The 288,358-nt window shown below is 48.4% G+C and overlaps 4 protein-coding genes across 5 annotated transcripts; 2 read left to right on the top strand and 2 right to left on the bottom strand.

Moving 5' to 3' along the window:
• Nucleotides 1–11,922: 11,922 nt before the first annotated feature.
• Nucleotides 11,923–14,042, top strand: SERPINH1 (serpin family H member 1; the record flags this gene model as incomplete). The annotated part of the gene is made up of 4 exons (XM_084274249.1): nt 11,923–12,505; nt 12,695–12,793; nt 13,198–13,430; nt 13,614–14,042. 4 exons carry the CDS (start codon nt 11,923–11,925, stop codon nt 13,914–13,916), a joined length of 1,218 nt encoding a protein of 405 aa, XP_084130375.1. The 3' UTR covers nt 13,917–14,042.
• A 6,461-nt stretch (nt 14,043–20,503) lies between these two features.
• Nucleotides 20,504–26,945, bottom strand: RPS3 (ribosomal protein S3). Of its 2 annotated transcripts, none has more exons than XR_014618146.1 (7): nt 26,888–26,945; nt 25,976–26,106; nt 25,294–25,387; nt 23,936–24,030; nt 22,875–23,062; nt 21,237–21,511; nt 20,504–20,572 (listed from the first exon to the last, which is right to left on the bottom strand). XR_014618146.1 is itself a non-coding variant. In XM_084279623.1 (7 exons), the coding sequence occupies exons 1-6, from the start codon at nt 26,915–26,917 to the stop codon at nt 21,318–21,320; spliced, it is 732 nt and encodes a 243-aa protein (XP_084135749.1). In that variant the 5' UTR covers nt 26,918–26,945; the 3' UTR covers nt 20,504–20,572; nt 21,286–21,317. The 2 variants fall into 2 exon arrangements, 1 of the variants encoding a protein (XP_084135749.1); XM_084279623.1 differs by having other exon boundaries at nt 21,286–21,511.
• A 24,428-nt stretch (nt 26,946–51,373) lies between these two features.
• Nucleotides 51,374–236,112, bottom strand: FCHSD2 (FCH and double SH3 domains 2; the record flags this gene model as incomplete). Its single annotated transcript, XM_084266759.1, has 20 exons — nt 236,031–236,112; nt 233,194–233,291; nt 188,786–188,831; nt 144,111–144,187; nt 141,194–141,338; nt 137,950–138,083; nt 135,415–135,469; nt 134,853–134,981; nt 106,540–106,662; nt 99,367–99,462; nt 87,393–87,509; nt 84,320–84,424; nt 65,607–65,768; nt 57,442–57,576; nt 56,187–56,270; nt 55,882–56,059; nt 54,941–55,161; nt 53,816–53,945; nt 53,543–53,625; nt 51,374–51,457 (listed from the first exon to the last, which is right to left on the bottom strand). Exons 1-20 carry the CDS (start codon nt 236,049–236,051, stop codon nt 51,374–51,376), a joined length of 2,223 nt encoding a protein of 740 aa, XP_084122885.1. The 5' UTR covers nt 236,052–236,112.
• Nucleotides 236,113–272,858: 36,746 nt separating this feature from the next.
• On the top strand, nt 272,859–286,487 carry P2RY2 (purinergic receptor P2Y2). Its single transcript, XM_084263144.1, has 2 exons — nt 272,859–273,003; nt 282,548–286,487. Exon 2 carries the CDS (start codon nt 282,552–282,554, stop codon nt 283,626–283,628), a length of 1,077 nt encoding a protein of 358 aa, XP_084119270.1. The 5' UTR covers nt 272,859–273,003; nt 282,548–282,551; the 3' UTR covers nt 283,629–286,487.
• The last annotated feature ends 1,871 nt before the right edge of the window (nt 286,488–288,358 follow it).

The following is a 288,358-nucleotide window of genomic DNA, read 5'->3' as shown; positions in this document are numbered from 1 at the left end:
CTCTGGGCAGATTTTCTGTTCACAGAATCACAGAATTATTAAGGTTGGAAAAAACCTCCAAGGTCATCTAGTCCAACCGTCCCCCTACCACCTCTATTACTCACTAACCCACATCCCTCAGTACCTCATCCAACCTTTCCTTGAGCTCTCCAAGGGACAGTGACTCCACCACCTCCCTGGGCAGCCCGTTCCAATGCCCAATCACTCTTGCTGAGAAGAAATGTCTCCTCATTTCTAACCTGAACCTCCCCTGGCACAACTTGCAGCCATTCCCTCTTGTCCTATCACTAGTCATCTGTGAGAAGAGGCTGACCCCCAGCTCACCACAACCTCCTTCCAGGGAATTGGAGAGAGGCTGCCAAGCCCCTTCCTAACCGTCCCTTTGCTTACATATCCGCAGCACGTGGGCAATGAGAAACGGACGTGCCGTTACCTCCTCCTGGACCGCTGCCTGGTGCAGGGTGGGGGATGGGGATGAGCTTGGCGTGTCTTTCCTCAGATCCATCTGTCCCTTCCTCCTTTACTGCCTTCATACTGCTACATCAAGCTCACATCACGCCCCTTGAAGCTCACACCACAGCAGAAACACCAGCCCCAACCCTGTCCTGTGTTCCCCCACATCCCATCCGCCCAGTTTTCCAGCTCAGCTTGTGGGGGACCAAATTTCCACCAAACCACTCCGTGGGACACAGATAGGATTGGTGAGATGGGCAGCTGTGTAACTCCTGTGCCCCCACACGCCACCAGCATGCACATGCACGAACATGGGTGAACAGGCATGAGCAGGCGTGCTCACGGTGAACCCTCCCCACGCCAGTGCAGCGCTGAGCTGGAAGCGTAAGATTGGCTGGCGGAGGATCCCTCTCCAAGCCAGGATCAGTTTTAGGGGGCGTTTCTCTTCCCTCTGCTGGCTCCGGAGCAAATAGTTTCCTTTTACATCCAGTTCCCTTGGAAGAGGCCTGAAACGTGTCAGTGCTGTGAGGGAGGGGAGGGAGGCCATTGGCTGGTGGGGGGGTTGGCTGTGGGTCTGTGCCTCCTCTCAGCTTTCTGACAGCCTCCACAAATCTACAGGAGAGGCAGGGAGCTCCAACCTTCACATTCTGATACTCAGGAAGAGCAGAGGAAGAGTTTGAATGTCTCGGGGGATGGGAACTCAGCTTTTAAGGAGACATCAGACACTACCCCTCACAGCACCCCCCCTGCTCCAGGCACAGCACTGAGCATACCGACCTCCTCCTCCCTGGGCTTTCTCTGCTTGTATTTTATAATTAAAGGATCAAAAGCTGCCCTCCTCAGGCTCCTTTCTCAGTGGGGAAACTGAAGCGACAGCACCCCAAATCACTGGTCACACCCTGCTCCCGCAGCTTGCCCTTGGTCCTGGCGTTCATGGGGCTGACGTGGCTGAACAACTAACCAGCTTCCTTCAGTTAACTTTTGAGTGGATCCAGACAGTCCCAGTGACCAAAAGGCAGAAGGGAGGGGGGTGAGGAGTGCACATGGCTGGCCCACAGTAGCTCAGCCAGCCTGGATAGGGTACCCCAGAGTCCTGAGTGCTGTTGGTCTGCCATGACCTCACACCAGAGCTCCTGTATCAGTGGAGGAAGATCATGGGCCCTCCCAGCTTGGATGGTGAACTCCTGCTCCGGAGCTGCTGTCCGTAAGGATTTCACCACCCCCCTCTCCCCCCTGTAGCTCGGCTGTGGGAAGATGCAGGACACAGGGGTTTACAATCCGACCTGCCAACACCAGAGCTGGAACTCTGCCCAGGCCACGCAGATGCCATTCCTTCCACACGAAAGCACTGGAGGAATTTCCCCCCCCCCCCCCCCCGACCTCAACCTCAACAGGCTGGCAGAAGACCCTGTGGATTTTGGACTTTTCTCTGGGAGTAAAACAGGGATGACAAACTGGGATTGGGGGTGGGGGGAGTCTCCCTCCTCTGTGCCCCCTGGGAAAGCTGCAGCTGGGGCCTTGGTAGCCTGTCCATGCTCCTCTGTGCATCACAGCATACCTGTTTAATACCATAGATGGAGAATTCACCCCTCTCCACCACAATCTTTTCTCCCCCCCCCCCCCCCCTTTTTTTCTCCTCCATCCCATCTGCTGAAGAAGCAGAAGCTTTGCAGGGTGCATGTGCATCCATGGGCTGAATTTGGACCTTTAGTGCACATAAACCCACCCCATGACCTCCCAGAAAGCTCCCCCCACTCCTCCCCCCCCTCGGGAACAGCATGCTCAGCTCTGGGCACAGCAGACTGGCAGAAATCAGTTTGGTTCATCACCGCTGCAGACCAGACAGACCAGGGCACAGATCCACGGGACACTCAGCCTTTCAGCTTCACTGCTGTCCTTTGTCTGCTGTCTATTCACACAAAGCTGGTCCAGCTCCAGCCAAACTGGGACCCAGGCACGGCTGCAAGCCAGAGAAGGGGGGGAAAGGGCTGTGATTCTGCCTGAGACTTTGCTGCCTGCAAAGGCATCACCCAGTCAGCCTTGAGCTGTGTGAACCAGCTCGTGAGTGGCAAAGGAAGATGGGGCAAGGAGAAAGTTAAAGCACCAACCCTGAACTTGCCCTTGAGCTGAGCAGAGAAGCAGAGTTGCCCCAAAGCCTTTGCATGTGGGTACCCAGAGATCCAGGTGAGAGATGCCTACCTCTGGATTGGGGAACCTCTCACCCAATGCATGGTGCTACTGGGAACCCACCTGATCCTGGTGGCTGCTGTGGTCCCCAGCTTCACAGAATCGAAGAATCCCAGGCTGGTGGGAGTTGCCAGGGACCTCTGGAGATCCCCCAGTCCCACCCCTGCCAGAGCAGGGTCCCCTCCAGCAGGCTGCACATGACAGTGCTCAGGATCACGGGGTGGGGATGGCTCCAGAGATGGAGGGAGACTCCCCAAGCTCTCTGGGCAGCCTGTCCCAGGGCTCTGCCACCCTCCCAGCAAAGAAGTTCCTCCTCAGGGTCAGGGGGAACTTCCTCTGCTCCAGTTTGTGCCCACGGCCCCTTGTCCTGTCCCTGGGCACCACTGAACTCATCCTCCTGAGCCCACCTCTTAAGGATTTCTCAGCACTGAGAAGATCCCCCTCAGTCTTCCCTGGGCTGACCAGCCCCGAGTCCCTCAGCCTCTCTGGGTCAGAGAGATGTTCTGGTCCCCTCAGCATCTCCACAGCCCTTTGCTGTCCCCTCTCCAGTAGCTCCCTGAAGAGGCGAGCCCAGCACTGCACACAATATTCCCACAGCTCCTCACATGGGTCTGGGAGACAACCTTAGACTAGATCCCTCCATCAGCCACTGGTCACTTCCAGGCTCTATCCAGACCTGCTTATTTTGGTTTGGGGTGAGATTTTGCTGATGAAACTGAGATACACACAAGTTCCTCTGCAATCCCAGACAAACCAGTGATGACATCACACGTAGGCCTATGCTGGGAAGCTCTGAGGAATAGTCTGGGGAGGGCTGAACTGATACGAGAAGGTTTGAGTGGGCCTAGGGAGGGTTTATTCAAGGCTGGTTGAGCTTCTCTGTCCATTCACACTCATTAACTGAGAAAATGATGCCCAACAGATGTGGGCAGGAGAAATGGTGAAGAAATGGGGGAGCATCAGCCTCACAGGCAGGTGAGGTAATGCAGGGGACAAGGCGGGGACATGCAAATTTGGGAATTAGCCACCATTAAAGCAGTCTCCCAGGCTTGCTTCATCCACCTAGATGCATTCAAGGGTGAGGCTGCAAAGAGGATCAGCATCACCTTTGCTGCCCCCACCACGATCTTTGCAGGTCCCATGGTTTTTCATCCTCTAAGACCTAGATATGACTCTTGCCACATCCTGTGCTCCCTCCAAAAGATGTTCAGCACCAGGGTGGCATCTCATCTGATCTTCAGTACCAGGCCCATGCTAGTTCTGAGCATCCCCACCTTCCTCATCTTTAGCACTGAGAAACCCCAGAGGTAAATGGAGGAGAGGTCTCCTAGAGGGAGAGGTGCAGCTCAGAAAATCTGAGGCTCCTAAGGACATACAAAATGTCCTACTAGGCCAGCATGGACCCATCCTCTGCTCCACCACAGGAGAGACAAACACCTTTAGGGCATCCAAATATTTCCATCTTGCTTGTTGTCCCTTGTCCTTGTGCCAGCCCAGCACTCAGACCTCATGGACTAGGGATGGCCAGCATACATCCCTACGAGTATCTACTTCTGGAAATAATTGGTCTACTTTGTCTAATCCTTTGAGATTAGACCCCATCTGCATTCCGTGGATGCAACTGCGTGAGAAAGGACTGCCTGGGGTCTGTTTTAAAAGGCTTTCCTGAGAGCTTCTACCAAGCTCCATCCTTTTAACTGCAGGATCCAGTGAACAGCTTTAATGCCCTTGCCTGGTAAAGCTCAGAGCTACAAGAAGGGACTCAGTACCCCCACTCTACAATTTTCCCCTGGAGAACTGGGATCTGGGATCCCCAGGACAGGAAAGAACTGGAGCTGTTGGAGTGGGTCCAGAGCAGGCCATGAAGATGATCAGGGGTGGAGCACTTCTCCTGTGAAGCCAGGCTGAGAGAGTTGGGCTGGTTCAGGCTGGAGAAGAGAAGGCTCCTGGGAAGACCTAATGATGGCTTACGAATCCTTAAAGGGGTCCTACAGGGAAGTGGGAGAGGGACTGGTCACCAGGGAATGCAGGGACAGGACAAAAGGGTGATGGGTTCAAGATGAAAGAGGGCAGGGTTAGGTTAGACTTTAGGAAGAAATTCTTTACTCTGAGGGGGGTGAGGCCCTGGCACAGGGTCCCCAGAGAGGCTGTGGAAGCCCCATCCCTGGAGGTGTTCAGGGACAGGTTGGGTGGGGCATTGGGGACAACCTGGTCTGGTGAGGGTGTCCCTCCCCATGGCAGGGGGTTAGAACCAGATGGGCTTTGAGATCCCTTCCAACCCAAAGCATTCTGGGATTCCTTGATTCTATGATTCTATCCTTGACACCACGCTTGATCCTGGAAAGCAGAAACCCTACACCAGCTTTTCTTTGTAGACCAACACAGGAAAACAAGGGTCAATCTCCTGGGTCACTGCAGCCTCCAGGAAAGGGTAAATGTGCAAAGCTCCTAGAGTTGGAATTCCTGTCCAAAGAGCCTCTGAGACTACAGTTTTTGCTTTCATTTGCTTTTGTAGAAGCAAAGGGCTCCTTTAATATATAATCAAGTGAATTAGTAACACTGCTTTAAATCAGAGACAAGCCAAACGACCACAACAGCATCAGTTCAGATGTTTTACGACAGGACACAGGCTGTTTACTGCAGAGCTGGATGTAGGACTCCCAGTACCGGATGGATTTCACCCTCCTCCACCCCGGCAGTTCCCCCCACACCCAGCCCAGACGCTGCAACAATAGGCTGCGAATCTCTGGCTGGTTCATCGGGGCATGTGGGATCAAAGCTGTGTCACATACTCTTTGGTTTGGGTTTTATTGGGATGTTTTATAATTCGTGCATGTTATGAACATTTAAACACCTGGATGTGTTTAAAAAAGAGGAGATGAGGTACTTAGGGATATAGTTTAGCACAGGACAGGAACGGTTGGACTTGATGAACCTAAAGGTCTTTTCCAACCTTGTGATTCTGTGATTACAGCTTGGTAGATCTGCAGTGCCTTAAATCTGAAGGCTCCCCAGGGATCACAACTTGACTTGAAATAACTCCCAACCCAAGCTCTGCCTTCCACGCAAGCGCGTTGTGAAAGCTGGGCGGCCGGAGGGGAGGAGTGCTGGAGAAGTGGCTGTGTCTTTTGGCAGCTGGAACCTCTCATTAAAGGAGCAGGGAAGACGGAAGAAGGCAACTCCCAGTATCACTCCCCCCCTTCCCGGTCCTCTGCCCCCATCCCGCTGCTGTAGGATCTCCTACGTGGCACTGTGGGGGCTGGGACTGCTCGCCAGAGCGCCTGCAAAGCCTGATTGCTCTTGGAAATCGCTTGATGGTAACAGAAATCCCCCCCTGAGACACAGATCAGCCTGATTCCTAACATTTTTTACCCTGGAAAACGTGGTCATGGTTGAGATCGAGCTGTTTGCTGACATTTTTGGTAGGATTTACTAATTTTTGACATACTCACATCCCAAAGCCCTGTTTGCCTTGGAGTGATGCACTCAGGATTGTGTTGTCTTGGGGAGAGGGGGGTGAATTAGTATTATGGGGCAGTGAGTGATAGGAAGAACAGGGGGGATACACATTTAAAAATGGAAATCACTTTACACAGGGCTGCCTGACCTCAAATGCAACGAGCTGGGTTTTGTTTAAATCCCCATTATTGAGGCAAAACCATCAAAGGAGTTTGGTGCTGGGAGGCACTGAAAGAATCCCAGAATCTCAGAATCCCAAGGTTGGAAAAGACCTTGAAGATCATCGAGTCCAACCATTCCTGTCCTGTGCTGACCCAGACCTCTCAGTACCTCATCTACCCGTCTTTTAAACACATCCAGGGATGGGGACTCAACCTCCTCCCTGGGCAGCCTGTTCCCCAGCCCCACAACTCTTGCAGGGAAGAACTTTTCCCTCACATCTGATCTGGCCCTGCCCTGGCACAGCTTTAGGATGAAGATCAAAAGCTGTGGAGTTTATTTTAAGTTTCACCAGGAAGGAAAGAAAAAAAGGAAAAAAAATAATAATTAACTAAAATTTCACATGGGAAGTAATAACACAGAAGGGGTTGAAGGTGGAGCAACATGAAGCTCAGCAGAGAAAAAGCAGCTGGCAGTGGAAGTTTAAAGGAGCTTTTCTAGTTTCTCAGCTGGTAGGTGCTGCTGGTATAGAGCTGAATCTTTTCACCTGGGTATCGATAGGTTCTTCACCTCAAATTCATAAAGCAAAGATTGTACAGAACCTGGGAGCCAAATTCTGATGGTTTATGCAGACAGGAAGCCAAGAAACCTGCCCAAAGATACAGTGTACACAAATCATGGAATCATCGAGTCATAGAATGTGTTAGGTGGGAAGGGACCTTTGAAGGCATCTAGTCCCACCCCCTGCAGTGAGCAGGGGCATCTTCACTAGAACACATCACTGAGAGCCCCAGCAAGCCTGACCTTGAATGTCTCCAGGGATGGGGCCTCCACCACCTCTCTGGGCAACCTGGGCCAGGGATCCACCACCCTCAGAGGGAAAAACTTCTTTCTAATGCTTCCTCTAGACCTGCCCTACTCCAGTTTAAAACCATTGCCCCTCATCCTATCGCTCCATGCCCTTAAAACCATCCTTCCCCAGTGACATCAGGGACTGGAAGGGGCTTTGAGATCCCTCTGCAGCCTTCTCTTCTCCAGGCTGACCCAGCCCCACTCTGTCAGCCTGGTGTCACAGCAGAGGTGCTCCAGCCCTTGGATCATTTTTCTGGCCTCCTCTGGACCTGCTCCAACAGGTCCATGTCCTTGTACTGAGGGCTCCAGAGCTGGACACAGCACTGCAGGTGAGGTCTCCCCAGAGCAGAGCAGAGCCGAGGGGCAGAATCCCCTTTCACAATCTGCTGGCCACACTCCTTGGGATGCAGCCCAGGATCGGGTTGGCCTTCTGGGCTACAAGTGCCCATGTCTCTACATCCCAGATGGCCATTAAAAACAACTCCAAACCCCCTTGCCTGCTGAAGATGTGACCAGGTTGAAACAGAGCAAATTCAAATCTTGTGACTCAGCACAAAAGCTTCTCTATGGCACATACTTTGCTGCAAGTGCTCTCAGCCAGGCAGTTTGGCGCTGGGCACTGGGAGCATTTAACTCCTTCAACTCCTCTACTCTGCCCTGCTCAGGCCCCACCTGGAGTGTTGTGTCCAGTTCTGGGCTTCCTGGTACAAAAAAGAGAGGGATCTCCAGGAAAGAGTCCACAGGAGGGACACAGAGATGATGAAAGGCCTGGAGCATCTCCCCTATGAGGAAAGGCTGAGTGAGCTGGGGCTGTTCAGCCTGGAGAAAAGTAGACTAAGGGGGGACCTTATTAATGTTTGTAAATGTTGTATGGGATGCAGGGGGAAATGGCCAGCCCCTTTTCAGTGATCTGTGGGGACAGGACAAGGGGCAATGGCTGCAAGTTGGAGCACAGGAAGTTCCGCACCAACATGTGGAAGAAATTTTACACAGTGAGGGTGAGGGAGCCCTGGGACAGGCTGCCCAAGGGGGTGTGGAGTCTCCTTCTCTGGAGATACTCAAGACCCATCTGGACGCTGACCTGTGCAATATGAGCTAGGGACCCTGCTTTGGCAGGGGGGTTGGACCCGATGAGCTCTGGAGGCCCCTTCCAACCCCTATGATTCTGTGATTACTCCAAGGCTGTGAGTTATTTGCTGCCATAACAGCCTTTCTAACCTGCCTCAGTTTGCCTACCTTGAGGAGTTTGCCACAGTGTTATGCTGCAATGAAGAGTAGACCCCAACTGACCTGCTCGCTCTCGCATGTATGGTACAGGAGGAGATGTGGAAGTATGGAAGATGTGATGGGTTAAGAGGGTCACCGCCCCATCAAGCCAGCTGCTGGGGAAAAGGAGAGGTGGGTGTTAGCACAAGCAGGGAGATGGATGGAAAACCAGTATCTGTGGGATACAGCAACATGAGGAAGTTCTCCAGCTGCCCGTGAGTTGGTCCTCAGGTCCCTGCAGAGCTGCTGCAGGTCATCTTGGGGGTCATGGAACAGGGGGGCACACTTGAGATGGCAAGATGTGGCTTGAATCAAGTGCTGCTGTTAAATAGTTGCGACTGCTCCAATGCCAAACCCTTTGCAGCACCCCCAACAAAATGAATACATCACCTTCTTCATACACCAACACCCACACAGCTTCGGGGGTTGCCAGGAGGGGGATGCAAGGGGGGTGCGTGTGGGGAATAAGACGGGCCAGAGCCCTGTAAAAAAACCCGAAAAGCCCTATTTTGATTTGGGAGAAGCTCCCTTAGCCCGCGGCAGGAACAGAAGACCCGGAGCAGTGCGGGGTAAGGAGGGACAAGGAAGGACGAGGAGGGACCACGCGTCCCCCCCAGACCCCCCTCCTCCTCCTCCTCTTGCAGCAGGGCCGGGCTCTCCCTGCCATTGGTGGGAAGCCGGGAAAGCTTGATCGGATCCTCCCCTTCCTCTCCCTCCCCAAGCATTTTTCAGAGGTTTTTCCCAACTTTCGAGAAGTTTCTCCCCGGCCCCTTATATACCCCCTCCGCGGGACCGGGAGGTGCACAGGGGAGCCGGGTAAAGCTGCGCCCCAACTCTGTACCGCCCCAGGTAAAGGAGGGGGGGGGAGCGGGGGCGAGAGGGAGAAGTTGGGGAGGGGGGTGTCCGAGGGGAGCCCAGGTTCGCTGCCAGGCAGGGATGCGGCCAAGCTGAACTTGCAGCATAATGGGGGTTATTTTGGGGTCGTGCATGCTCCTGGTTGGCCCCACAGGGTAGGGAAGTCACGGGATGGGGGTGGGGGTGTATTTGGGGGGGTGGGTTGCATTGGGATGCGTTGGGATAAGGGGGTATATGTAGTGCACAGGCTGCCCTAACAAGCTGTCTTGGTTTTGGTTTGGTTTGTGGGGTTTTTTCCTTGGATAAAAGACACTAAAAGGTTATCACCACCGCCTCCAGTTCGCTGGAGAGGGTGGCAGTGAAACCACCCCCTTGTTTTGCACCCGGGAGAAATTTTGCGGGGGGGGGACACACGACAGAGAAGAGGGGGATAAGAGGAGCACCAGGGTCCCAGAGTAGCCCTGGATGGACAAAACCTCCAGCCCCTGCTCCTCCCCTGCCTGGGAGCCTCCGGGACCCTGGGCACCAGCCCAACACAGGAGGGGAGCAACCAACCTCCTTGCTCCAAGAGTAACTAACCCTTGTCCTTCTGCCTGCCCTAACAAAGTGTCATGTCCTTCTGCTGACATGGACTTGAACGTCTGCTTGCACCCTTCCATCCTATGGCTTTGTCTCGGTCATGGGAGAAATACAGTCCTCAAAGGGGGTACGTGCCTCTGGAAGGGGGTGCATATCTGGAAGGGGGTGCATGTCTGGAAGGGGGTATATGCATCTGGCTGGTTGGCGTGGGCGATGGCACCTTCAAATCTGGCCAGAAGATCTGGTCCCCAACAGCCCCGAGGGGGTCTACAGGATGCCACGTTGGCAAGAGGGCGTCCCCTTGCAGGGCTGAGCAGTAGGAACAGAGAAGGGGATTTTATCCCCTGCACATCCTGCCCCCATCCCAAGTTCCCTTTCTTTTCCCCTTGGGTTAGGAATTCACTAATAATCTCAGCTTGGAAGCCAAGGATGGACAAAATCTCTCTGTCTCACTGCTGGTGAGATGCATTGCTCATCCCAGCCTGGTATAGCCCAGCCAAATTTCTCTTGCAGTAATTAAAACTTCATTAAGCTGAGGACGTTAAGCGGCGTGAGCTGCCGGTTGCTTGCGAGAGGACTACTCCGTGTATCTGTTTTCTTTCAGAATGAAAAAGGCAAACGTTGACCTCACTATGAAAGAGTTCCAAGGTATCTTTAGAAATAAAAGGGAAGGAACAAAAGAAACACCCCCCCCCACCCGCTTCCCCCCATCCCTAAATTTTCAATGCTTGCTGCGCCCATGCTGTCTGCACCTTGAAAGTGTGTCAGGGGCAGCTTTGAGCCTGTTGCTTTTATGTAGCTGAGGTGGCTCTTCCCTTCAATGGATCCCAGAAAGAGTTTAGGATACAAATTGCTTTCCCCCTCTCCCTCCCCAAGCCTGCCTTCTCTCTCTCTCTCCAAGGCTACGTAATTCCTACTCTGGCAAAGGATCCCTGGTGCAACTGCGCACTCTCTTAGCTTGGGGCTGTGTGCGTGCTTCCTTCCATATGTAATCCCAGCGGGCCCTTCGCTTCCTGCTGTTTGCTTTAACCCTGGAGCTGCCCCCTTCCAGCCTTGCCTCCTGCCATCTCTTGTCTCCCTACGCAAGGAGCAGCCTCTGAGGTTGGCCAGGAGTTGGGTGGGAGGAGAGGACCCAGGAATGCGGCTCTATTGTAGCCTTGGGCATGATGGAGCCTGTCCAGGAAATGCTCTCTGGCTTGGGGAGTGATGGTGGAATTTAAGCCCTGAGGATCTGCTATCTGGAAGGTTTGCTGTGAAGTCAGGAGGGAGAGAAGGTCTGGGGAGAGGTTATAACTGTGGGCAGGTGGGATGAGCTCTGAAGAGTTTTCTGAGCTTTCAGGAAGTGCATTTTGGACTGGCTAGCCTGCAGATTTATCACAGGTAGTAGCTCAGAACCCTCACTGGGGATGGGTGCACCTATGTTGAGATGAGATGCATCTACCTAATGCATTGATGCGCTGGGAAGGGGTTCTGTTGGGGAAAAGGAGAGACCCACCAGTACATCCCTGACAGGGGTGTACTGGCATAACTCAGTGGGATAGAGCCTGTGACAGCATTTGATGTTCTCAAGGGGCTCCCCTCTGACGTAGCTTGGTGGAAGCTCATGTGCTCCATCTAGTGACTGGGAAGCTGAGCTTGTGGGTACCATGCTGGGCTCCCCAGAAGGGCCAATCCCTGCACCCATCCTGACCACCACAGCCCCTGGATCAACAGGCACTACTGTGCTACATGGCCCTTGTGCAGCAGAAACATCTCACTTTTGGCTTTTCTTGACCAAGGGTAGAAGTTTGACCTGCTGCTAGGAGCAGTGTCCATCTTCCACTCCTTGGCCTCTCCTTAAGTCATTTACTGTACATGAATATGTAGTAAAATAGCTTAAAAAGGAAGCTCTGTGCCAAATGCAGCCAAGACTTCTGAAGATCCTGGGAAAAGCCCCCTCCCTGGGATCGCTGCATCCCAAGTGAAGCTCTGGATTACCATGGGACCCTCGGAGTGGGTTTCACTGGAAGAGCCCCTGGGGTCTCTGAATACTCCAGGATGGGCTTGAGCGATGCTGATGGTGAGCTCTTCTTGCCCAGCAGGTCCTCAGAGGTGCTGGGTGCCGCTGAAGCCATGTGGATTGTTCCAGTGCTTGCTCTCTGCAGCCTTGCTGCAGCCGTGCCCTCGGAGGACAGGAAGCTGAGCGACAAGGCAACGACGTTGGCTGACCGCAGCGCGACGCTGGCCTTCAACCTCTACCATGCCATGGCCAAAGACAAGAACATGGAGAACATTCTGCTGTCCCCCGTGGTCGTAGCGTCTTCTCTCGGCCTCGTGTCCCTGGGGGGCAAAGCCACAACTGCCTCCCAAGCCAAGGCAGTGCTCAGCGCAGATAAACTCAACGATGACTACGTGCACAGCGGGTTGTCCGAGCTCCTGAACGAGGTCAGCAACAGCACAGCCCGCAACGTCACCTGGAAGATCGGCAACCGCCTGTATGGCCCTGCCTCCATCAACTTCGCCGACGACTTCGTGAAGAACAGCAAGAAACACTACAACTACGAGCACTCCAAGATCAACTTCCGCGACAAGAGGAGCGCCCTGAAATCCATTAACGAGTGGGCAGCCCAGACCACGGATGGGAAACTCCCAGAGGTCACGAAAGATGTTGAGAAGACTGATGGAGCCCTCATTGTCAATGCCATGTTCTTCAAGCGTAAGTTCTGCCTTCGAGTTTTGACCCCCCAAACCTAACCTGAACCAATAGGTAGCGGCCCAGATGGGAAGGTGAACAAGTCCTAGATCCATTGGAGCCGCGTTCTTTTTCAGAGCGAGGAGTTAGGAACTGTGCATGACATTGCCACCCATTCCCTTTATTTACAAGCTGAATTTCTCTCTCCTGTAGCTCACTGGGATGAGAAGTTCCATCATAAGATGGTGGACAACCGTGGCTTCATGGTGACCCGTTCCTACACTGTGGGAGTCCCCATGATGCATCGCACAGGTAAGCTGCAAACCTCCTGCCCCATGCCAGAGCCAGCTGAAGTTACACTCACTGCTGCTCTGTTATCCAGTTTTCCACCAACTGCTTCCAAGACTCTCTGCCTCATGGTCAATGAGAGCATGAAGCAGGGTGTGCTGCTTCTGCTGATTCAGTCTCTCTGTAAGCAGAGACAATCCATGTTTACTACTGGGTGCGTGGCTGTTGGGGATAAATCCAAGCTCATTGAGCAAATAAGAGCCACGCGTTTGAGTTGGTGCCAACTCCAGTAACGTTGGGCCAGTTCCCAAAACGGCATTCAGACTCGCCTGCCTTGCTGGTCAGGGGAAGTGTAGGGTGAATTCACAAGGTTGTGAGTAGCTTTGCCTCTGCTCCACATCTCACCATTTCCTGCTTCTGATTTTAAGGTCTCTACAATTACTATGATGATGAGACAGAGAAGCTCCAGGTGGTAGAGATGCCACTTGCTCACAAGCTCTCCAGCATGATCTTCATCATGCCAAACCACGTGGAGCCTCTGGAGAGAGTTGAGAAACTGCTGAACAAGGACCAGCTAAAGACCTGGGCAGGCAAGATGAAGAAGAGATCAGTTGCCATCTCACTGCCTAAAGTCATCCTGGAAGTCAGCCATGACCTTCAGGTAAAGGAGATCCTTAACGAAAACAAATTGGGCCTTACAGTTTGTTGAGATGGGAGAGGAGACGGTGGAATGGTGGGTTATCTGTGCCTGTCACCCTTTTTCCAGTGTCTGGTCTAACCATGACTGGAAAAGATTGCACCATGTCATGTCTGGCAGGGTTGCTGACCTCTTTTCTCCTCCTAGAAACACTTGGCTGATCTGGGCCTGACAGAAGCCATTGACAAAACCAAGGCTGACTTGTCGAAGATCTCTGGCAAGAAAGACCTTTACTTATCCAACGTCTTCCACGCTACTGCTCTTGAATGGGACACGGAAGGGAACCCTTACGATGCTGACATCTACGGCCGAGAGGAGATGAGGAACCCCAAACTCTTCTACGCTGACCACCCCTTCATCTTCATGATCAAGGACAATAAAACCAACTCCATCCTCTTCATCGGCAGGCTCGTGAGGCCCAAAGGCGACAAGATGCGTGATGAGTTGTAGTTAGCTGTTTGGGTGGGTGGGGTTTTTTTGCCCCCCAGAGCTTTGGTTTGTGTGTTTTTTAGTGGGAGAATTTAAAAAAAAAAAAAAGGGGAGACACTATTTTGTATCCTTCTCGAACTATGGGTGCTATTCAGACCAGGGTGCATTGTGATGAGAAACCAAGCATACACTTTACCTCACCCCAAAATACTTCTTGCACAAACCCACCTCCAGAGAGGAACAGGGGAGCCTGGCGCAAGAGGGTCACTGGGAGCGGAAGGGAACCGCCATGCACTGTCTCAGCTACTGGCATCCTCAGCTGAGATGTTGAGGCTGATGCCTAGCTCCTCCCTGCACTAATTACACCTCCTGCTAAGTACCTTGCTGCTACCATCAGCCCTGCGAAGGCACAAGCCCTCCACTCTTCCATCTCAAATTCTCCTGCACCTTTTTAGCTCTGCCACTTGCTTTTCTTCTCCTTTGATGCTATGTGGCACCACACCAGAGCTGCTCTGGTGGCTTTGCAATTGCTCCTTGCTTCTCTCTTCAGTGGTATGTGGCAGCACAAAGGGACAACTGCTGTGTTTCAGGTCCCTCTGTGGCCCTGGGAATAGAGCAGGACCATGTAAGAGTGGAGATGATACAGAATTGTGCCCCTCTGTCTTGCTCTGGATGACTTAAGATGTTTAAACCACAGCAGGTCATCAGCTCCTTAGAATGCTCACTGCAAAGCCAAGCTTAGCTTTGCTCAGCACTTCACAGAGAAGGAAGTGGCCAAGAGCAGATGGGCTTCCAGAAAGATAAAAATCTGAGATCCCTTCAACACTCCTGCATGACAAATAGCTGTGCTTCACCCCTCTGGGGATCACAAAAGGTGCTTTTGAGCCAACATCTGGAGTTAAAACATCCTGTACCAGGCAAACAGAGGAACTTGACTTCTCTTGGTGTTTCTGCATCAGCACAAGGGGCTGGGAGAGGCACTTACCGCTGTGAAGGCTCAGTCCCAGTTATGACCAAGGCCAGTACCCATCAGCTCCTGTAGCAGTGTGAGGCTTCTCAAGGAGGTGGATCAGGTTCACTTCCACTTTTGTCTAAAGACAAAGTTTTAGAGCTGCCATTATCCAATGTCTAGTGACCCTTTTCCAAAGCTCCTCTCTTCCGGGATACTTCAGCTCCCAGTTGGCTGACCTGGATAAAGGCATGCTGAAAACCAAATGTATTTATAATTACACTCGTATTTATGTCTGATAACGAAGTTTCAGAGCCTGATCCAACCTCAACTTGGAGGCTTTTCCCATCTTCTCTTTAAGGGATATCACCAGGTTAATACTATTTAAAGAAGTAGCTGATACCATCCCATAAGCATTGAGCGTGTGTCCAGTAAGCTCTGCTACACACTGGGACAGGCTGCCCAGGGGGGTGTGGAGTCTCCTGCTCTGGAGATATTCCAGCCCCGTCTGGACGCCGACCTGTGTGACCTGTCCTAGGGAGCTGCTTTGGCAGGGGGGTTGGACCCGATGATCTCCTGAGGTCCCTCCCCAACCCCTGTGATTCTGTGAGAGCCATCCCAGAATATTAAAACAAGAGAAATCGATCACAGTCTATGTGCCAGCTCTTTCAGGCCAGCAAGGAAAACGCATCACTCTTCAGTTTCATTTCCCTGTCTTTGTGCTTCCTGTCTGTTTGCCACAGAAAAGCCCAATCCTGCATATTCTCTGACCGTACACGCTGCTTTTTCCACTTATTTATTTACAAAGTCTCTTACTGCGTGTTTTCTATGAGCAAACAGCTCACACCCCAACTTTGACCCAACCATGCCTTCTCCAGATCTGCAAGCTACACAACCTCTGAAAAGCTCACCTGTCCTAATTCCTATCCAAGCCAGCTGAAATGGGAGGTTCTTGTCCTCAAATTTCTTCCTAAATCACGTTCCCAGGTGCTTTTCCCCTGTGTTGGGAGGTAGGAGGCAACCCACAAGGATGTACCCAGATGCGTGGGAAGCCTGAAGCCCAGCATGTGTTAGATACTACCCAGTGAATCAGCACACTGAAACCCACACGCTGTAGCACATTGTGGAGGATGGGGGGTGTGTGTGTGTTGGGGGGGTGGGTTAGGGGTGGGCAAGGCAAGAACACACTGTGGGATACCGTGAATTCTTTGCATCATGTGGATGCAGGTGTCTGATGGCTTTTTATTGTCTGTTCTTGTACCACATGACGACCGTTGGATAATTTTGCAATAAAACTTTTTCAATGAGCCTCTGGCAGGCAGTCACTTGCAGGGTGGGGGAGGAGGCAAATATACTCTTGAAAAGAGGTTCCTTGTTGTTGTGGTTTTGTGGTGGGGCTCTGGTGGAGGAGAGGGGACTGCAAAAAGCAGCCAGAAGCTCTTTGCAGGCCCCACAGAGCAAACACCAGCTGACCAAGGCTGAGGCCATCAGCAATGGTCACAGCACCCCTGGGAATTGAATTTGGGAGAAACGAACCCCCAAGCAGCCGCTTTGCGCCCCCCAAGAAGGAAGTGACATGTGAGAAACTGCAGGCACCAAGGCCAGTGAAGAAGGGGGGGTGGGGTAGATGAGGCACTTCAGGCACCTGAAAGATTCCCCTGCAGTCCATAGAGAAAACAATGTTGGAGCAGGTGTCTCCCTGCAGCCCACGATGAGGAGCAGAGACCCCACCTGTAGCCTGTGGAAAGGCCCCACGCTGGAGCAGGGGGAGACAGACAGGAGATGCTGTGACCTGCATTGGAGCAAGCCCCTGCCAGCACTTGCAGCACATGGAGAGAGATAGAGACACACAGAGAGAGACCCACGCCAGAGCAGGTTTGCTGGGGGCAGGGGGGGCTTGTGACCCCGTGGGGGACCAGGCTGGAGCAGTCTGGGGCTGAGAGACTGAGAAACATTCTGTGATTTGTGACTGCACCCACAGCAGTGACCCACGCTGGGGCAGCTGGGGAAGAGCTGAAGCCGTGTAGGAAAGGGCTCATATTGGCAAAGTTTGTGGACTGTCTGCCATTGGGTGGAACAACACAGTGCAGCAGGGGAAGGGGGTGAGGAAATGCCCCCCCCCCACCCCCAGCTAAGAAGGAAAACAGCTCATGAGGAACTGACGCAAACCCCCATTCCCTGCCCCTCCCCGTGCCACAATGCAGGGAAGAAGGGATCAAAATCATGGCCAAAGCTCAGTCTGCTGAGAAAGGAGGGGTGGGGGGAGGTGTTTTAAGATCTGACTGCACTTCTCATCACCCAACTGGTGTCACTGGGGGTGCAGGGCATTGTCATAAACTAGTTTTCTTCCCATTATTCCATGTTGAGTCTGTGACGCTGATTGTGGAATGATCTCTCCCTGCCCTTATTTCCACTCCTGAGCCTCCCAATACCCATTTTCTCCCCTGTCCAGTTGAAAAGGGCAGTGACAGAGCAGCTTCGGTGGGCATCTGGCCTCCAGCCAAGGTCAAACCACTACACCTTCCATCTTTAAATCCAATACACCTTTCTTAATTCTGGATTAAAGTTACATTTAATATACAACAGATGAATTCCCACAGCAAGTCCATCACTGAAAAGGAACACTATTAGCAGGCTGGCTTTTCACTCTTTTTTTTCCTGGACCTGCAAGTATCCAGCATCTATTGGACAATCAATCCTTAAAGGGGTCCTACAGGAGAGTGGGAGAGGGGCTGGTCACCAGGGAGTGCAGGGACAGGACAAGGGGCAATGGCTTCAAGCTGGAAGAGGGCAGGGGTAGGTTGCATATTAGGAAGAAATTCTTCACTCTGAGGGTGGTGAGGCCCTGGCACAGGGTGCCCAGAGAGGCTGTGGAAGCCCCATCCCTGGAGGTGTGTAAGGCCATGTTGGATGGGGCTTTGGGGGCAACCTGATCTGGTGAGGGTGTCCCTGCCTATGGCAGGGGGTTGGAACTAGGTGATCTTTTAAGTCTATTTCCAACCCAATATTCTACAATTCCATGTTGTTTAACATGTCACATGTAGAAGACCTACTGCCCCGCTGTTGAACTGAGCTGCAACCAGCTGTTACAACACAGCAGTGCAGGAATTAAGTGAGCTGTTAGCCAGAGGGAACAGCTTTCCTGACCCTACAGTCCAAAGCTTCTCTAGCTAGGATCCAGTTGCGGGAAATAGAGGGAGAACAACAGTACAGGCCTCTACTATCCCTGGCCATACAGCTAGATGTTCCTTGCACAGTTGGAAAACCCAGCAGTGTCAGACTGTGCTGGGGCCACGTCCTTCCACTGCTGGGAAGGGATTAACTTGCTGTCCACAGCCTTCTGCTACTCAATCAAAACCATCTCCCCTTTTCCCTGAGCCAAAACACACGTCTAGGACAGGCAGGCACAGAAATAAATCCATGTGGAGCTCCTCAGAGTGAAAAAGCACCAGGTGCTTGCTGGATCAGTCTCTTCACTACACAACTATAAAAGCCATCTCCATCACTAACCACAGCAGCCCAGCAACACCATTAACCTGAAACACCAATACTGCAAGTTACAAGTTTTCCAGTTTGAGTCACCATCCCTGGATGTGTTTAAGAGACAGGCAGATGAGGTACTTAGGGATATAGTTTAGCATAGGACAGGAACAGTTGGACTTGATCATAAAGGTCTCTTCCAACCTTGTGATTCTGTCAATCAGTGCTCCTAATCTTGTCCAAACACCCAGCTTGCCCTTGCAGGCAGCTTTAAATGCTCAGTTTTTTCATCCTAGGTGAAAGACAGAACACTCAAGACACAAGGAACCAAGTAAGCTGCCTACCTGTCCTTTAACAGCTTCTTCAAACAGCTCCTGGTGGTGGTAATTCAAACCACACATGCTAGGAAGGGACTGGGTTCACAGATGCAAACCTCAACCATTAGGGGATAATCCTTGATGTTGACCTCAAGGTCTTGCAACAATGGGTCCAACTAGGAGAGAGGCACAGCAACACCACTCAAAACACACTCCTCACATCTAGATCTAACAGACAACATACAAAGCCTTGCAGCATGGGTCACACCACATTGCTTCAGGCCTTCCAGCTCACACACATTTCCTGAAGTGACAAAGTCACCCTATCACTTTTTCCCCAGCTATTTTTTGAAGCTTTTTGATGGAAGATGTGCAGAGAAACCTGAAATCACTCATTCTCTGACACCCTGAGAAGGCACATATGTTTCTGACAGACTTTATCAGTTTCCTGGCCAGCACCCTCCCAGGCTGGTTTCCAGACCTGCCAGAGAAGCTGGAAGGCTGAGGCTCACACATCCACAGATGCTGCCAGACGGACCAGTTCCTGACAGCAGCAGCTTGAAATTCCAGTTCATACACTGCCTGTGCCTAGCTCCTTCAGAGGAACCTCCTGGAAGTGGAAATCTGGATGTCAAAGCTATTCCCAAACAGCAGATCTTGCAATGTATGTTGTTTTTGTTAACGCAACAAATAGGTTCTGAATTTGTCAAAATCCAAACTGACAAAGCCTTGATCTAACCTTCAGGTTGGAACTAGATGATCTTTGAGGTCCTTTCCAACTCAAAGCATCTATGATCCTGCAGACAACATGTCTTACAAGATCTTCCCACCGCTGCACCAGACCTGGAAATCAAACACTCTAAGGAGCTGACAGAACTACTTAACCAAATGCTCACTCTCACTGCTGCAGCTGACCACAGCAAACATGATCCATACAGAAGAGGAAACACATACCTGCCTACAGAAGATGCATTACAATAGCTTAAGTAGCCTTGTCATTTGTTATCAATTTCAGCACCTGTCATCTTACAGCTCATTTATAGTGACAAATTAACAGACTGTTTACTCAAGCTTCAAAGGAAGTTTTCCCCTTATCACTTAAGGGAATTCCCATCCCAAAGCATAGGAGAGGCTTGAAATCCAGAGCATACACTTTTTTTTCCCCCAAAAACTAATGTGTAAATACTTGCTCAGAAGGTGCTTCACCCGTATCTCCCCAACTCTCCAGACTGCAGCTGGATCAGAATCACAGAATGCTTTGGGTTGGAAATGGACTTAAAAGATCACCTAGTCCCAACACCCTGCCATGGGCAGGGACACCCTCACTAGACCAGGTTGCCCCCAAAGCCCCATCCAACATGGCTTTACACACCTCCAGGGATGGGGCATCCAGAGCCTCTCTGGGCAGCCTGTGCCAGGGCCTCACCTCCCTCAGAGTAAAGAGTTTCTTCCAAAGTCAGAGCAGGGCATCCAGACGCTTCTTGCCCTCAGCCCAGCTCAAGTTGAAACCATGAAGGTATAAACTACTGTAACTGCTTTGGACGGACCTTGCTAAAAATTGCCCTCCCCCTTCTAAAAACCTTGGTGAAACAGACTAGTAAGGACATGAAGTTACCAGTGCTACTCCAGTTCAGTGTCATTCATGAACCCCTAAATACTTGGATTGCTGCTGCAGCTCTACTTAGAAGTCACCATTTTGTCCCTGCTTGGTGGGGTTCAGGATCTGGTAAATTCACTCCAAAAGGGTAACAAGAAGCTGGAAGAAACACAACGGAATTCTTTCCGTACCAAAGGTGGGAGCAAGGCTTTCCTGGCTTGCCTGGAATACATCTTGTGATAAAAAAAAGCACCTCCACAAGCAGTGTCTTTTGTGATTTTATTAAGAGATGTTTTCAGGACAGTCAAGCTTCTGGTTGCAGATGTTACAAACCCTGTAACAAAAAACAAAATACCAAGTGAGATAGTGGCAAACCACTTCCCATAATCCTTCTCCTCCCCAAACCACTGGGCAGGCTCCAAGATTACAAATTAAGTGGTGCCTCTCACTAGTATTTTAGCCAACATCCCCCTTTACCCCACTACAAGTTACACATTTTCAGTGGGAACAATGCAGAGCAGGTCTCAGACAATTCCAAGCTATCAATTTCTATCTTAGAAGCTACTCAGTTCAGGGGGACAGGAGCCCAAACCTCGATTAACTAGCCTGCTTGTTATTGGCTTTTAAGTCTATCCCAAACTGGATGCTCTAAGGAAAGGTATGTGATGTATACACCCTGTGCTGTCAACTGCACCCCGGTAGCAGGTAGGACAATGTGACAACATCCAAAGCACCAAACCCTGCTCACATGTCACCAAGTCACTCAAATTGCAACCCAAGGTCCCCAAATCCATGCTGCAAAACACAACATGAAACAGGGTGCTTGGACAGGGACATTCCCTTCAGACTCGTCATCTCATCTTCAATGAAGGGTGTGCTCAGCTGGTTTGCCACACACCTTAAGCCATGACCTTTTCACCCAGGGCAATCTCTAAATCTGACCCAGCTGGTCACCACACTCAGTACAAAGCAGCTTTTTCTCCCAGTATCCCAGCTACCTGACAGGTTTTTTTGGTGCCATGACACCTTTTCCACATGGATCCTCACCAAAGCTACCTCCCACCGCTCACAGGTTCTTCTCAGGCTGTGGGAACCGGCTGAGGCATGGCTGGCTGTTCTGGTTTGCCACCCTTCTGCTCTGAAATGGGGGTGGTGGGCAAGATCTCTTCTTTGGGTTCCACAATGCTGACATGGTCTGGAAGAGGCTTTTTGGGGCCAATCTTTCCACTTGGATCCCAGGGCAGCATAATCTTTACTTTGATGCCCAGTACTCCTGTGAAGAGTGACAGGACAACAGAAGATACATTCATTTGACACAAAATATCAAGCACACATGCAGCCTGAGACTGCAATGAAAACACCATACATCCCTAACTCATGATGTGGTTTTCAAACCCCATTATTCCCAGGATAACTCAGCTCACTTTCCAGAAATTGCACTGATTTTTGCATCCCTTCTCAGACAAATGCCTCTAACTCATCCAATGATTAAGACATCCTGCCCAAAGCAGGCTGAGTACAGCACCATAGAACATGGCACTGAACAGGCTGCAATGACACAAGGACATCCCTTCTGACTCGTCATCGTATCATCACTGAAGGGAAGGCAGAGAATAAATACTTTTGTCACCCCTACATCAGGTGTTCTGCACTGTAAGAGAGACATTCTGGTCCTGAAGCCAGTCCAGAGAAGGGCAGCCAGGCTGGGGAAGGGGCTGGAGGGCAAATCCTCTGAGGAGCAGCTGAGGGAGCTGGGGGTGTTGAGCCTGGAAAAGAGGAGGCTGAGGGGAGACCCTTCTCAGCGCCTCCACTGACCTGCCAGGAGGGTGCAGAGAGGTGGGTGATGGTCTCTTCAGCCAGGGGACAGGAGATGGGACAGGGGGAAACGGGCTCAAGCTGCACCAGGGCAGGGTCAGCTCAGATGTGAGGGAAAAGCTCTTCCCTGCAAGAGTTGTGGGGCTGTGGAACAGGCTGCCCAGGGAGGATGTATTTAAAAGATGGGCAGATGAGGTGCTCAGGGATATGGTTTAGTAAAGGACAGGTATGGTTGGACTCGATCTCAAAGGCCTTTTCCAACCCAGTAATTCTGAGATTCTGTTAGTAACCCAAAGCCAGCTAAGACACCCAAGTCACCTGTGTTTTACCAGGGGAAGGACCAGTGTAAGCAGGCTTGGTTGGTTTAGATGGGAAGACCTGACAGAGCATGGCAACAGTTGAGAACTGTTTAACACTTGATTTTTCATGGCTCTTGTAGTACACCCATGTTCTGTCTGCCTAACCCAAGGAGCCAACAGAACCAGAATCCAAACTGCCAACAGCTCTTTAAATTCAATTAATATGGGGTTTATTTAGAAGTCATTTTCTTACCAACCTCAGGACACAAATAAGAGTATCTGGAAAATCTAAAGCCACATTCTTAATGGAAACATCCAATCCCCCACCACCACCACTGGAGAACTGGATGATGACCTGGGATGACCACACAAAATCCTGTTCTTTCCTGAAGGCCCCTTCTCCATTTCCCACTCACAAAACACAAGTGCAAATAAAGTTGTGCTTCAGAAATCTCCAAAAGCCCAAGAAAACAAGGAGGAACCAACAGAGCTGCAACAGGATCCGCATTGCCAGCCACTCACCCTGCCGGAGAAGGACGTGACGCACGGCTGTGTCAACGTAGTAGTTCACCGGGTCTCCACTGTGGATCATCAAGCCATCGACAAACTTCATGGATTTGGCACGCTGACCTCTGAGTTTGCCAGACACAACCACCTCACAGCCCTTAGCACCACTCTCCATGATGAAGCGGAGGACACCATAGCAGGCTCTGCAGGGAGAGAGCAGTCACAGTGTTACTCTGGCTCTGACAAGCCCACAGTGCACCATGGTGGCATTTTACACCAATTTTAAGCACAATCACATTCCAACCTTTGTAAAAAGCCTTCCACACACACAACTATACAACCAAAGCTCTGTCAATGCTACCCGAAGTAGTAAAAGTCTTCCTAACATTTTGGCACCATCAAGCCCAGCCTCACAAAACTCCTGGTGTCTTCTGATCTTCGTAAGAATGTGGGAACAGTGACAAGCAAATGTTCTCTGTGACACAAAAGCAGCTGAAGGTGGTCAACCCACACACCTCAGGAGTGCAGCTACCCATCCCTTCTCAGACAAATGCCTCTAAATCATTCAATGTTGACAGGATGCTCCTGCTGAAGAACCACATGTAGCATCACAGAACATGACACTGCAGAGGTACCACAACAAGAGTCACCTGCTTCCGACTCGTCATCTTATCATCACCGAAGGGATCCGAGAAGCAAGGCTGCTGCCACCTGAGCTACAATTCAGCCAGAGGGCTTCAAATTGTGTTCCACTCCTCCACCCAGCTATTCACAAAGAAATAAATGCAAGCATTGTGCACACCAATCAGACAATTTTTAACCTGATCTACTCTAAGACATCAACTTTTACATCTGAAATACATTATCTAACAATTACTAGCAAAGCAACTGTGTACTAAAATAAAAAGCGTCATATTATTGGCAATTCTAGTGTACAGAACTGCCCTCTCCAAGCACAGCATTGCTAAGTTTAATTTTCAAACTGAATGTAAGTTGGCAAGGGTTTTTATTTTAGAAGTGGCATTTGAATCCCACACTCCCTTGCTGTGCCTGTGTGTTTAACTTGCTTTACTCACCGACGCACTGCTAAGCCTCCCAGAAGCTTGTACCGCAGGGACTCTGCCTGAGCAATTGCACACAGGCCTCTTGTGGCCACCTTCTCAGCATAGAGCTAGAAAGGAAACAAAATCAACTCAGAAACAGGCTGTACTTCAAGATCACTTTCATTTAATAGAATACAGGAGCTTCACACTACTCTGTGTCCCATCCTCTACACCCAGTTCAGTTAGCCCGTCCACATGCACATGCAGAAGTTTTCTTTGCTCCTTTAAACCCCTTTGGTGCCCGTCTCCCACTCCAGGCAGAGCTGAGACAGTCTGAGAACACTCCACTGAAAGTAAGGAGACTATTTAAACATCCATGGTGCAGCTTCAAAGAGCGGCAGCTTCCAAAGAGCCCCAAAACATCAGGTAACGCCAGAGAACAGTATCCATAGTTCCACAAACTTTGAGATACAACATCTTAAGTTGGAAAAGACCTTTAAGATGGACTTGATGCTCTTAAAGGTCTTTTCCATCCTTGTAGTTCTGTGAAGTTATGTAAGTCTGCTTAAATCTTAAAACCAAACCTAAGCAACAGGTTGGTTTTGGAAGCTGGGAGAGTGAGGTGTATTTAATCTAACATCTCCTAGAGGGCCAAAGCCTGATACTTCAGAAGCAGCAATGTTGAAAATCATGCACATGATATCCCAGAGCTGACAAACCACGATGTGCCCCATGAGGGTTTGTGCCATTCAAGATGTTAAAGCATTTGCTGTAGATAATCTGCAATCTTCACTGCACAATGTGAACCAGCAACACTGGCAGAGCTGGAATAAGCAGGAGCCATCACCTACACCGCACAGTTACCCCCTCCCATAATTTGTTTTAGACAAAGTACTAGTAAGGGCACCGGATTTCCAACATTAAAAGGGCAGGAAATTACTCTTGTGCTGCTTTACTGTCTAATTCATTAGAGTAGCCCCCTAAAAATTCTCAAAGATCCTTCCAGGGCAAACCAGTTCTTTGTAAAGACAGAAGCTTTATGAATTTATTAAGCATTAATGGGGACAAACACCAAGCATTGTGTCATTAGATTGTTTCCCACCTCAGTACTGCTACAGCAACACTCTCTATAATAAATATATATAATTTACAGTTAAGTTTAAACAAAGCTTTATCTGCCTCCTCCCCTTTGGGAAAGCTGAAGAAACCAGACAAAGCCACAGCATTCAAAATAGAACAGCAAAGCATTTCATATTTGAGTTCTAGAGTTTTTTGCAAGGACATGCCCCAAGTTATCTTCCAGTCAAACCACCTTACAGCTGACACCACCCAGAGTGAGCAGATCTAACTGCACAACCCACTTACTACTGCTGTAACTGAGAGAATTTTACCTCAACGCTTCCCTCGGGGAAGCCAAACCTCTTCTGCACAACAGCCGTCAGCTCCCGGATGCGTCGCCCCTTCTCACCCAGAACATTCTGAGTTCTGAAAACAAAACAAGCAGAACAGTACAACTGAGACAAGTGTCTCCACATCTTGAGCCTGTAACCACCCCAAAGAGCTTCCAGAATCACAGAACTAAGGTTGGAAAAGATCTCCAAGATCATCTAGACCAACCATACCCCTACCACCTCTATTACTTTCTAAACCATGTCCCTCAGTACCTCATCCAATCTTTCCTTGGAACACCTCGAGGGACGGTGACTCCACCACCTCCCTGGGCAGCCCGTTCCAATGCCCAACCACTCTTTCAGGTAAGAACTTACAGCCATTCCCTCCTGTCCTATCACTAAGTCACATGAGAGAAGAGGCTGACCCCCAACTCACCACAACCTCCTTTCAGGAAGTTGGAGAGAGCAATGAGGTCTCCTGTCACTGCAGTTGAGGCCTACTCTTCAACTGAGCATCTAACTTAGTACAGCACTTGTAACCCTGCAGTATTAATAAAGTTTACTTAAGAATCTCTTTCCCAAGTAGCTTCTTGTGGCATTTACCCCTTTAAGCTCTATTCTGGAGCAGCATTCCTCACATCCTTACATAGTACCTGCGAGTCAAGAGCATCACCTCAGTTACCTGGTGGCAAGTATGATAATCTCGGTCCTGGTTGGTGTGACCCGGACTTCTACTCCCGAGTACCCATCTTCAGCCAGTTCCCGAGTCAGAAACTCGTTCAGCTCAGCTTTGAAGATACCGTCAGCGACAAACTGGAAGAGAAAAGGGACGGAGTCAAGCTCTGCCCAGGCGCTCAGCCTGAACACGAGACTGCCACACGCTGAGTGTGGGGAAGACCCATCCCTGGGACCACCACTTCAGACTGACAGAGCTCCCTTCCAGCAGGAGCCTACTCCATGACCGCCCGGTCTACACTCCGCCACAGTTACAGTTCACTCTGATGGCCAAAAGCGCAGCTCGCTGCTAAGTCCTGCGGTCTTTAATTAACTCGCGTGAAATAATTAAGAGAGAGGCCGCACGGCTTTCCCGGCCCCACAGCGGCCTGCTGCTAAGGGCCCCGCTTCCACCCGACGGGCCGCAGGCCCCACGCCTCCCTCCCTCCCCCAGACAGGCTGAGCCCTGCACCCTCCCGGCCCCTCTGACCCACAGAGCCAGGGAGCCGCTACCCCCAAACTCCCCCTGCTCGAAGAACTGTCCCAGACCCCAAGCAAACCCCAACCAGGTTCTTCAGGTCCCGGCACTGCCCCGCGCTCCTCAGCATAGCCCCCGCCTGCCTCCCCCGCGCACACAGGCGAAGGGCCGCGGGGAAGGGAAACCCACGGCTCCCTCCGCGCTCTCCCTCACTCCCGGCCTCCCGCCGCCGCCGCCATGTTACCCGCCGTGCCACCGAGCCGCATCCGCCTCCATCCTCCCGCATCCACCGCCATGCCGTCGCCGCCGCCCCTCCCCGGCGCGGCTCGGGACTGCGCCCTACACGAACCCGCCGATATGAGCCCGAGCCGCGGCCGCGCTGAACCGCGCCGCCGCCCTCACCTTGCGCTTCTTGGAGATCTGCACCGCCATCTTGAGTCGCGCCGCCCGGCGGAAAGGAGGGAGCGGGCCCCGGTGGGAGGGCTATATCGGCCTTCCGCCGCTCTCCATTGGGCCGGGGGAGATCACGTGTGCCGGCACCGGGGGGCGATGGGAAATGTAGTCTTCCCGGGCCGCCGGCGCGCCGCCATGTTGGGGAGCATTAACCCTGTCGCGTTCAGTGGGGCTTTGCTGCCTCGCAAGGCTGCTTCGGGCGCCCGTCACCCGGCATTAAGCCGGCCACAGAACCGGTATAAATGGTCAGAGGCAGTAGAAACATGATAATCCGCCTTGATCTTCTTCTACCTGGGGTCCCGCTCCGGTGGTAAAGAGGCTCTCCCCTCAGGGCACTGCAGCCGCCTCAGGCGTCAGGCGAGCAGAGCTCGAAGGCGGGTGGGAGGTGAGGGGAGCAGCCACAGCCCCTCTCCTCGCAGCTGAGGGGAGCAGCCACAGCCCCTCTCCTCGCAGCCTGCTTCTGTCGTTTTAACCTGAGTTTTTCAGGCAGTCGCAGATGAAGGAAACGCCCCTCAGGAAAAAGTTACGGAAATCAAAGGCTACTCAGTTATTTCCAGGGAAACATCAGGCGTCTTCACTGCCTGTACTGTTACCCAGTAATTTGCTGCTTCATGTAAATTTTAACAGTCGCTATTAAGTATTTATTTTTGTCTGTAAATGTGGGTGATAGCGAAGTGTAAACTTCAAGATCCTGCAGGGTCTTCCCTGCTCTGTGTGTGTGTGTGTGTGTGTGTGTGTGTGTGTGTGCAGCATCTCGAGCGACAGGGCTGTGGACCCTGTACCTCCCTGCAAGACAAATGATTCAATAAATAGGTGGATCCAGGGTGCATCTCCTGTGGGTTTGGGGGGTTCTTTTTTCCCCTTCCACAATGGCATCAGCACCTCTTGCAGTCTGGCTACTGGGTTAAATTAGTAACAGCAGGATAAGATTTCTCACTTCAAACTTCTGCAGTGGCCAAAAGATGGGAAAAGTGGTGATTTTATTATTTTTTTAAAGGTTTAGGGATTGCAGAGGATTGCAGGGGCTTAATTGTGCCATTTCAATTAGATATAATAATAATAATAATGGGTAGAAATGATACCTGAAAATACCTGCATGCTAGTGAGTAAACATGGTCTGTATGGGAAGAGTCAGCAAAGGGAAGTCCTGCCTTGCAAACTCCCAGATGGCAGCCAGAAGATACAGGGATAAGGGCAAAATAGGATGAAACATGCTGCTTGGCTTTCTGCAAGGCTTCTTTTGGGCAGCCTTGCCAGGGGCTTTACAAAACCTGAGTGGCCATGTGTGAAGGAAGACAAGAGGAGCTGGCACAGGAGTTTATGTAATGAAAGTGGAAATTAAATGTTAGCATTATATAAAAAAAAAAAAAAAAGAAAGTAAAAATAAGGGGTGACCATTTCATGGCTCTGTAAATAATCCCATGGTGTACCCTGCTGGGTACATCTCATCTTGTCTCCAAAAGGAAACCTGGGAGAGGGTGAGAGCAGGGCAGCAGGGATCTCGTGCTGCTTAACATATCTGTTGGCAACATGGACAGTGGGATCGATGCACCCTCAGCATGTTTCCTGACACCACCAAGCTGTGTGGTGTGTTCGACATGCTGGAAGGAAGGGATGCCATCCAGAGGGATCTGGACAGGCTGGAGAGGTGGGACTGTGTGAACCACATGAAGTTAAACAAGGGCAAGGTCCTGCACATGGGTCAGGGCAATCTCAATCATAACTACAGGCTGGGTGGAGAATGGATGGAGAGAAGCCCTGAGGGGAACGGCCTTCAGCTGCAGGAGGGCAGCTGGAGAGGGGTGTGAGGCAGAAATCCTTCCCAGGGAGGGGGGAGGCCCTGGCACAGGGTGCCTGGAGAAGCTGGGGCTGCCCCTGGCTCCCTGTGAGGGTTCAAGGCCAGGTTGGATGTGGCTTTGGGCACCCTGGGCTGTGTGTGGGGCGACCCTGCCCGGGTGGCACTACAGGGGCTCAGACCTCCCTTCTCACCCAAACCAGCCTGGGGTTCTGTGATGCTTACAGGTCTGGGAGCACCTCTGCATGACATTAGCTCTGCAGGTTGGGACTCAACCTGGGAAAGATAAAATGTGGTCGAGATACACCAACCCACGTAGACTTGGAGAGGATGGGCAGAATCTGACTGCTCATGGTTCCCCCACAAACAGCAGATGAAGGTGGGGGGAGCGGGGTGTTGGCTGCAAAGAGCTTTGTTGTATTTTCAGTTTTCTTTGGGTCTTGGTGACAGAAAGGAACTCTGGATTAGATTTCTTCTGAGCCAGCATGGCTGCTCTTTGTTTGTAGGTAGCTGACAGCGGGTTGCAGGTTAGGACCAGTGGTGGGTCAAAATTAGATGGTTGATGGCCCCCATGTCCCCACCAAGAGGTGTGCCTGGCAGCCACCTCCCACACTGCTGTTGGTTTTGGGCTGGACCCCTCATGTTGTGCAAACTTGATGAGCAAAGATCAGGTCCCCATAAACATGAGGGGCAGTGTTCAGCATCACTCAGGGAACAATGAAGTGGAGAAGGCACCTCTGATTTGTAGCTGGTACCAACCCTCAATGGGAGGATGGAGAGTAGAGCTGGACCTTTGCCACCTGGGAGCATAGGTGAGGGGGTCTGATAAGGACCAGCTCCTTGTCTGGGGTGCTAAGTCCTGGGGCGGACCCCACACAGACCCTGTTCAGTCACCAGTGACAGTGTTTTGGGGTCTGTGTTTTTCAGCTTTGCGGCCTCACTGCAAAGCATGCAGGGAATACCAGTCTGACCAGTACGGCGCTGGTAAAACACCTCCTCTTCAAACAGCCACCCCAAGCATCGCCCGTGGGGAGCAGAAGGAAGCCTGGAGGAACCAGGTCTCATCTTTCCCAGTGAAAGAGCTGTTTTGCCACTAGATGTCAGTGGAGACAGTTTCCAGGCTGGGAAATGCTGCATGTTTCTCCTCTCCTCCCTCTTCCCCAGGGATTCATGTGTCCAGCATTTGAGGGATGATGGAGACATCGGCAAGACAGAGCCTGTCGGGAGTAGCCCACGGTCAGCTTTGCAAGGACAGCTGAGGGTGAGGGACTTGTGTCCCCTTTTGTTGTCACCAAACACCTTTCTCACTCCTGGCGTGCCCAACCATCACACCCTGCCCTTAGCCAGCTCCTTCCCTTCTCCCAGGGCCTATCCAAGCTTGTCTGTCCCTCACCTTCCACCCTTTGACCTCTCTCCCCACCCTGGCCAGAGAGCTATGATCTCTCCAGAGAGAAGGGACACAGCAGCACACACTGCCCCCCACTCCTGTCCCCCTTTGCTGCTCCAGTTGTGCCCATTGTCCTCTGCTCCCACTGTTTTCCCTTGCTTTTTGGGCTGCCGAAATATGCTGACCTCAGTGGCCTCTCTAGTGTCCCCATCCTCCTCTCTTCTTTCATCTCCATGTTCCTCAAGTGCCAGTTAGCATCCGTGGCACTCCAGCAGTGCTGTTCTCAACAGGGACTTCCTCCCAGCCAAAATTCGGGGTCTCAGCTCCATCAGTCTCTCTGCAACCTCCCCCCCAGCAGGGACAGAGGCTGTGGCAAGGCTGGAGCCAGGTTGACCATGGATTGATTTGGAGAGGGGCACTGGGGGCCCAGGGCTCAGGCTGGGCTCGTGTAGTATTGACACAAATACCTGTTCAGGCACTCTGTGAGCTCCCATTGCTCTTCTCCAGCTGCATCCCTGGACAAGGACAAAGCTCATTCCAGATGGCAGAAGACATCCTGGTCCCTCCATAAATCACCACTGACACTTCATCCAAGCCCATTATCTGCAACTAATTGGCCTGGTTGTAAAGCACCCTAATTTCTGTCCCCATCTAAGCCTGCAGGTTACTCTTCAGCGTGTTTTTTTGACCTCACCCCTCAGAGGGTCCCCCTGAACTTCATCCTCTGGAGGAGCTGGGGCCATTGGGCTGCATCGAGCCATGGCAGAGCTGCAAGAGGAGTTCCAGAGGATGCCCGTGATTTAAAGCAGGTAGGAAAAGGGGATGGGGGAGCTGCCTTATGAGGAGCTATTAAAGCCAGGGTGTACATTCCAAATCCATCTGGCTGGCCCATAGGACTCACCACACAGCACTTGTGCACCGTGGATGTAAACAAGAGCAAGTGTGCATGTGACCATTGCCCAGCTAATCACTGAGACATGAGATGAGCAGAAGTCTCAGCTCTGAGCAAAACTTCCCCTCCCTTTTTTTTTCCTTCTTCCAGCATGGTGCAGTATCACATTTTCCCTGGCAGCAAAGAGGCTTAGAGGAGCTCCCCTCTTTCCTCCCTCACCCCCTGCCCCCTTCCTCCCCCCTCTACTTGGCCCATCCCGCTGTTTCTGGAGCCCGGCTGTCAACCAGCTCCCAGAAACGATCCAACACAAACACACATATATTTTGGAGGAGGTTATTTAAAGCCCTGCTCATTCCCCTGCTTCAGCCCAGCTACACAGCAGCCTGTGAGCACCAAAGAGAAGGCAGTAAATTGTGGCAGGAGGGTGGGGCCAGACAGGAATGTCTTGCTCAAAAGGCCCTGAAAGCAGAGAATCACAGAATAACACGGTTGGAAGAGACCTTTGAAGATCATCGAGTCCAAGCAGTCAGGTTTGGGATGATACTTGGGGAACTTATGCTCCCAGCACTGTGCAGCGTTGAGGGGACATCTGCATTTGAGCTCCTCACCCCAGGGTAACACCAGTCAGTCACAGAATCACTGAATCACAGAATTGTAGGGGTTGGAAGGGACCTCAAGAGCTCATCAGGCCCAACCCCCCTGCCCAAGCAGGTTCCCTAGGACATATCACACAGGTTGGCATCCGGATGGGTCTTGACACTACCTTTGGAGAAGTGGCCAGGAGCTGAGGATGTCTCTGTGCAGGGTCTTAAACAATTTTTAAGAAAAGACCCTCCCAACCTGCACAAACCCCACTCTGTTTGCTGCTTTCCAGCTTGGGACCGTGATTCTTCCAGAGCAGGAAGTATCTGCCCAAGATTATCCTTCTTTTTTTTAGGCTGACTGTACCCCAGAGGGGCTCAACCAATATATTTCTGGATCATATAAAGACAGGGAAAGGCACAACATTAGCAAAAAGCCTAGCACTGACATGCATCCCCTTTTCCATGCCCTATTAAGGAGAAACTATGTGTTGTGTCAGCATTTCAGGGTCAGCATTGACAACCAGAGCCAGGGTCAAGCTACACCCTGGTACAAAGCCGGAGCCTTGGTGGCGTTAGGCAGCACGGGAATGTCCCCTCTCCCCCCCAGACGTGGCCTGGCTAAGCCAGCGGGCTCCGAGCTGTGGCCTTCACAGCAGGAACATTTCAGTCCCTTCCACAAATAGCAACGTGGGATTCCTCCTTCAGCTCCAGCCATCCCTGTCTGCAGCCCAAGCTGGCCAGCACTGCTCCCAGAGATGAGTGGTGATGCTCCCAGATGCTGTTTGCAGCCAAGTGGTAATGAATTCATCTCTGCTCCATCCCTGCTGAAATGGAGGCTGGCAGCATCCTGAAAAAGCTGTGACATGCCTGCACCCCTCACCCCAGAGAGCTGAAATCTGGTCCAGCAAAGCAGCTTTCAGCCCCAGTGAGGCCAGTTGGCAGCTTGGATCTGCAGCGGGCCCAGGGCTGTCCATAAATCCCACAATGGGAACAGCTGTCGCTCAGGTTTCCCGGGCTGGAGGGAGCAGGGGAAAGGGTGACCTTCCTCAGGGAATGCAGCCCTGCTGTCCCCCAGTTCCCCACCACTGGGGAGCTAGTCACAAGAGGCAGAGGCTGCCTCGCCACAGGGAAAGGAGCTCCCTTTGTCCCAAAGCCCTGGCTGGATAGAAGAACCCTTGGGGTTGTGACAGCAAAAGCTCCACAGCTGCATCTCCAGAGCATCACCTCTGGCTGGCCTCAGAGTCCTTCATCCTCTGGGAGCACCGGGCAGCCCCCAGGATAAATGGGGGTGCTCAGGAATGTGCCAGTGATCCCAGCTCTGTGGCAGAGCCTGGACTCGCTCCACTGCTGCGGACCTGGGATTAGTCCCTGTAGCTGCCACAACCATGCAGCCACTGGCTATGGCTTCAGCCATGACAAGTCCCCCCCAGATTGATCAAAACCCCACTGCAGCCCCCACTCTGGCACTTTATCTCCTCTTGTACATGCAAAACAACTTCACTTTCACAGCCGAGGTCAGGAGCAACAGCTTGGGATGTGTGGGAGGGACGTTACCCCTCAGATGTGGTGGCACCAGGGACTCCTGTGCCCCCGCCGAGGGTCCCTTGCAGGTGCCAGGGGGGTTAGCAGCAGGTTCCCTCGCTGCAGGGGAAGCTGGCTTAGAGCAGGTTTGGGAATCAGGAGCTGTCCTGCCTCCCCCCAGCTCCTTTCATTGCCCAGACAGCGACATGGTTTATGGCAGCCAAAGGCCATTGAACAGACTCAATTAAGTCGGCATCCCCGTGTTTTCTCCCCGGGAACCTGGCTCCTGTTCAGAGCATCCAGGAGGGGCTGGCAGCACTTTGTAACGAAGGGGCCAGAACAACCAGCAGCTTTCACAGCTCACAGGCACGCTGGATTTTTGGGATATCCCATGCTTTCCTTGGGCAATGACAAAAGGGTGACATTGGGATCAAATGTCCTGCCTGGGAAGGTCCCTGATTGCCTTTGCTGCTGTTTCCATGCAGAGTAAGATAACATCAGGGCTACAGGGAGATCCAGTGGGCACCCAAGGACTGTGCTGGCTCGGCAGAGGAAGAAAGCATCAGGAAACAGCCTCAGGGTCATAGAAACGGCACCCAGGCAGATTGGCTTGAGCAGTGCAGAGCCTGCCCTTTCCCGGTGTGCTGAGACAGCCGTTCCCCAGCCACACGGGGCAGCTGTGGCCTGATCCAGCCTCTTCCACCTGCGCTTGCAGAGCAGCATGCAAACTGGATTTCACAAGAGGGATGGAGGGGAGGTAAAACCTCCACCCTGTGATCCCTTGTGCTCAGATACCTGCGGGATTTCGGGTTACAAGCTGGGTCCCTGCCCAGGACAGACCCTGTCACCTCTCTAGATATGCCTTGGGAACTTGTTTCTTCCCACTTCTCTCCCTGCTAAAACAAGCTGTGGCACAGTCCTTAGGGCCGTGCTACGGGGGGATTTCGACAGGCTCAGCAGAGACCATCCACCGCAGGACCCAAAAGAGCCCCTTGAAAGCAGCTCCTCACTATGGACTCTCTCCTGAGCTCTGGCTCTGAGGATGCAAGTCCTTCCCCACAAAGCTTTTTGAGGTGTTGGAGGGATATCATTGTGTCCCTAAAATACCCTTTTCACAGCAGCTGAGCTTGTCTGCTTGCAGCTGCAGGGCTGGAGCTGGTTAGAAAGGAAAGGGTGGCTGCTCAGAAGGATCCATCTGGATGTAAGTTTATTGACTGAGGCCGATAGATTGTTCCTAACAGCCAGGCTCCCCTGCAGCCCTGAGGAACAGCAAGGAAGAGCTGTGGAGGACCAAAATGGTCTCTGCAAGGAAAGAGCTGTCCCCAGCAGCAAGAAATCTGATGGTCACTATTACAGGAATAATAAAACCGTTTAAAGGAGGGGGGGAAAGCCTTTATACCAGGCTGCTCCTGCCCATGCTTCTCAGCGGCAAGGAAGCGCTCTTGTGATGGGGTGGTGAATGTCTGCTATGGGAAATGAAGCAGAATCCTCAGACCAAGCTGAGGCCCTACTGCAGCCCCAGAGGTGCACTGCAGCAGCCAGGACCAGAGGAGGGGACCTTGATCTGGACCCATCTGGATACCTATCTGTGTGATCTGTCCTAAGGAACCTGCTTTGGCAGGGGGGGGTTGGACTTGATGATCTCTTGAGGTCCCTTCCGACCCCTACAATTCTGTGATTCTGTGATCAGGAGGCCAAGGGCAGAAAGTCTCTTCCATCCCTAACAGAGGATGCTGAGCATCCTCCTCATGGAGTGTTTGGTTGCAAAAGGAGCCGTTCCCCTAAAACAGAGTAATTTGAGCATGAGCAGTCGAAAATACCTACTTGGGTGAATATCAGTTCAGACATCCAAAGCTCCCAGGATCTGCTATGACACCAAGAAACAAGACCAAGGGAAATGCTCTGCATTAACCCAACATGCCATCACCGTTTGGACCAGAAGCCAGAGGCCTAGGAAATAAAACCGTCCAAATCACCATCCCTACAGCCAGCAGTTTCACCAGACACACCACAGAGTTAATGGATTTTCCCAGCAAGTATCTGTGGAAAATGAAACCCAGAGTAGAGATGGACAAGATGAGATAGTTTGCATTAACTGAATGGAGACCAGTCCTGGAAAGTAATTCAAGTAGAGATATGATGAATTGCAAACACCAGTTGTAAAGCATTTGTAAAGTCTGACTCAGATGGGAGTTTTATTGCAAGAGACAGAGTATTACGGTTTATTGCTGCAGTTGGAGCAGCTGCTACTGTTGGAGTTGAATTGCCATGTCTGTTAAAAATCCCCTCACCAAGTTACTCATGACTCTCTGTCAGCTCTGGAGAAGTCCCTGAGAAACGCTGGCCTGCCCCCATGGAGCTTGTTACCTCACAGGGAGCTCAAGCCCTGCCCCAGAGAGCCCCTTCCCCTGTGGAGCAGCCCAAGGAAGCTGTCGGAGCAGGACGAGATGGAGTGGAAACCCACCCGGGAGGAGTGGGAGTCAGGGCCACGTTTACAGGCCGTTTGCAAACATTTCACACACAGGAGGATTTACTGCTTCTTGGCTTGGCAAGAACACGGGGGATAAGTCAAACAGTGGAAGGTGCTGCGATCCTGCAGCACAGGGGAAAGGTGCTGTTTCCAGGCAGAGACAGTGCTCAGCTGCCCCAGTCCTGTCTCCTTCCATGCAGCCAGCTAAAGGAATCCAAGAGTCGGAGTGAAACTGGGGCAGAAACAGCTCAGGTCTTCACTCAGGATGGATAACTGGTCCAGTGAAATGCAGCTCTGGAAGCGAGGAGCCTTCACACGTGTGAGAATGTGGTTAAAGCGACCAGGCTTGAAAAACAAAATCCCTGAACTTAAAAATGGGCAAAAATCAACGTTCTGCACCAGGAATTTTCTGGACTTAATCTGTAACTCGCAGTGATCACAGAGCCCCTCCTGAAACGCAGAAGTCCCAACTCACCAGCCTGACTCACTCGTAATCCTGGCCCATTACCTCCAGTAAATCTGATAAGCTGTTGGCAGCGGTTTAGTGGCTGCTCACAAAAGGGTCCATCACCGTGACACTTCCCTTTGGGCATCTGCCCTGGTAAACAAGATTTTGCTTCACTGCCTGGATTCACTTAAAGGACTTTAAAGCACATCATTAGTAAATAATTTATACTTCCTTTAAAAACAGGAAATTAAATAAGGACACTCGGTGTTCTCTTTAGCTGGAAATTGTTCGGCTCTTTACTATTTAATGAACCGACCGGCTGCTAACAGAGGTCATTCCAGCAGCTCACTCCCCGGCCCTACGGCTCTGTGCAAGGTACGTAAATTGAAACTTTAATGGGCAGTTCAGAGAGAGCAGTTTGCCCTGGTAGTATCACTTGAAACTCATCAGCTTAAGTAAGTGATTCTTAATCAGCTTTCAAGCTCCGAGACATAAGTGGAGGGCAGGAGGCGGCAGTTTTCCCCTGCGTGCCGCAGTGTATGAAGGTTTCCGAGTGCATCTCTGTCAGACACACCAAGGCCAGTCGCAAAGGCCATTCATTACCTGCTCTTCCCTGCACTCTGGGAAGTGGCAGCTTGTGGTTTCACTGCTCGCCATGGTTACGTGACACAGGAGGCTGTGGAGAGCCTGGGAAAGATGGATGTGGGTGTGTGTACACGGAGCACAGGCTCAGGGAAAAAGGATTTGCTCGCTGGTGAGAAGCACAGGTGCTCCACGCCCCAGCCCAGCACTACTCCCGCCTCAATGCTCTATATCAGAAAAAAGTCGTGAGTGGGAAAGTCCCACTATGCCAAATTTCAGGCTCCTCAGCTCCTGCCACTGCTTTTTGCTCTAACCCACAGCAGCACGTGGGACCTGCTCTCAGCAGTGAGTCGGGAGCGCTGGGATGGTCATGTCTTGTTAGCTCATCTGGACAAAGCCTCTTGAGCTGATGGTGATCTCAGCCATGGCAGCGTCTGCCGATGAGGGGCTCTCCCTGCTGCTGCTGGGTTTCTCCCATTACCTCTTCATGCATCTTTTGATTTTCTGCTGGGATGCTCGTCCTCAAGGGAACTAATACTAATACCCCAAGGCACAGAGTGAGAAAACACATCCCAAAACCTCAGCTCAGCTTCTCCCCACCGTGCTGCTACCTGCAGCCTTAAGCTCCTTTCTCTGCTAGGTAATGAGGTGATTAAAACCGGTAATTACAGCAGGAGAAATACAGTGCCAGAAAACTACACCCCTTTTATGTTTTTCACAAAGACGTCACGCCGCATTGGAGACCGACTGCTGAGGAGCTTTTCCTCCTGTCAGCAAACATTTCCTAATGGTCCAGAAGCCCAAACGTTACGGTGGGATCTCTGGGCATCTCGCACATGTTTTCCCTCTTACATGGGGGTGGAGGAGATGCATCTCTGGGGGCAGGGGTCTGTCTTCCGTGGGCTCAGAGTGGTGGCATGTGTTCTCCTGTCATGGAAATGTCATTTCATGGTCATGAAGAAGGCATACATGGAGCTGCAGTGGTTCAGTGTTGCTCCCACACCATCACTGACTGTAATTGGTTCAGCCTGTGTTACTCCCCTTTTCTCCCAAAGAGGATTTGTGCTCCTCTTGTTCCTAACCACCAGCAGCTGTAAGACCTGAAACAAATCCCCATCTCTGCTGTTCCTCACCCAAAGTTGGTGGAACTGCGTTAAGAGCACAGGTTTATAAATACACTTTTAAACCACCTTCCCCCATGCATGCTTCTGGCAATGGGAGATGTCAGCACTGGCCCCAGTTCCAACAGGAGGATCACAGGACACCTGCTGACATCCCGTGCTGGCGCTGCGTCATTTGGGGACGTATCACAAGCCTGCCCCAGTTCCTGGCTCAGCATGTGGCACCGGTGAGCAGAACCTTGGCAGGAAGCTGCTGGGATTCTGTGCCAACGTGCACACTGAGTCCTGAATCCCATTGCTACCACTGGCATCAGAGGGGAGCTCAAACATTCGGTTTTGAGTGCTTTAATAGCTGGCCTCTGTTTTTCTCTTTATAGAGCAGAGCAGCTGCCACCGCCCTGCAGAGCTGTTCCTCTGAGGAGCACAGGTCCATAGGGGTTCTCCACCTGGCTTCCTCCTGCGGTGCTGCCCTTGGTGATGTTCAGTCAACCCCGGCTGTGGCCACCATCAGACAGTTGCTGGGGACCTGGCAGTGCTGCTACAGGGCCTGTTCCAATCACGCTGTCCTTACCTGCCATGGTGCAGCCTGCAGCCCTCCCCAGGCAGCCAAAGGCAGCCAGCAGCTTCTACAGCAGCCTGGCCGTGGCACCACATTGCTCTCGTGTCTCTGGAGATACAACACCTATGGGCAATGCTGCCCTCATTTCTGGAGCAACCCTGCAGCCACCTTCCAGAGGATGGAAGACTTTCAAGAGCACTTGGAAGAGCCCAGCACAGGGCCACCAAGATTACTAAAGGAGTGAAACATCTTTATGAGGACAGGCTGAGGGACCTGGGCCTCTTTAGCCTGGAGGAGACTGAGGGGTGACCTCATCAGTGTCTATAAACATGTAAAGGCTGAGTGTCAGGAGGACGGAGACAGGCTCTTCTCAGTGATGTCTGATAATAGGACAAGGGGCAATGGGAGCAGAGGAAGTTCCATGGGAACATAAGGAAAAACTTTTTCACTGTGAGGGTGACAAAGCCCTGGGCCAGACTGCTCAGAGAGGTTGTGGTATCTCCTTTTCTGGAAACCTTCAAACCCCATGGTCCTGGATGCGCTCCTGTGTGATTTAGTCTAGGTGATCCTGCTCTGGATGATCTTCTGAGGTCCCTTCCAACCCCTATTATTCTGTGATTCTGTGATGTGCTGCTTAAGAGAACCGAAATGTGTTGTGCTCCAGAGCAATAGAGATTTTGTTGTTTGGTTTGGTTTTGGTGTTTGTTTTTTTTTTTTTTTTTTTTTTTTTATATAAAGGGAGTCTGAGGATTTGGAGAGTTCAGGATTTTCCCTGCTCAGGGGAACAAGAGAGGAGTGGTGCTCATCCCAGCCTGGCTGTGATACGGGAAATGAAAGCTGATGGTGACAGATTCTGACTGTGGGCAGTAACATGCAAGGCCTGAAAGGGCTGGGAATCAGTAATGTTTGCTCTGTCTCTGAGCTTCTGAATGCTAATGCTTTGCAGTTCTCTGTGGAGCCCTGCATCTGGATGGGCGACACCCACAACACATTTTAAGGGAACCAGAGGCAAGTGATGGTGATAAGGCTGCAGCAGTCGGTGGAGGAGCAGGTCTGGATGCCCAGATCCTTGGTCCCAGAGCTTCACCTCAAAAAGCTTTCAGCTGTGTCACCTCCCTGGGTTTGGGGAATCAAAACTACTTTGCAATGCAGAGAACGAAGATGAAGGCATCAAAGAGGCAGCATCTTTACTTGTAATCCAACACCAGGGCTCCTCAGGGAGGCTTTCTGCTCCAGCACTGGCTGACCTCCATCCTGCAGTTCCTTCTAATGGCTGTTGGCAAGATGACAGGCTGAGTACTAATGGGGCAAAGCGCTCTCTGAGGTCCCATCACCAGCTGAGTCTCGGGGTCTGAGCCCATCTTTCACAATACATACATGGGGTCTTTGTAACTCATGTTTGCCAGGCTGCCAGCTCAGAGAAAACCCCGCATCATCCAGCTGCAGCGGGCAGGAGCACTTCGGGCTCAGGACCAGTGGTGCGGCAGCGGAGCAGGAGGTGTTCCTGAGCAGCCCGGCAATAACCTGGTTCCTGCTTTGCCCTGTTCCTGCAGGCAGCTCCCCACCCTCAAGAAACAGCAGGAGAGCAGCAGTTCCAAGGGCCGCTAGCCTTAAGCACAAGGTTATTTTCTAGGACATTAACCAGAGTCCTCAGAAGCCGGCTTGCGAGAGACCCGTGAAGAACAAAAGACACCTGACCAGAATGCAAAAGCAGAGCTGCAAACCTAACACCTTTTCTTAAAAAAAAGAAAAAAAATCTTTCAAAAACAGCTTTAAAGAAAGGGTGAGCTCAAACCAGTACTAGCAGTCAGAGTGGCTATTTGCTTTAAAAAAAAACAACAATAAAAAAAAGCCGTTTCAGCAAAAATATCAAATGACTGCCATCCAGAAACCTTTTATTTTCAGAATCTCAGCTATTCACGTCTCTAAATAAAACATTCAAGCTGCAATACAACACAACTGTTTTGCAGGGGCCAACAAATAAATGAAAAGCATTTACCAAGCCTGCTTTTCTGTAGGAATAATACCCCTAACATCCTAGAATTATCCCCATCTATGTCTCGCTCGGACTTCAAATCAATAAATTGTCTCCTCAGCCTTGGATTAGCTCAGTCAGATAATTTCAAAAGCAGCGGCAGCAGTTCCCTGCTATTAGTCCTAACAGCTCTGCCAGCTGAATTAACATGAGATCCCCCTTGTTATCTGAGAACAATAACACTCTGCCAGTGTCCTTGGGCAATAATTTGCACTGACCCTGACAACAATTTGTGGTAGTCTGAGAATCGGCTGCGATGCGGGTTTCCTTTCCAGGAACATTAACTGCCTGGCATTTAGTCTTCCCACACCCAGCGTGAGTCTCCACCGCCAGAGCCAGGATGTGGTTAACATCAGCTGAGGGGGAACTCTGCTGATTTACGGTGCAGAGAGACCCGGCCTTGCAAAGCCAACCTCAATCAAAAGCCAACTAGGACAAGACATTAAAGACAGGAGAACTGGGTTAAAGGAGATTAAAACAGTAGATTTACTGATGTACATCTCGGTCCAGCCACCTCTCTCCTCTGCTGCAATCCCTCAGATGTCACTCTGGGTGAAGAATTCAGCACTCCCTCTTTCAGTCGTACAACAGGTCTGTGTCCTGCACTGCAATGGGCTTCCACTTCATTTCTGTGCAGGCTCTACACCGGGGGGGGTGGGGGGGGGATGCACAAAATGGGGCATTTCTGTTCTGCTCAGAAGTCTAACATGTCAAAACCAGGTATTTATGAAGTTTCAAACTTGGAATGAAATTTCTGTTAAAACTCTGGCACAAAAACCCCACCTGTTTTGGGAAAACTGGAAGTGGGTGCTGTGAATCCCAGATACCAGGACCCAAGAAGCCCTTGGTACTCCAAGTGAGGGAGAAGTCCCTGTTACTGGCAGGGAAGCCCACGGAGGCATCGATGGGCTTCATGGCACTGCACATGGCTGGTCCTTGTCTCTGTGTCATTCACGGTCTTCCAGCTCCATATTGTCAGTCTGCAGCTGCCATGTTCCCTGACACTGGTAGGAAGGCCTGCCTTCAGCAGACACCCTGAGGTCCCAGAGGGGACAGCAGCCTGTGTGGGGACTTGGGAGTTTGTGAGCCTCAGATCTGCAGGGAGACAAAACTTTCCAGCCACGTTCACCAGGGTTTAGGGTAACCCTCTCCTGAGCCTCCACACAAGTGACTGAAGCAGCTACAAGTCTTTAAAAGGTTTTGCCAAACCAACATCTCCTAATGAAACCTCCCACATCAGAAAGGTTTAATAAGGTATTCCCAGTTTGCTTTTCTGTTTCAGAAACAAGACCCAACCCAGTGTCCACCAAGACAATGCTGAACCAGCCCTGGCACTGGTTTGTCTCTGCTGATCCAGCGACAGCCTCCACACAGAACTTGTGCCAGCTTTCCCTCACCACGCTGCCTGCAGAGGGATGTGCAGAACCTGATCTGACATACCAGAGAGACAGATTAAACATGGCCTAATGGTGCAGAATTTATCCCATTGAAGCATTTTGGACATGTCTGTGCTGGCAGAGAGAGTTTATCTGGACCAACACTCTATCTTACAGGGCCATGAAATTCCTGGATTAGCACAAGGTGCCCTGAAGCTGGATTTATCCTCTTGCTGAATCGTAGCCTTGGAAAGCCTCCTGCCACTTTCACGCCTTAACAAGTGATTATTATCTGGCTTAGTCTCAGCTCTGCTGGCTCAAGCACCCCAAGAGGAGTGCTGGGATCCTTTCAGTGAAGTTCCTGGGAAGTCCAAGCCCTCTCTCTTTCTTCCAAAGCTTTGCCAAAACCTTTCCTCTTCTGGCACCCAAACCTGCTGTCTGGTCGAGCGCTGCTGACAGCCCTTCTCTGCCGCACAGTTTGCTGTCTCCCACCATCATGCTCTTCAGCCACAGTCCCCTCTGTCTCTTGCTGCTGCGTGGAGGACCCCTCCCTCCTTTTTAAGGAGAAGCAATAATTCCTACCATCCAATTCCCAAGAAAAATGCCAGTTCTTCTGTTTGGAAATCACCTCTGCTCACTCCACAGCAATGCCTGCAGTGATGAACCACGGGAGCATGAACAGAAAACCGCACCGCTCGATGGATCGGGTCTCCCTTCTCAGGAACCAAGTTACTCTTAGGAAGAAATTAATAATGCTGTATATATTAATTAAAAATCCTGTAACCTGCCTTTTACACAATCAACCTCTCGTGTCTCTTCAGGCAACTTTACTCAGCACGTTTATTTGTGGTTGTTGCTGTTTTCTATCCACACTTGACGCCTGCAGACAGTGCCCTCACTTCTTCATCATTCTCCTATGTTAAGCAGGAAGGAGGACCCGGTCTTAGAGAAATTAATTAATGCAGTAATTTGTCTGGGACACAGAGATGAAGCTGAATTTGGCCCACTCTGCAGGATTCAGCTGAGTCAAAAAGACAAATAGCTGTGCTATGGGATTAAAAAAAAAAGCTGCTGTCAGCATTCCCAGTGCAACTAGACCTGGAAATTCATTTGTCTTGCAATAAACAATGGAAAAAGGAGAAGCAATTACAGTAGACAAAACTAATTACACCACAGCAGAAGCATAGCTCATGGCGATTGCTCTTGAATCTGCATTAAAAAAGAAAAATCAAAACCAAAACCACTCCAATAAAAAGGAAAAAAAAAGGTAAAATTTCAGGAGCAGAATAAATCTAATTTCAAAATAGAAAGGTACTTCATCAAGCAGCCTGGTCATGCACAGAGCTATCTTTGTATAGAGAAATCAGAGTGACGCTGGCACTGCTCTGCAAGCAGGACACAGGAGAACAGAGAATTTGGCCAGGGAGACTAAGGTCGGAGCAGGGAGTAGAAATGACCTCCCAGTTCCTCAATCCAACATTTTAATGTAACTCTCCCATCCAGGCCCATTTCTAGAACTGCAGAATCACAGAACACTTCGGGTTGGAAGGGACCTCAAAGCCCATCTAGTCCCAACCCCCTGCCATGGCCAGGGACACCCTCACTAGATCAGGGTGCCCCAAAAGCCCCATCCAACATGTCCCTGAACACCTCCAGGGATGGGGCTTCCACAAACTCTCTGGGCACCCTGTGCCAGGGCCTCACCCTCCTCAGAGTAAAGAGTTTCTTCCCAACGTCTAACCTACCCCTGCCCTCTTTGATCTTAAAGCCATTGCCACCGTGTCCTGTCCCAGCACTCTCTGTTACCAGTCCCTTGCCCACTTTCCTGTAGGAGCTCTTTTAAGTATTGGTAGCCTGTAATCAGGTCTCCCTGGAGCCTTCTCTTCTCCAGTCTGAACCAGCCCAACTCTCTCAGCCTGGCTTCACAGGAGAGGTGCTCCAGCCCTCTAATCATCTTTGTGGGCTTCTCTGGACTCACTCCAACAGCTCCATGTCATTCCCATCCTGGGGATGCCAGAGCTGGATGTAGCACTGCAGGGGGGTCTCATGAGAGCAGAGAGGCAGCATTTCATCACATTCATCTTGCTCATGCCATAGCTGTGACCATTTTTGTGTTGTCAGTTGGAGGGTGGACTGGTTGATCTCCAGAGGTCCCTTCCAACCCCAATCATTCCGTGATTTTGTAACACCGCTCGCTCAGCCTGACCTTTCCTTTCAAAGCATCCAGTTAATTTTGTTTCTGCCCTCACTGGAAATTCAGAAGGCAACGTAAACCAGCATATTCATAGAACCATAGACTGGTCTGGGTTGGAAGGGACCCCAAGGATCACACAGTTCCAACCCCCCTGCCACAGGCAGGGCCACCAACCTCCAGGTCTGGAGCTACACAAGGTTGCCCAGGGCCCCATCCAACCTGGCCTTGAACACCCCCAGGGATGGGGTATCCACCACCTCTCTGGGCAGCCTGTTCCAGCCCCTCACCACTCTCTCTGGAAAGAAGTTCCCCCTAATATCTCATCTAACCCTTTCCTCCTTCAGCTTCACTCCATCCCCCTTGTCCTGCCACTCTCTGCCCTTTAACAAGCTGATTCCCCTCCTGTTTCTCTGCTCCCTTCAGGGACTGGAAGGCTGCAATGAGGTCCCCCCGCAGCCTTCTCGTCTCCAGGCTGAACAAGCCCAGCTGCCTCAGCCTCTCTTCACAGGGCTCACACAGTGTTACCCCACAGGCCAAAATGCAGCCAAGGGTTTCCTGAGCCATTCTCAGCTGTGTGAAGACACACAGGTGTATCAGCGCTCCAAGCCCAACCACCAGCCCCAGCAGCACACTCCCTCACAGTAAGCACTCAGAAGAGGACCCAGAATCTCCTCCATCTGTTGGTATCTACACTGCCTCTTCTGCAGCCAAGCACATTTTTGGCTGAAATGCTGTATTTAGGTGCAAGAAGAACTGGAGTAGTTGGCGAACCCATCTGTGGAGCTCAGCTTGCAGACTGGAGGTTGGATAGCTTCTACTTCCGTAGTGAAGACGAAGCACTAAAAAAATGACAAGCTGAACCATCTCTCCTGTTCTTCACAGCAAATACTGGATGACTCAGGAGAGCATTTAAGAGATATTCACACGGTTGTGTTTTTCTGGGGTGAAATGATGTAAGAGAATCCAGAGCCTTCTGTGAAGGCCGTTTAATCCTCGGTCATCGCTCGGGCTGTCAAGTAGCAGGAGCAGTGACAGTTTTTTGTGAGAGGCGATGTCTGCTCAGTAGGGCTGGCTGGAGATCGCTGGGCCCGTTTCCTCCACCGTGCCCCCTTCAGATACCAGCTGTGACATCCAGAAGGCAGCAGAAGAGGGGGTTAAACAAGGTGGCAGAAGAATCGCACGGCAGCACATTGGCGATAGGCCAAGAGGCTGGAAAATTGTAGGAAGCAAACCTGAAACAGGAAGAGGAGGAGGAAGGAGAGTGGGATGCAACCTCACCTGGTGGCCACCACAACGTGCTTTATTCGCTGCTGAGGTGGTTGGGACTCAGGATTCCAAAGCCTCCACATGCCATTTCCAATGTAGGAAGCAGCCAGTCTCTATAACATGTTGTTTTTCCCAAGCATTTTTGGGAACAGAAACATGGGCACCGCTTTTTGTGGCCTGTTAAGGAGGGCCAGTCTCAAGTCTCGATCCTGGAATCCGATTTCTGAGTCTCTGTGGTGATTACACGGTGCCCAGCCTAATGCACTGTTCCACATGTTCAGACCCACAAGACTCCAGACCAGCTGAAGCAGTAATCTGGGATCCACGAATGACATGAAGCCCACAAGGGCTTTTAAAATTTTATTTAGAAGCTCTTATTTGCAGAGAATGCACACAGAGAAATACAGGGAAAGGAGTTTTCAGCCTGGAGACGAGAAGGCTTTGAGGGATCCACCAAATTCTGAAGTACCTGCAGGGAGGGTTCCAAGGGGACAGAGCCAGGCTTTCCCCAGCAGTGCCCAGTGCCAGGACCAGTGGCCGTGGACACACACTGGAACACAGGGGTTCCTCTAAACACCAGGAAACACCTTTTCACTGTGAGGGTGACCAAGCATGGGCACAGGTTTTCCAGGGAGGCTGTGGAGCCTCCATTCCTGCAGATACTCAAAGACCATCTAGGCACGGTCCTGGGCCACTGGCTCTGTGTGGCCTGGCTTGGTGAGGAGGTTGGACCAGATGACGTTCTGAGGTCCATTCAACCTCAACCTGCCTGTGATTCTGGGAGCTGCTTCCAGCCAATCAGCTTTCAAACAAAGTGGTGCCATATACTCAGACAGAAAACTTGGTGATGTAATTACCAATTACCAATTGGTTGTAATTAATTTACTGGGAGAAACTTCATTTCACCCTGCCCAACTCAATTTTACCTCTCTCTGGGACGGCTGTTTGTGATTTAAACTATATCATGATCTGCTACAGATAAAAATAATTCCAGGGTGTAGGTTTTTTGGGAGGGTGTTGGGAAAGGCTGAGTTTTCCCGTGGGACATAGAGCACATTCCAGCATGTTCCACAACAGCCTGATGACCTGTTGCCTCCGCTGCCTGCCCTTATTTTTCAGCTTGTAGGGAAGTACAGCCGCAGGAGGACTGTACCAGCTCTGCACACAAATGCTGCTCTGTTGAAACCGCGAGCGGCCGTGCTCGTACTTAGCAAACCCCTCCTCATCCTGCGCTCCTTGCTGCCAGCCGAGGGGAGGTTGGTTATTCACCGCACGTTTGGCGTCAGCTCCAGCTCCACTCCGCTAACCAGGGAGATTTCTTACCTTCTCCAGTCTGGCCCTGGTATCACTGCAGTGCTTTTGCTTTCTGGATGAAATCACCTGCAATGCAGAGGGGCTCACTTGCTACAGCGATCCTTCTGCCGGATCTGTAATCCTCAATCCCCCTGGGTAATGCTTGGAGTAGGAAACTACTTGGTATAGTAAGCACGTCAGCATTTTCCTAGCTGCATTTTTTATTGGCTCGTTTGCTGCATCCCTGACTTCAGTTAAGTTTTCTTTCCTTTTATCCCTCACTTTCTCCAACCTCCCCCTGTGCCCTGAACCGAGTGGGCTCGGTATCCCCGTGCTCACATCTTGAAGGGAGCTGGACAGATGTAGGGTAGAAGGGGGTGATTCAGTGAAATCAGGGGTGTCAGGGGCAGTGCGCTCCCCCCACCCCTCATCATTTTCACATAGGGCAGATCTGCAAACAGATAAAATGCTGGGAGACGGGACTGTGCATGACAGCAGCGTCTCCCCTCCCCAGCTTCCTGGAGGGCTCGAGAGAAGGGAAGGGTGATTGAAGTAGATTTCCTGCTCCTCCTGCCTCTGCCAGACTGAGGTTTGCAGGTTATTCATTCTAGGGACCTTGCTGGAAGAGCAAGAGGGTAAGAAGTGTGAATCTAGGAATCGGAGCCATCAGAGGAAACCCTGGCTGTAGCGGAGACAGCAACGGACCCGCTGCTGACTCTTCCAGAGAGCAACACTTCAACATTTGCACCAGGCATGTTCCCCATACCACTTCCATAAATATATAACCATGGAGCCTTTGGTTTAAATTACCACCTCCTTTATTTTTACCTCTAAATGTCTGCTGCATGCTGTTAAAACCATAACCACCTCCCACCACTTGCAGGCAAATGGCAGTGACAAGGGCTTGCCGCTCTGTTGGGAAAGCACGTTGGGGTGAAGAGATTTTTCATGGAAATAAGTTATGCTCATGTTAATGGCAAAAATGATGCAATCACAGGCATTATCTGCTGAGTTTGTGTTGTCACAGCACAGCTTTTAAGGGAGGGGGAAGGAGAAGATGTAGAGGCATGAGGGGGGGGTCTGTTAAAAAAATGAGAAGAGATGAAAAGTGGCATCATTGGTGGACTTGAGGATTAACATCATCTCTAAGCGATGCTGACAGTGTAAAGAATCACAAGCAGAGAGGCTTGTGTGTGATGCAGCAAGGGAAGGAGAGATGCAACAAGCAAAAAGCTAATAAAAAAGGACAAAGCAGTCAAAAGCAGCAAGCCAGGGCCAGTAATTTTTTGGAGGAGCGCTGTGAATGCATATAAAAAGCAGGGGAAGATGGGATTTCTCAAAGGGAGAGGCTGCAGGAGCTCAGGGGGTGGAAAAAGAATGATGAAAGCCTGCGTAACGGTTCTGTGTGAACAGTGGAAACCAAAGATTAAAGCTCCACTGTAACACCACCGCAATGCCCAGCGGCCGGTCGTGCTGGAGTCCTCCTGCAGCGAGCTGTGTTCAAACGGGGTATAAAACACAGTCCCGTCTGCAAACAGCCACGAGCGAAAAATTGGGAGGAAATCAGCACACAGAGCTCACATCTCAGCACCCAGCGCAAAAAAAATCCCCACTCACCTCTGAGAGAGGGAAATCAGCCACGCAAGGAGCGGGGTAGCCAGCGGGCGGCTTCTGAGAGCTGGTAGGAAAATGTAATGGGAAAGCTCAGAGAGTAATGGGATCCTAAAGCTAGAGAGGTTTGGGATGCGGTGGAAATTAAAGGCCTGGAGCATTTCTCCTATGAAGAAAGGCTGAAAGAACTGGGGCAGTTCAGCCTGGAGAGAAGAAGCCTGAGAGGGGATCTGATCAATGGTTATCAATATCTGAAGGGTGGGACACAGGGGGACATGGCCAGCCTCTTCTCAGTGTCTGTGGGGACAGGACAAGGGGTGATGGCCTCAAGTTGGTGCACAGGGAGTTCCACACCCATCTGGGGAAGAACTTCTTCCTGGTGAGGGTGAGGGAGCCCTGGGACAGGCTGCCCAGAGGGGTGTGCAGTCTCCTTCTCTGGAGATATTCCAGCCCCATGTGGACACCAACCTGTGTGACCTGTCCTAGGGAGCTGCTTTGGCAGGGGGGTTGGACTCCATCGCTTAAGGTCCCTTCCAACCCCTACGATTCTGTGATTCTCTGAAATAGTCATCGCACAATGAGGCAACTCAACCCAATTAAGGGACAACCACACTGAGGAGCTGTTATCAATCTCTCTCCCTTGCTTGCTTTGTGCGTAACGGTTATTAAGCAAATACTTCGATAATTGGGGCTTTGTTCCTGGCAGAATTTGGTTCCTCGTATAGAAACCACCTTAAATCCCTGTTTAAAGGTTGCTGTAAGTATGTACATCAACATCTTCCTGAGCAGGAGACTGAAATCGCTGCGTAAAAGCATAAACCCAAAAAATGATGCCCACAAAAACATCCATTTCCATCCCCAAATGGCAGCTTCTCCCCCTGTCAAAAGCCACCCCCTCAACTTAGGCAGAGCAGCGTCCGTACCGAGGCGCTGTCCCAGGTTTAGTTCCACTTTTGTTTTATTATTCAACTTTTTATACATAATAAATACAAACTTTTTACAGCCAATATAAAGAAAGCATTTTGCACCGATGCTTTCAGTGTACTGACGCTGTACACGATGATAGGTCGAATACATGCCCTGTATGAGGAAACCATAGGTAAAAAGGAGGCATATTTTTTACAACATTTCTTCTCTTTTTTTTTTTTTGTTTTTTTTTTTAAATAAAATTAGCAGCTCTTACAGAAAATATTTTAAAATACAACTAAAGAGACTTTAAATAACACTTTCTGAATTTTGAAAGTCCAGGTATGAAGGACACAAGAAAAAACTGGCCAAAGAAATCGAACGTGAACGTTATGGCAACACTTGCTTTTCTCCTTCTGCATTGTGAAGCTCTCAAAATTTTTGCAAACAGTTAAATCTTTTTTTTAAAAAAAAACCCTTTTTTTCTTCTTTTTTTTTTTTTCTCTTTTAAACTTAAGAATAAGTTTGATAAACACATAAAAAGACCTCAAACAGATCAACAGGACGAGAGGTGCAAAAAAGAATGAAAAAAATATATGAAAAAGACTTCATCAGACAGTCACCGATTTCCTAACTGATTCATGAATTTGTTTTCTTCAAACAGCCCCACTCTTGGTTAAACATCCCACTGGGAAAGGAGATTGGCAAACACAAATGTCTCAGACCCAGCTCGGGTTGGGATTTACATGGCAAACACAAATGTCTCAGACCCAGCTCGGGTTGGGATTTACAAGGATGTGCAAAGTTTATGATAAAATCTGGTTAGATGATTTTTTTTGTTGGATTTTTTTTTAGTTGTTGTTGTTTTTTGTAAATGCAGCCTCAAAAAATAGCCCTTGTTAGTAAACTAAAGATAGAAAACTTACTGGCTTAGAAAACAAAAATAATGGAGACATAAGAGCGCATTCAACAGAACCCATATAAAAAAAAACAACTCTGTGGTGCCTTTTAACCAAAGCTTTGATCTGATGGAGATAGCTGAAAATAATTTCATTAAGTACACAAAGAAAAACCTGTTTTCATCCAGTTTTTCCCTCTCCTCTGCCCACTTCTCCACGCGTTACCGCTCTGAACACCCTCTGCCCTTTTCTTTCCAATGAGAACCAAAAAAAATGCTTCCTTCTCGGAGATCTCTGATTGAAAAATGATTTCTGAAATTCTTTTACTCTCTATTTTTCATTTAAGAGCAATTTGGAGACCGTAGCCTTGGCCACAAAGGTGGTCCAAAGGATTTGTGGAAACCAGGGATTTTCCTGGCGCTCCGGCTTTGGCGAGTTAATGGGCTTTGCGTGGGAAAATGCTACAGGACCATCCAATGCAAAGACTAAATAATGCATGTAAATACTCTAAATGTAACTTCTAACTCTAGCCAGATGTTTTGATGACAAAGAATCACTGCTAACGTTGGATAATAAAGGACACGGCAATACCTGGGACAAGAGTGACCCAAATACTTCAACCCCCCCCCCCCAAAACCAAACCCAAAATCCCCCAAATCTGCTAAGGAAAAAAAAAAATGAAGCTCAATTTCCAGATCTAGACAAAAATCTCACTTACTTTTCTACCAGTTGGTTTATGCTATGGAACAAGATGTCGCTACTAATTCAGCACCTCCGTATTAGATACTCTATTACTAAATGTACTGCATAAATATTAATACAAAGAACATTGAGTTCTGTTTAACTGTTAATTATTGAAGAGGTGTGCATTAATGTCATTAACGCCGTATGATCTGCATCACTTTTCCTTACCTATAAGATTATTTTCCCATTACTTTCTTTCTGCAAGGGGATTAAAGAGGAGCCAGCCTCTCCTTATACTTCTTTTTTCAGTTCCCTTTTTCGTTCCACAAGATCTGATTAATACCTAATCAGATGGGTAATGCTACTTGAAGAATCGACAATCTTTTAACACATTCCTATGGCAACAGTAATATACTGTACTAATGCACGTGATCGAAGTACGCTAGGACTAAGTTGCATGGACGAGGCTCTTCTCCTCAGCCTCCATGTAAAAGACACGACCATCTTCAGCCAAGACAGAAACCTGCTCCGAGGCAAAACTCTGCTCGCTGGTTTGGCCCATCTTGGTTTGTGCTAAGAGAGGAAGAATGATGTCTAGAAATCAAAACAAACAAAACAAAACAAAAGCAAAAAAAGGCACAAAATAGTCATGACCGTTGGGAAGGAATCCACCATGTCACTGCCACATAAAATCCTCCCTATCTCTTGCTCTAGTAAAAGTCTTCATCATGCAAAGGTGCCTAAAAACGAGATCGACCAAATACCGTGTTTTGGTCTTGATTGTAGCACTACTACTTAACTAGTCCCAAGCATTACACCAGAGTAATTTCCACGTCCTCTATCTTCTCTGTTGTCCGGCGGTGATGCTGCGTAGGGGGTGGTGGAGCTGCTCGCACCTGAAACAGCCAGAACCAGTCTGTAACTATCAGAAAACCATCAAACTTTCAAACTCACACAGACTAAAACAACAACTTATACCTCAAGATGATGCAAATATACAGCTTGTATATTAAGAGGAACAGAACTACAGCGAGTAACCAGATGAATTCAGGTCCCTCGGTCTCCAGTTAAGCTATCAAGACTCTTTTTTTGTTACCAACTGTCACCACTCTCAGGTGATTTTTCTTCAGGATGACCAGCAGTCACCACAGGGCAAGTGCACTGAGGGAGGAAATAACCATCTATTCTGCCTGAACCCATGGATAGTCCTGCAGATAAATCTGGGAGGGACTCTGGACTTCACATCAAGTGCTGAGGTCTGCTGACACCCTTCCCTGGAACTTAGGTGGGTTTGGAAAATACACAAATGCTTCATTGTATCCAAGTGGGTTACCTGTATTCAATCGATCACTGATCCAAACCATAGGTACCTGAAATCTGACACTATTTTTACACCTTGTTACACCAATAATGTTATTATTGCTCCTGATATGAATTACCTGAAGTACCATTTCATCCAGGGGTTTTATCATGTCATTTTGGAATACACCAAAGCGATTTGCTCTGGAAAATGTGGCAAGAGGCTGCACCAGGGCAGGTTCAGATTAGATATTAGAAAAAAAAAATACTGAAAGTGTTGTGGGGCTGTGGAACAGGCTGCCCAGGGAGGGGGCTGAGTCACCTTCCCTGGATGTGTTTAAAAAAAGGGTAGATGAGGTACTTAGGGATATGGTTTAGCTTAGGATGGGAACGGTTGGACTCGATGACCTTACAGGTCTTTTCCAACCTTGTGATTCTGTTATTTTCAAAACAGGCTTATTTAAAATGCAACACTAACAGAAATCCTTCCCATTACGGTGTGACACTGTAGTACCATCTCGAAAAGACAGCAAATTGCAAGAAATTCATGAAGAAAATATAAATCTACAAAATGGAAAAGCTGTATGGGTGTCTTTCTGCAAGGGAATAAGATAACGTGAAACCTCTCTGTTCAACACTTCAATGCTTAACGATGCAGCGATACCTCTGCCTTGTGTATGCCAGTGAATCCAGCCAGCTCGCTGACCATGGGAATATTCTGAATGTAATTTTTGAATATCCCAAAGTGATCTTTTTCAGCAACAAATAACAGGAAAATACAAATGTTACATCCATGTATGATCTGGTTTAGGACTTTGAAACCAAAACTTGATTTCAACATTAACCCCATGAGATGGATTTTCTAAGTGATTAAATTCTTTCTTTCCTTTCCTGACAGAATGTGCCTTGCTGTAGACCTTATCTTTAAGAATTTTTAATCCAAACGTCTCAAATCAAGGGGTTTGGAAATAAATGTAACCCTAAATGCCCTCCAGCCCTAAGGACTGTGTATTACATCAAACCACTGGCAAGCAGATTTGTCTGCCAGCACATTGGAGAAGCAGCAATTGTCCAAAACAGATGCTTGAACGGCTCTGGCATTTATTCACCACCTCTCTCTCAGTTCTGCTTAGGGGTTATTACCGTGGCAAGAACAGAAATGACCTCCCGATGCCCGAGCAGGCAGCCTGAGTTTATCGACTGCCATCTATTCCACTATCACTCCAGATGTAATTTCCTCCCCAGTTCAATTTCATGATGCGTATGCTTCACACAGAGACATGCAGGTATGACATCTAAGCTACAAAAGGGTGGGCTAGATGAAGGACAGGGGATGGGTATCGTTCCAAGGTGATCTTTCAACACCACGACTTGCTGTCTGAACAAGCACAGCTTTGTTTTGTTCCGGTGTTCACTTCATCTCAAATAGCTCCCACGTTCCACAACGTTTTGACACATCTATGGTGGTATCAAGAGGGAGCAAACAGGCCTTTCCTTGCAGTATTCATCTGAGATACCACGGTTTTACACGTAGTGACTGGATTTGCAGAACAGAGAAGCAAATCATCAGGTGCTGTATCACCCCCCTGCTGTGACCATACTCATCCAATTTACCCACACTTGGCTTTTAACTCGGTAGCATCAATAAAACCAGCAGTGAAAAGGACTTGTTTTTCACTTACAGGTCGCAGTTTGCCATAGGAAGTTTCAGGAGGAATTCGTGGAGGCTGTGAGAATCCAGGGGAGTCTGAGCTGAAGCTATTTTCTGAAAGAGTAATGGCAGTAATCAGCAAGCCACCAAACCCACCACAGTATTGCTGGATAAACTTTATCTTAAAAATAATGAAAAATCATTTTAAAAGCTTTTTTCCCCCCTTTCTTCCCCTCTGAAATGCAAACTATTTAAATTAAGTACTGAGCTGAAATGTTTCTTTTGCTCTCACACCATTTCTTACCATTAGTTGATGGTGATCTGGGGAAGTACTGAGAACCTCTTTTATCTGGACTGTGGTAGGGACTAGCGGGAGGCTGGTCATACAGCGGCAGCGGCGGAAGGGCGTTATTAGGCTTCGGAGTTGGGGATACCTGTGTTACAAAGAGAGAGGGACTGCAGAAACCCTTACACAACAGTTTTTATGTACACACCAGGGTGCAGTAGATTTTCTGGCACATCAGTGTGCTAGGAACTTTTATCTGGAGAAAAACTATGTGACAAAAGTGCTGTCAGGTACATTTGGGAAGGAGAGCCAGGATATCCAACTGTGATTCTGTATTTTTTTAAATCACAGGTCGTCACTGAGCAGAAATTTTCATCTTCTCCCAGGTAATTTAGACAAGAGTTTTTGAAGGTTATTTGAACAAAGCCATTTGGCCAAGCTTGCCTCACCTCATATAATTCACAGGGAAGGATTAAGCTCATGAGTTTTATCCCAACCCTACTGTGTATGTATCATTTAAATGTTAAGTTTTCGTGATCTTCTCAGATCAAAATAAAAATACTGGAGAAATTACTTTGTAGGGAACATGGAAGCACCACAATTCGAGGTGAGAATGTGTCTGATTTTCCAGTATGATACAGATATATCTATACATGATATATACCATATGAGATATGATCGAACTATACTGGAACGAGGACATTTTGGTAAAAAATACTATAATACAATTTTCAGCAGCATTCTGCCCTTCAAAAATGGAGAGGTTACAGAACAGATTTAAGTATGAAAACATTAAATTAGAGCTGAGAGAGCCTGTAATTCTCTTTTTACCACGTTCTGTTTGATGACTCAGCCTACGCCATAAATTAATTACACGAAGACTGTGAATTTTCTCCTTTGGTTCATTTCCTTTCTACCCAAATACTTGCCTTTATTCACAAATCTGTTGCATTTGCCAAAATACATCAGCTGATAATTATAAGGCTGGGTAAGAAACTAAAAAGTAAGCACTCAGGGTTTGTTTTTTTTTTAATTTTAATTTTCTTAAATTGGTCGTGATTCTTTTTCCTAAAAACCCAGCAGATCTTTGCAGCCCTGAGAAACAAACACACGTGCAAGGTGGCACCTCGGCTCTTTCCATACCTGAATATCTCCAATCCACTGACTCTCTCCATTTTCTGAGGCCGTCAGCTCTTCAACTAATACCGATGGGAACACCCCAACGCGCCCGTTGAATTCCCCTTCCCAAAAGCCATCGTCATCCTGATTCTCCTTGTTCAAGATGCGGATGATCGCTCCTTCGGGGAAGGACAGCTCATCGTCCGTTTGGCCCTCGTAATCATAAAGTGCTTTAACAAAACAGACTGAAGAATGGAAAAGGGGGGAAAAAATAAAGCATAAAAAATAGTGAGTACTAGCGATACTTCTACGGTTGGACTTGATGATCTTCAAGGTCTTTTCCAACCTGAATGATTGACTCTATGATTCTGGACTTGCTGAGTCAAATTATTTTAGTTTTCTTGAATTTTAGTGTCCTGGTTCTGGTCAGGCCAGTCAGCCTCCCCTAGCAGCCAGCCCAGGTGAGCTAAGTTAACCTGGGCTGTTTCCACCCCACCTGACATCACTCACCCATAAAAGGGGCTGGTTGGGAAGGGGCACTCCTGGGTGCCTGGGACACCTTGCAGCACTGTTATTGTAATTTTAATAAGGTACTCTGTTATCACTGGGTGTGAGAGAAATTTACTGCAGGCTGTTATTTTTCTCCTTTCACAGTGTTTTTGTCAGCAAACTGTCCTTATCCCAACCCACAGAGGCTCTGTGTGTCTCCTCTGGGAGTGAGCGAGCGGTGTGCGGTGCTCAGCCACTGGTTGGGGCCAAACCACCACATTTAGTTACTGTTCATCTCAACTCTGTGAGACAGCCAGGTAAATTACACAGACTTGATATGAGACAGGTTATTACTGAGAACAGTTATACTCTGACACAGGTCAAATATGAGAAATTCTCACATGCGACATCCCAACCCTATATACAGAATGCTTCCCAGACCAACCTTAATAAACTCTTTATTTATTGATATTTACCACTGGAGTCTCCATTCAAGCTGCCTGAGACCAAGTCAGCCTCAGTGGAGTTATTTGAGGTGTGTGATCGACTATCCAGTGCTGCAAGGGACTGTAGCATACTCAGCAGGCTGCTGGATGTCGGGAACTGCAGGTACTTCTCTGGCACGTAACCTACTTGACCTGCTTTATTCCGTGCCTGTAAACAGAGGACAGAAAAGATGATCTGCTTTTGCAAGCCACCCTGAAAATAACCCAAATGCTTTCTCCCACCCCAAGTTCTGTGGCACAATAGCCAAAAGAAAATGATCTCAGAACAATATTACCTTTACCCAGTCTTCCATATCTCCATCTTCAATAACCTCCAATACCTCATGCTCCTCTATGGTCAATTCATCTGGCTGAGAAGCCTGAAGTACATAACAGAAAGATTAGGAAATGAAAGTGGTTTCAGGTGCATGGGACAGGTGGGTAAAGAACAGACTCAAACAAGCTTTTCTTAAAAGCTCATATTTTTTAAAAAAAAGTTATGCTGTGGCACACTTTACAACATGCTAATAAGGGATTTTCTATGTACCTACTGACACTCACAAAGCCCTTTTCAGTCAAGAGGATAGATGGAAGCACCCTGAATAACCACCTAGTGCGTTGAACCCTATTTACTTTTTGAAACCCTAATTACTCCGTACGCTAAGACTAAGTCTGCCACTGGCTTCAGCTACCGCAGCGGTGTGATTTACAGCTGACCTCGCAGTGCTAGCAGAAGTAAATAGCCTGAATGGAGTTTGTCAGCAAAGCTTTTACTCATGAATGGTGGTTTCACTACCCCAGCACAAAGAAGAGCTTTGTCACACAGCGTACAAGCACGCCTAACACCCAGAAGGCATTCCTAATGCAGCCACGCTGGCTCAGCAACAAAAATTAAAAGACTGTCTAATGGCAGACAACTGATGGGTCTTCATGAAGCTGGACAGGGACATCTCCACGTGTGGTGATTCCTGCATGGACTTCAGTACTCTGCTGAAGGGTAATTTCAATGTGCTTCACAGCAGTACATGGAGTCACAGAACTGTAGGGGTTGGAAGGGACCTCGAGAGCCCATCGGGTCCAACCCCCCTGCCAAAGCAGCTCCCTAGGACAGGTCACACAGGTCGGCGTCCAGACAGGGATGGAATATCTCCAGAGAAGGAGACTCCACACCCCCCTGGGCAGCCTGTCCCAGGGCTCCCTCACCCTCACCGGGAAGAAGCTCTTCTGCATGTTGGTGTGGAACTTCCTGTACTCCAACTTGAGGCCATCGCTCCTTGTCCTGTCCCCACAGGGGAGAGGAGAGGCTGGCCATGTCCCCCTGAGTCCCACCCTTCAGATATTTGTGAACATTAGTAAGATCTCCTTATAGATTTCACACTGCTGTAGTTATTCACAACTACACGTTGGGATGTATATAACGTGCACCATTATTGAGCCAAACACTGAGGTTTGACCTCAAATCGCCACAGAACAGTTACATCTATTAGTTGTTAGCTGCATAATTCATTTTTTCTAATCAAAATTGTTAAAATAAATAACAAAGTCACAAACCTTATATGAATAAACAACTTTGCAGGTGAGCGGGTAATTTCTTAGAGTACCAGACGGACTAGAACTACTGTCATCAAAAACATCCATGCTGTCTTCAAACTCTTCACCTTCCTCCTTTTCTGCATCAGCATTAGTCTATTAAAACAAATGAAATTCAGCATTATACCACCAGATAAAATTAAGTGAAGAAATAACAGTGAAAATAAATTGATCATTATTCTTTGTTGTGGGTTTACTACAGCTGATTACTGAAACTGGATGAAAATGGTCACAAAGATGATCAGAGGGCTGGAGCACCTCCCCTATGAAGAGAGGCTGAGGGAGCTGGGCTGGAGAAGAGAAGGCTGTGGGGGACCTCATTGCAGCCTTCCAGCCCCTGAAGGGAGCACAGAAACAGGAGGGGAATCAACTTTTTAAAAGGGTAGATAATGGCAGGACAAGGGGGATGGATTAAAGCTAAAGGAAGGAAGATTTAAACTGGATATTAGGGGGAAGTTTTTTACAGAGAGAGTGGCGAGGGGCTGGAACAGGCTGCCCAGAGAGGGGGTGGATGCCCTGTCCCTGGAGGTGTTCAAGGCCAGGTTGGATGGGGCCCTGGGCAACCTTGTGTAGCTCCAGGGCTGGAGGTTGGTGTTCCTTTCTGTGGCAGGGGGGTTGGAACTCTGTGATCCTTGGGGTCCCTTCCAACCCAGACCACTCTGTGATTCTGTGATTCCATGAAAAAACGAATGACTAAAGATTATTCAACACGTGGATCTAACTAACGTCTGGAAAGCTGTCTTCAAACAGCAAATAGAGGGAAGGGAAAGAATAAGAGCTGTCACCGAAATGCAACTTCACTGAACTCGGATGTACTTCTTCATTCAAGCACAGAGCTGTGGACTTTAGAATCAACTGTAGAAGGTTTTGGAAGCTCCAACTCAACTGCTGGACAGTTACTGATTTTTTTACATAGGCTGTGAAACAGTGACTAAGGTGCTTTGGAGATATTCTTTACCATGAGGTGGTGAGACCTTGGCACAGGGTGCCCAGAGAGGCTGTGGAAGCCCCATTCCTGAAGCTGTTCAAGGCCAGGTTGGATAGGGCTTTGGCCAACCTGGTCTAGTGAAGGTGCCCCTGCTTGTGGCAGGGGGATGGAGCTAGATGGCCTTTGAGGTTCCTTCTAACCCAAAGCAAATTGCACAAAACCAAGTTTTTATAAATGCAGTTTGGGCAATGTTGCCATGAGCTGTGCTTTGGCCCTGTGCCTGGATTATATTTTGAATAAACACTTTCTCTCCTGTGAAAATAGACAAATCCTTGGAATCACAGGCAACACTGTTACCTATTTGCCATCTTCCTTTTAGTTACTCCTTTCATGTGGGAGGGAGTCTGGTATTCTGCATGAAAACTAAAAGCCTGGCAGCAGACAGTTAGGCTGAGACCAAAACAGCACTGTCTGCATACCTCTGCTCTGTAACATCTTTGTTCTTCTAGACCTGACGTAGCCGAGCATAAAGCTTCATCGTTTTCTGACTCAGGTTCATTGTTTCTGACTCAGGTTCATTTTTACCCTCTGATTTCTACACCACATCCTTGTAATTAATAGGAATTTTTTTTCCCCCACTCATTTTCCTTCAAGTGGAGTTTGAATCCACTGCTACTTCAAAGCATTCACGGATGCTGTGGTAATGAAAAAAATACTAATCACTGTCCTGCACAGCTAACGCTTTGACGTATTACAGCCCAGCTCCAAATTATGCTAAATGTAACGTTTCCTCCTCCAGTTTCTAACTGCTTTTTGCTGTGCATGGTCCATGTACCAGCAGCCACAGCTGACATTCAGCTGACAGTCCTAGAAGACATCATGGAAATTAGTGTATCATGTCTAGAAAGACTTGTTTGTAGAACATCTGGTCCTGGTTTTCTAAGATGAGGAATAAAAATGATTTTCAGTGTGTGGGCAGCTCAAGCTCCTCGAATAGAAGGGAAATAATTAACGATACAGAAAACTTTGTGGTTTGTTTGGTAACGTTCATCTTTGTGTGCAGTCTGGTAATGAAACAGCATAAGCAGAGAATAAATGATAAAATCATAGAACCACAAACAGCATTAGCTTGGAAGGGACCTTTGAAGGTCATCTAGTCTCACCCCCTGCAGTGAGCAGGGACATCTTCACTAGAGCAGGTTGCTCAGAGCTCCAGCAAGCCTGACCTTGAATGTCTCCAGGGATGGGGCTTCCACCACCTCTCTGGGCAACCGGGGCCAGGGATCCATCACCCTCAGAGGGAAAAACTTTTTCATAATACTCAACCTAAATCTTCCCTTTCTAGGACAATCACCCCTTGTCCTGTCGCTCCATGCCCTCGGGAACAGTTCCTACCCAGCACCTTTCAGGGACTGGACACATTGGCCAAAATGGTACCAAAGGTATGGAACAGAGAACAAACATAATAAATGCAGGTAAGAAGATGACTGGATGCAAATATACATCTTAGTTTGTTGCATGTTCCCCACAGAATGGCATTTGATACCAAAAACATATACCTAAAGTCCTTTTTTATTCACCCTCAGGAACGCAGAGCCCCTGGTAACAACAGAGGAGACACCCCTACATCCATACCAAACCACCTCCAGTCTGATTTGGACATATGACTTATAGCAGATAAAAAAGGCTGAAATTTCCTTCCAGTTCATGCAGAGAGTTGTCTTCCAGGGCACCCAAAGGTCTTGGTCAGTCAGAGACAGTTTGCAGTACATGTATTTAGGAACTGAGAGCCCAATTTTTCGCAAGGGCTGCTGGTATTATATGACAATCGGGCTCAAATATGAACCAGTAACCTCACAGCTGAGAGATGCTGTAACCATTTACAGTAAAACCCCTTTGCAGTTCAAAGCATCCAGTTTTTCTGGCATGTATGCTGGGGAAAAAAAAAACCCTAAAAATCTCTTCCCTCCTAAGACTTTGCATTTCACTGTTTTATCAGAAAATGGGCCAGCCGCATCCCTGATGGGATATTAACTCCTTCAGCTCTTTATACTATTGCAGCAGGTTAAATACAGGAAGTGATATCGACCATCATGCAGCATTACAGGCCTGGGGGAGACTGGCTGGAGAGCTGTCAGGCAGAGAAGGACCTGAGGGTGTTGGGTGACTGACCATGAGCCAGCAGTGTGCCCAGGTGGCCAGGAAGGCCAATGGCATCCTCGCTTGTGTCAGACACAGTGTGGCCAGTAGGTCTGGGGAGGGGATTGTGCCCCTGGACTGGGCACTGGGGCGGCTGCACCTCCAGTGCTGGGTCCAGTTCTGGGCTCCTCACCATAAGAAGGACATGGAGGTCCTGGAGCGAGTCCAGAGAAGGGCAGCCAGGCTGGGGAAGGGGCTGGAGGGCAAATCCTCTCAGGAGCGGCTGAGGGAGCTGGGGGTGTTGAGCCTGGAGAAGAGAAGGCTGAGGGGAGACCTTCTCAGCACCTCCACTGACCTGCCAGGAGGGTGCAGAGAGGTGGGCGATGGTCTCTTCAGCCAGGGGACAGGAGATGGGACAAGGGGAAATGAGCTCACGCTGCACCAGGGCAGGGTCAGCTCAGATGGGAGGGGAAAGTTCTTCCCTGCAAGAGTTGTGGGGCTGTGGAACAGGCTGCCCAGGGAGGGGGCTGAGTCCCTGATCGTGGGTGTGTTTAAAATAGAGTAGCTATCAGGGATATGATTTTGCACAGGACAGGAATGGTTGGACTTGGTGATCTTAAAGGTCTTTTCCAACCTTGTGATTCTGTGACTGATGCTGCTTTCTTCTTCGCTCTCCAGAACAAAAAAGATATAGAGAGCTTTGCTGGATGAATTCTGCTGTGACAAAGAGCAGCAGAGGATGTAAGGATGGTGGGTAGTTGGGTTTCTGAACGCCATCACCGCCATCTCATTGAGGCTGAAGTGAAAGTGCTGCTTGTTAATGCTCTGCAGGAGTTTTTTTAATAATTGCAAGCAATTTTGGGAAGAGTTCTAAGAATTCCATCTGCAAGCTGTCCTCAGCTGGCCTGCCAAAGGCAACAGTATCTTTTGTTTTTATAATACAGGAGCGTACGTAAGCGTAAAAGGGAAAAATAAGGATGGGAGTTTAACCTCCCAGGCCGTGGCATCTCCTGGCCAGTGAAGGGTTTGGCTCCAGTGCCAACAGCTGGGCATGTCCCATGGGACTGAGGATCCGGGTGGGATCCAGGGGAAGTTAAAGAGGTGGGGTACAAGAAGAAAGGGAAAAAAACCCCACTGTTAACGGTAGCTGTGTAACGTATTCTCATCCATCCTGTTTAGAAGGATCTGAACTGAAACGTGGCACAAGAACTCCTTTGGGATTTGGGAAGGTTTAAGATTGGATCTGCCAACTCAACACTTAAATTACAATACTAACCATGGGAATAAAGCCTGCAGAGAGACAGCAAATCACTGTCACATTAATGGAGATCTGTGTGCAACGTCCTGACACCCAGAAGAAAACCAAGAGTGGATTCAGGAGTCTCAGGATTTGCTGAGCCCCTTCAATTCTCACTTTTTCCAATCTTCCATGGATCAAAAATGCCTTTTAGTTCAATTTGGGGTATATTGGATGAAATTTTCTGAACTAAAATTGACATAGATGAAAAGATCTGGGCATATAAAAAACCTTTTCCTTGCTGGGTTTGCCACCATCACCAAGAAAACAAAAAAGAAGAAGAAAAACACGAAGAAACGTGGGAACAAGCCACATTTTTTTTGTGAGTTGATACCCTGTACTTGCTGAAATGGAGATATTGTTTCTTTTGGGTGGCTGGTCAAAGCAAGGCATTCTGCAAATCACTCGCAATCCCATGAAACACCACATCCCCACTTCTCCTGGGAGTTGTCTTATACAGAAAATATATTCACAGAATCACAAAGTTGGAAAAGACCTTTAAAATCATCAAATCCAACCATTCCCATCCTAAGCTAAACTATATCCCTAAGTACCTCATCTCTCCATCAGTTAAGCACATCCAGGGGTGGGGACTCAGCCCCCTCCCTGGGCAGCCTGTTTCACAGCCCCACAACTCTTGCAGGGAAGAACTTTTCCCTCCCATCTGAGCTGACCCTGCCCTGGTGCAGCTTGAGCCCATTTCCCCTTGTCCCATCTCCTGTCCCCTGGCTGAAGAGACCATCGCCCACCTCTCTGCACCCTCCTGGCAGGTCAGTGGAGGTGCTGAGAAGGTCTCCCCTCAGCCTCCTCTTCTCCAGGCTCAACACCCCCAGCTCCCTCAGCCGCTCCTGAGAGGATTTGCCCTCCAGCCCCTTCCCCAGCCTGGCTGCCCTTCTCTGGACTCACTCCAGGACCTCCACATCCTTCTTATGGTGAGGAGCCCAGAACTGGGCCCAGCACTGGAGGTGAGGCCTCCCCAGGGCCCAGTCCAGAGGCACAATCCCCTCCCCAGACTTACTGGCCACACTATTTCTGACACAAGCCAGGATGCTGTTGGCCTTCCTGGCCACCTGGGCACACTGCTGGCTCATGGTCAGTTGCAGTCAACCAAATTCTGGCTGCCCAAAGCATTAAGATTAAAAAGAAGCCGTGAAAGAAGTAGTTTTATAAGTACAAGAAGAATGCAGTTAGGAAAGTCTCCACAAGCAAAGCAAGACTTTATAAAAGCCCCATAATTTTAAAAATATTAATTGTATAAGCACACAGGGAACACTTAAAATTTGTTGGAGGCGAATTGACTAAACCTTCAGGGACTTTGAGCTGGTTACTGGTGAAGAGCGATGGACTGGGTAGTTGTACTGCTAAAGGCGACAATGCTCAGCATCACGTGCCGTGTCACACAACTACAAAACGAAATCAGCTCTTCTAGCAGGTCCTCTCTTCTGAGAGCAGACCTCAGAACAGGCTGCCCAGGGAGGGGGTTGAGTCACCTTCCCTGGATGTGTTTAAAAGATGGGTAGATGAGGTACTTAGGGATATGGTTTAGCACAGGACAGGAATGGTTGGACTCAATGATCTTAAAGGCCTTTTCCAACCTTGTGACTCTGTGATTCTGAACCAGGTTTCTTGGTTCAAACAGCAGATCACTTCAGCTCTCAGTATTCTTTTGGATACCTATCATTCTCTGGTGTGGAGAGAAATGAGAGTTTGCTTTTTATTCTTTCTTGAGCTACATAAAAATGTGCTTCCTCCAAAGTGAACAGATGGGAGATGTCTCCGGCGTATTTGGAAACCAGACATTACAAACCCAGGTAGTCTTATGGACAACTGAGTCAGGAAATTGTTACCCATCTTCCATGGAGCAAAATCACTTTTTAGTTCAATTTTGGGTATATTGGATTAAATTTTCAGATGACCTAGCATGCTTTCAGACACAGTGAGACCCACACAGTGAGACCCACTCAAGCAACTGAATTTAAAAGCTACTGACTCTTGGGATGAAATGCAGGAGTGAACAGGTTTGTGCTCTGCTCCAATTTAGCTTCTCACTGTTTAATGTGAAACTAGTAATTCATAAAATCATCTCTGTGTCAGGTGGGAAGGGACCTTTAAAGGCCATCTAGTCCCACTCCCCTGCAGTGAGCAGGGATATCTTCACTAAGTCAGGTCACTCAGAGCCCCATCAAGTCTGACCTTGAGTGTCTCTGGGGATGGGGCCTCCATCACCTCTCTGGGCATCCTGTTCCAAGATCTCACCACCCTCAGAGTGAAGAACTTCTTTCTACATATAGAAAAACGTCCAATATTTGCCATATCTCAAATAACAGGGCAGTGATTTGCAAGTGAATAGAAGTAACATCTAAATCTCTGACAAATCTTTGAGGAAAACATCTAATCCTGCTCATGGGTAAAGGGGTCCTACAGGAAAGTGGGAGAGGGGGTGGTCACCACGGAGTGCAGGGACAGGACAAGGGGCAATGGCTTCAAATTAAAAGAGGGCAGAGTTAGGTTAGACGTTACTAAGAAATTATTTACTCTGAGAGTGGTGAGGCCCTGGCACGGGCTGCCCAGAGAGGCTGTGGAGCCCCATCCCTTGAGTTATTCAAGGCTGGGTTGGATGGGGCTTTGGGGCAACCTGGTCTAGTGAGGGTGTCCCTCCCCATGGCAGGGGGTTGGAACTAGAGGATCTATGAGGTCCCTTCCAAACCAAACCAGTCTGGGATTCTATGGAAACAGAGAGCCCATTTTCCAAACCTTTTCACCATTTTTTAATTAATCAAATTTTCATCTCAAATATTCCAATCAATTTGAAGAACAGGCTGTTTCCTGGTGACTTTCACTGTGACCTGCAAGCAAACAGCTCTTGAAGAGATGACATGGAGCCTACAGTTTCCTAAACATTTGGAAGAATGAAACTTTTCATCTGAACATCTCAGATAACATCATAAACTATTAATGAAACCTCAAAGGAACATGCAGGCATTTTTCTTTTCAGGAGATGGCAAATAAACGCTGTGGCATTTATCCAAGGCCAGAAAAATCAATCTAAAGTCAACTGAGCAACAGAACCCAGAAATGCATTTGTTTTTTTGAAGTTGAAATTCAGACACATGCTGAGGTCATGTCCAGCTACAAGATTCTTCTGGTTAGCCAACAACCACGCCATACTCAGTATGAAGTTAGGAGTTGGGAAAAAGCCACATGGAGAGAGGAATCACAGAATCATAGGGGTTGGAAGGGACCACCAGAGCCCATCGGTCCAACCCCCCCTGCCAAAGCAGCTCCATAGGACAGGTCGCACAGGTCGGCGTCCAGATGGGGCTGGAATATCTCCAGAGAAGGAGACTCCACACCCCCCTGGGCAGCCTGTCCCAGGGCTCCCTCACTCTCACCGGAAAGAAGTTCTTCCACAGATGGGTGTGGAAGTTCCTGAGCTCCAACTTGAGGCCATCGCCCCTTGTCCTGTCCCCACACACACTGAGAAGAGGCTGGCCATGTCCCCCTGAGTCCCACCCTTCAGATATTGATAACCATTGATCAGATCCCCTCTCAGGCTTCTTCTCTCCAGGCTGAACAGCCCCAGCTCACTCAGCCTTTCCTCACAGGGGAGATGCTCCAGGCCTTTCATCATCTCCATGTCTCTCCTCTGGACTCTCTCCAGGAGATCCCTGGGTTTTTTTTATCCCAGGGAGCCCAGAACTGGACACAACACTCCAGGTGGGGCCTGACCAGGAGATGAGGTTTACACATTGGAAACCATACCAGGTGTGAAGAGCCGTTGTTGGTCACTGAAGGCAGGCTGGCCCAGCGCTCGTTTTCCAGTTCTTCCATCACTTGGTTCATGGCGCTTTTGAGCCACGTATCCACAGAGACACCGATCTGCTTCAGGAGATCGAGACGAGCCTCAGCTTTCAGTTTAATTATCTGTGGAAAGAGACAGGCCACAAGTCAGAAGTCTTTCCAGATCACATTTCACTCCTTGCCACGATTCAAACACCTTTTATTCCCTGATCCACAAATTACTGAGGTGGCTCTGAAAGCTGCTCCATGCGGAAATGAGTCCAGTTCTTCATTTCCTTGCCTGCAGGAACATGGCATGAGCCAAGAGACAGGGAATGGTTTTCTAAAGATATAAAACTACCAGCACAGCCAATTTCATGTCAGGTGTTTTAAAAATACCACCTCTTAGTTTGGGCTAATTTTCTATCCATATATTCTAACAGCCAGTTAGTGGAAATTACTTTCAAAGTGTAAAACCTCAGACAAAACCCAGCGTATCACAGCGTTTCTAAACCCAAAGATAGTCCTGGGCTGCAGACCCTGTGTTCCCCACAGCTTCTGACTGGACTGGATGTGATACACCATGATACACACCCAACTCCCCCTTAAAAATGAGGCTATTTTCCAATCAGCACCTGACAGAGATCACAGGGAACTTATTTGTTATGGAAACAGAGTATCTTAATAATTCCAAACCTGAATAAATATCACACTTCAACAAACAGTTTCATGATTTTTGTCTTTAGGATAGAATGAGAATTTGGGTGTTTCTGACAGCTGGGCTCACTTCAGCATCCTGGCACGCTTTCTGGCTGACAGAGCCAAGGTTTTAACAAATTCATGGCAAACCAGCACCCCGATCCAAATTATTTAACAATCTGAACAGAAGGAATGGGAAGAGCAGGAAGAAACTCTGAATTGCAGAAGAAAATACAGAATTTCAAAGAAATTCAAGAAGTGTGGGATATTTATGTCCAGCCCAACCCCTACCATCATCATCCTCATCATCCTGTAGCACTTGGTGCTCAGAGGACAAAAATCCAAGTGATTTATCAAATGTCTTTCAGCGAGTCACTGGTAGAGGCAACAACAGAAACCCACTGAACCACCCCAGAGTGTTTCCTGTGTTTCCTTTCCCAGCATTGCTCATACTGAGCCAGTTACTCTGCAAGAAGCGAAGTTTCACCTCCTTTATCACCCTTCTGTGGGGGTCAGAAGCACATGACTTCAGCATCACAGAATCACAAGGTCGGAAAAGACCTTTAAGATCATCAAGTCCAACTATTCCTGTCCTAAGCTAAACCATATCCCTAAGTACCTCATCTGTTAAACACACCCAAGGGCGGGGACTCAGCCCCCTCCCTGGGCAGCCTGTTCCACAGCCCCACAACTCTTGCAGGCAAAAACTTTTCCCTCCCATCTGAGCTGACCCTGCCCTGGTGCAGCTTGAGCCCATTTCCCCTTGTCCCATCTCCTGTCCCCTGGCTGAAGAGACCATTGCCCACCTCTCTGCACCCTCCTGGCAGGTCAGTGGAGGTGCTGAGAAGGTCTCCCCTCAGCCTCCTCTTCTCCAGGCTCAACACCCCCAGCTCCCTCAGCCGCTCCTCAGAGGATTTGCCCTCCAGCCCCTTCCCCAGCCTGGTTGCCCTTCTCTGGACACACTCCAGGACCCCAGACCTACTGGCCACACTATTTCTGACACAAGCCAGGATGCCATTGGCCTTCCTGGCCACCCGGGCACACTGCTGGCTCATGGTCAGACGGCATATCGCTGCCTGTATTGCCACAGTGAGTTGTCAGCAGCACTGGGAAACCAAGCAAAACCAGCAACACTAGACTAGTCTGCACAGCCTACAGAAGAGAAGGCTGTGGGGGGACCTCATTGCAGCCTTCCCAGCCCTGAAGGGAGCAGAGAAACAGGAGAGGAATCAACTTTTTAAAAGGGTAGATAATGGCAGGACAAAGGGGATGGAGTGAAGCTGAAGGAAGTAAGGTTTAAATTGGATATAATGGGGAAGTTCTTTCCAGAGAGAGTGGTGAGGGGCTGGAACAGGCTGCCAGAGAGGTGGTGGATACCCCATCCCTGGAGGTGTTCAAGGCCAGGTTGGATGGGGCCCTGGACAACCTTGTGTAGCTCCAGGCCTGGAGGATGGTGTCCCTGCCTGTGGCAGGGGGGTTGGAGCTCTGTGATCCTTGGGGTCCCTTCCAACCCAGACCAGTCTGTGATTCTAAGCAAAAATTAGTGGGAATTGACTTTTTTCTTCTGGAGTGGCTGAAGCCCTGTAAAAACTATATAGGAATATACGTGTAAGTGAATTAAAATGCTAATTGATTTTCTCTCTTATGCACCTCCTTACTGTATACAAGAGTTTCTGTAGAGCTGAAGTGATACTGGTGTTTTTCTTGGTTTTGACATGCTGCTGCACTCCTCTATTCTCTTTCTATTAAGAAGATGAGCCAGAAAATAAATCACTGGAACTTTCATTCAGCTGCACCACCAAACCTGGATCCGTTTTCAATTTAAAGCAATTTGCAAATGTGACTTTAAAGCTGTTTCAACCAATGAAGCTACTTTGCAGAGCTTTTATTTTGAATTCCATTTGGAAGAAATGGGAATTTTCAAAACCAGGTAAGTTTTTAGAGTATAATTGATTATGAGGGATGTATCTTTTTATGGGTACAGCTGCATGCATGCACTCTCCCATGGAATTAGGTATGGAGAATGAAGGATTGGATGAGTTTGAGAAGAATTTCCCATGGGAAAAGCTAAAGCTGCTTAGCCAAGTGAAGTTTCCACTTCTCCACGCAAGTGGTCCTCAGGTGAATGATTAACATCTACTGTAAATACTGCTCACAGAACCGAGAAAAGGAGGAAAACAGTAAAATATATCAATATGCATCGCATTGCTTCAGTGAAGATTCAGAAAACACCGATTTAAAAAGAATAAAAAGTCTAAAGATTGACCCACACATCAGCATTTACACCTGAAATGCAGAACATTCCAATTCAATTGTGCCATCAAGCATCTTCTGAACAACTTCAAAGTCAGTACCGACCCAAGCTCCAGCCCAAAACCTGTAAATATTTACAACAACCATAGCTATGGCAAGGCTGGAAATCAGACTTGTTAGAGATCTGAGTTCCAGACCCTGAAGGGAGCAGAGAAACAGGAGGAGAATCACCTTGTTAAAGGGCAGAGACTGGCAGGACAAGGGGGATGGAGTGAAGCTGAAGGAGGGAAGGGTGAGATGAGATTTTAGGGGGAAGTTCTTTCCAGAGAGAGTGGTGAGGGGCTGGAACAGGCTGCCCAGAGAGGGGGTGGATGCCCCATCCCTGGGGGTGTTCAAGGCCAGGTTGGATGGGGCCCTGGGCAACCTTGTGTAGATCCAGACCTGGAGGTTGGTGGCCCTGCCTGTGGCAGGGGGTTGGAACTCTCTGATCCTTGGGGTCCCTTCCAACCCAGACCAGTCTGGGATTCTATGATTCCAGAAATGAACGGACCCTTTATTGGTCTTAGAAAGGCAATTCCTCTCCACTCTTTTCCTTTTGCCTCCACTTATGTTAGTTTACATATATTAAACCAGTGAGAACACAGAAATAATAATAATAATTTTAAATAATTCTTAAACTTTTTGCTGGGAAAATGATTGTTTTAGGAGCTCTTATCAAATCAAGAAGTGGATTTCTCAATATATCAAGCTCAATAGAGAATGCACACTCAAATCATGGTACTCCTCCTGCCTCCCAGGCTTCCATTCACACAAAGTTTACAGAATCATAGATGAGTTGAGCCTGGAAGGGATATTAGGAACAATTTCTTTACTGAAAGGGTTGTCAGATATTGGCCCAGGCTGCCCAGGGAGGTGGGTGAGTCACCATCCCTGGAGGTGTTTAAAAGAAGAGTAGATGTGGTACCTGGTGACATGGTCTAGTGTTGGACCTAGTAGGGCTTGACAGATGGTTGGACTTGATGATTTTGAAGGTCTTTTCTAAACAAAACCATTCTGTGGTTCTATGTTTTAGCACAGAAGGGTTGCACCAAAAAAAGCTGAACTCAGGGATGCAAATTCCTCCAACAGATCTCTGCCCTGTTAGTAAGTCCTCAAGATTTTGAGCAAAACGACTTTCTGAACAATTCTGCTTTGAGAGAAGGGGAGATGAGTGACTCTGTCACCCACAGAAAATGAGCATTGATCCTGCCTCTCATTTCGCTGCTCCTACACCCAAGGTGAAGTACCTGCTCTGGGCGGCTGCGACCTACCTTGGCAGCTGCATACCAACACACAGGTTGGACATTTCCACCATGAGACTAACCTTGTCAAAGGCTGTGGGGATCATTTGGGACCAGGGTAGCGGCTTTGGAGGACACATCATCCTTTTATTGGGTTTTTATTTTGAAGCTATGACAGACTGACTTACTGCAGGTCAGCACAAGTCATCAGCTTCAGCTTGTTAATGAGAAACTCCCCATTAATCACATTAGCAAGCTGAGGTGCCTTCCATGTATATCAGTACTTATGGAGTAAAGTAGCTATCTCCTCATTTGTCTTTATACTCTGATATTATGTGGATTTTCCATACACCTTCCACAGAAGTTGCCTAGGAAATGCTCACTCTACTTGTTTTGCTGTTTCTCCCTCGTTATGCAATTTCCAATTAGTCTGAGTTATGCAACAGCAATAAACATTAGTCCAGGCACGTTACAAACATTTGTAGTTCATATTAGTACTCAGTACACTGCAAACCCTGTTGTTTGTACAAACTTGTTAGCTAAAATAAACACGCTGCTCCAAGACCCTTGACTGTACTTGCTAAGGGTCAGGCAAGAGGTTTTTAATTCAAGGTACCCAGCAAATCCCACTGAGTTACCCCACTCTATTTACACACAGTAGTACTCAACAAACGTTTGCTCCAAACCACAAATGTTTTGAATTTCATTCCATTGCAGACAAGCCATAAAAGTACTTACAGGATTAGGTCAGGCCTCCCTTGAACGATGTATAATGGTATTTACAAGCAGACATATATAGTTCTACCTAAATGGTTGTACTGGAAGACCAGGGTTAACAGCTTCCTATCTATATGGAACAAACCCCAACCAACCCAGACAGCAGTATAACTTTATTCTGCTCCTCACATGGGAACAGCTACATATGGCCAGCAAGAGTAGGGATGTGATCCTTCTCCTGTACTCAGCACTAGTGAGGCTGCACCTCAAGTACTGTGTTCAGGTTTGGGCCCCTCACTACAGAGAAGGGCTACAAAGCTGGGGAAGGGTTTAGTAGACAAGTCTCATGAGGAGGGGGCTGAGGGAACTGAGATTGTTCAGTCTGGAGAAAAGGAGACTGAGGGGAGACCTCATCGCTCTCCACAACTACCTAAAAGGCAGTTGTAGTGAGGTGGGGGTCAGTCTCTTCTCCCTGGTAGCTAGTGACAGGACAAGGGGAAACAGCCTGAAGTTGCATCAGGGGAAGGTTAGGTTGGATATTAGAAACAATTACTTTTTGGAAAGGGCTGTCAGATATTGACCCAGGCTGCCCAGGGAGGTGGGTGAGTCACCATCCCTGGAGGCGTTTAAAAGAAGAGTACATGTTGTACTTGGTGTTGGACCTAGTAGGGCTGGATAGATGGTTAGACTCAATGATCTTGAAGGTCTTTTCCAACCAAAACCATTCTCTGATTCTGTATTTAAAAGTACAAGTGCTTCATTCAAATATCACTATGTCTAAACTGGCTGGGGTTCGATGCTGTCATTATAGAATCATAGAATCATAGACTGGTCTGGGTTGAAAGGGACCCCAAAGATCACAGAGTTCCAACTCCCCTGCCACAGGCAGGGCCAGCAACCTCCAGGCCTGGATCTATGCCAGAATAAAACATGAAGTAAGAGGGAAGCGGATCACCCAGAGGAAACACCGGTGTTTCTATCCGCATAAAGTTAAGTAAGAAGCTTTTCTGTAGGGCACAGGCAGGATATACCCTGGGAAGGTGAAGTTTCTGCAAGCTGGAGTCCTGACTTCATCAAGGAGGCACCCACCTTGCCCAACCAGTCTTCTCATTCAATTTCTGACATAGGAAGGGAGCCAGAACGTGGTGCAATAGGAGGAGATGTGGTGTGCTTTCATACAAATCACAGGTTTGCATTATGCTGTGGTGCCACACGAGACTACACTACCATTAAAAAAGGATGCACTAGCTCTCACTGCCTTGTTCCCCCCAGAAGATCATTGAATTTTAAATTAAAAACTAAACGAAGCTTTAATCACTGATTTTTCCCTCTCAACAAAACAGACTTGAGTGGACACACAAGCTGTACATCCCGACGGAGTGACCTCCCTGGTGGCTAAGAGAGCCAATGGGATCCTGGGGGGCATCAAGAGGAGTGTGGCCAGCAGGTCGAAGGAGGTGATCCTCCCCCTCTACTCTGCCCTGGTCAGGCCCCACCTGGAGTGTTGTGTCCAGTTCTGGGCTCCCTGGGATAAAAAAACCCAGGGATCTCCTGGAGAGAGTCCAGAGGAGGGACAAGGAGATGATTAAGGGCCTGGAGCATCTCCCCTACGAGGAAAGGCTGAGTGAGTTGGGGCTGTTCAGCCTGGAGAAAAGAAGACTAAAGGGGGACCTTACTAATGTTTATAAGTATTTTAAGTATGGAATGCAGGGGGGAATGGCCAGCCCCTTTTCAGTGGTCTGTGGGGACAGGACAAGGGGCAATGGCTGCAAATTGGAGCACAGGAAGTTCCGCACCAACATGCGGAAGAACTTTTACACAGTGAGGGTGAGGGAGCCCTGGGACAGGCTGCCCAGGGGGGTGTGGAGTCTCCTTCTCTGGAGATATTCCAGCCCCATCTGGACGCCAACCTGTGTGACCTGTGCTAGGGAGCTGCTTTGGCAGGGGGTTTGGACCCGATGAGCTCTGGAGGTCCCTTCCAACCCCTACGATTCTGTGATTCTGTGATTCCCCTGACAGAAGCTCACAGATTTGAAAATAGTTTGAATCAAGTAGCCACTTCCACTCCCAGCAATACCAACTACCTCCAGGAAGGCAGCTGAGTTGCAAAAGCACAGGAATGCTGGGATCCATCACTGGCTCTGAAACCTGGGCACTACCCAAATTTTGTTGTCATTTAGTCTTACCATAGGACAAATATTTTCCTATTTCACAGTGAAATTGCTATTTACAATTACTATTTACCAATTACTAATTAATAGCTAGGGACTGGGCATCGTTACACTGATTTAAACACCATCAGCCACCCACAAAGTTTGCAAAGTCTGTTCTGGGTGGTTCCTTCTTCTCTGAGCTGTTCTTTTGCTGCAGCTGATGGAAGGTTATAAGAAGATGAAAGGAAAACACTCCAAAGTTTTTTAAAAAAATATAAATACTGTTATCTAGTTCTCACATACCTATCGTTGCTGTACATGGAAGAAGGAATAGTTTTGTTTATTTACTGTTCCAGTCTTAATTAAGTAAAGGCTTTAGACCTACAGCTTGCACAAGATGAAGATAAACAACTTCTTTGGAAGTCATGGAAATTAAAACCAGCAAGAATACATTACATCGCTCTTCTCTCTTCCCAGAAGGAAAAGGCCCCGTAAAAAACCAAGTGTTGGTTCATATCCCACAAAAAATCTCGGCTACAAAGTCTTTTAAAGTCATTTAGAAAAGTAGAACCAGAGTCCCAGAATCTCCTGAGTTGGAAGAGACCCATAAGGCCCATCGAGTCCAACTCCTGGCTCCACACAGGCCCAGCCAAGTCAGAGCAGGGCACTGAGTGAGTAAAGTCTTTTATAAAGCACTAAAGCCACCTGAATTCCACCATCCAGCCCATGTCCTTCCCTTAAAGAATTCAAAATTCTGTCTTTCACATAAATGTTCTACTGAACAAGCACATTCAGACATTAAAATTGGGTTCAGTTAGGGTCACAAGGAGGCCTAAACATCTTTTAGGTGAGAAATATTTTATTCCACTGTAATATTTTTCTTGTGGCAGGAACAAAATAAGTCATTGGGTTGGACAGTCTCATTTGGTAAATCATTTTACCTAGGAGGGTGGCAACAGGGAAAGGTTTTGGCTAAACATTCTGGGAATACATTATTCTGTTCCTCATTTAGAAATATTTATGTTTAAATTCTAGGCTTTTTTCAATTAAAAAAAATATTAAAATGAAATGATTCTCTTAGTGAAAAATAATGTTATAAGTAAAATTTTGTGCCACCAGAAGTCTTCGCACAGACATAGAATCACAGAATCCCCGAGTGGTTTGGGTTGGAAGGGACCTCAAAGCCCATCTAGTTCCCATCTCCTTGCCATGGAGGCAGAAGTTACTGTAAGTACAGTAAAAACAAGTATTGGAAGGCCACAAATTTCTCAAAACCCAATATAAGCCCTCCCGTGCACACCAGTTTAAAATTGCAGTCCCGTGCTGTTGAAGTAGGGATGTGTGAGCAAACAATCCATACGCTCAACTTTCACTGCCTCATTGTTTTTTGGGGGGGAAGTTAGCTGCCAAAACCATCTCAATCAAAAAAATTACCCTATCCTACACAGCTCACCTGAAATTTTGATCCCTGAGGCACAAATTTGAATTCAGCTCTGAAAAGGGAGTCTATCAGTAAGTCTGGCCTCACACAGCGATCACCTGCTGTACTGCAAATAAAGACCATATGATGCCAGAGATTTCTGAACAGGGAAGAAAGATGCTGTTTGGGCTCTACCTCTTATTTCCTTTCTCTTCTCTGCAGCTAAAAAATACACCGGTGACACTTGTGTCAGGGTTTAACCCCAGCCAGAATTTGAGCCCCAGGGAGCCGCTCGCTCACCCCTCCTGCCCCAAAGGGATGGGAGTGCAAAAAAACCCCATGTGGGCTCAGATGTGTTTCCAAGAATGGCAAAGGATATTACTACTATTACTACTACTCCTACTCCTATTATTATTATTATTATCTTATTATCATGATCATAACCATTATTTAATAATAATAATAACTACATCACTACAAGCGATGCACAAATGCAGTTGCTCACCACATGTGAAAAGAAAATAAGCCAACCTGATGCTCAGCCTAATTCCAAGCTGCAATCTCACCTCCCGACTCACTTCCCCAGTTATATCATAGACTCACAGACTATCGATACCGAGTTGGAAGGGACCCACAAGGACCATTGAGTCCAACCCCTGGCTCCACACAGGCCCAGCCAAGTCAGAGCAGGGCACTGAGCGCATCGGCCAGACGCTTCTTGCCCTCAGCCCAGCTCGGGGCTGTGACCCCTTCCCTGGGGAGCCTGTGCCAGCGCCCGACCCCCCTCTCAGGACAGAACCTCTTCCTGACACCCAGCCTAAACCTCCCCTGTGCAGCTTCACACTGTTCCCTCGGGTTCCAGCCCTGGTCCCCACAGAGAGAGAGATCGGTGCTGCCCCTTCTCTTCCCTTGGCAGGAAGACACAGACCCCATGAGGTCTCCCCCTCAGTCTCCTCTTCTCCAGGCTGAACAACCCCAGGGACTTCAGCATCTCCTCATACATCTTCACTTCCAGACCCTTCATCATCCTCTGGACACTCTCCAGTAGTATATATACAGAGAGCATTATGTCGGGGGTTGGACTCAATGATCTCTTGAGGTCCCTTCCAACCCCTACAATTCTGTGATTCTGATACGCTACAGAATATCCCTTTGGCCACTCCAGCTCAGCTGTCCTGGCTGTCCTCTCCAGCTTCTTGTGCACCTGGTAGGGCATGAGAAGCTGACAAGTCCTTGACTTAGTGCAGGCACTAAAACTACCCAGCAACAATTAAAACATCAGTGTGTTATCAACACTATTCTCACCCTAAATCCAAACCACAGCACCATGCTGGCAACTAGGAAGAAAATTGAGTGTTTTTCATCTGAAACAGGGACAACTTGGTACCGGGCTGCAGGCGAAGCTCAGCCACCGCCTACAACAGAGCGACTGCATTGAGTCCTGCTGCAACAGGGAACCCTCAGCCCCTGCCAACTCTCCAGGCCAGGCCAGAAATCACCAAACCCAATGTTTTTTCTGCACCAGCTTAGGAACTAGATCATAAATGACATTTTTAAATACAACACTGAGTGTTTCTTTTTCAAAGTGGGAGGATGGGGCGGGGAGTTTCTACACATATTACAGCAGATTCAGTTAATTTATATGCTAAATACGCTGCATGGAGTTAAATCAAACAGACTGTAAGGGTGAAGCAAACAGGAAATGAAACACTGACACAGATAACGTGTCTCAAGAGTGACTGCCAAGGTTAAGAAAACAGAGATGAAGCTATTAATGGAGAAGATCCCACCTGCTTAACTCCAACCCAACTGGCAGGCTGATTTTTCCTCAAGCTGAAGCTTATAAAAACATTAGAGATTCCTGCACAGAGAAAGCAGTTGCTGGGGAAGGGATGGAGAGTAGAGGAGAGCAGTACTGAAGCTTTTTGAAGGGTTAAAGAAGTTGTTCCCAGGTTGTTGGTAATAGGACTGAATGGAAATTGGCCAAGTTCTGCAAGTAGAAAATGAATGTATATAAAATCACAGAATCACAGAATCCTTAAGGGGGGAAAAGACCTCTAAGATCATCAGGTCCAACCATCTGCCCAACACCTCCACATCAAGCAAACCATGTCCTGGAGTGCCATATCTACATGGTTTTTGAACCCCTCCAGGGATGGTGACTCCACCACATCTCTGGGCTACCTGACCACTCTTTCAGTGAAGACATTTCCCCTAATATCCAATCTAAATTTCCCCTGATGCAACTTGAGGCCATTCAGTCTTATCCTTGTTACCTGGGAGAAGAGACCCACCCCGCCCCCCTCACCACCCACGCCTTCCAGGGAACTGCAGAGGGAGATCAGGTCTTTCCTCAGCATCATCTTCTCCAGACCAACCCCCAGTTCCATCAGCCATTCCCATCAGACTTGTGCTCCAGCCCCTTCCCCACTCCGTTGCCCTTCTCTGGACATGCTCCAATCCAGTGTCCTTCTGATAGTGAAGGACCCAACCCTGAACCCAGCACTCAAGGGGCAGCCTCCCCAGCGCCCAGGCCAGGTTCCCCTCGTCGTGCTGGCCACACCACTGCTGACACCAGCCAGGATTCTGTTGGCTTTCTTGGCCACCTGGGTACACTGCTGGCTCACATTCAGCCAGCTGTCAACCAACACCCCATGCCCTTTTCTGCTGGGCAGCTTTCCAGCCCCTGTGCCCTCAGCCTGTAGCGCTGCTGGGGGTTGGTGTGTCCCAAGGGCAGGACCCGGGCACTTGGCTTTGTTAAACCTCACACAATTGCCTCTGCCCATCAATCCAGCTTGTCCAGATCCCTCTCCAGAACCTACCTACCCTTCAACAGACCAACACTCTCACCCAACATGATGCAATCTGCAAATTTACTGAGGGCACACTCAATCTCAGCCAGATCATCCAAATCTATGTATGCATACCTTCATTAACACATCTCTCTGCAGTCCTGGTAATGAAAACTGGTTCTTAATATTATGGGACATAATATATACATTTCATAGTCAAAAAGTTCAGCAAGATTTAAACAAGAGACTGGACTAGAGACACTCCACAGCCCCCAACTCAAATGACTCTGTGAAATGGCATCGCATTCAAACCACAGGTTTAATGACCTGTGATGAATTTTCAGTGTGATCCACGTTTCAAAAGAAAGGGATAAAAAAAGAAGACAAAACAACATCTACAAATCAATTCATATTCTTGTAGTCCAGACCAATCCCTGGTCCCTTTACTAAAGATCTAAAAGAGAGTCTACTCCCTGAAGTCCTGCAGTAATGATTCTTTATATCAACAATATTTAAGTTCGTGATGATTATTTTTTGTCGGATGTTTTCATAACGATGCATCTGTCTGTTTCTATCTATAAAGATATCTAGCCTTCACAGTACACAGGGATCCAGAAGATACAGACAGAGCAAATACAGCCTCCAGTTGACTAAATTCTTCCAGGAATCTTTATGACTGCATTTCATTAGCAACTTCAAACCATCTTTGGGTTCATTCCTGCCCCTTCCTTGTACAAAATACCCTCCTCTGTTGAATGTCCACTAAAGAAAAAGATATCCTTTATTAGTATTGTGAATACCTAGTCTTCTAAAGATTTTCTTTCTCATTGGTTACACCACAACAGGCAAGTTTCTAAAGATAGAAACTGAAGTATTTAAGCAAGACGTGAGCATACCCCCTGCTCTGAAAATTTCTCACAGCAAGTCCCTGAAAAATATTTATCAGAAAGTATTAATCCAAGATTAAAAAATATCAAATACAGGAGTTAAAATTTTTACAATGCTGCAACCAGAATGATTAAATCATAGAATCATAGAATTGTCTTGGCTGGAAGGGATCTTCCAGAGCATCGTATTGATATCCAGCTGATAAAGTACTAAGGCCTGTACAGCTTCGTAATGCCATAACACACCTTCAGGGCTCTGATGATGTTCTTCTTGACATTCTCACCTCTGCAGACGTCCTCCCTAAACTGCTTTTCACCAAAAGACTTGAGAAATTCCAGCTCTGTGGATGTTGGTGGCGTTTTTCCAGGCTCTTCCTCAATCTGTCGAGCCAGAAAGATGAAAGGCTCCTACCGAGAAGGCAATCTGTTTACCGAGCACAGCTCTCCCGAGCATATGTTCCTCAAGCAAAGCCATGGATGGTGGCAGGTGATGTTTCACAAATCCAACTTTTTAGGGGTTTGGCAGCCTTATTCCATTTGATTGGAACTGAGCTTTTCTCACCTTCCCTATGAGCAGAGAATGACACTGCTCTTGCAGCTGAAAGGTTCAAACTTCAAGAAGACGTAATAACAACAGGCTGAAGCGTAGCTACGTCTACTTGAGATGCAGCAAGTAATTAATAGATTAGATCCTGAGATAGTACAGGAGCCCAGCCAGCAAACACAACTGTTATCACAGCACAGTAATAAATATTCATAGCCAAATATAAGAGGAGGGAAAAACAGCCCTCCATTTACAACTGAAAATGGACCTGAGCTTCGGAACTAATCAAACGAAGTAAACAGCACCATAATGAGTCTTAATCAAATCTTATCTGGTACAAATAATCTCATGAGGGTTGTAGACATCCTAATGATGAGACAAAATGCATCCCCCCTGTAATTAAGTGGAGGCCTCAAGACCTTCCTTGGGCACAGACCTGAGCACAAATGGGAAATCTCCTATCATCAGCCCTGGGACTAACTATAGTGCTTGGAGAGACTGGCACTGGGCTAACAAAGTATCAGAGCCTTTAGTCTGCTGGAGACAAAGTAAGATGAGAGGAAGAAAAATTCCAGTCATAGAATCATAGAATGTGTTAGGTGGGAAGGTAACTTTAAAGGGCATCTAGTCTCACCCCTGCTTTGTTCAGCCTGGAGAAGACGAGGCTGAGGGGAGACCTCATGGGGTCTGTGGCTTCCTGCCAAGGGGAGCAAAGGGGCAGCGCCGATCCCTCTCCTCTCATTGGAGACCAGAGATAGAACCTGAGGGAACAGTGTGAAGCTGCACCAGGGGGGGTTTAGGCTGGATGTCAGGAAGAGGTTCTGTCCTGAGAGGGGGAGAGGCTTCCACAGGGAAGGGGTCACAGCCCCGAGCTGGGCTGAGGGCAAGAAGCATCTGGACGATGCGCTCAGTGCCCTGCTGTGCCTTAGCTGGGTCTGTGTGGAGCCAGGGATTGGACTTGATGGGCCTTATGGGTCCCTTCCAGCTCGGGAAATTTTAGGATTCTAGGATTCAAAGCTCTGTCATTACACACCTGTGACTGTTCAGAGACGTTAAGTCCTACACATGCTGCTCCATTGTTGTTGAAGGTTGATACAACCATTGACTTGCAGAAATTGTCTCAAGGTTACGTAACTCACACCTTGTAACCCTCATCCTCTTCCAGAGGCGCTACACTCCAGCTGCTCTGCTCCCTCAGAATAAAAAGGGAGGTTTCCATGGCTGAGACTTAATCATCGTGGCAAGAAACGACAGCACATCAACCAATACTTCTTGCAGTTGCAAGCACAATTGCATCAATACCTTCCCAATAAAGCAATTTTGGTTTCTCCAAAATACCCCAAATCTACATATTATCATCAGGCCGTTTCATACACGGCACCAGAGCACTGTGCTCCTGTTACAGCCATACCCACAGCGTTCACAGATGGTAAGATTTAATGTGACAAGGTGGTACCGAACTAACTAGGGTTAAAGGGTGAATTACTCAGGGCCATTCATGTTGGGTGCAACCATGGATGGTGTCAGGCAACTGTTGAATACCATGCCTTCAGGAACAGCCAGAAATGTAAATCCTATAAATGCTTTGCATGCTTTGGGGCACTTCTTCTTCCTGCTTTACTTTATAAATTGTATACATGAAACTGACTCTCAGAAAAAAAGAAACAAAGCCTGTGCCATCTTTCTTCTTCCACTTTCCAAGTCCTCTTTTTCTGGGGAAGGTAGAGATGCTGAAAAATATTCTCTTTCCTAAGCAAGGTCATAGAATCAGAGAACCCCAGCCTGGTTTGGGTGGGAAAGGACCTCAAAGTCCACCTAGTTCCACCCCATAAAATGGGCAAGCCCAGGGTGCTCAAAGCCCCATCCAGCCTGGCCTTGAACCCTGCCAGGGATCCAGGGGCAGCCTCAGCTTCTCTGGGCACCCTGTGCCAGGACCTCTTCATTTCCCCGGGAAGGATTTCTGTCTCCCAGCTCCTCTTCAGCTGCCCTTCTTCAGTTTAAAACCATCACTCCTCATCCTATGAAGGCAGTCAATTCCAAGAATTGATGGTTGACTCCTGCCAACTCTCCAGACACCCTTCTTTCCCCATGTGCTATCCTGAGAAGAATCCTAGAGCCTCCTGAATTGGAAGGGACTCCTAAAGATCATCAAGTCCAACTTCTGGCTCCACACAGGGCCAGCCAAGTCAAAGCAGAAGGACCTCTGGTTTAGCACTGAGCTAAACCAAGTGTTTCCTTTGCTTCCCCTACCAGCTTCAGGTCCTCAACTCACAGGTAGTGCAGCAGGACAAGGAACAGGCAGTTCCATGGTTCCTCTACAGCCTGAATATGTAACTGTAATGCTTTGCCCAAACACCGTTCCCCTACGCAACCATCAGTAATTCCAACTTAACCGGTTGCACATAAACATGCAGGAATGCAGCAAATGTTTGTTTTCCACATACTGAAAAGAATTACAACTGCATTACAAAGGAAAGCATTTTTACTCAAAGCTTACACAGTCTTTGGATTGTACGTGCACAAAAATCTCTTGTCCAAGAAAAGGAAGAAAAATGAAAATCACCAACTCAAGTGCTTGGCACTTCCACCGTTTTCTGTTGGCACCAGAATACGTGTCAAATATTAGGAAGGTAGAGGACATTTTAACTACAACACACCAGCGAGCACTGGAAAACCATGGATATAACATTATTTGTCAATATTAAATCCTTCCTACCAACCACACATCTCCTGGAGATAAATACTCATGTTCTCTCCTCCTCTGGAGTACTCTATGGTGTTATAAGGGTGCAGATATGATGCTGCATTTGCTCTTCATTAGATCTGAGGACTGCAGACTACTGAGGCAGCAATGTGCCCTCGTGGCCGAGAAGATCAACAGCATCCTGGGGTGTATAAGAATGGGTGTGGTTAGTAGGGCGAGAGAAGTTCTCCTCCCCTTCTACTCTGCCCTGGTGGGACCACATCTGGAATATCGCGCTCAGTTCTGGGCCCCTTAGTTCAAGGACAGGGAAAAATTTGGAAGAGCCCAGTGCAGGGACACCAAGGTAAGGGAGTAGAACATCTTCCTGATGAGGAGAGGCTGAGGGAGTTGGGCCTCTTTAGCCTGGAGAAGAGGAGACTGAGGGGTGACCTCATCAATGCCTATCAATATGTAAAGGGTGAGAGTCAGGAGGCCGGAGCCAGGCTCTTCTCAGGGATGGCAGCGACAGGACAAGGGGCAGCGGGTACAGCTGGAGCAGAGGAAGTTCCATGGGAATGTCAGGAAGAACTTTGTCACTGTGAGGGTGGCAGAGCCCTGGGACAGGCTGCCCAGAGAGGTTGTGGAGTCTCATCTGGAGACATGCAAACCCCATGATCCTGGATGCATTCTTGTATGACCTTTAGGATCTAATGATCCTGCTATGGCAGGGGGTTGGACTGAATGATCTTTTGAGGTCTCTACCAACCGCCATAATTCCGTGATTCTGTGAATTTTATCTGCTTTTATGTATTGTCTTCCTGGCCACGTGCTTCTTGCCCAGTATGTTTCTCAATGCAGCTACTGGCTTCTAGAAAAGATCTCTGCCTTCTACAGCACACTACAGGGTTTATTTCTGATCTCACATCACTTTTTACTATAAACCTTCCGCTTCTTGGCACTTTTCTCAGTTCTATTCTGTGGCTGTGGCCAAGGAAACCTGTGATTTTTGTCTCAATGCTCATTTAACTAATTCTCTCAGAAAAGTCAGCCTTCTGCTGGGCAGACATCCCAGTGTGCACTTAAATTTCTTCTCTACTGCATCCGCATAGAGAAAGAATGGAGAGTGAGCCCTGACTGTGCACTCTCCATACCATTCCTGCAGCAAAATTTCTACCATGGAGATCCATGACCACTGCAGCATGCACCTTCCAATTATCCAGAATTCAATTAATAAAAAATAACTCCTGTCAATTTTTCTCCCCTCCCCTTGCCAAGGAAACATGTTATCTCTTTGCACAGTTTCCACTGATTTATTGGGTTCTAATTATACATTCTTGCAAACACATCCAGACTGATTTAATTTGTACCTTTTATACTATTTTTGTGTGAGAACCTTCTCATCTGCCACTCCTTATCCTGATTTTTCTCTCTGCTGCTGTTTTATCTTTCATTCTCCTGATCTCTGTCCTTGCACATTTAATTATTAACTATATCTACATCGAAGTACTGGGGAATCTTGCACCTGGGAAGGAATAACCACTTGAATCAGTACAGGCTGGGGGCGAGCTGTTGCAGAGGAGCTCTGTGGAAAAGGACCTGGGGGTCCTGGCAGGTGACAGGTTGGCTATGAGCCAGCAGTGTGCCCTGGTGGCTAAGAGAGCCAATGGGATCCTGGGGTCATCCAGACGAGCGTGGCCAGAAAGTCAAAGGAGGTGATCCTCCCCCTCTGCTCTGCCCTGGTCAGGCCCCACCTGGAGTGTTGTGTCCAGTTCTGGGCTCCCTGGTATAAAAAAGACAGGGATACCTGGAGAGAGTCCAGAGGAGGGACACAGGGATGATGAAAGGCCTGGAGCATCTCCCCTACGAGGAAAGGCTGAGTGAGCTGGGGCTGTTCAGCCTGGAGAAAAGAAGCCTGAGATGGGATCTGATCAATGGTTATCAATATCTGAAGGGTGGGACACAGGGGGACATGGCCAGCCTCTTCTCAGTGTCTGTGGGGACAGGACAAGGGGTGATGGCCTCAAGTTGGAGCACAGGGAGTTCCACACCAATCTGGGGAAGAGCTTCTTCCCGGTGAGGGTGAGGGAGCCCTGGGACAGGCTGCCCAGGGGGGTGTGGAGTCTCCTTCTCTGGAGATATTCCAGCCCCGTCTGGACCCCAACCTGTGTGACCTGTCCTAGGGAACTGCTTTGGCAGGGGGGTTGGACCCGATGATCTCTGGAGGTCCCTTCCAACCCCTACAGTTCTGTGAGTCTGTGATTCTGTGAGTATGGTTGGTTTGAAGTAAGTTTACTCCAAATAAAATGTTACTGCATTTTAAAAAATGTTGAGGGAGGGTGTTCTGTGTCTGTTTTAAAGAGCAGCTACCATTTATCACAGCAGTAAGAGGAATATTTTTGTTCTGTATTTTCTAACCTCTTAAACTGTAAATCACATTCCTAATTACATCAGGTACTCTGACTATCTAGCAGTATGAGAAGCACTTAACAGCAATAATTACGTTTGTTCTAGTTTTAATTAAGCAATCCACTCAACCTAAACCGAAGAGATTAGTTCCTCTTCCTTGCAATAGGTCTTTTAGAATCACTGGCCATTAAAACAGTTCACTTTTACCAACCCAACACTGGAAGTCAAGTAGGAAGCAAGTTTATCTTTTCAGGAGTCTTTCTTAGCCCAGAACAAGCCTCAAATCTCTGTAACGGTACCTCTGAGTAGAAGTAGAAAGAGATAGAAAGATTATTTCAAATGTTTTCCCAAGATAGAAAGATTATTTCAAATGTTTTCCCATTAACATTACAAATTAATACATGTATCAAAGAACACTAGAACAGAGGCCTTATCAGCGTGTGGCAGTTCCTTCTAGAAGCCAAAAAGCGTGAAGGTAGAGATATGATCATCACTTTCTGGTATTAATTCTTTCAAGAAGAAGGAAACTATTAAACTTGAGATTGTTTTTCCTCTCTTTAGGACAAAGACTCTAAATAAGGAGATTCTTGACCTTTGCACAGTAGTGAGGAACACAGCCAGCTTAATCACTCTTCATCAGAAGGTTTTTTAATATTACTCTTCTAATCTGGAGCCTTTCATTAACTTGATTCAGCAATTTGAGAAGTATGAAATCAAGGAGATAGGAGGGGGAAAGACATCTTAAAATTCCCTGATTTTTCATTCTAAAAGCATACACTTCTACAAAGAAAATGAAATAGCTGTAACACAAAACCCTTCTGTGCTAAGAAGCTCAACATGCCAAAATAATGTCCTCTTTACCTCGGCCTTGCGAATACTTTCTCTGGCTTCATCTATTTTCTGCTCCAGTTCTGCTCGGGTTTGCTCAGACATCACATGCCCATGGCATTCTAGCTCTTCAAGTGTCTGTTGGAATAAAGAAAATGCTAGCAAGACATTTACATGCTAAATATTTCTGACAAGTCAAGGAAATCATTGGTGGATTAGATGCTGGGTTGACCAACAATAGCCCATTCCAGGAAAAAAATGTTTCATGACAAAGGCAAAACACTGTTTAAAAACCTGGCATTGCACATGGAAGCTCCACATCTTCATGAAAACATGCTGCATGGTGTAAAACAACTCATCAATATGTTGATATTTACTTCCTTAAAATCAAAATGTTGCTCTACATTTATGTCAGGCTGAAAAAAAGCATCTTAAACATTGAGTGAGAAGCTGCAAATGACAGTCCTGATGTAGGGGAAGCCAAGAGAGGTTTGCTGCACTTGCAGGAACATTGTGTCCAGAGGAGAATTTGCTGTATCACAGAAGACATGTTGGAGGGTTGGTTTGTTTAGTGCATGTAGAGGATGACTGCACTGGCCCAAATTAAATATAGCAAAAGCACATGAGATCACAAATCTTCAGAGCACTGGGACAGGCTGCCCAGGGGGGTGTGGAGTCTCCTCTGGAGATATTCCAGCCCCATCTGGACGCCGACCTGTGCGACCTGTCCTAGGGACCCTGCTTTGGCAGGGGAGTTGGACCCGATGGGCTCTGGAGGTCCCTTCCAACCCCTACGGTTCTGTGACTCTGTGATCTGCACATCTGTGACTGTGGAGTGACTGTATTTTGTGTTATTTAGTCTTTGGAGAACAAGAACCACAAACCAGAATGCTCCCTCCTTCCTCTGAGGAGAGTTTTTCCTATTATGTTTTGATTACAGACTCAGTTACCTTCCACCTGGTGCTACAGCTTCTCGTTTTTGCTGTAGGGTAAACCAGGTTCAGCAGAAGATGCGTAAGATGGTCAACATCTACTTTGTCTCACTTCATACATTCCCCTGGGTAGTTTGAGGAATGGCTCAAGTCTCTGAAGTGGAACTAGAAGCCAGGTTCTCCACTTCCTGGGCTGAAGCTTTCTGAATGTTATATCATATAGACACATCTTCTGTATTGTACTACAGACACATCTTTCCTATAGGAAAGTGGGAGAGGGACTGGTCACAAGGGAGTGCAGGGACAGGACAAGGGGTGATGGCTTCAAGCTAAAAAAGGGCAGGGTTAGTTTAGACGTTGAGAAGAAATTCTTTACTCTGAGGGGGATGAGGCCCTGGCACAGGGTGCCCAGAGAGGCTGTGGAGCCCCATCCCTGGAGGTGTTCAAGGTCAGGTTGGTTGGGGCTTTGGTTACCCTGGTCTAGTGAAGGTGTCCCTGCCCATGGCAGGGGGTTGGACCTAACTGATCTTTGAGGTCCCTTCCAACCCAAAGTGTTCCCTGATTTTTTCAATGAATTTAATGTAGTCTATGTAAGTTAGGCTTGACCTGAGTGCATGAAATAGATCGTTGTAAGCAGAAGCTAGCACAAGAAGTTAGCTTGCATCCCAATGCTCTCCCCCAAGAGCATGAGAGCTTTGCCATAGACATCTAAGGAACTTGGTGACCCATGGGTGCATTTCTACTGGCTGTCAATGCATATTCTCAGTCTCAGGTGCATTCCAGAATATAGATACCTGAAGCCCCAGTTGGGATGGTCAAACACAGCCCAACAGGTTGGTTGTTGAGCCACATACATAGAAATAAATCTCACAGAATCATAGAATCACCCAGGTCGGAAGAGACCTTTAAGATCATCGAGTCCAACCACAGCCTGCCCTGCCTGGTCCACCTCTAGACCATGTCCTCAACCACAACATCTACATGCCTTTTAAACTCCTCCAGGGATGGTGACTCCACCACCTCCCTGGGCAGCCTCTTCCCATGCCTGACAACCCTTTCAGTACAGAAATTCTTCCTGATATCTGACCTAAATCTCCCCTGGTGCAATATGAAACTATTTCCTCTTGTCATATTGCTTGTCACCTGAGAGAAGAGACCAACCCCAACATCTCTGAAACGGCCTTGCAGGTAGTTGTAGAGAGCGATAAGGTCTCCCCTCAGCCTCCTATTTTTTTTTTTTTAATCAAGGCTAAAAGGCCCCAGCTCCCTCAGCCACTCCTCACAGGACTTGTACTCTAAACCTTCACCAGCTTTGTTGTCCTTCTCTGGACGTGCTCCAACATCTCAACATCCTCTAGTGAGGGCACAAAACTGGACACACTACTCATGGTATGGCCTCACCAGTGCTGAGCATAGGGTAAGGATCGCTTCCCTACTCCTGCTGGTCACACTATTCCTGATACAGGCCAGGATGCTGTTGGCCTTCTGGCCCATGTCCAGTCAGCTGTCCACTAACACTCCCAGGTCCTTCTCCCCGCAGGGAGCTCTCCACCCACTCGGCCCTAAGCCTGTAGGGCTGCCTGGGGTTATTGTGGCCAAAGTGCAGGACCCAGCACTTGGCCTTATTAAGCCTCATTCTGTTGGCCTCTGCCCATCAATCCAGCCTGTCCAGGTCCCTCTGCAGAGCCTTCCTGCCTTCCAGCAGATTGACACTCCCACAGAATTTGGTGTCATCTGCAAACGTACTAAAATTTATCAAAACACACTTAATTATATGTCTTCCCATTGTGTGCAATACTCATGGATCTTGAGTCTTGAAAAGACTTTTGATATCCAAAATACTACATTTTTTCCCAGGAGCAATATATACCTGATACAGTAGAGAGAACCCCTGGAACAGAAGATGCTATATAGAACACATGTTAAGCTATCTGCAGCAAAGTAGTAGCTGTAACTTCAGATTTGTAAGGGAATAACAAAACCTAATGATGAACCAAAACATTTGAGCAGCTGCTAACCTGGCACTTTGAGTGTACTGTATCAAGAATGTCTAAGATTAAATCGGCAGGCTGCCCAGAGAGGTAACAGGACAAAAATAACTCCTCAGTGCTTGCAGCAAGCTCCTCTTTCATGCAACAAATAAAATCTTGTAAAGGAACGTGTTTGTAACCCACCCGCTGACTGTGGACGATGGTTTTGTGCTCGCGGGCTACCCGGGTAGCCCATTTCCGAGCCTCTTTGTTGAGGCTGTGCTCTTCTGTCGTTCCAGTTTCTGATTCCAGTTGTCGACTCTGGAACGGAAAACAAGACAAAGAGTCATGACACAGAATCACAGAATCATTAAGGTTGGAAAAGATCTCCAAGAACGTCTAGCCCAACCATCCCCCTACCACCTATATTACTCACTACCCATGTCCCTCAGTACCTCAGTACCTTGAGCACCCCAAGGGACGGTGACTCCACCACCTCCCTGGGTAGCCCATTCCAATGCCCAACCGCTCTTTTGGAGAAGAAATTCCTCCTCATTTCTAACCTGAACCTCCCCTGGCCCAACTTGCAGCCATTCCCTCTTGTCCTAACGTTACTTATTTGTGAGAAGAAGCTGACCCCCAGCTCACCACAACCTCCTTTCAGGTAGATGTAGAGAGCAATAAGGTCTCCCCTGAACCTCCTCTTCTCCAGACTGAATGGTCCCAGTTCCCTTATCTGCTCCTCGCAAGACTTTCACCAGCTTTGTCACCCTTCTCTGGACACACTCCAGAGCCTTGATGTCCTTCTGGTAGTGAGAGGCCCAAAACTGAACCCAGTATTCAAGGTGTGGCCTCACCAGAGCTGAGTACAGGGGGATGATCACCTCCTTGGTCCTGCTGACTACACTATTCCTGACAAGCCAGGATGCTGTTGGCCTTCTTGGCCACCCAGGCACACTGCTGGCTCATGTTCAGGCGAGTGTCAACCAACATCCCCAGGTCCTTTTCTTCTGCACAGCTTCCCAGCCACTCTGCCCCAAGCCTGTAGCACTGCTGGGGGTTGTTATGACCAAAGTGCAGGACTCAAATTGAACTTCATCCCATTGGCCTCTTCCCACAGATCCAACCTGTCCAGGTCGCTCTGGAGGGCCTTCCTATCCTCCTGGTAGAACCACACTTCCCCCAACTTGGTCTCATCTTAGTCAACACAAACCCAGGGCTACAATGATATTGAGTTATAAGGTACCTTTCTATTACGTTTATTAGCCTACAGTATCATTTCATACAAAACAAGAAAGGTTCAACACAAAGAACTGTCTTCCTCATGAACTTTGTGATGATACCATGCTGTGGAAAGCCAACTACAAAAGCAAATGAAAATTCACAAGAATTCACAACTGAACTGTCTCAGGAAAATCAGCGTGACACTGAATACCAAACACAGTTCTGCTGTGATGAAAGACATTCACCACGAATAATACCAAAACACTCATTCATCCATACACCATATGAAAGGGGTGAAGAATGGCTATCCAAATAAATAATCTAATCTCTCAAGTAGGCATGCATTATAGGAAGCAAAGATGAAAGGTTAATTCTGATGCAATAGGCCATTGCGGTTCATTCGTTGTAATTTCTGATCAAATCAGAATGCCATGAGATATTTTTTAAGAGCACAGCAATTTCTGTCCAAAAATATAATAATATTTTGTCTTCAAAACAGTAAATCAAATTTCAAATCACATTTTGGATATTGTTTCATCTTATGTCTGTTTTTATTGTGTCAATTACAACCCTCTCCCTCAAAATTTCTCCCCATCAAGAAATATTAACTAAAGCAAGATAAAGTAGTTCTCTACTGTCTACAGATTGAACAGAACCCATGTGAAGCTCGACATGACCTGACAATGTGTGCTCACAGCCCTGCAGGCCAACCTCATCCTGGGCTGCACCAAAAGGACCCCACCTGGAGTGCTGGGTCCAGTTCTGGGGTCCTCAAAATAAGAAGGACATGGAAGTGTTGGAACGGGTCCAGAGGAGGCCATGGACATGATTAGAGGGCTGAAGCACCTCTCCTGTCAAGACAGGCTGAAGAGTTGCACTTGTTCAGCCTGGAGAAGAGAAGGCTCCAGGGAGATCTTACAGTGGCCTTCTAGTACCTCCAGGTGCCTACAGGAAAGCTGGGGAGGGACTTTTTAGAAGGGCCTGGAGTGATAGGACGAGGGGGAACGGGTTTAAAATGGAAGGGGGAGATTTAGGTTGGGTATTGGGAAGAAATTCTTTGCTGTGAGGGTGGTGAGACACTGGCACAGGTTGCCCATGGAGGTGGTGGCTGCCCCCTCCTTGGAGGTGTTCAAGGCTGGCTGGATGGGGCCTTGAGCAGCCTGGTCTGATGAGAGGTGTCCCTGCCCATGGCAGGGGGTTGGAACTTGATGATCTTGAAGGTCACTTCCATCCCTGACCATTCTATGATTCTACTAAACTCTGAAGACAGGTTTTCCAGCATTTAATTACTGAAATTATCCTCAACCTTTGTTTCATTTGGATGTTAGGAAGAAATTCTTCACTCTGAGGGTGGTGAGATCCTAGCCCAGGTTGCCCAGAGAGGTGATGGAGGCCCCATTCCTGGAGACATTCAAGGTCAGGCTTGCTGGGGCTCCAAGTGATCTGATCTAGTGAAGATGTCCCTGCTCACCGCAGGGGGTTGGACTAGATGGTCTCTAAACGTCCCTTCCAACCTAACCCATTCTATGATTCAATGATTATATGATTCTATTTACACATCCAATCCCTAAGGAAACATCTGAGGTAATGTCTTTTCCTGGCTTATTGGAGGAAGGTGTTTTTGTACAAGCTCTTCTTCCACAACTTAACAACTGCAAACCTGAGCAGAGTCATTTGCCATCCCCTCTTTGCTATGAAACATAATGAATTTTCAATGTTCCCATTGGTCTTGCTCCTACTCAACATCTCATTTTCATTAAGAAAGAATAGAGACTTCTTCTCATTCGCTTTAACCTTCCAAATTATCCTAAGTGTGTTTTTAGTTCTTAATCTATTTATCAAAAGCACTTTACTAGAAAAATGAATGCAAACTTTGTGGTTACTCCCAAGGGCATACTAAAAAAGAATTACTATTGGATCAGGGTGGTTCTATTAGTTATTCATAAAACTGGATCATATCCAAGCAGACCTCACCCTTGCTTAAGGGTCTAAAAATAAAGAACGTGAAAACGGGGTAAGAAAGAGTTGGGGAGAAACCTTGAGCTGTGTGGATATAAAAAAATGTAGGCAACAGCAAGAGACAAGATCTAGAGGCAAAATTTGGCCTCCTGAAGAAGCTGAAAAACAGGGACTCCTGACTGGCAGGGAAGATTGTATGCTTCAGGAGGACTTCAAGGTTGAGTTTAGATGTCTGTGTCTTCAGGTAGACACGCTAGAGAAATAAAAAATCCCACTGCCATTTATATATGTATGAAGAAAGGAGCTAGACCAGAGATTTATCTGCTACAGATAGGTGTAGGGAAGAAGGTGAGGGAACTAAAGTCTCCAGTCCTAACCCAATTTACTAAATTAAGCTCTTGCTTCAGTATTTTCAAGAAGTGGGACTTGGTGGTGACAAGATGTCCAATGAGTCAATTTAACCTCTTCCAAAAGTGAGGGAAACCAAAACCACTTACCATGGCCAGGGAATGAAGAAAGAGCCAAAAAACCTGAGCTAAACATAGCTGGACATTGGGTTGTTCTCTCAGGGTTTGGATTACAGTGAAAGCAGTGTTTAGCACTAAAAATTCAATCAGTAAATGGATACTAAGTATGGGATGACTCCAGCTGGAGAGCTTAGAGCTTAGCAGTGATGTTTCTTAAATTAACAAATGCTTTTAGTCTGGAGAGATGTGTTTTCTCCATTTTTTGTCTGAAATGTTGTTGCAGGTGCAGAATAGTTGCCTTATGAGAGGGACAAAGACATGTTTCTTTTATTTATGTAGTTATATCCAGATGGGGATGGCAAGCACAGTTTTAAGAGTAAAAATAAGTTGGCTTTTGAGCTTAAAACTCCTTGGTTGAAGACTAAACCAAAGTTCAACAAAGGAAAAAAGTAGTAAACATCAGTTGCATGCAAATTACCAACACAAACCACATCTAAACCCCAATTGCCACGTCTTTTCAAGGGGTAAAAAGGAAAAGTTACCATGCCAGTGTTGAAAGCTAAGCTCAACCTTAATGCTTATCACTTCTAGGGAGAAGGAAGGAATATGCATGATATTTTTCACACTTCTTGTAGCTAAACACAGCAGTTTAGAATAAAATTGTGTCAAGCATGATGGTCCTTTCAGTCTACTACTGTAGAACTAATTTAATTATAGTTTAGCCAAGAGTGAGCTAAGCTTGACTTGTATTGCAGTAAACTTTCAGTGTTACAAACAGGAGTAACCTCTAGTTATTTTTAATTTGGACCAGTGCAACCAGCATGTACATACACTACACAAAAAACCCCTCCAACGTGTCTTCAGTGATACAGCAAAATCTCCTCTGGACATGACGTTCCTGCAAGTGCAGCAAACCTCTCTTGGCTTCCCCTACAGCAGGACTGTTGTTAGGAGCTTCTCACTCCATGTTTAAGTTACAAAGGGTTTTTTGTAAACAGGTTAAGGTACCTGATACAGTAAGTAACCAAAGGGGGGGAAAAAACCCTCCATGACCTTTTGAAGCAACTTTGACACAGAGAAATTGATTTCATATATACTGTCATGGTAACAAGAATACCACATATGTTATAAGTGGCCACTTCTTTCAAGTACTGCTTCTGCTCTCTAGTCTCCCTTTTAGGAATTATTCACAGCTTGGCTTAAACAGTGATTCCCCACTGGAAAAAAGTAATAATAATGGATTAACAGTGTGTCTCTCAAAATTAAAAGAAAATCAATGAGGTAGGGAACCAATTTCAGCTCATTATATTTAAAGAAAATCAGAAATGATGTTGCCATTCAGCCCAAGAGAAGAGAGCTGCTAACTCTGTGGTATGGAGCTTCCTTTTAAAAAAAAAAAAAAAACATAAACTTTATCAATCTTACATACAAGTGTTGTAGTTCAGACTTGATTAAAACCACGACTGGGATGGGGAGGAATTAACTAAAATTGGTTTCAGTCATGACACCAAGCTGAGTGCTGCAGTTGACATGCCAGAGGGAATGGATGCCATCCAGAGGAAATGATGCCATCCAAACGGAAGGGATGTCATCCAGAGGATGACACCCTCCACCTGGACCAGCTGGAGAGGTGGGACTGTGCAAACCTTATGAAGTCCAATAAGGACAACTGCAAGATCTTGCACTTTGTTAGGGACAATCCTTGCTACCAACACAGGCTGGGGGTGATGTGATGGAGAGCAGTCCTGAGGAAAAGGACTTGGGTTACTGATAGACACAAAGCTGGACATGAGCCAACGATGGGCACGCACAGCCCAAAAGGCCAACTCCATCCTGGACTGCATCCCAAGGAGTGTGGCCAGCAGATTGAGAGAGAGGATTCTGCCCCTCTGCTCTGGGGAGACCTCACCTGGAATACTGTGTCCAGCTTTGGAGCCCTCAGCACAAGAAGGACATGGACCTGTTGGAGCGTGTCCAGAGGAGACCACAAAATAATCCAAGGGCTGGAGCACCTCTCCTGTGAAGCCAGGCTGGGAGAGTTGGGCTGGGTCAGCCTGGAGAAGAGAAGACTCCGGAGTGACCTTAGACCACCTTCCAGTCCCTGAAAGGTGCCTGTAGGAAAGCTGGGGGAGAACTGTTCCCAAGGGTATGGAGTGATAGGACAAGGGGTGATGGTTTAAACTAAAAAAGGGGAGATTTAGGTTGGGTATTAGGAAGAAGCTCTTCCCTCTGAGGGCAGTGGATCCCTGGCCCAGGTTGCCCAGAGAGGTGGTGGAGGCCCCACCCCTGGAGACATTCAAGGTCAGGCTTGCTGGGGCTCTGAGCGACCTGCTCTAGTGAAGATGTCCCTGCTCACTGCAGGGGGTGGGTCTAGATGCCTTCAAAGGTCCCTTCCAACCTAACATATCCTGCAAGTCTATGAAGGTCATGTAGAAGATGGGTCAAGTTATACAGTGAATTGTACGGCTTTACCAGTCTCCCACCTGCATCTACTGATTGTTTCTTTACCCAAATAACATCACTAAGTCCTAAACTGTTCCAAATAGATAAAATTAAATCACTGGAGGTTTTTTTTACATTTAACCTCAAAAAAAGGTATCATTAAAACTCATCACTGGACTTATTCTGGTATGAAAATCCCAGATGACACTAAATACAGAAGAAGGTAGTGCGCTCTCTGACCTTGTTAGTTTGGGCTTACTCATGTGGGGGAATCATATTTTCCTAACAGTTTCTATTTCATGAACTTTTGTGTTTTTAAATATTTATATCCAACATCAAATATTTATAGTTCATAATTCCAAAAATAGACTAGAAAACAATTTAAAATATTTAAACATATTTCATTGTAAAAAAGTTGTAAATATTTCAATAGATTCCATAGTAAATGCCTAAAATGTGTAAATACCTTGGTGGGCCTGCACAGGAACCTGCTAAAAGGGAAGGCTGACAAAGTCAAGCCTGTGACTGGGCCCCAACTCCCAGTGACACGGATATCGCTGTCTACTTTCAACCCCCCGCCCCAGGCGGTAGCAGAGCTCCCTTCCCAGGGTGCCCCAAGCCCCATCCGGCCTGGTCTTGAACCCTGACAGGGAGCCAGGGGCAGCCCCAACTTCTCTGGTCACCCTGTGCCAGGGCCTCCCCTCTCCCCAGGAAGGATTTCTGCCTCCCAGCCCCTCTCCAGTTGCTCTCCTGCAGCTCAAGGCTGTTCCCCTGGGCCTGGCCCTCCCTGCCTTTGGCATCAGCCCCTCTCCAGCTCTCCTGGAGCCCCTCGAGGGAAGGGACTCAAAGCTCTCCCCAGAAGCAGCCTTCTCTTCTTGGGGCTGAGCCAGCCCAGCTCTCCCAGCCTGGCTCCAGAGCAGAGGGGGTCCAGCCCTCCCATCATCTATGTGACCTCCTCAGGACTCACTCCTACAGCTCCATGTTCTCCTTGTTCTGGGGACTCCCAAGCTGGAGGCAGCACTGCAGCGGGGTCTGTGTCCCAGAGCAGAGGGGCAGAATCCCCCTTTCCCAGCCCTGCTGGTCCCGCTGCTGGGGATGCAGCCCAGGACACCGGGGGCTTTCTGGGTTGCTGGCGCACATTGCTGGGTCACATTGACTCTCTCTCCCCCTAACACCCCCAAGCCCTTTTCCTCAGGGCTGCTCTCCATCCATTCTCCACCCAGCCTGTAGTTCTGCTTGGGATCACCCTGCCCCATGTACAGGACCTTATCCTTGGCCTTGCTGAACTTCATGTGGATCTATCTATCTAAAACCTCCACATCCACATAACAAGGAGTGAAACAGCAAAACCTCCCCCTGATCTCACTGAACTGTTGCTTTTCCGTGAATTCCAGCGAGATTTTCTTTTCCCATGCACTAAGCTGTCACACAAATAAGATTTAGCCACTTTTTGTCTTATTTGCTCAAAGAAAATGACAGTCTCAGTAACTTTGAGGGGAAACTATAGTCACGGGCCACACGTAGCTTAAAAAGAAACACAGGAAAAAGACCTCCAAAGTTTCGTGTCAGCTTTTCATTCCCAATATCCTCCTGCACTACAAACAGGCCTTTTGTCATCTGGCTCATTTTCTCACATGATAAGGGGCGGTTAAAGGGAAAAGAAACTTTTTTCAAACAGGAAAGAGGGAAAAGCTGGCTAATTTCCTTCATGTTTTGCCCTGTTCTTGGGCCTAGGCCTTATCTGTGAAGCCTGGGGACAGCGTGTTTTCAACGCAACAGATTTCTGCAGACTTAATAAATTAGTATCACTTCTTGTGGGAGGATGTTTGACGATTAAACTGTCAGGACATTGTATATACCTCCCTGTAAGAAGGTCAGCATGTGCTGGCTGTTTTTTCTCTTGGTTGTTCTAAAGACCTGTTAATTTCTGTCCATCTTGCTGGTCATGAAGACTCCATCCACTTTGTGAATATATTTCTTGAAAGGATGAAAGCTGGTTGGGAGTTTATCAATCATTTCTTACTGAAAACTTTCAAGACAAACTATTTCCTTGAGGGAAAAGTGTTTGTTTTAGAAAATCCCAGAATTCCAGAATGACAAGGATGGAAAAGACCTTTAAGCTCATCAAGTCCAACCATTCCTGTCCTACGCTAAACCAGATCTCTCAGTACCTCATCTACCTATCTGTTAAACATACCCAGGGATGGTGACCCAAGCCCCTCCCTGGGCAGCCTGTTCCATGTAAGCAGAGACATTGAAACAATCTTAGTATCTAAGTAAGATTAAAAAAAATGTTAACCTCAAACCAGGTTTTTTAGGAAAATATTTTGTGGTGGGTTTCTGCTTGTGGACAGTCAAAAATCAACATTTCTGGTGGGCTGGAGTGCAACAAAAACCCTGACAGTGCTTCTATGATGGAAAACCTTTTCATAGAATCCTAGAATCTCCTGAACTGGAAGGGACTAATAAGGCCCATCGAGTCCAACCCCTCCCTCCACACAGGCCCAGACAAGTCAGAGCAGGGTACGGAGTGCACCGTCCAGATGCTTCTTGCCCTCAGCCCAGCTCGGGGCTGTGACCCCTTCCCTGGGGAAGGCCTGTGCCTGACCCCCCCTCTCAGGACAGAACCTCTTCCAAAAATCTAACCTAAACCTCCCCTGGCACAACTTCATGCTATTCCCTTGGGTTCTATGCCTGATCCCCAAAGAGAGGAGATTGGCACCTGCCCCTTCATTCCCCCTTCTCAGGAAGCCACAGACCACCATGAGGTCCCCCCTCAGCCTCCTCTTCTCCAGGTTGAACAACCCCAGGGACTTCAGCCTCTCCTCGTAAGACTTCCCCTCCAGACCCTTCCCCATCTTCAGTGCCCTTCTCTGGACACTCTTCAAGAGTTTTGTGTCCCTGTTGTCCTGTAGCACCCAAACCTGCCCCCAGGACTGGAGGTGAGGCCGCCCCAGCGCAGGACAGAGCGGGATAATCCCCTCCCTGGACCGGCCGTGCTGCGCTCGATGCCCCCCAAGATGAGGTTGGCCCTCCTGGCTTCTTGTGCACACGGCTGCCTCCCTTTTTTATGAATAGTCTCTTTCGGAGGCTCTGACTGTGTGTGTTGAGAGTATTTTTTAATGTAAATTAAGCCACGGGCTTTGATCTTGACTCAAGGATTGTGTTAAGTCTTTGGCAACAGCCCTCTCCTCATAAACCAAACTTTTGGGATGGACCATGAGCACCTTGAGTGGTGGGTTCAGGTTTGGGTGCCTCACTACAGAAATGCTTGAGGTGCTGGAGTGTGTCCAGAGAAGGGTGCCAAGGCTGGTGAGGAGACTGGAGAATAAACGTCATGAGGAGCAGCTGAGGGAACTGGGGATGTTAAGTCTGGAGAAGAGGAGGTAGAAGGGAGATCTAATCGCTCTCTACAAGTACCCAAAAGGAGGTTGCAGAGAGGTGGGAGCTGACCTGTTTTCCCTAGTGACAAGTGATAGGACAAGAGGAAATGGCATCAAGTTACACCAGGAGAGGTTTAGATTGAAGATTAGGAAACACTTCTCCCCAGAGAGGGTTGTTTGACATCAGAACAGGATGCCCTAGAAGTGTTTGAGTCTCTGTCCCTGGAGGGATTTAAAAGATGGTTAGATGGGGTGTTGAGGGACATGGGTTAGTAGTGGTTGGCAGGTTAGGGCGATGGTTGGACTTGATGACCTAAAGGGTTCCTTCCAACCAAGCCAATTCTATCATTCTATGATTTTATGTAAAAGTAGAATTTACAACACATTCAGAGGTGGGTTCCACAACCACATTGTTTGTAACACTCTTCTAGCCTACACTACTCAAAATGTTACTCAAAATGACACTTCAATACTCCAAAGTTTGACCCCAGTCACAGTGGATCAGGTATTTAATTGAAGACAGTCCATAATTTGTGCTTGGAAAAGGTTAATAGTAGACATTCAATTAGCAGCAGTAATCACTCTGCTTGTATTTCTTGAAGTTTCAGTCTTCAGTGTGAAAATCATCATGCATATCCCACAAAAACTAACAGCCAGCCGATAAGCTCCACACATCATCTACAAAGAGAATACGTGGCAAAAGAATGCTCGATAACTGTTCATCAATTAAACATTCTTTGATTAATTAGAAAACATATGATTTCAGACAAATTCAAAAGCCTGAGCAAAATCCCTCATTCTCTTGTACTTACTGATTAACAGTGGTGAGGATGTAACTTGTAACTGCCAAGTTAGGATCCTATTAGATCAGTGCAATTATATATTTTTAGAAAAACTGGTTGCAGCATAAGCAGCTGGAAACTGAAAACATGCAGAACAAGGAAGAAATGCAGCAAATCTACAGCCCAAGTGGGTTAGTCAAGTAATGAAGTTCCTGTATTTGGGGTACTGAGCTGGCTTTAGACACGAACAACACGTTCGTTGTCTTCTACAAAGCTAAAAACTACCAGCAGCGCCGATATAGGGTGTCACATCACACAACCACCATGTGAAAGCACCATGTTGATGCTGAAGAGTTTAGGAAGAGGGAATTGCAGTTGTATTTTACACAGGGATTGCCCTCTGGAAAAAGAAGGGAATTAAATTCTTAACAGGGCTGCATTTCCTCTGTGCACGCTGATCGCCTCCAGTCATTACACGAGCTTCCCCATTCACACCCCAGGAGAAGTAACCGATTATGCACATTGCTCTTCTGAGCTGTGAAGTTTTTAATTCACACCCCCCCCAAAAGATTAGACTAACAATTACAAACACCACAGAAGCACGGGAGATAGGTGTGAAGCTGATCCCCACAAATAACTCAAGCTTCCCCCCACCATTCCCAATTTATTTTATAGATATATATATTATGCATTCTGTTGCCACCTCTACACGAGTGTAAATTCAGCATCCTGAGCCACATGCACATAGGATAACAACACAAACACTGATGGTAAATACTACAGTATACCTCTGCTATTGTCATTCTCATAGCACTGACAGGTGAGGGCTCAATATCCACCAGCTGAACCGCATTAAAACTCTGGATGCGGCGGACGCACAAGGATGAAAACACACAGCAGCAAAGATTAGAAAGGCAGGGTAGGGAGAGTTGGGAAGGTATTTATTTTCTCAGTGTGAAACCTAAAATTTGTGGAAGTAACTGACCCCATATGAAGGAAGCAGAAGAATAATCAAAACAGCTGTTTGTTAACATGGAAAGACAAAGGAAATGGTGTTAGAGATGTTAGTACATCTGGAAAAATCACTCACATGTCTGTATTAGTGGGGTTTGTGAATTTAACCACCTCAACTGGAGATCAAGGCATCTCTGTCCAAATCAGTTTAGTAATGAATTGAAATAATAAAAAGCTGTATAGGGTTAAATTTTCAGACTTATTTTAAACTTTTAAAACTTATTTTAGACTTATTTTAAACTGTTATTTCTTAAAATAACGTTAGTTATATCAGCGGGACACCAACAACCCACCTTTAGTAAAGTGCTGTTTGGAAAGGCATTTCCATACTGTGATTTCCTCAATGTTAATGACATTAACAATCACTTTGGAAGCAACAGATGCACCAAAATAATATTTTCAGAGAGTATTTTGAGAGATTATTTTGAAACACAGAGTTCTAATAGTATTCTCTCTACATCAATAACAACTTATATGTATGTCTAGCTATTTACTGAATAATTTAGAGGTATATGGATGCTTGATTTGCCATAGCATCCCACATGTTGTAGTCAAATATTAGTGACTATTGTGAGAATCTCACCATAAAACATCATCAAAATGTAGCAAGAATGATACTGGAAGCAGTAACTGGACTGCTGGTCATAATCTGAACGCAATAAAAGAGAGATATTCTGCTCTTTTGTGGGTGATGCTGAGCCTGTTTGATGCTTTTGTTCTGATTACCCACTTACTGCAAGCAGAGCTGGTGGAATCAGGCCACTTTCCTTTTCTTTTCCGAAAATATAGCACAAGGTTAAAGCAGAGCGGGATACCAGCGGGTGCTTTTCTCTTACCCATTTATAACAAGAGTGGTAAAAAACTGAGTAAAGAATAAATATGTGAAAGAATTCAGCAGGGTTCTTACAGTGTCGCTGTCACTCGGTTGGAACTGGAAAGGCTGCGGTTTGTGAAACACGGAGTTCTCCTGTAAAAACAGCTGTAGATTGTAATCCCGCACCACCTGGAAGAACAAACCACAAACCAGGACAAATGCCATTTAGATCCATTGGTCTGTAAACCCAAAAACGTGCTGCAGTACAATTGGTCCCTTATTTAAGAGACAGAACTGTGAATGCATCAAAAGGAAACACAGGACTTGATTCCAGGTGGTTATTCAGAAGTGACAGGTAGGACACATACTGAATGACAAAGATGTTAAAAATACTGGCCATTAAGCAATGAAAAGTCATAAAAAAGTAAAATGGGGGGAGAAAAGGCCAACTAGTGGGTGTACAACTAGTTGGACTCCTAATTGGAGTGAGTCCCAAGGAGGCCACGGAGATGATCAGGGCCTGGAGCACCTCTCCTGTGAAGGCAGGCTGAGAAAGTTGGGCTGGGTCAGCCTGGAGAAAAGAAGGCTCTGGGAAGACCTAATTGTGGCTGAACAATCCTTAAAGGGGTCCTACAGGAAAGTGGGAGAGGGACTGGTCACCAGGGAGTGCAGGGACAGGACAAGAGGCGATGGCTTCAAGCTGGAAGAGGGCAGGGTTAGGTTAGATGAGGGGTGAGGCCCTGGCACAGGGTACCCAGAAAGGATGTGGAAGCCCCATCCCTGGAGGTGTGTAAGGCCAGGCTGGATGAGGCTTTGGGCAACCTGGTCTGGTGAGGGTGTCCCTGCCCATGGCAGGGGGTTGGAACTAGATGGGCTTTGAGGTCTCTTCCAACCCAAAGCATTCTACAATTCTATGACTCGATGATCTTTATGGGTCCCTTCCAGCTCAGTATATTCTATAATTCTCTGATTTTTATCTCCTCTTGTGGATAATTTCTCTTTCTTAAGCAGAAACATATTATTTTTACACAAATTATTAGTTGCAGAAGCTGAAAAGACTCCAGGGAATAATGCCCACAGAATCAGTTGCAAAGATGCATCTTTTAATAGCAAATTGCTTTCAGAGAAAACCCTCAGAGCTCGCATTTTGTGAAACCAAAACTCCTTCAGCTACTAAATTTGTTTAATGATACACTTCAGATGGCGTGACGTGTATCCCTAAACAAATCTCTTATGTCACAATTTAGACATCTTTAGAAAGAAAAACTCACTGATTGCAAGCTGGGAAAAAACCCTCCTAAAGAATTCCAGAGAACATTCCCTGCTTTGCTTGAGGAAAATATGCAAAGAGATAAAATCTCCTATTAACTTAGGGGTTAAATGTACAGAAGTGTATAATAAAGATGGTATTTATCCAGAAATAGCAGTGGTTGTATGTGATGGCGAATTCTGATTGCGCTGGGTGGACAACGGTAAATATGACACGTTCTCCCTCCTATCAAAATGTTGATGCTTGTGTTACTGAAATACTGAAGTGTAAAAAAATTAATCTTCAGTTAAAGAAAGTAAATAGTCCTCTGGGGCCAATAATGCAATCATTTAAACCAGCAAAGTATATAATTACTGCGCCAATTTGAGCAGCTGAATGTAAACATATCCCAACGCGTAGGGAATGTACAGAGAAGGCAGACAGGGGGTCTGCATTAGGCATTCCAATCAGGAGAGATTTGGAAAATCTTTAAGGAGGAATTGTCTGGCTTGTGTCAGAAATATTGTGGCCAGTAGGTCTAGGGAAGTGATTGTGCCCCTGTACTCAGCATTGGTGAGGCCGCACCTCGAGTGCTGGGTCCAGTTCTGGGCCCCTCACCATAAGAAGGACATGGAGGTCCTGGAGTGAGTCCAGAGAAGGGCAACCAGGCTGGGGAAGGGGCTGGAGGGCAAATCCTCTGAGGAGTGGCTGAGGGAGCTGGGGGTGTTGAGCCTGGAGAAGAGTAGGCTGAGGGGAGACCTTCTCAGCACCTCCATTGTCCTGACAGGAGGGTGCAGAGAGGTGGGCGATGGTCTCTTCAGCCAGGGAACAGGAGCTGGGACAAGGGGAAATGGGCTCAAGCTGCACCAGGGCAGGGTCAGCTCAGATGGGAGGGAAAAGTTCTTTCCTGCAAATGTTGTGGGGCTGTGGAACAGGCTGCCCAGGGAGGGGGCTGAGTCACCTTCCCTGGATGTGTTTAAAAAAAGGATAGATGAGGTACTTAGGGATATGGTTTAGCTTAGGACAGGAATGGTTTGACTTGATGATCTTAAAGGTCTTTTCCAACCTTGTGATTCTGTGATTCAGCTGATGCTCAGCACTGACCATGGCATCGAGATTGTTTCTGCCAAACACCTCCAAGCCTGTGCATCGTCCTTTAGGTGTAGGTGAACACCTGATGGAGCACGCAGCCCTCGTACAGTGTCCAATCTACATAATGGTTTTAAATCAGCTTCTTTTAGGAAGAAAAACCCTGAAGTGAGTCCATGAAAAGCTATACAAAATATTTTAATGCACTCTTCTTCACTATGAGGATGGTGATGTCCTGGCACAGGGAAGTGGTAGCTGCCCCATCCCTGGAGGTGTTCAAGGCCGGGTTGGATGGGGCCTTGAGCAGCCTGGTCTGGTAAGAGGTGTCCCTGCCCTTGGCAGGGGTCAGAACTTGGTATCTTGAAGGTCCCTTCCAGCCCTGGTTCTGCGATTCTATGATCCTAACCCCACCACACAAAACCACAAGATAAGGTCAGACCTGGGACAGCATACAAGTCCAGCAAATTAATACCCTGGCACATTTTGCATGGTAGATTTGCTAATTGTTAAGAAGAAAACACTCCTAAGCAACACAATATTGTCAGGATTAAGCAGCAGCTTCTCCAAATAGATTTCCTGTTATCTAGAAATCAAGTCAACGTCCTCACACCATTTCTTTACGAAGTCAAGGTCAACAGACACGTTAAAATAGATTCAAAATCATGTGTTAAATATATACCATATGCAAAAAGAGGGCATCGTTAGAGATGCATCAATGAAATTCTTTGCCCTATGTTGGTGAAGCTTCTTACCATAAACTTCAAAGAACTGATATTCAGAAGGTAAATGGACTTTCAGAAAACCTTCCAGAGAAAATCAGATTTTTTGTCCCAAAAGAGAAGCACAAGAAGTACAAGTCTTGACTAAGTCTGTGGATTGAAGATGCATTTTAGGTTGGCTGTTAGGAAGAGGTCCTGCCTGAGAGGGGGGTCGGGCGCTGGCACAGGCTCCCCAGGGAAGGGGTCGCAGTCCCGAGCTGGGCTGAGGGCAAGAAGCGTCTGGCCGATGCGCTCAGTGCCCTGCTCTGACTTGGCTGGGCCTGTGTGGAGCCAGGGGTTGGACTCGATGGGCCTTAGGGGTCCCTTCCAATCCAGGAGACTATAGGATTTTATGATTCATATGTGGGTGACGACTTCTGAACATGCAAGAGGAATTATATGGCTCACCCAAGTCAGCAGCAATAAAACCTTCAATGCTGAAAGAAATGGTGCTATGAAAAACCATGAAAGCCCTTCATTTTATACAGAGAACTTTGGTTTGAGGTTTTTCCCTCCATCCTGACAATCTCCTAAGGAGCTGGCTGCAGCACAGCCCAGGTTATCGGCAGCAGCAGCAGCCTCTGGCTCTCTGACACCTTAAAGGTAAGGAATCACTTTTGGGAAGCAACTTGTCTCATTCAAATTAAATGTCATCGCATCCCATTCTGTAAATAAAATTCTGGTTGACATGGAGAAAACAGAAGCACCTGAACCAATGACCTGAAGTGTCTTTTCTAAACGGAGCTTGGCAGGCTTGTCACCTTGTGCTTAAAGCTGAGACAGAATAGGTGAAGTTGAAAGAAAACCAACCCACCAATAAATATTTCAAATCATTACTTTGATGGCACGTTGTCCTTTATTCCAAATTACTAAACTGCTAACAAGTTTCACAGAATCACAAGGTCGGAAAAGACCTTTAAGACCGAGTCCAACCGTTCCTGTCCTGTGCAGACCCAGATCTATCAGTACCTCATCTCCCCATCTGTTAAACACACCCAGGTGTGGGGACTCAGCCCCCTCCCTGGGCAGCCTGTTCCACAGCCCCACAACTCTTGCAGGGAAGAACTTTTCCCTCCCATCTGAGCTGACCCTGCCCTGGTGCAGCTTGAGCCCATTTCCCCTTGTCCCATCTCCTGTCCCCTGGCTGAAGAGACCATTGCCCACCTCTCTGCACCCTCCTGGCAGGTCAGTGGAGGTGCTGAGAAGGTCTCCCCTCAGCCTCCTCTTCTCCAGGCTCAACACCCCCAGCTCCCTCAGCCGCTCCTCAGAGGATTTGCCCTCCAGCCCCTTCCCCAGCCTGGTTGCCCTTCTCTGGACTCGCTCCAGGACCTCAATGTCCTGGTGAAGAGCCCAGAACTGGACCCAGCACTGAAGGTGCAGCCTCACCAGTGCCCAGTCCAGGGGCACAATCCCCTCCCCAGACCTACTGGCCACACTATTTCTGACACAAGCCAGGATACCATTGGCCTTCCTGGCCACCTGGGCACACTGCTGGCTCATGGTCAGTCGGCAGTTTGCTGCGTGTTTGACACTCAAGCTGCTTTTGAAACACACGCAGAGTATTTGACAGAGTTTCTACTTCAGATTCTCCTCTGCTTTTTGAGCTGACTGATTCCTGTAACAGGGATCTCCTGAAAATGCTGGAAGTTCAGAAGAAAGGATGAGCAAAGCCCCTGGCCAGGGAATAAACCACCAATTCATGTGTTCAGTATTTCAGGGCTAGACGCATGTTTCCAGTAACAACTTAATACAACTTTTTCTTCTCTGCGTTCTTGAACTGCAAGAAGGTTGGTGCCAATCAGCTATAAACCAGTTGTAAAACTCCTGTTGGGACCTCACAGCTGTATTTACATTTTTGTTCCTTCTCCAAGCATTGTACTAAGTCAGTAAAGCAGAAACTATTTTCCTCATGATGTTGTTACTGAGTAAAACCTGCAGGCTTCAGGCCACACAGAGGTTTGCTAACACGAGCTATCACATCATCAGTGCACTCAAATAAACAGCAAGGGTGTTCTGACACAAAGGACTTGGGGGTGTTGGTGGCAGGAAGCTCAGCGCGACTTGTCACTGTGCTCTGGCAGCACAGAAAGCCCCCCATGTCCTGGGCTGCATCCCCAGCAGTGGAACCAGCAGGGCTGGGAAAGGGGGATTCTGCCCTTCTGCTCCACTCTAGGACACAGAACCCCCGGCAGCGTTGCCTCCAGCTCGGGGGTCCCAGAACAAGGAGGACAAGGAGCTTTGGGAGCCAGTCCCCAGGAGCCATGGAGATGATGGGAGGGCTGAACCCCTCTGCTCTGGAGCCAGGCTGGGAGAGCTGGGCTGGCTCAGCCCCAAGAAGAGAAGGCTGCTTCTGCGGAGAGCTCTGAGCCCCTTCCAGACCCTTGAGGGGCTCCAAGAGAGATGGAGAGGGGTTGGTACCGAGGGCAGGGAGGGCCAGGCCCTGGGGAACAGCCTTGAGCAGGAGGGCAGCTGGAGAGGGGCTGGGAGGCAGAAATCCTTCCTGGGGAGGATGGGGAGGCCCTGGCACAGGGTGACCAGAGAAGCTGGGGCTGCTTCTGGCTCCTTGTCAGGGTTCAAGGCCAGGTTGGATGGGGTTTTGCACCCTGGGCTGGTGAGGTTGTCCCTGCCCACAGCAAGGGGGGCACTGGGGGCAGCTTTAAGGTCCCTTCCCACCCAAACCATTCTGGGTTTCTGTGATTCTCTGAACTGTTTAGAAATGACAGTTTAGTTAGATGAAAGCCCCAGACAGGCAACACTCCAAATACTCCGATCAGGAAGCACCGGTTACAATATTGATAAATGAATGATGAGTATGTAGGCATTATACATAAGCATATTTAATTAAAAGACACAAACCCACCATTTTGGGGGAAGATATTTTAAGCTGCCCTGAATGACACCCACCAAGGTAAATTACTGAAAGCCCTTCCCCAGCAGAAGATAACATGGTACTATCTTTACAGCCGCTGCCAATTAAATGCAAAGACAAGCTAGTGTGAAGCCAATTTTTAATCCCCTCACTTTGTGTTTCCTAAGGTGTGAGTTTGCACGCTTGCAGGTGAATAATGAACATGTTAAATATGTTGTTTCTACATAAGTCCCTGCATAAATGAGCTCTGTTTCTATGCAGGTGGTTAAAGTATGTGGATAAAGGAATATTGTAACTCCTCCAGAACAGCTTGTTTGAGCTCAGTAGCAGTGATTTATTACCTTTTTTTTTTTTTTTTTTTTTTTTTAGTCCAGCAGATGACTTATTTAACTATCAAAATTATCCTGGAAGCCATCAGTGATTGTGGCAGCTCGACAAAGCAAACAAACCATGTCTACAAGAAGACTCTAATCTCTTTTCTGTATTTGCTGTTCTTAATTTAAGGGAGGAAACACTGTAATACTCCAGTTTTTAAGCTGACAGTCAATTATTAATCACACACAGAATCACAGAATTACAAGGTTGGAAAAGACCTTTAAGATCATCAAGTCAAACCATTCCTGTCCTATGCTGATCCAGATCTCTCAGTACCTCATCTACCTGTCTGTTAAACACACCCAGGACCAGGGACTCAGCCCCCTCCCTGGGCAGCCTGTTCCACAGCCTCACAACTCTTTCAGGGAAAAACTTTTCCTTCCCATCTGAGCTGACCCTGCCCTGGTGCAGCTTGAGCCCATTTCCCCTTGTCCCATCTCCTGTCCCCTGGCTGAAGAGACCATCGCCCACCTCTCTGCACCCTCCTGGCAGGTCAGTGGAGGCGCTGAGAAGGTCTCCCCTCAGCCTCCTCTTCTCCAGGCTCAACACCCCCAGCTCCCTCAGCCGTTGGATTAAGCAACAATCCAATGAGTTTCACAGGGCTTCACTGTGATATATGTTGTTAGTCATCCAGCTGCAATTTCTCTCCCCAAACACTCCAAGCACCTAACACTGAATATCTCTTGATATCTGTTCTATGAAGTTCTTGTACTGCATAAACTCTCTCAGGAGAACTCGAGCTGGGTGGTAACAGGAGAAGTCTCCCCAAGAAAACTGTCTAGTTTCTTTTAACTTAATACCACTGGGGAGTAACCAAAAATAATAACCATTCAGTTCTGTCACTATTTTGGAAGCAGATCTTAAGCCTGGGAACTTCTATATGCTCTAAGTATTTGGTTACAAAGGATCATTCAGTAAAAACTTACCCTGCTGGAAGTCTCCAGTAAAAACTGGAAGGTGTTTTGTACAGCTTGGCATGTCTCTAGTTCAGTCCTGCTGAATGCCATTAAATAATCCTTAAGGTGATCATACACATTTCCATCGAGAGCCTGGAGGAGGGAAAGAATTTGGGAAAATTATGCAAGAAAATAAGGAAAGTAATGTGTACTTTGCCATGTGAGCAGTTAATGTTGATATTTAGATTTGGAAGATGCTCATAAAAGATCTTCTAACACATATTTGTCTGTAATTATTAGCCTGGACAGGTGGACAGCTTTCATTTTTGACAGGGAGGGATGACAGTTTCATTTCCACTGGATGGCACCACAGAGCATCGCACCAGTAACACATTCTACAAAACCATTTCCATCCAGTTGTGTAACATGCCCATGGCAGAGCAGTGAAGTCAGGTTTGGGAAAGTGGGATATGCTCAGGGAGATGGCATTTACCTCAAGAAAGGGAAGGAGTAACCACAAGGAGTTCTACAGGAGCACTGCTCAAATCACTGTATCACACTACAAATGACATCACTAAACATCCAACATCTGTCTGCTTCAGACACGCAGCTATTTGCTAATTCAAATCCACTAATCAATACCTGCCACTTTGCATAAGCACAATGCATCTCTCCTGCCAGACAGACAGCAAAAAAATTGATCATAAACTTTACAGTTAGGGGAGGGTGATGTCAAAAGTTCATACTCAAAAGCCCTGATGGAACCAGAGCCATAAAATCCCATCCCACAGCCTAGATTAGTAGGTACTAAGCACATACAGCTTTGCAAGTGACCAATACTTTCACTGAAATGTCTGACTCTGGATATATTTTTATATATTTATATATTTATATATAGAACCATAGAATCACAGACTGCGTTAGGTGGGAAGGGACCTCTGAAGGCCACCTAGTCCCACCCCCTGCAGTGAGCAGGGACATCTTCACTAGAGCAGGTCGCTCAGAGCCCCATCAAGCCTGACCTTGAATGTCTCCAGGGATGGGGTCTCCACCACCTCTCTGGGCAACCTGGACCAGGGATCCACCACCCTCAGAGGGAAGAACTTCTTCCTAATGCCCAAGCTAAATCTCCACTTCTCTAGTTTAAAACCGTCACCCCTCGTTCTATCACTCCATGCCCTTGGGGATATGTAATAAAATATATATCCATATGTATTTTGTTCAGCCTGGCAAAGAGAAGGCTGCGGAGGGACCTCATGGCAGCCTTCCAGTTCCTGAAAGGAGCAGAGAAACAGGAGGGGACTGAGCTTGTTAAAGGGAAGAGACTGGCAGGACAAGGGGGATGGGATGAAGCTGGAGGAGGGAAGGGTCAGATGAGATATTAGGGGGAAGTTCTTTACAGAGAGAGTGGTGAAGGGCTGGAAAAGGCTGCCCAGAGAGGTGGTGGATGCCCCATCCCTAGAGCTGTTCAAGGCCAGGTTGGATGGGGCCCTGGGCAACCTTGTGTAGCTCCAGGCCTGGAGGTTGGTGGCCCTGCCTGTGGCAGGGGGGTTGGAACTCTATGATCCTTGGGGTCCCTTCCAACCCACACCAGTCTATGATTCTGTGATTCTATGATTCTCTGCCATATACTCTGGTAAGCATGGCTTCTAATAAATAAATAAATAATTATTAATAATAAAAAAAGCTTATTAAAAAGAATTATGTAATATGAGTTTACAGCTGGAATGTTCCGACTGATAAAAACATCAGGAAATTCCCAACCGTAAAAGCCCTAAAAAACATACAGCGACGCACACGCATTGGTTCTCCTCTCTTCTGGTGTAGGAACAGCTTGACTGGAATCCTTCTTTAGCCCCACATTTACTTCCTGATGTGTAGTCCTGGGTTAGCCCTCAGTATCAGTTACCTGAGTGCCAAAGTCAGCATCCCGTTTCAAGGGCATTGCTTTTCAGATCCCACCAGCAGTGGGTCTGTCTCACACTTCCAGAGAATCACAGAACCGTAGGGGTTGGCAGGGACCTCCAGAGCTCATCACGTCCAACCCCCTGCCAAAGCAGCTCCCTAGGACAGGTCACACAGGTCGGCGTCCAGACGGGGCTGGAATATCTCCAGAGAAGGAGACTCCACACCACCCTGGGCAGCCTGTCCCAGGGCTCCCTCACCCTCACCGGGAAGAAGCTCTTCCCCAGATTGGTGTGGAACTTCCTATACTCTAACTTGCAGCCATTGCCCCTTGTCCTGTCCTCACAGACCACTGAAAAGGCGCTGGCCATTTCCCCCTGCATCCCATACTTAAGATATTTATAAACATTAATAAGGTCCCCTCTTGGTCTTCTTTTCTCCAGGCTGAACAGTCCCAGCTCATTCAGCCTTTCCTCGTAGGGGAATACAAACGATGTTTAAAATTCTCAGGACTGGTTCTGCTCACGGGAGAGCTGCTGCACACTGACAGCAATTCTGAAACTTCCCCCAAAATACAGAACTCACAGATTTTTTAGGATCGAGCCCATCAGTTCCTAAAGCTTTTTAGATCACACACCGTGCTGGAGTGCGACCCTGCTAATAAATGGGAATAAACTAAACTTGTTAAAGTAATTAGAAATGTGCTGTTTGCAAAGCAGCTGTGATTTCTGCATCCCAGTGGGCTGCAAATGTGGATTTCAGAGTTCAACCCGCCTGCCTTCACAGAATCACAGAGCGTTAGGAAGTTGGAAGGGACCTCAAAAGATCATCTAGTCCAACCCCCTGCCATAGCAGGATCACGTAGACTAAATCACACAGGAACACATCCAGGTGGGTTTGAATGTCTCCAGCGAAGCAGACTCCACAACCTCTCTGGGCAGCCTGGCCCAGGACTCTGCCACCCTCACAGGGAAAAAGTTCCTCCTAATGTTCATATGGAATTTCCCCTGATCCAACTTGCACCCACTCCCCCTTGTCCTGTCGCTGCCATCCCTGAGAAGAGCCTGGCTCCGGCCTCCTGACTCTCACCCTTCTCATATTTATAGACATTGATGAGGTCAGTCCTCAGCCTGCTCTTCTCCAGGCTAAAGACACCCAGCTCCCTTGGCCTCTCCTCATCAGGAAGGGGTTCCACTCCCTCCATCACCTTGGTGTCCCTGCACTGGGCTCTTTCAAGGAGTTCTGTGTCCTTCATGCCCAGCCCATATGGCTTTTTTATGTTAAACCAAGCAGGAAGGCTTCACTTAAATCTTCTACGAGCGTAAACGTCTACGTCAGAGTTTGTCACTCCAGGTCCTTTGGAGAGAAGTCGGTACTTCTGTGGTGTGATTTATCTCCCTCAAAGATAGATGGCTAAACTAGGTCAGATGAAACACAGCATCCAGTGCCTATTCCCCCCCACTGACCATAAACAGCGCCCAGACAATTAGCTCAGATACACATGTCTACTCAGTGGTCATGCAAAGCTGGGTGAGACGAACCCATCTCAACACGCTTGTTCTCCACAACTGAGCATTTTACCACATCTGTGGTTGCATTCTCTACTTTTAGGGGTATAAAAAAAGACAAATAAAATTAACTTCATTATTTCCCCACTCCTCTTGCAATGACCCCAGCTCTGAAGTTCTGTGCTGAGGTGCTACGCTACCCCCCGCAGCGCGATCCAGGGATAAGGAAGATATGTAGGAAAGAACATCAAAAGAAAAGCATGAGGAAGCACACAAATCTGTCAGTGTGTGAAAACTGCACCACAGCCTTTCTCCTTTCATTAATTAAAAGTGGTTTCAGTATGATGAAGTTCTTAAATACCGATGAGAGCTGACAAATGAAGTTATTAAAGTCGGTGCAGTACAACACAGGTGCGTTTGTTGGCTGAGTGAGCTGAGAGAACGGCTCCAACATGTGCTAAAAACATCCTCATTGCGTGGAAAGTGGTCAGGGCCTGCAACAGGCTGCCCAGGGAGGGGGTTAAGTCACCAGCCCTGGATGTGTTAAAAAAAAGGGTAGATGAGGTACTTAGGGATATGGTTTATCTTAGGACAGGAATGTTTGGCCTTGATGATCTTAAAGGTCTTTTCCAACCTTGTGATTCTGTGATTTGTAACCAACCCTGTGTCTAACCCTGTATCTGACAGGATCATCATGTTTTACAGAATTACAGAATGATATGCTAAACCATATCCCTAAGTACCTCATCTATCCTTTTTTTAAATACATCCAAGGATGTTGACTCAGCCACCTCCCTGAGCAGCCTGTTCCACAGCCCCACAACTCTTGCAGGAAAGACCTTTTTTCCTACATCTGAGCTGACGTTGCCCTGGTGCAGCTTGAGGCTGTTTCCCCTTGTCCCATCTCCTGCCCCCTGGCTGAAAAGACCATCGCCCACCTCTCTGCACCCTCCTGGCAGGTCAGTGGAGGCGCTGAGAAGGTCTCCCCTCAGCATCCTCTTCTCCAGGCTCAACACCCCCAGCTCCCTCAGCCACTCCTCAGAGGATTTGCCCTCCAGCCCCTTCCCCAGCCTGGCTGCCCTTCTCTGGACAGAGAAGTACCAGAGAATCACGATTTCCAAGGATAGAACAACATCAGCATTAAGAAATCCTTTCTTCACAGCAGACTTGTCATACTTAAGGTACCGAAAATAGGTCAAGAGGGACACAAAACTTTTGGAGTGTCCAGAGGAGGGCAATGAGGATGGGGAGGGGTCTGGAGGGGAAGGCTTACGAAGAGAGGCTGAAGTCCATGGGGTTGTTCAGCCTGGAGAAGACGTGACTGAGGGAAGACCTCATGGGGTCAGTGGCTTCCTGCCAAGGGAGTGAAGGGGCAGCACTGATCCAGGGCTGGAATCCGAGGGGATGGCGTGAAGCTGCACAGGGGAGGTTTAGGCTGGGTGTCAGGAAGAGGTTCTGTCCTGAGAGGGGGGGTTGGGTGCTGGCACAGGCTCCCCAGGGAAGTGGTCACAGCTCCGAGCTGGGCTGAGGGCAAGAAGCGTCTGGCCGATGCGCTCAGTGCCCTGCTCTGACTTGGCCTGTGTGGAGCCAGGGGTTGGACACGATGGGCCTTACGCGTCCCTTCCTACGCAGGAGATTCTGGTATTCTAGGATTCTGTGATTCAGACCTCTATAACTGCCAATCACCCAACCCTGGACCCTAACGGACCAAGTGAAAACCCACCGTCACAATTACACTTGTAAAGCTCTGAGGGTTTCCACTGACGAACTTACACTAGTCTCATCCAAACTATCACTTCCTAGAAATGTTGTAATTTTTATCACAACCAGTTATATTCCTACATGTTTTTGAAGTCCCTACCCCTGCCCAGAGCCCCACTCTTCCAGTAAGACAACCAATCTTGGGTCATCATACACCGTTTTGCAAGTTCATCCACCTCACCAGTTTCCTTGCTCTCATTTTGCTTACACTGAGCATTAAACCCCTTGACAAACACTTTGTAAGCTGCCACCAGCCAGTTGGAAACAATATAGCTGATGCTGAAGGTAAAGAATTTCCTTACATGGGTGGAGGTAACGAAACAAAATTAGACCTGCTCCTGCCCAACCCAGACTATGGTCTGAAAATGAAAAGATAAGGAGAAGTTTTAAATCAACCGAACAAAAAATCATTGTGCTTGTGGAGTGATAACTATGCTATGAAGTCAATGGGAACATGACACATTTTCCTGTTCAGTAATCCAAGCAAGATCCCCGAATGAACAGGGAGATGTGTTCAGATCTCAGATTCAGCCTGGAGAAAAGAAGACCAAGGGGGAACCTTATTAATGTTTATAAATATTTTAAGTATGGAATGCAGGGGAAATGGCCAGCCCCTTTTCAGTGGTCTGTGGAGACAGGACAAGGGGCAATGGCTGCAAGTTGGAGCACAGGAAGTTCTGCACCAACATGCGGAAGAACTTTTACACAGTGAGGGTGAGGGAGCCCTGGGACAGGCTGCCCAGGAGGGTGTGGAGTCTCCTTCTCTGGAGATATTCCAGCTCCGTCTGGATGCCAACCTGTGCAATATGAGCTAGGGAGCTGCTTTGGCAGGGGGGTTGGATGTGATGATCTCTGGAGGTGCCTTCCAACCCCTATGATTCTGTGATTCTGTGTATCATAGAATCCACCTTCTGTTTATTTTAAGTAGCCCATTAAAAAAGAAAATTAATTTCTTACGCCACCCTATTCTCATTTGCATTAGAAAAGGCCTCTTAGTCTTATCCCCCATGGTTTTGGAAACCCCCCTGTACCCCGCTACAAACAGGTCGTATTTTTCATCCCATGTTTTCCGTAACACAACTCTGTTTTAGTTACTTAACATAAATAAACCCCCTCAAACAAACACTGTAAATGACATAACGTGGATACTGGGTGGAACTTTCTGAGCACCTATGTTTCAAATTTAGGCCTATAATCCCTTAAATAAACAGTACAATCTCATAGACGGTGCAGCTTGGGAATTTTCAGTTGAATGCTTTTGGTAAATGAGGCTCTGAGCTTTTTAATTTTTATATGCAAATAGCTCAGAAAAGAAAAAGGAAAAGTTGGGGTAGATAAAGAACATAAATAACCGTAGCTAAATTGTTAACAGGAATTATTACTGCGAAGATATCGGCTTCAGCGTCCTTCTGGGCCTAGGAGAGGTCAAGAACAAAAAGAGTTTGTGTGTATTTTAACACCAGCATAGTGACAGATCTCACACTGTTGGATGGTGAAGGACAGAGGATTTGAAAAGCTCATCTAAAACTCTAAAGTAGAGAAGTCAAATGGCTTTGCAGAGCTCAGCAGTATTCAGATTGGGTGATACGTGACGGCATTTCCAAAGGACGTTGGGAGAGAAAGGAAGGAAGATGAGGAAAACCCATCCGCTCCAGCTAACAGATACATCCCATAGTGACTTTCCTTTAAAAATGCTGATTCCTCAAAGTAATTTATTCCAGGCATCAACATTGGGGATCTGATTGATGTTTATAAATATCTGAAGTGTGGGACACAGGGGGACATGGCCAGCCTCTTCTCAGTGTCTGTGGGGACAGGACAAGGGGCGATGGCCTCAAGTTGGAGCACAGGGAGTTCCACACCAATCTGGGGAAGAACTTCTTCCCAGTGAGGGTGAGGGAGCCCTGGGACAGGCTGCCCAGGGGGGTGTGGAGTCTCCTTCTCTGGAGATATTCCAGCCCCGTCTGGACACCGACCTGTGTGACCTGTCCTAGGATGCTGCTTTGGCAGGGGGGTTGGACCCGTTGGGCTCTGGAGGTCCCTTCCAGCTCCTACGTTTCTGTGAGTCTGTGATTCTGATCTGGAGAAGGAACTCACTTTCTTTACGGCTTTTTCTTTTTAAATTCTTCCATGGCTGCAGTACTCATCACTGCTGAAACACCCAGCTTCTCCATCAAGACATCCTAACATGAAAGTGAATCAAGTCTCCGAGTATTTGTCAACAAAACGCGGCTTCTAGATAGAAATTACCAACAAGCCCGAGATCAAAGCAAGAGAAGTGTCCCCTGAACAGCACGCCCGCAGCACCCGTGTATCTGCTGTCATAAAAACTAGTGCAAGCTTCTGCTTTTCTCAGTCACTGGAATCCTGGAGGAACAACTGTGCAGTGTCTGAACCTGTCACGATGCTCGACTCTGACTTCCAAGTGATGGGGAGCTTGGTGCCTAGCCTGCCCTTCGTGGGCTGAGGATTTGATTGAAAAAAAGCATTTGGTTTTAATTTGCTGAACTATATGAATGAGAACTGCAAAGGAAAGCTCATGGCAAAACTCTGAACTCTTCTATGATAGTTACCAACGCAGGCTGGGAGGTGATGTGATGGAAAGCAGCCCTGTAGAAAGGTACTTGGGGTACTATGGACACAAAGGTGGACATGAGTCAACCATGGGCACTTGTAGCCCAGGACACCGTTGGCCAGCAGATTGAGATGGGGGATTCTGCCCCTCTGCTCTGGGGAGATCTCATCTGGGGTGCTGTGTCCAGCTTTAGAGCCCTCAGCGTAAGGACATGGACCTCTTGGACTGGGCCCAGAGGAGGCTACAAGGATGATTGGCACCTGCCCCTTCACTCTCCCTTGGCAGGAAGCCACAGACCCCATGAGGTCTCCCCTCAGCCTCCTCTTCTCCAGGCTGAACAACCCCAGGGACTTCAGCCTCATAAGCCTTCCCCTCCAGACCCTTCCCCATCCTCACTGGCCTCCTCTGGACACTCTCCAAGAGTTTCCTGTCTCTCTTGAACCGTGGCACCCAAACCTGCCCCCAGGACTGGAGGTGAGGCCGCCCCAGCACAGTGCAGAGTGGGACAATCGCCTCCCTGGACTGGCCGTGCTGGGCTGGATGCCCCCCAGGATGCAGCTGGCCTCCTGGCTTCCTGGGCACACGGCTGGCAACATCCTGCATGCTTGCACATGCACATAGATGAGCTGCTTAGTGGGGGAGTTGGCAGTCCTCAGTTAAGGGTTGGACTTGATCTTAAAGGTCTTTCTCAACCTAAATGGTTGCTCAGAAGAACGTTGTTAAACACCAAACTGCAAACAAGGAAGCAAAGATATTCCTGGGTCATTTCCACACAGGTCAGGAGCAGAGACATGATAAAAAAATTCTGGGAACGAGTTCAAATCAACAAAACAGACCACAAGGTGGGATGAAAACAGGAAGAAATAGCTGAAAAACATCTTTCTTTGTTTTCCCCTCTATTCTCCCAACCTCATGAAGAAGCTTTTATCATGGGAAACATGGGAACAACAAACACAAGGTGACAGCAAGCACCCTGACTTCTGTTTGCTTGCCTTTCAGCTGGGTGCTCATAAACATGCTCTGCACTTTCCCTTACCCCAGAGCTTTGTGTTTTCTAGAGTCAATAGTTTTTGGGCTTGTTTGCAAGTTCTTTGTTTGGTCTCATTAGTCAACTTGATGACTGTTCTGCACATAATTTTGTTCCTTTACAATTTAGGATGGGGGGGTCATTGTTTTTAATGACAAAACCTTTGTGGCTGGTGCACTAAAGTCTACTCTGAGCACAGCAAAACCTGGAATGGTCACCAACAGATGCCCATCACCCTCCCCCAATCCAGAGACAAAGTCCCTTTAAAACAATTGTAAGCCAAATTAATGATAACATTAAATAATCCTCTTAGATCTGTCTCAACAGATCACACAGCAGTGACCTGTGGTTGCTACATTCAACAGCAAAGGTCTGGTAGGTGAACACAGGCACCAAAGGACATCTTTTGAAGAATTCTTTGCCCCATGAGGCAGCCAGACATGAGAGTTATACTGGCACAGGGTGCCCAGAGAGGATGTGGAAGCTCCATCCCTGGAGGTGTTCAAGGCTAGGTTGGATGGGGCCTTGAGCAGCCTGGGCTGGTGAGAGGTGTCCCTGCCCATGGCAGAGGGTTGGAACTAGATGAAATTTGAGGTCATTCTTATCCCCTCATATGTCATTCCATTTACCTGAGTTAACATACAGGATATCTTATAAAAATACACTATAATTTGGTTATGTATCACCCAATCACAGACTCACAGAATGATGGGGGCTGGAATGGACCTCGAAAGATCATCTAGTCCAACCCCTTTCCAGAACAGGATCACCCAGACTAAATACCACAGGAACGCATCCCGGGTCACGGGGTTTAAATGTCTCCAGAGAAGGAGACTCCCCAATCTCTCTGGGCAGCCTGTCCCAGGGCTCTGCCACCCTCACAGGGAAAAAGTTCCTCCTGACATTCCCATGGAACTTCCTCTGCTCCAGCTGCACCCGCTGCCCCTTGTCCTGTCGCTGCCATCCCTGAGAAGAGCCTGGCTCCGGCCTCCTGACTCTCACCCTTTACATATTGATAGGCACTGATGAGGTCACCCCTCAGTCTCCTCAAGGCTAAAGAGACCCAGTTCCCTCAGCCTGCCATCATAACGAAGATTTTCCACTCCCTCCATCACTTTGGTGTCCCTGCACTGGGGTCTTTCAAGGAGTTCTGTGTCCTCCTTGAGCTGAAGGGCCCAGAACTGGACCCAATATTCCAGGTGGGGTCTCACCAGGGCAAAGCAGAGGGGGAGGACCTCTCTTAACCTATTAAGCACCCCCTTCTAATACACCCCAGGATGTCATTGGCCTTCTTGACCATGGGGGTACAGTGCTGGTCATGGTCATCCTGCTGTCCTCCAGGACGCCAGGACCCTCTCACCTTTGCTTGTCTTCAAGGTGTCCATCCCCAACCTATATTCAATGTAGTGAATACAGAATATAGGTTGGGGATGGACACACTGGGGAGCAACACAGGGAACAGCCATGTTCCTGAAAAGGCACTCTACTAAAGGATTACTAAACACTCCTTACTACTCATACTAAAATTTAAGGACATCCCAAGTGAAACTATTTTTAGGTGCTTTCTGTAATCTACACAGCTGAGCAACATGTTCTTAAAAGGAAAAGGGCTCCAAGTCACAGCCCTGCACTGTATAATTACTGTAATAATTATAGAATCAGAGAACAATGGAAGAAATGATCTCCAACAATAAAGGAGAAAACATCACAGGGGGTTGCCAAAGGTACAGCAGCTGCACCACAGCACACGAGATTAATCCGTGTTTCCCAACTATCACACAGAATCACAAGGTTGGAAAAGACCTTTAAGATCATTAAGTTCAACCATTCCTGTCCTAATCTAAACCATATCCCTAAGTACCTCATCTACCCTTTTTTTAAATACATCCAGGGAAGGTGGCTCAACCCCCTCCCAAGGTTGGACTTGATGATCTTAAAAGTCTTTTCCAACCTTGTGATTCTGTGAGATTCTGTGGAAGTTCTTTCCAGAGAGAGTGGTGAGGGGCTGGAACAGGCTGCCCAGAGAGGGGGTGGATGCCCTGTCCCTGGAGGTGTTCAAGGCCAGGTTGGATGGGGCCCTGGGCAACCTTGTGTAGATCCAGGCCTGGAGGTTGGTGTCCCTGCCTGTGGCAGGGGGTTGGAACTGTATGATCCTTGGGGTCCCTTCCAACCCACACCACTCTATGATTCTGTGATTTCCCCCCACACCACCTCCACAACAAACCCCCATTACGACAGTATTCCTAAGGAAGTAGTGATGGGTCCTTGGCCGTACTGTGTTCTCCAGAAGCTGAGAGTGAGTTAGAAGCATCTCCTATTTGACACATGACAATGATGAGGAATAAAAATCACCAGAAAAATAAACAAAAATGGGATAAAAAAACCAGATATAAAAAAAATATCTGGTAATTAAATCACTTCTTAAGCATGGCTTGATTGGAAGCACCTAATTATATTTTACTCTCAGAACATCATTGGAACATAACTGCATTAAAGTAAGCTTCTTTCCCAACTTCTTTCCACACACTGTGATTAATGCTCTTTAAAACTACTTTATTCCACAATGACGATGTCCTAACAACACTGCACAGTCAGAACAGAGTGAGCAGTGCTTCAATCACAGCTAGAGTGATGTTCCAAGAATCTGGTAGGCTTGGGATGTCTTTGATACAAGGGTGACTTTAATACCTCATCTTTGCTCTTGAATTAAGGGAGATTTTCAAAATTAATTCTATGAACATTCTCTCTTGTCCCTTTTCAAATTGGAAATGGGTTTCTTGAACCAACTGCGCTAAACATGAACATCGATACATAGGATTTAGAGATGTTCCTACCCAAAATCAGCAAGTTTGCTGATAACACCAAGCTGGGTGGTGAGGTTAAATGTGCCAGAAGAACGGGAAGCCATCCAGAGGGACCTGGACAAGATGGAGAAGTGGGCCCAGGAGAACCTCAGGAGGTTCAACAAGGCCAAGTGCAGGGTCCTGCCCCCGGGTCAGGACAGCCCCTGTTTTCCATACACATCAGGAGATGACGGACTGGAGAGCAGCCCTGAGGAAAAGGACTTGGGGAACTCGTGGACGAAAAGCTGGACATGAGCCACCAATGTGCACCTGCAGCCCAGAAGGCTTCAGTGAAGTTTCTGAAATCCATAAGATTTTTCAAGGGTATTAAGGGCAGGGTGATGCTTGATGCTTCGGGGTGATGCCAATGCCAAGGGAGAAGCAAGCACACACACCAGATGGGGTTCTGATGCTGGACAGGCTATTCCCATTATCCACAAGCAACACAGGGGATACTAGAGAGACAGAATTTACTTTAATTAGCTTTCAAATCCAATCAGCAGTTACCTTAGTGCTTGGGTGATTTGTAGAACATTACCAAAACCACATCCTTGTCCAGCTGGACCGCGCTGTTTCAGTAGCCAGTCATCTGGCGTTACAGATCTAATGAATCTCTGGGTAGGGAGCATTTGTTTCCCTTCCACAACAAGGAGCTTTATCCCAGCTGTAAAGCCTTTTCACAGAGATGACAACTTGAACAGATGGGAATTTGAGGTGTTTTCTGTACGAGAACTAGCAGGTAGACAGACAAATCATATTGCAGGATTCCCCCTCCTCCTCCTCCTCCTCTTCCTCCTCCTCTTTACTTGACCAAGCATTTCTGCCAAATTTCCAAGCAATTATTTCCCTGGCAATTTGTAAATACTAAAAAGGAATTTCTTGCCTTCTAATGCCCTTTGGTGCCCTAGTTCCAATGGCTCATGGATCAGCTCCGCTCATCTCTCTGCAGAGCAGCTCACGGCAAAGGAACGCTTCTTTCTTTCGATACCAGTTGCTAATGGAGCCCTGAGCTTCACCACATACAAATATGTGGTGTGGTTGACACACTGTAGGGAAGGGATGGCATCCAGAGGGACCTGGATGGGCTGGAGAGGTGGGACTGTTGTCAACCACATGAAGTTCAACAAGGCCAAGGGATCAGAGCAATCCCAAGCACAACGACAGGCTGGGTGAAGAATGGATGGAGAGCAGCCCTGAGGAGAAGGACTTGGGGGTGCTGAACCTACAACTACCTAACAGAAGGTTGTAGAAAGGTGGGCGATGGTCTCTTCAGCCAGGGGACAGGAGATGCGACAAGGGGAAATGGGCTCAAGCTGCACCAGGGCAGGGTCAGCTCAGATGGGAGGGAAAAGTTCTTCCCTGCAAGAGTTGTGGGGCTGTGGAACAGGCTGCCCAGGGAGGGGGCTGAGTCCCTGGTCCTGGGTGTGTTTAACGGATGGGTAGATGAGGTACTGATAGATCTGGGTCAGCACAGGACAGGAACGGTTGGACTCCATGAGCTTAAATGTCTCTTCCAACCTTGTGATACTGTGATTAGGAAAAATTTCATCACTAGGAGGATTTTCAAGCACTAGAACAGGTTGCCCAGTGAAGTCACCACCCCTGGAGAGATTTAAAAGCTGTGTAGATGTGGTACTTGGGGATACGGGTTAGCGGTGTCCCTGGCAGTGCCAGGTTACATTTGGACTTGATGATCTCGGCCCCTGGGCAACCTTGGGTAGCTCCAGGCCTGGAGGTTTGTGGTCCTGGCTGTGGCAGGGAGGTTGGAACTCTGTGATCCTTGGGGTCCCTTCCATCCCAGACCGTCCTATGATTCTATGATCTCAGAGATCTTTTCCAACTTAAGTGATTCTGTGTGGTTCTGCAGTTCTGAAGTAATAGATAAAAATGCTCAAACCCCCAATATTTCTTCTCATCCACCTTCAATTCTTCCTAAAACCAACCCCCCATGGTGGATCTGTTTGGGATGACCAACTCCATGACTTCTAAACCAGGAATGTCGCATGTTTCTAGTTAAAAATTTTTCAACATAGCTCCATCTGCCTCCTGACTAGAGCTCACCAGGTGCTTCCTGAGCTGGGTTATTTCTCTGCATTAGCTGTAGTGGGACTAGGAGGCATGAGGGCTGATTTCTGGCAGCCCAAAGTATTTTGGGAACTGTTCTTATTGTATTATGGGGCGGCTTTGAAACAAGACGGCAAAGTTTCATTTCCTGTTGGAAACGGGTGGTTTTACGACATCTGACAGAAAAATGTTGAAGGCCAATCCAAAGCCTAAAAAGGTTTCTACATAAAAGTTTTAAAAGCTAAAAAAAAAAAAAAATAAAAAGGTTGAAAATTTTCTGGTAAGTCCTACAACTTGATTTCTCCACGAGACCGCCTGGATTTCTGGTAAGTGCTTCCTTGCCCATCTTAACCCTTGTGTTGCTTCACTTGTGCCCTCTTCCTAGCAGCGATTTTGGAGTGGTTTGTTTGCCTTTCCAATCATTTTTGTTGTTCTACCACATTTACATAGAATCACAGAATCACAAAATCATAGGGGTTGGAAGGGACCTCAAGAGCTCATCGGGTTCAACCCCCTGCCAAAGCAGCTCCCTAGGACAGGTCGCACAGGTTGGTGTCCAGATGGAGCTGGAATATCTCCAGAGAAGGAGACTCCACACCCCCTGGGCAGCCTGTCCCAGGGCTCCCTCACCCTCACTGTGTAAAAGTTCTTCCGCATGTTGGCATGGAACTTCCTATGCTCTAACTTGCAGCATGTTTGTGCATCCAATCCTCATCACTGATTATTTCTCCCTCTCCTTCCCAAGTCACTCCCACTCGCTGCACCGATGATCCCAGCCTCCTGCTAAGCTCCTCTTCGGAATAAATCCCTGACTTTTGCCAACACAACCTCCTATGCAGGAAATACCTTTCATCAGCATCTGTAAAATCACAGTACTATTTTTTTTTCGCAATCAACCCCTTTTCTAAAGTTATTCCTGTCATATGACCAAAGGAGAACTCAGAATCACACAGAATCACAAGGTTGGAACAGACCTTTATGATCATCAAGTCCAAACATTCCCATCCTAAGCTAAACCATATCCCTAAGTACCTCACCTACCCGTCTGTTAAACACACCCAGGGATGGTGACTCAGGCCCCTCCCTGGGCAGCCTGTTCCAGGCTCACTGACGAGTCTGAAGTGTTATCGAGAAATAGTTTTATTATCCCATAAAAATCATTATTGTTCAAAGATAATTAAGTAAATTGCCATGATTTATAGACTAGGTTTTGTTATGCTCTGTTTTTATACTCCCTACCCATGGAGGAATAAATACTTAATGTAAATATTTCATAGAATGGTCAGGGCTGGAAGGGACCTTCAAGATCATCAAGTTCTGACCCCCCACCGTGGGCAGGGACTCCTCTTACCAGACCAGGTTTCTCAAGGCCCCATCCAACCTGGCCTTGAACACCTCCAGGGAGGGGGCAGCCACCATAGAATCACAGAACATTTGGAGTTGGAAGGGACCTCAAAAGTTCATCTAGTCCACCCCCCTGCCAGAACAGGATCATCCAGACTAAATCCCACAGGAACGCATCCAGGATCACAGGGTTTAAATGTCTCCAGAGAAGGAGACTCCCCAGCCTCTCTGGGCAGCCTGGCCCAGGGCTCTGTCACCCTCACAGTGAAAAAGTTCCTCTTTACATTTACATGGAACTTCCTCTGCTCCAGCTGCACCCACTCCCCTTTGTCCTTACCACTTCCCTGGGCACCCTGTGCCAGGGCCACAGCACCCTTGTAGTGAGGAACTGCTTCCTAACATGCAATTTAAATGTACCCACTTCCAATTTAAAACCATTCCCCCTCATCCTATTACTCCATGTCCTTCTAAAATGTCACTCCCCAGCTTCCTTGTAGTCCCTTTAGTTTTTTGGAGGCCGCTATAAGATCTCCCATGGAGCCTTCTCTTCTCCAGGTCGAACAACCTCAACTCTCTCAGTCTGGCCTCATAGGAGAGGTGCTTCAGCCCTCTAATCATCTTCATGGCCTCCTCTGGACCCATTCCATCAGTTCCATGTCCTTCTTATGTTGGGGACCCCAGAACTAGACACAGCACTCCAGTTGAGGTCTCACAAGAGCGGAGTAGAGGGGGAGAATCCCCTCCCTGGATATGCTGGCCACACTCCTTTTGATGCAGCCCTGGATAAGTAATTTAAGTGTTTAGGTTTAACAATAAACAGCCTTTTTGGACCAAATGTTTAAACAAGGAACTGACTTGTGGTTAAAACACGAGGTGAGACAGATCTGATGGGCATCACACAAATATGACCATCACTCAGATTTTCATCCAGTTGTGACTCAAACCCACTCTTCCGTCTCAGCATGGAAGGGCTGCATGATGAGTAACATGATCTTGCAGGGTGTGAGCAGTGGATGTAGCATAGACAATACTAGATGTGGTGGCAGCACCACTTCCTGTTAAGGCCATCGAAATTTCCCTTGCTTGTGATTTTACACAATGATGACCAGAAGTGGTTGCCTTTCCAGTGAGAAGCCTCTCTTCACTTCCCTGTACATGTTTACTCAAAGTTATCTGGAATATAAATGCTCAAAAACTGTAGATAGGACACATTCAAGAGCCTATGAAGGAGCTGTTTCTCCAAGCAGCACTTGGGTATCGGCTGAGAAGGAGCATTTAAGATAAAGCCTAAACAAGAGAGCACAATTCTGTATTAATTATTCAACGATATACATTGATGCACCATCATTCATGTGTGGATGATAACAAGATTGGTGGGAGTGTGGATCTGCCAGAGGGTAGGCAGGCTCTACAGAGGGACCTGGGCAGGCTGGATCGATGGGCCGAGGCCAATGGCACGAGATTCAACTAGGCCAAGTGCTGTGTCCTGCACTTGGGTCACAACAACCCCATGCAAAGCTCCAGGCTTGGAGAGGAGTGACTTGAGAGCTGTCTGGAGAAAGACCTAAGGGTGTTGATCAACAGTTGATGAGCCAGCAGTGTGAATGGGTGGCCAAGAAGGCCAACAATATCCTGGTCTGTATAATAAACAGTGTGGCCAGCAGGTCCAGGTAAGTGATCCTTCCCCTGTACTCAGTGCTGGTGATGCCACACCTGGACTAGTGTGTTTGGGTTTGGGCCCCTCACTACAAGAAGGACATGGAGATGCTGGAGCGTGTCCAGAGAAGGGCTACAAAGCTGGTGAAGGGTTTAGAAGACAAGTCTTATGAGGAGCAGCTGAGGGAGGTGGGATTGGTTAGTCTGGAGAAAGGAGACTTAGAGGAGACCTCTACAACTACCTGAAAGGCAGTTGTAGTGAGGTGGGGGTTGGTCTCCTCCCTGGTAGCTGGTGATGGGACAAGGGGAAACGGCCTGAAGCTGCGTCAGGGGAAGGTTAGGTTGGGTATTTGGGACAATTTCTGTACTGAAAGGGCTGTCAGATACTGGCCCAGGCTGCCCAGGGAGGTGAGTGAGTCACCATCCCTGGAGGGGTTTAAAAGAAGAGCATATTTATTTGGTGACATGGTCTGCTGGTGGACCTAGTAGGGCTGGAGATGGTTGGACTCGATGATCTTGAAGGCCTTTTCCAACCAAAACCATTCTATGATTTTATGATTCCATCACAGTCCCAACAGGGCCTTATTAAAGAAATCAATTTCTCCAAGGTTTTACATGTACACATGCACAGAGACTGCTGTCCTTGGAAGGGAAAACAGCCCAGTATCAACTACTGGGAAGTCCACAATGAGCATCTTCTGGAACAATTATGTGTTGGGAAACTGGCTCCCATTAGTTGTTCCTAGGAAGGAACATGAGCAAGCAATGCAACGCTCACTGACTGTCTGTAAGGGAAAGTTGTTCTGCCCATCTGATGCTGTAGATAACGCAATCTCTGGCTGGCTTAATTGTAATTACAAAATATTTGTGGCTTGCAGCTGACAAGAAGGGGAAGTGAAACAATAGTTCTTTCACTTACTTAAATACCCTCTGAATTTTAAAGGGAGTGTTACAGGATCTTAGAAGAATAGCTAGTAGGGAATTAATAAAAGATTCAGAGGAGAAAATGGAAAGCTCCAGTGACTTGAAAATTATTTTCTCTTAATGCTATTTTGTCATTTAGGAAAAAAATCTACGTTTTAGAAAAGTAATTCCCCAGGTACTTCAAAATCACTCTAAAAAGGTTAAAACAATAACGTGTACGTAAAATGATTCCTCACTGTGACAACATCGCTGCTGCTTGTTCTGGAGGCTGCAGAAATACGCACTCATGCAAATGTTAACCCTTTATTTATACCAAACATGCTAGGATAACATTCCTGAGACGACTTAAGACGTTCAGCTACTGTCAACATACTTCTCAAGTCAAAAAGTCATCAGTGGAAAAAACTGTTTGCTGTACCCAACCTCCTAATTTCATAGAATCATAGAATGGTCTGGGTTGGAAGGGACCCCAAGGATCACAAAGTTCCAACCCCCCTGCCACAGGCAGGGACACCAACCTCCAGGCCTGGAGCTACACAAGGTTGCCCAGGGCCCCATCCAACATGGCCTTGAACACCCCCAGGGATGGGGCATCCACCAGATGTCTGGGCAACCTGTTCCAGCACCTCAGCACTCTCTCTGTAAAGAACTTCCCCCTAATATCTCATCTAACCCTTCCCTCCTTCAGCTCCACTCCATCCCCCTTGTCCTGCCATTATCTATCCTTTTAAAGAGTTGATTCCCCTATTCTGGGCATAAATCAAATTATTAACTGAAAACCACCAAGTCCTCAAATTTGGGTCATTTCTCTAAACTCTGCCAGCCTCAGCTGAATCACATTTGTGTCCAAGTCATGTTGGGAGTGTGGATTTACATGTGTTTTAGATGATCATTAAAGGGTCTCAGCAAGAGCAGAGGATGATGATGCTGAAAGCACAGATGGCAGCTCAGCTCCACTGAAACACAAGATGTTTCACAGAACTGTATAGAATAATTTAGGTTGAAAGGGAGATATCAGTCCAACCTCTGCTCATCAAATAGACCAGGTTGCTCAAGGTTGTGTGCAGGCAGGTTCTGAATGTCTCCAGGGTATGCCATTCCTCCCCTCCCCAAGTCCCTGCTTCTGTTTCACCACAGAATAAATAAAATAGAATAATTTTGCTTGGAAAGAACCCTTGAGATTGAGTCCAACCACTAATCCAACACTGCCAAAGCCACCACTAAACTATGTCCCCAAGCATCACAATTACATGACTTTCAAATCCCTCCTGGGACGGGGACTCCATCACTGCCCTGGGCAGCCTGGGCCGATGCTTGACAACCCTTGCAGTGAAGACATTTTCCCTAATATTCAACCTAAACCTGCCCTGGCACAACTTGAGGTTGTTTCCTCTTGTCCTATTGCTGGTTATCTGAAAGAAGAGACCAACCCCTGCCGCACTACCCCCTCCTTCCAGGGAGTTACAGGTCTCCCCTCAGCCTCCTCCAGACAAATCCCCCAGGTCCCTCAGGCACTCCAATCAGCCTTGTGCTCCAGCCCCTTCCCCGCTCCACTGCCTTTCTCTGGACATGCTCCAGCCCTTCCATGTCCTTCTGGGAGTGAGGGGCCCAATCCTGACCCCAGCACTTGAGGAGCAGCCCCACCAGTGCCCGGGGCCAGGGGAGGGTCCCTGCCCTGGTCCTGCTGGCCAAACCACTGCTGACACCAGCCAGGATCCCTTTGGGCTTCTTGGCCACCCAAGCACACTGCTGGCTCACATTCAGCCAGCTGTCACCCAACTCAGGTCCTTTTCTGCTGGGCAGCTTTCCAGCCACTCCTGTCCACGCCTGTTACGTTGCCTGGGGTTGTTGTGACATAAGGGCAGGACCTGGAACTGCTAACCATGTTCATGCCAAAACTGTCCTTACATTTAATCAGAATTTCCTGTGTTCCAATTTGTTCCTCACCCACCACACCATCACCTTCAAAAATAAAATAGCCTGGCTTGGTCTTCTCCACAGCGTCTTCTGCACCAGGCAGCTGTGTGTCCTCCAGGCTGTTAGGATTTCCTTTTCATTTCTAGGCTGAGCAATCCCAGTATTCTCAGCATCTCCATCCTCATCATGTGCTCCAGGTACTACAGTTACTCTTGCAATGGCTCAAAAACTACTCATCGATTCCCATGACTGCCAGCTCACTGCTCAGAAACCAGCCAGATCTCTTTCTTCCTCTCTCAGAAGCCCTTCCTCTCTTAAGACTGAGCTTAAAACCAGGCTGAGATGTTGTCCTGTAATTTTAAAAAACAATCTCTCAAATAAAAGCAGCACTGTAAAGTGTTTCAGTGTTGCACACGTGTAAGTAATGATCTGGTCTGGGGAAATTATGTAACATGAAGTTTTTATTTAAACCTGCCTTATCACTACAAGAACTCTGCTCACGAACGAGAGCCAAAGTATACAACCACACTTCCTCATGTCAAGCAAATGGGAAAGTACAGAACAAACAGAAAAAGGTGACTGATACTTAAAACAATATGAAAATCCTTATGGAAATCAGAAAGGGAGAAAATAGGAAAGCACAGTGGCTTTTAACACTATTCCTCTGACACAGTCGTCAAACAGAGAAGACTGAACGAGGTAAACCACACCTGGAGAGCTGGGTCCAGTTCTGGGTTCCTCACCACAAGAAAGACATGGAGGTCCTGGAGCATGTCCAGAGAAGGGCAACCAGGCTGGGGATGGGGCTGGAGGGCAAATCCTCTGAGGAGCGGCTGAGGGAGCTGGGGGTGTTGAGCCTGGAGAAGAGGAGGCTGACGGGGAGACCTTCTCAGCGCCTCCACTGAGCTGACAGGAGGGTGCAGAGAGGTGGGCGATGGTCTCTTCAGCCAGGGGACAAGAGATGGGTCAAGGGGAAATGGGCTCAAGCTGCACCAGGGCAGGGTCAGCTCAGACGGGAGGGAAAAGTTCTTCCCTGGAAGAGTTGTGGGGCTGTGGAACAGGCTGCCCAGGGAGGGGGCTGAGTCCCTGGTCCTGGGTGTGTTTAACAGACAGGTAGATGAGGTACTTAGGGATATGGTTTAGCACAGGACAGGAACAGTTGGACTCAATGATCTTAAAGTTCTTTTCCAACCTTGTGATTCTGTGATTACTGAATTTATAATAAGAAATACCTTTTTTTAAAAACCAACAGTGAGATGTAGACATACCTGTTGCTACCGTTCACTACCCAAGGGGGAATTTTTCGCTGTTCATTAAGAAAAATGCATCACTATCTGTAAACCATAACCCAACATTAAGGTCACACTTGATTGCCACTTGATTGCCAGTTGTTTGGTGTGGTCACTTCTCGATCTGGTTTTTGGTTTTCTTATACCCTACGACACCGTTCCGGATCATTAAAATGTTTAGCTACCAAGGTGACGATGTTTGACATCACAGGACCACAGAATGGTGGGGGTTGGAAAGGACCTTGAAAGATCATCTAGTCCACCCCCCCCGCCAGAGCAGACCATGAAGCTCCATGGATGACCCAGCTATACAGAATAGTTTTAAGGATTCCAACTTTCAAATAGAAGCACAAACAGGGAAACCCTGAAGAGCAACAGATTTTAAAACATACCAGAGAAACAAAGTCACCTGCTCTGGTGATCCTGCTCTGGCAGGGGTTGGACTGGATGATCTCCAGAAGTCGCTGCCAACCTCCATCATTCTGTGATTAAAAGCTCTGCCATTGTTTCCAAGACCTTGGTTCACGTGAAACTCAGCAGCCCTGAGCCCGGTGACTCGTGTGCACACACGTGTACCCACCTGCCACAGGCTGTAATGGAACAAACTGCTGAGCTGGTGCTTGTGCCCTCAATAAAAGCTTTAGACTTTGAAACTGGTTTTAGTTCTCTCTCTCTACAAAAAAATAACCCCGGAATTATTTCAAATGGTCATGGCGCCTCCTTTTGTTGTTTTACATCACCACTTCCTCATTGCAAGTTGCTTTAGAAAGCCACAATTGGAGGTGGGTCATGATTCAGAGGCAGTTCACAAGAGATATAGAATCACAGAATGGTCTGGGTTGGAAGGGAACCCAAGGATCACAAAGTTCCAACCCCCCTGCCACAGGCAGGGCCACCAACCTCCAGGCCTGGAGCTACACAAGGTTGCCCAGGGCCCCATCCAACCTGGCCTTGAACACCTCCAGGGACGGGGCATCCACCACCTCTCTGGGCAGCCTGTTCCAGCCCCTCACCACTCTCTCTGCAAAGAACTTCCCTCTGATATCCCATCTAACCCTTCCCCCCTTCAGCTTCACCCCATCCCCCTTGTCCTGCCAGTCTCTGCTCATTAACAAGGTGATTCCCCTCCTGTTTCTCTGCTCCCATCAGGGGCTGGAAGGCTGCAACGAGGCACCCCCACAGCCTTCTCTTCTCCAGGCTGAACAAGTCCAGCTCCCTCAGCCTCTCTTCATAGGAGAGATGCTCCAGTCCTCTGATCATCTTCCTGTCCCTACCTTATAGAGGAGTTAAGAGCAGAACATTTAAAAATGAAACACAGTGATAATAAAGTTTCCAAAAAGGAAGTTCTCAAAACAGCCCCGACTCTACTTCAACTGTCGCCTCCCACTTCCTTCTGACCTCAGGTTAAACTTCCGCAGGAGCCTGAGCACCAGACAGACAACTTAGGCGTAGAAGGGTTTGCAGCCTCCACCTTCATGATCAGGTGATGGAAACTCTTCCTACGCAGCTTGTAGGGAAACCAGCCAAGAATAAAGCATTACAGTGATTTAGTCTATGTGTTGGTGGGGTTTTGGTTTGGTTTTATCTTCAGTTTGACTACAGAGATTGAAATGCAGAGCTCAGGTGTGCAACAGGACATTGCTATATCCTGATGTAAACTCTGGGCAAAAAGGATGGATTGAATTTTCCCTCAGTAAGTTTGTACATGATAGTAAGCTGGGAGGAAGTGTTGATCTGCCTGTTGAGTGTAAGGAGGCTCTTCAAAGAGACCTGAGCAGACCGGACCGATGGGCTGAAACCAATGGGATGAAGTTTAACAAGGCCAAGAGCAGAGCGCTGCACATGGGACAGAACAACCCCGAGCAGCGCTACAGGCTGGGGGAGACTGGCTGGAGAGCTGTCAGGCAGAGAAGGACCTGGGGGTGTTGGGTGACTGAACATGAGCCAGCAGTGTGCCCGGCTGGCCAGGAAGGCCAATGGCATCCTGGCTTGTATCAAAAATAGTGCAGGCAGTAGGTCTGGGGAGGGTATTGTGCCTCTGGACTGGGCACTGGTGAGGCCTCACCTCGAGTGCTGGGTCCAGTTCTGGGCTCCTCATCACGAGAAGGACATGGAGATCCTGGAGCATGTCCAGAGAACCACGCTGGGGAAGGGCCTGGAGGACAAATCCTGTGAGGAGCAGCTGAGGGAGCTGGGGGTGTTGAGCCTGGAGAAGAGGAGGCTGAGGGGAGACCTTCTCAGCGCCTCCACTGACCTGACAGGAGGGTGCAGAGAGGTGGGAGATGGTCTCTTCAGCCAGGAGACCGGAGATGGGACAAGGGGAAATGGGCTCAAGCTGCACCAGGGCAGGGTCAGCTCAGATGGGAGGGAAATGTGTGTGGAACAGGCTGCCCAGGGAGGGGGATGAGTCCCTGCTCCTGGGTGTGTTTACCAGATGGGTTGATGAGGTACTTAGGGATATGGTTTAGCACAGGACAGTGACGGTTGGTCCTGATGATCTTAAAGTTCTTTTCCAACCTTGTGATTCTGTCACATAGAAAAAGGTGATAGGATTCATATTTTTCTGTAGGGAGATGTATAATGGGTTTGCTTTTCATACAGTGGTTTGACTGATACACTGGGATGGCACAGGAGAAGTAATTCTCAATTCTTAGAGACACTAAAAGCATTTTATATGTTCTGAGCATCTCAGTGAAGGCTCTTTCACAGTTACACACACACAAAAGTGAATATTGTTTTTCTTCTTTCTGCATAAAACTACTGCAAACTGAAGTAACCTTAACAACTGGAAATGCTCCAAGTTCTACATCAGCGGGGATCCTCCTCATGAAAATGTCCATCTGTGGCCTGTTACAGAGAGCTACATAAGGCCACGACATGTATTTGTGGTTCACTCATCCCAGGACAGTACAGCAGCAGCCTGAGTCAGATACCAGGAATACCACCAACGCCAACTTCTTCTGAATGTGGAACAACCAGCCTAACATATGTAACAATTTCCCAACAACTCTTTCACAAATACCTCGTGCCAGCATAAACCAACACTGAGACTGCAAAAACATCACCACCACTCCTTGCTCTTAACGGTGGTGTGAAGTTTCACCCTCAGAAGAGGGGTGGCCAGCATGGACAGGGAAATTGTACCTCTCCACTCAGCCCTTGTGAAGTCACAGCTGGAGTCCTGTGTCCACAGCTGGGGGCCCCAATACAAGAAAGATGTGGAACTGTTTGAGAGGGTTCAGAGAAGGCCACCCCATGTTGGACCATAACCCCACTTCCCATCAGCTTCTGCTGGGTGTGAGGAGAGAGAGAAACTGTTGGTTAAGTTAAGCCTGGGAAAAAGGGAGGAGTGGAGGGAAGCTGGTTTAGGATGTGAGTTTATTTCTTGTTACTCTGTTTTGCTTGGTAATAAATTAATTTCTAAGTTGAGCGTGTTTTGCCCCTGATGCTAATTGGTGAGTGATCTCTCCCTGCCCTTATCTCAACCCACAGGCCTTTCACAGGATCTTCTCTCCCCTGTCCAGCTGAGGAGGGTATTGATCAGGGAAGCATCTGTCTTCCAGCCACTGTGAACACACCAGAGAGTTGTATCTCACTATACATGGTGTGGGTTATCACTATAGATGGTATGGGTTGCAGAAATCTCACCTGATCTACAGGGTGGAGGTTGGATTTGCAGAACTCATCCCAAAAGAGTAGATACTCAATAACTAAGTCATTTGATGTTTGAGATGCTACAGAATCATACAGAGTCACAGAATCACAAGGTTGGAAAAGTACAACTGTTCCTGTCCTATGCTGACCCAGATCTCTCAGTACCTCATCTACCCCTCTGTTAAACACCCCCAGGGGTGGGGACTCAGCCCCCTCCCTGGGCAGCCTGTTCCACAGCCTCACAACTCTGCCAGGGAAGAACTTTTCCCTCACATCTGAGCTGACCCTGCCCTGGGGCAGCTTGAGCCCATTTCCCTTTGTCCCATCTCCTGTCCCCTGGCTGAAGAGACCATCGCCCACCTCTCTGCACCCTTCTGGCAGGTCAGTGGAGGTGCTGAGAAGGTCTCCCCTCAGCCTCCTCTTCTCCAGGCTCAACACCCCCAGCTCCCTCAGCCGCTCCTCAGAGGATTTGCCCTCCAGCCCCTTCCCCAGCCTGGTTCTCTGGACACAGTCCAGGACCTCAATGTCTTTCTTATGATGAGGAGCCCAGAACTGAAGACAGTACTCGAGATGTGGCCTCACCAATGCCCAGTCCAGGGGCACAATCACCTCCCCAGACCTACTGGCCACACTATTCTTGATAAAAAACTATTTTTGAAACGTTAAACAGCACAGTTCCCACACTCATTTCAGGAGGAGAAGAAAGGGAAGAAGGAAACCAAGACCTTGTCAGTAAATCTTCCCTAAGAAAACCCAAGTATTTACTTTAATCTCACATCTTCTACATCTCTTTATCAGTTATTTATCTATGAGAAAACCCTCACTGCCCTACCTGTACCAACGCTGTTCTTTTACGTAAGCAGAGACTGAGTGGGAAGTTTGTTGAGAGCTCCTGGCAAATGTGAGATGTTAAATCAGATGAATCACCCTTATCCCCAGGCTTACTGAGTCCTTCAAGGTTTCTTTTGTGCAGGACACTTTCCCTCTTCAAAAACAAATCCTGATGACTGCTCCCACCTCATCGTATATCATCATACTGGATCTTAAAGGTCTTTTCCAACCTTGTGATTCTGTATCTATCTATGTGTGAACCGACCCTGTACATCACTGCACTGGTTTTATCAGCCTGCCTGGTAGGGAAGTTGGATTTCAAAGGCTGGCACACGCTTGTTGGTTTCTCTTGGCACCGAGATAGGTTTTAGCTCCAGTTACACACTGGTTTTTGTATTTTAGCAGTTTCACATTTGAATTTACATTAGAGCTCTGGGATGAATGCAGTCAGAGCCCATGGACAGGTTACACTTCATTTCCCTGAGCATTTTCCCCACCATTTCACTTGGAGACCTTGCCTTTGAGTTTTTCTCTCTGAGAATGACTCTGCTGCAAGGATATTCACTACAAGAAGTAATTGAGATGCTTGAGTGTATCCAGAGAATGGCTACAAAGCTGGTGAAGGGTTTGGAGGACTAGTCCTATGAGGAGCAGCTGGCGGGGGGGCTGGGATTGGTTAGTCTGGAGAAAAGGAGACTGAGGGGAGATCCCATCGCTCTCTACAACTACCTAAAAGGTGGTTGTAGTGAGGTGGGGTCGGTCTCTTTTCCCTGGTAGTCAGTGACAGGACAAGGGGAAACAGCCTGAAGTTGCATCAGGGGAAGGTTAGGTGGGATATTAGGAACAATTTCTGTACTGAAAGGGCTGTCAGTTATTGTCTCAGGCTGCCCACGGAGGTGGGTGAGTCACCATCCCTGGAGGGGTTTAAAAGACGATGTCGTACTTGGTGACATGGTCTACTGGTGGACCTAGTAGGGCTGGACAGATGGTTACACTTGATGATCTTGAAGGCCTTTTCCAACCAAAACCATCTATGTGTGCCAGACACACATAGAGGAAACAAGAATCCCTCTGCAGAGCTGGTATTCCAGTGCCCTGAGATGACAGCAGCCATGAGCAGGGACAGATGTAATTCTACCCGGGCTATTGGCTCTATTTTTCATTCTTTCAACTTGACTGAGTTGTTTGTTTTCTTGTGAACATTAAATTCGCTTCTGGCATTGCTTCCAACCAAGAGCATTAACTGATGACAGCCAACCATGCATGTAGGTATGGAATTATCTTCCATAAGCATCAATTAATAACTTTATCTTCAGTATTATAAGGAAATATTTACTTTATAACCATTCCCATGTACCAAACATTTAATCAGCTCAAATATTCATGTTTTACTAGCAGAAAAACACTACAACACATACACACATAGCAGAAAGACGGGCTCATTGCCTCAAGAGCTGGCTCTGCGATGCCTCTGAGATACCCAGATCTGATTCAGCCTATCAGGAAGTCAGATATTGGGCACAGGACTGAATTTCTAACACAGGCTGTGATTTAGAATCATAAAATCACAGAATCATAGGGGTTGGAAGGGACCTCGAGAGATCTTCAGGTCCAACCCCCCTGTCAAAGCAGGGTCCCTAGGACAGGTCGCACAGGTTGGTGTCCAGACGGGGCTGGAATATCTCCAGAAATGGAGACTCCACACACCCCTGGGCAGCCTGTCCCAGGGCTCCCTCACCCTCACCGGGACGAAGTTCTTCCGTTGGCACGGAACTTCCTATGCTCTAACTTGCAGCCACTGCCCCTTGTCCTGTCTCCACAGACCACTGAAAAGGGGCTGGCCATTCCCCCTGCATCCCATACTTCAGATATTGATAAACATTAATAAGGTCCCCCCTTAGTCCTCTTTTCTCAAGGCTGAACAGCCCCAGCTCACTCAGCCTTTCCTCACAGGGGAGATGCTCCAGGCCTTTCATCATCTAAGTGTCCCTCCGCTGGACTCTCTCCAGGAGATCCCTGTCTTTTTTATACCAGGGAGCCCAGAACTCTAGGAGGCCCATTTACTCTAGGAGGCACACACATATTGGCACAGGACTTGTTAAATTAGTCAAGATATCATGGAATTGCATATAAGAATCCCTCAGATGCCTCGTTTGATGCTCTCATTTTCTACTTGGGTTGCCTGCTTCCCAGATCAATATTTTTCTGCCCCCCAGTATGCAAAAGCACGCTGATAACACAGTTACTTGTTAGAATGCAGTGATAGTTCTTCAATAAAGCCATTTAAAATGCAAATTACAAACTTCTAAGTTGCCATCCCTGATTGTATCACCTGGAAATGGTTTGTGGGTAGCAGATTTAAATAAACTCTGAAAATGCCAATACATTAAATGCACCAACATATTTTCTGACTTCGCTTTAAATAACCAATTTTACAAATTTTATGATTTAGCTGTAAGTTAAGGGAATAGTGATTCTAGGATGATATTAAAAACCAAACACACAAAACTGACAGCAATTGTCTTTGAACTTTGTAAGTGTGTCATTTCCTATGAGTTCAAGTATCTACTCTTCACTTGACATGGGTGAATACAGCAATGCCCATTTGCTATTCTCTAAAATACAAACCAAGATATTTAATGATTATTTTTTCATTAATCATAACAGAAAGATATCTTCTGATCAGATGACTAAAGAGAAAAAAGAATTATGGGATCTTCTACTGAAGAACTAAAAAATCTCCTGCTACTTAAGGTCAATTACCAACAGGAAAATGCAGGTCTTAGTTTTACAAACTTGATTCTTTTATCCAGGGGGAAAAAAGAAAATGAAGAATATAGAAGTGACAGCAACTGCTTAGCTTTGGGGCTTGGTAATTGGAATGATAGATCCTGCACACAGCCATGGGATCTCTCTGCCAAACTGTGCTCTCACCTATTGCAGCGCATCAGAAAAGTCAACGGTGCTGTTGTGAGACAACCCTAGATTTCATGCTTCCCCTGTTTTCATGCTCCCCAACTCCCAGACATAAATTAGCATCCTTACCTTCATAATGTTTACTAAGTCTGTTTGATAATAGCGATCTTGGTGTGCATTAGCAGCTGCCAAAGTGAGAAGATAATCATTCCTTGCATGGATAGCCTTGGCATTACACTCAGATCGTCGTGCTTTTAACTACGACAAGAGATGGAAGTTAGAAGACAGGTACTAATGAGAGCTTAAATGACCAAACACATATTAATAGTAAATTAACATGCATATGTATCTATTAAGCTATTAGAGTTCTGACTGTATTAGCAGCTTTGTTAATGATAAGGGGATTTAAATGAATTCTTCTCTCCCACAGCTGGTAATTTCACATGCGGGTTTGAGAGAAGAGTTGTAACTCCCAGTAGAAAAAAACCCAATTCTTTGTAAATTTGGTTGTATGTAATTCTGCAGCCTGACTGCTGAAAGAGTCTGCTCTTATCTCATCATTTGCTCTGACAATATGTCTTCTGAAATGTCAGTCATTTCTAGATTCCAGACAACTTTGGTCCTGTGCCTCCTAAAATTAGCTGCAAAGCATGACTGTAAGATACATTACAGGGTTTTTTGTTATACTCACCTTTACACTCGCCTTCTGCAAGCTTATTCTTGACTGAAAAAGACTAAGTTTGGACCTAAAATAAGAATTAAAAGAAGAGATTACTGTCTTATAACCTTTCCACAAAAACATAGCACTTAACTTCTGCCAGAATTTCATCTCAGTAGCTTTTTATGCTTGAACATGTTATCTGTAGAGCTTTAAGAAAAGCTTGAGGATCAAGGAAAATACTAAATCAGGAGTTGGACTCGATGATCCCTATGGGTCCCTTCCAACTCAGGATATTTTATGATTCTATGATTTCAAATTCTGCTGAGCTACATCAGCAGCACCTTCACTCCATGTGAAGAAATCCTTTGCACAGCTTCAATCTGAACAAAATTTAAATATATCATGAGAAGGAGATCAGATGGGGCTGTAACTCAAGTTATTTTGGTGTTTGGTGGCAATTAAACAAGAGCTGTAGAGCTACTGATTGTCTGCTGGACTATTAATGGAAAATCATTGGTAAATAAATTCCAGCAAGCAGGAGGAGTACCCGTGTACACACACAGACTGTTAAAATCAGAATTGGTCCAATTCTCACGTTTGGATTTAAGACAAAGAAATTAGAGAGGGAATTTATTAGCTGCTTGAAAAACAGTGGTGAAAAAGCAAGGAAGAAAATAAAATCATAGAATCACAGACTGCATTAGGTTGGAAGGGACCTTTGAAAGCCATCTAGTCCCACTCCCTGCAGTGAGCAGGGACATCTTCACTAGAGCAGGTCACTCAGAGCCCCAGCAAGCCTGACCTTGAATGTCTCCACCACCTCTCTGGGCAACCTGGGCCAGGGATCCACCACCCTCAGAGGGAAGAATTTCTTCCTAATGCCCAACCTAAATCTCCCCTTTTCCAGTTTAAACCCAGCACTCCTCATCCTACCGCTCCATGCCATCAGGAACAGTACATCAAGTAAATAGCTATTTTCATCTGGACATTACTGCAGTATAAATCAGTCTCTAAATTCCCACACTCACGTTTTTGGTCAGGTTTATTATTTGGTTTGTTTTTTGTTTAGATTTTTACTTTCTTGGGGAATTACAACTAATCATATTAAAGTTCTTCTCTTCCTCATCCATCCCTCACACAGCAAAAGACAGAAAAATTCCCATATGAAATGGTAATTTCCTTTCCTAAGATCAGCTCTTGAGGAATTTCTTAAATTTAAAAAAAAAAAAAAAGAAAAAGAAAGAAACTTGCAAAAAGGACAAGGGAAACTCCAAACTCAGAGAGGCCACACTCCAAACTGAAAGCATGTGAGTGAGCTGCTTTCCTGAAAGGAAGGAAATCAACCTCCTTTGGACATCAAGGAGCATAAAAACCTGAAAGCATCAAAGCTTTATCATCAAAAATGGAAAACATCATCCCATCCCCTCTCCCTATCCAAATGGACTGATACCAAATTTGAGATCTGTGGATAAAAAAAGGAAGTAAGCAACTTTTAATATCAAAAAGAGTGCCAGCTTGCACAGTGTCCCCTGAAAAAGTCAAATGAAAGCTCTTAGTTTGACTAACAAGTAACTAAACTAAACAAGTTTGAAGGGGGCCTTCAAGAGGGCTGTGGAGGGATGTTTTAGAAGGGCCTGGAGTGATGGGACGAGTGGGAATGGGTTTAAATTGGAAGGGTGGAGACTTAGGTTGGGTATTAGGAAGAAATTCTTCCCTCTGAGGGTGCAGAGGCCCTGGCACAGGCTGCCCAGGGAAGTGGTGGCTGCCCCCATCCTGGAGGTGTTCAGGGCCGGGTCGGATGGGGCCTTGAGCAGCCTGGTCTGGTGAGAGGTGTCCCTGCCCATAGCAGGGGGGTTGGGTCTTGATGATCTTTGAGGTCCTTTCCAGCCCTTGACCATTCTAAGGAAATGAAGCTGGTAAAGGGTTTAGAGCACAAGTGCTATGAGGACCGGATGAGGGACCTGGAGCTTTTTAGTCTTGAGAAAAGGAGGCTGAGGGGAGACTTTATGGCTCTCTGCAACTACCTGCAAGGAAGGTGTAGAGAGGTAGGGCTCAGTCTCTTCTATCAGGTAACAAGCGATAGGATGAGAGGAAATGTCTTCATATTGCACCAGGGGAGATTTAGGTTGGGTATCAGGAAGAATTTCTGTACTGAAAGGGTTGTCAGGCATCAGAACAGGCTGGGTGGTGGCGTCACCATCCCTGGAGGGGTTTACAAGGCGTGTAGATGTTGTCCTTGAGGACATGGTCTAGAGGTGGACCAGGCAGGGTTAGGCTGTGGTTGGACTCTATGATCTTGAAGGTCTCTTCCAACCTAAGTGATTTTGATTTTGTGACTTCTTTCCTAAAGAAACCATCCTAAATGACACTTGACTAGCAGGGCAGAAGCACGAACCGCTGACAAACATGTATGGAACCACAGCAAAAACACCGCACCACTGGCACCAGCTCATTGAAAGCAATTATCTATCTTCTAAAACAATATCAAATGTAACAACTAATACAAGTACAAATCTGCTTTACACACATGGAATTATTTATACATATGCTATTATAAAAACATACTTGGCCTCAATATCAGCTTTCTCCCGCACCGCTTGAGCCATCTGTTCAGTCTCAAAATATTTCTTTTTGCCTTTAGCTAAATCTTTTACTGTCTCTTGTAATTCAGCTTGGATCCTTGTCAACTGGTCCACACACTGGAGAAAAAACAAAACATTCAGGAAACAAAACATTAATGGTTTGGGATTTGTTTGGGGTTGTTTTGTGGGGGGTTTTTTGCATCCAAATAATACTGTCATCATCATTTTATTCCTTTCTATTATATTTTATATGGAATGATGTGGGCTCTGAGTGACTCCCAGTTAATTATTCATGCTTTTTTTTCTTCTAAAGCTGATCAGAGCATAAAACCATACCATCCATCTTCCTTTCCACTGCTGGTTAACTCTTTGAATTCAAGGATAACTTGCAAACCAAATGGAAAAGTTCTGGAGGGTTTTGATGAGGTAATTAGTTGAAATAATCAGAATCCAAATGGGAAAAGAGGTGATGGAAGAAATTATTTCTCTTTCTCACAAACTGGAAAGTTAAGACAAAAGCTACTACATAAAACACAACAGCAACAAGGACTACTCCATAAACAAGTGTTTCAGAGCTGATGTTTCCTCAAACCATTTTGAAAGTTTCCCAACCAGGTTACCCAAATCCCCATCTAACCTGGCCTTGAACACCCCTATGGATGGGGCTTCCATAACCTTTCTGGGCACCCTGTGCCAGAGCCTCCCCACCCTCAGAGTGAAGATTAGGTTACATCAGAAATCAGTGCAAGTCAAAAACCACAAAGCTTAAAGCACACAGGTGGTCAAGGAGTCAAGGGAGGAGAGCAGTGGGGGGCAGTAGTAGTGAATTAATTCCTTATTTTGTATTCCCTATCAAATTTTTATCCCAACCCACAAGTTTTCCCTCTTTTCCCCTTGGGTTTTCTCCCCCATCTCAACAGAGGCTGCAGGGGGTGGGATGTTGAGCTGCTGACCATGGTTAAATCACAACGTTCAGTGATTCTCCAAACATCCTATTGGCTTCCAAAAATAAATCAGTAGGAAAGAATCTGTGTTTAAGCAGGAAGGATCTACTGACCAAAACAAATGTGAATGAAAAATGTCTTGAATTAAACTGGCTTTCAAAGAGATTGCTAAAGACTTTGGTACCCAAACTACCTTAAATTCATGTCAGAGTGATACCTCACTGCATTTATATGAAGTTTCTGCATTTTCTGAAATTGTTCCAGTTTAGCATTAGAACAGATCATAAAAATGAAGTTTCTCTATGCTATCAATTGGAGGATGTAAAGGTTTACAGAAACATCTGGAAAATAAAGATGACATCTCATCAAGAGAAACTCAGTACCTACTATGATCTGGGATGGAGATGCTGCTTCTAATAGAAACTCAATTTTAGGTGGGCATTCCAGCATAACCTTACAGATGTTTTGCTGTGGAAATGGCCTATTGCTGTTGGAATACTTTGAAGCAGAAACACTGCCCTTGATAACTGTAATAACTTGTTCTGCTAACCCAAAACTGTAGGGACAAAGAGGAGCCTTTACAACTTATACCAGTTTGAAGAAGTGGTCCTTGCTTCTTCTGCTGATTCATAGAATCCCAGAATCTCCTGAGCTGGAAGGGACCCATAAGGATCATCAAGTCCAACCCCTGGCTCCACACAGGTCAAGTCAGCGCAGGGCACTGAGCGCATCGGCCAGACGCTTCTTGCCCTCAGCCCACCTCGGGGCTGTGACCCCTTCCCTGGGGAGCCTGTGCCAGCGTCCGACCCCCCTCTCAGGACAGAACCTCTTCCTGACACCCAGCCTAAACCTCCCCTGTGCAGCTTCACGCCGTTCCCTCAGGTTCTATCGCTGGTCACCAACCCTGTCCATAAACACTGACCCATCAGCATTTGCAGTACAATAAACCTGGAGATTATTCCCCAGTAAAGACACTATAAAATCACTACAGCTTTGTTTGGAAAGCTTCACAGCGAAATAAAATTCCCCAGGACAATAAAACAACATTAATAAAGTTAATTTTTCCTCCAGCAAAGCAGATATTGAGCTGTATTTATTCAGAATTGGAGAGCTCAAGTTACAGTAACATCTGGTTAAAAGTTTGTAGCCAAATATTTTATAAAACACCAGCTTAGAATAGACAAGTCCATAAGTTCCAATTCCTTCTCCTTGGTTGTTAGCAAAACCAAACTGAAACAGTTTGTTGGATTTTCTTCGGTGTTTTGACCTCAAGTGGATTGTTCAGCTTTCCTCAAATGAAACCCAAAGGTGATGCGAGTGCTCCACGATAGATAGGGAAGGAAGGAATATTTAAAACTACCAACCACAATCTGAGACACCAGCAATTCTGTTTCCCTCCTTACGTGATGTTTTGGCCAAGTGACATCATTAAAAAAGATCATCCTTGAAAACTTGGAATAATTGATGTTTGGTGTAGTAGTGACTTGCTGTAAGCTGTGCTCACTCTTTACAACAGGAGGCCTTCTCCTCACTCCAGTGAAATCCACAGACTACCAACAGAAGATCATTAAAATGTGAAGAGTTCTTAGCTTTCCATAAACACAAATTACAGTATTCTAAAATGTTTCTTAGTTCCCTGCAGAAACAGATGGATCATCGTGCTTCTGTTTGAAGGTGCAGACCTTTCAAGACATCCATTACTTTAACAAGTTCACAGCTCATCAAATGAAATGGGGGGGTTGGACACGATGATCTCTTGAGGTCCCTTCCAACCCCTACAATTCTGTGAAAGCCAAGCTCATCCTTTTTTTTCTTTGAACCACACGATCTTTTCGGTATGGACAGATCAGGAGCAGGTTTTGGAACAGCTACTAGTGATGCCTTTACAGGAGGTGGCTGGATAACCTGCAATCTGCATCCTGAAGCTTCTGTATGGTGCTCCTTCAGGTTTAACATACGTTGTTTCTTAAAATCAGAACCTAACTTACACAACAACCCCCTCACAGTCATCACCTCAAACCCAATTCAACCTCAGCACCACGATTCGTCCAGGGAGTTTCAACCAACTCTGTGTCACATTTTAACAGACTCATTTCAAAGCCATTTCAATGTCAGCTCCAAATTTTGATCCCTCTTCTACAAGCCCCTGATTTACATCTCTCACAACATCCACAGGAAGAGACTGAAAAGTAATTCTGTATTTTAGAAGAACCACAGGAAAAGATTTCTAACTGTAAATTTTCTCCTAAATAAAAAGCCAAAATGTAAAGAAAAGCCAAATACCTTCTTCAACTGCTGCTCCTTAAAGCACCTCACAGTCCTGGCTGGTTCTGAAATTAAGTTTTTATAGTTCTCACAGATATTGAGTCGGGATTGGGCCACTTGCATCGTGCCTTCTAGAAGCGATTTCCAAACTGAGTACATACTCCTGAAAGAACGAAACACACAAAGGTTGTGGGGAGGAAATAAGGGAGACTGGGTGTAACACTGAAATTATGGGTTGTTTTATGTAGAATCAGAGAATCCCAGAATCTCCTGAGCTGGAAGGGACCCATAAGGACGACCAAGTCCAACCCCTGGCTCCACACAGGCCCAGCCAAGTCAGAGCAGGGCACTGAGCGCATCGGCCAGACACTTCTTGCCCTCAGCCCAGCTCGGGGCTGTGACCCCTTCCCTGGGGAGCCTGTGCCAGCGCCCAACCCCCCTCTCAGGACAGAACCTCTTCCTGACACCCAGCCTAAACCTCCCCTGTGCAGCTTCACGCCGTTCCCTCGGGTTCCAGCCATGGTCCCCACAGAGAGGAGAGAGATTGGTGCTGCCCCCTCGCTCCCCTTGGCAGGAAGCAGGTCTCCCCTCAGCCTCCTCTTCTCCAGGCTGAACAATCCCAGGGACTTCAGCCTCTCCTCGTAAGTCTTCCCCTCCAGACCCTTTCTCATCCTCGCTGCCCTCCTCTGGACACTCTCCAATGGTTTTGTGTCCCTCTTGTCCTGTGACACCCAAACCTGCCCCCAGGACTGGAGGTGAGGCTGCCCCAGCGCAGGGCAGAGCGGGACAATCCACCCTCTGGACTGGCCGTGCGGGGCTTGATGCACCCGAGGATTTGGTTGACCCTCCTGGCTGCCTGGGCACACTGCTGGCTCATGGGTAACTTGCTGCCAAACAAGACCCCCAAACCCCTCCCACCACGACTGGCCTCCAGCGCCTGATCCCCCAGGCTGGATGCTCAGCCAGGGTTGCCCCTTCCCAGGGGCAGAATCTGGCACTTGCCCTTGTTTAACTTCCCACAGTTGGTGATCGCCCAGCCCTCTGATCTATCCAGGTCTCTCTGCAAGCTTTCTCTACCATCAACAGAGTCAACAGCTCCTCCCAAATTGGTGTCATCTAAACATTTCATTAAGGCACCCTCTAGTCCTGCGTCTAGGTCATTTATGAAGATGTTACAAAGGACTGGGCCTAAAACAGGACCCTGGGGAACTCCACGAGCAACTGGCTACCAGCCAAACATTACCCCATTCCTACCACCCTCTCAGCCCAACCCTTCACACACTGCCCACCCAGCAACAGTAGCCTAATTCTTTAAAGGACTGCTTTTAGATGTAAAGCTAAAGCACAGTCCTTCAGGCTCATCTACCAAATATCTGCACTTGAAAATAACCACCATGTAACAAGCTTTGCAGGGTCCAAATAATTCTCCAGAGAAGCTCTGAAGTGCTCAAGTTAGAAGAAGATGGAGCAGGAAGAGCGGGGGAAGAAGGTAACAAGATCTTGGCTGTAGTTGGTGGAAAGGGGAGATTGCTGGAGCTGGCAGAACTTGTTGATAGGGACGGTGGGGGCGGCAGGTATTTGGAGAAGACCTCAGGGCTTGGTGGGTGTATCTGATGAAAGGTTTGCTGAGGGGAGAGCAAACTGCAGATAGGAGGGGTCTGGGTATTATGAGAGCATTTAATGTACACTTCAGACTGACATATCAGTTGAGTTCTCCTTAGATATGCAAGTGGTGTGAAGGGACTGAAAGCCCCCCTCAAAATCTACCATTGCTTTCTCCCTGTTTGAAATAAAACTTGTCAGAACACCAAGAACACATGACAATAAAGTATCTTCAGTCTTTTTTTCCACACTACTTAGGAGGTACTAGTCAAAGGTGGGAGGCTTTCAGCGAGTGAGTCATGTCTGTTTTCATGTTATGAGCCACCTTTCATGTTAAGGATACGGCATGGTGTAAACAGCCACTTCTTGCTTTGCCTCCTCCTTGCTGTGAGATGTCATCTCCACAGGGAACAGCTGTGAGATGTGATCTCCACAGGGAACAGCCCCCAAAAGAGAAATTCCTTGTTTTTAACTATGAAGACATCCACATGCTCACAGCTTTTCCTATTGCCCCTGTACGGGGTATTGGCGAGTCCACACCTGGAGTGCTGGGTCCAGTTCTGGGCTCCTCACCACAAGAAAGACATGGAGGTCCTGGAGCGAGTCCAGAGAAGGGCAACCAGGCTGGGGAAGGGGCTGGAGGGCAAATCCTCTGAGGAGTGGCTGAGGGAGCTGGGGGTGTTGAGCCTGGAGAAGAGGAGGCTGAGGGGAGACCTTCTCAGCACCTCCACTGACCTGACAGGAGGGTGCAGAGAGGTGGGCGATGGTCTCTTCAGCCAGGGGACAGGAGATGGGACAAGGGGAAATGGGCTCAAGCTGCCCCAGGGCAGGGTCAGCTCAGATGGGAGGGAAAAGTTCTTCCCTGGCAGAGTTGTGGGGCTGTGGAACAGGCTGCCCAGGGAGGGGGTTGAGTCCCCACCCCTGGGTGTGTTTAACAGAGGGGTAGATGAGGTACTTTGGTATATAGTTTAGTTTAGGACAGGAACGGTTGGACTTGATGATCTTAAAGGTCTTCTCCAACCTTGTAATTCTGTGATCCCTAACACTATTCACCAAACGACATATTCCGACACAAGAGCCAATTCCCAAACAGTGCACATTACGGCTGCCCTGGGTTTGCTTTTCCAATCTTCCTAAGTTATTCAAATAAGAAACATCAATTTTAGAGTAATTTCAGGGAAAAAGAAAGCTTCATTTTTAACTGGGAGTGCTCCACAATAAAGAAAAAGCTAACTTTAACTGCAGAGGAGCTATGTTTTGGTGTTCAGTAAAATCCTCATACAAATTGAAATTGCAGAGGCAGCAGTATCATGATATCCAACTGTTCCATTACCTATAATCGCTCCGTTCATCTGTTTTTATTCCAAGCCAGTCCTTCTTTAAGTATTGGCTAGCCAGCTTCTGGATGCTCTGTTAAAAGAAGGGGGAAAAATAAAGGAAAGTTAAGAATAAGAGGTACTTAAAATACCATTTTGGTTCCTTTATCAGACAAATGATAAACTGAAGCAATCAACTGATAACATCAAACTACCACAATGTAACACTGGTATTTGTTGTTTGACTTTAATTGCTGCTGAAAACAATGAATGAGTTTCAAGATCATATTTGAAATCAGTGAGACCTGAGAGGAGATCTACACACGCACCCTCAGCCATGGAAATAATTCTGCATGCGACTAAATTAAAATTAAAAATGGGTCTGAGGAGCACTTGAAATATCTGAGTATCCAAAGTGAGATGCCCAACTTTGCTCACTCCAGGCGGCACCATTATGGTGAAGGGAAGATGTTCTACTGCTCACAGGATCAGGCCTTTACTCAGAGGATTACTACAGCCTGCTGGAACAGGCTGCCCAGAGAGGGGGTGGGTGCCCCATCCCTGGAAGTGTTCAAGGCCAGGTTGGATGGGGCCCTGGGCAACCTTGTGTAGTTCCAGGCCTGGAGGTTGGTGTCCCTGCCTGTAGCAGGTGGGGTTAGAACTTTATGATTCTTGGGGTCCCTTCCAACTCAGACCAGTCTATGATTCCATGATAACATTTCTTTTACCTCTGGACAAGTGATTTATGATGAGATCATAGAATCACAGAATCATAGGGGTTGGAAGGAACCTCCAGAGATCATCGGGTTCAACCCCCCCTGCCAAGGCAGGGTCCCTAGGACAGGTCGCACAGGTCGGCTTCCAGATGGGTCTGGAATATCTCCAGAGAAGGAGACTCCACACCCCCCTGGGCAGCCTGTCCCAGGGCTTCATCACCCTCACAGGGAAGAAGTTCTTCCACATATTGGTGCAGAACTTCCTGTGCTCCAACTTGAAGCCATCACCCCTTGTCTTGTCCCCACAGACCACTGAAAAGAGCCTGGATATGGAGATTTATTTGGTTCCTTCACGCAGTGCTATTTCCATGTCTCCATCCCTTCTGCATCAGACTCCAACCTACAGGATCTGCCCCAAGATGCTGAACAAACATTCACCAACACGAAGCCAAACACCAGAAAAGCTCACTGGCAGTTGAAGACAAGCTACACCAAAACAAAAGATGCAAAAAAGTCACGACTGGGATAAAGAAAGACATTTTTGCACCCAGAAACCCTACAAATCAACTGTCAGACTCCTGTGATTAAAAATTTAGCACCAACCTGAAATCACTTGCTGCTGCAATCAATAAAACTTTGCTTTCTTAAACTTCACACTGAATCTAACTGGGGTTTTTTGGTATGAGATCCTCCTTGTTCTGTTCTCAGGAACAGTTCTTACTTTGCTGTACCAGAACAAAGAGCACCACTGTTGGGCTCAAGCGGGGAAGGCAGCGGATTGTTTAACCTTCGGCATCACTCGACTTCACTCGCAGCCGAGGCGCGTGCTCATTTCTTCCTCAAAGGTGCCCATGGATCATGTGGAACAGGGTTGAGATAATGATATTTTAATGCAAGAAGGACTTTGTAGGGAGGCAAGAACAGGAGTCTAAGCAGAACACTCTCAGTATTGTTTGACGCCACATTTCCTAACTATTAAAAGTAACTTGAGAGAATGGGATAGAGCTGCACTGAGTAAAGTCCTTATCAACAATACAATGTAAACTCCCATCCCAAGTTGAGTGAAACTCATAAAACCTCTGGTTACTCTTAGTTTTGTTTGGCTACAGAAAGACAGAGGATCATGTCTGTCATGGTTTTCTGTCACAAGTTTCTGGCAAAGGAGGGGGGCTGCAGGGGTGGCTGCTGCAAGGAGCAGCCAGAAGTTTTCTGTAGGCCCCACAGAGCAAACACCAGCCAGCTCAAGGCCGGGGTTGTTGATGACCAAGGCTGAGCCCATCAGAGAGGGTCACAGCACCTCCGGGAATCACAGTGAGGAGATAAAAGCACAGGCTCCCCAGGGAAGGGGTCACAGCCCTGAGCTGGGCTGAGGGCAAGAAGCGTCTGGCCGATGTGCTCAGTGCCCTGCTCTGACTTGACCTGTGTGGAGCCAGGGGTTGGACTCGATGGGCCTTACGGGTCCCTTCCAGCTCAGGAGATTCTGTGCTTCTATGACTAAAAGCACGTGTTTTTTAAAACAATGCCTTCCAACACAGTCCTTGGATCTTTACCTGCAATAACAGAGGTGCTGATGACATCCTGGGCCCCCAACACCTACTACTGATGGTAGACTCATGGTGACAGTAGCTGATGCACCACTGGGGTGTGTAAAATCCCTATCAAACAGGACAATTTCAGTGCTCTTTTGCATTTAGGTGGTTTCAATACCTTGCATCATTCACATCATTTCTCTGTATCAGAGCAGAATCCATTAACCAATTCATTGTAACTTCCATTTCCACAAAGAAATCCACACTCTGCTCCTACTCTTTGAGAAAAAAAGGATCATGGACTTGAGGACAGAGAAATAGTGTCATGTGAGTAGTCTCTAATATTCAGCCATCCAAAAATTCCAATATAGGCTGGAAGCAAAGAGACCAAGTAATCCCTCTGAGCAGAGACAAAGGAACGGGATGATAGAAAAAGCCCAACCAGAAGGTAAGTCCTGAGGCAACAACACTAGATCTGAGGCTGGCAGAGGAGAAGGCCATATGGAGAGCAGCTGCTCTGACAACTCTGGCATTGAAAAGCTTCCTCTGACCCTGTCGTTTGCAGTGGCGGTGGGATCCTGAAAGAGCAGCGATGGAGATGCAAAGGTTAATAGAAGCAGGAGGAAAGGGAATAGTTCCTATCTGAGCTCTGAGTTGGGAAGATGACTCCCTGCACATTTAATATCCATTATCTATTACTTGAAATTAATACATTATTTTTCTGGTTTGAAAAATCACACAGCCGCTCCTCATAGGATTTGCCCTCCAGCCCTTTCCCCAGCCTGGCTGCCCTTCTCTGGACTCGCTCCAGGACCTCCCTGTCCTTCTTATGGTGAGGAGCCCAGAACTGGACCCAGCACTCGAGGTGCAGCCTCACCAGTGCCCAGTCCAGGGGCACAATCCCCTCCCCAGACCTACTGGCCACACTATTTCTGACAGAAGCCAGGATGCCATTGGCCTTCCTGGCCTCCTGGGCACACTGCTGGCTAATATTCCAAGAACACCTTTCCAAGGACTAATCACTGACAAGTGACAAAAATGACACTTCTCTTTCTTTCCCCCATGGCTGCATGTGTGCCAATTTGCTTGACTGATCCTGAAGATCGCTGCCTCTGTATTACGTGCTGCACCAGCCACTTTATGACATGGTTTTATTTACTAAGTGGCATTATTTTGTTTGCTAAGTACTCTTCTGGCAGGCAAACTCTCCACCAGGGGAGAGGTTTTTAGCATGTCTCTCTCTCTACTTGACTTCTTCTCTGGGAGGAATGAGGTTATTCCCCAATTCGACTGACTTTGCAGAAGTTTGGAAGACATTCTAAAGGCTGGGGAAGGGGCCGGAGGGCAAATCCTCTGAGGAGCGGCTGAGGGAGCTGGGGGTTTTGAGCCTGGAGAAGAGGAGGCTGAGGGGAGACCTTCTCAGCACCTCCACTGACCTGACAGGAGGGTGCAGAGAGGTGGGCGATGGTCTCTTCAGCCATGGGACAGGAGATGGGACAAGGGGAAATGGGCTCAAGCTGCACCAGGGCAGGGTCAGCTCAGACGGGAGGGAAAAGTTCTTCCCTGCAAGAGTTGTGGGGCTGTGGAACAGGCTGCCCAGGGAGGGGGCTGAGTCCCCACCCCTGGGTGTGTTTAACAGCTGGATAGATGAGGTACTTAGGGATATGGTTTAGCATAGGACAGGAACGGTTGGACTTGATGATCTTAAAGGTCTTTTCCAACCTTGGGATTCATTGATTCTACATCTGCAACTTGAGGCTCTTCAACAGCAGCAAGAAAAATTAATAGTTTGGTTATATATAGAAATTCTTCTTATCAGACTCAACCGAGTTTTGTTCCAGTTTGGTTGTCTATGAAACGAAAAGTTCAGTAATGTCTGAACATTACTGAGAGTTATGTTTCAGTTGGAAATTCTTTTCTATTTCAGTACTTCTGGTTCTTCAAAAGTAAAATTGAGAGTTACATGAAGACTTTCTTGGCATAGAAAAAACAGACCTTTGACTGATACCTGGTAGTTTTAAAATACTATTTTTAGGTAGAGGAGAGTAAGACTGAGAATGAAGAGAAACGGCTGTGAACTGAGAATGGTCCAAAAAGCGAAGAGAAACCTCAACACTCTGGAGCTACGTGACTTTTCAACAGATTGCAGAAAGCTTCTACTATAGAGCTGAAATTAAAAGTGGTACATGCAAAAAGAAAAAGACATTTCAGGTGCTCAAGCTTCCTTTTCTCACATCCGTTTCTTCAGTTAGTAAGATCTGGGAGTTGGACCTGATGATCTCTTGAGGTCACTTCCAACCCCTACAACTCTGTGATTCTGTGACAAGAGCCCTCAGCACAAGAAGGACATGGACCTGTTGGAGTGTGTCCAGAGGAGGCCACAAAAATGATCCAAGGGCTGGAGCACCTCTGCTGTGAAGCCAGGCTGGGAGAGTTGGGCTGGGTCAGCCTGGAGAAGAGAAGGCTCTGGGGGGACCTTAGAGCCCCTTCCAGTCCCTGAAAGGTGCCTGGTAGGAAAGCTGGGGGAGAACTGTTCTCCAGGGCATGGAGCGACAGGACGAGGGGTATGGTTTAAATTAGAAAAGGGGAGATTTAGGAAGAAGTTCTTCCCTCTGAAGGTGATGGATCCCTGGCCCAGGTTGCCCAGAGAGGTGGTGGAGGCCCCATCCCTGGAGACATTCCAGGTCAGGCTTGCTGGGGCTCAGAGCGACCTGCTCTAGTGAAGATGTCCCTGCTCACCGCAGGGGGTGGGACTAGATGGCCTTCAATGATCCCTTCCAACCTAACACATACCATGAGTCTATGATTCTGTGACTTCAGGCTCCCTCAATGAGTCTGACTCACTGGAACAGCGACACGCTGAGTGCCAGGTGTTTGCAGACAGCTTTATCAATCACACAGATGTGGGGGTTTTATTCACAAGCTCAAAGAGGAATTTGAAACATATTTTAGGCTGTAGCAAATCTCTTCAAAACATTTGGACAGGGAGAAGGGAACGTGTGGGAGCAGAAAATGCACTGCAGCCTGCGTGGTGAGCTGAGGACTCCAGCTCCTGAATACAGAAGCATGGTTTAGTCTCAATATTAAATTTCAAGGTAGTTATTAAGTGTTCACAGGCATTATTTAAAGTGGTATTTTATTTACTAGAGCTAGATTCAATAAAATCTTTAATGATTTAATGAGAATGAACTCCATTCAGTACGGGCTCAATTCAGGGATTCCACGCAGGATATGACTCGGTCCAATTTCCATTGTAAGCTGACAACAAAACTACTGTCAGGCACAATTATTTTACTCAGAGCTTACACAGAGCCTTAGGCAACGAGCCCCATGACTAAAGCTCTACTGCAGCACAAAGAAAAAGGAAAACAAACCACGTAACAGCCAGCGCGTGGACTGCTATCACACATCTTAATACTACTCCAAGGTGTAAATCAAAACTACGTCAGGACCATTTCTCTGCATCACCTTTAATAGGGTTAAATGATTGATAAATGAGGTTTCCATGTATTTACAGCATCACTTGTAAAGCTCCCCAGAAACATCATGTAAGGCTCGTTATCTTGGGGCCTGGAACAGGCTGCCCAGGGAGGGTGTTGAGTCAGCATCCCTGGGTATGTTTAACAGACAGGTAGATGTGGTACTTATGGATATGGTTTAGCTTAGGACAGGAATGGTTGGACTTGATGATCTTAAAGGTCTGTTCCAACCTTGTGATTCTGTGATCTCACGTAAATTTGCGTCTCTGATTGTGCTGCTTCTCTTTCCTGAAGAAGGAAAGATCCTTCCTACCATTAGATGATTCCAGTTCCAGAAAATAAAGACTTTCCTTCTTTCCTTTCTCATTTTTTGATGTTTGAAGCATGACAAGAAGGCAAAGGGAAACAAAGGGGAGTGCTGAAAAATTCATTTCAAGCAGTTAAGTATCACTTAGGGCACTCCAGCCATCAGGTTTAGCAAAGGAAATCTCCAATTTCTTGTCCTTCATGGGTTTGGTTCATTTCTTAAGTCAAAGTTAAGACTGTACCTTCACTGGAAAGCTGTTAATACTTTCTAAACCATCTCACTCTGGAAGTTGAGCATTTTTCTATATTCAATCCATGAAAAGAAATTTAAAAACCCAAACCAACCAACCAACAAACCCTCAGGAACTACCTATTCACTGGTAGAGGGAGGATCCGTGAGACTCAACAGAAAGGCAAAAGGCATCTGCATGATCCCACACCAAAGAAGACCTTCAGCAAAGATTGTGGAGTCTTAGCCCCGTGCCTACCTCTTTACATTAACATGCTTAGGATCACAGAATCATCGAATCATAGAGTGCAGTAGGTTGGAAGGGACCTTTGAAGGCCATCTAGTCCCACCCTGCAGTGAGCAGGGACATCTTCACTAGAGCAGGTTGCTCAGAGCCCCAGCAAGCCTGACCTTGAATGTCTCCAGGGATGAGGCCTCCACCACTTCTCTGGGCAACCTGGGCCAGGGGTCCACCACCCTCAGAGAGAAGAACTTCTTCTTAATACCAACCTAAATCTCTCCTTTTCCAGTTTGCAGGATCCTCCACGGCAACCTTCAGCATGTTCTACAGCGGATATACCAAAACACTGCAACACCTTCAGTGTTTTGAGCCTCCCTTCATGTTTTCTCTGTGAGCTTCTCCATTCAAACCTGTTTTTTTCAGTCTCAACTCACAACCTGCTTATTGTCTTCACCCTTGATTTTCACTGGTCCTGTGTGGTCTCTCTCCAGTTAATTCAGATGTTCCTAGGGTCATCGCAGCCCAAACTTGAAGGACAATACGCTGATACTCAATGAAAATATACCCTACCCCAAGGACAATAAGCTGATTTTCAGTGAGCATACACCCTGATCCATCAATGTTCTATAGGCACACACCTTACTCCATCCTCCAGCCTATCAATGATAACACTGATTGCTATCAGCAGAGTCTTGCAGCTGGGAAGGAATAAGCACCTGTATCAGTACAGGCTGGGGGATGACCTGCTGGAGAGGAGCTCTGCAGAGAAGGACCTGGGGGTCCTGGTTGATGACAGGTTGGCCATGAGCCAGCAGTGTGCCCTGGTGGCTAAGAGAGCCAATGGGATCCTGGGGTCATCCAGAGGAGCGTGGCCAGCAGGTCGAAGGAGGTGATCCTCCCCCTCTGCTCTGCCCTGGTCAGGCCCCACCTGGAGTGTTGTGTCCAGTTCTGGGCTCCCTGGTATAAAAAAGACAGGGATCTCCTGGAGAGAGTCCAGAGGAGGGATATGGAGATGATGAAAGGCCTGAAGCATCTCCCCTACGAGGAAAGGCTGAGTGAGCTGGGGCTATTCAGCCTGGAGAGAAGAAGCCTGAGAGGGGATCTGATCAGTGTTTATCAGTATCTGAAGGGTGGGACGCAGGGGGACATGGCCAGCCTCTTCTCAGTGTCTGTGGGGACAGGACAAGGGGTGATGGCCTCAAGTTGGAGCACAGGAAGTTCTGCACCAACATGTGGAACAACTTTTACACAGTGAGGGTGAGGGAGCCCTGGGACAGGCTGCCCAGGGGGGTGTGGAGTCTCCTTCTCTGGAGATATTCCAGCCCCGTCTGGACGCCGACCTGTGTGACCTGTCCTAGGGAGCTGCTTTGGCAGGGGGGTTGGACCCGATGGGCTCTGGAGGTGCCTTCCAGCCCCTACGGTTCCATGATTCTGTGTGATTCTATCAGATTATGGACAGGCCCTAAGAAACCTCCTTCCTTTTAACAGAGAACTGGTTGCTACTTCCATGATTTCCCAAACATTTTTCAGCACAGCTTTGTCATTTTACCCAGACCACACTTCCCTAACGTGCATTGTAGGTGACACAGAAGGATCACTAACTTCCCTAAAATCAGGACACGTAGCACCCTCTCTATTTACAACATTTACAGTTCTTTCCCTGCAATGGCAAAAAAAAAGAAGTAAAAAAAAACCCAACAAACTGGTGTTTAGTGGTTTTTCTTAACACTTGTGTTTGTTGCTGCAATGCTTTTCACAGAATCATAGACTTACAGAATGACGGGGGTTGGAAGGGACCTCGAAAGATCATCTAGTGCAATCCCCTCTGCCAGAGCAGGGTCACCCAGACTAAATCCCACAGGAACGCGTCCAGGATCATGGGGTTTGAATGTCTCCAGAGAAGGAGACTCCCCAACCTCTCTGGGCAGCCTGGCCCAGGGCTCTGGCACCCTCACAGTGACAAAGTTCCTCCTGACATTCCCATGGAACTTCCTCTGCTCCAGCTGCACCCACTGCCCCTTGTCCTGTCGCTGCCATCCCTGAGAAAAGCCTGGCTCCAGCCTCCTGACTCTCACCCTTTACATATTGATAGACATTGATGAGGTCACCCCTCAGTCTCTTCCAGGCTAAAGAGACCCAGTTCCCTCAGCCTGTCATCATAAAGATGTACCACTCCCTTAATCACCTTGGTGTCCCTGCTCTGGGCTCTTTCAAGTAATTCCCTATCCTTCTTGAACTGAAGAGCCCAGATCTGTACATGATATTTCATATGTGGTCTCACCAGGGTATAGCAGAAGGAGAGTAGAACCTCTCTCACCCTAAACTCCACCATTTATAAAGATTCCCTAAATATCAAGGCACAGACCATATAAAACTGGTATTAAAAGGCTGAAGAGAACAAAGCCATGGCAAAACATCTCGTTTTCTCCATCCACAGGTCTGATCGTTAGCATTATCTCAAAGTAAAGTCTCTGAGCACATCTCCACCTATGCAAAGTATAATCCAAGTATCACCTGTGTAAGTGAAAGTAAAAAGAGCCCTCGTGCCGTTCTACTCAAAAGAACTAATACTTTCATGCTGCTTGGTCCCACCAGACTCTCCCCACCCTCTGTGAAATCAAAGCCACATCCTTCCTTCTTCTCAAACTGTTCACACAAACCTTATCTGAACAAGCACTGTCAGGCTGAGGTGTTTTTCTTCCCTGCTCAACTCTGTTTGAACCACTGAGACATTATCACTTGCATCAAGTCCAAAACAGGCTCTACAGACTCCTGAAATGCTGAGAGCTTCTTTGCTCCACACCCAAGGGGGACCTCTGTGATGGCAGAGAGAAAGGAAGATGAGAATCATGAGCTGTTGTTGAAGGAAAAAGCAAAGCACCAATTAAGACCTCCAAAAAAGCAACAGCTTCTCAAATTCTCACCTTCCCCGTCCTTATTGCTGTTGTTTTGCAGACGGGGATGTAATCCAGCACTTCCCAGTTTTGGAAAGTCTGAGGGTTTAATGTAGCTGGAAATTCCTTCTTTCCTGCCACTCAGATCTCAGGTGGCTCATGGGACTATAGCAACAATTTCCTCTTAGAATCATAGAATCATAGATTGGTCTGGGTTGGAAGGGACCCCAAGGATAATACAGTTCCAACCCGCCTGCCACAGGCAGGGACACCAACCTCCAGGCCTGGAGCTACACAAGGTGGCCCAGGACCCCATCCAACCTGTTCTTCAATATCTCCAGGGATGGGGCATCCACCCCCTCTCTGGGCAGCCTGTTCCAGCACCTAACCACTCTCTCTGTAAAAATTTCCCCCTAATAACTTATCTAACCCTTCCCTCCTCCAGCTTCACTCCATCCCCCTTGTCCTGCCAGTCTCTGCCCTTTAACAAGCCAATTCCCCTCCTGTTTCTCTGCTCCTTTCAGGGACTGGAAGGCCGCAATGAGGTCCCCCTGTAGCCTTCTCTTCTCCAGGCTGAACCAGCCCAGCTCCCTCAGCCTCTCTCCGTAGGGGAGGTGCTCCAGCCCTCTGATCATCTCCATGGCTCCTCTGACCCCTCTCCAACAGTCCCACATCTTTCTTGTATTGGGGCTCCAGCTCTGGACACAGGACTCCAGCTGGGGCCTCACAAGGGCAGAGCAGAGAGGGACAATCCCCTCCCTGTCCCTGCTGCCACCCCTCTTCTCATGGAGCCCAGGATTCCATCGCCCTTCCGAGCTGCAAGAGCACACTGCTGGCCCTTTTCAAGTTTCTCATCCACCATGACACCCAGGTCCTTCTCAGCAGGGCTGCTCTCAAGCTTCTACAGTATTTCTGCCTGGAGAATGATGTGGCAATAATTCCTCTACAAAACAGATGAATCAGGACAGGACCTTGTAGGCAAAAACTGAACTAAGGATTAAAAATGGACATTACCCAGTTCACCTGCCTGATGGTGAACCTGGATCACCTGATGGCAGGTGATCATGAGGGCCACAAAAATGATCCAAGGGCTGCAGCACCTCTGCTGTGAAGCCAGGCTGGGAGAGTTGGGCTGTATCAACCTGGAGAAGAGAAGACTCTGGGGGCACCTTAGAGCCCCTTCCAGTCTCTGAAAGATGCCTGTAGGAAAGCTGGGGAAGAACTGTTCCCAAGGGCATGGAGCGATAGGACGAGGGGGGATGGATTTAAACTAGAAAAGGGGAGATACAGGTTTTTCACTCTGAGGGTGGTGGATCCCTGGCCCAGGTTGCCCAGAGAGGTGCTGGAGGCCCAATCCCTGGAGACATTCAAGGTCAGGCTTGCTGGGGCTCTGAGCGACCTGCTCTAGTGAAGATGTCCCTGCTCACTGCAGGGGGTGGGACTAGATGGCCTTCAAAGGTCCCTTCCAACCTAATGTACTCTCTGATTCTGTGATTTTTAAACACTAAACCTGAAAGTCTACTTCTAACTCTGCTGAACTCTTACGCCCTCTAATACAATATGCTGCTGCTGCTGATGATGATAGACTGTGCACAGCCAGTCTGTTTCTATAGCTATAAATTAATCAACTTTTTATTAACCTTTTCCTCAATTACCTCATGAAAGACACTTGCACAGAAAATAGATCCCCTAATCCTACATCCACATGGTTAAGTGCTACTGGTATCCCCATCTTAATAGCACCATGTTGCTTCAACCATCACACATGGTCTGAGTAGTTTTCTCCAAGAAACTTTCTTTTCTCTGAGAGTGTCCTTGGTGCTGGGTGTTTTTTAGGTTTGGGGAGTACTTCAAAAGTTCTCATTGGAAAAGGAGTTTCCAGACAAAATGAAATGACCATGTTTATCCTGAAATGTAGACATTAAATACCAACATTTCATCACTGAGGTGATGAAGTTTGATGATGTGAGGAGGCACAAGGCCAAACCTCTCCAATTCATTGGGCAAGCAGCAGTCTTGCCAGATGTTGCTCAGTACCATCTTCTCTCCTCCACTAACACAACAGCCAAGGAGGCAGCAGGTTTCACTGCTGGCTTCTCGTGTTACACTAAGATCAGTAAAATAATGAACTGTAGTGTAAACACTCCGGGAGGCTGTGTCAGCTTGTTCTCAGGAAGCATGTACTGAAAGTACAGTTAGAAATGTTAAGGGTGGGAGATACAGAGACATGGAGAACTGCAGATTTCTGAAAGCAAATGGAGATGATTCAGCTTGGTTGGACAACAGTTGGACACCAATTGTTCTCTGGAAGTGAGAAAGAAAAGCGTGCTTACATCTGCAAATAGAAGGGCAACAAAGCTGGAGAAGGGGCTGGAACACTCCTCATGAGGAGCGGCTGAGGGAAGTGGGACTGTTTAGTCTGGAGAAGAGGAGGCTTAGGGGAGAACTCATTGCTCTCTCCAGCTCCATGAAAGGAGGTTGTGGTGAGCTGGGGGTCAGCCTCTTCTCGCAGATAATCAGCGATAGGACAGGAGGGAATGGCTGCAAGTTGGGCCAGGGGAGGTTCAGGTTAGAAATGAGGAGAAATTTCTTCTCCGAAGGAGCAGTTGGGCATTGGAAGGGGCTGCCCAGGGAGGTGGTGGAGTCACCGTCCCTCAGGGTGCTCAAGGAAAGGTTGGATGAGGTACTGAAAGATGTGGGTTAGTGAGTGATTGAGGTGGTAGGGGGACAGTTGGGCTAGATGTTCCTAGAGGTCTTTTCCAACCTTAATGATTCCATGATTTAGCATCATGATCCAGGTATGGAACGCAGAGTTTTGGACTTGTGAATTAAACCAGCTGGATTCATCAGCACCTCAAGGAGTACGTTAAGTAAGAGTAGCCCAGTTGTAGCTACCATGATTTACAGCATCAGAGTTCAGCAGATACCGAAGTTGCTTTCTTCTGCTGATCAGTAAATTTTGAAAATTGACCCACAAAAAAGGGACCAATGAATTATTTCTCAATAATTCCACTGGAGCTGATGTGCTGTGGTGGAGGAAAGAAAGAGTAAATACACTGTGGGAGAGGGGAATTCCGGCTAAGTGATTTTTTCAGAAGAATCCACATTCGTGTAAGGATGTAAGAACAGATGTGATGGTGTCCTACAGGGAAACGCAGAAGAAACAAAGCAGCTCCAAAAATACAATATCAGGAGAAATGTGGCCAAGGACATTTTTTCCCAGTTTCTGCCTGGAACTGGAATTAAAGAAATCTCATCTACTACTTGCACAGAGAAGGGATTTTGGAAGATATTCCCAGCAAAAATAAAATATAATTATTGTTTTCTCCCCCTAACTCCAAATTTCAGTCTTTAATGTGCATCAGTCAGAGTAGCATTAACTTTCCCTAATATCCAACCTAAACCTCCCCTATCACAACCTGAGGACGTTTCCTTTCATCCTATTGCTGGTTACCTACGACAAGGAAGAGACCAACCCCCCCCCTCCCCCTTCACTACCCCTTCCTTCTGGGGAGCTGCAGAGAGCCATCAGGTCTCCCCTCAGTGTCCTCCAGACCAACCCCCAGGTCCCTCAGCTGCTCCCATCAGCCTTGTGCTCCAGTCCCTTCCCTTTTTGGGGGAGGGCACTTTTTTCCACAGAGCTGCAGAAGTAAGCAGCACCCATATTACCATGAAGGGTTCTGTGAGAAGATCAAGTTGAATGTACCATGCCAACACCACTGCAAATAATTAAACAAGGTCTAAAGGTGATCACTGATAGTAGCATTCCCCAAGTAAGGTGGCTCCAAAGTTCATATCCAGTCTCTAAAAAGCAGCAGTGATTTTCAAGGTTCATAGACTTTGTATTTTCCTTATCATAAACAATTTCCCACCTTCCCAAGACTTTATATTAACTCTGAGTGGAAGTAGGATATAATTTAATAGGGTTATTACTTCATGCAAAGTGGTTTCCTACAATGCCTGCCTACTTATATCCTACAGGTCATGCAAGAAACTTTTGAAATCATAGAATGTGTTAGGTTGGAAGGGACCTTTAAAGGCCATCTGGTCCAACCCAGATGCCCTCCACATTCTTTAATCTAGCCTTAAAAAGCACTGGCAGATATTTAAGGGGGGTTGTTGTGGTTTATTTTGTCCTTTTTAATTCAAACAGTAGCAAAGACACGGTGTCATCTTTGAATCCAGATATTCATTCAGACTACGCTCCATTCAGATATTCTTACCTATAGTAAGGTTTGAGCAGCCTTGAACTATCTCTACCAATATTTTAAGTTTACAAAGGGTATACTGGGTATCTCAAGGTATCTCAGTGACACAAATCACAGGTGTCTTTAAAAACCCCACAAAACCCCAACAGAAAATCCCAACAGTTTCCCACAGGCCAGAGGAACAGGCAGTTGCAGCTGCAGCAAAGGTGTTAAAGGTTGTGTTCATCTTCAAACATCTGCAGCAAAAAGCCCTCCCCAGCCAAAGCACTCACTGAGGGGAAAAAGAAGCTGGTCAAAAGCATTGTTTTCTCTTAAGTTCTGAGGCAAGCCAGGCCATAGAAGAGCTGCCAGGAGAATCCAAGTTTGACTTTATTTCGATTTAAAACAATAAATCCTTCCTGCTCATTTAAGAAAGAATTAACAGAAAAGAATTAGAAAAAATGAAGACCAAAGTGCTGGAGCACCTGTCCTGTGAAGCCAGGCTGGGAGAGTTGGGCTGGGTCAGCCTGGAGAAGAGAAGACTCTGAGGGGACCTTAGAGCCCCTTCCAGTCCCTGAAAGGTGCCTGTAGGAAAGCTGGGGGAGAACTGTTCCCCAGGGTATGGTGTGATAGGACGAGGGGTGATGGTTTAAACTAAAAAAGGGGAGATTTAGGTTGGGTATTAGGAAGAAGTTCTTCCCTCTGAGGTTGGTGGATCCCTGGCCCAGGTTGCCCAGAGAGGTGGTGGAGGCCCCATCCCTGGAGACATTCAAGGTCAGGCTTGATGGGGCTCTGAGTAAACTGATGTAGTGAAGATGTCCCTGCCTGCAGCAGGGGGGTGGGACTATATGGCCTCTAAAGGTCCCTTGCAACCTACCACATTCTATGTTTCTATGATTCTAAGCTAATCTGTGCACAGAAACCAAATGGTGACAACTAGCCAAAAGAGTAGGAAGGTCCATCTTTAGGTATTTACAACACAGATTTATTCAGTCTCCATGTCTGCAAAGTAGAGGTCCACTCACAAACACTTTTATATATCTATTTCTCACATGTGAAACTCATGGACCTGGTATTAGACAAACAAAACAAGTAAGAAAATCAAGAGCATGCCCAGCAATGGGGGAAGCAGACCATCTGCTCTCTAACACGTCAACTCAATAGGGAAGGAGCTGAGTTTGGCAGCTAAGAACTGGAAAGCATATGGTATGTGTCCTCTTTAAATGGGCATTTGCTGGCTTCTCTCAGCTCATGGCTGAACCTTAACACACCTTGTGCAGTTTGTGTTACTGAGAATTAAAGAGAGAGCCTCAGAGCTCGTCGCTTCAGGTAATACTGAAGCAGTGTCAGTAGGAAAAAAATCATGGAATCAGAATCATGGAATGCTTCAGGTTGGAAGGGACCTTCAAGATCATCAAGCCCCAACCCCCTGCCATGGGCAGGGACACCTCTCACCAGACCAGGCTGCTCAAGGCCCCATGCAACGCGGCCTTGAACGCCTCCAGGGAGGGGGCAGCCACCACCTCCCTGGGCACCCTGTCCTCCCCCCATGCCTGGGAAGGATTTCTTCACAATGTGTAATTTCTGCACCAAATAAACAGCAGTGACAGTGAGCATTGTCTTCCCAGTGACAAATACAGCACCAGCACAGAGTCAGACATTGCCGATCCAGGGGACCTGTTAAAGTCACTGCCTGAGGGCAAATGCAGCTAGATGGTGATCAGGAGCTGGAGCTGAGCTGTGTGAAACTGCAGCCTTCCTAAGTAGCACAGCTGAGCATTTTATTCTCCTAATGGCTTGACTGGTTGATGGTAACAGAAACTGCCTGCACCACTCTGCTTTCTCCCAAAGCCACGGTGTGCCAACCCCTCATCGCATCCAACAGTGCCAGCCAGGAGTAACCCAGGCTCAGCCAATGCACAGAACCAGGTTATGGAACAGCAGCTTGACCATGAGTCCAGAGGATGCCACAGAGATGATCAGGGGGCTGGAGCACCTCTCCTGTGAAGCCAGGCTGAGAGAGTTGGGCTGGGTCAGCCTGGAGAAGAAAAGGCTCTGGGGAGACCTGATTGTGTCCGACAAACACTTAAACGGGTCCTACAGGAGAGTGGGAGAGGGACTGGTCACCAGGGAGTGCAGGGACAGGACAAGGGGCGATGGCTTCAAGCTGACAGAGGGCAGGGGTAGGTTAAACATTAGGAAGGACTTCTTTACTCTGAGGGTGATGAGGCCCTGGCACAGGGTGCCCAGAGAGGCTGTGGAAGCCCCATCCCTGGAGGTGTTCAAGGCTGGGTTGGATGGGGCTTTGGGGGCAATCTGGTCTAGTGAGGGTGTCCCTGCCTATGGCAGGAAGTTGGAACCAGATGGGCTCTGAGGTCCCTCCCAATCCAAAGAATCCTGTGATTCTGTGATTCTATAAACTCCACTATTCCTCACCTTCAAGTTATCCACTTCAAGTTCACTTTCAAGTTATCCACAGATACAACAAACATCACCATTATATCCAGCAAAGTAATTCTACAATGACCAATAAATCTAAATTAGTATTATTTATACAATTATCCCCCCCCCCAGTGGAAATGCTCCAATCCTCAAAGGAGAAATAATATTATCCAAAATGCACTATTAAGCACAATTAAAGAGGGAAGGAGGGAGCTATGGTAGAATTAGAATGTGAATGCTGAAAGTTTTTAGGAAAAATAACAATAAAATTTCACAGTGAAACTGTAATAGACACTGTGCAATGGAGACCTGCTATCCCAAAGTGGAGAGTCCATGGGAAAGAGGTAAATTTGGTTGCAAGAGTAAGGGCTAGTGACTCCACACTGTAATTCTGGAAACCGTTCAGCTGTTCAGAACTGAATTCAAAGCAATATGAAAGTACAGGACTCTGTCTTGAATAATACACGTGCAACAACTGGAATAACCCAAAGAAACAACTATTGAATATGGTCACCAAAATGGATCCTCAAGTCTGTATAGTTTCAGTGTCAGAGTAACAGCAGAGCTACTGAGCAATAGCAAAACAGCTGCTCAGCGGCTGGAGATGCAAGAATCATAGAATCCCAGAACCTCCTGAGGTGGCAGAGACCTGTAAGGCCCATCGAGTCCAACCCCTGGCTCCACACAGGCCAAGTCAGCGCAGGGCACTGAGAGCATCGGCCAGACGCTTCTTGCCCTCAGCCCACCTCAGGGCTGTGACCCCTTCCCTGGGGAGCCTGTGCCAGCGCCCGACCCCCCTCTCAGGACAGAACCTCTTCCTGACACCCAGCCTAAACCTCCCCTGTGCAGCTTCACGCCGTTCCCTCGGGTTCCAGCCCTGGTCCCCACAGAGAGGAGAGAGATCGGTGCTGCCCCTTCGCTCCCCTCGGCAGGAAGCCACAGACCCCATGAGGTCTCCCCTCAGCGTCCTCTTCTCCAGGCTCAACACCCCCAGCTCCCTCAGCCGCTCCTCAGAGGATTTGCCCTCCAGCCCCTTCCTCAGCCTGGATGTCATTCTCTAGACACACTCCAGGACCTCCATGTCCTTCTTATGGTGAGGAGCTCAGACCTGGACCCAGCACTTGAGGTGCAGCTTCACCAATGCCCAATACAGGGGCACAATTATTACTCCCTTCCCCAGTATTATTTTTTTCCCCAGTTTAATATAATATTTAGAGTAACAGACTATAAAATAGCCACCGAATTACAAGCAAGTTCAACTGAAAGGACAAATCTGACAGGATTTTAAAAAAACTCCAAACCCAAGCAAGTTATGTTCATTTTCTGCTTCACAAAGGTTTTTACACATTCACAATACACTGTGGCTCAGAGATCTGAGCAAACCATTCTATTTAGGTAGCAACACAAAGCATTAATTAATAGATGACAAAGTCATCTGGTTCTGTATTCTCCCCCTGTTCTTCAAAGGCAAATCATTTCTTAACCTAAATATAGGCTTCAGGGAAAGCACTGAAAGGTTAAACAAAACCCTCTTCAGTCAAAACGCTTACAACTCTTAAGACAGCAAGCTATAAATTATTAAGTAGCTTGTCTAATTGCTTCATGATGGCATCCAAAGATTCCGGTTCCCCCCCTACCCCCACATCCCAAGACGTAATTCCAGCTGGATGCACTTTGAACACAGCCCATTATTCACGCGAGTCGGCTCTGACGTTCAAATGAGGTACCAGAGGTCAGGCTCCTAATAAGAAAACAAAGAGTCAGGTTCCCATAGCCGCGTAACATCCTAAATCTCCAAGCTACATCAGCAAGCTGACAACTGGAAAACCTAGGAAACCTCATCAATAAGTAATGGAGAAAGGAATTGGATGACACCAAATGGTCAGATTTTAAATCCACAAAGTAAGGAATATATGGAGAGCAGCTCCTATCAACACTGCTCCAAACCACAGCTGTACATCAGAAACCCCAAGTAAGGATTGGGGAATTCGGGTCTTCAGGTCAGAGAGCAGGAGTACAAACAGCAAAATGAATTTTCAGTTAGTATGGAAAAGATAGGCAAAGCAGGAAAAAGGTAACCAAAAATAAGGTCCAATTCATCCACATGCCTGCATTTTCTAATCCATTGGTTTGTTGGGTTTGGAAACACCGCGTTTCAAGCAGAGAAAACGGCTGTTTGATGACTCAGGGTTTGCAAATCAAACCAAACAGCTCTTTTTTTTTTTTTTTTTTCTTGCTGTAACAGCAGTCGTCCTTTTCTAAACTACATAAATAAATCATACACACACACACACAAAGCCAAAAGAAATGTGAAAATGTTAACTGCTGAAGTAATAAATCTTGGCTCAGAGCTTCTTGTCTCTCCTTAATTTACAGATGTTAAATATTTAGTCTTTCCTGCTTACCATCTTACACTGCAATGAAATTATTGGTTATTATAGCACGATGTAAGCATGTAATTTTAGTGTCTTGGAAAAAGAAATGTGTAAATTGAGAGAATTATTCAGCTTTCTGAAACCAGCGCGATGGCCAACAGCCACTTGAGGGACAGATCAGCCCATCAGGTTGGATGGAGTCCTGGGCAAACTTGTGTAGCTCCAGGCCTGGATGTTGGTGGCACCGCCTGTGGCAGGGGGGTTGGAACTCTGTGATCGTTGGGGTCGCTTCCAACCCAGAGCATTCTATGATTCTATGATCTTTCCTTGCAGTTTTCATATCAAAGTCCAAAATAATTCAAAGACCTGCACTGTTGATCTTACAAATCACCTGTAAACACCAACGCATGATGTTCATGAGGAGCGTTCCCAAATCTTTGCTAAGTAAGTGAAATACAAGAGTAGCAGCAGCTCCTACTCACGCAACCAGTGATAAATGCCCATCAGGAGTAAGATAGAAGCAAAACAAGGTAGTAAAACATACAGGGTGTATGGCTCATCTCGAGAATGTAATTGCAAGAGCAGTTGATGATTGACAGAAAGCTCCTGCCAGCTTCCCTGCTGACACCAAACAGCAATCCCACACTCCATGGATGCTACAGAGCACTCAGAAAGGGCTCAAAAAGAGAGAGAAGAGAATGAAGCTGTGTTGGCTCAATGTGTCTCTTACCTTAACGGCTACTAGAAAGAAAAGAAGGTAAGGGAAGAAAAAAAAAAAAGTGTCTGCCTTTATTCTTTACTAATAATTACTCAGCTAAATGTTGAGTGGTTGTTTTCAATATGGACAGAAGAATCCAGCAGTTAAAGATACACGTTAAAAAAACAGCAATACAGGACTCTTACTATCGGGTTACTATCCCAATACTTGTTACTACATGCAGTTTATGACTAAAGAAAGGTTTGTTTTTCTTTATCGTGATGCAGCAATGGAAACTCAATCTTTATATCCCACAAAGTTCTAAGGCAAAGGTTGATGTGCAATAAAACGTGACACCAAAAGTTTGTCCTTCCTTCACCTTGGCTATCAAAGGCACCAAAGTGACATGAAATTGCTTTGGAGGAGGGCTACGAAGATGATTAAGGGCCTGGAGCATCTTCCCTATGAAGAAAAGCTGAGTGAGCTGGCACTGTTCAGCCTGGAGAAAAGAAGACTAAGTGGGGACCTTATTAATGTTTATAAATATCTTAAGTATGGGATGCAGGGGGAAATGGCCAGCCCCTTTTCAGTGTTCTGTGGAGACAGGACAAGGGACAATGGCTGCAAGTTGGAGCATAGGAAGTTCCACATCAACATGTGGAAGAACTTTTACACAGTGAGGGTGAGGGAGCCCTGGGACAGGCTGCCCAGGGGGGTGTGGAGTCTCCTTCTCTGGAGATATTCAAGACCCATCTGGACACCTATCTGTGCAGTATGAGCTAGGGACCCTGCTTTGGCAGGGGGGTTGGACTCAACGATCTCTCGAGGTCCCTTCCAATCCCTATGACTCTGTGATTCTGATTCTGTGATTCTGTGAAATGGCAAGTTTCGCATCTTTCCCCTTAAAAGCAGAAATTAAAATTAAGTTTGTTACTGTGTCTTTAGTCACAGGGGTAGAAAAGATGGAGAAACAATTTTCATCCATGCAGAAGTCAAGGAAAAGCAAACCGAGAACGAGCTTAACTCTTGTGATGAAGCAGTGGCGGGTAGTCTCCTCAGCACCCTTTCCTACCCTCCTCTTCTTCCCTCACTAAGAACTCAATTGTTTAATTAATTGTTTTACATAGGTGAAATGGACCATTAGAAAACATTAGACAACACTTAATTTATCATTTATACAAGGAAGAATGCAAATCATTTTGAGGTTTGGGGTTGGTTTGGTTTATTTTCTTCTTCCCACACCCCTAATTAATATTCATGAGGATAATTTCACAAAGGCAGTTATAAAACTATGTCAGAGGCAGCTTGAAAATATAGTTGTGCTGACACAGAGAGAGGAAATTGTCTCCCATCTCCAAAAATGAGGGGATTTCAAACCCAATGCAAACATTTACTGAGTGATGGGGGTTTTTCTAACATCTGAATCAAGTTATTCATGACACAGAAATAACCCTGTGGAAAACCAGATAACGTTATACAAAAGCTAAGTTCATTTGTTCTGGACAGGTGGCCGGTCTACAACTCCGTGGCGGCATCCAAAGCCCGCCCACAATAGCACTAAAGACGATTATGCAAATGTTCCTTATTCCCTGCTATTTTCCCAGGAATGGGAGAAGGGCTCCATGTGGAAGAAGCAATTGTTTCCCAGTCATGTGGAAAACAAACCAAGAGAAAGAAGAGAGGGAATGTGAACGGGAGATAGTAACACATAACCTTAGTGAGTCGGTCTTCTCTCGCGCTATGAAATGCTTGAAACGATCATAACGGTAACGTGATTGCCATACCAGAGAGCAGATAGCAGGGGTCAGACCCAGAGTTCAGAGCTCAGGAAATGTATTCTCCTTACGTGGCTATTCTATGTTTTTCCCTTATATTTTACCCTGGGACAAAGCAGTTAAAAGCCGGTAGGTTCTTCCTTTGGTTGGAACACAGAATCATAAAATCATAGCGGTTGGAAGACAACTCCAGAGATCATCGGGTCCAATCCCCCTGCCAAAGCAGGGTCCCTAGGAAATATTGCACAGGTTGGCGTCCAGACAAGGCTGGAATATCTCCAGAGAAGGAGACTCCACACCCCCCTGGGCAGCCTGTCCCAGGGCTCCCTCACCCTCACTGTGTAAAAGTTCTTCCACATGTTGGTGCGGAACTTCATATACTCTAACTTGAGGCCATCACCCCTTGTCCCGTCTCCACAGACACTGAGAAGAGGCTGGCCATTTTCCCCTGTGTCCCACACTTCAGATATTGATAACCATTGATCAGATCCCCTCTCAGGCTTCTTTGCTCCAGGCTGAACAGCCCCAGCTCATTCAGCCTTTCCTCACAGGGGAGATGCTCCAGGCCTTTCATCATCTCTGTAATCCCTCCTCTGGACTCTTTCCAGGAGATCCTGGTCTTTTTTATACCAGGGAGCCCAGAACTGGACACAACACTCCAGGTGGGGCCTGACCAGGGCAGAGTAGAGGGGGAAGGACAGAGTAGAGGGGGAAAAAACAGGGCTTTGGGCAACCTGGTCTAGTGAGAGTTTCCCTGCCCATGGCACAGGGTTGGAACCAGATGATCTTTGATGTCCCTTCCAACCCAAAGCATTCTGTGATTCTATGAAATCTAAGTCAATGCCTTTGCGCCATTTTACTCCACCAATGGTTGTTAATTTTAAACATGTTAATTATCACATCTTGTACCAGAGCACAGATGAGTTTAAAGGCATAGAAAATTCATTCTTAGAACTTTCCTGTATTTCAAACTCAGCTGTTCAAAACCAATTGCCTAATTGTGGCCTATCAATCCTTAAAGGGGTCCTACAGGAAAGTGGGAGCAGGACTGGTCACCAGGGAGTGCAGGGACAGCACAAGGGGCAATGGCTCCAAGCTGAAAGAGGGTAGGTTAGATGTTAGGAAGAAATTCTTTACTCAGGGGGTTGAGGCCCTGGCACAGGGTGCCCAGAGAGGCTGTGGAAAACCATCCCTGGAGACTGGTCTGATGGTAACTCACTTCAGGTTCTTCTCTGCACACTCTTCTGCCCATTCTGCCCCATTAAGGTATTCCTCCATTTCCAGCTTCAATGGTCGATCTCTTGAATCTCTTTTCATCTCCCTCACCCTGCAACTTCTAATACTTTCCAGCTCAGCAGCTCCTGGTACTTTACTGACCCCGATTTGTTTTCTCCTGGCCTGGTAACACAGAACTTGATCAGCTGTTCCCATCACCTCATTTTTTATGCTGTTCCACAGCTCTTCATTCATTTCTTCTTTCACCACACACAAAATTCTACACCTCCCCGGCCCTGATCTACTTCGTTTTCTTTCTTGTATCTGGCTCTTTCCATCTGTCCTTATCGTAGATCTTCCTTCTTGACACTTTTTTGGTTGCCATTAGCTTCCCTGATGCCAGCACAAACTTCAGCTCTGGAGGTAATTCCAGAAGAGAGGAAGCCTTCAACTGCCTTACCCTGATTTACTGCCAACTCCCTTTGGAGTCACAGATTCCCCTTCACTGTCATGTGCAAGTCACTGAATCCCTAGAGGACAAGGATTCTTCTGAGACCAGATTATACACTTGGAATACACCCAGAATTCCAGAGTTAAAGAGGTCCAAACAAGCATGCCTACAAAACCAACTGTGTTTCCTATATAATATCTTCATCGACAACCTTGATGAGGGAATAGCATCCACCCTCAGCAAGTACCTGATGATACAAAGCTGGGAGGAGTGGCTGACATGCAGGAACACTGTGCTGCCATCCAGAGAGACCTGGACAGGCTGGAGAGCTGGGCAGTTAGAAACTGGATGAGGTTCAACAAAAGCAAGTGTAGAGTCTTGCACCTGGGAAGGAATAACCACTTGAATCAGTACAGGCTGGGGGATGACCTGGCGGAGAGGAGCTCTGCAGAGAAGGACCTGGGGGTCCTGGTAGGTGACAGGTTGGTCATGAGCCAGCAGTGTGCCCTGGTGGCTAAGAGAGCCAATGGGATCCTGAGGGGTATCAAGAGGACCGTGGCCAGCAGGTCAAAGGAAGGGATCCTCCCCCTCTGCTCTGCCCTGGTCAGGCCCCACCTGGAGTGTTGTGTCCAGTTCTAGGTTCGCTGGTACAAAAAAGACAGGGATCTCCTGGAAAGAGTCCAGAGGAGGGACACAGAGATGATGAAAGGCCTGGAGCATCTCCCCTGTAAGGAAAGGCTGAGTGAGCTGGGGCTGTTCAGCCTGGATAAAAGAAGCCTGAGCGGGGATCTGATCAATGGTTATCAATATCTGAAGGGTGGGACACAGGGGGGATACGGCCAGCCTCTTCTCAGTGTCTGTGGAGAGGGGACAAGGGGTGATGGCCTCAAGTTGGAGCACAGGGAGTTCCACACCAATCTGGGGAAGAACTTCTTCCCAGTGAGGGTGCCAGATCCCTGGGACAGGCTGCCCAGGGGGTGTGGGGTCTCCTTCTCTGGAGATATTCCAGCCCCGTCTGGACACCGACCTGTGCGACCTGTCCTAGGGAGCTGCTTTGGCAGGGGGGTTGGACCCGATGGCTTCTGGAGGTCCCTTCCAACCCTTATGATTCTATGATTAATTAAATTAATTAAAGCACCCTGAGGGTCACGGCAGCATTCCTATTGCGTTGGGTGTTATTTCTTATTGGAAAAAGTGTGGAACACGGAACACCACTCCCAGCTGTAATTATGAGACTGCACATAATTGGGTTTTACTAAAACTTTGGCTCTCGCTTTCATTTAGTGGATTTATATATTAATTATTATATGTTAATTATGATTGGGTTTTTTTCCAGGTTTACAGAAAATATTTTGATGGAGAGACAAAAAGTGTTGCAAATAGAAGAACGTGTTCACAGAGGGAATTCTGTTTCCTAGAGGAGGAACCAATCCATGTGGTTGTAACAGAGTCTAATCTGTGGTCTTCTCTCCATCATCTTGTTTCCAGCGCAGATCCCCTCAACCAGGAATCATACCACATGAGTTAATAGACTCAACAAATCATCACGGTTGAAAAAGACCTCCAAGAACATCTAGTCCAACTGTCCCCCTACCAGCTCTATTACTCACTAACTAATGTCCCTAATTACCTCATCCAACCTCTCATTGGCAACCCCAAGAGACGGTGACTCCACCACCTCACATCACATCCATTACAGGACCCAGAGACTGATGCTCCCCCCCTCTCTTCTACTTTGCAATTATTTGACAAATTCATTTGACTAAAGAGACACTGAGCTGCACTGTCAGGGACTGGTGCACGGCATATGCCTGCTCCAGCTCATGTCCACCCAGTCAAGCAAAACAGCAGGAAATCTCCACAGCCTTCCAAAAATTCCAGTCTTCCAAAATTTAGTAGATAACAGTGCACTTAAAAAAGAGAAAAGGTAGTGCCCATCTTTTATGGAGAGTGTCCAGAGGAGGGCAGTGAGGATGGGGAAGGGTCTGGAGGGGAAGGCTTATGAAAAGAGGCTGAAGGCCCTGGGGTTGTTCAGCCTGGAGAAGAGGAGGCTGATGGGGACCTCATGGTGGTCGGTTGCTTCCTGCTGAGGGGAGCAAAGGGGCAGCACCGATCTCTCTCCTCTCTGTGGGGACCAGGGCTGGAACCCGAGGGAACGGCAAGAAGCTGCACAGGGGAAGTTTAGGCTGGGTGTCAGGAAGAGGTTCTGTCCTGAGAGGGGGGTCGGGCGCTGGCACAGGCTCCCCAGGGAAGGGGTCACAGCCCCGAGGTGGGCTGAGGGCAAGAAGCGTCTGGCCGATGCGCTCAGTGCCCTGCGCTGACTTGGCCTGTGTGGAGCCAGGGGTTGGACTCGATGGGCCTTGTGGGTAGTCATACAAACCCGTATAATTTATTTAGCATATAATTAGCATGTTTGTCAACTCCTTGTTTCACTGTAGACCTCTAGCCCAACATTTTTTGTACAGCTCTGTAGATAGTGCCACAATTCATCATTGAAAGTTTCCTGCTGCAAGCCAAAGATGTCCCAGTATATGATGGACTCATTACAAGGTGAGTGATGTTTAAGGTTCTGGTCACTGCAGGTAACTCAGCTATTCATGCTTAAAATATTTTAATTTTTTTCTTATTAGTTGGAGTTGTAGAAAGAAAACTCTTCACTACAAGCCCTGGGGAGAAGAGGAAAAAGAAATTCATTGTAAATAATCAGCTGCTCCTGGGAGACAGACACTGCGGTTTGCCAAGTCAAATTAATCCCAGACACAAAGATCTGACTACAGCTTTCAAACAGAGATAGAGCAGGGAAATTAAATCACAGAATCCCAGAATTATAGGAGTTGGAAGGGACCTCCAACCCCCAAAATAGATCATTTTGAGAAATAAGGCTAAGTTCAGTCTGAGGTGTGTTTTCACACACAGCCCAGATTCAACATCGCTCAGGCGATGTCTCTTTGCGTGAAACTGAACCCAAGGGAATACTTTGGGAATCCTCCAAGCAGAGGTTGGAGGATACAGATGGGCTTTCTCAAAGTCTTGCTTTGAGAAAATGCACCAACCACCAAAATTCTGCTGCAAAAAGCCAAGAAAATCCGGTTTTCAAAGATCTGAACTAGAATCAGAAGCAAAGTAAGTTTCATTCATATTGAAATCAGTATTGCTGGATAATGGATTTTAAAAGAAGAACGTGTATTTAGGCTAAAGCAAGCTTCAAATTTGCAGTCTGGTCTCATCTCTCCTCTCCAACCTTTCTTTATCACATTTTTCAGTTTGACTCCTTAGTGTTGTAAATAAACTGTGTGTTTCTGGACAGAACATGTCAAACTCTGCACTGAAATGACTTAATGAACTTCTATGGACGTGCATCATGAGAAGACATTTATATGTTGTTGCAAATTTACATGGTGTACTACAAACACAGAAGGATACAGATTTCCTACCTGGAAGCACTTAAAAAACACTAGAAATGAGTACATTATGACTCAGCAGATGAGGAAATTAGGCAGTGTTTTAGGGGTACAGAACAATAACACTGAAGATAAAATGTTCCAGAGATGGAGAGAAGTGAGGTAAAACCAGATGGAAGTCAATACACAAGCGCATGATGGTTTAGAGCTTCACAAACCTCTTTAGAGCTTCGAAACCTCCTTGGAAAAGATCCTTAAGATCATCAAGTCCAACCATTCCTGTCCTATGCTAACCCAGATCTCTCAGTACCTCATCTACCCGTCTGTTAAACACACCCAGGGGTGGCGACTCAGCCCCCTCCCTGGGCAGCCTGTTCCACAGCCCCACAACTCTGCCAGGGAAGAACTTTTCCCTCCCATCTGAGCTGACCCTGCCCTGGTGCAGCTTGAGCCCATTTCCCCTTGTGCTATCTCCTGTCCCCTGGCTAAGAGACCATCACCCACCTCTCTGCACCCTCCTGTCAGGTCAGTGGAGGTGCTGAGAAGGTCTCCCCTCAGCCTCCTCTTCTCCAGGCTGAACATTCCCAGCACCCTCAGCCACTCCTCAGAGGATTTGCCCTCCAGCCCCTTCCCCAGCCTGGTTGCCCCTCTCTGGACTCGCTGCAGGACCTTCATGTCCTTCTTACGGTGAAGAGCCCAGAACTGGACACAGCACTTGAGGTTTGGCCTCACCAATGCCTAGTACAGGGGCACAATCCCCTCCCCAGACCTACTGGCCACGCTATTTCTGACACAAGCAAAGATAAAGCAAGTATCATAAAAACAAAGCCTGGAACAACGACCACCACCACCTAAACACAGACATACATAAAACAACTTCCACAGTGGCATACGAAGGATTTAGTGAGCCCGCACGCAAGCAGGGATGATTAAAAAATGTCCTGGTATCATGTGATGTTGATGTAAATGAGGAGCAAGTAATCACAGAATCATAGAATGGTCTGGGTTGGAAGGGACCCCAAGGATCATAGAGCTCCAAACCCCCTGCCACAGGCAGGGCCACCAGCCTCCAGGCCTGGATCCACACATGGTTGCCCAGGGCCCCATCCAACCTGGCCTTGAACACCTCCAGGGATGGGGCATCCACCCCCTCTCTGGGCAGCCTGTTCCAGCACCTCACCACTCTCTGGAAAGAATTTCCCCCCAATATCTCATCTAACCCTTCCCTCCTCCAGCTTCACTCCATCCCCCTTGCCCTGCCAGTCTCTGCCCTTTAACAAGCTCATTCCCTTCCTGTTTCTCTGCTCCCTTCAGGTACTTACTGGAAGGCTGCAATGAGGTCCCTCCGCAGCCTTCTCTTCTCCAGGCTGAACAAGCCCAGATCTTTTAGTACTGGGACTAAATTCCTTCTTGCCTTGGAACGATATCCTAAAACCACACACAATTGTCCCCCAATGCTCTTTACACCCCCTTCTTCTGCTAACACAGCTTGCCATGAAATTCCATCACAAAGATTACAAAAAAGACATCCATGAGGTTGTCTTGACACAGTAGCTGCTCCGAGTATTTGTATTTTTATTACTACTAGTAGTTGGCCGTGTATCTGCCTGTACAAGCAGATGCATCTCCTGGACGCTGAATGGCAATGGCGGCAGCTCTTTGGTTTGGTTTTCATTCTCCTCTCCCTCAACAGGGACATTTCTGGGCACTCTGCCAAATGATGTTTAATTAAAAGCTACTCTGCTCTCGGTTCTTTAAGTAACTCAGTTACCAGCTCCACTGAGCTTTTGGGAGGTGAAAGGAATTTCATATAAAACTGTTTTCTGTTGTGTTTATAGACCCAGCAACAACTGAATTTTATTTATTTACTTGTTTGTTTGTTTTTCATAGGGGTTGGAAGGGACCTCCAAAGATCATTGGGTCCAACTCTCTGGTCATGGTTTTAAACTCCTGCAGTGGTATCTTAACCTCAGCACAGCAATTATTGGCCATTCTGATAACCTGAGTACAGTGGCATTTACAACCCAGCCCATACAACCACGTAGAGACTAACCCACTTCAGACACTTCTCAGTGCAGCAGCCACTGAATGTGCCCTTGTGGCCAAGAAAGCCAATGGCATCCTGGGGTGTATTAGAAGGGGGGTGGTTAGTAGGTCAAGAGAGGTCCTTCTCTCCCTCTGCTTTGCCCTGGTGAGACCCCACATACTGTGTCCAGTTCTCAGCCCCTCAACTCAAGAAGGACATAGAACAACTTGAAAGAACCCAGCACAGGGCCACCAAGATGATTAAAGGAGTGGGACACCTTCCTTTTGAGTAGAGGCTGAGGAGGCTGGGCCTCTTTAGCCTGGAGGAGACTGAGGGGTGACCTCATGAATGTCTATAATTATTTAAAGGGAGAGAGTCAGGAGGATGGAGCCAGGCTCTTCTGAGGGATGGCCAGCGATAGGACAAGGGACACTGGGTGCAAGCTGGAGCACAGGAGGTTCAGTGAGAACATAAGGAGGAACTTTTTCCCTGTGAGGGTGCCAGAGCCCTGGGCCAGGCTGCCCAGAGAGGTTGTGGAGTCTCCATTTCTGGACACATTCAAACACTGTGATCCTGGACACGTACCTGCACAGTCTGCTCCAGAGGATCCTGCTCTGGGAGGGGGTTGGACTAGATGATCTTTTGAGGTCCCTTCCAACCCCCATCATTCTGTGAGTCTGTGATTTGCTGACCTGATGACTAATGAGCAGAAGCAATACGGGCGATGCCTGCAGAAAAGCTGACACACTATTTTCAATTCTAACTCCACATAAAGGGAAAACACACAATACTACAACTGCCAAATTGGACACACATGCGCAGAAGAACCTCAGATGTTCTTTTGCCTTTACTGGAAGATACCTTTTTTAGCAACAAGCTGAACACCTACACTTAAAACTGCAGCTTTAACGAGAAAACTGAGAAAAACACTGAGCATATGTAAACAATGGAACAAATGCAGGACCTATCCCTGCATCCCACAGTGCCGAGCACACAGGGAGAGAGCATCAACCAGCCAGGCTACACTCTGCTCACAAGAAGTCTAAATTCCAGTGATGCTTCCTCAGCAGGTCCTAATCCTGCCATGACTCAGAATGGCATTTCATGGTCCTGAACCTGGATAAACTGCAAGAATAATCAGGGAGAAACTTTGTGAAACAGGATATTAGAAATGGTTTGAAAGAGTAAATCTGTTTATTCCTATTACATACAATCCCATGAAGTTTGGAGTTGGTGGGATTTCACAGCTTGATTAGTCTAAATGACTTTAATGAAGAAAACATCATCACTATTTAATAAAAAGTTTTGTAAAGCATTTTATTTTTAACCCCTGCCCTTGATTCAATCTTTGCTGTATTTAATATCTTCATCTGGACTGAGGCTGCACTTCAATCCATGGCTCATCAAAAAGAGCACAAATAGCAGGAACTGAAAAATATCTCAGAAGGTTGATTTCAACATTACTATGACTTCTTAAGGCTTCAGAGAGATGGGGGGAAACCCCCCCTAGATAAGCCATACACATTTGCAAAGCAAACACAGATACAGGTTTTCTTTAGCCTCAAGAGCTCAATTTACCAACCACAGAATCACAGAACACTTTGGGTTGGAAGGGACCTCAAAGACCATCTAGTCCCAACCCCCAGCCATGGACAGAGACACCCTCACTAGATCAGGCTGCCCCCAAAGCCCCATCCAACCCGGCCTCGAACACCTCCAGGGATGGGGCTTCCACAGCCTCTCTGGGCACCCTGTGCCAGGGCCTCATCACCCTCAGAGTGAAGAATTTCTTCCTAATGTCTCACCTACCCCTGCCCTCTTCCAGCTTGGAGCCATCACCCCTTGTCCTGTCCCTGCACTCCCTGGTGACCAGCCCCTCTCCCACTCTCCTGTAGGACCCGTTTAAGTATTGGTTGGCCACAATTAGGTCTCCCCAGAGCCTTTTCTTCTCCAGGCTGACCCAGCCCAACTCTCTCAGCCTGGCTGCACAGGAGAGGTGCTCCAGCCCACTGATCACCACTGTTGCCTCCTTGGGACTCGCTCCAACATAATCACAGAATCACAGGGGTTGGAAGGGACCTCAAGAGATCAATCAGGTGCAAACCCCCTGCCAAAGCAGGAAGGTCTGTGTCTTTCCTGTTCTGGAGACCACTGCACTGGAGGCAGCGCTGGAGGGGGGGTCTCACAAAAGCAGAGTAGAGGGGCAAACCCCCCCCAGAGCTGACAGCCACGCTATTCTTGATGCAGCCTAGGAAACAGTTGGCCTTCTGAGCTGCCAGCACACACTGTCAGCTCGTGCTGAGCTTGTCAATCATCAGAACCCACAGAAGAACCCTTCCCATTTCTCACCAGAGACTTCTAAAGACACTAAGGAGTCACCGCAAAAGCGTGAAGGTCAGTATGAAACAGGAACAGTTGGACTTGATGATCTTAAACATGTTTTACATCATTGTGATTATGTTAGCTACTCCTTTGCTGACGTTTGTTGTGGTTAGTTGATGAAGGCACAGAACACTAGGAGGGCCTTGTGCACATGCCTGGAAAACCTAACTGAACATGGCTTAGATCAAAACACCATTGTTGAAAGAATCACAGAAGTCTTAGTTACTGATATTTTTTTGTTCGTAAAATAAAATTTAATTAGGTACTAAGATGGATGCTTCATAAAAGTATGTCTGCCTCATTAAAGTGTAACAGATTGGTCATCTTCACATATTGACCTAGGACTCCATTCCCTATCACAGAATGATGGCAGTTAGAAGGGACCTTGAAAGATCGTCTAGTCCAGCCCCCCTGTCACAGCAGGATCACTAGATTAGGTCACACAGGAACACATCCAGCATCATGGGGTCTGAACATCTTGAGAGAAGGAGACTCCCCAGCCTCTCTGGGCAGCCTGGCTCAGGGCTCAGTCACCCTCACAGTGACAAAGTTCCTCCTGACATTCCCATGGAACTTCCTCTGTTCTAGCTTCCACCCGCTGCCCCTTGTCCTGTCGCTGCCATCCCTGAGAAGAGCCTGGCTCTGGCCTCCTGACTCTTGCCCTTTACATCTTTATAGCCATTGATGAGGTCACCCCTGAGTCTCCTCCAGCCTAAAGGGGCTTAGCTCCCTCAGCCTCTCCTCATAAGAAGGATGCTCCACTCCATCATCTTGGTGATGGACTCTTCCAAGTAGTTAATATGACACACTGACAGATGAATCAAGTGGAAAAAATGGTAGGCAATATTCAAGATTGGGACACATGAAAATATCACCCAGTTTGTTTTTGCAAAAACCAGAATCCATTTGGTCCAAGATGTCTACTAAATCGTGTTTTCTTGTGAGGAAGAGCATCTCCATGTACATTTATCTTGTCTGATACTCTAGCATTTTATAAAAATGACCACCAGTGAGTCAGAAGTTTTCTCTCTTAAGGTGTGAGGTTTATGGGTGGGATGATTAGAAAGGCTTTTTCTTCATTAATGTTGCACATTCTCCATGGAATGAACATGTTGATTTGTGTTAGAATCATAAGCAAACTGCTGGTTTCTGAATACATAATGTTGATAATTTTCAAAGCTCATTTATAAATTTAATCTCTGCATTTGACACTGGGCCTGTATTACTGCTAAATCCAATTCCTCATCCATTGTGCCATCAGCCTAAAGAAGTTCTCCCTCTGCAGTTTGAGTTCTCTCCTCTTTTTCATAGAATCAGAAGAATGCTTTGGGTTGGAAGGGACCTCAGAGATTCTCTAGTTCCAATCCCCTGCCACGGGCATGGACACCTTCACCAGTCCAGGTTGCCCAAAGCTTCATCCTGTCAAGGTTACCCCTCATCCTATCACTCCATGCCCTCAGGAACAGCTTTTCTATAAGCACCTTTCAGGGACTGGAAGGCCGCTATAAGGTCCCCCTGGAGCCTTCTCTTCTCCAGGCTGACCCAGCCCAACTCTCTCAGCCTACATATTTATTTATTGATAAGAAATCACTCTAAATAAACATCTTTATTCCTCTCCGTTTTCCTGGGGAATATCATACTTGGTTGGAATGTTTGTACCCACATGATTCCAGGTACACCTGCAGCCTGAACCCTTTCCTTGGCTTCTCTTCAATATTAGCTCAACAGACTTTCTATTTTCAGGAGAGGATCTGTACCACTTTGTGGTCACTGCCCGATATGGACATCATACATATTGATGACCTTGTTCGGTCCTTTAAGCCACGATGCTGCCTAATCCATCACCAGAACTTACTGGTTCCAGAAAGAAACCACCTGCCTGATTCTACCTTTGTATTATATTCTCCTATAGCTGAACACCATTCAAAACACCAGGATATCAATAAGAGGTTGAAGAAAATGAAGTGTAAGACTTTAGTAGCTATTCATGCCATTCTTTCCAACAGAGCATGGAGAATCAGTGGCCGTGAATGCTACAAAGACGTGATCTGCTCCATTTCATAAATGGTTAAGACGACTATTGTGAATTTTAGACTAACTTGTAGAGACAAGTTTGACAAATCAGGTGTTATAATGGGATTATTGATACTATTCTGTGCTTGTCACACTTCAACCTCGTAGTTCATGTTGCCCTTTTTTACCGCGGAGCAAGCAGCTCGTTAGTATTCTCTGTAATAAATATCCATTTAACATTTAATATAATATACTTGACCTGGAACAAAAGCTATGGGGCTACTTGTGACATTCCAAACAATATTACCAGTGACCTTCTCTCTTTGTGTAGATTTTGCATTCAGTTGTTCTTGGTGTACTACTGCTTCTCTGAGGGACACATGTCAGTGCTTACAGCTGAGGAAAGAAAGGCAGGTATCTCATTTAGGTCTCGTTTTGCTGCTCTGTTCTCTTCTATCTGATGAAAAAACACCTCACACTGAAATAGTCATCCATTCCAGAAGAATTCTGAAAGCCAGCCTTTTAAAAATGCTAAGCTATCTCCTGGACTTTTTATGGAATTCTTTAGGTTAAAATAATATTTCTCTAAGAACAGAGGTGGACTGTCAGCTTCTGTTTGCAGTGAAAACATCTAGGCCCTTATAAAGGGCTTGCTAAGCTACGAATGACGCTGTTCCTACAAAGCAAGCCCTTCAGAAAGAACCTGCATATTTTTTTGCAAGCGAGTTTCTCTTAGCCTGCTTTTAGCCTTTATTTTTCTTTCCAATTACTGTGCTCAGAAGCATCCACTGCCTGGAATTCTGATCCCTGAACTTGCTCTCCTTTCAGATGAAAAACTTCATTCTTAAAGCCCGTTTTTCCATGGCCTTTCAGTTTTAGCGAACCAAGCAGTATCTCTCAGCCTGTGGAGTTATCCATGAGCTCCTTCTGTGAGCATCACTGTTTTCTCTCCTGTAGGTTGTGTGTGTTGGGGTTTTGGGGTCATTCCAGCTTTTTTTTGGAGATGTTCAGTCCAAATAGTCATCCTTCCCAATATCTGCTGTTCTCTTTCCTGTGATTTAGGAGGACAGCCTGGTCACAACTCACTGCTTTAAAAATAAACGCAGTGGAAACTTCGGGTCTTCAAAGTAGAAGCAATAACAGCGCTGAGTTGTAGCCGCCTGATCATCTCTGTGGCCTCCTCTGATTCAATGTTTGCTATGTTTAATATCTTAATTTAGAAGTGAGGCCTCACTTGGTGCCTTACCAAAAAGAGCACAAGTAGCAGGAACTGAGAAATATTTCAGAAGGTTGCTTTCAACATTACTATGACTAGTTAAGGACTGAGAGACAGGGGAACTCCCCCCCTTAGATAAGCCATACACACTTGAAAAACAAGTGGTAAGGTTTTCTTTAGAATCAATACCTTAATTTACTAACCATAGAATGGCCTGGGTTGGAAGGGACCCCAAGGATCACAGAGTTCCATCCCCCCTGCCACAGGCAGGGCAATCACAGAGTGCTTTGGGTTGGAAGAGACCTCAAAGCCTATCTAGTTCCAACTCTCTGCCATAGGCAGGGACACCCTCACTAGACCAGGTTGCCCAAATCCCCATCCAATCCAGCTATACACACCTCCAGGGATGGGGTGTCCACAGCCTCTCTGGGCACCCTGTGCCAGGGCCTCACTCCCCTCAGAGTAAAGAATTTCTTCCGAATGCCTAACCTACCCCTGCCCTCTTTCAGCTTGAAGCCATTGCCCTTTTCCTGTCCCTGCATTTGCTGGTGACCAGTCTCTCTCCCAGTTTCCTGTAGGACCCCTTTAGGGATTAGTCAGCAGCAATTAGTTCTCACCAGAGTCTTCTCTTCTCCAGGCTGAACCAGCCTTAGTCTCTCAGCCTGGCCTCATAGCAGAGGTGCTTCAGCCCCCTGATCATCTCCGTGGCCTCCTCTGGTCTTGTTCCAACAGCTCCGTGTCTTTCCGGTCCTGGGACCCCTGAGCTGGAGGCAGCACTGCAGGGGCATCTCACGAGAGCAGAACAGAGGGGCCGAACCACCCCCACACCTGCTGTCCACGCTGTTTTTGGTGGAGCCCAGGACACCGTTGTTGGTAGACAGTATGAGTTGTTCCTTTATCCTTTGTGACAAAAACTACTTGATTCCACCTTCTGCACAATAACTGGAATGGTTTTGGACCACATCTGGATGACTCCTTGTACTTTAAGTTTTGATATTACTCTTCCCATATTTCTCAGCTCATGTTACCTCAGTTTTCCTGAGAATAAAGTCTCTGTTGGTTTAACTAAATTAAAAAAGAAGCTCATTTAACCCACTGTGCAACAGTTCAACTACACAAATATGTCTGTGTGCTGCAAAAATCCTTGTCTGTGCTGTCAGAGGAGTGGCCTCTCATCCTTTCACTTCTAGAGCGATCCCTGACCCCGGTGATCTGGATATTACTCTTGCCACGTAGCAGTTTATTAGATGGATGTAAGGTGAACTGGGCAGACCTTCTTGGCTAACGAAGCTGTTTGTCTTAGACCAAGGATTACTTTAAAGGGTACAGTAGATGTTCTCTTAACTATTTTTAAAAACTATGCTCCCTTCTTCCCCTTCCAGCCCTGGAAGTTACATTTTCAGACATGTACAAACCAGAACATTGTGACAGCCAAAGGAAAAAACAGAAACAGAGAGAGAATGTTGAAGTCCAATCTATCATAAATGATTATTCAGTTTAAGACCCTCTGTACACAGTAGTTGACTTGTTGAGTTTCATACAGATAAAAGGCCTTTTATCAGACAGTCACAGAATCATAGAATGGTCTGGGCTGGAAGGGACCCCAAGGATCATAGAGCTCCAAACCCCCTGCCACAGGCAGGGCCACCAGCCTCCAGGCCTGGATCCACACATGGTTGCCCAGGGCCCCATCCAACCTGGCCTTGAACACCTCCAATGACGGGGCATCCACCCCCTCTCTGGGCAGCCCCTTCCAGCACCTCACCACTCTCTCTGGAAAGAATTTCCCCCCAATCTCATCTAACCCTTCCCTCCTCCAACTTCACTCCATCCCCCTTGTCCTGTCAGTCTCTGCCCTTTAACAAGCTGATTCCCCTCCTGTTTCTCTGCTCCCTTCAGAGACAGGAAGGCTGCAATGAGGTCCCTGCACAGCCTTCTCTTCTTTAGGCTGAACAAGGGTAGGGGTAGGACACCCCCAGTTCCCTCAGCTGCTCCTCATAACCAAGAGGACGAAACAGTCACACAAAATAAGAATTTGAGTTGCTCTGCAAAATAGGAAAGTTCAAACAAAACGTGTTTTCATCCAGTTCTTCAGGCTTGCATCAGTCACCCATGTAGTAAAGTGCTTCAGGAGTAAGAGATGCCCACAGGCAGGACTGCTGAAGCTGGAAGGTGGAGAGCAAGAACAATCCCCAGATTGTCCTGTGCTTCACGTGCCAGTGGTCGCATGGATATCAGCCAGAGACATCATATCCCAGAAAGCACCGGCTACTTGTGAAGACTCTACATCCCCCTAGTTTCTAGGACTAATAAAAGAACGTACTTTTTCCCACTTTTTCCTCTCAAAAACCTGCTCAGGTTGTTATATTTTACTCACAAAGCCAACAGGAAGGAGCACAGAAAGTGTACAAGCAAACCTGCTGATGTTTCCTATAGAAATTCCAACAATGGGAAAGGCAGATAATTCACTTCAGACTTTGGATTATCAAGATTTCAGAGGCTGTTCACTATGTACAGGTAAGAAATAAACTCTCCTAAGTCAAAGAGGTGTCACACAAACCTAAATCCTCTGGGAAAGAAGCTGGAGAAAGGCAAAATCCCTCCAGGCTCTGATGGTGAGAATTCACAGCTCTGGCTTGGGAGAAGAACGTTCCGCAGCGATGGAGGAGAAAAATGTGTTTATTCATATTCAGTTTTTTAAAAATAATAAAGATTATTAAAATGCTACACAGTGCTATTGATGAAATGGGCTGAAGCTACCTCAAACCTACAGAGTAATGCACATGGACCAGCTTCAGGTTAGAAATGGTTGGGCATTGGAACGGCTTGCCCGGGAGGTGGTGGAGTCACCGTCCCTTGGGGTGTCCAAGAAAAGGTTGGATGAGCTACTTAGGGACATGGTTTAGTGAGTAACAGAGGTGGTAGGGGGGCAGTTGGACTAGATGATCTTGAAGATCTTTTCCAACTTTAATGATTCTGTGACATGAAGCCTCCAACATCAGTTTGTGCAGCCACCATGAGCCGGGCTGGATGGGCTTCTCTATAAAGAGATAGAAAGCAGTTAAAGATACCAAAGAAGGATTATATGGAGAAAAATCAGAATTTTGAAGGGGTTTGGGGGCTTTTTCTTTAAGAATTTTTCATCTATCTTAAAATAAAGAGAAATGATAAAGCGAACAGCAGAAAACATGAAGTGAGATCCTGTACAGAAAAAAATTTCACTTGATTTTTTCCCAGTATTTCCCAAAGAAAGACTGGAAAGGCAATAAATACACAGCTGGATTTCAAAGGAATTTTCTCTCTTCCGAATTAGCTGCTCTCAAGTACAGCCAGATACAGCAACCATTCCCCTCACTGTCCTGTAGGGAAGTTTCTACATAGTTTCCTTATTTACTACAAGAGGAAGTTTCTCTGTGGAGGAATTGTGAAACAAGAGGCAAGTTGCTCAAAGGATAAGCATGAGAGAAAACTGTGTATGTGCTAATCACAAACTAACCCCCTCCTCCCATGACCTGGAGTCTAGAAATCAATCCTTCACAGAATCACAAGGTTGGAAAAGACCTTTAAGATCATCAAGTCCAATCATAGAATCAATCATAGAGTCTGGGTTGGAAGGGACCCCAAGGATCAGAGAGTTCCAACCCCTCTGCCACAGGCAGGGCCAACAACCTCCAGGCCTGGATCTACACAAGGTTGCCCAGGACCCCATCCAACCTGTTCTTCAATATCTCCAGGGATGGGGCACCCACCACCCCTCTGGGCAGGCTGTTTCCAGCCCCTCACCACTCTCGCTGTAAAAAACTTCCCCCTAATATGCAATTTAAACCTTCTTTCCTTTAGCTTTAATACATTTCCCCTTGTCCTGCCATTACCTACCCTTTTAAAAAGTTGATTCCCTTCCTGTTTCTCTGCTCCCTTCAGGGACTGGAAGGCTGCAATGAGGGCCTCCTGCAGCCTTCTCTTCTTCAGGCTGAACCAGCCCAGCTCCCTCAGCCTCTCTTCCTAGCAGAGGTGCTCCAGCCCTCTGATCATCTTCGTGGCATCATCTGAACCCTCTCCAACAGTCCCACATCTTTCTTGTATTGGGGCTCCAGCTCTGGACACAGGACTCCAGCTGGGGCCTCCCGAGGGCAGAGAGGGACAATCCCCTCCCTGTCCCTGCTGCCACCCCTCTGCTGATGGAGCCCAGGATCCCATCACACTTCCGAGCTGCAAGAGCACACTGCTGGCTCATGTGAAGTTTCTTATCCATCAGAACCCCCAGGTGCTTCTCAGCAGGGCTGCTCTCCGGGAGCTCTTCTCCCAGTGTGTAAATATGTCTGGGATTCCTCCAGCCCAAGTGCAACACCTGACACTTGACAGTGTTGAACCTCATTAGGTTCACTCGGGCCCACATTTCCAGCCTGTCAACATCCCTCTGGATGGCTTCCTTTCCTTCTGTTGTGTTAACCTTTCCTATCCCAAGCTAAACCATATCCCTAAGCACCTCATCTACCCTTTTTTTTCATTAGCTAAAAGATAAAATAAAGAGTTAAAAATCCACCTTCCCTCCCCCTGAGGTAGTTTCACAGGCGCTTTGAAAACGACGGCGCGATGACGAATGTCACCGATTTCAGCCACGAGACAAATGACTTCAATATTCCAGAAATACTCTAGAGGGAGATTTACCACAGTAGTAAATCTACTATCAGCCTCAAAGGAAGAAACAAATATGCTTAAGTTCTTTGGGTAACAAAACAGGCTACTGAGCAGGCAACCTAGGGCTGCTTCTTGTTTGTCCCCAAGTCAGGGACCCACCCTTAAAGTCTACAATCTCTTCCTGCTCCCTTTAAGGGCTCAGGAACGTTCTGTATCCTTTGGGATGAAAAAAAAGGGGGAAAAATCCCTAACAACATTCTGTGCACACTACAGAATGAATTAATAGTTGTCAGATATCCAAGGTGGGTGCCTCAAATTTCTTTTAGCAACAGTCCAGGGATTAGAGAGCTTCTGACTCCGAGGGGAGACTTGGTTTCACTCTGTTTGGTTTCTTTTTCCCTTTTGATTCCATAAGGTCATGTTTGCCAAGCTGCAGTTGTTCTGCCACGTGAGATCTCCGAATCGATCCAGGTGACTCGTGTTCAATGCTGAAACACAGCTGCAGAGCTCAGGAGCACCTTGCCCAAGCCACACAGAAGGACGCTGCTGTTCCCGTGGAGTCTCCACCATCCTCCTGCTCTTACCCCTTAATACTGTGACACAGCAATAAAACAATGTCTTCGCAAATGAGAAGCATTGAAATTTTATGCGAAAAACTGTAGTAAAGCAGTTGTAGATGAGCATTGCCTGGAGTGTTGTGTCCAATTCTGGGCTCCCCAGTATAAAAAAGACAGGGATCTCCTGGATGATTAAAGGCCTGGAGCATCTCCCCTTCAATGAAAGGCTGAGTGAGCTGGGGCTGTTCAGCCTGGAGAAAAGAAGCCTGAGAGGGGATCTGATCAATGGTTATCAATATCTGAAGTTTTAAATGACCTGAACAAAAAATCATTGTGTTTGTGGAGTGATACCTATGCTGTGAAGTCAATGGGAACATGACATATTTTCCTGTTCAGTAATCCAAGCAAGACCCCCAAATGAACAGAGAGATCTGTTCAGATCTCAGATTCAGCCTTGAGAAAAGAAGACTAAGGGGGAACCATATTCATGTTTATAAATACCTTAAGTATGGGATGCAGGGGGAAATGGCCAGCCCCTTTTCAGTGGTCTGTGGAGACAGGACAAGGGTCAATGGCTGCAAGTTAAGAGTATAGGAAGTTCCACACCAACATGCAGAAGAACTTTTACACAGTGAGGGAGCCCTGGGACAGGCTGCCCAGGGGGGTGTGGAGTCTCCTTCTCTGGAGATATTCCAGCCCCGTCTGGACGCCGACCTGTGCGCCCTGTCCTAGGGAGCTGCTTTGGCAGGGGGGTTGGACCCGATGGGCTCTGGAGGTCCTTTCCAGTCCCTACAGTTCTGGGATTCTGACTCACTGATATATAAACTCTGGTGTCTGAAAAGAAGCATTTTTTCAAGTGTGGTGACATGCTCACACGGTGAGCAAAGCCGGTTCAGACAACCACACTACCAGCTTACACCCCCACTTCCTCTCACCTTTCCTGCGCCTCTCTTTGCGAGAGACTAAGCAAGAAGCAGCAGCAACCAACATCAAATGACCTCTCGGCTCTCTCCCAATCACAGCTGTTTTTACTGAGCATGTTCATCTGACCTCCAGAAAACGCCGACAAGAAAAAAAAACATAATACTTAGTGCACCTTTTTTTTTAACCTCAAAAGAAACCTCTACTCACTACTCAGTTCAAACACGAAGCTCCCATGTTGCTCACAGAAGAGACTTTCCTACCTTTTTTCTACATTATTGCTGCCTTCAGTGTAGGTACTACAGAGAGCAACTGAATTAGGATGTGCTGAGTAGCAGGTTTCACAGCTGCAGCTCCTTGGAGTTACTTGTGGACCCAACGAGATACCCCAGGTTAATTGCCTAAAGTCACATTTTACTCTGAAACAATAATCACTAAATAGCAGGTGACAACAGAGGGGAGGTTCAGGGTAGAAATGAGAAGGAATTTCTTCTCTGAAAGAGTGGATGGGCATTGGAACAGGCTGCCCAGGGAGGTGGAGTCACTGTCACATCATGTGTTCAAGAAGAGGTTGGATGAGGTAATTAGGGATGAGGGTTAGTGAGTAATAGAGGTGGTAGAGGGATGGTTGGGCTAGATGACCTTGGAGGTCTTTTCCAACCTTCATGTTTCTATGAAAGCATCTCAAAACATGACAAGGAAGGTCACCTCATGTGCTCTCAGGCCATGACACAGACTGAAACTGACTGTTGTCGAGCTAGAAGTGTTAAGTAAGTGCAGCAGAGGTGTAAGTACAATCTCAAAACTCTTTTTAACACGCTAGGTAAGTTTTGTTACTAGGTAGCAGCAAAAGCAGATATTCACTAGGTTGCTCCTTCACCTAACAGTATTGATAGCCACCAATTTCAGTTCAAATAATCATGACAAATAAATACATAGATACATTAGTAATAACAATAAATTGCCATTTAAATGCTATTGCTAGGAATATTAATGGGAGGTGAAAGGGATGAAGGGAATGCAACATCTTCCTTATGAGGATGGGCTGAGGGATCTGGGTCTCTTTAGCTTGGAGGAGATCGAGGGGTGACCTCATCAGTGTCTATAAATATGTGAAGGGTGAGTGTCAGGAAGATGGAGCCAAGTTCTTCTCAGTGATGTCAAATGACAGGACAAGAGGTGATGGGCACAGAACGGAGCAGAGGAAGTTCCCCCTAACCCTGAGGAGGAGCTTTTTTGCTGGGAGGGTGGCAGAGCCCTGGGCCAGGCTGCCCAGAGAGGATGGATTCTCCCTCCATCTCTGGAGACAGTCCAGCCTCGTGACCCTGGGCGCTGTCATGTGCAGCCTGCTGGAGGGGACCCTGCTCTGGCAGGGGTTGGAGTGGATGATCTCCACAGATCCCTGCCAGCACCCACCAGTCTGTGGTTCTGTGAAAGCCTTTCTACACTCTCAGTTCTGAACGTCCAGGCAATCCTTGAGGTGCGCATTAAATAACACAGTACTGAAAATACAAGTGAAATAGCTGCAGTGCATATTCCAAACATATCTGGAAAGGGCTGCAGGGCTGCAGGACCAGGGCTGATAAATCACATACCTCCCCCATTTATACCACTGCACAGCATAGAAAAGCCAGTGAAGGTCCCACTGGACTCAAACAAAAAGGAAAAAAGGAAGAGAGCTAAAAAAACCTGCGATGGTGACATGTACAAAATCACAGAATCACTGGGTTGGAAAAGAGATCATCAAGTCCAACCATTCCTGTCCTATGCTAAACCAGATCTCTCAGTACCTCATCTACCCAGCTGTTAAACACACGCAGGGGTGAGGACTCAGCCCCCTCCCTGGGCAGCCTGTTCCACAGCCCCACAACTCTGCCAGGGAAGAACTTTTCCCTCACATCTGAGCTGACCCTGCTCTGGTGCAGCTTGAGCCCATTTCCCCTTGTCCCATCTCCTGTCCCCTGGCTGAAGAGACTATCACCCACCTCTCTGCACCCTCCTGGCAGGTCAGTGGAGGCACTGAGAAGGTCTCCCCTCAGCCTCCTCTTCTCCAGGCTCAACACCCCCAGCTCCCTCAGCCGCTCCTCAGAGGATTTGCCCTCCAGCCCCTTCCCCAGCCTGGTCGCCCTTCTCTGGACTCGCTGCAGGACCTCCATGTCCTTCTTATAGTAAGGAGCCCAAAACTGGACCCAGCACTCGAGTTGTGGACTCACTACACGAATGAACTAGTTTGTCTCACTACGAACGAGAACGGTGAAAATATTCAGTAAAAATAAAATCCCTCAATAGATTAAACCCTGAGGCAATTTACCTGCAGCTCCTGTAATTCATCACACACATTCAAGCCGCCTGCCCTGTAATTAGGGAGAAATTATAAACACCAAACCATGGGGTTTCACTAGCATTCCTACAGGTCCTCCTGCCCTAAACAAAAGCTCTCTGTGTCCAGAAACTTGGCACCCAAGAGCAGTGCATCAGCACAAGATTTTGAAACCAATGAAGCATTTGGTTCTGGGAAACTTATTTTCACTGTCCACCCTTCCACTTTTTTTAAAAATAAATGTATTATTGTTTTTTAGCTTGCCAAAGAAAGTCTTAAATTAGAATATTCCAAATTCCCTAAGGTGGGAAAAGGGATTTGGATGGAATCTGTAAAAAGATTTAGAAATCTGACTTCCGAAATGAACTGCTGAGAATTTCCAGTCCCCTTTATAACTGATTTCAAAGGAATCTCCTGCCACTTCTGAATACAACTTCATGTTTATTCGGATTACAACTCCTCTCAGAAAAAAAAAAAAAAGGCTTTCTGTGAAATTTTATTACAGTCTCAAAAACAGAAATCCTTTTATAAGTCCATCCTCCCCCCCAAAAAAAATAAGCCCTCATCCAACATTGTTCTTGAACTGGACGCTTATCGGCAAACCGAGGAAGCGATCCCACAAGAGTTCATTCATAGAACCAGCCATTCAGTGAATCTCAAATGATGCAGCTGTATTGCTGGAAAGTTTGGGGGGTTTAGGGGGGTTAAACCATGAGTATCTGAAAGGCTCAGTTGTTAAGACTTCTGAATCTGAGAATGTTAATTATTTTTCCAATGCATTGAGGCTGTTCCCTAAATACAGCAACTGCTCCAAGCGCCTCCACGTCTAAAAAGCATTCCCAGTATTGGAGGGATGAGTTATTAGAAATTGCTCCTGAACTGTCTATAATAACATTAGAAAAATCCCTAAATACACACGTTGAATCCACAGAATCACAAGGTTGGAAAAGACCTTTAAGATCATCAAGTCCAACCGTTCCTGTCCTATGCTGACCAGACCTCTCAGTACCTCATCTCCCCGTCTGTTAAACACACTCAGGGGTGGGGACTCAGCCCCCTCCCTGGGCAGCCTGTTCCACAGCCCCACAGCTCTGCCAGGGAAGAACTTTTCCCTCACATCTGAGCTGACCCTGCCCTGGTGCAGCTTGAGCCCATTGCCCCTTGTCCCATCTCCTGTCCCCTGGCTGAATAGACCATCACCCACCTCTCTGCACCCTCCTGGCAGGTCAGTGGAGGTGCTGAGAAGGTCTCCCCTCAGCCTCCTCTTCTCCAGGCTGAACATCCCAGCTCCCTCAGCCGCTCCTCAGAGGATTTGCCCTCCAGCCCCTTCCCCAGCCTGGTTGCCCTTCTCTGGACTCGCTCCAGGACCTCCATGTCCTTCTTATGGTGAGGAGCCCAGAACTGGACCCAGCACTGGAGGTGCAGCCTCACCAGTGCCCAGTCCAGGGGCACAATCCCCTCCCCAGACCTACTGGCCACACTGTGTCTGACACAAGCCAGAATGCCATTGGCCTTCCTGGCCACCTGGGCACACTGCTGACTCAAAGCTGCATTAGGCACGTGTCGATTCCATCATTGGAAAATGACCGTATTTAATGAAACGAAGCACAGCTGCTGATGTAATCAATGTATTCCAATAGAAATTCTCCTACAATGAAAGAAGTGGAGTGCCCATCACCGCCGACCCTCCCAGCACCACTGCCAGCATCACAATTAAAATCAAAACAAATTTCATTTGATCTCCCCAAGTGTTTTCAGCTAAGTTTGGGAGAAAAATCTCAAACTAGATAACCATGTACATTGTGGGTTCAGAACCCACAGAAATCCTCTTTCCTAAACTCGCAGGGACATCCAGCCCCCAGGAAACATTATATTTGTGGTGATGCAGCACTGCTGGCTAAAAGGATGCTTAATGCCACAGCCTACAAATTACATTCAGAAACATCATTCTCACTACTCACTACTGCAACATCAGTTTTACCATCAGGCACATCTCCAGTATTTCCTACACGCTGAACTCCACATGCTCCCTTTGCTTGGATTTGAGTCTACCTTTAATCTGTTTTAAAATAAATTAATATATTTTTAATCTGTTGCACTTTGACTTAAGCTCCAAGAGCCTTTACTGTAAATTAAGCAGGCAGCTGCCCCTTATTATAGATGCTTTTAACCTTCCTCCCTAATTCTAAGGGAGAAAAATCAATCCTCCCTCCTTTTTCATAAACAAATCAAAATTCACTCCACTCCCCATCACAGTGCCAAAAAGCTGGCTGCTTTTCTTTCAGATGAATGGAAAGCCACTCTTGCTGAAGAATATGAATTTAGTTCAGACTGAGTATGCCAGAACACGTTTCCTCTCCTCTGATTGACCTGATTTTAACTTATTTCCTCAAGTTTTGCACAAACTCCTGAGATAACCTCAAAGGGATGATCAACTTTATAGTGATTGGAAACAAATAAAAGAAGTTCAAGACGTCTTTGGTACCCAAGAACTTCCCCAAGTGCAAATGTTTGTGAAAACAGAAGCGGCACTGAGCCGCGATGCAGATTTTCCAGTGGTACTTTCATACTAAATAACTTAAGGAAACGATAAACAGACACATATTCTGTAGTAAATTTGCTAAGGAATATATTGCCTCTGGAGAACAATGCCATAGATATTAAAATTATTCCAGGACCTACCTGGGCATATTCTTTCTCAATTGCAGCTCTTTTCTGACTGAATGCTCTGAAAGAGGAAAAAAAATAGAATCATTAACACATAAACAAGACACTACAGATTCCATCATTTCCTTAAAAAGGGTTTCTGCCAGACAGACTTTAGAGTTAAATGAGGGACAAAGGAAAAAAAAAGCAGCTAAATTGTTTGACAACTGTATGTCAGTGGACTGGCAACTAGTGCATGTGGACTACACAGAATCACAGAACCATAGGGGTTGGAAGGGACTTTGAAAGATCATCGGGTCCAACCCCCCTGCCAAAGCAGCTCCCTAGGACAGGTCGCACAGGTCGGTGTCCAGACGGGGCTGGAATATCTCCAGAGAAGGAAACTCCACACTCCCCTGGGCAGCCTGTCCCAGGGCTCCCTCACCCTCACTGTGTAAAAGTTCTTCCACATGTTGGTGTGGAACTTCCTGTGCTCCAACTTGAGGCCATTGCCCCTTGTCCTGTCTCCACAGCCCCTGAGAAGAGGCTGGCCATGTCCCCCTGTGTCCCACCCTTCAGATATTTATAAACATTAATAAGATCTGCTCTCAGGCTTCTTTTCTCCAGGCTGAACAGCCCCAGCTCTCTCAGCCTTTCCTCATAGGGGAGATGCTCCAGGCCCTTAATCATCCCTGTGTCCCTCCTCTGGACTCTCTCCAGGAGATCCCTGTCCCTTTTATACCAGGGAGCCCAGAACTGGACACAACACTCCAGGTGGGGCCTGACCAGGGCAGAGCAGAGGGGGAGGATCCCTTCCTTTGACCTGCTGGCCACGCTCCTTTTGATGCACCCCAGGATCCCGTTGGCACTCTTAGCCACCAGGGCACACTGCTGGCTCAGGGCCAACCTGTCACCTACCAGGACCCCCAGGTCCTTCTCTGCAGAGCTCCTCTCCGCCAGGTCATCCCCCAGCCTGTACTGATTCAAGTGGTTATTCCTTCCTAGGTGCAAGACTCTACTACTAAATCAAATTTACTTGCAAAACCAACAGAAATCTTGGTCCTTGGAAGGATCTCAAGCTCCAGCATGGAGAAAACATCCCATACGGTAGCAGCTCCCTACATTAGAAACATTTTAGAATTGCTTTAGATCTTCTGTATGTTAAATGGGGTTGGACAAAAAAAGTCGGCAAGACACCCCATAATTCAATTGATACAATACTCAGCGTTGTGTTTGATCTGTGTTTTGTGAATGGAGAAAATGGGAAGTACTGAAAAAACAGTGGGATCAGCTGTATGCATTCCTTGAAGCTGCTGTTCTCCTGTGCTTTAGGACTGCATTCCCCTTGATTAGTCAAACACAAAGCTGGATTTAACCTCAGGATAGTTTAGGTAAGAATCCTTTTATGACAACTATATTATAAAACATGCCAAAGTATGAGAGTAGAGTAGATAAATTTCCCAGGAGAAAATTATTTTAGGCAGGGAAAATAAAACAATCTGGCTCATAAAACACATTTGAATTTCTTAACTCGGGAAACCTGAAAACATGTATGTGTGTACTGTAATTTTATGTTCAAAGGTGGGATATTCTTGCCCTTAATGTCATTCAAGATGGAATTTTAGGTTCATTTGGCTCCATAAGCAAATGAAAACTTCTCTGTTACTGAAAAGGTTTTATGAAATTAATTAGTGGGGCTGGAAGAAAGCAAGAACATTATTTAGGATTTCTTTAAACAAGGATGTGTTAATATCTGTGATTTAACTTTTCTCTCAAATTAACTGTTAAGTGTAAGAAATAGCAGAATGGCATGCCCAAAAAAGGGTCCTGGGTTTTGTTTCTGGACAGGAATTCCTTACTCTATACTGCAAAGATGTTATGGATTTGCATGGTGGGGTTCTGGTGGAGAAGGGAGCTGCAGGAGTGGCTGTTGCAAGGAGCAGCCAGAAGCTCTCTACAGGCCCCACACAGCAAACATCAGCCAGCTCAAGGCCGGAGTCGCTGCTGACCAAGGCTGAGCCCATCAGTGATCGTCACAGCACCTCTGAGAATCACATTTAGGAGAGAAACCCACAAGCAGCTGCTTTGTGTCCCCAGAGAAGGGAGTGAGAAGGTGTGAGGAGCTGTGCAGGCACCAAGGGCAGGGAAGGGGGGAGGAGGCACCCCAGGTGCCGGAGAGAAAGATGCCCCTGCAGCCCCTGGAGAAACCCATGGTGGAGTGGGTGTCCCCCCACAGCCCATGGTAAAGTCTGAGACCCCACCTGCAGCCCATGGAGAGGCCCCACGCTGGAGCAGGGGGAGACAGACAGGAGATGCTGTGACCCACATTGGAGCAAGCCCCTGCCAGCACTTGCAGCCCGTGGAGAGAGACAGAGACACAGAGATGGGTGACAGACCCACGCCAGAGCAGGTTTGCTGGGGGCACTTGTGACCCCATGGGGGACCAGGCTGGAGCAGTCTGGGCTTGAGGGACTGAGAGACATTCTGTGATTTGTGATTGCACCCACAGCAGTGACCCACGCTGGGGCAGCTGGGGAAGAGCTGAAGCCCCAGGGGAAAGGATTCACATTGGAGAAGTTTCTGGAGGACTGTCTGCTGTGGGTGGGACCCCACGGTGCAGCAGGGGAAGGGGGTGAGGAATGCCCCCCGCCCCAGCTAAGACTAGAAGGAACGTAATCCTGGAGGGATTATGAAGGAACATTCTTTCTGAAGCATGAAGAGCGAGAGAAGCTTTGTGGAGAAGGGGTGGCTTCTTGTGAAATGCCAGCAATAGGCCACATCTCGTAGAAAACAGATAGTGGGGGTTAGAGGACAGTCGCCCCTAAATAATTAGTTGTTAGGGAAATAAGGACTAAATGTGGGGCTGGAGAGGACTTCTCCTTCAGATTAAAACCTAATATGAGGATCTGAAGAGGAGGAAGGTGGAGATTTTTCTGTGACATAGCAGAACTTCACCCACCTACACTTTCACCTTACACCCCTCAGCAGGCTTCTGACCTGGGGGAGCACGCTCCAAGGTGCACCACATGGCTGAGCTGTTTGCTTTGTTTCCCCAAGGAAAGAAACTCTTTGGTCTTCATTTATATGACTTTGTGTGAGTAAAAATAACTGGATGACACACAATGATCTGTCAGATTAAAGAAATTGGATTACATCATTTTTTTCCCTGGGATTCCATGAAACAGTGGGAATGTAAGGGAGCAGGGGAAAGAAAACTACACTTACCATCACCCTGCTTCATCTGCATTAGTTTTACTAGTCCCAAACCCTCCCAACACTGCAAATTCCCAAACATGAATTCCAGCAGCTCTTAGGTATTTAAATCACTCCCAGCAATCTGAGATAGGACATGCTATGAAATATTCATTGAATCATAGAATCACCTGGGTTGGAAGAGACCTTAAGAGACCTTAAGATCATCAAGTCCAACCACAGCCTAACCCTGCCTGGTCCACCTCTAGATCATGTCCTCAAGCACTTCATCTACACCCCTTTAAGCACCTCCAAGGGATCGTGACTCCACCACCTCCCTGGGCAGCCTGTTCCAATGCCTGACAACCCTTTCAGTATAGAAATTCTTCCTGATGTCCAACCTAAATGTCCCCTACTGCAATTTTAAGCCATTTCCCCTTGTCCTATTGCTTGTTACCTGAAAGAAGAGACCAACCCCCACCCCTCTACACCTTCCTTGCAGGTAGTTGTAGAATGCTATAAGGTCTCCCCTCAGCCTCTCAAGACTAAAAAGCCCCAGCTCCCTCAGAGTCTCTTCACAGGTCTCGTGCTCCAGACCCTTCACCAGCTTCATTGCCCTCCTCTGGACGCCCTCCAGCATCTCGACATCCTTCCTGTAGTGAGGGGCCGAAAAGTAGACACAGCACTCAAGGTGCAGCCTCACCAGAGCTGAGTACAATGGAACATGTTTTCAAATTTTCATTGTAAATAAGTGTAATGATGAGAAGTGAGGAGCCAGGTCAGTTTTCCTACAGAGCTCTCAGTTACCAGGAGAAACATGTGGACTCAAGCTGGTACACAGGGCCACGAAGATGATCAGAGGGCTGGAGCACCTGCCCTATGAAGAGAGGCTGAGGGAGCTGGGCTGGTTCAGCCTGGAGAAGAGAAGGCTGTGGGGGGACCTCATTGCAGCCTTCCCGTCCCTGAAGGGAGCAGAGAAACAGGAGGGGAATCAGCTTGTTAAAGGGCAGAGAGTGGCAGGACAAGGGGGATGGAGTGAAACTGAAGGAGGGAAGGGTTAGATGAGATATTAGGGAGAAGTTCTTTCCAGAGAGAGTGGTGAGGGGCTGGAACAGGCTGCCCAGAGAGGTGGTCGATGCCCTGTCCCTGGAGGTGTTCAAGGCCAGGTTGGATGGGGCCCTGGGCAACCTTGTGCAGCTTCAGTCCTGAAGGTTGGTGGCCCTTCCTGTAGCAGGGGGTTGGAACTCTGTGATCCTTGGGGTCCCTTCCAGCCCAAACCATTCTATGATTCTATGATTTGGGCTAGAAGTGTGTTCAAGTTCTACCTTCCATGAAAAATCAGTATATCAACATTAAAATATCTGGAAGTTTTACATAATATAACCACTTATATTATATATATATATACACACATGCCAGTTCTATGTTTGCAAAGATGCCCCAGTCATACAAATGAAAGGCTGAAAGTCACAGCTCGCACAGTGAAAATAGTTACATGATGACACACTGAACATCAGCAAGCAAATTTCTCTCTGTATTAAAAAGCTAATTTACCTACATCAAGGGAGCTATGCAAAAATGTAAACAGACACTTCACATACAGGTCTATTGAATAAAAGAAGGGGCTAAATTTGCATAGGTGAATGGATTTCCATTTAAAAGCTGAGAAACTCAACGGTGAGGTGGGTAGGGGCCTTAATCATGGTTGGAACGAATTCTCTGTGCAAGATCAGAGTCATTGGGAAAACCAGATGTATTGACTGGCAAACTGGTACCAGTCACCTAGCACCAGTGCTGGAATTTTTTGACTGTGGACATTCAGATAGATTGTTGTTGTGTCCAGGTCTGGGCTCCACACCATAAGAAGGACATGGAGGTCCTGGAGCGAGTCCAGAGAAGGGCAACCAGGCTGGGGAAGGGGCTGGAGGGAAAATCCTCTGAGGAGCGGCTGAGGGAGCTGGGGTGTTGAGTCTGGAGAAGAGGAGGCTGAGGGGAGACCTTCTCAGTGCCTCCACTGACCTGCCAGGAGGGTGCAGAGAGGTGGGCAATGGTCTCTTCAGCCAGGGGACAGGAGATGGGACAAGGAGAAATGGGCTCAAGCTGCACCAGGGCAGGGTCAGCTCAGATGGGAGGGAAAAGTTCTTCCCTGCAAGAGTTGTGGGGCTGTGGAACAGGCTGCCCAGGGAGGGGGCTGAGTCACCATCCCTGGATGTGTTTAACAGAGGGGTAGAAGAGGTACTGAGAGATCTGGGTCAGCACAGGACAGGAATGTTTGGACTTGATCTTGAAGGTCTTTTCCAAGCTGGTCATTCTGTGATTTGATGAAATTTTAATGAAAGAAAAATCATCCATACCATTTATACATCTATGCAAAACACCAGAAAACATAAATTGGCATCATATCCCCAAATGCCAGACTAAAGAAATGCCCTTGTTTTAACTGCCCTTGACCTCAGAGTCCCAGTTGCTACACTAACAAAAGCAAGGAGCAGCAAATGAGGAAAACAAAGCAAAACCCCAAAAAAACCTTCTGCTCAGCAATACAGAGACTAAAAATCTTGGCTCAGCAGAACACAGAGCAGCAGCAGTGACACTTTCAGCGCCATTCATCTCAAAGATGATGAAAGGACGGGGAGGGGAATAATAGAATCATAGAATGGTCTGAGTTGAAGGGACCTCAAGGGTCATAGAGTTCCAGCCCCCCTGCCACAGGCAGGACCACCAGCCTCCAAGCCTGATCTCCTACACAAGGTTGTACACTGCATGGAAGGTACACTGCATGGTGATGCTACATCTCATCTCAAGAACCTTTTTCGTGCAGGTTACTCTGTCCCTAACACAGATGGTGTTATTATTGCTTTCCTTTCTCAGCCATGAATCTCCTCAAGTCAAAAGAAAACGAAACCCACATTGAAGGGACAAGAGATGCAGATTGGCAAAGTAGATCTGCAAAGACCCAGTAGTGAGAAAAGGAATGGGGGTGGTGGACAAATAAAAGGTTCTCCAAAGTTTTGATTTTATGAGCTAATAAAGGAATTTTAAAAGTCAGTTTGAAAATTAATTCAGCCCATCAAAAATTCTAGAGGTAGAATCATAGAATAGAATCAGAGAATGGTTTCAGTTGGAAAAGCCCTTAGAGTCCAACCATCTATCCAGCTCTATGAGGTCCAGCACTAAACATGTCACCGAATACAACATGTACTCTTCTTTTAAACCCCTCCAGGGATGGCGACTCACCCATCTCCCTGTACAGCCTGGGCCAATATCTGACAGCCCTTTCAGTACAGAAATTGTCCCTAATACCCAACCTAACCTTCCCCTGACACAGCTTCAGGCCGTTTCCCCTTGTCCCATCACCAGCTACCAGGAAGAAGAGACCAACCCCCACCTCACTACAACCACATTTTAGGTAGTTGTACAGAGCGATGAGGTTTCCCTTCGGCCTCCTCCAGACTAACCAATCCCAGCTCCCTCAGACCCCTCCTCATAAGACTTGTCTTCTAAACCCTTCACCAGCTTTGTAGCCCTTCTCTGGACACACTCCAGCATCTCCATGTCCTTCTTGTAGTGAGGGGCCCAAACTGGAACACACTACTCCAGGTGCAGCCTCACCAGCGCTGAGTACAGGGGAAGGATCACTTCCCTGGTCCTGCTGGCCATGCTGTTTGTGATACAGGCCAGGATGGTGTTGGCCGCCTTGGCCACCCATTCACACTACTAGCTCGTGTTCAGTCAGCTGTTGATCAACACCCTTAGGTCTCTCTCCTCCAGACAGTTCTTGAGCCTCTCCTCTCCAAGCGTGGAGCTTTGTATGAGGTTGTTATGACTCAAGTGCAGGACACGGCAAATCTACTTAGAATCACAGAATCACTAAGGTTGGAAAAGACCTCCAAGATCATCTAGCCCAACTGTCCCCCTGACTCCTCTATTACACACTAAACCATGTCCCTGAGTACCTCATCCAACCTTTCCTAGAACACCCGAAGGGACGGTGACTCCACCACCTCCCTGGGCAGCCTGCTCCGATGTCCAACTGCTCCTCTGGAGAAGAAATTTCTCCTCATTTCTAACCTGAACCTCCCTTGGCCCAACTTGCAGCCACTGCCTCTTATCCTGTCGCTGGTTATCTGCGAGGAGAGGCTGAGCCCCAGCTCACCACAACCTCCTTCCAGGGAGCTGGAGAGAGCAATGAGTTCTCCCCTCAGCCTCCTCTTCTCCAGGCTCAACACCTCCAGCTCCCTCAGCCGCTCCTCAGAGGATTTGCCCTCCAGCCCCTTCCCCAGCCTGGTTGCCCTTCTCTGGACACACTCCAGGACCTCAATGTCTTTCTTGCAGTAAGGGGCCCAAAACTCAACACAGTATTCAAGGTGGGGCCTCACCAGAGCAGAACACAAGAACTGCAAAGCACACTGCAACTGATTTTAAACTGACTCAGTTCAGCAACGCTCATGGAAGTGACTCAGTGAATTATTTTGAGTTTTATTTTTCTAAATTGGTTCTGTTAATTGTTACTTAAATGAACAGGAAGGATTTATTGTTTTATATCAGAATGAAGTCAAACTGAGCTGGACTTGGATTCTTCTGGCAGCTCTCCTAAGACCTGGATTTCCTCAGAACTTAAGAGAAAACAATACTTTTGACCAGCTTCTTTTTCCCTTCAGTGAGTGCTCTGGCTGGGGAGGGCTTTTTGCTGAAGATGTTTGAAGATGAACACAACCTTTAACACTGTTGCTGTAGCTGCAACTGCCTGTTCCTCGGGCCTGTGGGAAACTGTTGGGATTTTCTGTTGGGGTTTTGTGGGGTTTTTAAAGACACCTGTGATTTATGTTACTGAGCTACCTTGAGATAACCAATATAGCCTAATTAAACTTAAAATATTAGTAAAAACAGTTCAAGGTTCCTCAAACCTTACTTATAGTAAGCAAATGACAGGAGATGGGACAAGGGGTAATGGCCTCAAGCTGCATCAGGGCAGGGTCAGCTCAGATGGGAGGGAAAAGTTCTTCCCTGCAAGAGTTGTGGGGCTGTGGAACAGGCTGCCCAGGGAGGGGGCTGAGTCACCTTCCCTGGGTGTGTTTAACAGACAGGTAGATGAGGTACTGAGAGATCTGGGTCAGCATAGGACAGGAATGGTTGGACTCGATCTGAAAGGGCTTTTCCAACCTTGTGATTCTGTTTGAGTATCTGTATGGACTGTAGTCTGAGTATCTGTGTTCAAAGATTACACCGTGTCTTTGCTACTGTTTGAATTAAAAAGGACAAAACAAACCACAACAAACCCCCTGAAATATCTACCAGTGCTTTTTAAGGCTAGATTAAAGAATGTGGAGGGCATGTGGGTTGGACTGGATGACCTTTAAAGGTCCCTTTCAACCTAACACATTCTATGAAATACCCCAAAATTTCCAGCTTCCCAAAAAGTAGCTCTGGAACAATTCATGACATCTAGAACATACAGAATTCCAGAACCATAGGGGTTGGAAGGGACCTCCAGAGCCCATCGGGTCCAACCCCCCTGCCAAAGCAGCTCCCTAGGACAGGTCGCACAGGTCGGTGTCCAGATGGGTCTGGAATATCTCCAGAGAAGGAGACTCCACACCCCCCTGGGCAGCCTGTCCCAGGGCTCCCTCACCCTCACTGTGTTAAAGTTCTTCCGCATGTTGGTGAGGTACTTCCTGTGCTCCAACTTGCAGCCATTGCCCCTTGTCCTGTCTCCACAGACCACCATTTCCCCCTGCATCCCATACTTAAGATTTTGATAAACATTAATAAGGTCCCCCCTTAGTCTTCTTTTCTCCAGGCTGAACAGCCCCAGCTCACTCAGCCTTTCCTCACGGGGGAGATGCTCCAGGCCCATAATCATCTTCGTAGCTTCCTCTGGACTGTTTCCAGGACATCCCTGTCTTTTTTATTTAGGATGTATTTAGTCCAAGCAAGGGAAATAGTTCCTAACTCAAGAGGAACAGGGGAGGATCCTGTGGTGAACTACACACACTTGGAATATTTACAACCAAGACGGCATTAAGACCCAGCCGGCTGCCCCAGCCTGGCCTGCTGCTCAAGGCCAGCGTGTCCCAAGGGCAGGGCTTGGTGTTTGCCTTTGTTGACCTTCAGGAGGTCCCTGCCAACCCACATGACCCATCTGTCAGGGTCGGCCTGTACACGGCCCTGTCTCCAGCCTATCAACCCTTGATACCCATCATCAACCTGCCGAGAGAGAGTGCTCCATCCCGTCATCCAGGTTGTTCCTAAAGTCATTAAACAGTATTGATCCAGTATTGACCTCTGAGATACCCAGCTGCCAGCTGGACTTCGTGCTGCTCTCCACCACGTACAGTTGGAAGTCCAGCCAATTTTCCACCCACTTATCAGTCCGTATGTCCCCAATGTGGCTATAAAAATATTACAGGAGACGTGTCGAAGGCCTCACTAAAGTCAACACATGAAATGTACACTCCTGTCACCTTGTCCCACATTGCAGCTTTCCCAGAGGCAATCAGGCACAATTTGTCCTTGGTAAATCCACACTGGCTGCTCCCAGTCACCTTCTCACCCCTTCAAGAAATGGCTTCTTGGAAAAAAAAGCTTTAGAAACGGCTTCTGTGAGGTTTTACTCCATCATCTTCCTAAAGATGGTAAAGGTGAACAGGGAGCAGCAGTTCATCAGATCGTCCATTCAGCCATCTCTGAAAATGGCTACAGCAATTGCCTTCTTCCAGTCATAAGGAGCACCTCCTGACTGCCATGACCTTTCAAAGATGGTTCACTGTCACCTGCAGTCCCAATAACCTCACAGTCCTCCAGACAGATAATGCTTCACTCTCCCCCAGCAGACCTAATTTAGAGTCTTCCTCCCTAGGTCCATCTGTTTGGCAAACATGCTTGTGCCCCATGGTGTCAGGTGGACCCCATCCCTTCCCATCAGTACTTGTGTCAACAAAGCTCTCATGTTTTTAAGATACAAAGCCACGTCTACAACAAAAGCTGCACAGCCAGGTGCTGGCCTGCTGGATGTGTCCACCAGTGCCCAAGCCCTTCACAGGAAGGACTAAGAACACCCACAAGGCCGCCATGTCCTTCACACTTGTCCCCAGAGTTCTGGCATCGCTCTTTACACATTCACTGGTAGCATCCTAGGTGCCCACATGGGGTAAGAGTCCTCACGTTGGACAAGACTTTGTAGCTGTTCTGTAGCATCCTGGATCCAACTTCCCAGCAAACAACAAACCTCCCAAGATATTCCATTATCTCAGCACATGGATGCTTCTGTTTCCTGCCCATCACATCCCTCTGATGGTACAGTCTCTTCTCTTCCTTCCACAGCTCCTTTGCTTGGTGACAACTCAGTGGTTCATCATAGCACATCTCCAATGGGTGAGGCAACTACTGTTCCCAGCTCCAAGGAGAAGCACCACACACAACTTTCCACCCAGGACCCAAACAGCCACATCCTCTGTCAGGGTTGAGATCTCTGCTGTACTCCCACTGATGTTCCCAACATTGTCCCTGCTCAAATTTCAAGCAACTCCACATCTTGAATGGGGTGTTCTTGTACCATCTGCTACCTGTTAGCTGTACTCCAGGCTACCAGCTGCACAGTCACTCTCTAAATAAACATAAGTCCAAGCGTCGCTTGACACTCCCCAGTGAGTCTGTTCAAGACAAAACTTTGAAGTATTTCCCTGTCAGGAAGCAGCCAAGAGAAGTCTTCTGCTGGAGCCAGCAGCATCAAGCCAACTGCAGTTCACAGAAGGTGACTGTTGAAGAAGCAGCATGAAAACTACTGCACTGAATGCTATGTCAAGGTAGCGACCACAGCTCCACTGCCATGACAACACTACAGGAAACCTCGCTGGAAGCACACACGTGTGTGAGTAAAAGGTGCAGCATGCCAGAAGAATCATAGTCATAGAATACTTTGGGGTCGAAGGGACCTTACCTTCAAGATCATCAAGTTCCAACCCCTCACCAGCCCACGCTGCTCAAGGCCCCATCCAACCTGGCCTTGAACACCTCCAGGGAGGGGGCAGCCACCACTTCCCTGGGCACCCTGTGCCAGGGCCTCACCACCCTCAGAGGGAAGAATTTCTTCCCATTATCCAATCTAAATCTCCCCCCTTCCAATTTAAACCCATCCCCTCTCGTCCTGTCACTCCCTGCCCTTCTGAAAAGTCCCTTCCCAGCTTTCCTGTAGCCCCTTCGGGGACTGGAAGGTGCTGTAAGATCTCCCCAGAGCCTTCTCTTCCCCAGGCTGACCCAGCCCAACTCTCTCAGCCTGGCTTCACAGGAGAGGTGCTCCAGCCCTCTGACCATTTCCATGGCCTCCTCTTGCCCTGTTCCACCAGTCCCATGTCCTTCTTATGTTGGGGACCCCAGAACTAGACCCAGCACTGCAGGTGGGGGCTCACGAGAGCAGAGCAGAGGGGCAGAATCCCCTCCCTGGACCTGCTGCCCACGCTCCTTTTGATGCAGCCCAGGATGGGGTTGGCCTTCTGGGCTACAAGCAGGCATTGTTGGCTCATGTTGAGCTTCTCACCCACCAGCACCCCCAAATCCTTCTCTGCAGGGCTGCTCTCTACCATTTCATCTCCCAGCCTGGATTGACAATGAAGATTGCCCCAACCAGGTGCAGGACCCTGCACTTGACTTTGTTGAACCTCATGGGGTTCACATGGGCCCACTTCTCCAGCTTCTCCAGGTCCCTCTGGATGACATCCTGTCTTTCTGGTATGTCAAGAAACATCTTAACAATTCAAAGATCCAAAGCTATTGTTTAATAGATGGATAGTTACATTTGATACTGTCACTGCTGGATTAAAACATTCTTTGACATTCCAGTTGCTGCTACAAAATCAAAAGGGGAGCAATCCTGAAATACCTGGGAGAGGGAAGGGGCCAAAACATTTCCACCACATTCAGGAAACCCTGATTTCTTTAGGAAAACTGATGTTCCTGTTTGGGAGATTAATTCACTACTTTTATCTGGATGCCTCATCCCACTTTCCCCAGTAACATGAGAAATGCACCATAATGAATCAACATCGTGGAACTGAACACGTGTTGTTACCTGGTTTTTAATGGAAGGGCAGCCGTGTCGCTAACAAAGGCACAACTGAATTCCAAAGAACTTCAGCTAACAGAAATCATCAGCACAGCTCAGTTCAGGCCAGCAGCCAGCAATGAAGGCTGAGGTGACAACACACCAGCAGCCATATGCCAAATTAGGTCCTTCAGGAGCACCCATATACGGGAGGACAGACTGCATTAATATTCCCTTCCCATGTCCAGCAGAGACAAAGGTGACATACCTGGAGCAATAGTTAATCTACAGAAATTATTCATCATGACAAGACCCTCAAACACAACATGTAATAGCCTTCTCTTCACCTTTTTGGGTTTACTTGAAACAGAATTACCACTCCTGAAGCATCTGAAGAGACACACACCTCATTCCAAGCACCCGAAGGATGAAGACTCCTGGGCAGCTTATTCCAGTGCTCTGCCACCTAAGAAGCCTGAGAGGGGATCTGATCAATGGTTATCAATATCTGAAGGGTGGGACACAGGGGGACATGGCCAGCCTCTTCTCAGTGGCTGTGGGGACAGGACAAGGGGTGATGGCCTCAAGTTGGAGCACAGGGAATTCCACACCAACATGCAGAAGAACTTCTTCTCGGTGAGGGAGCCCTGGGACAGGCTGCCCAGGGGGGTGTGGAGTCTCCTTCTCTGGAGATATTCCAGCCCCATCTGGACGCCGACCTGTGCGACCTGTCCTAGGGAGCTGCTTTGGCAGGGGGGTTGGACCCGATGGGCTCTGGAGGTCCCTTCCAACCCCTACGATTCTGTGAGTCTGTAACCTGGATTGTTGACATTAGAAACATACTGGTAATGTGAAAGGGGTCTCCTGTTAGCTCCTTTCCATCATGCAAGCTCAGGTGCGGTTCTTCAAAGAGAAGAGATCAACACACCACTTCAAAGAGGCAATTTAAAACACGACGTACAACGGAGACAGAACAATCACAAGCAATTTTCATCACAAAGTACCCACGGTGTTCAATTCAGAGACTTTTGAAGGTTGGGGAGTTCACACAATTACACAAAAGATTGGCTTTCCTTTTCCCAAAGAAAACACCTCTGAACACAGGGAATACCATCATCTCAAAGCAACACAATGGCCTTGCCTGGAAGACAGCAACAGAATCCTTTGACTGCTGACAGCACCACAAAAATCACCATCAGCTCTGTGATTTGGCACAAGTCCCTGACAGACAATGGGAAAGCTCTCTAAGCTTCTGCACGTGTTTGTCAAGTTCAAACATGGCATTAAGAAGAAAATAAAAAGTATCTGAAGATAATGACCCATCTTTCCCTTACCACCCAGCTAAAAGGAAGCTGAAGCAAGTTTGCAGCTGTTGGACTTTCAAAGTTACATCTACTGCAAACTGGAAAACCAAACCAAGTCCTGTGGGAGTGGGTTAAGTGCCTAGCAGATCAAGAGAGATGATTCTGCCCCTTGGCTCTGCTCTGGGGAGACCTCACCTGTAGTGCTGTGTACAGCTCTGGAGCCCTCAGCACAAGGAGGACATGGACCTTTTCAACTGGGTCCAGAGAAGGCAACAAAAATGAAGGACTGGAGTATCTCTCCTATGAAGATACGCTGAGAGAGTTGGGCTGGGTCAGCTTGGTGAAGAGAAGGCTCCAGGGGGGACCTTAGAGCCCCTTCCAGTCCCTGAAAGGTGCCTGTAGGAAAGCTGGGGAAGAACTGTTCCCGAGGGCATGAAGCGATAGGATGAGGGGTGATGGGTTAAACTAGAAAAGGGGAGATTTAGGTTGGGCATTAGGAAGAAGTTCTTCCCTCTGAGGGTGGTGGATCCCTGGCCCAGGTTGCCCAGAGAGGTGGTGGAGGCCCCATCCCTGGAGACATTCAAGGTCAGGCTTGCTGGGGCTCTGAGCAACCTGCTCTAGTGAAGATGCCCCTGCTCACTGCAGGGGGTTGGACTAGATGCCTTCAAAGGTCCCTTCCAACCCTACACATTTGATGATTCTATGATTTAATAGCACTGTCCAAACAGAGGTTCACCACTTAGATTCTGAGCTAGCTTTATTTGTCTGATCTCCAGCTAAGCTTGCTGTCTCCTACCCCAGCTCGAGATCATCATCCATGCTGTTCTGCATGGAGATACACACGTGCAATTTTTCCTCCAGGTCTTGTAGAAAGGTGTCCACCAGCACTCAGATCACAGCATTATCGTGGTTCTTCTCTCCAAATGATATGTGAAGCACCTCAGCCCAGGTAAAGATTTTGGCTGCTAGAACTTTGGGGGGGGTGCTGTGGAATAAAAGAAGTTGAGCACTGTGGTCTTTTCCCCTGAAGCCATCACCAGGCAGTCTCCCCTGTTGCCTCTAAAAGTATCTTGCTGCTACCGTTCTCATGGTACCTCTTTCATTACCCTTCACATCCCTGACTTGCTGTAGATGCAACTGATACCGCCCTTCCCCAAGCAAAGCTTTACTTGTCCTCCCTCACTGCCCACCGCTTTCATTTCTATGCTGTCCTTTAGCTCCTTGCTCAGCCTTGTGGGGCTTCTGCTGAAATTCCTCAGCTTCCCACACAACAGGGTGGCTTGCTCTTTGGCTTTCTGTAAGTCGTCCTTCAAAAAAAAACTGAGCTAAAATCATCAATCCAAGCATATTTTTCCCTTCCCCTCGGCTTCCCAGGAGATTCTACCCACCAAATGCATGAAGCAGCTGATTTCTGCTCTAGGTCCTGAAGTCAATTTGTGGTCACAGAAGCTCAAGGTTGCCACTGGTCTGGACAGGACTCCTAAGAGCAAGTTAGGATTACCAGCCTTCCTCCCACGGCAGGTATGGGAAATGTGCAGCTCTTACACCACAAGCATCCAAACACAGCGTGAATGTGGCCTCCGGGGCCAAGAGTTTTAACAAGAGCACGCTAATACAACCATTGCTGGATGGGCCAAGTTCCCATCAGCTGTGAAAGCACACAGATGAGAACAACAAACTCAAAACCACCCTTGTGAGGTCACCCGCAGCCTAAACTTTTGCCCACAATGAAGCCTTGTGACCCCACGGCAAGAAGCCGGTGACATTTCCTGCTTGCAAATCAACTGGAGGCCTGCCTGATCTCAGCAGATGGGTGAAGGACATCTTCACAACTCCTAAAGCACAAATATTTGTACCACCAACAGACTTCTCTGCTCGCTGAGTCAAGGAATTCAGCCGATCTCCCTGAAGGGCGCTGGTCTTGCAGCACGTCACAAAGTCACTGCTTGTTTTCTTCTAGTTCCCTCAACGTATTTCACAGAATCACCAGGTTGGAAAAGACCTTTAAGATCATCAAGTCCAACCATTCCCATCCTATGCTAAATCATATCCCTAAGTACCTCATCTACCCTTTTTTTTAAACACAGCCAGCGCTGGGGACTCAGCCCCCTCCCTGGGCAGCCTATTCCACAGCCCCATAACTCTTGCAGGGAAGAACTTTTCCCTCCCATCTGAGCTGACCCTGCCCTGGTGCAGCTTGAGCCCATTTCCCCTTGTCCCATCTCCTGTCCCCTGGCTGAAGAGACCATTGCCCACCTCTCTGCACTCTCCTGTCAGGTCAGTGGAGACGCTGAGAAGGTCTCCCCTCAGCCTCCTCTTCTCCAGGCTCAACACCCCCAGCTCCCTCAGCCGCTCCTCAGAGGATTTGCCCTCCAGCCCCTTCCCCAGCCTGGTTGCCCTTCTCTGGACTCACTCCAGGACCTCCATGTCCTTCTTATGGTGAGGAGCCCAAAACTGGACCCAGCACTCGAGGTACAGCCTCACCAATGCTCAGTACAGGGGCACGATCCCCTCCCCAGACCTACTGGTGACACAAGCTTTTCTGACACAAGACAGGATGATGTTGGCCTTCCTGGCCACCTGGACACACTGCTGGCTCATGTTCAGTCAGCAGTCACCCAACACCCCCAGGTCCAGTTCTCCAGAAAGTATAAAAGAAAATATAGAATTGTGGAGATTTCAACATTTGATTTTAAGATACATTACCTCTCTATCATCTCCTCTTCAGTCTTAAAATACTGAGGTGTTCGAAACACAGTTTCAGTAGTTCCTGCAGAATGGTGTTACCTCACAGTTGAAAGACGCTGTAACGTACCAGAGCTCTTCTCTCCTCTATAGTTCCTTACTATCTTCATGCAGCAGTTTTCCCCATGTAAATAAAAGGTATAATATCAACCCTGTCCCTTTTATATCCAAGCACACACTAATACCCCCCTGTACTGGGCATTGGTGAGGCTGTACCTCGAGTGCTGTGTCCAGTTCTGGATTCCTCACCATAAGAAGGACATGGAGGTCCTGGAGAGAGTCCAGAGAAGGGCAGCCAGGCTGGGGAAGGGGCTGGAGGGCAAATCCTCTGAGGAGCGGCTGAGGGAGCTGGGGGTATTGAGCCTGGAGAAGAGGAGGCTGAGGGGAGACCTTCTCAGCGCCTCCACTGACCTGCCAGGAGGGTGCAGAGAGGTGGGCGATGGTCTCTTCAGCCAGGGGACAGGAGATGGGACAAGGGGAAATGGGCTCAAGCTGCACCAGGGCAGGGTCAGCTCAGATGGGAGGGAAAAGTTCTTCCCTAGAAGAGTTGTGGGGCTGTGGAACAGGCTGCCCAGGGAGGGGGCTGAGTCCCCACCCCGGATGTGTTTAAGAACAGTATAGATGAGGTACTTAGGGATCTGGCTTAGCATAGGACAGGAATGGCTGGACTTTTCCAACCTTGTGATTCTGTGATTCAGCTACTACAGAACATTTTGCAACCCAGAGCAGTCTTGCTACATCTTTTTACTCCTATTCAGCTACACAGAGGTTTTACAGGAACTCACCAACTGCATCCAATTCAGCACCTCAGTGCTGTGATTAGGAGTACATTCTTCCTGCCATTAAAGCTACTTACCTCAGGCAGCTTCACTAGGGTTTGTCCTTTGGAATGTTTGCTCTTTAAATACCCGCTTATTCCTCAAGTAAGGTAAACTACACTACAGGAAAATTCTCTCGAATGTAAACAGAGGTGTTAGAGCTTCTAAATCAGCGTTTAGCAAATCATGTAAGAAATACCCTCCTAAATCAAGAAAGCAAAGTTATGCAACCTTTGCATCAAGAGCAGCATTCTCCCTCTCCTGCTGGAATTCACAGACTCACAGAACCATAGGGGTTGGAAGGGACCTCCAGAGCTCATCGGGTCCAACCCCCCTGCCAAAGCAGGGTCCCCAGGACAGGTCGCACACGTCGGTGTCCAGATATGGCTGGAATATCTCGAGAGAAGGAGACTCCACACCCCCCTGGGCAGCCTGTCCCAGGGCTCCCTCACCCTCACCAGGAAGAAGTTCTTCTGCATATAGGCGTGGAACTTCTTGTGCTCCAACTTGAGGCCATTGCCCTATGTCCTGTCCCCACAGCCCACTGAGAAGAGGCTGGCCATGTCCCCCTGTGTCCCACCCTTCAGATATTGATAATCATTGATCAGATCCCATCTCAGTCCTCACAAGAAGGACATGGACCTGTTGGAGCATGTCCAGAGGAGGCCACAAAAATGATCCAAGGGCTGCAGCACCTCTCCTGTGAAGCCAGGCTGGGAGAGTTGGGCTGGGTCAGCCTGGAGAAGAGAAGGCTCTGGGGGAACCTTAAAGCCCCATCCAGTCCCTGAAAGGTGCCTGTAGGAAGGTGGGGAAGAACTGTTCCTGAGGGCATGGAGCAACAGGACGAGGGGTAACAGTTCTAACTCAAAAAGGGGAGATTTAGGTTGGGTATTAGGAAAAACATTTCCAGTATTAGGGTGGAGGATCCCTAGGACAGGTTGTCAAGAGAGGTGGTGGAGGGGCTATCCCTGGAGACATTCAAGGTCAGGGTTGCTGGTGCTCTGCACGACCTGCTCTAGTGAAGATGTCCCTGCTCACTGCAGGGGGTGGGACTAGATGGCCTCTAAAGTTCCCTTCCAACCTAATGCAGTCTGTGATTGTATGATTTTGTATCTTTACCTCATGCCTGAACAACGACCCTCTAGCAACGCATGCGGGAAAGAGAATTCAGACAACATTAAACAGCAAGCAACATACTCAACATAAATCATACTGCTGTAGTTTGGTATCAGGAGGAGTTGCCACTAGCAACAGACCCACAAGAATCAATTCTGTCAGTATATAGAGAGAATTCTTGTAACCTCAACCGTAGTCAATGTTTTCAGCCATTTGTCTCATAAATGTGTTAGGAGTCCAGCTTGTGTTCAGAGAAACATTAGGGCCAGACACAAAACAACACTAAAACCACAGGCTTTTCCCTTTAGTAGAGTAAAAAAGAAAAGGAAACAAAACCAACTAGAAAGCTGCTGCATGAACGTTAATATTTCATTCCCTCTCTTCAAAATAGAAGAGTGACATTTTTCTAGTGTTGTTAGTATCTACAGCCCTGGGACAGGCTACCCAGGGGGGTGTGGAGTCTCCTTCTCTGAAGATATTCCAGAACCATCAGAAGAGGGATGACAGCAGGGACAGGGAGGGGATTGTCCCTCTCTGCTCTGCCCTCGGGAGGCCCCAGCTGGAGTCCTGAGTCCAGAGCTGTGGCCCCAACACAAGAAAGATGGAGGACTGTTGGAGAGGGGTCAGAGGAGCCGTGAAGATGATCAGAGGGCTGGAGCACCTCCCCTATGAAGAGAGGCTGAGGGAGCTGGGCTTGTTCAGCCTGGAGAAGAGAAGGCTGCGGGGGGACCTCATTGCAGCCTTCCAGTCCCTGAAGGGAGCAGAGAAACAGGAGGGGAATCAGCTTGTTAAAGGGCAGAGAGTGGCAGGACAAGGGGGATGGAGTGAAGCTTAAGAAGGGAAGGGTTAGATGAGATATTAGGGGGAAGTTCTTTCCAGAGAGAGTGGTGAGGGGCTGGAAGGGGCTGCCCAGAGAGGGGGTGGGTGCCCCGTCCCTGGAGGTGTTCAAGGCCGGGTTGGATGGGACCCTGGGCAACCTTGTGTAGCTCTAGGCCTGGAGGTTGGTGTTCCTTTCTGTGGCAGGGGGGTTGGAACTCTCTGATCCTTGGGCTTCCTTCCAACCCAGACCAGCCTGGGATTCTAAGACACCAACCTGTGTGACCTGTCCTAGGGAACCTGCTTTGGCAGGGGGTTCGGACCCGATAATTTCTCAAGGTCCCTTCCAACCCCTACAGTTCTTTTATTCTATGAACTAATACAAAGATTGGGTTTAGGGCTTGAGTGTATTTAAAAGCATCATTAAGGACTTTGGTTTAAGTGGAAAATTAAGCAAATTGATAAAGAAACATGTAATTTAGAAAATATAAAGCTTTTTTATAGCTTACTCAAACTTAGTTCATGATATTCAAGCTATTTCCTCCTTAGGAAAAAAAAAACCTGCTAGCACAATTCACACAGTCTACTAGGAGCTTGGAGAAAACAGGAATCCGAGGAGTTTCTTTGAAGAAGCCAAGACACATTTCATCATTCAAGCAGCTTATTTCACCCTGGATCTGCAAAATGTTTTCCAGTAGGCAACAACCACCTTGGTGTTTGTACCTCACTCACCCGTCACACTTTAGGAATCTTGATGGTGCCACCCAAGTTTCTTACACAGATTTCTCTCATTTTTTATTAATGATTATAGATATCTTAAGTATGGGATGCAGGGGGAAATGGCCAGCCTCTTTTCAGTGGGCTGTGGGGACAGGACAAGGGATGATGTCCTGAAGTTGGAGCACAGGGAGTTCCACACCAACATGTGGAAGAGCTTCCTCCCAGTGAGGGTGAGGGAGCCCTGGGACAAGCTGCCCAGGGGGGTGTGGAGTCTCCTTCTCTGGAGATATTCCAGCCCCGTCTGGACGCCGACCTGTGTGACCTGTCCTAGGGAGCTGCTTTGGCAGGGGGGTTGGACCTGATGATCTTTCGAGGTCCCAACCCCTACGATTCTGTGAGTCTGTGATTCTTTCCCTGTATTTTTTAAAACAGGCACTTCATTTTTAATGATGCCCTTCACAAGGTTTCATTGTCATTAACGTTGACGTAAGTCAACTTTTGTATTTTAATGCCTTCAACAAGTAATAATAATTACCATAATGGGTTTTTTCCCTTCAAAGCACAATTGCCCTGTCTTATAAGAAGATGGTTCATGTACTGTGAAGTCAATAAAATTCCACAGTTCCCTGAAAATATGTGCTCTGATTTCTAAAATGTATCTGTAGATATATCAGGTGGGAGACAGTCTCTTCAGCCAGGGGACAGGAGATGGGACAAGGGGAAATGGGCTCAAGCTGCACCAGGGCAGGGTCAGCTCAGGTGGGAGGGAAAAGTTCTTCCCTGAAAGAGTTGTGCGGCTGTGGAACAGGCTGCCCAGGGAGGGGGCTAAGTCCCCACCCCTGAGTGTGTTTACCAGAAGGGGAGATGAGGTACTGAGAGATCTGGGTCAGCACAGGACAGGAATGGTTGGACTTGATGGTCTTAATGGTCCTTTCCAACCTTGTGACTCTCTGATCTCAGGAGTAGTCCTTATAAATTTTCAAGCAGGAAAATAAGCTGCAGCTGAAAACAATGTCTCTACTTTTCACACAAGGTGCAGACCTTCAGCACATTCACCCCTAAAACTCTGTTCCCGAGGTGTCTCTGGGTGAAGGCAACATTCCTGCGCTATTTACACCTCGATCTTACTGCTCTGCGTAGTAATCCATTTGTAACTTCACAAAAAGCTGTTGTTGGTTAATAAACAGCTGCTATTTATTGTACATCTCTCCTAGACACCACTGCACATACGACAGTCGGCATGGAATGAGCCCACACCTCAACCACTGCAGTGCAATGTCTCAGAACTTTGCCAAATAAAGCAGGTTTAAGATGTTTAAGGATGGTCATCACCCCACCAGCCAGGTGAACCAGCCCAACTGCTTACCCACAGCTGGCTATGCTGCTCTGCACACAGGGTTGGGAGAAGAAAACGCATTCCTGCTCACCATATAGCTTCCTGCAAACAGTACAGCTCACAGCTCTGCTCTGAGGGACATTGGATACAGGAATTGAATCCATCAGTCATTGAGAACTGTGAAACAGATGCTTCCTCTCACCAGTATCTTCCCATGATCCTTGGGGTCCCTTTCCAACCCAGATCATTCTGTGATTCCATGATGACTTCCCTGCCAGGATAATTCAATGCCACGCTGGTATTACAGGTTGTAGTCCACATCCTATGGAAAAACAACTACCTGTGCCACCAGGAAGGCCTGGGGGCAGACATGGACAAGTTCCTTGGTTCCCTGATATTCTGCTCATAAATGTTATCCCTGGGCTGGATGGGACTCAGAGGAAGCAACAAGGGGAAACACTGATACAGAATTAGGCTTGTGGAATTTGATTGAAATAATGAGAAAAGGAATGGAGGTTGCTAAATTTCTGTAGGTAGAGCATCTGCTGGGTAGGAAGAAAAAAGAAATGAACCACAGTATTGTCCTACCAAGATCACTTGCCACCTGTGCACTGCCTGTTCTCTGACTGTTTCTTTTCCAGTACAGCTCATCCTTCTTTCTGGAATGGTGGCATCCCTTATCATAGAATCATATTCTGGTCTGGGTTGGAAGGGACTCCAAGGATCAGAGAGTTCCAACCCCCCTGCCACAGGCAGGGACACCAACCTCCAGGCCTGGAGCTACACAAGGTTGCCCAGGGCCCCATCCAACCTGGCCTTGAACACCTCCAGGGACGGGGCACCCACCCCCTCTCTGGGCAGCCTGTTCCAGCACCTCACCACTCTCTCTGTAAAGAACTTCCCCCTAATATCTCATCTAACCCTTCCCTCCTCCAGCTTCACTCCATCCCCCTTGTCCTGCCAGTCTCTGCCCTTTAACAAGCCAATTCCCCTCCTGTTTCTCTGTTCCCTTCAGGGACTGGAAGGCTGCAATGAGGTCCCCCCGCAGCCTTCTCTTCTCCAGGCTGAACCAGCCCAGCTCCCTCAGCCTCTCTCTGTAGGGGAGGTGCTCCAGCCCTCTGAGCATCTCTGTGGCTCCTCTGAACCCTCTCCAACAGTCCCACATCTTTCTTGCATTGTGGGGCCACAGCTCTGGACACAGGACTCCAGCTGGGGCCTCAGGAAGGCAGAGCAGAGAAAGGCAATCCCCTCCCTGTCCCTGCTGCCACCCCTCTTCTCATGGAGCCCAGTATCCCATCACCCTTCCGAGCTGCAAGAGCACACTGCTGGCTCATGTCAAGTTTCTCATCCACCATGACACCCAGGCCCTTCTCAGCAGGGCTGCTCTCTAGGAGCATTTCGCCCAGTCTGTAAATATGTCTGGGATTCCTCCTGCCCAAGTGCAACACCTGACACTTCGCAGTGTTGACCCTCATTAGGTTCACCCAGGCCCACCATTAGGTTCACTCCTGTAGCTCTACTCATTTCAACGGGGACCATTCTGAGTATGACCTGTCATTTTCACTTATGTTTTGAGCCTTCTCTACCCCAGAGAGAGACAAGCCAGAACCCCACACCATACTTTTTCCAAAAACAAGAAGCTTGAGTCACACCTACTGCCAACCATCCTCCTGGAAAAGGTATCTGAGAGAGAACAAGAAGCTTTTTCTTCTCGCTGCTGGCTTTCCTTGATCATGATTACTACCTGTATTAACATCAGCCACTACAAACACCTCAGAACAAGAAGCCCAAGAGAGGATAATCTTCCCCAAGGACAAACACAGTTCAGGTGCTTAAGTGGGAATTAAGAATCAGTTTTTAATATAACTAAATTGGAAATCTGAAGACAGCACTTTTGGGGAGCAGGAGTATCATGCAGTTAGAAAAGCCAAAGTGAAGCCAGAACAATTGGTAATACGAGGTGCCCCTCCACTGATGGTTCTCCAGCACAGTCAGGTGAAGCTAAGGCAAAGCATGTTTCAAACATCTCGCTAGCCTTGCCAAGAAAACAGGCTGCAGCCCCCACCAAGCATGGTATGGAACCTACCTGCCCAATTTAGAAAGAGAAAAAACAGATTTTCAGTAGATAAACTTCTCCAGCAGGGAGACCCATTTGCTCCCACACAATTGGGATGTGTCTGGATGCACAACATGGTCTCTTTGGCTGCAATCTCAGGGATTAACTGGACAGCAGCATTGCAGCGCACCTCCACGTGATGGACTTGGCAATAATCAGCTCCAGCAAGCAGAGAACATCAAAGCATCCCCTGCTAACTAAAATGAACTTTTCAGGGAAGATCAAAGCTCAACGTGCTCCACAATCTAGGCCTGGGGTGCTTAAAAGACTACCCCAAACTCCAGAACAAAGACCACTGGTCGACAGTCACATTCCTCTGGCACAGCAGAGCTCTGCAGTAACTGTAAACCTTGGCTGCAGGACACAGAACACGACTGGTCAGAAGTCCAAGTCTCCCCAGGAAATTGGGAATAACAACATGGCTATCCCTAGATTTCAAGGAAAAGAAACATACCTTCACTCCAGCTTCCACGTTTGTAAAGATGAAAGTGAAGATGGCCACCTCCTACTATAAGATAAGGGAGTGCAAATGGGAAGCACATGCCAAAGGAAGAATTAAGGAGCCTCTTTACCAGGCTCCAGCAACACCAGAAGATGCTCAAATGTAGATTTTTGTAGTATTTCTCCAGTACCTAATAGCCAGGAGCTGCATCAGAAGTAACAGACACACAGAGGATTTAATTCCTCTGGCATTAGAGATAGGCAGGTCACTTCTTCCCGAGCAACAGGCAGAGCAAAAGACCAACTTGAACCCATCTTTGAACAGTGGCATTAAAATTCTACAGATTTCCAAATTAAAGACTCATGTAATAACAAAGATGACGTTCACCTCCTCAGCAGAAAAGCCTGAGCTCCAAATAATTAGAAGAACTTAAGTAAAAGGCCATCTTTGTTTTCTACACAACTGATTAGCTCACAGTAATGAACCAGAATCTGGTCTCACGTGGAATAGCAGAAATGCAGATTAAAGTTTGTTTGACTGTGGGGTGGGGTTGGGTTTCTTTGTTTTGCTTCGGTGATTTGAGGGTTTTTTTTACCTGTTGGAACATAATGTGTATCACTGAAGCTCTGCATAGGCTTTGACAGATTTACAGAATCCCAAAATCCATAGGCAGGGACACCCCCCAGCCCAGAGTGCCCAAAGCCCCATCCAACACGGCCTTGAACCCTGACAGGGAGTCAGGGGCAGCCCCAGCTTCTCTGGGCACCCTGTGCCAGGGCCTGCCCCCTCCCCAGGAAGGATTTCTGCCTCCCAGCCCCTCTCCATCCCCCTCCTGCAGCTCAAGGCCATTCCCCTGGGCCTGGCCCTCCCTGCCCTTGGCACCAGCCCCTCTCCAGCTCTCCTGGAGCCCCTTGAGGGACGGGAAGGGGCTCAGAGCTCTTCCCAGAAGCAGCCTTCTCTCCTCCAGGCTTCTGCACCTTTAACACACCAAGCACAGGGGAAAACTTCATATGCCCACAGACAAGCAGTGCACTTGCCAAGCCTGTCCCGGAGTACAGAGCTAGCGATTCCAAAGACTCATCATCTCCCAGATCATTACATTTTTGAGCTCCTCACTTACATTTGAAACACGCAGAAAATACCTGAGAAGCAGATACAAACCAGTCTTACCACAACCACTCATACTAAAGAAAAAATCCTTTTTCTTTCATCTTTTTTCTACTATTGGGTGGAAAACGTGGAGTACAAGGAATAGCTACAGCTCCTGCTAACAGACCCAAAGCTATTCATTCTACAAAACACTTCACTACTCCAGAAACATGAAGTGTTTGCTCAACAGAGATCAGAGTGTTCTTTTAACAACAAAGAAAAGATGACATGGCTTAAAGATCTGGAGAGGAAATCAGATCATGAGCATTGAATCGTTTTGCTCAAACTCACACAAGGTTCTGATATCGTAGAGTGGTCTGGGTTGGAAGGGACCCCAAGGATCACAGAGTTCCAACCCCCCTGCCACAGAAAGGGACACCAACCTCCAGGCCTGGAGCTACACAACATTGCCCAGGACCCCATCCAACCTGGCCTTGAACATCTCCAGGGATGGGGCACCCACCCCCTCTCTGGGCAGCCTGTTAGAGCACCTCACCACTCTCTCTGGAAAGAACTTCCCCCCAATATCTCATCTAACCCTTCCCTCCTCCAGCTTCACTCCATCCCCCTTGTCCTGCCACTCTCTTCCCTTTAACAAGCTGATTCCCCTCCTGTTTCTCTGCTCCCTTCAGGGACTGGAAGGCTGCAATGAGGTCCCCCCACAGCTTTCTCTTCTCCAGGCTGAACCAGCCCAGCTCCCTCAGCCTCTCTTCATAGGGGAGGTGCTCCAGCCCTCTGAGCATCTTCATGGCTTCCTCCTTCTAAGGCCCCCTTTTCCAAATAGTTGGATGATCTGTTTTTTTGAGGTCCCTGTGAACTTGAGTGCCACAGTTAGCTTGCATTTTATTGATGCAGAGAACAAAGCCAGTAAGGTCTGCTCCCCAGTGTTATGTCTACACATATTTCCAGATACAGATTTACATTAAGGAAACACAAGTCACCTCAAGAGCTTTCATTGCAAAACTCAACATGGGGGAAGAGAATCATAGAATCACTTTGCTGGGAAGAAACAAGATCATTCCAGTCACCCAACTATTTCCTCCAGTGCAGTATCAAGAAGGACGAAGTACAGCTGCTCCTCCCCATACACCACATTGTAAAGCAGTGTTCCGGGCAAGCAGAAGAATGGTGTCACATCCAAGGGACAACTGTGGCATCCCATTTCACTTCCTCACCTCAGCAGAAAAGAGCTGGGTCTCTAAAGGCAATAGCTGCAGCACAGAATGAAGGTGTGGTGGAGTTTGACATTCTTACTGGTTAAGACACGCCAGGGAGATACCCTGGAGGCACATCTATTTTTAAAGAGCACCTACATATTCTGGTATTGTGAGGAGAGTTAATCAACTTAAGTTTATCACCTTACACAACACCACAGGAGCTGGTGAAATACATTTATTAACATTCCAGGTCTGGACTATGTGATGCTAAAAAAACCAAACCAACAAATAACACCCTTGTGATGGCCATCTCTCAATTTGTTTCTTCTTCTCCTTCTTGTAAGTCAGATGGAACTAGATACTGAAAGTAACAGTAGCATTCCCAGAAAAGGCTTGGTTTCCCCCACCTATACAAACAGATAAATGCTGTAGCACATCTTCTGCAGAGCATATGAATGTTTAACCTTTGTAACCACATCTCCCATACAGCTGTGTGGAGTAACAGTGTTGAGAAGAGTGGAAGAATAGGAACCATAGAATCATTAAGGTTGGAAAAGACCTCTAAGATCATCTAGACCAACTGTTCCCCCAACATCTCTATCACTCACTAACCCACATCCCTCAGTACCTCATCCAACCTTTCCTTGAACACCCCGAGGGACGGTGACTCCACCACCTCCCTGGGCAGCCCGTTCCAATGCCCAACCACTCTTGCTGAGAAGAAATGTCTCCTCATTTCTAACCTGAACCTCCCCTGGCACAACTTGCAGCCAGTCCCTCTTGTCCTATCGCTGGTTATCTGCGAGAAGAGGCTGACCCCCTGCTCACCACAACCTCCTTCCAGGGAGTTGTAAAGGTCTTCCATGAGCCTCATCTTCTCCAGAGAAAACAGCCCCAGTTCCCTCAACCACTTCTCATCAGACTTGTGTCCCCTCCCCTTCCCTAGCGTGGGTGCCCTTCTCTGGACACACTCCAGGGCCCTGTTGTCTTTCTTGGAATGAGAAGATACAGAGGAAATTCAAAAGCAGGATCTACTTCTAATGAGGTGTTACTAGGCAGCTATATTTACTTGTCCTCTTATTTAGTCACCGTAGATCACACAGAGATAATTAGAAACAATCACACAAAATCAATTAACATGAAAGAAAACTTCATAAACAGGAGGCACATTAAAATAACCTGTAAAGCTGGTGCCACCTACTCCGTCTTTCACTAGTGGCAACACAGCTGAAAATGAGCAAAGTCATAGAATCACAGAATCATAGAATGGTCTGGGTTGGAAGGGACCCCCAGGATCAGAGAGTTCCAACCCCCCTGCCACAAGCAGGGACACCAACCTCCAGGTTGCCCAGGGCACATCCAACCTGGCCTTGAACACCTCCAGGGACAGGGCACCCACCACCTCTCTGGGCAGCCTGTTCCTTCAGGTACTGGAAGGCTGCAATGAGGTCCCCCCACAGCCTTCTCTTCTCCAGGCTGAACAAGCCCAGCTCCCTCGGCCTTTCTTCATAAGGGAGGTGTTCCAGCCCTCTGATCATCTTCACGGCCTCCTCTACCTCTTAATGGACTGTTGGAGAGGGTTCAAAGAGGTTAAAACCAGGCTGGCCAGAACCAACAACATGAAAAGCAGCTGTTAGAAATCAAGACCCCGTAGTCATTCTAGCGCCTCTTCCCTGCCTCTGCCTGGTGTTAGGATGGACAGACATTCATTCCTGGATGCAACATTAACAGAAAGTCCACAGTCTTTATGTTTCCAGATACATACAATTATGTCAAGAGAGTGATAGCACAAAGGGTAATCCAAAAAGGGGCAGATTTCGATTAGGTCTAAGGAAGGAATCCTTCCTGGGGAGGGGGGAGGCCCTGGCACAGGGTGTCCAGGGAAGCTGGGGCTGCCCCTGGATCCCTGTCAGGGTTCAAGGCCAGGTTAGATGGGGCTTTGGGCACCCTGGGCTGGTGGGGGTTGCCCTGCCCATGGCAGCAGGGGGCACTGGGAGGGCTTTGAGGTTCCTTCCAACCCAAACGAGTTTGGAATTTGATGATTCAGCAACATTGTAAAGTATTTTAAAGGTTTAACAATGTTTGGGTCAATTTTATTTCGGTTTTAAAACCTTCAAGCCTTCATCTCTGGTGTTCTCAAACTCCAAATTAAAACCAAAGTTCTTCCACCTTGGAAAACAATTATAAGTAATTTCTTAAATTTCCAGCCATTCCCAGTATTGCCAGGAAGGTCAGACAAACTACACAACCTGTAAAAGAATATCATTCTGATATTCTTTAATCATCTTCTTTTGATCACTTTTAATCCAAGATCTTCTCAGAGTATCATACCCTCAAAGAAAAATTGTGTTGGGTTTTTTTTGTCTTCTCTTTTTTTTTTCCCCTCTGCTTCAAATATACAGACAGAACACAACAAAGCCCCCCCCAAAAAAAAAGATAAAACCCACAATATATTTTGCTCAGTATTTAAATATGGTCACAAGTGCCAAAATTTCCTTCAGTAACACTGTCTCCCATTTGGCACACAAGCTAGAAATAACTACACTTAGGGGGCTTTACCACCATAAATCTTCGAAAGCCTTCTGCATGGCTGAGCTTTTCTCATCAAATTAAGCCACCAAGGCGTTTTGTCCCTCTCATTAAAAGGATGCTTGCTGGAGAAAGCACAGGAGGATAGAGAAGTGTGTGAACAACCTTCTCGTAGCCACTGGAGATTGGGCACAACTGTATTCTCCCAGGCACAAAGAAAGGAATACTTAAAATAATTCAAAAGGCTGCTAGAAGGAACAGCTATTCTTAGGCTTTTAAAAGATGTTCTCAACAGTCAGGGAATCTACGCGCTTTGAACAGTGGAGAGAACAACAAAAAATATAGATTTCAATAGAATTTTTTTAATTACTTTCACTCTCTTCGTATCAAGTATTAATTGGAAATACTATGCTTATTTCAGAAATCAATACAACTAAAGGCTTAAAAACATTGCTTTAATAAAAAGCCTCTCAGCCTCAAACGTCACCTAGTCCTAGGTTTTGGGAAAAGGTTATTAAAATTTTAAATCCTACTATGGAAAAATAAATAGACAAACATTACTTTGAGCTATTATAAACCAGTTTCATTTACAGCAAATACAGAATCACAAGGTTGGAAAAGAGCTTTAAGATCATCAATCCAACTGTTCCTGTCCTGTGCTAAACCATATCCCTAAGTACCTCATCTATCCAGCTGTTAAGCACACCCAGGGATGGGGACTCAGCCCCCTCCCTAGGCAGCTTGTTCCACAGCCCCACAACTCTTGCAGGGAAGAACTTTTCCCTCCCATCTGAGCTGACCCTGCCCTGGTGCAGCTTGAGCCCATTTCCCTCTGTCCCATCTCCTGTCCCCTGGCTGAAGACACCATCGCCCACCTCTCTGCACCCTCCTGGCAGGTCAGTGGAGGTGCTGAGAAGGTCTCCTCTCAGCCTCCTCTTCTCCAGGCTCAACACCCCCAGCTCCCTCAGCCGCTCCTCAGAGGATTTGCCCTCCAGCCCCTTCCCCAGCCTGGTTGCCCTTCTCTGGACTTGCTCCAGGACCTCCATGTCCTTCATATGGTGAGGAGCCCAGAACTGGGCACAGCACTCGAGGTGCAGCCTCACCAGTGCCCAATCCAGAGGCACAATCCCCTCCCCAGACCTACTGGCCACACTATTTCTGACACAAGCCAGGATGCCATTGGCCTTCCTGGCCACCCGGGCACACTGCTGGCTCACGGTCAGTTGCAGCCAACCAAATTCTGGCTGCCCAAAGCATTTAAGATTAAAAAGAAGGTGTGAACGAAGTAGTTTTATCCATACAAGCAGCCCACTGACCATACTAAATATAAAGAAATAACTAAATCAGAAGCTTATTTATCAGAAAACTAAAATCACCAACTGAATACAAGATAACATCCAGGGTAAAAGTCCACAAGGAGCAGGAGATGCCAATCTCAATGACCCACTGGGGATGGTGAAGTAACACGGTACTAAGTTCTCTGCAGTCAAGATAACCACCAACACTGAGTCACTGAATCACAGAATCACCTGTGTTGGAAGAGACCCTTTTAGATCATCGAGTCCAACCACAGTCTGTTCCTGCCTAGTCCACCTCTAGGACCATGTTCTCAAGCACAACATCTACACACCTTTTAAACCCCTCCAGGGATGGTGACTCCACCACCTCCCTGGGCAGCTTGTTCCCATGCCGGACAACCCTTTCAGTACAGAAATCCTTCCTGATACCTGACCTAAATCTCCCCTGGTGCAATTAGAAAACCATCTCCTCTCGTCCTATGGCTTGTCACCTGAGAGAAGAAGCCAAACCAGACATCTCTCTGCAACCACCTTGCAGGTAGTTGTAGAGAGGGATATGGTCTCCTCACAGTCTCCTTTTCTCAAGACTAAAAAGCCCCAGCTCCCTCAGCCGCTCCTCACAGGACTTGTGCTCCAGACCCTCTTCAGCTTCATCACCCTCCTCCGGATGCAATCCAGCACCTCAACATCCTTCCTCTAGTGAGGGGCCCAAAAACCGAACACAGCACTCGAGGTGCGGCCTCACCAGAGCTGAGTACAATCGAACAATCACTTCCCTACTCCTGCTGGTCGCACTGTTCCTGATACAGGCCAGGATGCTGTTGGCCTTCTGGCTTATGTTCAGCTGATTGCCAACTAAAAACCCCCATGTCCTTCTCCCCCAGGCAGCTCTCCATCTACTCTGCCCCAGCCTATAGCACTACCTGGGGTTATTGTGACCAAAGTGCAAGACCCAGTACTTGGCCTTGTTGAACCCCATACAGTTGGCCTCTCCCATCGATCCAGCCTGTCCAGGTACCTCTGCAGAGCCTTCCTGCCTTACAGCAGATCCACACTCCCAACTTGGTGTCATCTGCAAACTTACTGAGGGTGCACTCAATCCCCTCAACCAGATCATTAGTGAAGATGTTAAACAGGACCAGTCCCAGCCCCAAGCCCCGGGGAACACCACTTGTGACCTGCCACCAGCTGGATTTAGCTCTATGCACCACACCGCTCTGGGCCCAGCCATCCAGACAGTTTTTAACCCAGCAAAGAGTGTACCCATCTAACCCATGAGCAGCTAGTTTCTCTAGGAGGATGTTGTGGGCGACAGCGTCGAAGTCTTTACTGAAGTCCAGGTAGACAACATCTACAGCCTTCCCCTCATCCACAGAGCAGATCACCTTGTCATAGGAGATCAGGTTGGTCAAGCACGGTGTGCCTTTCATAAACCCTACCTGAAATAGAAAAAAAGGGGAAAAAAGGAAAAGAAAAATCTTTCTCTTCACCTCTGCCTCCCCTACAAAGAGTATTTACTTGCGGTGTGACCTGCTAATGCTGGTTCCCTCATTCATCATGATAAGCTTCACACTTGGGCATTGAAAGGGCCTGATGGGAAAGGAGACAAGCTGTTCTCTTTTGATTCCAAACCCAGGCTTGACCCGACTGCAGAAACTCCAATATTGAAAGGAAATTCACACAAAGCACCCTCAGGAGACTGGCTGAACAAGCCTACAATGTAAATTCTATACATTTCTTAAGAGGTTCTTCAGCACCTTCCTATAAAGTTCAGCAAGCCTTTACAAGACACAAAATACACCCCAAGTCCCAAATCCATCTTTCAGTAGAAGATAAAAACCTCTCCAGATACAGCAACAACTACCAGAGTTTCCAAGTCCTATCAGCTTCTATGAAGAGAAGAATCTTTAATATTCTTATTTTTAATTTATTTCTTCAGAAGCACCACCCCATGACGCTGTTTGCACTGGGGACCACAGACAAGGTTTCACTTTCTCCTTAACTCCAGCGCTGTGGCTCAAACATGGGCATTGCCAAGAACCAGCGTTCACGATGTGCTAGCAGCTATTTTCAGCACAACAAAAACTGTGCTTGCTTTGAGCCAGCTTGACACATGGTCAAAAACACTTCTGTGAAGCCAGTTCTGGTGGTGTAATCCCGTCTCCTGTTATTCACCACACCCTTCACACAGGCAAGAGACAAGAATCTGTGCCCTCAGGGTAGATAGTTTGGTTCATAGTCCACTATATTAATACAACTTCAGCTTTATGGCAGATGAACACCTCCACGTCAACCTGTGGACCTCTGAAATAACTTCCAAAGGGAAGACAAGGCTGGTATGTCCAGGGGAACCTGCTTTGGCAGGAGCATTGGACCTTATGACAACCTGAGGTCCCTTCCAACCCCTACAGTTCTGTGATTCTGTCTACCTGTGTGACCTGTCCTAGGGACCCTGCTTTGGCAGGGGGGTGGGACCCAATGAGCTCTGGAGGTCCCTTTCAACCCCCCTAAGGTTCTGTGAGTCTGTGGCACAAAGGGGAGGGAAAGAAAAAAAAACCCCATCTTCAGCCACAAAGCTAGATGAGAAGGGTGGAGTGTTCTCAACAGCCTAGTGTCCTCAGCCACAGCAGGTATTGTTTACAAAAGTCTTTGTGTAGGTTACGCCACGGGCTGCAAAAGATGCTGAAAGCAGTATTGGCAAAGGATGCAAAAGCTGCAAAATGAATCCTTATCCCACCAAACATGATGAAACAGATCCAATGAAACACCGTAGGAAATTAAGGCAGGTTATGCTAATTGTGTCTGGAATGATAAGAATGTTCCTCCTCTTTCCAGCGCAGCTTATTGTGACAGTTGTGGTACATCCTGAACATCTTCGATTCCCCTTACACACAGGGGTTTGGAAGGGTGAGGGTTATAAACACTCAGAGCCTCAAATGGAAAGGTTTCCTGAGGGAATCAGGCTTGGGACTGATCAAGTGGATCAAAGAGAGAGCATTTTGCTGCTTTAAAATGATCCTGTACCGTATATTCCGGCGCACACACCAAACTCGGTCCATACCATAAAAATCTGTAACGAAGCAACTCAGAATCATAGAAGGTGTTAGGTGGGAAGGGACCTTTGAAGCCCATCTAGTCCCACCCCCTGCAGTGAGCAGGGACATCTTCACTACAGCAGGTCACTCAGAACCCCATCAAGCCTGACCTTGAATGTCTCCAGGGATGGGGCCTCCACCACCTCTCTGGGCAACCTGGGCCAGGGATCCGCCACCCTCAGAGGGAAAAACTTCTTCCTAATGCCCAGCCTAAACCTCCCCTTTTCCAGTTTAAACCCATCACCCCTCGTCCTGTCGTTCCATGCCCTTCACAGGACGACATCGCAACCTCTGGTTTTCCAGAGCTCTGCCAAGAAACATTGTGGTGAAAAACAACAGCTCCAGGCAAGGCCACCATTTGGATAAAGTCAGAAAGAAAAAGCAACCCCACAGCCCTTTCTGCAAGCTGAAGAATTCATTCTTAAAGAGGAGCATTGAGGCAACACTGAAAACACAATCTTTGGCAGAGACAACACGTGTGGTACTTGCAACCAGAATCCTATTTTCACTGTTTTCCCAGGCAAACACATACTCAAGGCACAAGGCTCACCAGCTGGCGCCACGAGCCTGAATTCTCCTAAAAGCTTCTAAGGAAACACAAGGCCTTAAAAATTCAGACTTCCAGAGCATGTCTTGGAATTCATAGAATCATAGAGTCGTCTGGGTTGGAAGGGACCCCAAGGATCATGGAGTTTCAAACCCCCTGCCACAGGCAGGGACACCAACCTCCAGGCCTGGACATACACAACATTGCCCAGGGCCCCATCCCAAATGGCCTTCAACAACTCCAGAGATGGGGCACCCACCACCTCTCTACGCAGCCCGTTCCAGCCCCTCGCCACACTCTCTGGAAAGAGCTTCCCCCCAATATCTCATCTAACCCTTCCCTCCTTCACCTTCACTCCATCCCCATTGTCCTGCCTGTCTTTGCCTTTTAACAAGCCGATTCCCCTCCTGTTTCTCTGCTCCCTTCAGGCCACGATCCCTCTGGATGGCTTCCTTTCCTTCTACTGTGTCAACCACACTACTCAGCTTGGTGTCATCCGCAAACTTGCTGAGGGTGCACTCAATTCCACAACCAATGTAATTGATAAAGATGTCAAAGAGCACCCGTCCAAAGACAGACCCATGGGGGACCCCGCTTGTCACCGGCCTCCACCTGGACATAGACCCATTGACCACCACCCTTTATCTACATCCTTTCAATCAGTTCCTTATCCACAGGATGGTCCACCCATCAAATCCACATCACTCCAATTTAGACATAAGGATGTGGTGGGGGACTGTGTCAAAGGCCTTGCACAAGTCTAATACAAGTGTATGAGAGGAGGGGTCAAGACAGGACCTTCTCCCCCTCTGCTCTGCCCTGGTGAGACCACACCTCAAATAACGGGTCCAGTTCTGGGCCCCTCAGCTCAAGAAGAACACAGAACTCCTTGGAAGAGCCCAGTGCAGGGCCACCAAGATGATGAAGGGAGTGGAACCCCTTCCTGATGAGCAGAGGCTGAGGGAGCTGGGCCTCTTGAGCCTGGACAAGAGGAGACTGAGGGGTGACCTCATCAATGTCTATCAATATGTAAAGGGTGAGAGTCAGGAGGCTGGAGCCAGGCTCTTCTCAGGGATGGCAGCGACAGGACAAGGGGCAGCGGGTGCAGCTGGAGCAGAGGAAGTTCCATGGGAATGTCAGAAGGAACTTTGTCCCTGTGAGGGTGACAGAGCCCTGGGCCAGGCTGCCCAGAGAGGTTGGGGAGTCTCCTTCTCTGGAGACATTCAAACGCACCTGGATGCGTTCCTGTGTGATTTAGTCTGTGTGCTCCTGCTCTGTCAGGGAGCTGGACTAGATGAGCTTTTGAAGATCCCTTCCAACTCCTAACATTCTGTGAAAGTCCAGGTAGATGACATCGATCACATTCCCTTTAGCCACAGATGCTGAATTGCTTTAATAAAAGCTCATTCAAATGCAAGCCTCAGTGCTGAGGAGGGGTGAGGAACAACCCAATTCATTTCGATGTGAGAAATCGATTGCTGCTTGGGGTTTTGAACACTGTCACTGCCAATACAAAAAAAGCCAAAACCCAAAGCATCATCAGAAACAAACCTTCATCAGCTATTCAAACCACTGCAAAGCTACTTAGAAACATGGAAACAGGCAGTCTATTCCTTTTTACACGTCACAAATCAAAAAAAAAAATAAAAATCCAAAATTGTATCCAGTTCTGGGCTCCCTGGTATAAAAGGGACAGGGATCTCCTGGAGAGAGTCCAGAGGAGGGACACAGAGATGATGAAAGGCCTGGATAATCTCCCCTGTGAGGAATGGCTGAGTGAGCTGGGGCTGTTCAGCCTGGAGAGAAGCAGCCTGAGAGGGGATCTGATCAATGGGTATCAATATCTGAAGGGTGGGACACAGGGGGGACATGGCCAGCCTCTTCTCAGTGTCTGTGGGGACAGGACAAGGGGCGATGGCCTCAAGTTGGAGCACAGGGAGTTCCACACCAGTCTGGGGAAGAACTTCCCAGTGAGGGTGAGGGAGCCCTGGGACAGGCTGCCCAGGGGGGTGTGGGGTCTCCTTCTCTGGAGATATTCCAGCCCCATCTGGATGCCGACCTGTGCGACCTGTCCTAGGGACCCTGCCTTGGCAGGGGGGTTGGACTTGATGATCTGTCAAGCTCCTTTCCAACCCCTATGATTCTGTGAAAAAAAATGAGGGAGTGTGGTCCATTTCTCAATTTCCCTGTGCCAAGCTGGGCCTGAATCATTACACTGTGGTTACGTTTATACTGAAAGGGTTTTTTTTTTTCCCTCAAAACTTGGACTTCCACACCCAGTAGGCAACATTTTTAAAGTACATTCCAAGCTTCCCTCAAACAGTTCCAGTCAAAACATCACCGGGTTTTAATTCCATCAAGAATGTGAGCATCTCATTAAAGGACTAATTATAGATAACGTGCCCAGACCACAGATTCTGGGGCATCTTTATCCAGATTATTACTCAGAGGGAACAGCACCAACTTTTCCCCAAAAGTTCTGAATTTTCTGGATGTTTAGTGTATTACTACGTATTATTATGTGTGTCCCACCCTGATTAACAGATCTGGGGATGAAATAATAATTGACTCCCAATACAGAATCATAGGGGTTGGAAGGGACCTCAAGAGACCATCAGGTCAGACCCTGATGCTAAAGCGGGTTCTATACACATGAGCAGTGGAAACATCAACTGAAGACGAAAGAAATGGGATCAATTCCTAAAAAACTTCCAAGTTTTAAAGAAAAAAAAAAAAAGCCTCTAAATCCACTGATCACACAAGGAAAAAAACCTTTTCAAGTGTCAATGAAACCCAGCCTAACACAGGATGGCTCAAATAGCTTCCATGAGCTTTGCTAATTCTTCAGCTGTTTTCCTCTTGTGCAGGTTATGGAATTCAGAACCTGGAAGCACAGGAAAATCACTATGCTCCTACTTCAATCAAGCCATGAACACTGCAGGCGAGTGTTACATCTGCTGAATGGAGTGAACGACCTTGAAGGAAAAAGGAAAGGTGGCAACAAAGGACAAGTTTCTGAGCAGTACAAAGGAAGAAATTATTCCTTCCTCATGAAAAGAGAAGTATTTAAAAAGAAAAACAAACCAAAAACAAACCAAAAACCTTATCAGGTACCCGCTAGCCAGAGGCAAACACGCTCTGCACCCTAACACAAGGTTCAGGAACATCCAATTACATTCCCTGCAGCTGGAGACCTGGAGAGAAGAGGAAGTAAGGTAAACTCCTCACTCCCACTTTGCCTTAGGACAGGAAAAGTTAAACTTGCTTATAATTTTTCAGAGTTTCTTACGGCATCCTAATCCATATGGCTACAGAATCACAGACTCACAGAATCATAGGGGTTGGAAGGGACCTCCAGAGGTCATCAGGTCCAACCCCTCTGCCAAAGCAGCTCCCTAGGACAGGTCGCACAGGTCGGCGTCCAGATGGGTCTGGAATATCTCCAGAGAAGGAGACTCCACACCCCCCTGGGCAGCCTGTCCCAGGGCTCCCTCACCCTCACCGGGAAGAAGTTCTTCAGCATATTGGCGTGGAACTCCCTGTGCTCCAACTTGAGGCCATTGCCCCTTGTCCTGTCCCCACAGACACTGAGAAGAGGCTGGCCATGTCCCCCTGTGTCCCACCCTTCAGATATTGATACCCATTGATCAGATCCCCTCTCAGGCTTCTTTTCTCAAGGCTGAACAGCCCCAGCTCACTCAGCCTTTCCTCACAGGGGAGATGCTCCAGGCCTTTCATCATCTCTGTGTCCCTCCGCTGGACTCTCTCCAGGAGATCCCTGTCTTTTTTATCCCAAGGGAGCCCAGAACTGGACACAACACTCCAGGTGGGGCCTGACCAGGGCAGAGCACCAGAGAGGATCACCTCCTTTGACCTGCTGGCCATGCTCCTTTTGATGCCCCCCAGGATCCCATTGGCCTCCTTGGGCACACTGCTGGCTCATGGCCACCCTGTCACCCATCAGGTCCTTCTCTGCAGAGCTCCTCTCCAGCAATAGTTATATATATATTCATATAAATAGATATTCTTTTGTGGTTTTCTTTTCCAGTTACTTACGTACAGCGCTGTCCATACTGTAAGGAGACTTTTCCCCAGCACATTATCTGTTAAGTGATCTCCTGTAATACATCTGCCACATTTAAAATTGGAATCACACTTAAGTTTCTACTCCAGTGCCTTGACTCACAGCCAAGGTTGTTGTAAAACCTTATCACAAACCTACCAGCACGACTACAGAAGTGGAGTCAAATTAAACCGGAGAGTACAAAGTATATTCATAGCAAAAGGTTACACGTACCTTTACTAACTGCAGCATAATTCAGGACGTAAAATGACATGTTAAAACGAGCAGCAGCAGCTAGCTACAGGCTCATGTTCATTCATACTTTTTTAAATTTAAAAAAAAATCTGTGCTATTCACTCAGGCTTGTCATAACAAGAACGAGACACCCAGTTAGAAACGCTCGAAGAGTGCTCTGTCCTCATTCTAGGTGCATGAACACAAATCCCCTGTATGTTCCTCCTTCCCTCACCTACGTGTTCCACATCCAACCAGCGGAGCTGAAGCACTTGCCCCTGTACTGGGCATTGGTGAGGCCACACCTTGAGTGCTGGGTCCAGTTCTGGGCTCCTCACCATAAGGACACTGAGGTCCTAGAGCGAGTCCAGAGAAGGGCAACAGGCTGGGGAAGGGACTGGCTGGAGGGCAAATCAAATGAGCAGCTGAGGGAGCAATGACTTGATGATCTTAGAAGACCTCTAAGATCATCAAGTCCAACCACTCCCATCCTATGCTAAACCATATCCCTAAGTACCTCATCTACCCTTTTTTTACAACACACCCAGGCGTGGGGACGCAGCCCCCTCCCTGGGCAGCCTGTTCCACAGCCCCACAACTCTGCCAGGGAAGAACTTTTCCCTCACATCTGAGCTGACCCTGCCCTGGTGCAGCTTGAGCCCATTTCCCCTTGTCCCATCTCCTGTCCCCTGGCTGAAGAGACCATCACCCACCTCTCTGCACCCTCCTGTCAGGTCAGTGGAGGCGCTGAGAAGGTCTCCTCTCAGCCTCCTCTTCTTCAGGCTGAACACCCCCAGCTCCCTCAGCCGCTCCTCAGAGGATTTGCCCTCCAGCCCCCTCCCCAGCCTGGTTGCCCTTCTCTGGACTCACTCCAGGACCTCCATGTCCTTCTTATGGTGAGGAGCCCAGAACTGGGCACAGCACTCGAGGTGCAGCCTCACCAGTGCCCAATCCAGAGGCACAATCCCCTCCCCACACCTACTGGCCACACTATTTCTGATACAAGCCAGGATGCCATTGGCCTTTCTGGCCACCCGGGCACACTGCTGGCTCATGGTCATTCGGCAGTCACCCAACAGCCCCAGGTCCTTCTATGCCTGACAGAAAAAGTAAGGAGGGACAAATCAGAAGAACAGAAGAGGGAAGGGAGAAACCAGAAGGACAGAAGAGGGGAAGAAACAGAAGGAGGTGTCTGTACGTGTATTTGTATTGTGTGAGGAGCACACAAAGCTTGTGAGCCTGTGATTTTGGCAATTCCTTTTACACCACGAATTTAGCTGAAAGTGCTATAAGCCTAGATTTGGGATCCAGCAAACAAAAAGACCACATTGCTATTCCATCTCGGCCAGAAATCATGCACTCTTTACATCTATTTTCTACACACTGCACAGTCAACTGACTTAAAGTGATGAAGCAACAGAGGATCAACACATCCAGACAGCAGAAAATTAGCTAAGACTTAAACAAGGTGGCTTTTCCAGCTCCGTAGCTCACAAAGCAGCAGCTGTGCCTTCTAGAGGAGCATTTGGCTGCAGCTATATGGTGACTTCAATCCCATGTGAGCTGGGCTGCTACAGCACAGTCTTGCTTTCCCTCTCCTCACTCAGGTTCTCATTCCTCCTCCTCTGATGCTAGCGGTGGCCCTCGCACAGCCACACAGAAAGATGGAGCAGGGAATGGATTTACCCCCAAATTATCCTATTTTGGGGGGAAGAGGTTTGATTTCAGTTGGGTGAGCTCCCTAATCCATGTGGCTCACCCATCCTTGTTCTCCAACAAGGAGAGAGCAGAGTTGTGGAGCTGGCCCTTCAGCAGCAGTCCGGACTTTTGAATGGATTAGAAGAGCCACGTAACCACAATCTCATTCTCTCTGGCAAAACACAAAAGCAAGTAAGTTTTTAAAAGCTACAGGAAGGAAGGTTTAAATTGGGTATAATGGGGAAGTTCTTTCCAGAGAGAGTGGTGAGGGGCTGGAACAGGCTGCCAGAGAGGTGGTGGGTGCCCCATCCCTGGGGGTATTCAAGACCAGGTTGGATGGGGCCCTGGGCAACCTTGTGCAGATCCAGGACTGGAGGTTGGTCGCCCTGCCTCTGGCAGGGGGTTGGAACTCTGGTGATCACTGGGGTCCCTTCCAACCCAGACCAGTCTGTGATTCTATGATTCCTTGATTTTAGAATGTGTTAGCAAAAACCACTAAAGGCACAAAGTGCTTTTGTAGAGCAGGCCTTGAGATACCACTCGTGGTAAAGCAGCCATCACCTAAGGAGTTTAGGAATCAGCCAGGTGGGCAATGGTCTCTTCAGCCAGGGGACAGGAGATGGGACAAGGGGAAATGGCCTCAAGCTGTGCCGGGGTAGGGTCAGCTCAGACATGAGGGAAAAGTTCTTCCCTGCAAGAGTTGTGGGAACGTGGAACAGGCTGCCCAGGGAGGGGGCTGTCACCATCCCTGATGTGTTTAAAAAAAGGCCCAATGAGGTACTCAGGGATATGGTTTAGCATGGGATGGGAATGGTTGGGCTTGATCTTAAAGGTCTTTTCCAACCTTTTGATTCTGTGAATCCCATCACATATAAATATGAGTGAAAGCATGGATCGTATGCACTCTTTACAGTTCTGCAGCCACGTGCACAGACACACACACACAAATTAAAGTATGTCTATGTCTTACCACCAAGCAACTACAGCAATCTTTAAAACCAAAATAAAGGATACAAAAATTGCCAACACCTCTGAGAAATTCAGCCATTTATAACCCAGCTGGCTCCTGGGAAAAGAAAATCCAAAGCCAAACCAAAGAACTTCCTGCCTAAAAGCAGCCATGTACAGAATCATAGAATGGTTTTGGTTGGAAAAGACCTTCAGGATCATCGAGTCCAACCGTCTACCCAGCCCTGCTAGGTCCACCACTAGACCACATCACCAAGCACAACATCTACTCTTCTTTTAAACCCCACCAGGGATGGTGCCTCACCCACCTCCCTTGGCAGCCTGGGACAATATCTGACAAAGATGGGTATGGACAGAGTGAAGAAGTACTTCCAGCCATGGAGAAACTTTGAAGGATTTCTGGTTCACAACCAACAAAGCCCACATTTACCTTCCAGGGAGAAAAACCTCTTTCTCCATCACAGTTGCAGAAAGACAATCTTTTTATAGCAATGCCAGCACGGATCTACTGCATGAAAGGATATGGTAGCTTTAGTGAGCTACAGAAGATAAACATATGTCATGCCTAAAACTGAGCCAATGATCCTAAAAGCATCCTGAATCACTTGTTCCACAAATTCCCCAGTCACCAAGTATGAAGAAATGTAACACGAAAGCCAAACAGATTATAAACACAGAAATGTATTTTTAAACCTATTTGCTAACACATTTCAAAACACATTTTTTTATTATAGTCTTGTCAAGTCATAAAAAGATCCTCCAGCTTTCCTGCTACTAAGCTCCCACAGAGAAGAGAAACACAATGCAGTCTGTGAGGCTGCAAGGGATATTTGAGTAGGTTTTATAATGGGTATCGGAATCTTTCGCTGGGTGAGAAGTCATCTAACTCCCAGGAAAGCTTTCTGCTCTGCTACCAGCAGAGTTTTGTCAAGTCCCAGGTAGGATTTCCACAAGCAAAACACCTTGCCTTTTATTCCTGGTCTCCAGGACCTGGATCTGCATCCTTGCATACAGAACATGGCATCATCACTTTGTAACTGTGAGGGTGCCAGAGCCCTGAGCCAGGCTGCACAGAGAGGCTGGGGAGTCTCCTTCTCTGGAGACATTCAAACCCCGTGATCCTGGATGCGTTCCTGTGTGATTCAGTCTGGGTGATCCTGCTCTGGGAGCGGGTTTGGACTGGATGATCTTTTAAGATCCCTTCCGACTCCTAATGTTTTGTGATTCTGTGTACCTGCAGAGAAGCTGAAGAAAATGTAGTTCCACCTATATGCCTGGACCCTGACCCAGAAGAATCCCATTTGGATAGAGAGCAGGCCAGCCTTCCCCCTCCCCAAACAAGTCCAAGTTTCAAACTTCAAGTTTAAGCCTTCAAACTACAAACATTTAAAGCAGTGCTCAGTTTTGCATAAAGATATCAAAAGCTACTGGAATGGCAAGTATGCTTAGGGTCTGGTAGGCTGCCAAAAAACATCTGCTAATACACCCGACAATGGATGTGTTTTATTAGAACTTATAAGAGACCTTCCTGAACTTTTTCCTTCTATCACTTCTTTGTAGTTGTACACAAAACCAAAACACCGTGAAAAAACCTAAATAAGAGTTTTAAATCCTACAGAAATACTATGGTTTGGAAGTGTTACGTGTGTAATTTAAACACCTGCATTTATATAGGGGGTTAGACCCGATGATCTCTTGAGGTCCCTTCCAACCCCTACAATTCTGTGCTAACAGATACAGTAATTATTTGTAATATTTTAACATTTTAAACCCTGCATTCTCAGCCACTAACTTGCAGACCAAGTCTTCAGGGGATTTTTGTGTTGCCACCGCAGCAGTTAAGTTTGCACAACTTCAGAGCAGCATAAAGCAAGAGCCCAAAGTTGTATTCTCCCAGTGCTTGAAAGCTCCAACAGCGCTACAAAAGGACACCAACCATCCCAGGGTTTGATAAACAAACTGCACTCACTTTAAATTTAATACTTTTTGGGTAACAGCAGGGTGCTTTCTATAAAAATCATTCCTTGTTCCAGAGGCAAAAAAAGGTCCTGTGTGTGGTTCCAGCGAGCATTGCTTTCAGGAATGCTCCAGAATCAGGGTGGCTGCATATCCTGAATACACTCATTAAAGACACGAGTAACGAGATGACGAGGTTGACACCCAACTTCTCCTCCGGGTGTCAGGCACTGACCCACACAGTAACCAAATCTTCAAAGCCTGGGTCCTCCTTTGCAGCTAAACACGATCCCAAACCAAGTTTGGGTTGGGGTTTTGTTTTAGCAAGTGTTTTGAAGCAAAAAATTCTCTTGTTCTCTCTTAGTCTGTTATCTGATATTTGAACAAATCATCGCCACGATGGAGCTGTCACATCCTATCACATCACATTGTGTTTAAAGAATGTTTAATCTGTAAATCCCAGCAATGATTCTGCAAACACAGAGATTGCTTGCAACAGGAATGCTGAGCGGAGGCTACGTATGTTTAGTGACCATTAGGGAATTAAATACATTAACACAGCTTCATAATCCATAATATTAAAATTTACAAACTGAATCAACTGTAGAAATTAAATCACATTAAAGAAAAATCACAGAATCACACAGAATCATAGGGGTTGGAAGGGACCTCGAGAGATCATCGGGTCCAACACCCCTGCCAAAGCAGCTCCCTAGCTCATATTGCACAGGTCGGCGTCCAGACAAGTCTTGAATATCTCCAGAGATGGAGACTCCACAGTCTCCCTGGGCACCCTTTAGGGCTGGCATTTCCACGTGTCTTCCTGGCTTTGTATCCACAAGCTAGTAACTCATATGACACCTTTCCGCTGAATCCAGAAGGAAATAATTACAAGCTCCTGAAAAAATAGGAAATGCTAACAAGACTTGGACTAGAGCAGCAGTACCTGGTCTAGATGCTCTAAAAATAAGCTTCTAAGGGGGAAAATTCCTTGGAACAGGCTGTTACTTATTACTCAGCGTTTGCTAGTTAAACACCAGGCAGTCACTCAGTTTAATCTAAGGAAACGAACGCTGCGATCACTCCCATGCAAAGAAAGTGTTTCAACACCCACAGGAGAGAAACAGGGGGAAAGAAGGCTCAGGATTCTGATTTATGAAGAGAGGGTGCTGAGGGTGATGCAGTTTGTCACCTGTCAAAGTTGACGCATCTGCATTTTATATACCAGGACAAAGCAAGAAATCTCATTTAAATAATTAACAGGTGGACTCTACACTGCCAAAAAGAGCAAAACAGCGGCAAACTCACTGCAGAACACTTCACAGAAGAACCACCCTAGAAACGGAGTCTGAACAGAACAATTAACCTCCCATATCATAATGCCAGGTATCCACTGCCACTGTGCTTTGTTAAAAGCAAACTTTTAACTTCATGAGCACCAATCACATTGGGTACACTGAATAATAAAATCCCTATAATCAATATTGACTTTTCTCTACTGATATTAACTCACACAGAGTTTTAAATTCTAAACTCAAATACCATATAGTAAGTTTTTAGTTAAAAACACAATCTATTTAAAAGCGCTGTTAAAAGTCATAGACTTGGTTTGGGTGGGATGGGACCTCAGAACCCATCTAGTTCCCACCCCTGCCATGGGCAGGGACACCTCCCACCAGCTCAGGGTGCCCAAAACCCCATCTGACCTGGCCTTGAACACTGCCAGATGTTTAGTGAAACATAACTCACCAGTGGCTTTAAAATATTTCAATAATTTTAGCAGCCTCTTATACAACCAGTAAATCAAAGTCTCAATCTATTACACAGAGAAATATTGCTGAAAAGGCCAATGCTTTTTGCATGTTGTTTGTGACTTCTTTTCTTTTTTTTTTTTAAACATTTCCCCCATTGAAGAGAAGACAAAATGGTTTGCATTGTGTTAGCTCCAGTTATAATTTCCAGCTGTGTCAAAACTTTAACAGCCTAAAAGCAGGAAATCCAAAGAGGAAATTCCATCGTCAGTTCCTGAAGTTTTGTAACTCCAATGTTCTTCCAAAAAAACTGGATCTTAAAGGAATTTTGGTAGCAATTTCTGTAACCTTACCTGATATCTTCAAGTAGCTCACATTCTGCCTGATGCTTGGCCTGAAGTTTTGTCATCTGCTCGACCTGAATGTTTTTTAGCTCTTGTGTAACTTTCACCTAGGGAAAACAAACCAAAACAAAACACAGACCATGTATATTTTAAGTCAAATCTCAACGAGAAAAATAAAACCCAATTCTTGTCCTTTATATATTTCAGAAATTGCATGTTTTGGTAGAGAACTTGAAGCTTAACCCTACATGATGTTCAAGAAAAACTGTCACCCCAGCAAGCTTACACTGTACATGGCACGAATCTCATGCTTACACCCAACCATTAATGAAAGTACAGCTTTATTCCAAAACCCAGGAGGGTAACTCATGGGCAACAAAAGGGTTTTGCTTACTGAGAAAGAAAAAAGCAGCCCACAGAGGGGAAAAGAATATATATATATATCAGAGATATTTCACACTTCAGACAATTCTGAAATGTATTAAACTGAGCTACAATTGTTATTATTTCAAGCTAGCTTCCACACCGAGTTGCTTCAGATCAAACCAGCCCTCTATGAAAGGCTTCTGAAGGTTGGCCTGAACGTTTTTAGTGTTGGTGGAATTTTGCTTTGAGCCTTGTGATCATGAGGCTACAAATTTAACACTTTGGGAACCTGCTTGATACCACCAGCGTAGGTATGTGGGATGAACTGATTTCAGAAGGGAATCCTTGGGGTCCTTGTTTTTATAAAAGAAGAGGTCTTGGCATTTAAGCCCACTAGTGATCACAAGTTATCAGCCTAAAAACCGATCACTGGCGTTATCTGAAGGCATTATGCATTCATGAGGACAGAAACACCAAACAGTTACTGTAATGGGGGAAGAGGGATGAAGAATTCAGAGGGGAAGGCGACAGAGATCTCTCTTCTTCGCTAGCCAGGCAACAATATATATATATATATATCTATCTCTAATCTCATCAGGTAGCAAACCCCTTAATTTTAATGCTGAAAACATCCCCCCAGCAACAAACACCCTTTCTTTAATCACAACGTTAAATAAAGAGAAATTTTTCACATGATTAAAAAAAATAAATCACATGTACACCCCTGACTCCAGGCTGAAAACGCAGCTATTTTTAATAGGAACTTTCAGCTTTTTGGGTTTTATTTGGAGATTAAAAAAGCCCTACTCAAAATAAACAAACTCGCACAGAACGACCCATGTAATGGAAACAATCTCAAATGGAATCATATAGGCAAAAGAACGACAAACTTGTAACATAAATAAGCCACCAAATGCCAGCTAAAATAGAAATAGGAACAGTTTAACAAAAGCACAGTCCAGCCCCACAAAACAAGAGGTCGAGAGGCAGGAACGAGCCAAGGAGAGATCTTCACTGCAGCTGCCTGCCAGGGCTACTGGGGAGCTCGGGGGATGACAAGGGATTTCTGTTTATGCTCCTTTCTCAAGTCTTCCTCCCCTCCCCATCCCTCCTAGTCACTATTATACAGCCCACCCAGCAGAGCCCTGCAGTCTCCTCTCCTTGAAATCTCAACTCCCCATATGAAACCCCAAACCATCTAGCAAGCTAAGAACAATCAGACTGTAAATAATTACGGCCCAAACCTCCCAAATCGGGTGGCATCGCAAAGGATGTGTGAAAAATAACCCCAAAACACAGAACTCCCCTTCCATGGTGCCTGTAAAGGAGCAGCCTCTCCAGCCAGAGACTCGCTTCACTGGCCCTCGTTCGCCGTCACCCACACACCATCACATGAAACCCCTTGAAGAAGCAACTAACCCATAAATCTCCATGGATCAGACTTCCACGTCCCTCAAGACCCCACTACAGCTCAAGCCTCCCAGATAACAACCTGCTCACACAGACAAGCCACGCCAAGAACAGCCTGGGTTTTATCCACATTCCTTCTTACATCTCTTCCCACGCCAGCCCCCCAGGGTCCCCCCAAGTGCAAAGCACCCCGTATTTCCACGGGATGCAGGGACACAAAAAAGTCTCCCCACTGCATCTGCAGATCGTTCCCAGCACACGTACGTTGCACATTTCTTTTGGCTGCCCCTGTTTGCCAGCACTCCTGGTACACGCTGGGATAGCCTGCATCCTCGCATCAACTCCAGACGTGACCTTCTGCTCCAAGACAACCAACCCAACGCTTGGCTGTTATCAACTCACCATAGCACCCAAACCCAGCCGAGCCCCCAAAATACAGCCAGCGGCACCCCGCAACCGGTACAAGACTTGGCTCAACACCTCCACACAGCCAAACCCTCTGCAATCATCGACTCCTTTCAACGTGGAGATCCTCTGGTGGGTATGGCGGTGGCATGGCCACCCCAAAACCCACTGACCACCCTCCCCACGCTTCTCTCCTCACCAGTCCTTTCCGCAGAGCTTACCTCCCGCACCTGACCCATCCCACCCCCCCCGTGCCCAGCTTCCAACCCCCTCCCCAGACATTCCCACCTTGCTGGGCCAGAGCCCGTCGCCCCCGATTCACCCCACCACCCCCTTCCCTGCTCACACTTCCCTCTCCTAACCTGCTTCTAGACTCCACCGCTGCAGAGCCCACCCCCCCCCCCCCCGCTCCCCACCCCCCATCTCCCACCTCCGGTACCCCTACACCCCTTCATCCCTCCCCTAATCCCCCCATAACCCCACCACCACCACCCTGCCCCAAAACCCACCCCATCCCAGTCATCCCCCACCCCCCTAGCCCCAACCATACCGGACCGCCGCCTCCCTTACCCACCCACACCCCCCACACACACCCCCCGGCGCTGCTCCCCCCAACCCCCTCCACACACCCCGGCCTCCCGGGAGGAGGCGAGAGGGGCCCTCACCTTCCTCGGCGGCGGCTGCATGGTGCTGCGCTGGGTCTCCACATCAATTCCCTCCCCCCGGCAGCAGGATGCGGCCCCCGCTGCAGGAGGAGGAGGAGGAGGAGGAGGAGGAGAAGGAGGAGGAGCGGGCAGAGACCGTCTCCCTCCCGGTCGGCGGGCGAGTCCCGGTCGGCGGGAGGAGCGGGGGTGGGGAACGGAGTGGGGGGGGAGACGGAGGTGAGGCGGGGGGGAGGCCGCCTTTTCCTCGCAGGCAGCGGCGGGCGGGCGCCTAGCAGCGTCCCGAGTCCCGGCCCTGGGGAGCGGGGAGGGACGGGAGGCGGTGGAGGGAAGGCGGGGATGGAGCGGCGGGGTAGGGGGGGCGGGGGGGAGGCGGAAAGCGACTTGTGGGCGGGGGGGAGCGTGGGGGAAAGGCGGCGGCGGCGGCAACGGATCGCGGCTCGGGAGCGCCCCGCTGAGGGGACGCGCGACCCGCCAACAGCCCGCCCCGCCGGCGGCGGAGACCGCCCAGAGCGGCCGCCATGGAGCGGCGGGCGGGGCGTGAGGCGGCTGGGCACGCCCCGCGCGCGCCGCGGCCGCTAGGGGGCGCGGCGAGCAGGGCGGGAAGCGGCGGCGGGGGAGGGGGGGCAGGGAGGCGGAAAGGGGGTGCGCGAGCACCGGGGTGTGAGGGGTGTAAGGGGCGTGACGGGGTGCGCAGGGGGTGCAGGGGGTGCGAGGGAGTGTGGAGGGTCCGAGGGGTGTGAGGGGGCGCACGGGGGTGCGCAAGGGGGGTGCGCGGGGCGGGGGGAGCACAAGCTCTGCAGGGGTTGCACAGGGGTGCAGAGGGGGCTCAAGGCGTTCAGGGGGTGCGCAGGGGGTGCACAAGGGGGTGCAGGGGGGTGCACAGGGGTGCAGAGGGGGCCCAGAGGCGTTCAGGGGGTGCGCAGGGGGTGTACAGGGGTCAGGGGAGTGCACAGGGGTGCAGAGGGGGCTCAGGCTCTGAAGGGGGGTGCAGAGGGGGCTCAGAGGCATTCAGGGGGTGCACAAGGGGGTGCAGGGGGGTGCACAGGGGTGCAGGGGGTGCACAGGCTCGGAAGGGGGGTGCACAGGGGGTGCTCAGAGGCATGCAGGGGGTGCACAAGGGGGGTGCAGGGCGTTGCACAGGGGTGCAGGGGGTGCACAGGCTCTGAAGGGGGGGGCACAGGGGTGCAGGGGGTGGTCAGAGGCGTGCAGGGGGTGCACAGACTCTGAAGGACTGTGCACAGAGAGTGCACAAGGGGGTGCAGAGGGTGCAGGAGACATACAGGGGGTGCACAGGGGGGTGCAGGGCGTTGCACTGGGGTGCAGGGGGGTGCACAGGCTCTGAAAGGGGGGGTGCACAGAGGGTGCATAAGGGGGTGCAGAGGGTGCTCAGAGACGTGCACAGGGAGTGCGGGGGGGTGCACGGGGTGTGCATGGGGGTGCAAGGGTGTGCACAGGAGGGTGCAGGGGGACACAGGAGGATGAAGGGGTTTACAGGGAAGTGCACGGGGGGATGCAGGGCGGTGCACAGGGGTCTTCACAGGAAGGTGCAGGGGTTTGCACAGGGAGGTGCACAGGCTGTGGAGGGGTTTGCACAGGGGATGCACAAGGGGATGCAGAGGGTGCGCAGAGACGTGCACAGAGGGTGCAGGGTGAGGCACAGAAGGATGCAGGGGGTGCACAGGTGTACAGGGCTGTGTGCAGGGGGGCACGGGGGTGTAGGGGTGTGGACAGGAGGGTGTAGGGCATGTGCACAGAAGTGCAGGGGTGTGCAGAGTAGGTGCAGAAGAAGGGTACAGGGATTGCACAGGAAGGTGCAGGGGTGTGCACTGGTGTGCAAGGGGTGCACAGGCTGTGAAGGGGTTTGCATGGGGGGTGCACAGGAGATTGCAGGAGTTTGTGACGCAGTGTGCACAGGGGGTGCACAAGAGGGGTGCAGGGGGTGTGCACGGAGGTGCAGGGGTGTGCACAGGGGGTGCAGAGGCTCTGAAGGAGTTTGCACAGGGGATACACAATTGGAGTGCAGGGGTGTGACTGGGGGGGAGTATGGGTGTGCACAGCGGGTGCAGACTACACATGGGGATGCAGGTATGTGCATGGGGATGCAGGGTGCACACAGGGGTTAGAGGGATGTGCAAGGGGATGTACGTAGGGGGTGCAGGGCGTTGCATACGGGGGTGCAGGGGGATACATAGATGTCTTCAGGGTCCGCACAGTTGGGTGCCTGGGGACCCCAAACCAGAGAGGGGGTGCTCCCCAGCACCATGGAGGCAGGCTGCACCAGGGGAGCAGCAGCCATCACCTTCCCTCCAGCCCTTTTCATCCTGTCCCAGCAAAGTGGGGCAGTGAGAGCTGGACTGAAGCTGGGGTTCAATATTTAAGGGACTATCACCCTCAACCCGCTGGGGACAGTGATCCGAGCAGTCCCATGAGGGTAGCACCCAAGTCCTGGCACATCCCAAAGCCACCACAAAGGAAGGGAAGCACCTCACCACACAATAACCAAGGAGCCTGTTGCAGGAGGTAGCTTTCAATGAAAGAATAAAAGAAAGAAGAAGATGTTGCTCCATCCCTGGAGGTGTTCAAGGCCAGGTTGGATGGGGCCCTGGGCAACCTTGTGTGGCTCCAGGCCTGGAGGTTGGTGGCCCTGCCTGTGGCAGGGGGGTTGGAACTCTTATGATCCTTGGGGTCCCTTCCAACCCAGACCAGTCTATGATTCTAGGATTCTATGAGTCTATGAAGCTGAACCCTCAAGCGTTGCAGATGTGGGTGAGATGCAGGAAAGCCCAGGAGGCCAAAATGTTGTTCCCTGCCATCCCACATTATGTTTCACCAGGTATGAATGGGTTGGGTGGGTGCGTTTTGCCCCCCCACACCTCCCCAAGTCCTTAGGTTGCATGGCTTTAGCTTACTAGATCTGCTGCAAGGAAATCTTTGAAATATTAAAGTGCATTTGGATGTTTCCTTTAAGCAAATTACCAGGGCAGTTTGCAGAGCGTTAAGGCAATTCCCATAATTTCATTTTCCCAAGTGCTCCAGCGTTGCTGCTGTTCCATCACCAGCTCCTTTATTATTGATGAACCGCTTTACTCCAGCTCCCAGAAAATGACCCCTTGCCTTTAAACATGCCTTAACCATCTTTAACACTTAAAAAAACCCTAAAATGCAACTGGAATTCTCCTTTCTCCTCCAGCTATTAGTTTATTTAGTGCTGCTAATTAGTCCAGCTTGTTCTCCCTAGGAAACCTTCTTGAAATGATTAGTGAAACGTGGTGCATCGATGGATTCCTCATGCTGGGCTGCATCCCAAGGAGTGTGGCCAGCAGATCGAGAGAGATGATCCTGCCCCTCTGCTCTGCTCTGGGGAGACCTCACCTGCAGTGCTGTGTCCAGCTCTGGAGCCCTCAGCACAAGAAGGACATGGACCTGTTGGAGCGTGTCCAGAGGAGGCCACAATAATGATCCAAGGGCTGGAGCAGCTCTGCTGTGAAGCCAGGCTGAGAGAATTGGGCTGGGTCAGCCTGGAGAAGAGAAGGCTCCTGGGGGGACCTTAGAGCCCCTTCCAGTCCCTGAAAGGTGCCTGTAGGAAGCTGGGGAAGAACTGTTCCCCAGGGCATGGAGTGATATGATGAGGATTGATGGGTTAAACTGGAAAAGGGGAGGTTTAGGCTGGGCATTAGGAAGAAGCTCTTCCCTCTGAGGGTGGTGGATCCCTGGCCCAGGTTGCCCAGAGAGGTGGTGGAGGCCCCATCCCTGGAGACATTCAGGGTCAGGCTTGCTGGGGCTCTGAGTGACCTGCTCTAGTGAAGATGTCCCTGCTCACTGCAGGGGGTGGGACTAGATGGCCTTCAAAGGTCCCTTCCCACCTGAAGCATTCTGTGATTCAATGATTCTACGCTGTGAAAATATCTTGCACCCCTGTATTTGAGCTGCATGACCTGCAGACCATGCAAGACCAATGCCCTGTGCCCAGCAGCAAACCTGGGTGCATTCAAAGCATTTCCTACCCCTCCACATAGAGCTTTGGGACAAAAGAAGTAACTGAGTGCAATCATTATTTACTAGATGTCCCACAACATCCCTATGTGCAGCATGGTACTCAAAGCCAAGATGAGCAAATGAGGTGGGATGTGCCCAGAAGTGCTTCATTCAAACAGGAACTGGAAAAAATGGGCTGGAAATAAGCATTTTGCTGTGTTTGGAAAAATCAGCTGGTGCTCTGGAAGCCAGGGCTTGCAGGGGAGAGCGGGTTTCTGGAGATAAACTCTCAAGCCAACGGTGCAACATGCAATAATCTGCTTCCTCAGCGATACAATCACTGCACTGAACCAATGCACAATGTGACCTCTGTGAGCCCCCCATGTTTTAACTCATTACCCCAAAACCAAATCACCCTGTAATAGTTTGGGGTCTCATGCCTCATTTCCCAGACAGCCAAAGAAACTTCATCCTAAAACATCTCAAAGTAGCATCCATGTCCTTAAACCCCAGTGCACTCAGGAATAAATCATTCACAGACTCCTGCATGCAGGACTGAGAAGCATTTTAGGTACCACACCTGCAAAGAGATGCATCATCTATCTCCCCCTTCTCAATCATGCATGGCAATGGGTTTCTTTCCCACTGGTTCTTCGCATTTTTCCATAAATAATTTAATTTTACAGGTTGAGTGGGGGTTCCAGGGGAGATTTCATAGAATCCTAGAATCACAGACTGGTCTGGGTTGGAAGGGACCCCAAGGATCACAGAGTTTTGAACCTCCTGCCACAGGCAGGGCCACCGGTCTCCAGGCCTGGAGCTACACAAGTGTCCTGGTTTTGGTCAGGATGGAGTTAACTTCATTTGTAGCAGCGGATGGAATGCTGTGTTTGGGAGTTAAAATGGGAGTAGTGCTGATAACACCCTGATGTTTCTAGTTGCTGTCAGACAGTCAAGGACTTTCTCAGCTCTTCATGAGAAAGGAGGGGTGAAGCCAGGACAGGTGACCGAGCTGACCAAAGAGAGTATTCCATGCCAGTTACGTCCTGCCCAGGATATCGGGGGCTGACGGGAGGAGGAGCGGGGGCGGCTCCGGGACGCGCGGTTCTTGGGGGACGGTCGGGTTCCAGGACAGCTCTGGGTGGCACGGCCTGAGTTGTGGGTTCGGTGAGAAACTGCATTGTGTATCAACAGCTTGATGTATTTTTGCTCTAAAGTCCTGTCAGCATTGTTATATTTTATCTTTCTGTTATCCTAGTAAACTACCCTTATCCCAACCCACGGGCCTCTTAGTTTCTTGGTTTTGGGGTTATTTGCCCCTTCCTTTTCCCTTCCCTTGCCTCTCACCCCCCCCCCCCCCCCCCCCCCCCCCCCGCTTCCCTCTTCCCCTGCTCTTTTCCTTTAAAGAGCAGGCAGCTGCGTGGATCTTGGCTCTCAGCCGGGGTAAAACCACGACAACAAGGTTGCCCAGGGCCCCATCCAACCCGGCCTTGAACACCTCCAGGGATGGGGCACCCACCCCCTCTCTGGGCAGCCTGTTCCAGCACCTCACCACTCTCTCTGGAAAGAACTTCCCCCTAATATCTCATCTAACCCTTCCCTCCTTCAGCTTCACTCCATCCCCCTTGTCCTGCCACTCTCTGCCCTTTAACAAGCTGATTCCCCTCCTGTTTCTCTGCTCCCTTCAGGGACTGGAAGGCTGCAATGAGGTCCCCCTGCAGCCTTCTCTTCTCCAGGTTGAACAAGCCCAGCTCCCTCAGCCTCTCTTCACAGGGGAGGTGCTCCAGCCCTCTGATCATCTCTGTGGCTCCTCTGACCCCTCTCCAACAGTCCCACATCTTTCTTGTGTTGGGGCCCCAGTTCTGGACACAGGACTCCAGCTGAGGCCTCACAAGGGCAGAGCAGAGAGGGACAATCCCCTCTCTGTCCCTGCTGCCACCCCTCTGCTGATGGAGCCCAGGATCCCATCACCCTTCCGAGCTGTAAGAGCACACTGCTGGCTCATGGGGAGTTTCTTATCCTTCAGAACCCCCCAGGCCCTTCTCAGCAGGGCTGCTCTCCAGGAGCATTTCTCCCAGTCTGTAAATATGTCTGGGATTCCTCCAGCCCAAGTGCAACACCTGACACTTGGCAGTGTTGAATCTCATTAGGTTCACCTGGCCCCACCTTTCCAACCTGTCAACATCCCTCTGTATGGCTTCCTTTCCTTTTGTTGTGTTGACCACATCACTCAGCTTGGTGTCTTCCTTAAGCTGTATATGTCAAGAAAGTCCCTGACCAGATATTGGAACTAAAAGAATTAAAGCTCTACCAGGGTTGCTTGGTGGATCACATCCCCATCAACCCCCATCTGCTACATCCACCCCCTCATACAGCTGCATCAGATGTTGCTCGCATGTGCTCCAACCTTCCTTGCTACTGGAAAATTACCTCATGTTGCAGCAGCTCAACCCACAATGCACCCTTAAAATCAAAAGGGAGCTTCTGCTGCCCATTTGGAGCATCGCACGAAGGTCTCTGCCTTCCATAGGGATGGACCCATGGGTGGGTTTTTAGAGGCTGTAGCAATTTTAGGGTTAATAGTAATGCCATTACTGTTGTTAGTTTCATGTTGGATATTAGGAAGAAGCTCTTCACCCTGAGGGTGGTGGATCCCTGTCCCAGGTTGCCCAGAGAGGTGGTGGAGGCCCCATCCCTGGAGACATTCAAGGTCAGGCTTGCTGGGGCTCTGAGTGACCTGCTCTAGTGAAGATATCCCTGCTCACTGCGGGGGGTGGGACTAGATGACCTCTAAAGCTCCCTTCCAGCCTTACCCGTTCTATGATTCCATGATTCTATGATTGCATCACAGTTGGACTTGATGATCTTAAAGGTCTTTTCCAACCTTGTAATTCTGTGTGATTCTGTGTGATCAGTGTGCTGGGTCTAAAGCCTGGGCTTGGCTTTAATTTTGGTGGTATTGATTCACTTTGCGTGGGTAGGAGGTGGTTAAGCCCATAGACCTCAAGGAGGTTCAGTCCCTAATATTCACTAAGGCAAGCAAAGCAGTGAGGGAGATTTATTAAGGGCTTCATTCTCCAGGGTCTCCACAAGGAACGTGCATAATCACAATTAAACAACCCAAACAATATAACTAATGCATCCACTGCTACAGAAATAGAGGTTTTAATGGCAGGGAGTGGGCTAGATTCGTTAAATAATTCTTGAAAGGAGAGATGCAGCATCATTTAAGAGGAAGTTGCAGCCAAAGGACTATTGGAGTTTCCCAAATAGTCATTTGTCTTAGTTCTTCTCCAAAGAAGAAGCACATGAGAAGTTCCTAATGAAACCTGACATTTCCAAAAAGCCAAGCCAAGCTTTAAGTAGAGATTTATGGCTCTAGGCAAGTGTTGGCTTTGGGTTGCAGCTGGCAAATGGGACCAGTTTTGGGTGGGTTTTGCTTCTCCCTTGGCTGGAGTACTCGAAAGGTGACTTGGGATTGTCGTAGCATGATGAGCTGGTATCCTTCAGACATCATGATGCATGCTGAGGTCCCTTAATAAACTTTTCCATGGGGAGAGGGAGGATTGATCAGCTGGTGGCACCCACTACATCTGATGTAGGGTAGATGAGGTACTTAGGGATATGGTTTAGCTTAGGACAGGAATGGTTGGACTTGATGATCTTAAAGGTCTTTTCCAACCTTGTGATTCTGTCTGGCTCCTCATGGGATAATCTGCCCTGCCAGGTAAGGAGACAGAGGTATCCCAGGCAAGACACAGCAGTTCCTCCTCCATCCAAGAAACGCAGCCTGTGACTGATCCTGGACCAGTAGCCTGGAGGTAGCTCCTAGCCCCCAACTTTGAGCTGTTCCCCACTAACTGTGACCCAGTTCATCTCCATCACTGGGAAACCAGGAGCTGGATGCATCAGAAACCGACTGTGATTTGGCAAAAAGGTTGGAATGTATTATTTGGGTATTGAGATAAAAACCTCCCAGCAATGGGCATGAGCAAATACTCCCCCGGCATTCCTTGGAGCAGCCATGCATCCCTAATTCTCCGAGCGATGCACAGTGTGGCAAGCAAATAAGCAAGGAAATGACCCAAATTATGTGCTGGTAGAAGTAAGAGATAGCTGGTTTGGCTCAAAAAGAGGAAAATAAATCATGATCCTCACTGAGATACGCAGTTCCTGGGGTACGAGCTTCTGTGCCGGTGAGAAAGAGCTTTCCCAATAATTCAGAGGGTGGCCTCAGTGATGATGGATTGACTCCAGCTGAGCTGGCTGGTGGCTTTCCCATCAAATCCTGTTGCAGAAATGTGATCCCAAAGGATCTGGCCATGCTGCCAGGCCGTGCCTGGGCTGGTAGCTCTGCCTGAGCATCACTTGTCTGCTTTGATGAAGAAAGTGGCTCCCCAAATCCATCAACAAGGTGGGATCCAAGGTTCAATCCAACATGGTGAGCAAAAAAGTGTGTGTGGGGGGGGTGTCAGTGGCAGGGAGCTGACATCATCAAGCCCAACCGTTAACCCAGCACTGCCAAGGCCACCACTGAACCACATCCCCAAACACCACATCTAATGGCTTTTAAATCCCTCCAGGGATGGGGACACCACCTCTGGCCTGGGCAGCCTGGGCCAGTGCTTGACAACCCTTTGGGGGAACAATTATTTCCTAATCTCCAATCTAAACCTCCCCTGTAACAACTTGAGGCTGTTTCCTTTTGTCCTATTGCTTGTTACCTGTGAGAAAAGACCAACTCCCACCTCACTACCCTTTCCTTCCAGGAAGCTGCAGAGAGTGATCAGGTCTTTCCCCAGCATCCTCTTCTCCAGACCAACACCCCAAGTCCTCTCAGTCCTTCCCCATCAGTCCTTCCCTCCAGCCCCTTCCCCGCTCTGTTGCCCTTCTCCAAACACATCCCAACCCCTCAATGTCCTTCTTCTAGTGGCTTCATCATTTTTCACATCATGTCACATTGTGTCCTTACATCCACAATGGTCCATCTCAAGGGTGATAAGTCCCATCCCTAACCTGCTTTGGTTCCCCAACTGGGGTGCAAAGTCCAGCACCTGGGCTGTCTCTGGCAATAGTTCTTTCCAACAACGTGGTAGATGCCCCATTCCCAGAAACATTCGACATCGTGTTGGACAGTGCTGGGAGCAACCTGATTTAGCTGTAGATGTCTAGTTGGACTAGATGACCTTCAAAGGTCCCTTCCAACCCAAACTGTTCTGACTCTGTAATAACAGAGGACATGACACAACAGTGGGAAACCCCAAGGAGACCAAGCTGTGGGTCCTCCTCACGTTCTTCACCCCAAGACTGTCCTTGTATTACCTCACCAAGGACACAGCATGGAGACAACCGCAGGAGTCACGCAGGGTTTCCTGGCCAACACATCCCAGTGAGGGAGATAAGTAAAACACAATCAGGCCCCAAACAGTTCAGGAAATAATTTGTCAGCCCTGTTAATTCTAATCTTCTGGAATGTCTTCTGTAAACCTGGCTTCCTGCATAGGTTTATCCCCTCCCCACAGCCCCTCCAGGAGGGACCAAGTCCTCATGAGGATGCATGGGAAAGTAATACTCCAGTTTCCCCTCGGATATGCTGGAGAGAATGGCAAGCTGCTTCTTTAGAGTCCACACTAGAGGAGGAGGAGAGGGATGAGATTTGTGGGGAAAGCAGGACTGAATCAGCTGAGAAAAGCAGGAGCTTAACATGACCAGCAGTTTGCCCTGGTGGCTAAGAGGGCCAATGGGATCCTGGGGGGCATCAAGAGGAGTGTGGCCAGCAGGTCAAAGGAGGTGATCCTCACCCTCTACTCTGCCCTAGTCAGGCCCCACCTGGAGTCTTGTGTCCAGTTCTGGGCTCCCTGGTATAAAAAAGACAGGGATCTCCTGGAAAGAGTCCAGAGGAGTGCTACAAAGATGATTAAAGGAGTGGAGCATCTCCCCTATGAGAATAGGCTGAAAGAACTGTTCAGCCTTGAGAAAAGAAGCCTGAGAGGAGATCTGATCAATGGTTATCAATATCTGAAGGGTGGGACCAGCCTCTTCTCAGTGTCTGTGGGGACAGGACAAGGGGCGATGGCTTCAAGTTGGAGCACAGGAAGTTCCGCACCAACATGTGGAAGAACTTCTTCCAGGTGAGGGTGAGGGAGCCCTGGGACAGACTGCCCAGGGGGGTGTGGAGTCTCCTGCTCTGGAGATATTCCAGCCCCGTCTGGATGCCGACCTGTGTGACCTGTCCTAGTGACCCTGCTTTGGCAGGGGGGTTGGACCCGATGAGCTCTGGAGGTCCCTTCCAGCCCCTACGGTTCTGTGATTCTGTGAAAAAGCATGCAGAATATGGTCCCAAAGAGCTAGATAACAGCCTGGGGAACCTTAACAAAGGCAAGACAAAGGCTGGAAACCCTAAGAGCCAAACACCAGCCAATGGTGACAACCCACAGCTGAAAATAGATACCCTCATCTTAAAAAAAAAACAAAAACAACAAAAAAAAAATAATCTGGCCATAAACACTTGGTCTCTTCAGCCAGGGGACAGGAGATGGGACAAGGGGAAATAGCCTCAAGCTGTGCCAAGGCAGGGTCAGCTCAGATGTGAGGGAAAAGTTCTTCCCTGGCAGAGTTGTGGGGCTGTGGAACAGGCTGCCCAGGGCGGGGGCTGAGTCCCCACCCCTGGGTGTGTTTAAAAAAAGGGTAGATGAGGTACTCAGGGATATGGTTTAGCATAGGACAGGAACGGTTGGATTCAAAGGTCTTAAAGGTCTTTTCCAACCTTGTGATTCTGTGATAAAAGCAAAATGTGGAGATGAACCCCAAGGAAGGGAGGGTCATCCGATTGCCATCCTCACGCGGCTCCTTTGGTGTAAAAGGCACCGCTTTGGAGCCAGGCTCCTGAGCAGCTTCTTACCCACGCGCCTCTTTATTCTTCACATCTGAGTTTCATCCCTGAAGGGGTTTTTAAACCTTTTCAAGTACAAAAAAAAGCTCGAGGCCAGGAAGGAAAATGCATCCAAGGCCTCTTGGCTGCAAGCATGCGCTTTGGAAGCAAACAACCCGCATGCTTTAACCCACGCTATGGGCAGGGTGACTAATGCAGGAGGCAGCTCCAGGCTCCTCGGAGAAGCATGTCCACCAGCAAATCCCAGCAGTTGCTGATAAAGCAGATTCTGTCTGCTGAACTGGCAGGAGTTTTCCTGTCAGAAGGATCTGCTCGCCAATGGGAACCGCGGCAGGAGGGGCCTGGCTGACGCAGAGCTTGCTGGTCTGAGAGGTATCCCTGTCCTGTGGAGATGATGTGGGATCTGCTTCCTCCAGGGATGTCAGCTTTTTATATTAAATAATGAATGTATATGAAGATATAGTAGCCCTAGGAGGAGCAGAGAGTTGGACTCAGTCCTTATGGGTCCCTTCCAACTTGAGATATCTGATGATATCTGATGATTCCATGATGTATATTTATAATAAACATGAACGTACAGGAAATAAAAAGCTTAATGGAAAAATGGCATAGCTTTTCCTTTCCCTGCCTGGGCAGGAGGTGACCTCTCTGAGGAGCAGGTAAAGCCAGAAATTGAGTTTGGGATTATCAGCCAGCTGCATTTTGTTTTGAGTGCTTCTCCCAGAGCTTCAAAGACCTCAATGGCACCAAACCAGGTGTTTCCAGCTTCCAGATGTTGTGCTTCCAGATGTTTCTAGCTCCTTGCTGCTATTTCAATAAAATAGGCACAGGTTTGTGGAGACTGCAGAGATGTCCTGCCATGTGTACGTCTCAGGCTAGGGGTATGCCAGCATCTGCTGGGGGGGGTCCTCTTATCCCTTTGCTTCCTGGGATGCAGTGAAAGATGAGGGGTGATGGGCCCTTGTCCCATGTAGGTTGTCCCAAACAACCTGTGCACTCCAGCAATGATGCTGGTATTCACCTTGTACTGCCCTGGCTGAGCTTTCCCAGCACAGCCACAGTTTTCACAGAATCCCAGGATCTCCTGAGCTGGAAGGGACCCGTAAGGCCCATCGAGTCCAACCCCTGGCTCCACACAGGCCCAGACAAGTCAGAGCAGGGCACTGAGCGCATCGGCCAGACGCTTCTTGCCCTCAGCCCAGCTCGGGGCTGTGACCCCTTCCCTGGGGAACCCGACTCCCCTCTCAGGACAGAACCTCTTCCTGACACCAGCCTAAACCTCCCCTGTGCAGCTTCACGCCGTTCCCTCGGGTTCCAGCCCTGGTCCCCACAGAGAGGAGAGAGATCGGTGCTGCCCCTTCACTCCCCTTGGCAGGAAGCCACAGACCCCATGAAGTCTCCTCTCAGCCTCCTCTTCTCCAGGCTGAACAACCGCAGAGACTTCAGCCTCTCCTCATAAGACTTCCCCTCCAGAACCTTTCCCATCCTCACTGCCCTTCTCTGGACACTCTCCAACGGTTTTGTGTCCCTCTTGTCCTGTGGCACCCAAACCTGCCCCCAGGACTGGAGGTGAGGCTGCCCCAGCGCAGGGCAGAGCGGGACAATCCCGTCCCAGGACCAGCTGTCTGTGCCGGGCTTGATGCACCCCAGGATGCGTTTGGCTCTCCTGGCTGCCTGGGCACACAGGATTTTCCCTGGATTCCCCCTAATTAATTATCTGATTTTTATTCCCACCTCTTCATTCTTTCACATGGAAAGTTCTGCACATCCTCCCAAGGGAAAACACCAGCCTGGTGACAGGAGTCTCCAGGCTTTCCCCACGTGGGGGTGCCATGTGGATGCAAATCAGGCTGGTGCTCATGTCCTATAGCAATGGTAAGGAGAAAGGTAACACCTCAGCAACTGAGACCACTCATTTTTTTGGCCATAAAAAAGAGAAAATATATGGATTGGGAAAAATAAGATCTACAAAACATGCAAAAAGCAAGAAATTGTATGGATGGGGAAAAATACCATTCAGTGTGTGCTCAGCACACTCCATGAATCACATTTTTCCCCATCCGTGTAATTTCATGGTTTTTACATGCTTTGGCATTCCCCAGCAGAAGAAAAAATCCCTCTTTGGAGCTTGTTGTAACCTGGTATGAGAAACCTTGTAGTGCCTCTTGAGGAGCCCAGGGGATGAATCAGTCTCCTCCAGGTTAGATTGGGGCAGAACGACTCGTCCTGCAGCTGAGACGGCCGCGGGGGGATAGAGGTCCGGCCAAGCTGGAAAAAGCCCGTACGGCCCTGCTACGTCCTGCTTGGGCCTGTTCCACCACATTTCAGTGAAGGTTGGTACACCCAAGCAGCTTTGTTTCCTATGCTCTGCCGTCCTAGCCTCTCCCCATTCCTCACTCATAATGTTTACCATACCTGGAGGGGTGAGACTGGGATTAATTTCCATGAGAACACAGCTAAAGAGTAAATATCTCTGAGCAGGGATGCTTGGCAGGTTTATGGGGTTTGTTCTCCTCCAAGAACTGGCAGCTTTCCTGCTCTTCTTCTGGTTGCTGGTGACCAGATGTGAACATCATGATCTGTTGGAGGCAGGAGGCTTCTGTCCATCTGGAGCAGGACTCAGAACCTTTGTCCCATCCCAGCATGGGACTATAACTGTTTCCAAGCCTGTCCAAGAGGTACTTCTTGGTGCTTTCAAATGGAGGTGACCTCTCTGCCAGTGTAAATCAGGTAAGTCCTAGCACAGCCTCCTCCTTACATCAGCATTATCTCCCATCCCTCGTGCTGGGAGCAGATGAGGGGAGGGAAAGAGAGGAGATGAGGGTAATGTCCGGTGATGGGTGGAAGGGAATCTGTGAGGCTGCTATGGTCTGGTGCAGGAGTGGAACCTACAAAGCACAGCCCCATGGAGTCACATGAAACACCCGTTGGTTGCTCTTCGGATCTGGAGCTGTGCTACACCAGCAGCACATCAGGAGCAGGAGGTAGGAGGTAAATTATACTACTGTAGTAGAAGACACATGAGAAGAGTCTCCAAGAACCATCCAACAATGCTTCTGAGGTTTGGGAGCATTTAGACAGCAGGCATGGCTTCATGGGCTCATGTTATGGTATGAGATTGCCCCTGGGACATGGGCACCCAGAGATGAGTGCAAAGCCTTCCGCCAAGAGCCAGCCCTACATATTCACAGTCACAGGATGTAACTCCAGAAACCCACACAGGTGTTCAACTAGGAGTTGTCATCATCCCTTGTGTGGAGCTGGGATGGGATCTGAGGTCTGCCTGCATCTTGAGGGTCATCTACGAAGTCCAGGAACTGGAGCATCAGCAAGCCTCCACCAGTTTCTTTCCTCCGAACTCTTCCACATGATACAGACATGGACATCCCAGTGAGTAGCAAGATCACCTGAAGACCTATTCAGGTTTGGACACACCTATTGAGGTGTTCCTGAGAGGCAGTTGTTGAATTTTTCTTCAGAAATGTGGCATTCACCTTCCTAAAGTTGACCTTGACAGGGTTGATATAGCCATCAGGAAATTATGGCAGTAAGGGAAGATGAGACAGTAAGAAAGAAGAGGTGAAAGAGAAGACAAGAACTCTGAGAGGACAGGATACAAGAAGAGACAACAAGAAGAGGCTTAGTCTAGGGAAGAAGACAAAGGACATTGAGTCAGGAGACAGGCTGCAAAGACAACCTGAGATGTGTGACAGGAAATGCACACATGATGATGCCTCTCGGCACTTTATGATGAACCAGAAAGACCCTGGGGTCCTGTGGATGCTTTCCACATTGAAAAACTCTTCCATGCTTGCTTGGTACATGGGAGAAGATGAAGTTGGGGGTCAGACCTACAAATCCCCAAAAGGTTTTGCTGTATGTTCAGCCAGAGGGCTGGAGCACCTCCCTTATGAAGAGAGGCTGAGGTAGCTGGGCTGGTTCAGCCTGGAGAAGAGAAGGCTGCAGGGGGACCTCATTGCAGCCTTCACATCCCTGAAGGGAGCTGAGAAACAGGAGGGAAATTGGCTTGTTAAAGGGCAGAGAGTGGCAGGACAAGGGGGATGGAGTGAAGCTGAAGGAGGGAAGGGTTAGATGAGATATTAGGGGGAAGTTCTTTCCAGAGAGTGGAGAGGGGCTGGAACAGGCTGCCAAGGGCAATGGGTGGGTGCCCCATCCCTGTGGGTGTTCAAGGCCAGGTTGGATGGGGCCCTGGGCAACCTTGTGTGGCTTCACGCAGGGGGGTTGGACTCTGTGATCCTTGGGGTCCCTTCCAACTCAGACCATCCTACGATTTTGTGTTCAGAGCTCTCCCAGAGCAGATGTCCTGGTTTGGTTTCATCTGGGAAGAGTCAAGGTTGTGTGCTCCAGGGCTGTGTTTCCACCCAAACCAACATGCAGTGGGTAGGACAATCAGGGCAATCAACAAAAATCCACTTATGGCTCTGGACTAAAACATTTCCTCTGTGCTCAGCAGCGCAGGCCTCCTCCCTGCTGCCTCACTGTATGGTTCCTGGCAGCAAATACGCCTTCAACAGTGGAGGAGGCAGCATGCCATCTCCATTCTGTAGAGGTGACCATGTCCGTGCATGAGCATCTTCCAGGATGCATCCCCTTTCAACAGAGGGTGATTTGGGGGACAAGACCAGTTGTATGCTCAATGGTCATGGAGAAAAGTTTGATTCACATGTGGGAGACTTCTTCCCCATCACAGATTCACAGACTCACAGAATCATAGGGGTTGGAAGTGGCCTCAAGAGATCATCAGGTCCAACCCCCCCTGCCAAAGCAGCTTCCTTAGGACATATCACACAGGTAGGCATCTGGATGGGTCTTGAATATCTCCATGATGGAGCCCTGAGCCAAACTCATGTGTCTGTCTATCTCCAGGTGATGTGTTGACAAGTCAAGGAGGTGTGGATGGCTTTTAGTTGCCAGGCTTTGTTGTGAGAAAAGATGGTAAAGGATGAGGGTGGTTGCAAGGTAACAAGGCAGATGTGCTGAGGAATAGTGAAACTGGATCCCAGAAGCTGCTCAGAAGGTGTCCATGCCCAGAGATCCTGCTCTGAGATAAGCTTGAGCTGAGGGCCTCAGCAGACTCCCAAAATGGAGGTGCTGCTCATGGGTGGCAGATGTCCAGCTGGCTGTTATATTTTTAGCAACCATCGCCTGCGCTACGGTGCGAAGCCAGAGCTGTAAGAGCTGCTTCTCAGCTTCAGGTAGATTTCTCCACGCTTGGGGGTTTCCCCCACCTTCATTGGAAGTACAAGCTGTTGTCAGGCTGACAAACCCCTATTCGAAATTGCCTGGCCTGGTGGACATGGATCTGATCCCAAAAGCTTTACTTTTGGGATCAAATTGCCTTACTCCCCTGGGCACACCCTGGTGTTTCCAGCTCAGAGACCTGCTGCCTCCAGCCCTGGTTTGTACAGGAGCACGTTGAGATGGGGATGTCCCCTCCACCATCCCCTCTGTGTGAGCTGAGCAACATGTCTATTCCTGCTATGAATTCCCCTGCCCTCTGGCCTCCCTTGTTAATGTGTAACTTGAAACTCGCTGGGGCACATTTCTGTGATCACAACATCATCCCTTCCTGGCTGGACACATCCGTGCCGGCTTGGACCATGGGTATTTTTATCTGATACCATGTGACGGTACCATGTGAAGAGCAGTGGATGGGGAGGACTGAGCGTGCTGGAAGGCTTTCTGGGATTCTTGTAGGGTAGCCAAGGGAAAAGTCCTTCTTGGACAGAGGGTGAACAGTCACCTGAAGAGAAGTTCTTCAAAAATGTGTTTGAGAGCAGTTTAGGGGACCAGAAGGTCAATACAGCTCAAGGGCATTGTGTGGCTGTGAGAAGTACTGCGTCCAGTTCTGGGCTCTTCACTCCAAGAAGGACATTGAGGTCCTGGACCGTGTCCAGAGAAGGGCAACAAGGCTGGGGAAGGGGCTGGAGGGCAAATCCTCTGAGGAGCAGCTGAGGGAGCTGGGGGTGTTGAGCCTGGAGAAGAGGAGGCTGAGGGGAGACCTTCTCAGTGCCTCCACTGACCTGACAGGAGGGTGCAGAGAGGTGGGTGACGGTCTCTTCAGCCAGGGGACAGGAGATGGGACAAGGGGAAATGGCCTCAAACTGTGCCAGGGCAGGGTCAGCTCAGATGTCAGGGAAAAGTTCTTCCCTGGCAGAGTTGTGGGGCTGTGGAACAGGCTGCCCAGGGAGGGGGCTGAGTCCCCACCCCTGGGGGTATTTAACAGACGGAGAGATGAGGTACTTAGGGATATGGTTTAGCTTAGGACAGGAATGGTTGGACTTGATGATCTTAAAGGTCTTTTCCAACCTTGTGATTTTGTGATTCTATGAAGCTATAGGAAGTCCTTCTTACTTACCAGCTGCAGAGGGAAAGAGACTCTTAGATGTCTTCCTGTGTCCATGGTGGGTGTTCAAGAACGACACAGCACTTCCAGCACTGCATGGTTTTTAGAGAAGACACATGGTGACCAGAAGTGGTGTGGGTAGAGCTGTTTTACCCATGGACCATGGGGGTGGTGGACATGCTGACACCTTACTGCACCCTCCCATTACCAGAACATTGCTCTGCGCTAAGAGCTCAGCTATGCAGGGACCTTATCAGCCCATGGCTGCCTGGGTTGGACAGAGATGGCCCAATTCCAGCTCTCCCCACTTGGATACGCCTCGTTGCAGCCCTGGTTATCAAAAACAGCCACCCCCACAACCCTGGCACTGATGTTTGTCCTGGTGTTTTTGGATGCAGCCATCTCCATTCACCCTGGCCAGCCTTTGTATCTGTTCCACCTCTCTTCCTACAGCCAAGGGCAGCTGAAGGGAGGAAGAAGCAGTGTTCTGCTAGGAGATAAGAACCTGCCAACCCCAAATAACCCCATCTTTGAAGCCCAGGAAAAAGACTGTGGTTCAGCCATGGGGAATTGCATGCTTAAGGCTCTGGATGGAGCCTCAAATCAAGGACCTTTTCCCAGCAGAAAAGATGACTCTGGCAAATCTCCTCCTGACACTGTGATCACCAACCAAACCTTCCTTTCTCTTATGCTTCATCCTTTCCATGCTGCTACTGTCTTGGCCACTGGAGCGATGGTTGGATCAGGAGAATTTGTTTCTTACAAAATTTTCTCCTGCTACTGACCACAGAGCTTCTCTAGCGTAACTCAGCAACGTTCACATCCCTTCCTCTCTCATTTATTGGGAATATCACTGTCTGATTCCTCTCACTCTGTTTCAGTCTTTCCCACAAAGTAGGTGAGACCCCCAACACCAAATACTACATCCAGTAGCATACAAACGAAGCCATGCTGAGGTTTTTCTTGCTCAGGCAAGGTTGTAGGAGCCAAGAGCCTCCTTACAGGGAAGGATCCCATTGTTGTTGGTTCCTCCAAAGAAGGTCCTGCCCCTGAGTGCCAGCAAAGGAAAGAAAACAGAGCTAAAGCTTCTAAGAAAATCCTATGGGGAACTGTGACCTTTCTGGTTGTTGACTGGACCCTGCTCAGGATAGAGCACCTGGACAGAGACAGGAGGAGAGGATGGCCTTGGATGTGCCCATCCAAGAATGGGTGGAGATCTTGGAGTTACCCATTCTCTGTCAAAGCTAGGAAAGGAGCAACACTAGGCATGGAGCTGAAAGTGTGCCCTAATCCATTTTCAGCATTTTTACCCATTATCCTTATGGACCTGGCCCACTCCTTCAAGAAGGTGAGTGCAAGAGAGACATGGGCTTAGAGCTGGGTCTTGGCACACAAGAGGGGAACCAAAACTTCCCCTGGAAAGAAGAAACAGTGGGAGCAATGTGCTGATGCTAGCTGCTTTGATTTAATTCACAGAATCACAGAATTGTTTAGGTTAGGATCATCAAGTGCAACTGTTAACCTAACACTGCCAAGGCCACCACTAACCCATGTTGCCAAGCACCACATCTACATCTACATGGCTTTTAAACACCTCCAGGGATGGGGACTCCACCACTGCCCTGGGCAGCCTGGTCCAGTGCTTGAGAGCCCTTTGGGGGAAGCAACATTCACATCTCCAACCTAAACCTCTGGCACAACTTGAAGCCATTTCCTCTCATCCTATCGCTGGTTACTTGGAAGAACCCCCACTGAGCTACAACTTCCTTGCAGGTCTCCCCTCAGCCTCATCTTCTCCAGGCTAAGCCACCCCAGTTCCCTCAGCTGCTGCCCAACAGACTTGTGCTCCAGCCCCTTCCCCACTCTGTTTCCTTTCTCTGGACACACTCCAGCACCTTAATGTCCTCCTGGGAGTGAGGGCCCCGAACATGAACCCAGCACTCAAGGGGCGGCCCCACCAGTCAGTCCCTGCCCTGGTCCTGCTGGCTACACCACTGCTGATAGAAGCCAGGATGCCATTGGCTGCCTTGAGCACCCAGGCATGCTGCTGGCTCACATTCAGCCGGCTGTTAACCAAAACCCCCAGGTCCTTTTCTGCTGGGCAGCTGTCCAGCTCTACAGCTCCAGCCTGTAGCACTGTAGGGGGTTGGTGTGACCCAGGGGCAGGACCTAGCACTGAGCCTTGTTGAACTTTACACAGTTGCCTTGGCCCATTGATCCAGCCTGTCCAGGTCCCTCTATAGACCCTTCCCACCCTCCAGCAGATCAACACTTCCACTCAACTTGGTGTCATCTGCAAATTTACTGAAGGTGCCCACATCTCCTCACCCAGATCATTGATAAAGAGATTAAAGAGAACCAACCTCAGCACCGAGCCCTGGGGAACACCACTTGTGACTGACCACCAACTGCATTTAACTCACTTCACCACAACTCTTTGGGCCTGGCCATCCAGCCAGTTAAACTCTTCTCTATGAAGAACTGAATCTTCTTTATGGAGATGATGCCCCATGGTCAAGTATCATGCTCACTAAAGCAAAGTGGCCACAAAGCAATGGCCTGAGATCACAACTGATTTATCCCTCCTGTAGCAAAGGCACAGAGATCAGCACTGCTCCTGTCTGCTTTTGTCTTGGCTGAGATAGTTGGGGTTGTTCAGCTTGAAGAAGAGAAGGCTCCGGGGGGATCTTAGAGCCCCTTCCAGTCCCTGAAAGGTGCCTATAGGAAAGCTGGTGAAGAACAGTTCCTGAGGTCAGGGAGCGATAGGACGAGGGGTGATGGGTTAAACTAGAAAAGGGAGATTTAGGTTGGGTATTAGGAAAAAGTTCTTTAATATGAGGGTGGTAGATCACTGGCCCAGGTTTTGAGGCAAGAAGAGAAATGAAACCCCCAATATGTGAAAGAAAATAAACCAAATGGCCTCACAGATTTTTATTTTCCTGGAGCAAAGCACTGAATAAAAAGATTGTGACTGTAATTATCAGATCTAATCAAAGTGTTTTAACAATAAGTAACTCTCTAATTGCACTTTCAAATGTAAAAATACAAATATAGAAGGTGGATTTGAGTTCTTTGAGTGTTCTGGCCTTGCTGCTTTTAGCCTGAACATCAGAAAACAGCAATCAAACCCATCAAATTAATAATTTCGGTGCTGGTTTCTCCTAGGAACAAAAGGCAGAACAGCCTCACAGTGCTCTCCCAAAGTTGAGTTCCTCCAACCTTGGTCCATTACCAAGAACTTCCCAACAACACCAAATAAACATGGGCTCAGGTGTTCTGGGTGGTTATCCACATCGCCTGCCTAAAACCCACCCCTCCACACTAAAAAACCTGCCATATTTTCAGGAACAAATTGCTTTTTCAGCTTCAAGTGCATTGCTTATGGTTTCTGCAAGGTTTTCCCTTCTCTGGGAATGGTTGAGAGGTTACAGTGGCAAACAGTAAAATCCACTTACCAAGCCCACTCTTGCACAATAGCCACTCCGGAGGGGGAGTTTTCATCTCTGAGTCACAGGATAAAAAGAAACAAGACTTTGTTTTGGTTTTCAAGTCCATGAAATATTTAATCCATTTACTTTGTCCCTTCACAAATGCAGATTGTATGTCTGGAAAGTTCCAGCGTTTAGAGGCATAAACATGAGCTGAGCTAAGCCTTAGCCTGGCCTTCAGTAGATAAAGATGCACATCTGGCCGTGCACAGGCTAATAAAGCTCAGAAGATCACAGAATCACAGAACTGTAGGGGTTGGAAGGGACCTCAGGAGATCATCTGGTCCAACCCCCCTGCCAAAGCAGCTCCCTAGGACAGGTCACACAGGTCGGCGTCCAGACGGGGCTGGAATATCTCCAGAGAAGGAGACTCCACATCCCCCTGAGCAGCCTGTCCCAGGGCTCCCTCACCCTCTCCGGGAAGAAGTTCTTCCCCAGATTGGTGTAGAACTTCCTGTGCTCCAACTTGGGCTGGATCTGGCCAGTGTTTCCACAAGACAAATTGTGCCGTGAAGCCCAAAGTCTTTACAGGTGTGCTCATGGCATGGATACATCTGAAAACCTTCAAGGTGAGGTTTTTCCCATCCAAGATGAGGCTTTCCAGCCTTGCTGCTGCTGCTCCTGCTTTCACAGACACGTTGTGCTGCTGGTGTTTGCTTTTCTACATGCCTGAACTCTCTCTCAGAAAAAAACCTCACCCCATCATGCAGGGCTGGCTGCGTTGTGGAGAATGTGACTCATTCACTGTGCCCCGCTTCGCTGCTGATTGATTGTGGCAGGTCCCAACTCAGGCTGGGACATGACGGGCAGCCCTGCAACAGGGGAACGCCCTGCAGCTCTGTACCATTAACACCCCCAGCTTCTGGCTCTGGGATAGCACCTGGGAAATATATTAGTGGTTATAGGACATGAGTAGTCTCTGTGGTTGCACAAGCCAAGATGAACTTTGAAGGCGCAGAGCATCCCCTTGCCCCGAGTGAGATGGATTTGGTGGATTCACCAGCTGAGGTCAGGAAGGAAACGCTGCCTGGGGGTGAAGGTTGGCTTTGACAACGTGGGAGCATTTTCCTCTCCTGAGCATCCCTCTTCCTGTTGTAAAAGGCATTGCCCAGGGCTGGGCAGTTCCTTGGACCAACTTGTTTCTTGCCTTGCTGAGTCCTAAATGTGGCTCTTAGTCTTGCCCATGGTTTTGGCAGCCTCCCCTTGTCCCACTCCTCCCCATAGGTCCACTCATTCATCATGTCCCTTTAGGGACACCAGGCAACAGCTCATGCATGGGTACCTCAAGTGAGGGTGTCATTGAATGACTCAGAGACATGGTGGCCTAGATGCTCTCCTCTAGAGCAGGAGTAAATCTGCATGCTGCCATGTCTTGAGATCTTGATGCCCAGAAGAGCTGGATTTGAACTGGAATCATAGAATCATAGACTGGTCTGGGTTGGAAGGAACCCCAAAATCATACAGTTCCAGCCCCCCTGCCACAGGCAGGGACACCAACCTCCAGTTCTCCATCTTCACAAGGCTGCCCAGGGCCCCATCCAACCTGGCCTTGGACACCTCCAGGGACGGGGCATCCACTCCCTCTCTGGGCAGCCCCTTCCAGCCCCTCACCACTCTCTCTGGAAAGAACTTCCCCCTAATATCTCATCTAACCCTTCCCTCCTTCAACTTCACTCCATCCCCCTTGTCCTGCCAGTCTCTGCCCTTTAACAAGCTGATTCCCCTCCTGTTTCTCTGCTCCCTTCAGGAATGTGAGGGCTGCAATGAGGTCCCCCTGCAGCCTTCTCTTCTCCAGGCTGAACCAGCCCAGCTCCCTCAGCCTCTCTTCACAGGGGAGGTGTTCCAGCCCTCTGAGCATCTCCGTGGCTCCTCTGACCCCTCTTCAACAGTCCCACATCTTCCTTGTATTGGGGCCCCAGCTCTGGACACAGGACTCCAGCTGGGGCCTCACAAGGGCAGAGCAGAGAGGGACAATCCCCTCCCTATCCCTGCTGGCCACCAGCAGGAAGGCCCTGAACACTTTTCCTCTCTTTTGCCTGATGATGAAACACCAAGAACTTCAGGAAGCAAACCAGACAGCTGGGACAAGGGATGTGAAGAGTTAACCCAGTTTCTGGCTGCAGGTGGCCAATCCCACAGACGCAATGTCCCACTGCAGCTGCACTTCTGAGACCCTCTTATGCACGCTCCAGGGAAGGCCTGGAGGACCAGGACACGCTCAGCTGCTATTTTAATAACCTCCATCATTCCTGTAACCAGCTGCTTGATGGGAATGGAGCATGATCAGCAAGTTTGTGAACAACGCCCGGTTGGGGAGCACAATTGGTTTGCTGGAGGCAGAGTTGCTGGAAGAACCTGAAAAGGTTGAACAAGGACAAGCACAGGGTTCTCCCCCTGGGACATGCTGTTCTTCTTGAAGGACATAGAACTCCTTGAAAGAGCCTAGCACGGGGCCACCAAGGTGATGAAGGGAGTGGAGCCCTTTCCTTATGAGGAGAGGCTGAGGGAGCTGGGCCTCTTGAGCCTGGAGAAGAGGAGACTGAGGGGTGACCTCATCAATGTCTATAAATATATAAAGGGTGAGTGTCAGGAGGCCGGAGCCAGGCTCTTCTCAGGGATGACCAGTGACAAGAAAAGGGGCAGTGGGTGCAAACTGGAGCAAAGGAAGTTCCAAGGGAATGTCAGGAGAAACTTTTCCACTGTGAGGGTGATGGAGCACTGAAACAGGCTGCCCAGAGAGGTTGGAGAGTCTCCTCCTTTGGAGACATCCAAACCCCATGATCCTGGACACGTTCATGTGTGATTTAGTCTGGGCGATCCTGTTCTGGAAGGGGGATGGACTAGATGATCACTCAAGGTCCCTTCCAACTCCTAATGCTCTGTGAGTCTGTGATTCCGCAACAGGCCAGGCTGGGATGGACAGCTGGAAGCAGCTGGTGGCCACAAGTTGCCCTGGCATCAGCAGTGTACATCTGCAGCAGTGGAAGTTAACCATGCCCTCGGTGGCCTTTGCAAGAGTGCAGCAAGCAGGCCCATGCAATGATTCCTGCTCTCTCTGGGCAATGGGTTCAGTTTGGAGTTCCTCAGTACCAGCCAGAGTGTGACAGATGGGTTCAAGCCCAGAGTGGTCACCAAATTGGAGCTTGGGATATGGAAGGAGAAGCTGAGAGATGGGTGTGCAGTGGGAGAGGAAAAGGCCAAGGATGATTTTATTGCTGCCTGTACCTCTCTGCTAGGATGGTGCAGAGGAGATGGAGATGAAGCTGCCCAGTGACAGGACAAGAGGCAGTGACGCAGTTGTGTCGTAAAGGGAAATTCCCATTAAATACTAGTTAAATAAACCCATAAAGATAGACAAACCTTGGAAGAGCAGGAAATTCTCCATCTTTGGAGATATTCAAGGCTGTTCTTCACACAGCCTGATGTAGTTGAAGTTCAGGCTGGAAGCAGACTTGGAGCAGAGGTCCAAAAGTTCTGACAGAGACCCCAGACGACCGCCCCCTCGACACAGTTATTCTGTGAGTCTCCCATGCTATGCTGAAGCTCGGGCCCACATAGACAAGCTCTCCTGGCAATAAATCCTCAGAAAGCCACCCAGGACTTGCTAAGAGAGGAGCAAGGATAGAGGATGTAGGCATGTCCTCACGATGAGCACCAAGGGACACCATGGTCCATCCATGCCATGGTTCCCCAGCATTCATTGGGCTTTTTGTTTTCTCCACCAAAAGCCAAGTGCTGTCTCATTTCCTCCATCTGGCAACATGATTAATTCCTCCCTAGACAACAGGCTCTGAAGCCAACAAAGTTATCATTTGATGTATCCCTCAGGGGTCCTTGGGAGACCTGAACCCACCTCCATTTGGAAACCCTCTCCACCTGCTCTAAGGTGCCCACCGTCCCTTGGAGCCTCACAAGCTCTTTGTGGAGTAGGACAGGGAGACGGAGTCACCAGCAGTTTCACCCTCTTGATAGAGCATCTCCTGGGGCTCACAGGGGAAATGATTGCAGTACCTGGAGCAGATCGGAGACTTGGTCCTGCTGCTGTCACCCCATTTCTTAGGTTGGTCCTCAAAAGTTAAGAGGAGCCTCCAGAACTGAAACCAAGACAGCAAAATAGGGTAACAGCCAAAACTGTTCCCTAGCTACTGTAAACAATAGGAAAGCAGCTTGGAAATGTAATTAGCTAAAGCAATTAAATTTTTCCACTGGCACAGTTTTGGTTTAGGCCTTGAAGAGGTGTGGAGGTGCAGTACTTGCTCCACACTTATCTTTAACAGATGGGGAGCCCGAGGCACGGGCTTTCCCTGCTGATGAGTAACCAGTGTGGCCAGTAAGCATTCATAGACTTGATGACAGGGCTGAGGATACCTCTGACTGCCCCAGCCCTGAGTCCCAGAGCAAAGACACTCTCTTCCTGAGCAATCCATCCACCAATAGTGCTGCTTTTCATCCATTACAGAGCTCATGGGCATCTTGGAGGAAACCAAAGTTGGGTGCAGGGCTTTTCCCCCAGTTTCTGGAGAAGGTATCTCCTGCTCCTGCCCTTTCACCCCTGTCACACTGCTTAGCTGGGTTTTAGGGTTATGCTGGGAGATGAATTTCAGAGCAGAGGACACCCATCATCCTGGCAGTAGGTCCCCCAGATGCCCTAAAATCAAGTCAATGTGAGATGTCTGTCCCCCACCTCCTCATGGCCCATGGAAAACAACCACAGTTGCCTCACCCCAGTCTCTGTGGGGACATACAGAGGTTGCCCTGGGCTCCAGGACTCTGCTGAGCTGGTTAGCACAAACATTGAGCCCTCCCTGGAGTTGCCCATCAGCTATTCCCACGGGCCTAAGCTGTTGCCATCACTCCATAACCATGGTGGGACAGGGAGCATGGAGTCAGAGTGATATGGAGGATCACCACTGTGCTGGGGATTCCCCAGGCCATGCTGTGGGCCCCAGGGGGATGTGTGAAGAAGCAGGGCATTGTATCCCAAAATAGCTGAATCCTTACAAAGGAAAGGTTGGTGGAGAGCCAATCTGTAGGGCTCCATGAGAGCAGGAGGGCTTCCTCCTGCCACAGGAAGGTGAGTAACTCACTCTGATGGAAACTGTAAGGACGAGGGGGAGAGACAATCCCTCTCCCTAGTGGCTGTCTATTTGGAGATAAATGTCCACCCACTTCCCTTCCAAATACCTGCTCCTGAAAATTACTATTTCTGGGGTTTTCTTATCAGGTTGTCTATTTATTCTGAAAATCACAGGGTCCTTTACTGTGGCTTCAAGCGCATCCCAAGGCTTTGTCATGGCCACCCCGTGAGTGACACATTGAAAGGGAGAACCTGGCCAGTCCCCACGTCTGGAAACACCAGGAAACACCTGCAAACACTTAGCTAAGGGAAGGATCTTCCTCGGGAAAAGGTAGATCACGGTGATGATGAGACTGTTTACTGTGTCTATGTGATTTGGTGGTTCAGTTTTAATGTCAGAGCTTGAGGGTAATGGTGGGTTCATACACCAGACCAGGGTGTCTTTCAACCTCCTAATGCACGAACCCTGCTCTGTGCCCCAGGGTACTCCACAATGGGTGGGAAAAATCTTGAAAGGGAGCAAAGCCATCACCTGTTTTGCATGGGTACCTTGCGTGTGGCACATCTCTCACTGAAACCCCAGGTCTTTCCCTTGGTTTGAAACATTCCAGGAAGTGTCTGCTGGTGACCATCCTCCACTCGTTCACTTTGCAGCCCAGGTCAGCTTCTCCTTTCCAAAAATACCTGCCCAAATCACTTAAAGGAAGATCAGGACCTTGTTTGCACGGCACAAGGCTCTATGTTGTGTATGAAAGGGCCCTTTGGTCACTGGATGTTCAACCCAGAGAGCTGTTCATACTAAACAGGGCACAGAATGTTAATACATAGGGCAGAGACTGTGGGGAAGAGGGCAGTGTTAAATAAAAGGGCCATCTTGGCAAGAGGCATTGGGGTCTCCTCATGGATGTTTCTAATGCCGATTACAGAAACCCAAACATGTTTGTGTGGGAAGAGACCTCAAAGCCCATTTAGTTCCACCTCCCAGGGTCCCCAAGCCCCATCCAACCTGGCCTTGAACCCTGCCAGGGAGCCAGGGGCAGCCCCAGCTTCTCTGGGCACCCTGTGCCAGGGCCTTCCCCCTCCCCAGGAAGGATTTCTGCCTCCCAGCCCCTCTCCAGCTGCCCTCCTGCAGATGAAGGCCATTCCCCTGGGCCTGGCCCTCCCTGCCCTGGGCACCACCCCCTCTACAGCTCTCCTGGAGCCCCTCAAGGGACGGGAAGATTAACCCTTGCACTAGTCACTCACTGGCTTTCATGAGAGGTTGCAGGGTGAAATTCACATGGTAGCTAAAAAAACCTCCTGGATCTGGTTATCTACTTGTCTCAGCAAAACTCCCTGGCACTCACCCAGTTTGAGACAGAGAATTAGGGCTCAGTGCAGTGGAACCATCACAGGTCAGGCCACCATGCTGCTCCATCACTGGCACGTGTCAGCACCTTCAGCCTGACCCCAGTCTGCTGGGACCCCCTGTTCAGAAGATGACAGGATAACTCAGGTCCTTTCTCCCCCATTTTCTGTGTCACAGACTATCAAAGGTCTCTTTCCTTGGAGGTAACAGCATCTCCATTTCTTTTCCCCTTCCCTCCCTCCTCCCTGCTCCTTAGGCACAGTTTATCTCTTCCTTTAGAGAGATAGCCGAGCTGATACCCGCTTCATTAAGCACTCAATTGCTCTCCGCTTGTATTTAGTTTGGAAACCCCATTCCTTTGATTCCAGGACTTGTCTGGGCAAAAACCAGCCACAGGACCTACTGTATGAGTAGGTCAAATAAAGACTATTGCTTCCAAAGATGGTTTTGAAAAATCTGGACTTCCCAGGACTGCTTAGCTGAGGGTGAGGAGCAGATTAACAAGAAATTAACCATTTGACTTGGAGGAATTAGCTTCTGTTTAGCTATGTTGCACCGATAGCTCCATCTTCATCTCAACAAGGATGCTGAACCTGGTGCTGGTGACAAGCCAGCTCCCAGACAGGAACATTGAGAGCATACACCACAATGCTCTTGCTGTTTATTGGTCCCATTAGCAATCCCAAACCAAGGAACTGGCCTGAGATAATCCGGATTAATCCCTGAAACGTTACCTTTAAATGCTGGGAGTGGCAGGACAGTTATTTTAACTGTGGTGGCGAAGAGCCAAAGAAGAAACACCAGCCAGGCCCTAGATAACAATATTGGACATTTGACAAGGACACCAGGAGGGAGTGAGACTTTGAGCTGGTCTCCCTCCTGAGGGGTGGGTTATTGTGGGGTGGAGATGGGAAAGCAGATGCCTCCTATGTTGCCTAGTTGGAGGTAAAAAACCAGACACATCCATGATGAAGCACCCAACCATCAGCCTGCGTTTCCCCAGGAGAAGTCCCTGTGGACCCAATTTCCCATCTCCCCACAGAGTCACAGAACCGTAGGGGCTGGAAGGGACCTCCAGAGATCATCAGGTCCAACCCCCCTGCCAAAGCAGCTCCCTAGGACAGGTCACACAGGTCGGTGTCCAGACAGGGCTGGAATATCTCCAGAGAAGGAGACTCCACACCCCCCTGGGCAGCCTGTCCCAGGGCTCCCTCACCCTCACCAGGAAGAAGCTCTTCTCCAGATTGGTGTGGAACTCCCTGTGCTCCAACTTGAGGCCATCGCCCCTTGTCCTGTCCCCACAGACACTGAGAAGAGGCTGGTCATGTCTTCCTGTGTCCCACCCTTCAGATATTGATAACCATTGATCAGATCCCCTCTCAGGCTTCTTTTCTCAAGGCTGAACAGCCCCAGCTCACTCAGCCTTTCCTCACAGGGGAGATGCTCCAGGCTTTTCATCATCTCCATGTCCCTCCTCTGGACTCTCTTCAGGAGATCCCAGTCTTTTTTATCCCAGGGAGCCCAGAACTGGACCCAACACTCCAGGTGGGGCCTGACCAGGGCAGAGCAGAGGGAGAGGATCACCTCCTTTGACCTGCTGGTCACGTTCCTTTTCATGCCCCTGAGGATCCCATTGGCCTCCTTGGGCACACTGCTGGCTCATGGCCACCCTGTCACCCACCAGGACCCCCAGGTCCTTCTCTCCAGACCTCCTCTTCAATAGGTCACCCCCAGCCTGTACTGATTCAAGCTGTTATTCCTTCCCAGGTGCAAGACTCTACATTTGATTTTATTAAACCTCATTTGGTTTATTCCTGCCCAGATCTCCAGCTCCAGTTGCTTTGTCTACACTCCAACCACAACCAGCAAAATACGTGTGGGTTGTAGAGCTCTGTACTCCTCATTGTAGGCTTTGTGAGCTCAGTTGAGGTTTCATTTCTGTTTAAAATGAGAAAATACAGAAAAAAACCCCACAAGAAAATTAATAATCTTGATGATAGGAAGGATTTTAAAAAGGAGTAGCTGAATTGCATCCATCCTTGGGGAGGTTACTGAATTGAAGTGGATCTAATGTTGGTTAAACATTGGACATAATTTGATTCAGATGATGTTTGTATTCATAGGGAAGCAACTAAGAAATGACTTGTGTGCAGGAGGATGCCACCAACCTTCATCCAAAATGTAGGAAGCAGGATGGATCCCTGAGGAGGGTGGCTGGAGCATTGTGAAGGTGTAATGCTGCACTCCTCATCCTCATCCTCATCCTGCTCTTTGAGGGAGCTGGGGATGTTTAGTCTGGAGAAGACAAGGTTGAGGGGAGACCTTCTCAGTGCCTCCACTGACCTGACAGGAGGGTGCAGAGAGGTGGGCGATGGTCTCTTCAGCCAGGGGACAGGAGATGGGACAAGGGGAAATGGGCTCAAGCTGCACCAGGGCAGGGTCAGCTCAGATATGAGGGAAAAGTTCTTCCCTGGCAGAGTTGTGGGGCTGTGGAACAGGCTGCCCAGGGAGGGGACTGAGTCCCCACCCCTGGATGTGTTTAACAGATGGGAAGATGAGGGACTGAGAGATCTGGGTCAGCACAGGACAGGAACGGTTGGACTTGATGAGCTTAAAGGTCGTTTCCAACCTTGTGATTCTGTGATCAAACAAGGGTGTGTTTGGTTTGAGGTCTAAAGGGAGACTTGGTGAGGCTCTTTCACCCATTTGAAATGTTGATTTAGATGGTCATCTCCCATGCACCAGTTGGACTCATCCTGGCATCACCTGTCTGTGTGTGTGTATGCTTTCCAGCCCTTTCTTAGATAATCTGGGACTGAGCAAACCTCTTGTTTTCTGAGCTGAGCTGTGTAAGGAGCAAAGCCCATCACATGGCATTCACAGGCAGCTGTGTCCATGCATCCATCTGCCCTCCCAACACCATGCCCTGGGTCATCTCAGCACAAATGTCTCCAAGGACACAAGGGTTGTTTTGGAGCAGGAGGGGAAGGAAATGAATTCAAAAGCTTCATGTTGAGAACAAGTGGGGTTTTTTGAAACAAAGGGATTCCAGGGTGGGACCCTGCACTGGTCCCATATTCTGGCTGCTGGGAGCCAAGAGCAAGAAAAAAATACCCAGAAAAATACTGCATAACAGCTTTTCCCCCAGCACTGGTGGGAACATGCTCCTGAGCATCTCTGTGGCTCTTGCCTGCTGTGTCCTTCACAAGGAATAGACCAAGAATGGGATTGCAGACACAGGATTCTAGGGGGGGTCCAACCATCCCCAGCAGAAGACCCAGAGCAAAATCTACCATGGCCCCAGGCTGGGCATTCACCTTCAGGCTGAGCTGCTGATGGGTCAGCTGAGCAGTAACACCCCCCACCCCCCTGGCTGCCAAAACTTAGGAGGCAACTGGACCCTGAAATCTCACTGCCCATGCCCACTGTGCCCCACCACACTGTTACCAGGGGTCCATGCGTAGCTGGACCTATACCTGCATGGCATTTCACCAGCTCTGCATATAAAGAAACGAGCTTTAGAAGGTGTAGGGGAGGGTGGGGGGGGTGGGGGGGCTGGGGACAACCTCTCCCCCAGAACTATTTTAGTCTTGGACTATTATGTGGTTGGGTTGCTGGTGCTGTTTTTAGGGGAGCTTATTTCAGGACACATACTTACCTGCTCTCTTAGACACCAGGATCAGTGCACAACCCCTTCCAGCAGCACCAGCCATGCCCAGGGCATTATCTCTCCTCCCAGTAACTTCTTCCCATCACTGTAACTCATTCAAAGCCCCTAAATCCAGCTCTTGAACAAGACCTTCTTTGTGGGTTTAGGTTTTTTTTTAAATCTCAGTCTTACTATTTTCTGGGAAGTTTCAAAGGAAGTTGCAGAAGAGGAAGAGGCAAAGACCATCAGGAAATTTGGCAGAAAACTCAGCCCTCTGCTTCTCAGAAAAACTCTACCAGTGGGGTCAGCAGCAGCAGAGCTGAGGATGACACTTGGGGAAGACCTTTACTGGGCTTGTTCAACCTAGAGAAGAGAAGGCTGTGGGGGGACGTCATTGCAGCCTTCCCATCCCTGACGGGAGCAGAGAAACAGGAGAGGAACCAACTTTTTAAAAGGGTAGGTAATGGCAGGACAAGGGATGGATTGAACCTAAAGGGGGGGGGAGGTTTAAATTAGATATTAGGGGGAAGTTCTTTCCAGAGAGAGTGGTGAGGGGTTGGAACAGGCTGCCCAGAGCGGTGGTGGATGTCCCATCCCTGGAGGTGTTCAAGGCCAGGTTGGATGGGGCCCTGGGCAACCTTGTGTAGCTCCAGGCCTGGAGGTTGGTGTCCCTGCCTGTGGCTGAGGTGTTGGAGCTCTGTGATCCTTGGGGTCCCTTCCAACCCAGACCATTCTATAATTCTATGATTCTATGAAGGCTGACCCCACCAGCTTGTGGGGTTTGCAGCATCATTATGTACCCCCTTCCCTCTGTCCCTCCATTGGCTGTGGTGCAGAACCACATTCACTGTGAGCAAACACGTAGCCCAAGCCAATGGGTTAATTTTAGACATGCCTGCCCTGGTGTGTTGTGTTTATTTAAGGTCTTTATAGAAGCAAAACTGCGAGCTACAACAGGACCCTTGTGCTTTGGTGTTCATTCTACGTGGGAGGTGGTGGCCCACCCAAATCACTCTCTTACAAGCATCCTTCTGAGGGAGGGGGGATGTGCTTGGAGTTGGGTCGTCTAGGAGCTTGGAGGAAAAGTCAGCAGCTCAAAGCTTGGAGCCTCCATTGCCCTCCAGCTCTGAAGCTCTGCAGTCAGTGGAGAAGGGCTGGGTCATCATGTGTGCTCTGTGGGGAGGAAATGAAACCTGGGCTAAATAAAAACAACAACCCAACTGCTGACAGAGAACAAGAAATAGACACCCAGATGGCTAAAGCTGCAGAGCAAAGCCTTCTCTGTGCTGAAGCAATGTGGGAGAGGTCAAGCCTCACAGCTTCCAGCTGCTTGCTCCAGTGAGAGCATCACGTGTCTCAGGTCTTCTCCAAGCTCCCCCATCCCCAGCTGGATGTGGTCCCAGACAGGAAAGGTTGCCTGTGCTTCATCTGCATCTGCTCGTTGCTTTTTGTTGCAGGGATGAGTGGGAAAAGGGTGCCTTTCTGTGCTCTGCATCCACCCACCCACCACTGTGGTTGCGGCTCCTGGGTGCTGCCTGCAAACACCATCAGCCTTGGGGATGGCAGGAGGAGATTCATACAGGACCACATGTGTATGGTGGATGGACAGAGGGTCTGGCTCATGGTGCTTTTGCAGCCCCAACCCCCATCTCCAATGCTTCTTTCCCTAATCAACCCTGCTTTGGAGCTTGGTTGGCTCCTGGGAAGGTCGTTCCATGTCCCCAACCCCAACTGACCTCATTCCCCACACGCCCTGTTGGCATTCACCACCATGATCAGATGCTTCATCCTCCACTTGGATGGGTTTTTACTGCCTCTTACATACCCTAAGAAGTTGCTGACGGTCCTGAATTAGAGACTTCTGGAGGGAAATTGCAGCCACCTTGGTAAAGTTGCAAAATCAAATCTGCTCCCATGGGATGTCCCGCCTGCCTGTCTGGTCACACAGGGCACATTTCTGCCTCCCCTTAGGTGAATGAACATTTTACCAGCTAAGATACAGAATCACAGACTCACAGAACCATAGGAGTTGAAAGGGACCTCCAGAGCCCATCAGGTCCAACCCCCTGCCAAAGCAGCTCCCTAGGACAGGTCGCACAGGTTGGCGTCCAGACGGGGCTGGAATATCTCCAGAGAAGGAGACTCCACACCCCCCTGGGCAGCCTGTCCCAGGGCTCCCTCACCCTCACCGGGAAGAAGCTCTTCCCCAGATTGGTGTGGAACTCCCTGTGCTCCAACTTGAGGCCATTGCCCCTTGTCCTGTCCCCACATCCCACTGAGAAGAGGCTGGCCATGTCCCCCTGTGTCCCACACTAGAGATATTTAAAAACAATAATAAGATCCCTGTAAGATACCACGAGAAGGGATCAAATGTCCATAGCCAGGTTGGATCAGGGCATCATGTAGCACTTACATGGATTAGGATGAGCATCCATGACCTTTTCCTCTCCCACCAACAAACATGAAGCAGATTGGGAAGCTCAAACCAACAAGTCTGCAAACTTTCTTCCTTACTTCCACCAAGGCTCAAAAAATAAAGCAATAAAAACAGATCTGATATATCCCAGCTTGTCTCAACTGCTTCTACCAGTGTCCCCCTGCCCCTGCTGCAGATTTAAGCTGCACCCATGGGTGCAGCACAGGCTTCTGTTGTGGCCACCCTGACCTTCCCGGTCCTCCCGTTCCCGTATAGCATTCCTCCCCGCCAGACAGCATGGAAATGTTTTGAAAGTGTCTTAGAAACCTGCACTGCTGCCAAAACAGTTGAAAAATGAAGCTGTGAAGGGAAATGCAGGGCTACTTTCCAGCTCAGCTTCAATGGGTATCACCACTCGGCCTCCATTTTCTGGGCTGCAGCTGCACAAATCATTCACTGCTCAATCAGATCCAAAACATCTGCCTCTTTTCTTTGGCCTCTTTAAGCTTCTTTGGAGCTGGAAAATAGAGATTTTAAGGGAGGGAAGCGCTTGGGTCCCCTGGGCAATGTGTGACCTGATGAGTAAGGTGGGTTAGGGTGGACATCAGAAGATAACGAGGCTCCTTCCACCTGCCTTGTGCCCAAATGAGTGGAGAAAGCTGAGAAAATGCAAAAAAAGAAAAAAAAAGGGGGAGGAAAGGCTTTTCCTTGCAGTGGGCAGTGAAGCTGGGAAGCTCCTCTTGTTGGAAGCTGCTGGAATTTCAAGCAGGCTTGGAAAAGTTCTGATGGGAAAGGGACTCTCCAGGGGACCACTTCCCTGCTCCAAACAAGCTTTTAGAAAAGCATCTCCTCATGCTGGTTGAAGCATCCAGCATCGAGCTGCCAACCCAACCACAACTGGTGACCATAATTAATTATCTTGACATGAAAAAGCAGCCTGCCTCTTGTCTTGAGTTGCTTGGCTTTATTTCCTGGTGGACAAGCTGTGGATGCTCAGACCTCAGAGGATCAGACTGGAGGAAACAGGGCCAGGCAAAGGCTTCTGAGCAGCAGCAATCACCCCACGGACCAAAGCTCATACAAGGACAGACAGCAAATCTCTGGACATCATCCACATCTCCTTCCAGCATCTCTGGACATCATCTCTTCTTTTAAGGGAGCCTGGGCAAAGGACTTAGAGAATGAAATCATGGTGCTGGGGTCTGGTTAACCCAATCTTTGCCCAAGAAGTGTTTCCAAATCCCAGAGAGATGGACTTTACTCAGCACCATGCTGGCATCCTGGTATGGCAATGCTAGATAGATTCACCACCGGTCTGAGCCTCACTCAACAGCTCTGCCCAGGCATCTCCCTCCCTCTGTTGAAGCAACAAGCTTGCCCTTCCTCCCTTATCAGCCCCAAATAGCTGCGACATGATGTATTGTTTTCCCTCCTCAAACAAATTACATCAGGAGAAGGAAACAGGCACATTTTTTGTTGTTGTTTTCTGGCATAGAGGTCCATCAGAAAGATCTCTGCAGCACCGTTTCCGTGCCAGATGTTCACATCCTCTCCACACCAGCTAATGCCTCCTTAGCTGGCTGCCACTTTCTACATTTGAATAATGGATGGCATGGGGGCTCTTCCCCTCCTCCCTTTATGTTCCCCCCTCTTCCTCCCCTCAGGCATATCCAGGAGACCCAAGAAGCCCCCCACGTGAAATCAGATCCAGTTGCAGAAGGAGGAGCTGGCTTACACCCACGGACACAGATGGGGAACACACAGGGGAGCGCTGGGGCTCGCTCTGCATTCACGGCGGTAGAAAAACAACTGGGCCACCTACATATGGTCCAGTGGAGGTTGTTCTGTGGGCCCATTCTGCCCAGAAATCCTCCAGCCCGCCCCCTCACCCCCAAATTCGAAGGGTTTTCAGTCCAGGTGAGTGAGTCCCACTTGGGAGGTAGAATTGAATCTGGTCACTGCTTCACTCAGGCATCAATCATCTGCAGGGAGAGGGCAGGCTATGGAGACAGTGGTGGCCCTCCATAGCTTCTTGGAAGGCCGTGTTGTGCCAGAACACGAACCCCAGAGCACCTCTGTAGGGTGTTGGGGGGGGGGGATATGGCAGATGCAACCTCTTGGCTCACACCTGAACTCGACATATTTGACCCTGATTTGGCTGGGTCTATGTGAGGCCAGGAGTTGGACTTGAAGAACCTTATGTGTCCCTTCCAACTCAGTATATTCTATGTTTCTATGATATTTTCTAGAAATTTAGGACCCTTGAAGTACTTCTTTTCCAGTTTGCCCTTAGGTCTCTGTAGATGTTTTGCATCCCAGCAGAGGGATTCTGCCAGGTCTGTTACCTTCTGCAGGAGATGGACACCTATTTGTGGTTTAAACCAGCCCCCAGCAGCTCGCAGGAGAAGACACAATTCCGGTGTTGGGATGCAAGAGGTGCAATATCCCCTTTCCAAGGGTTTACCTGTATCCCCAAGGAAGAGGCATTTTGTTGTCACGTGGCTCCCAGGAAAATACGTGGAGGAGGAGAACCTGTGGTGAATCAGCCCCCCCAAAATGAAGCTTTTAACAAATAAATTCCCCCACCCTAGGGAGTTCATGGCAAGGCAGCTGGGTTTGACTTAGCTCGCTGACTGATCAATGGGAAGGGTTCCTGGGAGCTAAAATTAGAATCAAAATTGGCCTCAAAATTCCCTTTACCATGTCATGACCCCCATCCCTCTGCTTCCCTTGGATATGAAACCAGTTTGAGGAGAGGGATGTGCCACAGGGCATCTCCTGGGGTGCTTTGGTACCCTCCCTGGGTATGATGGGTCACAGTTTGTTGTCACCCACCATGGGACCATGTTCCATGTCAGAGTGGCTGAGGCAGAGCCCAGAATGGTGCTCATCCAGCTGGTTCAGAGGTGGTCCTGGGATCCCCTTACCCCATGTGGCTGCTCCAGGCCCAGGGTAGGGACTATGGGCTCTGCCTGGGGTGGGGGGGCTGTGGCCAGGGCACCCCTTGGGGGAGGCAGCTCCCTGGGGAATGGGGGAGGTTGGATGCAGTGGGGTGGGGATTGTATCCTACCCTGGGTCCAGCCCTGATCCCATCCATGGTCCCAATCCGGGACGAAGGTGGGGGGGTGAGGGTGGGGGGGAGGGGGTGGGAGGGGGTGCTCCTGTCCGAGCATCAGCACCGGTCCCAGCCTCGGTGCGTGGGGAGGCCGGTCCCAACCCCAGCTCCGATCCCATCCATGGTCCCATCTGCGGAGTCGGGGGGCTCGAACTCCAGCTCCGGTTCCCATCCCCGGCAGAGAAAGGCGGGGGGGCGGGGCGGGGGTGGTGGTGGGGAGCGGTCGGTCTCCACTCCCGGTCCCAACCCCGTCCCATTTCGCTGGGGCGAGAGACGGGAGCGACGGGTCTCCCGCCCTGGTCCCACCCCGGAGTGCGGGTGTCTGGCCCCGGTCCCATCCCCGGAGGGCGGTCCCAACCCCAGTCCCAACCCCATGGTGGGGGGGGCGGTCCTGCCCCGCTCCTGCCCCATTCCCAGCACCAGGGGAGGGCGGTACGGTCCCAATCCCGCCCCCCCCACCCCCCCCCCCCCCACCCCGTCCCTTTGCCCGACTCACACGGCTCGGCGGCGGCCGGGGGCAGCGGGACCGGGTACGGGGCTGAGGAAGGACCGAGCCCCGGGCATGGAACTGCCTCCGCCGCCGGCCTGAGCGGAGCGATCGGCACGGAGCCACCCGGGACGGAGCCACCCGGCTCGGCATCGCCCGGTGAGCGGGGCCACATGCGGCCGGGGGAAGCGTAGGGGGCACGGAGGGGGGTTGGGGGGGGGGGGGGGGGGAGGTGTACGATAGTGTGAGGCGGGGGTTGCGACCCACGAGGTGCAGGTGTGCAAGGGGTGCGCGGGGTGGGAGTGGGTACTCGGGTTGGGAGGGGACTCGCACGCACCCCTGTGCACTCACGGGTGGGGGGGATATGCACGCACCCCTGTGCACACACGGGTGGGGGGCACCCGCACGCACCCCTGTGCACTCATGGGTGGGGGGGATATGCACGCACCCCTGTGCACACACGGGTGGGGGGCACCCGCACGCACCCCTGTGCACTCACGGGTGGGGGGTGCACACACGGGTGGGGGACACACACACGCACCCCTGTGCACACACTGGTGAGGGGTACACACATGCACCCCTGTGCACACACTCGGGGGGACATACACATAACCTGAGCTAGTGGAGGGTGTCCCTGCCCCTGGCAGTGGTGGGCTTTGATGGACTTTGAGGTCCCATCCCACCCCAACCAGCCTGGGGTTCTGTGGCTGTAGGATGACATGCACACACCCCTGTGCACACACGTGCATACGCACAGGGGCTGCACTGGCTGCTTATCCCCCTCTTCCATGAGTGAGTGACATTGGTGACACAATGTCCCTGTGCACCCAAAAAGCAGTGAACAGGGCACTGCAAGGGCAGGACCAAACCCTGATTCTCCTTCTCCGTGTGGGAGCAGCTCACACCCCACATATCACCCAGAGGCTCTTTTGCCACTAAAATTCCCCTCAAACCCCTGAACTGATCCAAAACCAGGGTGGCTGGAGCAGCAGCAGGTCCAGTGCTGGCATGAGCACCTCGAGCCAGTAGCTTGGACAAGCCTCCTGGGTGCCCTTTGCTCCTCTTTGCCTGAATTATTCGATTGTTTACCCGTTAAATCCCAATAATCTCTTCTGCCTGTTCGGTTTCTCCCTTCCCAGGGGTGTTCACTGGCTGTTTATCAGGGGTTTCCTGTACACACCTCTGGTAAAAGCCACGGAGCTGAGTCCTTGCTTTAGCCCAGCTTGTGTTTTTCCATCTCTTCACATGCTGGGGTGCCTGTGTCATTTATTTGGGTTTAAGTTGCACCCAGATCAGTGAGACGCTGGCTTCAAACTCCTTTGACTCCCTTTGATAGCTCCTAACCCCAAGACCATCTTCTGCCCCAGACCAGGGGATGGGGTGGCATCGCTGCAGGAGCAATTTTTAAGGATGAAACATCTTAATTTCTCTTTCTGCTACAGTTTTCTTATCAGCTTATTGCAAAACCCATTTGGCAACCCGCTGCCTTCCTGTGTGTGAGGCAGAGAGCACCAAACCCCACTCCTCGGGGCAGGCGGGGGGGCTGCTGGAGGTGGGGGACAGTACCCCTGGTGTGGCTGCTGAAACGGGGACATTTTCTTACCACGAAGCATGTGCCATGAGTTCCTCTTCCTCATTTATACCTGACCAAAGGGAACTTGGGCCTTCAGCCTTGGTGCTTGAGAAGCTGAGGAGCTCCAAAGACCCCCAAAAATAGGCAGCTGAACCCCAAAACGTGGCCGTTTCCTGGGACTGTGGTGGGTTATAAAGCACTGAGAAGTATTTTCAACTGTCCTGGCACTGAGTGGCTTTACCCCTGTCTCTCCCTGACCTGATTTTTATCTCTGATTATTGACATAGAGCCAAAGTCAGGAATACTTTGCTGGCAGTGGAGCGTGCTACCGGCCACATTGTCACCTCTCCTTAATACTGAACATCCCCTCTTAAATTCTTAACGGGAACAAAGGCCCTTTTGCTCCCACAGGATGCTTCTTATGGAAGAACAACCAATTATTCCCTCCCCACCAGGGGGTTTTCTGAGGTTTTGGTGCTGCTTTGGGTTTGCTGTAACTTTGGGTGCCGTGGTGAAGCCTGATAATTGTGTTATCTCCTGGATAGGGCAGAGCGCATTTGGTTTTGGAGGGCGGGTTGTGGGGTTGATGGGTGACTCCCTGGGTTTGGGCGGGAGGCTTTTAGGTCTCCGTGGAAATCTAGTTTCTCCCAGGTATGGGGCTTGTAGGGTGAAACAGAGGGTGACGCAGTAGAACGAATCAGAAAGTGGTTCCACACTGTTCCTCCATCACTTCCTCAGTAAGCACAAAGAAAATCTTGGAGTCAAATTCATATTCCAGGTATAAAAACCCACAATCCCCAAGAAATTTCAAGGATGCCAGTGCCCCGATTTCTCCCCCCCTCCTCTGATAAATAAAAATCAAGATTTAAGGGTTCAAATAGGATGTAATCTGCCTTCAACCCTGTGGGATGCTGCAGGGTCTCCAGGAGGGCAGGTGGGACCGGGGCGACTGGGGATGTCCTGGGACCTGTGTGCTGGGGGTGGGGAAACCCATGCAGGCAGCATCACTTTCAGAGCAGCAGGAAGGGAACTGTTTGATCTGGTGATGACGGGATTAAATACTGGCCAGGGTGAGATTTGCTTCCAGCAGGATCTGTCCCTGGAGACATGACGTGCTGGGAATCGAGTCAGGTTCAACTGAAAGAAGGAGACTTTTTAATTAGATGAAAAACACCAGCACCCGTGGGTTTAATGCTGTTATCTAATTTGCTCTCAAGCCAGAGCGTTGGTTAATCCGGATTGACTTCCTATGGTGGGGATGAAGGCAGGAGAATTTGGTACTGTCTGGGAAGTGGAGGGATTGATTCAGGGAGGAATTCAGGGAGGTTTTTTGGGGGAAAACCAGGGATTCACAAAGTCATTTGGCTTAAAGTGAAACGTTGTGTCTGACATACAAACAACACCAGAAAGTTCTTTTGAAGTTGTTGTTTGAAACTTCCTCTCCCCTTTTTAGCCTAGGTCAAGTGACTGAAAAGCCCTCTACGAAACCAAAACTCCCCCAATAAAATACTTTTCATAGAGAAAAGAAATTTAACTCTACTCTTTCTCAGTCTGGGGGAGGAGGGGAAACTGAGGAATGGGATGCTTTGGCAGAGCAGACTCCCCTATGCCCTCTGAGATGCTTTTTGAAGAGGAGAGATTAGAAACATGGATTCTTTGAAAGCTCCTTTGGGGAAAAATGAGGGTTTCTGGCTACTTTGAGGGTGTGGGAAAGGGGTAGGTCAGATCCATGGGGGGTAGAAGAGGGAGCATTGCCTGTGGCTCCAGGAAAGGAGATAGTTAAGGCCCCTTAAGATCTTTAAACCTTGATTTTGGGTATCTTGGAAATGTATTTTGGGGGTATCTTGCCTTGGGATAGCTGGAGAGAAGCACAGAGGGAACGATGAGGATGGTGGGACCGGGGCAACTGGGGATGTCCTCAGCCCACAGTGGTGGCCGGAGGAGAAAGACACTGAAGGTCACTGTGGAGGAAAGGAGCCAAATGGAAAGGGCAGATGAAAACCAGGCAGTTTGGGCAGGCTCAGGTTTCAGCCTGAGCCCATCTCAGACTCCCAACCAGAGAAGCTCCATAGCATCCGATCACGCTGCCTGTTTGCTTTTGTTTGCCCAGGGTTTCAACCACAGTCCCACAGGAGAGAGAAAATGCTGCCAGGTCATTTGCTTCCCAGTGTCTCGAGTAGTTCCTGATCTGGAGCAATTTTTTTTTAGTTTGATGAGCCTAGTAAATGCCTATAAATTAGGGCAGGGGGAAACAACCGCGGTCTCCTTGTGCCCCTTGCAAATGAGCTGGTGGGGAAGATGCAGTAAATGGATCGTGGCTTCATGCCAACTGAGCCAGCAGTGTGCCCGGGTGGCCAGGAAAGCCACTGGCATCCTGGCTTGTGTCAGAAATAGTGTGGCCAGTAGGTCTGGGGAGGGGATTGTGCCCCTGGACTGGGCACTGGTGAGGCTGCATCTTGAGTGCTGGGTCCAGTTCTGGGCTCCTCACTCCAAGAAGGACATGGAGGTCCTGGAGCATGTCCAGAGAAGGGCAACCAGGCTGGGGAAGGGGCTGGAGGGCAAATCCTCTGAGGAGTGGCTGAGGGAGCTGGGGGTGTTGAGCCTGGAGAAGAGGAGGCTGAGGGGAAACCTTCTCAGCACCTCCACTGACCTGACAGGAGGGTGCAGAGAGGTGGGCGATGGTCTCTTCAGCCAGGGGACAGGAGATGGGACAAGGGGAAATGGGCTCAAGCTGCACCAGGGCAGGGTCAGCTCAGATGGGAGGGAAAAGTTCTTCCCTGGAAGAGTTGTGGGGCTGTGGAACAGGCTGCCCAGGGAGGGGGCTGAGTCCCCACCCCTGGGTGTGTTTAACAGACGGGGAGATGAGGTACTTAGGGATATGGTTTAGCTTAGGACAGGAATGGTTGGACCTGATGATTTTACAGATCTTTTCCAATCTTGTGATTTTGTGATTCTGTGTGATTCAATCTACAGTGTAAAGCAACAGGAGCTGCATTCGCAGTTGGTGGGTTGGATTTCCCAGGGCTTTGCACCAGCAGAAGGAAGGGCTGCATCTGTGAGGTCCTGCCGGTAAATTAATCCGCATTAATTATGCAGGAAGGTCAATTAAACTTCATCATTTCCCATCCCTCCCTCCCCATCATTAACAAACATTCTTTGCAGCTGTAATTTGGTTCTGCTTTGTTTGCTTTGGTGACTTTGCTTCTGCTGGCAGGTTCCTCATCACAGAAAGATGGATGGTGACTGCTGGGATGGTACTGGGAATTCTGAAAAATGGGGCAAACCTCAGGATTAAAGCCCTTTACTCAGTGATTCAGTGTCCGACCCATGGTCCCCCTGTGCTGGCCCTTGCTGCCTGTTCCTCAGCTGCCCATGACCTTCTCCGATGACAGCCCCCCTCCTTCCCTGTGTTGACTCATCTAAATATCCCCTGCCCAACCGTGATAGATAGTGTTATGGGACCGTTTTGGGATGCTGACATCACATGCACATGCCTGTGGGTATATATATATTTAAGGGTAGGTGGCTGCCAGGATTGCAATGCTGATCTGCCTGGTCTCCTTGCATCACAGTGCTTATCCTTCCCCATGCTGTCTTCATCCATTACAGATGATGGGGGTGGGAAACACCAAAAATTATCCAAAGCCACACTGCAGAGAGAGAGATGGTCCAGTCGTTGCAATGAGGTTCATCCAAGGGCCATCAGAAGGCCTGGCATCGAGGAAGCGGGTCTGAGCAATGCCCTTGCTGGGCATGGGTGACTGGAGGGCACCTCAAAAGCAGTGTATGGTCACCCTCATTCAATGCCAGACAAAAACACCTCCTGACATGACCCCAGGAAGGGCTGAGAGAGCCAATGAAGCAGTGGTGGTCCTCACCAAAGCATTGTTAGGGATTTTGTTTTGGGACTCATAGAATGATGAAAGGCCTGGAGCATCTCCCCTACGAGGAAAGGCTGAATGACCTTGGGCTGTTCAGCCTTGAGAAAAGAAGCCTGAGAGGGGATCTGATCAATGGGTATCAATATCTGAAGGGTGGGACACAGGGGGACATGGCCAGCCTCTTCTCAGTGTCTGTGGGGACAGGACAAGGGGCGATGTCCTCAAGTTGGAGCACAGGGAGTTCCACACCAATCTGGGGAAGAGCTTCTTCCCGGTGAGGGTGAGGGAGCCCTGGGACAGGCTGCCCAGGGGGGTGTGGAGTCTCCTTCTCTGGAGATATTCCAGCCCCGTCTGGACACCGACCTGTGTGACCTGTCCTAGGGAGCTGCTTTGGCAGGGGGGTTGGACCCGATGGGCTCTGGAGGTCCCTTCCAACCCCTACGGTTCTGTGACTCTGTGAGAAGTGTTTATCCAGCTCAGCATCCTCAGGGGTGGCTGTTGCTTCCCCTCTCCCCTCATCCCCGCTGGTGCCTTGATGTGTCACACTGAAAGCTGGTGTTTGTGCCATCCGGCCCGTAGGCAGAGGAAAGGGCAGCTGCTGCCTTTTGTGCCCTCACACAAGGCCTTGGCTGGCCACGTCCTCTCCGTCTCGCTCACTGCGGATGCAGCAGGGCTGAGGGTGAGGGGGTGGACTGCAGCCACGGCCCTGACAGACACAGGAGGTTTTGTCCCAGGGATTCTGGGCAAAAGTAGGGGTGGGGGGAACTAAAAAAGAATGGCATTTCCAGAGGGAAAAGGAGGGAGAGCACAACGGCAAGGACAAGGCTGCCTTGTGAGTGGGGCTTTGTCTCTCTGATTACCCTGTTCTAGCCAACCAGAGAGCCCTGTTTGGTCCTTTTCCTGAAGATGGAGATGTGCATCTTGGCACATCTGTGGCGGCAGCATGGCCTGGGGCAGCCTGTGCTGCCCTGCACGCTGGAGGAGATTCCCCACCTTTATTTACAGATGGGTTTCAAACACCTTGTTGGGTTTTCTAGCTGCTGTCTCAGGCGCCTGTGGGGAGGGAGGCTGGGAGATAAGGTGGTTTTGCCTCTGTCTGTGATGGGTTGTCTGCAGGGTACAGGTGGGATGCAGATTTAGAGGCATGAGGAAACCACGTACAAGGTTTCTGGAGCTCTGTAACCCTTCCCCATGCCTTTTAGGGCACCTTGTCTGGCTTCTCTGTTGAAGTCTGACATGTTTGGTCGACTGCCAGGTCTACAGGCAACCTCTGTATTGACTTCACATCTGCAAAGCTCATGGGGAAGGAACTTCGGGACAAGAGCATCTGGAAAGTGTTTTCCCATCTCCCTGAGCACTGTCAGCCTTCTCCAACCCCCTTGCCAAGGAAGCAGGGCAAAAGGTGATGGGTCCAGAGCTGAACCAGGCACAGGGAAAGCTGGGACAGGACAAGATGCATCCTGGTTTCTCATGTCCATCACAGAGCAGTTCCTAAAATTATATTTGGATTTTTGCAGATGTGGCAGATTAGGCAGTGCATGAGCGTGCCTGTGGTTTCTGCTCATGTCCTCAGGAAGTGTGAGCCTCAGGCCGGTGCTACCTGTGGTCTGCTCTGAGGGGGGAACCGTCAAAATGGGGGAAACATCATCAGGGATCATATCCGTGCCATGTGTGGACAGGTTGTTTGAGCCAGTCCCTGAAGCAAGGACCAGAGTTATCCCCATGTGATGGGCTGGAGGCATCATTTCACCCCTTCTCCATAAGCTGTCAAGGTGCATTTTAGTGCCATAATGCTTCGCGCCATTGAGACACCATGCAGGCTGGCAGCTTCTAGGAGAACTTCATCACCTCCTTTCCTGGAGGATCTGAATCAGAAACTGAAGCAGGATAGTTCTGGGTCAAAATGGAACAGCTGAAGAATCTGTGAGTGTTTAGCCTGGAGAAGAGGAGGCTGAGGGGAGACCTTCTCAGCGCCTCCACTGACCTGATAGGAGGGTGCAGAGAGGTGGGCGATGGTCTCTTCAGCCAGGGGACAGGAGATGGGACAAGGGGCAATGGGCTCAAGCTGCGCCAGGACAGGGTCAGCTCAGATATGAGGGAAAAGTTCTTCCCTGAAAGAGTTGTGGGGGTGTGGAACAGGCTGCCCAGGCTGAGTCCCCTTGTGTGTTTAACAGATGGGTAGATGAGGTACTTGGGGATATGATTTAGCATAGTATGGGAATGGTTGGACTTGATGATCTTAAAGGTCTTTTCCAACCTTGTGATTCTGTGATTCAGTACTTGTTTGCAGGAAAGGACATGCTCATGTCAGCATGGTGGCACCAGGTTAGAGCTGAACCATTAAGTTGAGAAGGATGGCATTGCTGTTTCCCACCTAAAATCATGATGGGATTTGCATCAGGGCACATCCCACATACTCATTCAAAGGATGCCTTTACCCAAACCTTTTGTCTCACTCTTGGTCTCTGAGCTCCTTCTCTGGATTCATCTCCCCTAACCCTGTTTCCACGGGTTTCCCATGACAGGGTACAGCAGCACAGGGCTCAGCACGTTGCGTCCCCTGAGATCAAACCAGCTTGTTTTACGGGAAGGGGAGGCAAATGCATTTTAATTTGCTTCCTGGCTGATGGTCTTGCTGAGCGATCATGTGTCGGCTGGGTCGTGGGCTGTCCCTGCCACACAAAAGGGCCCTTGTCTCTCCTGACACAGACAGAGCCAGACTCTGTGTGTCTGCAGAGACTCTTTTGAGTCCATTTTTCTCATTTCAACTGGCTGTTCCCATGCACACATCAGCTTTATGTAAGCACAGGCAGACTTTCTGGTGCTGGTGATGCTGGATGTGCCAGTCTCAAGGCTGGGAAGCTGAATCAGCAAGGTGACCACCATCAGCCCAACACAAGGAAAACTCCTTGGCATTAAAAACTCAGCAGCAGCATCAATAAACCCAGGCAATGGGGTGGAGAACATGCTCTGCTCTGGTGAGACCTCACCTGTGTCCAGCTCTGGAGCCCTCAGCACAGTAAGGACATGGACCTGTTGGAGTGTGTCCAGAGGAGGCCATGGGGATGATACGGGGGCTGGAGCACCTCTGCTGTGAAGCCAGGCTGAGAGGCTGCAGGGGGACCTTAGAGCCCCTTCCAGTCCCTGAAGGGACCTACAGGAAAGCTGGAAAGGACTGTTTAGAAAGGTATGGAGCAATAGGACAAGGGCCAGTTGTTTTAAACTACAGCAAGGCAGGTTTAGATGAGGCATTAGGAAGAAGTTCTTCACTCTGAGGGTGGTGAGACTCTGGCCCAGGTTGCCCAGAGAGGTGGTGGAGGCCCCATCCCTGGAGACATTCAAGTTTGGGCTTGATGGGGCTCTGAGAGACATGATATAGTTAAAGGTGTCCCTGCTCACTGCAGGGGGTCAGACTAGGTGGCCTTTGAGGGTCCCTTCCAACCTAACACAGCCTGTGATTCTATGATTCTTTTTGGCAAGGTCTGATTACCTCGGGGAGCCTTCTGTTATTGTGATGTTTGCTCTACCAGGAATAGCTGAGGACCTCTGAAATCAGAAACTTGCCAGTCACAGGGATTGCTCACTGAAGAGCCCAGTTTCCTTTCCTTGCCCATTCTGCCTGCGATTTAGCAGGACCCACCTTTCAAGGTGCTCAGCTGAGTCACTTCTTATAGGTGGTTAAGCCCAGAATGGAGCATCTTTCCTTTTCCTGTAGTGCAGGAGACCAAATTTCTGTATGAACCTGGTGGGAAGGGTGGGTTGGGGCATTGAGCTTGACTCCCAGGTGGGGCCTGGGATTTTTTGGTGACCTTAGAGCAGCTTGGTTCCTCCTCTGTGCTCCAGATATAACATGAGGATAAATAAAATTCCCTTCATCTGCTTTACTGTAAGTCCTGTACGCTATTGACTACCTTGGTTGTGTGAACACCCAATGCGATGATGCCATGGTCTTCAAGGGTACGTGATGCACTGGCAGGATGTGCACATTGTCACCCCTCAAATCATTGTCACCTGCACTGAGATGGCACTGCCTGGTGGGCAGCAAGCCATGCTTGTGGGTAGATTAGCCAAGCATTGATGGCAAACTTGAAGGGAGGAAAAAGGAAGGTTGTAGCAGTAGTTTAGAGTAGTAACAACAACATTGGCCACACAATGTGTCATGGCATTGTGGCACTGGGATTCATCTAACCCACCACTTCCAGGGACTCCTTACCTCCATGTCCTTACAGCCTCTTTGCTTTCCCCACAGGGTGATGGCAAACCTAACAACTCCTCCAGCATGGACCAGAGTCATCAACAGCTCCTCGGACCCCGGCGGCACAGGAGACAATACCTACAAGTGCATATTTGATGAGGACTTCAAGTATGTCCTGCTGCCCGTCTCATATGGTATTGTGTGTGTGGTGGGTCTCTTTCTCAACCTGCTGGCTCTCTACGGCTTCATCTTCAGAATCAAGACCTGGAATGCCTCCACCACATACATGTTCAACCTGGCCATATCTGACACGCTCTATGTGGTCTCCCTGCCCCTCCTGGTATATTATTATGCCATGGGGGACAACTGGCCCTTCAGCGTGGGCTTGTGTAAAATAGTCCGCTTCTTGTTTTACACCAACCTCTACTGCAGCATCCTTTTCCTCCTCTGCATCAGCATCCATCGATTCCTGGGCATCTGCTTCCCACTGAAGTCGCTGCAGTGGGGACACGTTCGCTACGCCCGGAGGGTGTCGGTCATCGTGTGGGTGGTGACAGTCGTGTGCCAGTCACCCATCCTCTTCTTTGTCACCACCAGTGTGAAGCGTGACACCATCACCTGCCACGACACGTCCAGCAAGGACCTCTTTGGCCAGTTTGTCATTTACAGTTCCGTCATGTTGGTGCTGCTCTTCTGCATCCCTTTCCTCATCATCATCATCTGCTACTGCCTAATGGCCCGGAGGCTGCTGCAACCCACACGCGGGATGTCCCGGCTGTCCCGATCCAAAAAGAAGTCAGTCAAGATGATAATCATTGTCTTGGTGGTCTTCATCGTTTGCTTCCTTCCTTTTCATGTCACTCGTACCTTGTACTACTCCTTCCGGAGCTGGGACTTGAGCTGCCAGACCCTCAATGCCATCAATTTAGTCTATAAGGTGACTCGTCCCCTAGCTAGCACCAACAGCTGCTTGGATCCCATTTTGTATTTCCTAGCAGGGCAACGATTCATGAAGTTTGCAGGCAACAAAATGCCATGGAAGGCTCGAAACGAAATGGCACTGGGGATCGTGCCCAATAGTCACTTGGGAACCACCAACGACACGGACACGTTATCCAAGGATACGAAATCATAGAATCATAGAATCATAGAGTCATAGGCTGGTCTGGGTTGGAAGGGACCCCAAGGATCACAGAGTTCCAACCCCCCTGCCACAGGCAGGACCACCAACCTCCAGGCCTGGATCTACACAAGGTTGCCCAGCGCCACATCCAACCTGGCCTAGCTCTGCATCCTAGCTCTGCTCAAGCATGGCCAGCACCGTCTCCATGATGGAAAGGTTTATCCCAGGTGTGAAAGGAGGTCAGGATGCTTCAGGACCCAGGGCTTTTGGTGTTTGCAGTGTGCCTTGGCTTGCACCCACTTGAGGGTGGTCTGTGTTCAGTGCACCCTTCTGCTTGTCACCATGTCAAACTTATCTTTTTTTTTTCAGGAAGATGCTGCTGTGGTTACACACACAAACCCTGTATCTGTGCAACCTGTCCTAGGGAGCCTGCTTTGGCAGGGGGGTTGGACCCAGTGATCTCTGGAGGTCCCTTCTAACCCCTACAATGCTGTGATCTGCGTGAATCTGTGATCTCTGCCTCTCTGTTCAATGCTGAATGGCTCCTCTCCACCAGTAAGGCTGGGTCACCTCTATCATTGTGGCCAAATATGCTTTAAAAAAAAATAATATATATATATATATCACACACTGAATGCCTTAGATCATTTTCTAAAGCAGAAACGTGTCCAAAAGGTTCCACTCAATAAATCCATCTACATTCCCTGGCACAGAGGTATAGCAGGGGTTTCTCCGTGCCTTGGCAAGGGATGGAAGGCTGTTGGTCGATGAGGAGTGTCAGCTGTGTTTCTGATAAACAGGTCGATGAAAATGTCAAGCACAAATCCCTCCTGCAGTGGGGAAGAGTCTCCCACAGCTTTGCATCCCTGAAGAAATGCTCTCCCAGCTTCAAGCCCCGGCTTCTGCTGGCAGAGCCAGGAGGGGACTCCCAGCTCCTGTCCAAGGGTTGGCTTCTGATTGGTTAAAAGAAGGTGCTGGTGGACCCTCCATCCCACTTGAGTATACCGGTACCACCCCACAGGAGTTTAATGGTACCATCAAGCAGATCTGCGGTAGTTTTCTCCAGCAGAGTCAGCATCTTCCAAAACACCCATTAGTGCTTCCCAACAGCAATGTTGACCTTTGAAAAGCTTTTTGGAACCCATAGCTGTCTCTTAACTGCTGACTTTTAATAATCATCTCCAGCTCATTAGAATTCAGGGTGAGCTTTTCATGTCTTGCTTTCAACCCCCTTACTAGTGACTCACGTTTCCAGCAAAGAAGCAAAGACCATTGCTCATCCCCTTGGCTTAGTGCTGTCACATCCTCTGTGCTGCTCAGAGGCAGGGCCTTTAGCGACCTTTAGCAGCCTGGTGTTACCCGAAATGCTGCTCAGATGCTGCTTCCTGGTCTAATGGAGCCAGTCAGCATATCCCTGACTGACAGTGTGATTCTCCTCTGGGACAAATTTGGCAGTGCTAAACACTGGGTTGAGGAGGTATACCAGTAAACATGGTGCTAAACTTAATCTCAGTCCTGTCTGGATTTGGTCATGCATCCCCCCCTCCACCAGCCAGGACAGTTCAAAGTAAACCAGTGCAAACATCCACAAAACACTTCCCCAGAAGGTCCACTTGGTCTTTCTCTCTGTAATTGTTGGGTTAGAGAGCTGAGAGCCAAAGCCCATGGTTTTCTTGCCCAGCTTTGCCACAAGGATGCTGATTCCTCACCCCAAAAATGTAAACTGCTTGTGCTGCAGCACTGGGCAAGTCATATTTTGTAAAAGCCACCCTGGGTCTATTTTAGGATGAGGCAAACACATCTGATCCTGGTCCAGACCAATTCCTCAGACCTCTTCTTAGCTTCTCCCATTCCTCCTCCTTCTGAAGTGGCTTGGTGGAGATAAAGAATCACTGCTGATGTACCCAGATGAGTTCAGTCAAGGGTGACTGGGACCGTTCAGAGTTAACTGGCAGGTTCCTGTGGTCCCAGCTTGGTAGAGCCACAGTACCATGGAGGTCTCTTGTCCTAACCAACAATGTCACAACCACAGGAGGCGAAGGAGGGGATTGTCTCAGCTTTGAGCACCATTGGCAAAGTGTGGGACACAAGGGGAAATAGCCAGCCTCTTTTCTATGGTCTGTGGAGACAGGACAAGGGTTCTGTGATACTGTGATTGGCAAAGAAAAATAGGACATTTGCAGGGTTCTTGAGTGAACTTTTAGGATAGGGTTGGGTTAAGAGAAAAGGTACACCATGGCAGCACCTTGTGCTTGTGAAGGGAGCTTGGCTTTATGGGGAGGGTCATGGCATAGTCACTGGGGCGAGACGAATAATTGGGTGAAATTAATTCAACTGGTACAAACGTTACTCCAGGCCAGGTCTTGCCTGGTCTCCCACACTTGCCAAAAAGCAGCATGAATACCGAGTTACGTGCTCTGAATAACTCAACAAAATTGTGCACCAATTTCACTCCAGGCCTGGAGGTTGGTGTCCCTGCCTGTGGCAGGGGGTTTGGAACTCTATGATCCTTGGGGTCCCTTCCAACCCAGACTATTCTATGATTCTATGATTCCTGCTCGGCGATGCCACCTTTCTCCAAGCTAGCATCAGCTGGCTTCAAACCATCACCTTGGTCAACACTGCCAGTCCATCAGCATGGTTCCTCTGTGATCCTGACCTTCTGTGAGCTAGTGGCACTGTTCAGATGCAGAGCAGTTGGAGACGTACCAACTGGAAATTTATATCAAGATTTTTTTTATTATTTTTTGTTTGCAAAAGCACTAACTTATACTAAAAAAAAGTGGGTTTTGTGACAATGACTGTACATTTTTATTTTTGTAACATACAGACACCTCAGATTTCTTATAGTAAATAAATTTATTTCTATTATGAGCACTCTTCTGTGTCCTCCAATGTGTACAAGAAGATGCTGGGGATAGAAATTGGATTGTTGAATGTCATAGATGTGACTTAGGGCCAATGGGATCCTGGGGTGCATCAAAAGGAGCGTGGCCAGCAGGTCAAAGGAGGTGATCCTCTTCCTCTGCCTTGCCTTGGTCAGGCCCCACCTGGAGTGTTGTGTCCAGTTCTGGGCTCCCTGGGATAAAAAAGACAGGGATCTCTGGGAAAGAGTCCAGAGGAGGGACATGGAGATGATTAAAGAAGCCTGAGAGGGGATTTGATCAATGGTTATCAATATCTGAAGGGTGGGACACAGGGGGACATGGCCAGCCTCTTCTTAGTGGGCTGTGGGGACAGGACAAGGGGTGATGACCTCAAGTTGGGATTGTTCCCGGTGAGGGTGAGGGAGCCCTGGGACAGGCTGCCCAGGGGGGTGTGGAGTCTCCTGCTCTGGAGATATTCCAGCCCCATCTGGACACTGACCTGTGCACCCTGTCCTAGGGAGCTGCTTTGGCAGGGGGGTTGGACCCGATGAGCTCTGGAGATCCCTTCCCACCACTGCGATTCTGTGTTCTGTGAATTCCTTCAGTCTCTTCCCAAGACCAGTTTCTCCAGCCTTCAAAATAGTTAAGAACTAATTTTCCAGCAATGACTATAAAATGCAGACACAGCAACTGCCCATTGTCCTGTGATGTGGGACAGAGCAGCACTTCGTGGTTCCCTCCACCATGGGAGTAAACTCCACTTGGGTTCCTCTTCTAAAAACTTTCAAGACCTTATTGTTGTCAAAACATGAAGGCTCAAAAGCATAAAGCTGAAGAAATCGCTGCAAGCCTCAAAATTAGTTATCCCAAAATATACTCCCTAATAAAACCCAACCCTTGTGATTTTCAACACAACTTTTGGAGTCTCACTCCAGAAAGAATGGCATGTGGATGATGGAGTAGAGGCCCCAGCCCTGGAGATATTCACGGTTGGGCTTGATGGGGCTCTGAGTGGCCTGAGCTAGTGATGGTGTCCCTGCTCACTGCAGGGGGTTGGACTAGATGGCCTTCAAAGGTCCCTTCTAGCCTAACATGTTCTATGATTCTATAAGGAGTTGCAGATGGATAGCTTTAGCTTTTACAGCATCACACACAAGCAATGACTTCTTTCTCCAGCACCAACTTGTTTGAGCTACTAAAACCCAAGAAAGAGAATTAAGTGGGAATAACATCAACTGATGGGGAACACAGAGACTGTGCAGTTACTTCAGAGAAACAAAGAACAACCCCCCCCTAAGAGAATCCCCATCAAAACCATTTTGCTAAATATCTCTTAGCTGTGGGAGCAGGAAGAGAAAGTTAAGAGCATTGATGGCTTCCTGACAAGCAAATAAATCTGCCACGTGGGCTGGAGGGATGCACACTTCTGCTAGACCTTCCCAGCATCCAAACGTAGGGCTTTCTCTTCCCAGTTGTGCCTTTCTAGGAAGCAGGCCCTTAATCTGGCAGAGGCAGGCAGTGAGCCATGGTGTTACTGGAAGTCACTCTGTGTGTTAACTTCTTATCAAGTGGTGAGTCCTGGCTTCATTTTTCTTCTGTTTTTCCTCCTTCAGTGTTGATTTCTTAATGAACAAATCTGTCTGCCTCTGCAAGTCATTTATCATCTCGTTGGCCAATTCAATAGGATCATTGAATCACAGCATGTGTTAGGTGGGAAAGGACCTTCCAAGCCCATCTAGTCCCACCCCCTGCAGTGAGCAGGGACATCTTCACTAGATCATGTTGAATGTCTCCAGGGATGGAGCCTCCACCACCTCTCTGGGCAGCCTGGGCCAGGGATCCACCACCCTCAGAACTTCTTCTTTAGGTCTCATC

The sequence above is a fragment of the Gallinula chloropus genome (genome assembly GCF_964237585.1).
Source record: "Gallinula chloropus genome assembly, chromosome: 1".
NCBI classification, from domain to species: Eukaryota; Metazoa; Chordata; class Aves; order Gruiformes; family Rallidae; genus Gallinula; species Gallinula chloropus.
This window is presented reverse-complemented; position numbering and strand designations above follow the sequence as displayed.

What these genes read in the sequence shown, in the direction of transcription:
- P2RY2 (XM_084263144.1), top strand. Translation starts at nt 282,552, where the DNA reads ATGGCAAACCTAACAACTCCTCCAGCATGGACCAGAGTCATCAACAGC.
- RPS3 (XM_084279623.1), bottom strand. Translation starts at nt 26,917, where the DNA reads ATGGCGGTGCAGATCTCCAAGAAGCGCAAG. An exon ending in TCCCCGAGGGAAGCGTTGAG is followed by an intron (nt 24,031 to 25,293) that starts GTAAAATTCTCT and finishes TTTCCTTTCTAG; the next exon opens with CTCTATGCTGAGAAGGTGGC. An exon ending in TCACGTCCTTCTCCGGCAGG is followed by an intron (nt 21,512 to 22,874) that starts GTGAGTGGCTGG and finishes CACTCTTCACAG; the next exon opens with GAGTACTGGGCATCAAAGTA.